This window comes from Sparus aurata, chromosome 6 (genome assembly GCF_900880675.1).
Source record: "Sparus aurata chromosome 6, fSpaAur1.1, whole genome shotgun sequence".
NCBI lineage: Eukaryota > Metazoa > Chordata > Actinopteri > Spariformes > Sparidae > Sparus > Sparus aurata.
Genome location: NC_044192.1, coordinates 31,382,443 through 31,670,800, shown reverse-complemented (window position 1 = coordinate 31,670,800; position 288,358 = coordinate 31,382,443). Strand labels below are relative to the sequence as shown.

Genomic DNA, 288,358 nt, shown 5'->3' with positions numbered 1-288,358 from the left:
GCATATGTCTCTAGGGATAGAGCGGGTGGCGCTAACATCATGGGGGGGGGCAAGGGGTGAATGGATCTAGAAAGTGGCTAGCTGTAGCAGAGGGTGCTGCGATGGACCGTTGGCGGCAGCGGCAGCAGCAGGGTTCATGGACTCTAATGCACGTCCCCTGTTGAAATGCCATCTGGAAGAAGCAGGGTGCCTATGGATTAATCGCCTGAAGGTTCATCCCCCATTCCCGATTATACACCCCGTGCTCACGTCCTCGGCGGTCCTTCGGCTGATGGGGCCCCGAACCACACGCCTGTGTTTTTGAGAGCTCGATGGCGACTTGCCCGAGAGATTCTGCCAGCATGGGTTTTTTTTTTTTTTTCATTAAATGGGGGAGACAGAAACTGGGAAGGTTAATGGATGACCCAAGGGTGCACACGGATAGATTAATGGGAGGGCAGGAGGCAGCACCAAGGAGGATGCCACTCTCTAGGGGTGTTGTCTTGTGAAGCAGCCGGAAGGGGTTGAGATTCATGATGTCTTGTTAGAAACGTGCGGATGAGTGATTGTTGCCCCGCGTGTGGGGGACGCACTTGTTGGGCTGGCTCAAACTCCGAAGTGAGAGCTACAAACAGACTGGTTCTCTCCCCTCACTCGGAGATTCGTTTCCTCCCCCGTGCCGCCGTGTTTTCCTCCTCCTCGGGCAGACACAGGTGGTCTGTTGTTTGAGATGGGAATAGGAGAGAGCTGTGTTTGTTTGAAGTCGTTTTTCATCAAAGTATCCCTCTTAACATATTCTCCACCCTCAGTTTGATGTGCCAAGTTTCAAGTAGTCTGCTGGATCTTGTAAGGATTACCAGTCGCTATGCCGCATAGAAAGTAGGGAAAAAATAGCAATTAGCATGTTTTTTGGAGGAGCGGCCGTAGTTAGAGGGTGGTTTCCAAATCAATAACCTTGTTAAGCGAGCAGCAGCAGCGGCGTACTGTTGCACCTCGCTGGGCTCGGAATTAGCTACCGGTGGCATGTGTACAATCACGCCGGAGAAAATAGAATAGAAAAAAAAAAATCTATTTGTGCCGTGACACAGATTAACAGTGTCGTGTGGTGGATGAAAGTGAGGTGGACACGTGGGGCAAATGTAAATGAGCAGGCTTCACCGGGAAACAGGACGGATCGAGAAATGTCTTTAAAACATCTGAGGCAGGGTTTGTTGTTGCAGACCTTTAAAATTCCCTGCCTGTGGATAATAACATTAACACGAGTTAAAATGTCACACAAAGGGGGAGTTCTGAGGGCCCAGTGGTCTCAGGCACGAACCCTTGACAGCCATGAAACTGCAAAATCCCGGGCATGGATCCAGCCAGGGACCTTTATCGCAGGTCATTTCAGTCTCTCTTTCCTCATATCGCCTGTCGAGCTCATCTGATAATCATCTCTTGCAAGCAAAAACACAATGAAATGCTTTGTAATATAAGACTTTTTTCTGTGCATTGGGTAAGGATTAACAAAATTAAGCTCTCAAATTGTCTACATAGACGGGAATCGCGGTTTCACACAACCTTGGTCAATGTTTCGTTAATTGTGCTCATCATTCTGTCATTGAATTCACCAAGTTCATTGACGAGATACAGCCCAGTAATGATGTCCATATATTGTGCACCTTGTGATTTACGTCCGACGCTAACACGCCGTGCCAGTCAGTGAATAAATAGTGGAAGGAGCTTCCGGGTCTGGAGAGTGAAGCCAATGCAGATGCTGAATTCCTTCTAATAGCCAGAAGGGGGCGACTCCACTGGTTGCAAAAAGAAGTCCAATTGTGTGTAAGCTTATGAGAAAGAGAACCTTCTTCTTGCTTGATTTATAACCTCAGTAAACAGTTTCCCAACAAGTTTATGGTCTCAATCTCTAGGTTCATGTCTTCTTTAATGTGGCATGATGTTCATTTTGTAAATCATGATATTATTTAAAGTAAAATAGACAATAAAGCAGGCTTAAAGCAGGATATGTTTTAGGCCATGGCTAGCTGATTGAAAAGATCTACTACTACAGCATGTCAGCAGGTTCTTAAGTCAGATCCAGTCAGGATAGAGGCAAAAGCAAAGAGCATCCTCCAAAATGTTAACCAACTACTTCTAGCTCCAAAAAAACCAAGATGGAGATGGCCACATGGCCAAATTTGAGGCTTGAAAAAAGGAAACATCAAACTAATTGGTGATGTCATGGTGAGTTCACACCTGGTGCCGATGCAGGAAGTAGTTTGCCCTAATGTGTAAGGAGACAGGTTTGGGTCCTGCCATAAATTAGCAGTAAACATTCACCTTTTTATGAACCATAACCAGCACAGTCTTTCCCTCATCACATACCCTGACCTTAACAACGTATTACTTTAATTACCAGAGTTAATTTGGTACAACCACAATCATTCCCTAAACCTAACCATAGTCGGCTGTATTACACTACTATGTTCAGATGCTGTACATAGAGACAACTGGAAAAAAAAACTGACATCAAATGCAATAAACATTGACATTAATGTGGAGTTTCATAGAATTATCCAATACTGACATTCTTCTCTGGTGATCGTGTTGTGAAAAGTGGTGGCATCAGACATGGGTCAGCCCAGCCCTGTTTGAGGACCCGCAATTGACCCGGATCTTGACATATCAGAAAGAGGGGAAGAAGATGGACTCTGAACTTTTCAAAGTGCTTTTGTTGACAAGAGAACAGACCTAATTTAGCAGACGTAAGAGTCGTTAACCTCCATAGCCCCGGTAAACATCAGCGCACGGTCGGCTAATGGGAGGCATGTCGGACTGCTCTCCATGCAGTGGGTGAGCGAGGCAGTGCTAAACGAGGCTAACGTTAGGCAAGCTTTCAGGGTGCATTCAATTTCTGTTTCGCCCTCAAAACAAAATGGTTATTATCTGGCTCGATCGTTGGCCTGCTTAAAACTTGTATCCACTTGTTTGGCGAGTACATCTTTGCAGAACCAGTATTATGGCTAAACAATTTAAGAATAAAATCAACCATCAATATGTGAACGAAGTCCGTCCCTTAGTGAAATTGCCCTACAGACAATTTGAATCTGCCGATAGAAAAGAGGAGATGAAAACAGACAGCCAGACAGCCGCAGACGGTGCTGCAGAGAGCCTTGAAAGGCGGGCTGGTGTAACAAACATGAGGTAAAGACGAAGCGGAAAAAATCCTGACAAGATAAGTATAAGGCTGAGAGCTTTCTCCGGCTGTCAGCAGCAGCTTCAGATACAATGTACTCTATTAGCCGAGCAGCTTGCAATCAAGGAGGAGTGTGTGATCGTGAATAAAAATCTGAGAATGGAAAGTAGATCAAATCAGGCAAGAGGAGATGGAGAGCTGCGGCAGGATGAGCTGTTAACACAAATGACGTCTCAATCACTGTCTGTTTCCGCCTTCTTGATCCGCTGTTCCATACGATCCTCTGTGGAAGCTGTATCTAGTCTAAGTCCACTAATTAAACTATGATTAGGTTCCACTAATCAAACTCCTTCGGATTCCTAGATGTTCAGCAAAGTCAATTACATCATATCTGTGAATTTGACTTTCTCATTACATTTTTTTTTTCCCCTCGCAGTTTTTAAATTAAAGCGAGAGCCGAGTGCACTGAGTCGGGCTTAATCAAGTGGGAACTACCAAAGCCCCGTGACTCTGCAGTAGGCAATCGCCCTGAGCCTCTCAGCCTATTGCTATGAGCCAAGGCTTCATCAGGCTTATGAGCGCTGTGTCATATCTGCATCACAGCTGATGGAAGCGGCAGCACCGCTCTGAAAATACCCCCTCCGTCTGACTAATGAACTAGGTATGGTCCAATCCACAATCTCCGCTCCTGCTACGAAAAAACGAGCGGAAAACACATCTCAGTGCTTCCCGCAAGCAGCGGAAAGCTATATGAATGATTTAAACTAGCATCTGTAGAGGCGCATCAGCTGTCAGCTGTCAGGAGATGAAAGCCTGGATTGGCTCGCAGGACTTGATGAGAGAGCATAGAAGCTGGGTGTTCTGGGACGGAGAATGGAGGCATGCATGGAGACCAGCTGTCGCACTAACTGCTGGCACCACAGTGCATGGCGATAGGAGGCCCGGGGCGCAGAAGGATGCTGTGACAAGAGTAGGAAGGCATCCAGTGCCTGAGCCAATGTGCTCAGCATTCCCCGTGTCGTCTGTGCTCAGGATATTTTATATCCACTTTCCAATAACCCAGAGATCGATAAGGTTTCAATCTCGCTTTATCAGAGCCTGCCTGGGAGGGCTTTTTTCCTTTATCGCAACTTGGACACTTCAAAAGATAGGGGAGGAGCTCTCGCCTCACATTTTTCTCAATAACTGTGCCAAAGCACGGCCGGTTTGATGTGCACTAACTCAGCTTGTCAGAGGGTTATGACCTGCATGGCCTACATTTCTGAGCCTGGGCTTCATCAGGCAAAAAGGCGAGGGGTGGTTATATTCTGTTACTGAAATGTGCGCACCCTACACAACACCTTTACATAGTGGCATGTCGATAATGACAGCGATATGTGCCCTCAATTTAGATTTGTCTCTCACAGATGACACTGATCTAAAGATTTCTAGTAGGTGTGAACACAGTCGACCTGCCCTGGGGTTGCATCATATTGAAGGCTTTTGGTCTGTGCCAGTCTTCACAGAATTTTTTTTTGCAATTTTTAAAAAGGTGCATATTGATTTCAACCACATCCAAACCATTTTGTGTTTCGTGCTGCAAGAAGACACACTCCACTGCAAACAGGATTAATTCTCAACAACCACGGCTCAGAAAATCTCCCGATATTAACTGAATGGAAAAATAGGGAGAAACTGCAAAGGCTGTGCAAACACTCCAAATGGTTTTCAAAATATTCGATTCCCACCAAGGGTTTTTGTATTATTGATTTCATTAAGTCAGATTTTCACACAGTTCGTTCAGAAAATCTAAATAAATTGCCAATAAATACCCTGATTTATTTATGAGGCTGAATGAATGCTGAAAGTTATTAGCAGTTCGGATCTGCTTGATATTTGGTTAAAAAGTCAGCGTCTTCGGCAGGCAGCTTGCGTGTAGCTCATGTTTGAGCTCTGAAATCAGAATCTAATGGGTGATAACAGGTAAACTGTACTTTAGTCATCTAAGGAAGTTCATACACTGGTGCAGCACAGTCAAACACCTGCCTTGACTAGAATCTGGGGGCGACGTCTGTCTCAATTTAGCCAAAGAAAGTAAATGTGCTCCAACAGGCAGTAAAAGTATAAGTACAAATACATGTATATATGACATCTCATGTAAGTCCTCTCCTCCACATTGCTGTCAGTTCGCATCCTAGAATAAACTGGAACGGTGATCCAAGAACATCAGATATATAACTGAGCGTGAAGGTCTGCGTTGTGAATGTAGCCAAACACACCCACTCAGCCACATACAAATTCACCATTTTACTGAGCCATCCTGCAGACGGCCCCCAACACCGCCACTGGTTTAAAAGAAGCGAGATGGATAACGTGGCAGATGCATGGCACAACCCAGGAGAGGCTCGGCTGGAAAGCAAGATCTGAGATAAAAACGTGTTTTTAAAAAAAAAGCTCCGCCATATCCTGTGTGTGTGTGTGCCTGCTTGTGTGTGTGATATCAAAGGGCATTGGTAAACCAGTATCGTCTGGCCTCACCAACAGGGGTCCTATGTGGTCAAGGTATCATCAGTGTCTATCAAGTCAGTATGCCTTATGCATGGCAGCAGAGATGCTCGTTATACAATTGATTAGCACAACTCTGTTTGTTTCCTCCTTTTTCATCCGTTTCAAAACCACATTCCCGAGGGGGTGTTGAGGATAAAGCATGGCACTTCAAAGATGGAAACTAGCGAGGGGAAGAGGCGCAATATGTACTGCAGGTCTCTCACTGCCGGTGTAAACCCATTTATGGACTCAGCACACAAGCTAATGTTTTGATGAATATAACTGAGGATAAAAGTTTGAAGCCTTATTGGGGATTTTGTCTTTTGAGTGGAAAACATACACCATCTGTAGGCTTGAAAGATTTGTGATTGTAGAGAGTTAGCATTTACATGTAGCAGCCTCTTCATGGAGTGCAGCTGTACTTAGCTTGACAAGCGCTAACTGTCTGTATTTGACCACTCGCCTCCGTAACTCAAGCATTTCTTTCATCTGTCTTTCTGCGGTTTTCCTGGGGTTTATTTTCAATATCGGAAGAGAAATCCACATCCCCTAGCACTTGTTATCAGAAGTTGAATCCTTTGTGATTTGAATCCAAGTTCAACAGTAGTTTTTTAGTATACAAAATACAGCTCTCACAAAGTTTTACCAGTGTGGGTATATACCTCTGTCAACTTGATTTTGTCGGTATTTGTGATAGATACACGTATGGGATGCATCTCTGCCGCTGCCATCTTTGCCCTCGGTTTATGACATGTTTGAATCTTTAAAAATGCTAGACACCGTGCTATGAAGGAAATGCTTAAACTGAGCAACAGGAAATAACATTTCACAGATGAGAAATTGCTTTCCCTTATTCTAGTCAAGATTGGTTTTTATTCTGACACAGTCATACTAAGTACAATATTGTAAAATGTGTATGGTTAGTGAATTTGACACTGACAGGAGAATTAACCTACGATAACACGTTTTTGATGGCAGAGATAACCCAGGCAAACAAGGGTAGAATAAATCCCACACGGAGACGTCCTGCCCCAGTCCCTTATTAACTGTCAGTATTTATATTTTAAGTAAATATAAAGGGAGTGAAAGTTAAAAAGTTAGCAGTTGGTAACAATGTTTCATTGTCAATCTACCTCTTGCCTCAACAGACTACAATGCAATGGAGGCAAGGCTTCCCTGGACCAATATGGCAGCAGCGTTGACCAATTTTAGGAAAGTATTACAATGTCTACAGAAACTTCTCACAAACCTACTACAGCATAGCAGTTGGGACACTGAGTAAAACGTAAATAAAAACAGAATGCATTGATTTGAAAAACCAACTGTGATCACTAACAGCAACCTAATGAATGTCCCAAGCCAAATTTTTGTCCTTTATACAGTCATGTGTTTCACAAAGTGGTGGCCCTCGCCCTATCCTTGCCTATGAACAAATGAGCCATACCAATCGTGATACTATCACCTGGTACCAATGAACCTGTTCACCTGTGGAATTTTCCAAACTGTTTTTTGGAGCATTCAAAAACTTTCCCAGTCTTTTGTCGCCCCTGTCCCAATTTGTGTGCATCAAATTCAGAACAAGCATATATTTACAACAGTCAATGATGTTGTTGAGGGAAAACATGAACTATGTAGTCTCTGTAATGCTTTCAACTGATGTTGAAAAAGGATTAGCAATTGATCTCATTCTGTTTTATCCACGTTTTACGGAGCGTTCGTTGGAGTTGTGCATGTGAGTTTTAACAGTTGCTGCTCAGTCATTTTGTCGCCAAACACGCTGCTTCCAACTGAGCCACGGAGCTTTAAGGAGAGCAGCCAAACAATGACTTTTGGAAATGTGTCAGTTACAATGTGAGAACAAGTTTTCACAGCAGACATGACAGTCGGTCCTCAAAAAACTTTCCAAACTTCTGCTGCAACACAATTCATTTATGTTTTCCTCTTGATGCTCAGTATGTTTCAGTTGGCATTGCTATGCTTAAAATATGGCTACACTCACTGTAGGGGTACAGAGTTTTGAGAAGGGATGACTCAGCAAAATTTGGTTTGTGAAATTCATATTATTTCTGCCCATCCTCTTTATAAAACGACCATAGAGGTTGACAGTCAAAGCAGCTTGTTAGAGCCATATTTGCGTTTCTTGTTTGGCAGCGACCTCTAGTGGCCAAAATAGTTATTACAGCAGCAAAGAAGGAAGTCATCAGCATTTTGTCAGCAATCAACAGTCTTGGTAGATTCCAGTTTGTTAAAAAATGGCTGAGTTGTAAAGTATGTGCTCGGCATACTGTACTACCCTAAGGTTCACTCGCTAGCATTAGCAACATTAACATTAGAGTTGTTAAGGTTGGCTAGTGTTAGCAGTTTTAACGTTTGCTAGCTAGCGTTAGCAGCGTTAGCAGGTGCAACAAACTGGCAGCAGCCTGAGGGGGCAGATGATTCTAACAACAGCGGTATTGTGACGTGAAGTCAGGTAACATAGGTAGCGTTCCTATTTTAACCCAAAGTTCCTAAACCTAACGTTGTTGCTTAAACCTACCTTCAACTATAAAACAAAAGTTTTGGTACACCTGTAGCTGGAATGCTGCAGCAGTCATGTTGTTATGGGAGTCACTGGAAAATCAGCCTATTCAGTCATTCAGGTACAAGGATGTGTTGTATATTTTCCTTGTGAAAACATTTTGGCAATTAAATCCATTGCAACTCACGGAATGCTATCCGACTTAAATCTCTGCTGCTTGACAGCAAGAACTTTCTTCACAACCACCTTCAAAGTCAGGTCAGTGTTTGAAAGACAGAGTTGTGGGAGGAGAGCACTTTAAATTTACACGGGGTCCGAGACACAAATTCGTATCTCTGACAGAATTATTATCCTCCACATGACACATCTGTCCCCAGTGCTTAAATTTAATTTCAGTTTCCAAATTAAAACATTACCACTTAAACTGTTCAGGCTGCAGGTGCTGTATTCAGATTGTTACCTTTCAGCAGCACATCAAATCACAGGAAATAGCTGCTTTAGAGAATATGTAGAAGTTACAGCCCAGGTTAAAGCTTGAGTCATTTCAGTGTGATTTAAAGTTAATCCACTTTTATTTTGTCCACCTTATTGCGTAAAAAATATGCAACCTGCACGTTTTTGCCTGAATGCAAAGATGTTTCTTTGCAGTAAAAGATGTTTTATGACACTGCGCTTTACTAAAATATATTTGATTTACTGCAATATATGCAAAACAGCCTTTTACAGTCCTCTTCCCTGGAGAAGTAAACACCTCTTTGCACATATTGGAATAATCTGTCTTGTTTTTCTCCCTAAGTAGGCATGGATTTCAGACCGTCTTAGCCATAAAACATGTTCGTTGTAAACCGAAAAGCGGAGGCTCCCCCAATAACTTTGGAGATTGGTAATGTGAAAGGCACAAATCCAGGGCTGGTTGAACATTTTTGCAAGTAGCTGAAAATGAGCTTTGTGTTCTTATCTGAGGGGATCAGCCGCTCAGATGCCGGATCTTTCTTCAGCAAATTGGCCCTCAGATATCCTCCTGGCACCGCTGTCAATCCGCCGTTGTTGATCTCGCCATGTTCCCTCTGTGGTACACACAGCGCTGCACAATGATTCCTCTCTGCGTTAGGCACGAACAACACCACCACCATTAGCTCATGTGTGAGTTTCTAAATCGGTCTTTGATTAGAGTTGGCTCCTTTAAAAAGTAGGATCTTATTAATATGAAAAGTAATAATCCTCTGAATTGCGGCGTGTTTGTCATTTCCCTCCACTTCAAGGGCATCAGGGTGTTATAAAGAGCCACATTAGAAAACTTTGACTTGATTACTCTGGAGCCAAACTTGCTATGATGAGCAGAAAGCATTACTGCGTGTGCCTTATGTAACCAGATTGAGAGACATAATAATTTCCAGACTTGCTAGATGGGTCCACGTCTTAATAGGTCACCGCTTGGACAGGGTGATCTGGGATGATCTGCACGGCTGTAGTGAACGAACCAAGGGCATGAGAGTTTTTATCACCAAATCAATCAATGCAAACACTGTTTCAGGGTGGGAATATATACAAGGTTAGCCAAGGCTGGAGGAGAACAATGGTGCTACCTGTCAACTTTTTGATGCAGTCCCACAGGGGCGGCCCTCACTGATGTAATGTGAATAAACAGGTGAATGACAGCAGGAAAAAAGAGGGAAAAAAAAAAAACGGTGTCAACTTGATCAGCTGTCCGCCGCTGTCAGAGCGAGATTTTCGTGAAAGTTGAGGTCGTTCCCCACATGACCTTTTGCGAGTGTTGGCGCGCGAGCCGAGCCGCTGAGCAGCGCGCTGCGATTTGCACTAAAAAGACACTCTTTCCTTTTGAAGCACCAAACATGAGAGCAGGCTTAAGCTTTAACTGTAGGTTAAGGTTTCCAACATGAATCCAGTTTACCCAGCAGCCCACGGTGCTCATGCCGCAGCGCACCCTGACTCTAAATGCAATCTCACCTCACCGGCCTTGAATTTTTAATACAATGGGCCTACCTTTGTCCTCTCGGGAAGCCGAGTAGTCAACTGTGTGAAATGTGATCCGGCACTCAGCACTCTTTCTATCTTTTTTTTCCCCCCTCGATTTCAAAAGATTCTCTTTTTCAGTCCTCAAATTGAGAGCTTCATTTCAAAATGTGCCGCTATTGTAAATGGTCATTTGGCACACTTTGTGATATTTCTCCATTATAAGACAGATAATTCCCCGCGCGGCGTGCCGCAGCCTGCTGGTGGGCTTTTACATCTTCTAATAGAATTACTGCTGTTACCAAAAACTGTTTTGTGCGCCTGCCAATCACCGGGAAGTCTGGACGGGCAATAAAAAGGCCCAATGAAAGCTATACTCAACAGAGCAGTTGCATTGTATACTGCCCGCCTTTTTAACTTCCACATCTCCATTATGTTGTTATTACTACGGCGGGATTATTTCCTTACATCCCTCGTCTCAGTTCATTTACATAAGAACCAGTCCCTGGAGGAACGGCAGCAACAAGCTGTTATTATTGTGCAGGCGCGGTTGGTAACGTTACCTCTCTGCTCAGGAGCTCGGCGGCACCGAAACCCTTTTGTTTTGCTCATCATGCGCCGTATGAGCCTCCACAGTACCTGCTGTATCAAAGCACAGCAAACAACAAAAGCTCTGAGCCAATTTCATATGTGTCCATCACAGTTTGAATATTTCCACCAGCAGCTCTGCAGTCTCCCAAATTTGCACGGCAGCGGGTCACAGCAAAGCGGAGGGGAAGGAGAGCCCAAGGAGAGACACAAGGTGGGGGGGGGGGAGCTCCATGTTTGCGTTTCTCCGCCAATGATGCATGACCTCTCTTTCACACCCTGCTGATTGTTTACTGGGCTTACATGCACATACTTGAACAGAGATGATCCCGCCCTGCCACACGGAGTACTTTCACTGCCCTCCAGTGGCTCTCTAATAATAGTACGACTCAGCGTCACACTGACACACACACACACACACACACACATCACATTGCCACCCTTACCAATTCCATCAGCGCTCGCTTGCACAAATGTTCCCGGAGCTGAAATGTCAGGATCCACAGAGAAGATCCAATAAATGTTTACTTGTTCCACTGCTATCATCATTTCACTTTATGTCATTTGGCGTCCCCGAGGCACTACATAAATTACTTTCAGTGCAATTATGGAAGTAACCAATTACAACCCTTGTAATTTCATCATACAGTGTACAAATAAGCAGCACAACCCTCCATTTATTACTTTGAAACCGTATTTTTAAGACTCAATTGAATGTGGGGAGAGATCTCAGCAAAACAAAACCAGATGTGGGTTCTCTCCGAGCCAAACCGTGAGGAATGCACCGTTCTGTTTTTGTGTGTGTGTGTGTTGTGTTTTTTTGCGAGAGTCTGTGTGGTGAGGAGAGGGGTCGAGGGGTCGAGGAGTTCATTATTGTGATGGGTCTACGCGAAGAGTGGCTGAGTCGTGAGGTCACACACACCACGCCAGGCGGAGGCTCTCTCCATACAGTCAGGCTCGGGGGCTGGGGTGGTGGTGGTGCGTGTGATGTGAGTGTGTGCTCGTCTGTGTGTGTCTGGGGGGGGGCGTGGGGGTGAGATCGGTCAGTCAGCAGGGGGCGTTATTGTGTTGCCAGACTCGCAGTTAGAACACAGAAGTCCTCTATCATCCTCTGGCCCCTAGTCCCCCCCCCCCCTCCCCCGCCCGCCACCGCCTGCATCACAGCCCGTCAGATTGGGACGGGCCTGGAAATAACACTACACACTGGCTGAGACGACCGGCTCTCTGTGCTTTGAAGCCTGTTTGTTCTAATTTGGCATCCAAATTACACTTTTTAATTCGCCTACAAAGGAATTAAACCAAATTTGTCGTCTCTGGACACAGAACAGACACTCCTCGGGGGGGAAAAGCTCTTTCGGGTCGACCTAACCATATCCTCCACACATCTATTAATAGAGAAATCATCTGAAACATGGACTGCATATGCTATTTCGTTTAATGACTGTGGTTGTACACATGCATGCGCGCGCAAGCAGCCGAAAGCCAACCTATAAATGCAGCTGAGGCAGAACATTTTACCGCCTTTGCCAAAACAAGATTATCTGGTTAGGGGTTCAAATCAGCAACCCAGTGATTAAAAGATCTATTCAAAATTTCCAACAGAGCCTGTCGCTGCCGCGGATGAAAACAGGCAATTTGATTTCACAGCTCTTCCTTCAGTACTTGACGGATTATTACGTGCCTTTTTTTCAATTTCAAATCGCAAAGGTTTCACATGCTCTGTTTGTGTGCCGTCTTTGTTCCAGCCTGCCCCTGTTTGAAATTTAGCTGACCTTCTTATTATCGGCATGTTGTATGGCACTTTCTGGAAAATGTCAAGGCCCTCCCCTTCACTGATGTAAGGATTACCAGGTGTTGACCCAGAATCCATTATCTCCTATTAGAGCTTGTCTTACTTTCCCTTTGGAGTGTGTGTGTGTGTGTGTGTGTGTGTGTGTGCACTTCAGCTGATGGTTTTTGTCAGTTAATTACTGAAAATCCTCCTAATGGCAGCAAATAAAAAGTAAAGGCAAAAGGACTCTGAATGTTGATGCAGCTATGAAGCATATTCAATTTTTTCGGTGAAAGAATATGTTTTGGTTGATATTTCCATGGCAACGATTGACTGACACCGGAGAGACACCGTTGTTAGAAAACACACTGTCAACTTCTGTGGTGCATCACTGGCCGGAGCATGTATTACTCATACCGACGTTAATGAGCGTTCTTGGTTCTTTTCAACAAGCCCACAAAGTATTGGCTAACAAAAGTTAATGATTTAAAACCAGGGTTGGGAAAGTACTGGGCTAAAACTAGTATTCAGTGGAGATGGTGTACTTTTTAGTGTCATTTTAGTAAAGAATGTCAGTATCTGTGCCTGTGATGAAGGAAAATCCAAGTTAGCGTTGATCTGAAGCTTAATTCTTAGGCTGTTCTATAAAAAAAAATTCTAATAATGAATAAATATAGCAAGTCATATCCATTTTAGGTGTGAATTACACTTACGTAGAGCTATGATTTGAATAGAATTATGATTTGGAAAATGCTGCCTATTCAGTCAAGTTGGAAAAGTTTCCTCCAGGTTTACTTCATGGTTATCTGGCCCAGTGAGTATATGCAGTAGTGTTTCTCCCCTCGTACGTGAGATTTTACATTGTCATGACATCATAAATCTTTTCTCGGCTCGAAGAAAACCCCCAAAGATCCCAAATTAATTACACAAAGAGTCATAACCGACCTCGTTTTGCACTTTAAGGTCCTCTGTCAACCGTTTTATAGATTCCTTTATAATTGGTCAGTACTGCGAGTGGCTGCTGGGTGAAATTGTAAGCGAAGGCTGCGCAGCGCCCTGGTATCCAGGTCTACAATATATTCATTGCAAATGATCAAACCCGCTTCCGTTTTAAGCCCCGCCCATTGCGGGTGTGGATACAAATGCACATAATTTAGTAGCACGAGCAGATAGCGATAAAGGTAGTGGTGTACTCAGTCATCCAAATTTTAGTCAACTGTCACTTTACAACATTCAACCAAGTGTCGCTATAAAGTTTGTACCCACTTGTGTGATGGTGGACGCTAGCAAGTTGGCCGGGCTAGCTTCCACTTCTGTCAGTTTGTTGGCCTAGCTTGCTAACGTTACTACTTGCTCCCATTCGGCTCACTCCCATTCATGTTATTTCTAAACCTGCTGAGTCACTGGGAGCTTCTACGCCCTCAGCGTTGTTGTTGGAGGAGGGCATTTAGCGAACGTTAGCTGTCTCTCGTCTGCGTTGCTAACAGAAACATCGACCTTGGAGTCAAAGGGAAATGTAGGGAGCAACAGCTAACGTTAGCCACCAAGCTGGTTATCTGCCTGAATGGCTGTTGGATAACAGGCTATGGAATTGATTATCGTCTTTTGCCTCCACTCAAACAAATATTATGCCAAAGTACCCACATTTTGCATTGAATAGTGCATCGATCAAACCCAGGTTTCTTCGGTCGCTTGTTATGCTGTATCAACCGATCATAAAACTAATCTGTGTTATTTTCTGCCTTGTTATTTGATTTGAATGCCTTTCTCCAAATGTCTGATAAGATGCGATGCTGTCTTTAATTTGAAACCCATCTTGGAGCCCCCACCCTCAAAAGAATTTTTCTTTCTGCACCTGGTGTCTGTCAAGCGGAGCCAACACAAAAGGCCAGTTGAGGCGTATCCTTTAAGAGGGTCATGTGTTCAGATTTCCTTTCACTTTTTCTCCCCTTGAACTTCTGAAGGATGTGCATGAGCTTAAATGCCTCAACCCGAGAGAGGGTCAAAGCATAAAAAGCAGCCTCAGTGTCCTCCTGTTCCAGCGATTCGACGGCGCGCTCAGGAAAGACTCTGTCATCTCACCAGCCGGGGGGGGCGGGGGGAAGAGAGAGACGACGCGGAATGGAAAAGTTTTTTTTTTAAAGGAGTCGTGTTGATTAAAAGCAGCAGCATGAGGACCACCGAGAGGCAAACTGTTCGCTAATCACACATTTTAAATTAACTTGTGAAAGCCAGCTCTTTGTTTTGGCACAATGGCTGACTTCTGCTCGAAAAAATTCAGCCAAGGTGCTTCTGCGGGCACCGAATACCAGGCGACTCTAATAAAGTCAAACTAATGAGCAGACTTCCTTTATTGTTCTATCACACAGTTTTTGAGCGAGCGGCGTCTGCGTCTGTCTCTTCGCGTACTCCGTTCGTTCTGCATTCATGAGCTTTCTGAATAATTGCCCCGACACAAGTGAGCATAACCTAAATATTCCCTAATGAGATGTTAATGAGATGAGGTCATACGAGAACACTGTTCCCTGTCTCTGTCTTTCCCCTTTCAGCTAATTGTCGCCATCATCATTATCAACCCCATCATGCCAATCAGCACTTATAATCGCCACCGCTGCCGATCGTCGACCACCTCTGCCACAGGTCTCGTTATCATCACAACTGCGATCGTCATCACTCCATCGGCGTCCGCCCGGAGAAAGTTTTCAGTCAAATTTCCAAATCAACCGCTGACTTTGCTGTAAATCTTGTTTGGAGGCTTCGTCTCGCACGGACGGTCATGGGGGCCACTCTCGCAATTAGCGTTCAAAGTTGCGAAAGTAAGTAGAAGATAATGTTCTGTCATTATCGTGGCTGATTGGGAAGGTTTCCCTGTTGTTTAACTGTGCAGAACTGATTTTAATTTGAAGAAACAGCAAATAGCTGGCTCCGTGCCAGCGAGGCTTTTATTTTACGAGCATCCTCATCGTCTGAGAGGTTGCTTGTCAAGTAAAGCTGGCCCAGATAAGATTGAGGGCGCGTTTCTTGACTCCAATTTGACTTGCGAAGCGGATGTTCCCTTTTAAAAAACATTATCTTCTCGCTTGACATTTCTCCATTGTGTTCGGCAGTATCACTTATATCGTTTTTATAGGCAGGCCTGCAGCGAGAGGGAGTTCTGCCGCGACTCTGTCTCTGTAGGTCCGCTTAGGATTCCTCCGACTGCTGTTCAGACATGTTGCTATTTTCTGCCTCCGACGTGGATGTGTGCATTAAGAGATTCCTGCATTCCTCGCAATCCTCCCATCTTCCCTCCTCCACTTTTATGGATTCCGCCTTCCTGTTCTTGGTGTTTTTCAGCCCAGACTCAGGTCAGGGAGATGGATGTTGTGTAATGAGTGTAATTGCGCTAATCCTTCCGTTTTCACAGCACTTTAATTCGTTCATGCTGTTACCTAATCTTTATTGGGCCATAATTTGTATTCTGTATATGATTACATTTCCTCTTCCAGTGTTTTGGCAATTATGGGGCTTGCACTCTCACGCTGGCTTGCGCAATACTTGCTGTTGCTGCTTTGGCACCGACTTGTAAATAACAACAGGACGGCAAGACCTGTGCGGCAAATCCGCGTTAACAAGAGGAAGCGGTTCGTCCAGATGTTCTTTTCTTTTCTTTTTACGTTTCGGAGTTTGCAGACCTACTCTGACATGCCCTCGACGTTTAATTGCGTCGTGACGTTCAATTATTTGGTGCCTGCTTGTCTAAGACTCTCAACGTCGCGCTGATTCTTTTTTTCTCTTACAACACATGCGCGTTCAACGGTCCAACAGAGGGAATATTAGGTATGTAATTTAGTGGTTTGTGGACTCCTGCTTGGTCGTGCCATGTGATGCCTGACATGGCAGGGAGAAATGCGTTTAGGTCAGAAGCTGTTTATTTTGAGAGCCTTCCAGGAGGGGGAGAGGGCGAGCTCTGTCACAATCGCAGCACACGCTGCTGATAAACTCCACTTTACATTGTGTCTTCTCTCCTTCCACCCTCCTCCATCTGATAGGATGTGTAAACAACGCCTGCTCAGTGTCAGTCGCACGCTGTTTCAGTCCGGCTGAAGCACAAAGATGCCTTTGAGCTTGAGACAACGTGACTCCTGTAGGATATAGTTTTGGTCACTGCCCGCCGTGGTCAATACCTTTGCTGCAACATCATGAGGAAGCGGAGCGGCGGTCAGGGTGTAGTGGATGCCCTGTTAGACTCATTATCATCAGAGGCACATATTTCCCCAGCCGCACTGGCTTCTGGACCGCTAATCTACTCCATCTGATTCTCTGACTCCTCATTTCCCTGCTGATTCTGAGAGGAAAGTCCCTCCACCGCTATCTGCAGGGTCTAATTTAGCTGTCTTTGCTCTGTCCAATCTCCGCTCACATGCAGGCTGCTCAGGGGAGTCGGCCCGGAGCTTGACGCAGGAGCCGACTTGACCTGGATGTTTCGAGCCTCGGTGAAGTAACAGCAGCAAATCTTCTTTGATTAAGCCTCTCTTGGTTTAAAAGCCCTACAAAGGGTTCTCTGGTGAGCGCGCCCGTTCAGCTCGTGAAGAATGTCGCTTGTTTTTCAACTCCGATTTGCATGCATACATGAAATGCAGGGTCGTCAAGGCCGGCCTCTTAATGCAGCTTTTCGTATTTCAAAACAGTGTACGCACTAAGCGAAAGCAGCCTCCGTTGTGCGTCCAAGCGGCAGTTTGAGGCGGAGGTCAGAGAAGCCGGAGAGGACGCGAGCCAGGTGGCGTCTGAGAAAGAACAGCGGCGTGGCCGTCCTTTGGAGATTTGCGTCATGAGAGGAGCTAGCATGACAGACTGAATCAACACTGACACAGAGTCCCCGCAGTCAAGGACGGACGAATTTTAGAAACCCTTCTCTCGGGCTCTTTTTCTGCTCCTGCTGCCTCCGACTCATCAGCACTGTGACCCGCAGTGAAACGTGTCAGGTCAGACTAACCCAAAGAGACGTTTTTGGGCCACAATCTGTACCTCTCCGCCGTATCTCAGGTCAGCTCAGTTGCTGTTATACTCCCAGTGGGTAACTGACCTGCAGAGCAACGCTTTACGAGACGATGATATTGCTGCACACAACCGCAACACAGCAGAATAGCAGTTTGCATCAGGGTTTCGCCAGGTTGATGGCTGACAGGACTTTGAACGGCGGGGAAGATAGCATGATAGTCTTATAACAAGGCACGAGTACAGCGTGTAAGGCAGTGTGGAACAGAGAAAGCCTGCATTCAATACTGAAAGAAAGCTATCTGACACATTACAGGTCCAATTTGCAAGATGTGAGGTGATTGTTGAGTGCGTGTCAAAGCATCAGTATTTGACAAGTTCTATTAAATTAGACTTTTGCCTCCTCTTTCGATTTGATTGGAACTTGATATTGACGGAGGGTTGAGATGAAGGAGGATGAAGGCGGAGGAGGATCCGGAGGTCTTGAGGTGGCCAACAGCCCTGATATGGCTGATGGAAGTCTGCAAGTGTTGACGCTAAACAGGAGCAGATGCTCCGAGGAGCTGACACAGGAAGCAGACCCACGCTGGTGATAAGCCCAAGGGGATCACATCACCTTGCACAAGTAAAATTGCCTGGGCACCGTCAAAACCCTCAGCGTTTGGCCTCTGATGTTTCATGTTCAATATGAACATTGGTAGGTTTTTTTTTTTTTAACAGTATCCAACTCAGTGCGGATCAAAGGAACTCCTTAAGGACATGGAGAAGGGTTTTCATTCACAATCAGCAACATGCTGGTTCACCTGACGTCTGAAGTCCGACCCTAGTATTTTCTGCAACAGCCTTCTCTGTGAATTGTGTGGAGCTTTAAAAAAAAAACTAAATACACAGAAGCGACTGTTTGGGCTACTGGGGAGGTTAGTTAGCGTAGCTCCTTTTCATTGGAGAACATGTTTTTGCTCTTCTCATGCTATATGACAAAAATAATTGTCCGATTGTTGATTTGACTGGCCTTTTCCAAACATTTTGATCCCGATCTGATCCGCTGGGTCCCAGGCAATCTTTACAGGAGGGTGAGCGCAAGAAGAAAGAACTCAAAGGAGCGCGATCTCACACACGCTTCACATAAATCAATATTTGAAGATGATTTGCGTTGCGACACAGATGATTCCTCTCGCTGCGCCTCCCTGGCCCCGAGCCCTCAATTTTTTGCACGAAGATGGAATTTAATGTGGAGAGAGATGACTTCACTCCTCAGAATGAAGTGAAGAATTGATGCCTGATCAAAGGGAAGCACTTCTAAAAACATTTCTCACAGAGACATGACAACTCCAAGTCCACCCCGCTGCACTGGCAGCAATGGATGTTCTATTTTAGATCTGTCAAAGCACCAAATGAAACACTTTTGGACAAGGCATTAGGGAACATCTGCTAAAGATTACTCCTTCGGGGTGTCGTTCACGGTGGCATTCTTCAAATCAAGGCAACGATCAAAAGCAATCGCGATAGCTTTTTGTCTATGTTTAACTTAAGACGGTCCACTGTGGATGTTGTTGGTAGTTTGATGCCCAAATATGAAATATTTACACTGCTGGACTAGACCACCAGAGCAAGCATATTTCTTAGATCTGGATTTTTTTTTGATTGTGCTCAAGTCCCAAGGAGATTATAATGTGATGGCATCTACAGTACGCTGCAAGGGTAAATGCTTTACCGGCGTGCACATGTGACATACAGCACACAGCAACAGACCAGTACATTTGCCTCCCAAACTCTCGTTGAAGGGCGACAGGAGAACGCATTCTGACGGTGGAAGCTGTCAGATTGTCTTACTTTCCCTCTTATTACCACTATAAATACAAGTCAGTACAGTGCTGCCGTTAACCGCCGCATCAACAACTCCACTCTCTCCCTCTCGCTCGCAGGCTACATCTGTTTCTCATCTGCGTCGCTTCCTCTCCTCTGACACAGGAGATTGCTGGCGTTTTTAATGTAAGCTACATACTGTGTGTGTTATAGACCTGGGAGGGTACGTGGTGGGGAAGGCCTGAAATAGAAAAATTGGAATTTTTAAAATAATTGATCGTCAGAGAAGCCTTCAATTGATTTTGAGTCCAACATTTTGGCCCAAACTGAAATAACTTTTTTTGTATTTCCTTTACATTTCACGCAGACATTCATGCTCCCCAGAGGATGACGCCAACTGAGTTCGGTTGATCCCTGACCTTCATCTAGCGTTATCATTAGATCAGCATTTTAATTAATCCAATACTATATAACCTATACAACCTTTATAATAATAATGTACTTCATGTTTTGTACCGATTAAAACAAATCAGATCGAAATCATTTTATTTATAAAGGCGGAGGAGACGAAGTAGACGAAGGAAACCTTCAGATCCGTCTCCCAGGACGGACAGAACAGAACAAAATCATCATTTTCGGTCTCGGCAGAGTCGACCAGTCCACGCTGATTATGCTTTACCGTTAGCCGGTTTCCACCCCAGTTGGGCCAAGATGGACCTTCATCAGGAGCGGAGCATCTTGAAACCACGACCAACCCATGACTACCCCCCCCCTTCTCCCCTTAAACAAGCGTGTGTTGTGATAAAACACTTCATTTCTGCTCAGGAGACCATGAGAGAGGATTTATTAAGCTAACAGAAAATTAATATAAAGTATTTTCCTGTTTCAATGTGTCCTCTTACAGCTGTGATAAGTTACTGCCGGTGAAAACCCAACACTTCCAGAATAAGAGCTTTTGAATCACTAAGAGGAATTACCTGTAGACTTTAGAGGATGAGACGCGCATCTCCCAAAATCTCCGCTATTCTCCGATAGAACTGCAGCGGAGGAAGAGTATTTAAAGCCACTCCTTTAACCACCGCGCTAGACAGGTGTGGCTTCTGTGGTAATGGAAATGCTAACTGTCGGAGCTGAATCGAGCCCCCGCCGACACGTGATCGAAAAAAAAAAAGCCCCATTAGTTTAGTTCCTTTGACAAGCGCATTTATTGTGTAGTTCACGATCGTGCCAGCAGATTATCCTTGTTGGTATTCAACAACAAATTGTCTATTAAAGCCACAATCATTTGTCTTAGCGACTAATGGGAAATGTTGCCCCCCCCGGTGTTTATGAATGATATAGAAGACTAAATGCATTAGTTAAAACTGAGTGTATTTTGTCCTCTGTGCGTGACAAAAAAAAAAAAAAAAAAGGATCTGAAGTGGGTGGAGGAATAATATAAAACCTTTTCTGACTTTCATGAACACTAACCAAGCTTTGATTCATCCTAACTGAGCATCAGTTTCCGTATATCTTTGCATTAGAAACAAAACAAATCCGACATAGAGCGCGTGTGTGCTGTATGTATGCGACCACTGTAGTCTATCTTTAGAACAAAACAAGATGGTTTTGATGACAGTCGACGCCTGATGAAGGGGCGTTTGTGTGGAGAGAGTGGTAATAGCCGCTGTCATTTCGCAAGGAAGCAAACACATCCTGCTCCACGACTGTTATCTCTGCAAAAAAAAAAAAAAAAAACAAAGTACAGCTGAAGGTTTGAAGTCAAAATTCAAACAAACTCTCTGTCAGTCTCCCGGTTCTCTTTGTGAGTGGAGCGGCTCCAGGTTTTGTCTCACAGATAACAACCTTGGTTTTCCAATTTTGAAGAGAGTTGCTCAGGTTTATTTTTGAATATTTTTTTTACGGAAAATAATGAACAATCAGGAGGCGCTGGAAAAAAAAACAAGCGTGAGTGGATTTTCTTTTTTTTTTTTTGCTCCGCGCACAATATGTGACACAGAACAAATGTCAGGATTATGCATGCAAATGTTAAACTGCTGTTACATTACAGACGACGGTAATCAGCGGGGAAACACATTTCAGCGGTGATTCCAAACTACAGCTTCATCATCCGCGCCCATGGTGTTCAAAAGGCAGCGTGTGCTGTACACAGGAGCGAAGTCGACAGTGAAGCCCTTCCATTGTAAATCGGAATCTCCTCCCGCACGCATTTTTACATTTTCTGACAAGGCCAACCAAATAGGGCGCTGACACTGCACATTATTCATCATTCATATCAGTGACACTCCTCTGGAGCAGAAATGTCTCATTAGACAGGTCAGGACCTGACTGATGGCTTCTCGTTTCCCAGATCTCTCTTACCTGACAAGGAGCTATCAGGCTGCAGGAGCAGACGTGCCTCAATTGTCCCGCATGCATCCCTGCATCTGAGCGTGTGTGTGTGCGCGCGTGTGTGTGTGTGTGTGTGCGTACAGTCAGCACAGAGATAAGCCATTTCATTTTCTGGCCTTGGAACAAGCGAGTGTTGATGTTTCTCAAAAACCCTGCTGTGATAAGGACATGCGATAATGAGAAGCAGCCACATAAAAAAAAAAAAAAAAAAAACCTGCGATAGATTCCTCTCCAGCGCGCCGTTTTTTCCCATGCTTGATGTTTAATATGTCATCCTGAGGGTTGGATTTTACATAACCCTCTGAACTGATTTGGATCTGGAGGGGAAATTAGCTTTTGACATGAAAGCTCGTCTCGCGGGGATGTAAATAGCACCCCGAGCTTAAGGATATAAGTATGTGTCGCTTTCCATTCAGGTGCTTAAGTGAGGCTGCTCGGCTTACAAAGGAAGCCACAATTTTCGAAATTGGAAAAAAAAGTTATCATTATCAGGGGTGTTTAGGAAGATTTTACGGAATACGCTTTCTCTGAAAACCTGAGTTTGAAAATGAATTGACTGATGGGTTGACAACGCGTCGTCTCTGTGAGGTAGTGATTTGCGCTGAGTACAAATATTAGTTATTATGCCGACAATGGCGATGCAAAAGTGCCCGATGTTCAGCGGGTTTAATGCCTACCACGCTGAAGCTTCAAGTTTCAAGGGTTGCATAACGAGTCTGCAACTCCTTCCCGCTACGCAAACAAAGAACAGATGCAGTTATTTAGGCTAAAAAACCCAAACACGTATCCGCCCGCAATATCATTTTGTTGTGCTTTTTTTTTTTTTTTTAAATGTGTCTGGGTGAAATTGCTTCAAATTAAAGGTTAGACATCTGGTAAAGACACTGTCCTTCAGCTCTGACCGCTGCCTGAGCACCGAGAATCAATGACATAAAACACAAGGTCCACCCCTCCTTGTCCCGCTGGAGTCCTACGCTCTGTCAGATCAGAGAACAGTCCGCCCGTCGAGCGCAACAAGTCGATGTGGGATAACGCGGTGGAGACAGATCTCTGTACAGATGTGGGCGCAGCAGTCTGAGGCCTGAGTCTTACTTTGTCCGTCTTAGTTCCCTGTGACCGGACACTTTGCCTGGAGCAGCCTCTTATGGCGTGGTTTAATTTCTCTTCCTCTCCTCCCTGGTGCAGTCGGGCTGGTCAGGTCAGTTGGTAGAAGGATGCAGTGGGCAGTCATCGTCTGAAAGTCTGCAGATCTTAATCCCAAACCCGAGCTTCCTTTTTTCCAAAGCTGATGAGTGTACGTACAAAGGTCAAGTGTCCGCAGTGTTGAGTGTCAGCTAGCACCGGGAAACGAAACAGCGCCCTCTTTTAAGGTCTTAAAGATGTTCACTATACCGGTCAAAAAATTCTCGTTCTGTAGGTTTCACTGGATGCGTGGCACTAGATGAAGAGTCAGGGGTTCATCATTTCAACCTCTGGAAAAAACCACGGTTGTCTGCACCAAATTTCTTGGCAGCACATCGCAAAGCTGGTCAGATATTTTCAATCTGTACCAAAGCGTTGGACGGACCGACATTGCCAGTCCCTTGAGCCACGTTGCTATCTTGGCAAAAAATCACTCCAGACACGAGTGTGGAACAGAATGCAGGGTGCGCACATCCACAAAACATCTATAGATGCTGGATCAGAATCTAACTGCACGCAAAGGACAAAGATGCTCACATCTCGCTGATAGCTCCCGGCAAATTGAATAAAATCGGAGCAGCGTTTTGATCCAGCGGAGACTGTAAAATAAGCAGACATTAGTCTGACTTTCAAATATCAAACCTTGGCTTAAGGATGTCCGTACAAAGATAGGATGTTGGCTTTTTGAGACTGCTTCACGCACGTTTTGGATGCACTTTCGATTGTTTAGTCTGGACACGCATTTAAGTGCATTTTTTTCTTTGTACCTCGTCTAACTTCCCCTCACATTTCCTGAAGCGACTAACACCTGTACATTTGACTGGCTTCCTTTACACGCTCTTACATTATCTTTTCATGCTTCAGACATTCACTTTGAAGCTGCACGGCTATTTTATAGTACCACAATGACGTTTTTTAATCAGCCCCCCTTCCTCAGTACGTTCCCATCCATCATCTCCAACTTGGCAACGGGGCTCGAGCGTCTCTCCACTTCCAGTATTTGACTTAAGTCCCGCGGCACTTACCCTCGGCGTGGCTCGGCGGGGGAAGGCTTTGAAATGGCTTCGAAAAGAGGAATGCCCCGTTTCGAGCATCACTTGTACATCATCTACAAACTCAGCGGCGCGCGAGGCGATAGGTCAGAACGTCGGGGGACGAAAACATGGACGGGAGGCCTCAGATGTGACTTTCATACACTGTAAGAGCGCAGCACGAGCAGAAGAATGCTCTCCCCCGAGCGCAGATCCCATTTCCACATAATCTGGGCCTGTTGGCGGGGGTCCTGCAGCTCTTGACCAGACTTCCTCAGGACAACAGAGAGCTTTACTGACCCATCCGTCAGCACTGTTTACATTCCGTCGCGTAAACTCTCGGCTAACCTCCGTCTCAAGCTGCCCCGCTCGCCTTTGAATTCCTCGCGATGATGGCACCCGACCCCCAACCCCCCCCCCCCCACCCCGGCTCTTTGTTTATGTATTCCATAGTTGTTCCAGATGTTGGAAATGATTGAGAGTCAGTGTTCTGAGAAATCGCTTGCAGCTCAGTTATGTGGGGAGCTTTCATCAATGACACAGATCATTACAGTTTCAGTTTGCTACTGTGTCTGAGGCAGGAGTGGACGCCGTCGACTGAAGAGGCAGAGAGAAATAAATACGGAAAACGGTAAACTAGATAATGATGATGGATGGGGATACATCACGCTGATTCCTCCCTGCTGTCAAAAAATGTCAGACCCCTAATGGTGTTCATCGCGGTGAGAAGTCGAATGTGACTTCTTCGAGGGAGTTACAGCTCATTTTGACCACATCAGAGCAGCCTAAGGATGATCTAAAGGATACGCCGGGTGCCTTTGGTCTTGTGTCCTTAACGCAGATAATTAAGACCAAAGGGACGGCCATGTTGCTCAAAGGCGCAGACAGCCTCGATCTGTTCTCCTGTTACCTTTGGGGGGCCAAAAAGAAACTCGACATAGTTCAACTCGAGTGTGACACGGGGTGGAAATTTAAGAAAGAATGGAAAAATAAGTGGCAAGGCCGTTCAAACAGCAGCACGGCTTTACTTTACCAACTCAATTTATGGGTTTTCACGGTGTTGAAAAAAGAAAAAGAAAAAAAGAGAGAGAAAGAGACGGGCTTACGGCTCGTCAGGGACGCAAGTTAACGATTCAACGCTCCAATCAAGCACACGACGGTAGAGTTTTTCAACTTGTTTTAGTTGCAGTCCAAGCAGCCACAGTGGCGCTGAGGCCCCTCTGATATACACGATACCTTTGCTGAGACGCCGGTCCTGTGCTCACAGAAATCGATACTTTTAAAAAAAAAAAAAGGAGCCTCGGCTAAGTGGCCGCCGAAACAACATCAAAAACCTAATGCCCAATTCATCACTCACACTGCAGCTATTTTCTAGCTAACGGTACCTGTGTTAGTTAAACAGCGCCGCGTTGCTGGAGCTTTACTCGATTTCTCTTAATGTGACCCAAAGTCACATTAGCTGTCATCAATCAGACACACACACACACACACACACACACACAAAAGAAAGAAGAAACAAACCCCACAGCGTCTAAGCGACCTTACCTGTGAGTTAGGGAGGTATTGCTAATGGACCACAGCCATTTAAAGATAGTCTCGCTTCGTACCTCCATTTCTCAGCTGCACTGCACGCTCGGGTTAACAGATAGGGACGCTGAGGAGAAAGCTTCTTTCTAACAGTTGCCAGTAATAAAATAGAAGTTTACTTTTCTATCCTCTCTGGGTATAACAGAATACACGTGTTGTTGTTAGCGTTATCTCTTTCTGCAGGGACGTGATGTGATTGTGTATCAGGAAACAGGCTCGGAACTGATTATTCAGAGTGTAGCACTGATGTTAGCAGAGTAGAGCATGGCTAACAGGCTAATGTTAGCGCCTGGCTCCCATTATGCAGATATTTCTGGAAATCCCTCCAACTTTTTTTTACACTTTGAGCACCGCAAACTTCTCAAACTCGCACACCAAATGCACTTGCATCCGTATGAGGAGCTAGGGGCTGTGAGAGTGGGAATTAATCAGCATTCATTTGTTGCTCAAAAATAGCAGTATGTGAATGCACAACGCAGTAAGGACGCTGACAACCAACCATGTTAAAATAATCATCAATAATCATTTTAACATTGGCATTACTGTTAAGACTGGATCACATATTGTCTGTTTTTTTATTACGGTTTTTCTCTTGGACCAAAAGCTATATTCAGCTAATAAATAAGTTTTAAATAAATTAGCGTTTTGGAGCGTAATGAGCATTAATTGTTTCATAGCTTTTATCGTTTCGCCCCCGAGAGTTAAAAGACGGATTTTCTTTAAACTGTCAGCTTACCAAACAGATTGAAAGAAAACAATACGGCCTTTCGCATGGTGTGTGGCATCTGCGTGGCATTTAATAGACACCAGACGTATGTCTGCTTAAGACTCAGATAATGGCGATCGGACCACCGCGGCCGTGACGCACTCTGAGTGCTGATATGGTCGATGTCAGTCAGTCAGGACCTGCCGCTGCCTTACGTCGCGCTGCCATTGTTAAATCAGACCCTCACAGGCGGATTGATGTTTTGTGACCTTATATCGAGAATGTAAATTAGGGTGCAATTCTCATTAGCTTGAAGATGAATTGGCCTTGACTACGTTATAAGATAAACAGGGATTTTTTCAAATTGAATATTTCGGGGAGTTATTTTCAGCGGCCCATTTCTGAGCACTATAAGCCTGCTATTTCACTCCAGAGAACTTATCACATTTATTATGACTTTGCCTCTAATTAATCCTGCAGCCACCGAGTGTGGCAGTGTTAGTGGTTGAAATATGACCTATTTTCTGCCTCCCAGTCCGGCCTCTAACTAAGACATTCTTTAGATAAATAGCTTTTCAAAGAAAGCTCCCCCCCTTTTTTTTTTTTTTTTTTTCCCCTGCGGTACATGTAGCAGCTCCTTTTTTTTTTCTCCCCTCCTCTCTGTGACAACTTTGATGGTCAATTATATTTAATAAACAGTTAGGGCGCAGAAATAAATCAATTTCAGGAGGGCCTAATCCTCCTTCTCAAGCAGACTGTGAAGCCACAAGTCCTGCAGAAATGTTTGAAAATGAACAGTAATGGAAGACATATGTCATGCAGCAGAGGTCCCTGGGAGCCGAGGATCCCACACCGCTCGCCGCCTGCTCCTTCGGCGAGGAGCGAAGGCGAGTGACACGCGAAGCAAAAAAATGCTGTTCCTCAACCGTTCTGTGTATTTTTCTAGCGGATTTGTGGACGGCATTTCGAACCGATGTCATGTGTTCATCAGGGCCCTTTTAATTATGCCATCACCCCGGGGCTTAGCACATGGCAAGGTTTACATTTCAGCAGCAGATGCCCAGCTCCACACGTGTGGTTGCGATAGTTTACAAACTCTCGGGTCCGGAGGTTTGGTGCTTTCACCAGTCTGGTTAACCCTGGGTACATCTGAGAGACACTCCACACACTGCTGGTGAAGCTACACACACACACACACACACACAAACACAAACAAGTCATTTCTGAAAAATACGGCGTTTACAAATCACTCTCTCTGGAAGGCCGTAATAGCCCCTTATCTTATGCATTGTGAGCACGTACACTGCAGCACTCCATCATCAGCGGCTCCAAAATGGTTACAAATGTTTGCCCTTTTCAACCCGTGCACTCAGTGTTACACTTTTATTTATCCATTTGCTCTTTAACCAGCCCATTCGAAAAACCGAAGCGTCTCGGGGAAAGGCAGAGCCGGCCCGTCTCGGCGAGGGAACCGACTCGTATTGATTTGCGCGTCTGTTTTGTGTAGTTGATTGTCCATCGCTAAGCAACAGCGGACAGTTGAGGCGGCGTTCAGTTGTTGCTGGTGCCGTTCCAGAAGGTTAATGATGAGGCTCCGACCGCGGGGACTCCACATCTTTCCTGCACGTCCTCTGTGGTTTGAAGCTTAAGTGGTTCGAGCGCGCACGAGCAGATTAAAGAACAGCTCGCTCTACAGGAATCCCTCTTTTGCTCGTGTCTTTACTGCTCGCTTCGAGAGTTGATGCATGACTGGAGAGCTGTGCAGGGCAGTCAAATGTCTGAATTCGCGGTGATATTTAAAATGATTGGGATCGCAGGCGCCAATTTTTTTTGTTTTGTTGTTCGTGGATGCTGGAGATGTGAATCTTTACTGGCCTCGAGATTCGCTCGTGCTTCGCCTGTCAGCGATGTTTCGCATCCTCCATTTTCTGCAGTGCTGCACACGGCTGCTTTTTCATCAAAAATACAAGCAGTCAGATGAATCTGAACCAAAGTATCTTTTTATTTCTAACGTTTATTCCTTCATTATCCGTAACCGCTTATCCCTTACAGCCGATCCTAGCTGACATTGGACAAATAGCGGGGTACACCCTGGACACGTTGCCAGTTTATCAAAGGGGGTGAAACATAGAGACAAACAACCAGTCACATTCCCTTTTAGAATGATCGACCACTCTCTCAGCTTTGGACTGTGGGAGGGAGCCGGAGTACCTGGAGAAAACCTGCAAACTCCACAGGACAATGGGGCCCAGCAGGGCATTGAGCTCTGCCCCAGTCAGGTCTCAAACCCAGAACCTTTTTGCTGTAAGACAACTGCGCTAACCACCGAGCCACCATACTGCCTATGCACGTTTCAGAAGTGATTAGCTGGGCTCGCTGTATTCTTTATGTTTGTGGCCGTTGGCTCGGAGTGAAAACAGCTAACGTGGTGTGTAGTATTTGCTGTGGTGCAGGTTTTACACATGACGTGTGTCTCGGACAGTTCTTTCTTACCAGTCAATTCATAAAATCTGAAATGTAGTGTCTGCTTTTAAAATACTGGCTGTCTGAATGTCATTCTGTCATTCACGTCCTCTTTTGAACCAGCTAAAATTATAGCATCAAGGTGTGTAGCAAAGACAACTTTGTGTGATCATTTTAATGTTCATATGATTTTTAAGTTGAAACGAGATGCTGTTCATTAGTGTTTCTCCAAAGGTTTGATTTCCAATCCCACATTGAGATTTGAATTTACTGTAACCTTTCATTTTTCCTTTCTTTTCTTTCACACTTGACAGCCTTCATTACAACTCTGGGTGAAATATTGTTTAAATAGTCGGTGAAATATGTTTTGCCTTTGAACCAGTTTTGAGCGTATTTTCAGCCGTCATCAGAGACATATTTAAACGTCTGCTCAACAGTATAATCCTCACTGGGTTCCGTCACTGCATCGATATAGAATCTTCGGCGCCTGCACAGCAGTGCATCTTACAGCCCAATTCCACCAGATCCAGGGCTTCTATTTCTGCCTGAGCACGGCACAGTAACTCAGCCGAGTTCAGCACAGAAGCAGACAGGAAGTCTGACAACAACACATCAGCCGTATAATTTTCAAAATAAAACGCTCACAGCACAAAAACCTCAGAAAAGAGAAAAATATAAGCTCTTCTTCTAATACTTCAGTTGGGAGCACTTTGTGTTGCTGTGTTTATAACACATAATTATAACTGCGGTTGCACGTGATTATTGCCGAAACGCCTCGACATGGCAACTCCTGCTGTCCAGCAGTGCTGACGACAAACATCGGAGCGAAACCGCGCCGGAGCTGTTACGCAATGAACCATGTCCAGTGGAATCGTAGAGTTAGAATTCCACAACTCGCCCAAATTAGGTGAATGCTATTGTCGTCTGTTGGACAGAGACACAAACTGCTGTGTTACAGATTGTAACTGGCGACACCTTATCAACACACAGTCTCAGTAGCGATAACTGATCTCAGTACTCACACAAACCAATAGCACAACATGGTATTCATCACGCAGTATTTACATACACATTGGTCACGTTCGCAGCAAGTGAATACCGAACCTTGGTATTATTCACCACGGTGTAGTTTTAGCTATCTATTTGTTTATTCATATTTATTTGTTTTTGATTGGCCTCCCCCGTGGGCGCTCAACTTTTTCAGTGGGTGCTCGAGTGCTGTAGCAAAGAAATTAATTTATAAGAGAAACAACCAGTTTCCCCACAATAAGCTGTGATATGGTCGAATAACATGTGACCTTTTTTTTTTGTTTTTTGCTAATTTGCATATGTTTTCTCCAGGCATGTTCAACATGGACTAATTTACTATTAATAAAACCTCTTGTGTCCCTGGATGTGTGCAAATATTCTTAATGACCTAATTAGGATTCCACAAAGTGAAGCCTCTCCTTTGTGAGAAAACACTGATTTGCATCCGGCAGGTATGCTAGGCGTGCAGCGTATCCTTCAGGGAGAATAATGTGTTTAAGTCGGGCTTACATGAACTAATATCATATAATGAGAGCCTTTAATAGTGTTTGGGAAGGCTACCTTCATGTAAGCGTACAGAGCCCAGCTGAGCTCTGCCTGCAGTGACTCAATGGAAGCCACAAGTCTGAAATGACTGGAAAAAAGATCATCCCTTGGCTCTGGCATCCCATAACTCAAACATCATACGATATCTAACGTTGTTTGCTTACAAAATGGGACTCTATCATGTACAGATGTGTCTTCTCTGTACTTTTGGTCAGCTCATCTACTTTTATTGACACAAGCAAGGAAAATGGTGTACTTCAGCTAGTCGACGATGATTTCTTTTGGTAGAAAAACAGGCAAAGATGTTTACTAGAATATCATCTACATTGGAGAAATTGTGGTGGAATAATCATACCAGTGGTATATGATGGGCAATGTTAGATTTGCTTCAGAGGGTCTGCCGTTTTGTGAGCGTGTCCTTGATTCAGTCGGATCAACGTGTTTGTAACGGGAAGTTTTTGACTTTTTGACCTCACTGCACATCAACATGTAATACTAATATAAAAGCTTATTTTACAACAAATTGAAGTGTGTATTTTATTTGTGTGAGTTCTTATTTATTCATTGGGCATTTTCACTTGAGTTTGAATTCTCCTGACATGGTTGTGTTTTGACCTCAGCCCATGCACATGTGTTGTCTGGTTCGACCTCTGAACTGTATGTCTTGTTTTTCATGTCTGTGTTTGTTGTATTTGTGTTTGTGGCTTCCTGCTCCGGTCTGTGCAGCACTTTGCTCAATGTGAGTTGTTTTCGAATTTGCTTATATAAATACATTTGACTGGTGTGGCACCCAATGACACAGGCGTTGTATCAAACTGTTGTGGTGCAGAGAGAGCTGGGCCGGAAGGCAAAGCCTTCGATTTACCAATCAACTTAGGTTCCCGCTGTTACCCATGGGCACAAGCTTTGGGTAGAGACTGAAAGAATGAGATTGCAAATACAAACCGCCAAAATTAGGCTACACCTTAGGGTGGCTGGGCTTACCCACCGAGGTAGGGGTGAGGAGCTCAGACATCCGGAGGGCGCTTGGATTAAGGCCACTGCTTTTTTGGGTCAAAAGGCATCAGGCATTTGATCAGGATGGCTCCTGGGCACCTCCCTTTGGACGATTGTGGGGCACGTCAAACAGGTAGGAGACCTGGAGGTAGACCCAGAGCGCACTGCAGGGATTGAATACCTTATCTGGTCTAGGAACACCTCAGGATCCCCAGGGTGACCTGAAAAAAACGTTGCTGGAAAGATGGACGTCTGGACTACCTGTGCTTTGAATCGACTGACCTGTTTCTGGTGTGACTGCTATCAGCAACAATGTGCTTCGAGGGGTATTCCAGCAAATTAATATTGCACTTCCATAAAGTTGGAGGACTTATAAGAGATATGAGAGTTTTAACAAGGCCCTGCTTTTGAGTCTGTAATGTGTGAGCAGCCCCTAAGAGTCAGCATGCTAACGTACTTGGAAGGACTACCCTGATGTTTAGCAGGTATCATCTTTATTGTGTCCACTATTTCATTTCAGTTTGTAAGTATGCTAACGATTGCTACAAGCACTGCTGAGGCTGATGGGAAAGTTGTTTCTGTTGTAAGTATTGACACATATTATGCTCATTTTCAAGTTCGTACATTTATTTTGGGTTACTGCTAGAATGTGTAAATGCTGTAGTGCTCAAAACATACCCAGGGTGCTCTGATTGGTCGGCTCACACACGCCTGAGCCAGCACCACTCACTCCAGTCGGCTCCGTTGTGTTTTAAGCTTCCAGCTAGCCTCACTTTCAAGATCTTTTACTTACATGCACAATAACGAGAACTGCCAGAACTACATGGACATCTACAGGTGCACATATGGTTGATACTCAGTCCCTAATATACGTAGGTCAAACTCCAGAACGCTAGATCCAACATTTCCCATAATGTAACTAAATAGCATCTTCTGTTTTCTACATGGCCATGTCTTCAGAAGTATACATTCCCATTTTGTAACAAGATGATCCTGATAACATAACATCGTCAGAGGCTTTTTTTTCTTTAATTTAATATATTTTCAGACACAGTCCTCCAGAGCAGCATTAAACAACTGTTTTTCAAAAGGGTGAGCCGTAGCACAGTGTTACTCCATAATACATGTGTAGTCAAAACATATATCCATCAGCTATCACATTTCTCAATCATGATGATTTAATCGTGGGAATTTGCTCCATATTATAGAGACCACAAACGTACAACTCAGTACAGATGTTTTAATCTTGGAGCTCAGCGAGTGGTTCTCTGCTACTTTATTCCAAGAACACACTCAATGAATTGAAGCAGATTTGTAAGTAGGAATGGGAGGCAGTCCTACTTTGTAAAAACTTGTCTTATGTCAAAGTCAAAGCTTTCTTGTGGTTGCACTGTGTTCTCATGAGCGGAGTTATCGACAGAGCTCTTTATAACAAAAAGCACTTTTTCTGGCCGCAACACTGAGAAGCATGACATCATGAGCTAACTCAAAGCCATGCTGGAGAGCGTCCAGATAAAAGTGGCAGGATATGCAAGCCATTTAAGCCCCATCTGGTGTGAGGACTGTGTGTGCAGCCTCAGAGCTTTATTATATGTGGCACGAAAGGATTACAGCACAACGGTTTATTTAGTCTTCCTTGAAGATCACTGATTTGGACCTGCTGCAGAGTCAACATTTGACCTGGAGGGCACCGGGGCGGCCAGATGGACAGCTCACACAGACCAGTGCAGACTTGACGGCCTTGCATGAAACAGCAGATTCTGAGCAATCAGCATCTCTGAGATAAAGAGCATCAAAGCATTTCATCTTATATAATAGATAATAACACTTAGTAGTATAAACTAACACCAGGAGATCATGAATATGAATGGGTAGATAACACACTTCAATCAAAGCAAAAAAGAAGTCAGTTGGAACTTTAATTTCAAGCGCAGGAAATGCAAAAAGAAGTACCAAGACTCTTTAAGAGGAGATTGTTTCCTGAATGATCATTATCAAGCTCATTACATGCTCATAATTTTCATTTGGAAAACAAAACCACTGAAGTGTGTCCACAAGGTGTCATATATATGAAAGTGTGATGAATAGTGTGTTATTGATTCAGTGCTGCACACATCATTTAAAAAATGTCTGGTTTTAATAAGCATCACAGTACTCAAGCTGCCGTTCCCAAAGTTACTAATGATGTCCCAATGGACCGAGCTCTGTTAGTTCTGCCTGAGCTGAGCTCGGCATTCAGCCCGCCTCATCGGATGATTCTGATAGATCCAGAGGACCCCACTTGACTTATTCTTACCTGTCAAACTCATACCTTTATCAACAGTAAGGCCGTTTATTTTTTGGTTTTTTGACAACATATCATTTCCAACCCAGAATAAATGTTCAGTGTTTCTGCAAACGATGAACATGTTTCAACTTTACAGTTCTTTCTTTTTCAACTGTACGCCTAATTTTCAATTTTATGTGCTTATGGTCTGCTTAGGTTTAGGCACAATGGCCACTTGGTTAGAGTTAGGAAAAGATGTTTGCCTGGTTCTGTCTCCACCATCAAGGCTGAAAAAGTGTCCCAAGGTCTTGTTAAAAATATTCAGTTGTTTGACGTTTATAAATGTTGAAGCGCTGTCTCTCTCCTGGCAGCCACATCACCTAGTGGTCATGTTACTTATGGAGTACTTATCTTAACCTAACCCATGATGCAATTCAATACATAACATTCTAGTGATTTCTATTTATTTTCAAACAGGTTTAGCTCAAACTGCTCGGTTGCGTTTAGGCACAAAAACTACTTGGTTAGGTTTAGGTTAAAATAACTATGTTGCTTTTGTGACTTCAGTGACAAACGTACCTATGTTCCATATGTGACTGCAGTTACGTTATGTCCGTGACATCACCTGACAATGTAGGCTATTTCAATTAACTGACCGATTACTTCTGGTTTCACACAGGACACAAACAGCGGTCTCCAAAAGTCCTGTGCTCGTTTGACACCCTCCCTATGTCAATGGATGTTTAAAGCAGTAAGGGAAAAAATATTCAATATACAACATTTTTTAACACACGGTTGCATGGTTTGCAAAGGTATATGTGATTCGTAGTATAAGCCAAACATGAAAAAAAAAGCAGGTATTGTCTTCTAAACTTCAATTCTCCTTGACAAACTTGTTTCTGATCGATTTGCAGACTGTACTTACCACAACTTAACTTTGGCTCACAGAGCTCTCGGCTTCATCTCAAACTGGAGGGGACTGTGACTTTGTCTTTTAATCATAATGTTCAGGGGTCTAGCTGGCAAAAAGGGGTCATAATTTTAATGAGCAATAGCCATGCTTTCTTTTTACTGTGTTGTTTGTTTGACCCGTTTTCGCTTCCTTTTCTTACATTTTATACGCCCTAGTTTATTGTTCCCCAACTCTGCTCTCCAAATCATGTGTTTAACTTATTTTCTCTCTAGCTTTTATTTGTCGTGTTGCTGTTGACAAAGCACTTGCTTATCAGCGTTTACTCCACTCCACACATTTACTCTACATTATGTCATAACGGCAGCCAAGTGTGTTCAGAGACACAAACCGGGACCGCCTCAGGGTTAATATTTTCATATCCTTCTACAAAATACAGACGTTATTCAAGCTGCACTCATTTGTGTGTAACAAGTAGGTCAGAAACTGGAATGCTAAATAGGAAACTCGTGTTTTGTACAAAGAATTAACATATTTTTGCTCTAAATATTTTTAAACCAACGCTACGGCGTGTTATTTTGAGCCCAGCCCACACACTGTTCCCTTTGTGAGATTTATCTCGCACCGCTATCCACAGCAGAACAACCAGCATCTAAAATAGCCAAATAAAAGAGAGTGGGCTTTCTTTCTTTTTCTTTTTCTTTTTTGGACGGTGTTTACAGGAGGGTTGTCTTTAGCTGTGGAGTGGAGGTGTGTTTGTTTTCACAACGCTCAAAAGAATATAAGCAGAGACGCTATCTCCATTCCCATCTGATCAGGCCAGGTAGAGCAGCAGCAGCGTTGGCAGGCAAAGACTCCTTTGGACCAAATGGAGTCGTGGTATTTGCCTCACAGGCATCTGAAGTAGGACGGTGAGAGGTGTATAATCAGCCCTGCAATCATCTGAGTCTGATGAAGTCTGTTCTTTGCAACAGCTTGATCATCGGGAAAAAATAATTGAAGGTAATAATTCAAAATAATTTACATATAATTATTATATTCATGTATGCTTTTCTATAAGCTCCAGCTGTCTGGTATGTCATACAGACATATCCTCTTTTGTGTAGGTTGATATGTTTATGTTTTTGTTTATGACATCAGCTACAGAGCTTTATTCCTCAGAAACAAAACAAAGAATGCCCGTTTACATCAGCGGTGAAAGCCAGCTTAACTTAATAGACTATAACAAAACATATAACTTGTTTTTCTAATTTTAGGGAAAATATTCATGACTAAATAAGCAACGATAAATGTTCAATTTAAAAAAAAAAAAAAAACAACAACAAAATAAAACATCCCCAATTGAGACAGACACTCCCAAAAACTCACTGTATCTGCTTTCTCAGGACTGTGTGGGTGTGCTTTGGTCAGCACATACTTATACCTAAATGACTTGCTAGGTCAATTGCCAGTGACCCCAGAAACAACATATCACTGTTCCCACAATACCATGGCAAGCACACCAGATGATTGTCCAGTTGGAGTTCGGTTAGGTTTGGGAAAAAAAATACGTGTTCGGCAAAACATTGTGGCTTAGGTAAAAAATAACTACATTACGTATGTAACTCCAATTACAGGATGTATGTGACGAAACCTAACTAAGTTAAAATAACTCTGCGTTGCTGTTTTTCTCACAGACCTTACCTCTTCCAGACAATGTAACCTGACTACCTCCTTTGCTGCTGTAATAGTAACTACACACTACAGCCAATAGTGGTCGTCGCCTAACATAACATGGAAATACAGGTCGTGATAAGCTGCTTTCGCAGTCGGCCGATCTATGTGGTAGTTTTTCTGAGGAGGACAGCCTGGGTTTTGTCAGATTTATATATCTACTTATAGCCTAATTAATTAAATGTGTTGACGAGAAATTAGGCCAAAAATTTTGGAGAGATTCTGACTTTTTACAGTGTAAGTCTGTATTTCTCACGGTGATTGAGAACATGTGTTATTGGCGCCTTTAAACAGTTCAATCAACAGAAAATCAGAATTTCTGGAACTAATTAATTGCCTGACAAGTGATTTCTCTAATCACACAACGGGCTGAGTCAGAGAAGAGAAACACTAGATAGAAATACAACAAATTACATGAATTATTGTTTTTTTTAATCCGTTGGCCTGTTTACTCACATGACAACAAACAACTTCAGAGAAAATCACAGCAATCAGTTGATTTTGTGGCCGTCTGATCAGACGGAGGCTGCGTGTGAAGCTCCGACGTCTAGAAATACTTCATTTCTGCATCCGTTCGCTTTGAGTCAAACCCAGAGCCGTGTTCCCCAGAAGGGAAAGCAATAACTATGACCTCAGTCTGTTATTTTGGTAATGGCTAATTAGAAGGGGCTTGTTTCCGATTAGCTCCTAATGTTACTTACACAGACCATTGCCTTGTTTCCGTGTATATTGAGTTATCCCTCAGTGAACCCCTCTCACCGTGTTGTGCTGCCGGAATAACTGGTTTGACTGCTCCAATCAGGCTGTTTGTTTTTGTCCTTGATCACATACACAATAATGACGCTCGCCATTATTCTTGCCGTTTAATCCCCAGTATTTGTCACCTCATGTATGTTTCGGATTGAACTAATCACCCTCTCTGAGAAAAAGGTCCTGAGAAACTCCCAGAAGAAAGCTGATATTTGGACGAATGGTTTTAATTATTGTGTGAAGAAGTGGCTGGGGTGGTGCTTGCCGGGCCTCACTTATGGATGGACAATGTAATCCCTCCGCTTTCCTCTCAATGCTTTGTTTCATTCATTTGGATTAAAGTATAGAATCCAAATATAGGACTGAGATTGTATTAATTAATTAGAACAATTAAGTTCTTGTGCATACAAAAATGTGTCATCCGTCATTGTCTTCCTAAATGACCTCTACAAGCATTGTCTCATCTGCTGCCATATTGGTATTTTGTCAGTGCAAAACTGATGCAAATGACCATTGCAAAATATGTAAATAAGAACATTTAAAGGTCTTTCTGATCTCTTAACTCTTAAGTTTTGGTTTAGCTGAGGCAAATAAACCTTCTCTAATTCTCAAGGTTCAGCTATCCCAACCTCCTCCTTTATGTGCGTACTAACAATTTTAACTCTGCATTATTTGTAGAAATGCACTTGCTAGCCAAGCTCACTGATCTCAGGGCTCCTGGAGCCTCATATTCTGTGCGCCAAAAAGTTGCACAAACAGGGATGAAATGTGCATACACATTTCCATATTAAATGTCAAGACGTATTAGAAACATTCTTTGCAGAAAAAAAAAAATGTGTAGCGCTCACGGGAATCGGTGATGCCCGATGGTGAGATCACAAAATAAGGCTCAGTCCTTGGATGGAAGAGGAAATATAAAACACACGCATCACTGCATAGCAATACATACCTTAAGTCTTTGGCTTGAGATGATTAAATACTGTGTGGATTTGCCTATAACGTAGATTGTTCAGCTTTGGTTTCGGCCTCAGTGGTTTCTGTAGCATCGGTAGTAACATCTGTGTCCCTCTCTGCCTCCGGCACATTTTTTAGACAAACGCTTTGATGACTGACCTTTTATTTAACTTCAGCAACAGCTCACAGTGTGGAGCCAACACCGTGCACTGCTTTCGTCCCTTTTCTACTCGAGTTATTTCAGTTCTTAGATGCTTCGACTGAGCCCTCGCACAGTACACCTTAACCTCCGTGATCGGCACCTTGAACTCGCGCTCCACAAATGTTGCCTTTCTTCATGCAGTCAGCGTCATGAGCTATTTAGTACTGACCATCCATGAGTGATTGTGGGATGACGAGGCGAAGCACTTGACAATGAGAATAAAGTCACATGCTTTGGAGAATCAAAATCCGACCTGAGTCCTTCACAAAGAAATCAGCATAAAGCAACTTGTGGTCAGCAGGCTTGTAAAGGCGACCATGACAGATGGGAACGGTGAGGAGTACACGCACAATTCAACACAATTAGGTATTCATGAGGTACGCATTTAGCTGCATACGCCGTTCAATTTTATAGATCTGAATGTATACCTGCATAAGTAGATTCGGGGGTTCGTGACTCTGCCATGTTTGAGGATGGAATCAAGGCTGAGTGTTATAAATGAGGCCCCAAATCTGTGTTTTTTTTTTCTAGCTTGTCTCTTTGTCCCTTTGTCTCTGTACATGTGGAGTCATAAAGTCTTCGGGATGAAGGGCCAGTCACACAAGATTGGCGAGATCGACACGACGTAACAACGGAATCGCCACTACCAGTGGATTCACTCACAGGAGTGAAGTAAATCTGCGCCACATCTTTGCGTCCATTCAACCTGTGGTGAACTTTGACACCCAAATGTGTGCTGTCCCTGAAGGCAAACCGATTAGCTATGCTAAACTTTAAAGGAGTCGTGAGAGTCCAAAGCAGTTAGCATATTACCCATCAGGACAAACCCACCACTTGTTTTCCAGGCCGTTACGGGACAAATGTGTGTCAGATAAACCGTGCGCTAACTTCCGTCCGCTGTGTCTTACACTAGCTCGACAACACGGTAAGCAAATTAGCCGTGGTGCGCACAGTCTCCGCCCGAACCGCGACGTAAATGATTCATTTAACACGCCGTGTAGCTCTTGTGCAAAAAATGCTTTCGTGTCCTCATGAGATTCATGCAACATAAGACACCAGCAGGCTGAATGTACTTTATATACCAGGTTTTCCTCTTTAGCTCTGTGAAACCACTCCACACACTAGATTTATGAGTATCCAAAAATTAATCTAGCTGACCTATTTGGAACAATACTGGATTGTACACCTGGGAGATAGGATGAATGTGAAGTGAACCGGTGCCAACACAGCCCCTTTTAATGTAACTCGGGAATAAATGTGAGTTTTGTGGCTGAGAGTGATTTAGTATTTAGGATATAACAACAGAAACTTGCAGTCAGTGTTTATATTCAGCATTCTTATTACATTCGTACGTATTACAATTACCATATTCAAATATAAGTAATCTAATGAGCTGCTTGCAGACTCGTAGAATTAAAGCAGAGGGATGTTGACAGTGCTTAGTAACTATATTCAGAATTGTCTATGTTTGCCGTGGATGCATTAAAATTGCATGCCAGAGCTAAAATAGAAAAGCATCTGCATGCGCCCCAACCCCTCCGACTGCTATACAGAAGGGATATGCTGTCACGTTCATTGGCAGTTGCCCACACATGATGTGACACAAATGGAGGCAGAGTGGCCACCGAGCAGCTAGCCTAGAGACTTTGTGGTGAGCAAGAGGCACAGAAATGTGACTTCCCCCTCGCACCGCCTGATCCTCTGCTGAGGTCGAGTTAAAATCTGGCTTCACTTTCTGCAGGAACTCATGTAACCCCTCGCTGAATCATCTGAAGTTGCTGATAAGGATTTTAACCCTGTAGTCTGCTCTCAAGACGAGGAAAAAGATCCTTTTCTGTTATTTTTCCTGAGTGTTCTGAGACCATCGTTAATTTACAACATTTTGATCTAAACTGTTTCGATCCACAGTTTAACCGCCAGAATTTGAATGTTCGCTGTTTAAAGTATAAAAAGATCCAACGGCGGTTCAGCTGTGTGTTCTTAGATCACACTCGCGCTCGTCAACCATGCATGAGCGGTTAGAAGCCGTGCGCAAGTGTGAACTATGCCAGTTGGGTGACCTGTCAACACTACGGTCACAGCTTTCTGGTTCATGGTCGCTGTTCATTATCAACAAGCTTTCAGCATAGCAGCTTTTATCTGCACCTCCAGTCCTGCTGTCACCCTGCTCCAGGTGTTCGACGAGAGCTGGGAACAGCTTCTCCAACACGGGAGATTGTTTGCAGAGGAGACATGTTCCGTTGAATAAAACAGTGGGTACAATATCGCATCCGACGGTACATGCAGGTAATCATTTATTTAAACGCGCCACCTGTGGGCAGTGGAAAACACTGACATATCATCCCTTTTTTAAGGATGATATGGTGAACCGTTTCAAGGTACCCTGTGCAGTTTCCTTGTAAATAAACAACATTTTGCAAGTATTTCAAATGCAGCATTTAGTTCATCTATGTTTACAAGCTTGCAGCTCGTCTTCTTATTTCCTGCCTTTGCCTGCACATTTCCCCATGCAATGGCACAATTCCATCACCTGTGTGTCAGTGGAATAGTTAGGAAAAATAGATGGGCTCCTTGGCGCTGTCAGAGGTCTCCACAGCGAACCTTTAACAATCGTTTATTTACATATCCAAGCATACCAAACTGACATTCAAGAACTGGCGGCGACCGAGGCAGACTGTTGTGTCGCCTCGTGTCGCCTGTGTGTCAGCCAAAGAATACGCTTGAGACTTACCGCAAAGACTACAGCCTACAGCCAACAAACTTGCCTGCCTAGTTGAGTGGAAATAAGTCTCCATACCACAAGGTAGCAGTAAGCTGTATCTGTCACTCAAAAAGGGAAACAGGGAGACTTGGGACTGCGAAAATGAAGGTAAAGGTGCATTTAATTGTCATTTCACAACACCAGAGTTGTTAAACCAACACATAATGTGTTAATCAAGAGCAGATTGATACGTTTTCCAATTAGCTTAATGTGTGAGATTGTACCGAATGCTAAGATGAAGTCAGCAAGCAGCGTTGTGATGTATTCCTGTTCTCAAGGTGTGGGAAGACCGAGCGGAAGGCAGTGGGATACGGCATCCAGTGTGGATATACAAACCGTTTTTTATGCTTAAACGGCATTTTCTTTTACAGCCCTCTCCCTAATATAGCCACTTCTAATCAAGAATATGTCTGATGAAAAGTTTTAAATGACACTGAAGAGGTGGAGGTGAAAAATAAGGAGAAACTGCACTAAATGGGTTAAACGTGGATACTGCAGCGACAGGCTCAAAGGGCTTCCTCTACCGTTTCTCTTGTTGTGCACTGATTCACTGAACAGTGTTTTCTCTCAAGGCTCGGCCACAAATCCAACATGCTCGATTGGCCGACTGCCAATGGTTGGCCCGATGTGTCAGGCCCCTAAGTGAAAAATGTTTTGGCTCATGATGGCACTAAAGTAAAGATCTCAAAAAGTAGAGTTTATCCTCACGGGACCATGAAAATAAACAGTTAAGCCAGGCATTGCTTTTTGAAATGGTGTGGTAGAATGTCGACCGGGTGTTGGCACTAAAGATAGAATCAGGAACATTATGTCCTTGTGGAATCATAAAAATGCAACGACGTCATAGTTTAAATTAAAAAATGACAGTGAGAAATCTTTAAGTGGTGAGATGTATTGAACAATAACATGTATGATATTGATGTGTAATGTTAACCTTTAAACTCTACATGCCTTATCTTTAAACTTTAATAAGGCGAGATAAGATGTGCCCTGTATACTTTGAATGTTATTTATGGATCCAGTGGGAACAGAGCTTCCAGAAAATCAGCAGTACTTCACTGGCTTCAGAAAGGAACCTTTTTCTTTTTCCTTTTTTTTTTTTTTTTTTTTTCAAGTGCCTTCCTCCCCCCTACTGAGGGACTCATCTGTTCCTAATATTACACACTTGTGCATTGGAAACCTCTGTAACGAATGCATTATGCTAGTCCATCTGAAGAAATGCTGAAGGCTTTATGCAAGATCTGTGGCAGAACACACTTCAGGTAGATATTTACCCAGAAAACACACGATTGCACGTTATCATCACTTGAGAATACAAAGCGTGACGCAGTCTATCAGGGTTAGCGGTTGGGTTTAACAGGTTTTTTTTTTCTTTTCAGCATCGATCATTAGCAGGCAGACATTTTACGAGCAAGGCAGAAATGAACTTGTAGGTGTATGTTTATTTCTTTTAATTCTCATAAAAAATCAAAACAAGTTATAAAACTTGTTTCGGGAATTGGTATATCCGAGGGAAGACGTCATTTTTCACAGATAGTAATGTGTTACAGCAGCTTATATGTCAATACTTACGATTGATTCATACCGTGTACAGAAATGTATGTTCAAAGACTGAAGTTGCAACTGTGACCCACTTAATTTATGGTTGGATTAAAAGAATGTCAACACACAAATCCCGTTCCAATCGGCTTGACCCATGAAATCAGAGGTCTGCATGAGTTTTGAGAGCTGGCTGTTTTGATGAAATAAAGATTTATTTACTTGTGTTACTCATCTAGTGGGTTTAATTGGACTTCGTTTCAGCACCAAAAAAGCCCGATGCAGAACAAAACACATTAGCCTCGCTGTGCGCGCCATTCTTCACATGGGGGCAGTGTGATGTTGCAGGATCATATTTGTTTGGGATTTGCATAACTCTTGTATATAGATTGTTATCTCCGGTAGATTTATGAAGATCGTGTGAAATATTGAAAACCAAATTTCAAATATCCCACTGTTTGTTTTCTGCAGCTGTATGTCGGTGTATATATTATATTCATCCCTCCATACACATGCATACTTGGTAAGTCTGCGCACATACTCTTAGTTTGTATTATCACCACAGTAGTATCGCCTTGTCCATTAACATTGCTATCGATAAACCGCCTAATTTGCAGAAAAATCTTATAATGTAGCCCATATGTGAATGCTTATTTAGGCTTCATATACAGCTTTAAGAAGAGATGCGGGGACAGCCATACGTACAGAGATCAAATGAATAAACGCTGGTATTAAGAGAAGTCTGGATATTTCAGCCGCAGTGACTCACCTGCTGTTTTGTAAAAGGAGCTTTTCTTTAACACCTCTTACTTTCTTCACCTGCGTCTGTTAATGCAGTTTCATTTATGGAGCTACATTAGGTAGCAGTCAACAATTTGCTTTTTGTGTTACGCAACTATGAGCAGCAACTTAACTAACGCTAATGCGGGGAGACAGATTTTACACAATGGGCTTCAGTCCAACTGGCAATAGACAGCTTACCATTCTGGAGTAAATAGAGAAATGACACCATCTGCCTATAGGCTGGTTCCCTATAAACTTTACAAAGAAAGTGGATCTGCCATTGCGCAACTGAAATGGGAAGCTGCAAATTTTCCCTGGTCACTTTTCCCGGGTTACGGTTGAGCAACTGGAATAACTGTGGGGAACTGCAAAAAGAAAAAGAACCAAGAAGAGGTGATGGTGATAGAAACCGAGGTAAAACAAGAGTGAACGGTCGGGCATTCACTCAATGGAGAGCGCCGGTGTTGTGTCAAAGTCTGTTCCCTTGCTGATATGTGTTTGCTCTTACCACCGGGACTTGAGACGGTTCAAAACTTCTTTTTAGTTGATCAGTAAGTAACAAAACCAGCCTTGTTAGTAATACAATTAGGGGTTTTCTGGGTCAAATTGGAATGCTTATGGTTGTTTTTTGCTTTGAACAGTATTCAGGACATTAGCGGTAGCCATGCCACTAATGCTGTCTTTGTGACAGCGGTGCCAACAGCAGTGAAACGCTAGGAGGGGGAATTTGAAAAGAGGTCCGTTTACGCTTTAAATATAATTTACGCAAATCAATTATACACATTACAAAAACAATAATAATGCCAATGAATTTTGCACATATGATGTCACTGTTGCCCCTGCTCCCGGGGACCTACTGCTTTGACTCTCTCTTTTCACGTTGTTTTTCTCCTGGGAAAAAAGCCTCTCGGAAGGCAGTTACATCAGTTTGCTAATAAGTGCTGATTCGTCACAGTCTCAGGCAAACATGCAAACCAACCACAACAAGCCACAACCGCCGACTAAATAGAAACCTGGGTAATGATAAAGCTTTAGCATGTCCATTCATGCACAGAACAAGAGAGGAAGGTGAGGAGGGCAAGCCGACACACAATAATTATCATAATAATAGCAGCAGGAGAAACAGTACTGGCAACACCAATAAAACTTGTAATAACAATAATTATTATTTTGCTTTGGTCCAAAGGGGCAGTTCAGCCAAAGAGGGCAAATGCAGAGTCTCTGCCATGAACATTTAATTAGCTACCGTATGTGAGTGCAGATTTAGGTCAGATTCTGCTCTGAGACTTTGACTTAGTTCGTATCAAATGAGGATTTTCTCTCCTGGTGCACTTTCGCTTTTGGGTAAATCTGGGTTCCACTGACCCGCATCCTGTTCCTAACCTCCCTGGGAAAACTCCGAACAGCCTGCTCTGCGAAGAGAAGGAAAATATTTATTGGATTTTTCTTCACATACACATAGCAGTCTGTGATAAGGATCGTTATAGCAACAGCAAATATTTTGCGCATCACTATCTCTGCTGCGGATCTGTTTGTTTTTCCGCACTCAATCATCGGCTGTGTTTAGTGAGTCTGACACAACATGTTAAAAATCAATTGGGAGTGTCAGAGCTATAGTATTAGGAGAGCATTTCGACAGCGCCGCTGCTGACACCTGTGTTGTGCAATCATTACCGATCGCACATCCACATGTTTATGCCTGTGAGGATGTTGTGACGGTTGAGCTGCTGTTCTCTGTCATAACAGACCGACAGGGCCAGAGCGGTTATTTGGTTCGTGCCATCTGTCTGTAGCGTGCTAGCAAAGGCCAGGACAGCCTCGCTGGTTCCCAGACACAAGCCCAACCTGACCATAAGGTCGCCCCCAGACCATTCCAGGCAGCCTTTAAAGTTACTCATTCACTCAAGGCGCTGGAGCCACAAAACTCCAATTCCCCTTGTGAAAGGCACAATAAGTCACTGATGTTTGTAAGAAAAACAAACCATAGTATTGGTGTATAAATCATTTGGGGGGGTAGACACAGTTTTGACAATATTACCGACTCCCACGGGACTTTGAGGCACATGGGAAACCACAGCGAGACGGATAGTGTATTCCTTTTGTAAGTACATCATGTTTCAGCGCAACATGAAAAGACATCCCGAGGAGCAATAACTCATCTTTGCAGTTTCCCACATGGCCCTCATGTCTTTGACATATCTAAAGAAGAGTGGTGATGATTACTAAATGGCCCAACTCCAGAGCCAGGCACAGAACACCCTCATCAGACACGCTGAAACCCAGATCTCCGTGTTGCCGTACAACAAAGGCTTCGAGCAAGTGGGTTCAACAATGAAACCCGGGAACACTCTGTTCATGTCACTCAAAGCGTGCATCACTTTGAACACCTCTCCGCTCAGAATATTTGACACATATCTGGTTTACAAAAACAACAGCGTCAGCAGGCTTTTACTGACTTTCTCTTAAAGATAATGTGTAAACTTCCTGCATTAAAATGTCTAAAAAACAACTAGACATTCGTTTTATATGTTGACTTGCGTTCTTACATTTTGTTCAAGGTAACAGTGCCTTTCCTTTGGTTATTATAACTTCCATGAGAGACAGGCAGGAAGTTGGCGACGCGACTAAATGTACCGTCTGTCGACATCGCTTTGATAGATTGTCATTAGCGATGATGGCTGATTAGCAATAAAGACAACAACTCCCATGATCCCACGCTACTCACATGTTTTGTTTTGTTTTGACTGAGCATCCTGTCATGGCAGAAATGACATACTACATCGATTTAAAAAGCAGTAGCTCTCTTTATCCACTCTCATGTTTTTACCGTAAATACAAAATCATGGCCAACAGGCTATTAGCTTAGCAGAAAGTCTTAAAACAGGGGAAAACAGTTAGCCTGGCTCTGTCCAGAGGTAACAGAAGCTCCCTCATTAATAACTTACATTTAATCACTACAAAACAAACAATAAGAAGTCACTGCGTCAGGCCAAGAAATAGTCTAGCCAACAAAAACCTGCGTGAAAACAAAACACCTCGCTTCTACACTTGGGATTAAACAGAGACAAAGCATGTGGATTTGTGAGGTGCTAGTGGGCAGATTGTGCTCCCTTGAGATTTGGAATTGCTGTTTTACCCCTGCTCTCAGTCTTTATGCTAAGTTAAGCTAATAGATTGTAGCTTCATATCAGCACATGCAAACATGCTATCAATCTTCTTATCTAACTACCGGCAAAAAAGTGAATGAGCACATTATTCTGAACTGGTCTTTAAATCTAAATCAGCTGGTGCCTAACAGACAAAACAACTGAAGCTTGGATTGCTGCATAGAAATTATCTTCAAATGCTATTTTGACCCGCAGGCCTGGTGGGACCATTTAAGTCCAGTCTGTCCTGATCCTTCACTCACAGTTTAGGTTGGAGGACTGGGATTAACTCTTATCTCCACTGGGACGTCGTCTGTCTTTTGGGCTGGACCCAACATGGACTCGTCTGAGCCCCCTCTGTTGCCACTTCACCCGGCAACATGGAACACATTCCTAAACAGACCAGTATGGCAGATACAGCATACCAGTTCCTTTAGCATAACGTACCATTAACAATCCAGAAACTCTCTTTTTTAGCTTCACGCTCGCTCCGACTTTGACGGAGTCTATAAAAACAACTGCTTATTTATTCTCACTCCATTTCGAGAGCGAACATTTCTCCGACTGAGGCGGAACAAACAACTGACTCTTGCAGTAAACAGCCATACGCAGACAGGCAGGTTGTTTGTTCCCCGGTTGAAATGATAAATCACAGGCGGCCGGCCCGGCCCTGAGGTCGAGAGGCTGGTTGTAGCTGCCAGGTTGTTGGTTTGATTCTGCGGAGCTGAACACAATATTCCAGCGCCCATGATCGAAAGTGTGAGATTTGATAGCGACCTCAAGCTCTGAGCTGTGAAATTATATATGGCCATGTAGAGCTGATGTGCATCGGCATGAGGAGAAATTCCAATTACTTTGTGAAAACTGACCGAAGAAACAGGTGTTAACATCTGTTTAAACATTTCTTATCTCTCTTTTTTTTTTTTTTTTTTTTAACTTAAACCAAGTCATGACCTAAAGAGTTCCCGCTAAGAAATATGTAATCACACAGTGAGTATGAAACAAGGCTGTATATACACAGAACAAAGACCTTTGACGTGACTGCACAGGGAGTTTTTCTTCCACCCCATCTAAGACAACCCATAACATCAGTGTAGGATTACCCGTGAGCTCAGGCTCTCTCTGTCACACTTTGTCCATTAAGTCTTTGATAAGCCCTTGTTTTTAGTTCTGGATAATGCACATATGGAAAGGTTTTATTGAGCATGGCATTGCATAAAACTGGATTTCCGAAAAGAGGAGACAACCGGTAGGAATGGGTATCTAATCAAGCCAGGGTCAGAACCAACGGAGGCTGTGTGTTGCCTGCCTGAGCAGCAGAAGCTATTCTTTTTCCCATCGCAGAACACATCCACTATGCCCGCTGGAGTTTCATTTACAATTCAAATACATTCGGAACTATAGGACCCCTCGCTGGGACTGAAAATGCACTCGAATCGAAGTGTCAAAGCAGTAAAACAGTGTAAAACCACGCTCTCTTTAAAGGGAGCCCGTCGAGAGGTGTGTTCAAACACGAATCCCGCGGTGGTGCCTCGGATATTCATTCTCATTCCGCACATTGTGATTTCCCCCCAACTTTTACCTGATCTCCTCCGCACTCAAAGTGTGTTCTGACTTGAAAGTCTCGCTTGTGGTTGCACCGGTGGGGTCCTCTCGACGTTGCCTGTTTTCACAAGTGTTGTGCATGCCTGAACGCTCACCCACAGCGCTGTAAATATCTAACTGTCATGTCACCTTGTCGAACAAATATGGAGTGGAATTTGGCAGCTCATCAATTCAGTAAGTATATTCAGGTGGGGAACAACTAGAGGCCTCCATGACAGACTTGATCTGCATTGTCAAACCCCTACACTGCAAAATGTACACACGGCAACAAGGTAAACTTTACAGGCAGATGTCTCACATGAGTCGAAAAAAAATAAATCTGCTCCTATTGTGCATCAATATAAGAAGTTACACGGATGAGGTTAGCTGCCTCTAGTGTGTATGAAACGTGTTATATTGTGCCAGCAGAAAAGTTTTTTTTTTATGCCTAAATCGCTCTTTCATGTGCGCAGCTAATGCGGTTGTTACGGTAGAGAAATCCTCCTTCTATTCCGTCCTTTGAAATGCTGCGTTCAGGACTATCAGAATTGTTGCACTCACGCGTTTTCGTAACGCGAACAGCGTGTGCGAGAGTTTACATAAGATGTTTTTAATTCAAAAAAGACCATGAAGGTCCATGTAGTGTTTGAGAGTGGTATCAGTCGGATAAATTACTTTTTCGGTCATTTTGCAGAATAGACCGCTACTTCAGCTTCAGCTTCTAATTTCTTAAGGTCTGACTTTACACTTTTTTACAGCCAACTTCATCTACATTTTGTTTGCTTCATTTCGCAGCTCCATCACAAAGTTGTTTCTACTTTGAAACTTAACTTTAGTGGTGTTTGTTTTGCCTCGACAAACTTTTTCCCAACTTTTTAAAAGTAAACGCTACGAGCCGCACGTCAACGCACCAAAAGTCTCGGTCAATTAGTAGAGTTTAGACAGTGAGGAGAGCTCGTAGTCGGTCTGTGAGCGCTCCACCAATGACCAGCTAAAAACGCCCCACTGCTCCGACTCAGATCTGCGGGGGTGGGGAGCCAGCAAGTTTGGATTTGGACTTTTTTTTTTTGAAAACCATGGGATTCGAGCTGGACCGCTTCAAGGGGACCGTGGACCCGGATTTCAAATGCAACTTGTGCAATAAAGTCCTGGAGGACCCGCTCACTACGCCGTGCGGTCACGTCTTCTGCTCCGGCTGCGTGCTGCCCTGGGTCGTCCAGCAGAGCAGCTGCCCCGTCAAATGTCAGCGGGTCTCCGCCAAAGAGCTCAACCACGTCCTGCCGCTGAAAAACCTCATCCTGAAGCTGGAGATCAAATGTGACAACCACGCGAGGGGCTGCGATGCCGTGGTGAAGCTGCAGCATCTGGCCGAGCACGCCGAGATGTGCGAGTACTCCCCGGCGAAGTGCCGGAATAAAGGATGCAGCGAGGTGCTCAACCTGAGGGACATGGATGCTCACATGCGGGAGACGTGCGACTACAGACCGGTGGGGTTGTGCGAGAGCGGCTGCGGGCTGATGCTCACCCACAAAGAGCAGAGATTAAACGTCCACTGCTGCCTGAGAGCCCTGAAGGCGCACAACAGCGCGCTGCACTGCAAAATCATCAGCCTGGACCGAGAGTTCAAGAAGCAGACTATTAAAGCCAACAAGAGGGAGAAGTCACTCCTGGCGCAGCTCTCCGCCGTGCACAGCGAGCTGCAGATGACAGCTCTGAAGTACCAGAAGAAATTCACCGAGTACAGCGAGAGGATCGACTCCCTCACCAAGACCGTGGCTTTCTCCTGCAAGGTGAGCGACCCGGTTCGTACTTTCAGGGCGCGCAGGCAACTTTGTCCAATTTTATCCACAGGGGTTGTTTTTTTTTTTTTTTGTAACCCTGCTATTGAGGCGAAAAACCTGTGTTCTGTTGGTGTAAAATACATGGAAGTAAAAAAGAAAACCTAAAAAAATCTCGAGTAAAAATGTTTGGGACTGATTCCCAAAAAGTTCATTCTGATAGTTTCTTTCCTAAATGTGTTTTACAGCATTTTCCCCCTAAACGTGTCTCTAGGCCACTAGCCTAGAGACACGTTTAGGGGGAAAATGCTGTAAAACACATTTCCCGACATGTTTGCCTGCATTCATCGACTTGCTATCCCAGTTTAAAGGACCTCCATGTTGTTTAGACACATTTTTTTTTTTTAATGTTGTATAACAACATCCCAGCTGAACATGCAAGTCAAACTCTTCCTCGAGGATTTTTTGCTCTGAGGATTTTTTTTTCTTTTCCTACCCCTGAGCCAACTTTTCAGGAGTCTTCTGTCGCCCGGATCTTTGTTTCCTCGCTGTCTGCCTTGAGACATGGATGTCAGCTGTGTCTGTGGCCAGCTGGCAGTCAGTGGGGGGGAGGGCCAAATATTTACTGCACTTCTGTACACAACAAGAGCCAGGTTCCAGTTATATTGCCTCCTCGCAGCGTGCTTGTTTGGGGCTCTCTGTCATCGGATCCTCGCCCTTTGCCTGAGACGATCATAACAAATTAGAATCATGGATGTAGCGGGGCTCGCCGGCATCGAAGTTGGGTAGTGTTGTGTGATGTCAGTAGGAGGCATCAGAGGGGCTGGAAGGCCTTTAAAAAAAAAAAAAAAATAAAAAATAATTCCCATTGTTTTGTGGACACTATGATAATGAGACTTTAATTCTCTTCCACCTACAGTGATGTGTGTGTGTGTGTGTGTGTGTGTGTGTGTGTGTGTGTGTGTGTGCGCGCGCGCTGGTCAACGGTTAATAATGTTTTCTCTGTTAAATCTGTGAGAGAACGCCGGCTCCCGTTGAGAGAGAGAGAGAGGGAGAAAAGACCACAGAGCCCCTGGTGTAACAATGTTTTATGGCTCAGATTTAAAAACCCAATGCCTCCTGTAATGACCAATTATCAACATCATAAAGGATGCAGGAGTTCATAAGTCAGTTAATGAATCGAATTAGTGCACGGTGGCTGCGCCGCCGCTGTGATCAGCGGAGGGGAGTGGTTAGCGTAATCAGGCTTAGTTATAAGATTTGTCCAGGAACAGGAGGCGGAGATTGTAATTTGAACAGATTGGGAACAAACTGCTGACGGTGTTGCATAAAACGATGATGAATGGGAACTCTATTGGATTTCCCTCATTTCATTTTACATCTCTCAACTCCCTCATTTTGCATTCGAAGGTTCCTATACGAGAATCTCTAATAGCAATATTGCATCAACCGAGACCCTTTTGTTGTTTAACACGGAGCAAGACTGCGGCGGCGTAATGTCTCCTCGGTGTTTGATTTTGAATAGCGCGCCACCGTTCAGCAAGCGGAAGAGGCATGATGTGTTACACATCAGCGCCTGCGGCTAATGTAGCGTTTTGTGGACACCTCTGCAAACAATAGCATAGCGTGGCAAGGACAATCATTTACCATCTGTGATAGGGCAGTCGATCTCAAACCTTCCGCTGGGAGGTCAAGTGAGCTCCCGAACCTTGTTGTATCCCAGAGTGCAACAGCGGTGATGCATTTTTCTTTGGCTAACCCGGAAGTTAACATCACTATGGTTCCCCTCGACAAAAAGCCTGTTGGGATTGTTCCATTTGCAAACACAGGTTTACTTAACACGCTTAAACATGTTGTTCAGCAAGGTAATCTACACAGATGAACACCACTTTTACACATTTTTGAAGCATAAGCACCATTGCTAGAAGAGCTAACGTTAGGCTAACGAACCACATTGTGGTCGCGCGAATTCAACGTCACCACGGCTATGCTTCTAACTACACTACACACACACTTTGCTATAATTTGATATAGCTACAAGTTGTAGAGTTAGCATGGTTTGCGTGTAAACTATGGGTTGTTCGCCTGTAAAGACGAACTAGTGAGTAGATGAGTCTCTGTGTACGGCGTTATGACATTTGATGTCCCCGACAACTTCTGTTGTCTCATTTAGCCACTTGTCTGTTTTGTATTTACTGACGTGTTTTATGTCACAGAATAATAGGTAAAAATAGCTTAAGCTTGTGTTTACCCAAGACCCTATTTCAGACATTCGACTCAAAAACCCCCCATTGATTTCGAGCGCTGTATTTGCAGACATTTACAGTCGCTGTTCTGCTTTGAGTTTGGCTGCTAAGGCTAGCTGCTTTTGAAATCCCTTGGTTGTGTGACTACCCCTGCAGGGCCAGAACAATAATGATCCCCTCATTTCGTCTTTCGTACCCTTGCCTGCTTACCTTTTGATACGCCACCGCGCGACGGAACAGCGGCACCACATTCCCGCCTCGAACGGCCCGTGTGATGGGGCTTCAGTTGCTCACACGACTGCGCAGCTTCTTTAACTTGACATCTTTCAGAGACTTCACTCGTCCCTCTCGTTCTTTTGCTCGTCTTCTCTCGGCGGTTTTCATTTGTTCGCCGTGGGCTCAGTTCCCAGCAAAATATGTTCCGGTAGACTGGTGAATTACGCATCCAAACCACCGATGCGGGGAAATGGTGAAATCGCTCATGCTGGTATACAGAAGCTTCCTGGGACTGTAGCACAGCTGGTTATCATAGTTCATTTCACAGTTGCATTTCAGCCCTACCGCTGAGATACAGTTTACGTTCAGTGTTTTATTCTCGGCATAACTAATGGGAACAGGAGGAAGGGCGTCCTTTGATCTGAAACACCTTGAATGTACATAAAAGAAACCGGAATTGTTGCAGTAATCGTCTACGTAGGAGAAAAAGCAAGGTCGGGGAGGAGAGGAAACACCATTTTCTGGATAACGTGGTTAGCCGGAAAGCTGTTTTTCCATAAAGGCTCTTTCATCGGGTCCAGTCAAGCAGTGAATAGGATTGTTTGGTGGGAGAACCTCAATATGCACATGCCGTTATGAAACAGAGCATCACAAGTGGGATTAGCTATGAAACTCTCAGAGCTTTGCTTCCCTTTTTTTCGTGATGTCAGTGATGCATTGTCGTCAGGTTTGATTAAATTTATTGCCTATTAAAGCGTTCTCACGGGGGGGGGATATTTTAGAACGGCCCAGGTAATGACATTTATGATGGCTCTGCTGCTTTGAAGCCGTGCAAGGGAGCCGGCATTCTCGATGTCACGGGCCTGGAACAACTAAACGGAGTGCATCTGTCACTAGCCATGTCTCACAATGTGAGAGGGATCAAATTCAGATTCGTTCCTAGGATCACAGTCAAAGAGGGACGACGGGGGTTCATCCCGACGAGTAACCCACTTCACTTTGTTTTTTGAGGCTCTGTCGCTCCTAAGCTGAGGCTTCCTGAGCCAGATGGAGGATTTTAATGTCTCCTTTTAATATCCAGGCAGCGACTGTGAGGGAGATCAGGGTGACCTGGCTTTATGGAATAAGTGACTGGAGCTTCCAATAATAGTCCCAACACTATTTAAACTTCTTCAGTGAGCCAGCGAGAGCTATAAAACAAAGCAAAAACAAGAAGCTCAGATCTCGCTCTGGTTCACTTCAGCGCTGCTAGGATTGCTGTCACACTTTCCGTTCAGCCTCAGATCTCCGCTTTGAACCGAGCTCCTCGTCGGCTGCTCTGGGTGACAGTGTTAGTGCTACTTGATGTGATAAAGAGAGCCTATGAAAATCACGAGATGCGAAACCGATCGAGCCCTCCTTTGAATTTGATCTTTGTAATCACGGGCTTAATCTGATAAGGCTAATAAGTGGTCTAATTTTAAAAGCGTGAATCCGTGAGACAATTTAGCAGAATAATGTGGCCCATTAGTTATCTCGCGCTCGTGGGTGCGAGTGGAATATGACAGAGATCACATTAGCGAAAGCCCCGCAGAATCACTGAAAATGTATTTTCCAAAGGAAGAGATCGATCGTCTGCTGCTTCCTATTCAAACATACTTTAGCTTCACTGAGTAACTAATCTATCGTGCAGCATCTACCACGCTAGACTAGATCACCGAGTTTCTTCCTCTTGATCACACGACCTTATATTGTCAATCTGTATTTCCCTTTCGTTCTGCATTGCAACACCAACAGTATAATTAGATGCACTATGAGAGGCAGTCAGAGGGGAAGCATTTTGATTGAGGACAGACTCGGAAAGTGTGACTGGTGCTGAGGTGAAGGCTGACTGTGAGTGTGCCAAGTCACCAGTGAGCAGCAGACTAAAGTTTCACCGTCAGTTTACTTTCTGTCCTCAGCTGGCCGGCTGTTCTTCTTTTTCCATTAAACTCGACGTTAAGCGTTTGTTTACTTCACATAGCTTCCATGTGTTTCACCCCCCCCCCCCCCTCCCCCCTCCCCCGAATGATGTCAGCGCGATCACGTTTTTGCATTGTTAGTGGGAAGTCGTGTGTTTCTTTTTATAATCCCTGCATAGGTAATGTTTAAGTGAGTACACAACCTCCTGAGGAGATTCACTCCATTTCTTGGGGATTAGAGCATCGCTAGAGTGTTCGCAGATGTGGAAAAAACGCGCGTTAATTACTGCGCGTTCACTTTAATGGCTCTTGCAGACAAAAAAAGAAAAAAACGTAAAAACACCTTTTAAAATGCATCCAATTTGTTTTGAGGCTTGTGGTGGATTCAGTTTAACTTAAGTGGCTCAAATGGCTTGTTGCTCTTTTGCTTTTTTCCCCAACATCTCGGTCGACTTTGACTCAGTTTGCAGTTAATGGCCAACTGTCTCCTTGTTGACAGCGACGGCTGTAGTGACTATAATTCGGAAGCATGTGTCGCTAATGCTGCCGTGACATGTTGCAGGAGCACACATTCCCGAACGGCCTGACATGCACACGATGGTCTTTTTAGCCTATATGGCAGTCAGGTCACTGTACATGCCGATAATATCTGCTTTATATTTAGTCTCTCTATGTCACAGCATGCTGGAGTGGCAGCTGAAATTATGTTACCTCATAACTCCGCTCTTAAGTCCCGCTTAAAAAAAACAGATTGAGAGCTGACTCTGCGAGTTTCCCAGAGGTTTTCATGTCATGTTGCCACTGAGTAAGAGGTCCTGCGGTGTATTCACTTACATAGGACAACAGTTTGCACTGGCCGGGCCTTGGGGAATGGTCAAGGTTAAGGCTGAACGGTTAAAAATATATATATATATATGTATGTGTGTGTGTATATATATATATATATATATATTTGGTTGCTTTTCTTTCTTGATATAAATTGCAGTCTAGTTGTAAACATGATGACTTGTACCAAGCATAACCACAAACTCATCTTGTTTCTACATTAATTAAATAATTACATTTCTTCATGTTGAGGTAAGTTTCTTCAAGCCAGTCAACTGGAGCAAAGTCTAGTTTTAAGTAGTTTGAACAGAATAACTGGACAATCTGGCTCATATTCCTGAAGCTACTGGTACTGGCTACTTGGTATACAAGATACAGTCTAATTATGAGCGTAAGCAGTGTGTTGAGTGTATTAATTACACAACTACTGTGGTCATAATGATCAACTCATGGTAAGTCGAGCTCGACTATGTTTTGATTTCCCACTAACGACCCCTAATGATACCGTTGACAGTTCAGCACTGTAGCTGCCTAAGCTAACATTAGCTTTGCAGGCTAACAGAACAGGCTGCTTCACAGCCATGAGGAGCTTTTTGTATGATGCGATATAATATGACGTACTTGGAAGTTTAATGACAGCATTTTGAACAAATCCGTCTACCAGGTTTCTGTCTTTACACTCCAGAACTGCCAAGCTAACGTTGTCTGTTAGCTACCTGTCTGTCTGAGTAAGGCGATAACCTCGAATGTTTATGTAGAGAGTGATGAGGCGGCGAGCGATGTAGTCTTTCGACGAAACTAGTTTTTGCTAAACGTTAGAAACAGGCAGATAGAGGGCTTGTTGATTAGAGAACTAACAAGTAAAGCTCTTCTTCTGTTTGGCTAGCTCACAGGATTGGCGCGGGTTAGCTTACATTGCGGCTGAGTTGAGCATGCCAGCAAAAGTGGTCGGTATGTTCGGTGAAATCAACAGCTGGGTGTTAAAACTTCTACTTTCCCCACACCTTGTAAAGACACTGTTAGTTTTAATTTAGCTTCTGCGGTTTGACATTTGCAATGTTTCAAACTGCGACTAGAAGTCAATTAGATGTTCTTTATCCCTCAGGGGATATAAACTCAGAGGTGCCGTTAAGCCAGACCGTTCAGTCCTTAACGTGTAGCGTTCTCTTAGCGCTACACCTTGCTCTATTTTTACCTTAATAGCTTGAGCCCCCTCTGTTATCTGCTAATAAGCCAGATAATCTTTCGGTGTTTGTTTCTTCCCCCCCCCCCCCCCACCTTTACGCACCCAGTTGAATCATTCTGTCGCTCACCTGGAGTCAGTAATGGATCATTTTTAATAACCTCCTGCCATCTCTGTGTTTCACCTCTCTCTCCTGTCTGTCCTGTCTGTAGGAAGGCGAGACTAAAAGCATGACGGTTGTCCTTCTACGTGAGGGCGGATCTCTGGGTTTTAACATCATAGGAGGAAGGCCATGCGCGGTAGGTTGAAAGCCGAGCGTCTCGGGAGGCTTCATCTCCCCCGGTGATCAGCCAAGTGTCAAATGGCAACCCAGGAATGAATAGCACATACTTGAAGCACCACAAGCTTTCTCTGTACTGACTGACACAGCTTAGACAGTCATGCATGTGTTCTCTAGTCTGCGGATAGATGGACCGCATCTATCAAGTTTTATTGTGTTTATATATTGGTCTGGTTTAGCGGATTTGGCATTACAGATTAAAAAAACTATAATTACTTTTATGGGAGTTAAATCTGGGATTATGGCTTTGACCGCAGTTGTTTTGTCTCTAATTGAGGGGATTTTGGTGGTGAGGTAAACACAGAGGGGAGGAAAGGGTCTTTTATCCCAGCCCGAAACCTTTCACAGCCACTTTTCTGCCTGGAGGCTCCGACATGAAAGTCATTAATGATGCCACACGCTATGCCGAGCGAAAAAAAGGGTCGAAAATATCTCGGCACCGGGTACAACTCCATCTTCCGTACGCGGGGGCTATTGAAATGGTGCTCCCCGTATCTGTTTCATCGGGACTGTGCTCGACTGCTGCCATGCTGTTTTTTTTTTCCACAGCCACAGTGACGCACTATTTTCTGGAGCGACGTTCACTATCACAGTAAAACTTTTTTCTTTTTTTTTTTTTCCTTTTTTACGGCGGGAAACTATAAAAAGATCCGCACATAAAAAGCTCCGTTCTCCATCCGAGCCCACGGTCTCGTAGATTTGCAACCTTTCTCGCTCCTGTGACAGAACCATGTATCAAACTCGACCGTGAGAGAGAGAGCACAGATAATACTTGGCTTTTTGCTCGCCCCGCTAGCCCTCAAATCAGCAGTCTATATAAGAAGCTATTCATTAAAATGGAAATAGCTAATATCCCCGTAGCCTTTGACACGCGTGTTTCATGTGGCTGTCATCCTGGCACGGCTTGGTAAGAGCAATCAGCTGCCAGGTTTTGTGGTCTCCAGAAGCGCTAGTTTGTCTACAGCTCTCGAGACAGGGGCAGTTGTAAAGCAGGGCGGCTGTGAAGCAATGCAGTAAGCCCGCCGGAAAAAGAAAATGTGTAGCAACGTGTAGTTTCAACACCGTACGTGACGGCAGACCAGAAATTATTAATTAGGCCGACTTCCGAGGTTTCTTTAAGGATCCCATTAAATTGCACGCTCGCTGCAGAGCTCGGCAGGCTTGTTGAACAGGCTTCTTGTGGTTTTAAAGAGAGCATTAAGGGAGATGTAAACAGCAGGGTTTTTTTTTTTTCTTGAGCCGTGACTCTGGGGTCACGGCCACGGTGTTGGTTGCAGGCAACCTCATGTCCGTCCAACATGTCAACATGTAGGCCCTTTTGCAGGCCGGGGTCGCCCCTCCAGGCCAGGGAAGCGTATGAAGCTACAGCTAACCCTTAAGTCCACACTCGAGGGCGGGGTTAAAGGGTCAGTTTGCCAAGATTACGAACAGACATATTTTTTCCATTTACCTCCATGAGTATCGAGCCTCCCAGGTATTTTGTGGTGGAATGTGCCCAGATTTTGAGATGTCCACCTCTGACGTTGCTGCCTCATCTGAGTAACTGATTTTCTGGAAAATTTACTTCTGGAAAGACGTGCTGCTTTTTAATGCCATATTTTTTTTTTAGTTTTTTTTTTTTTAGTTTTGATTTGAGCAGCCCAAAGTAAATTCAATCCACCTCCATTTTATTAGGGTGGCAGCAGAACTTTCAGAGGCGGATAACTCAAAACCACAGCAGGAAACTTTCTGTCTGGCCTTTTGCCACGTGGGGAGAAGGGTGGAATAAAGTATCTGCACAGCAAAACACTAACATCATATGATATGTTACTGATAAACCGGTGCCTAATATCAATAATTTAATTTAGAAGTGAGACATAGCTGTATATTTCTTTAAACACATTAACTCCAGATCTGTTTGGCTCACTGGAAGTTTGGCCTTTTGCCAGTTCATGGTTTTTGACAATTTTACTTTGGAATGATGTAAACATGTACAAGCCACATTGTGTTTGCCGTGCAGTGATGTGCCCCCTCGTGGCCCAATTGTTGAAAAACGTGCGCTAAAGTGCCCTCCTGAGAGCCAAAACGCGCGCTAAAGTGCCCTCCTGAGAGCCAAAATGCACGCTAAAGTGCCCTCCTGAGAGCCAAAAAAGCGTGCCAAAGTACCCTCTTGGTTGGCAAAACACACTAAACTGCCCCCTTGGCTGGTTAGAACATGATAAACTGCCCTCTTGGGACCCAAAACACGTGCTAAAGTGCCCTCTTGGGAGCCAAAACGCGCGCTAAAGTGCCCTTCTTTTCGCCCCTGCCCTTCAAAAAGTCTGTGCACGCCACTGTTGCCGTGTGTATGCATTAAGCCAAGACTTCGGGAACTTTTTTTGTACATATCTTCATCTTAGTTGTACAATTCTGGAAAACTGAAACCACAATGCAGTGAAAAAATACTCAAAAAAAGCTCCCGTCTCTTTAAGGTCCCCCCTCCCGAATGCCCAGTCAGCTTTGATTGGTCAGCTCGCACACGCCTGACCGCAGCATTTAGCAGCTGTGGTAGATCAATTCTTTCGTGCCAAACTAGCCACTAGGCATGATTTTTTACAAACAAGTGACGTAGTGATGTGATGTTATAAAGTCACGGAACTCAACATGGGAGTAATGACGAGATGTTTCAGGACTTTTCCAGGACAGACTTTTTACACTTTCAAGATCTTTTATATGCACAAGAACCTATTTAAGAAAATGAAGGAAAGGAATGAAATGAAAAAAAAAGCACAATAGATGTACTTTAAGTGTATACATTTCTGCGCTGTGTTTCCAGGGGTTTATATAGTTTTAATGAGAGCTTTATGAAAGAGCTCCTCACACGTCTCGTTTTAGATGTCGGCACAAAATTTAATAAGGCTTCCAAAGATTTGTGTGGGCAACATGTACACCACTATTCTCCTGAACAATCTGAAAACTGTGTTGTTGTTTTTTTTTTTACGATTCTCCAGACAATAACTGCACTTTATCCCACAGGACGACAGCGACAGCGCTTCGAACGAGGGGATCTTTGTGTCCAAGATCGTGGAGAACGGTCCGGCGGACAAGGAAGAAGGCCTTCAAATCCACGACAGAATAATAGAGGTGTGTGTCGCCTTATATAGTTTTTCATACGGAGGAGGGGGAAATAAAAAAAACAGAAGTCGATGTACTGTAGATGGTGAGGTGGGATTACGTGGTAGCTGCTGTCTGCCCCGTAAAGATGACGACAGCGCTTGAGCATAAAAAAAAAGGCTCGATGTTTACGTTCCGGCGACATCTGAAAATTAAGCTCTGGCTGAAAGCGGCAAATGTGACACGTCGAATGAGCGTCTATATTTTGGGGCTTTTATTCCGGCCCGAGGAAGTAAATCCTGCAGACGGCTAAGGTTTCAACATACACTTCTCCCAATCACCGCTCGGGCGAAGGCTTTTGTTAAGTGGGGCACCGCTGCAGATAGGCCGAGATAAACCTGAGGCGAGGCTGTCTGTCTCTGGCTGCGCTGAGTGAGAAAAGGAGCCCCGTGTTCGCTTCCTGGCTGACAAATCCCTCGTGACAGAGCTGCCGTGTAGCATCCTCCTCTCGCCTTTGAACAGAATCTCGAGTGGAAAGGCCATCCCACCCCGAGGTCAACCAGAGGGATGCGTTGAAAAAAAAACTCTACATCACAAGAGGTTGCTTTTATAGAACAGTTGTCGAGCAGAATCTCGCACAATGGCCGCATTGAAACGGAGTGGGTTTTGTGCGGATTACGAGTGTGTATTGCTGCGCGCCGCAGGATGACAAATATGGTTGTGTCGCAGGCTTTATTGTCAAACCTCAGCGAAATTGCCCCGGAGCATTCTGACCGGCGCGTTGCACACAGGGATGTTTGTGGAAAGTGTTTACAAGAAAAGAAGACTCCCACATCTGGACCGTGTTGATCACTCTATCCCGACGCTCGGTGCAGTCAGGACAACAAAAGGCCACAAGTCCTCCGGCACAAGCCTCTTTGTGCGGTTCAAAATATTGTGGTTGTCAAGTATGGAAACTCCGTCACTAAAATGTGACATGTTTGTCCTCGGCTATAATCTCTTCAGCAACACAGTCGAGTGTCGGAATGCTCGCCACAACTCGAGATTTCGTCCAAACAAAGGGCAGGTTTTTTTGAAACCAGCGATCTCCCCCCTCGGATGATGAGCGAAGGGGGATTAGCTCACATGTCGCCTGAACGTGCACACAGTGTGTGTCTTTGCGTGCATCTGCAGTGTCTGTTTTTACAAGCTTTTGCGCATGTGTTTGCCTGGGCGTGCGTGAAGGCTGGGGAATCGTGTTAATGGGCCAGATGTTGCTGGATTTGGTTACTTGAGAAGAAGATATCTTGTGTAGGACGTGGTGTTGAGATTCATTCACCCCTTTTCGGAGAGAGGAAGAGAGCACAGGTTTAGCTTTAGGATAATCCTGCGCTTGTGTCATGTTTATGAGCCATTGTGGGCGAAGTCACGAAAATCTCCCCAGTGAGGAGAACACACGAGGAAGGGAGGACGCGAAGAGCCTAAGGAGGGAGCGAGGCAGCCTATTAAGTGACCTTTTTCTTTTCAAGAGGTGAGGGATTACTAGACAAAAAGCAACAACATGAATCATTCGACCATTGAGAAAAGAAATGTATAGACAGTTCAGAGTTGCTGCTCCACATTGGAGCTTTTCATCCGACGGGAAACCCGACCGCGGCGGTGGTTCATGTTTCCAAGTCCTTCTTTTGTTTCGCTGGTTAAAGCGAAAAAGTCCCATGTCATGATTTCTCGGGCCACAATAAGAAACGCGACGTCACGGTGGCATGTTTGTAATTGTGTGGGTTGCATCTTTGACCCGGGGTGATCGGTTCTATGAACTCTGCGGTTTACAGTGGCGAATCAAAGGAATTCAATCTCGAGCGCCTAAAGGCAGTTTCTTGTTTGCATTTTTTTGAACTCGTGGGTTGGAAAACAAACGGCTCGTAACTCCGTCCTGACTAACATCCTGTGTGGGATGCAGTGCGTTGGAAAAGGAAGAAGAAGCCTTCAAATCTTTTTTTTTTGTTGTTTTTTTGTTTTTTTCATGCAAATGTGGTATGACATCAGTGGCTTCCCCTATTAAATAGTTTTAGTCCATGACTGATGATCTCTGCCAGGGAGATGTTTTGAGAGCTAGCACTGAAAGAAACCACCCGTGCTTTTTATTCTAATGTGAGGCTTTTCTGCCGCGATGAGCACGGCAGCAGACAATCACTTTCATCGTCAAGTCAATCTGTTGATTATTTCTCTGAATCATCTTTTAATCTCACAAGTCTGCCCAAAGTCATCAAATTGCTGTCGAAAGACATGTTTTGTTAATTTATTTGTCGAATTGTCAGACGAGCAGCCCAAATATGTTCCATTTTTATTGTGTGAAAAAAAAGGAAGAAAGCAGTAAATCCTGAGGGGCCGGGGACGGCATAAATTTGGGATTTCTTTCTTGGTGACTGACTTAAGTGATAAATTGACTGCCAAAACTGTTGTGAATTTTGTCGAAACTTGAAAAACCAACTGAGAAATGAATCAAATAATGTTTTCAGCACTAGTTGGGATGCTAAAGATCAGAGAGATGGATTCTTATGATGGGATCGACACCAAAATGCTATTTCTGCAGAGTGGCTTTTTTTCTTCCGCCTGTGACAGCCGTCGATTGATCCTCTGCACTCTGCCATATAAAAAAAAAAAAAAAACCTGTTTACTTTATGACTAATCCAACCAGATGAGTTTGAATGTGACCTGATGACTTTAATGCCAATGCAGATATAGCCCATATTCTCACTGTTGTTCTCATTTGTAGGTCATTTAGGAGCATCAGTATTATATTATATTTTTACTGGTTATGAAACCGAATTAAACGGTTTCATAACCAGTAAAAACAAAGGTCCTTCTGTCAGCCGTTCTTACATATTTCATCATTTTTAAGTGGGATTGGTTTATTTATTTTTTTTTTTAGGATGATTCAGGGCGTTGGAACAAACTGAAAAAGGAAAAAAAACTGACATTATCATGTTATAAAGTTCGAATTATGACTGTTTCGGCACGCAGTCGCATGTTTACACATTCGGCAGACATGACACCATTCCTTTGCCTTCATGTCCACATGTTGATTTTAAAGCTGCGGTAAGCATCGTCGTCTTTTTAGCCAAATACCTGTCCTGTTTTACAGTCAGCAGTGACCTCCCTCCTCTCCACGTCACCGCACGAACACGAAGCGTTTATCGCCATACATGGCAGCGGACGGGAGGATCCTGCTCTCTCGTTGCTCCGGAGTAGATAGGACCGCCTCCTTTTTGAAGGTCTCTGTCCTGATTGGATAAAGTGGGGCAGGGATACCAGATCATTTATTTTCCATTTTACTGTGTGAGCGGGGGGAGGAGAGACATGGGTTACTGACCAAACGCTCAATAACGGCGTTTGCTGTTTGAATACAGAGCTATTCAACACTTATTTTGATAAAAATATATCACTTATAGCAGCTTTAAGTCTATTTTTTCGCTCTCCTTTTGCAGCCTAGCCTGCTGAATATACCACTGTTTTCACTACTTTTTAATTTCATCTGCTGGTTCATCACAATCAAAAACAATGAGCTGAAAAAGGCCAAAATGCTCCACGGAGCTGAAGACTTGGGACGTAGATCGACGTCTCTGTTTAAGGACAATCGCATGAGGTCGAGCAGCGCAAGCGGCACGGTCACCTGAGGAGGCAGACAGCCACAGCCACAGCCGAGCTGTATTCTCCTCCAGTAGTAGAGGTGTTAGTTCCAGTAAGTCTATATGGATGTAACATGTACATGATGATCCACGGCTCGTCCTTCTATAACAGGCTCTTAGCGGGGGAGTGTGATAGCAGATGGCTGTCCTCTAACTGAGCTACAGGCTGGTATGAATCAGCACATGAATGCCTCCTTGTTCAGCCAGACATTTTTTCTCATAAAAACCTCGAGCTGTGTTTGCTTTTCGCTAGCCCCTCCGCAAGCAAAAAAATCTGCGCACTCTGGTCAGGATCTGCCCGTGTTTGCGGATGGATTTGATGAATAAGTTCAGATTGAGTTACAGTGGCGCCGGTCTGATACGAAGGGCTCCGCAGCCCCGGCTTACTCTCCACTCTGCAATGTTTCCAGACAGCTGATTGACTGTGTGCTTACAAGTTACTCAGTAAAAGTTTACATGTTTACCGTGCGAATGAAATCCCGGCGTTTCTCCCCTCGGCGCCACTTCTCGTTTTTTTCTAATTTGCTCACAAAAGTGACCTTCCACTTCCTCCAAGCCTCTTTGCTTGCGCAACCCGACTAAGCCAATGTCACAACCCCGGAATGGCCGTGCCTGAGCTCCCCAGAGTGAAGGGGATGTTTTCTGTGTGGGCTCGAGCGAGTGTGAAAATAGGAAGAGAATGGAGACGCCCGGGCTGCAGTTGTAAATGTCGCCTTGTAAATCCTCGGCAAACATTCTTAGGTCGCCGAGGGTGAACGGCAACAACTACTTTAAAATAAACTGACATCGGGAGAAGCCAGTTCTAATGCGGAGGACGGGGCTGTGTGCGTTTTTTTTTTTTTTTGGGACGGCGGGGGGTGGAAGGGGAAGGAATGTGTGCCAGCTCAGGAAGTGTTTTATAGAAATCTATGTAATGTTAAAAAAAAAAAGCTGAAATTCAACATCCGTTCCGTCACTCGATACAGCAAGGCGTCGTAACACGTGGAGCAAGGAACGGCAGGCATGTGCGTCGCCCGGCACAGTTTTGTAACAGATGATGAAAGTCGGATTAGCTGGCAGTTACCTCCGCTCGTTTAACCTGTTTTGAGATGCACGGTGTATTTTTGCGCGAAAAAGAGCTCGAGGAAGACGAGCGGGAACGCGGTGGGTGAAAAAATGCCAGGGGTCACAATCTAACGTGTCTGAAATGCAAAGCAGGGCTGCTGTTAAACTCTGCCACGTTATTTGTGGTGAATATAAAACGAACCCCCCCCCCCCGTCCTGGGCTTTGCAACACACTACACCCAGATCAGCCTTATTGTGTTTGACACAACCTGTTCCCATGACCATATTGCGGCAGCTTACACTAATTAACAAAGAATTGACGGGCTTTTGGCCCCGCGCTGAAGTTAACTCCACTTCAGATGTTGAAAACTCGAGCAAAAAGTTATTTTATCTCATTAGCGCTGCAAAAAAGCAAAAAAAAAAAAAAAAGAAGCATTTTATCCGAAACAGCCGAGAGCAGTTTGGTGTCCACATGTGAAATGTGGACGTGCGACGCTCCTAAACGCAGCACATCTGCAGCGTCTTTCTCGTCGCCGGCTGCACGAGTTGCGAGGTTACCCACAGTGAGGCCGCCAAACGCCTCAAACCTCCCTGCAGTTACTTAAGTATCAAGTCACGAGGCCAGAGACGGCTTTAAAAAACCCCAGCCAGATAGCACTTAGCAGTGACTGACAGAAATGCGGAGTGAGCTATGTCGGAGGCGGGTCCGAGGCGCGCACGTCAATGAGCCTTTATTCCCTCTCGGTGTCCGGGCCGGCTTCCAAGGCAGAGAAAGGAGTGAGACATTTAAACAATTTTTGGGAGAAATTGGAGGCAAAACGCTGCCTTTTTGCTGCGAATTAGCTGCGTCACTTTTTCCTGTGAGACATTCCAGATATTATTCGGATCCCTGGAAGACTGGGGACAAAAAGCTTAGTCCCATTAAAGTTGATTCAGTTAAGCGTTCAGTAATGTTCTTTAGGTGTTTTCATGGCACGGCACTGGTCTTTGGAGTATATTTACTCCAACACTTCAAGTGTGTGTGTGTGTGTGTGTGTGTGTGTGTGTGGATGAAATTGAATACTTGATGGCTCCACTGATGGTTTTTTTTTTTTGTTTTTTTTTTTGTCATCAAATCTGACAGCAGTTTCTGTGTCTTAGGGTGTATTTAGCATGTCATCGGTCCTCCTCGAGAATAAATGTCAGATTACAGCTGAATGATTGGTCAGACCCGACTGTCGCTAATAAATTGCCGCAGCACATGGCATCCTCGGCCGGACATGTGCCAAAAGTTCCTCAGGCGTTATTTCTGACCCGGAGGGCTACGAGGAACAGACATGGAAGCTATTCCCCTAAGGGGGATCACATGTTGTTTGGCATTCTGAGGCAAGAAGCAGGCCTTTGTCAGGCTCTTTATTGGATTTCGGCCTCTGTGCAGGCAGTGTGTTTATTCCCCAGATGGGCAAAGCTGAATGTGGCCCCGCTCTGTTTCTCCTGTCTGGCCCTAGACGGGATGAATCCACCCCAGGCTAAGCGGGCCAATCCTAGCTGCGAGCCACATTCCTGTGCCCCGTGGTCCAGCTGAGGCGGGAGCAGGACATTAAATCAAATCTAACTTTAAAAGAGTCCATAATCAGCTTCTGGTGGTAGCCGCTGCCCTATGCAGAGCTGGTTTTAAGAAGTGAGGACAAGCACACCTTTGTTTTCCGCTGCCGAGAAGAGAAAAAAAAAAAAAAAAAAAAAAGGATCTTTAAGATGTGGAGTCGTCTCAGTCCAGAGATGGTGTGAGGTGAGCTCGCGCCTCGCTCCAGCCAGAAGGCCGCTTTTGTCTCCGTCCCTCACCACACGCAGAATATTGTATTTTCCGCTCGGCTCGAACAGCTCGCGTCCTCAAAGGCGGGGCCGACGCTTGATGATTTTTTTTTTTTTTTTTTGCGGAGACGTGCAGTCTGGACCTTACTGTAAATGTGTTTGCGCTGCTCCGACACAGTCTGGCCCCCGGCTCCCTGCTCGTTGGACCCGGCGGGCTTAAGTTATGGCTCCTGAAAGGTTTTAAGGGGGGGGGGGGGGCAGAAATAGACAGGTGTAATTAAGGCTAATTTTCCTGCCAATCAATCACGGAGCTTGTGTAAATGAATCGGTAACAATCGGCTCAAGTTGCTCTGCCAGCTGCTTCTCATGTCGGCCCCTGACCCCCAAGCAGGGACTGCCCACCGACTCCTAATTAACTCCCCTCAATTAAACCCTAACAGGCTGATTAACAGACCCTTAGTTGTGCTGTAATGGCCCGTCGTTTCCTCCCAGTGCCCCTCTGAAATGCATCCCGACTGCAGCATGTTAATCACCGCCCACTCTCTCTGAGCCTCTCTCTATCTCTGATCCTACTCTCTCTGTCTCTCTCTCTCTCTCTCTCTCTCCCTGTCTGTCCCTCTCTCTCTCTCTCTCTCTGTAATTATGTCTCTCTAGCAGCACACTTGACACAAGTGTGTTTCCATCTGGTTGAATTTCCCTGAAACTAAAAAGTTTGCAGCCGTTTTCCGAGAGATTGATAGACGGATAATGGCGGGGGAAAAAAAAAAAAAAGGATGCAATTAACTAACTCGCACGCATTTCTGAAAAAGAGCGCGCGGCAGCTCATCGTTTCCATCTTATATGATCATAATTTACATAACATATGTTTTGAAGCGCCATGGAATTTGACAAAACGAGGAAGCGAGTGAAACTGCCTTTAAGTCTGAGTCGGGGCCACAATAACTACACCGCGGAAACATGCCCAAACATTCAGAGTAAATCAGTAAAGCCACGGGTCGTGTTCCTTTTCTGGCGCGTGTCCAAGTTCCCATGATCCTGTAGCAATCGAGTGTTGAGCTTAAAGGGTTCATTCTTGACCTTGGAAAACGGCGTTGGACAAAAGTGCCTCGAGGTCCATTCATAAATTTAATGAGAACTCTGGGTTAACCGGATTAGATGAGTTGGCCTCCTTTTGTTTTATTCTGGTGTGTCACGTTCAAAGTCCCAAACCTGCCAGAGAACAGGAGACGGTCGACATCAGCGTGGATGCCAGTGACAATGTTGCAGCGGTTGCTTTTTAAAAGAATGTATTTTCTGCGAGTCTGTCATTCAGACGGCTTGATCAGAGACAGACGGAGTGTGTTACGTGTAAGGGGTGTGAGCAGCTTCGGAGCTTTCGATTACATTACATGATCCTCATCGGCTGTTTCAATTTGTGAAATTGTCATCGTCGATAAAGGATTTTTTAAAACTCCAGAAGAACTAAACGGACTTTTGGGCTCAGATTGTTTTACCAGTCATACCCCTTTCACACTAGACCATAAAAAAAAACAACCCACGAACACTTCTTAACATCTGGCTTTTGTCTTTTAATGTGAACGTGTGCAGTCAGGATTCACTCCTGAGTTAACTGACTCTGCCGTAGTCGGAGGCGTTTATCGTCTTCACCTCCGATCGGCTGCGATGAAAACACGACACCTGGGTGAACTTGCTAATTTTCGCGCCTTCTCCGGCTCAATGCTGCGACACGCGTCGAAGAGACGTCTCCAGCCGCCTCTGATCACGCGGCGCTCGAACGTCATTCAGTTTGCCGCCGGGTTTGAAGGAGTGACTGAAGGAAAAAAAACTAATTCTAACGGTAATCGCCGTCACTGAGCCGCCCGGTCGGTACTGCGTAATTCAAACTCTCAGCAGAGATGAGAAAGCGGTGCCTCACTCCTCAGCTGCTCCCATCATCAGCCACGGACAGACGGTGTGTCTACTTCAGAATGTTAATGATCACAACTTTGTTAAAAGAAGTTTTAAAATCCTCTGGATGTAGTCTGATGACATGGATGACCTGCTGTTTCCTGCTCATCCGCCGTGAGAAATTAAACGGAGAGGCAGACGTGCCCTCTGGCAACGGGAAAAGGACCCACATAGACACGCTTGCAGTTTTGCTGTAAATGTGGTAATAGAGTTATCAGGTTCTTCTGTGAATCTGAGCGTGGAGTAGTTGAGTATTCAGTTTCCTATTCTAGATAAGACCAATATCTTTCTGCCCAAGTGACAACAATCTGTCCACGCGCCAAGAAAACCCTATGCGAGGCTCCGAAACTCCAACACAGCTTCATTTGTGCGTCGGCGCTGCAGTCGAGTCCCCTCCACCGGCCGCGTGTTCAGCTGCACCTTAAGTAGCCCGGCGCGTCGGGGAAACTTTCTCAATCTTTGCGTTGATTGCAGAAGCACTCTCACAAGGGAGCAAAACAGAAATTGGGGAACAGTGGCACCGTCCTAAAAGCATCATCCTTAATGAACGCGTTGACAGTTTTCACTAAAATGTGTGATCCATTGTGTAGACCACAGTTTTCGACTCTTGTGTTGCTACACTTAACAAGCTGTAAATCTTTCTGCCGCGGAGGAGCCAGAAAATCGTTTCTTACTCGTCTCCGTCTGAGCTTCAGGGACAGTCAGCAGAAACGAGTCGAGGCAGTAAAACGCTTCGCCGCGGTAGTTTTGTCAAATAAACCAAGAGTGCCGTATATATAGGGGCGGTTTTATTCCACTTAGAGCTGATAAATAAAGGCATTATGGCAACAAAAAAAAAAAAAACTAAATGGGGACTGGTGATTGAGGGAACGCTCCATGCGGGGAAATCAATTAAGTGGAGAAACAGCCTGCCAAGCCTCGGCTGCAGACTTCCACATAAATCACGAGTCGTCGACATGAATGCAGCTTTGTTTGTCAAATTGTCATTGTTACGTTTTTATAGGAAATTGTCGAACAGCACCACAGTTGTATCTCTCCTGACAAAACTGCCCCCCCCACCCCACCGCGAGCCTGTTTTATGACCTGCTCTAACCCTCGCGATGTTCCGAGGAGGGACTTTCCTGTTTTTATTACACGGATTCCATCTCTTGACTCATTGGCGGCGGACACCGTGACACGTGTCTTTGTTTCTACGGAGAGGCCTATAGGCTGACAGTGATTTAAACATGGTTTGTGTGGCATTGTGTGATCCGGCGTCGGTCCCTCGGCAGATTATAGGCTATAGATTTCCCTCATCAATCAACATGCCAGAGCGCGCTTGTCTTCATCTCATATGGAACCATTACGGTTGTTGCTCCAGCGCGATGATGAAGTGGACTTCGTTTCTTTTCCCACAGCTCTGCATGACTTTAATCTCCACTCGCTGTTAATCATGTAGAGGAGGTTCGATTCTTTTTTTCCTTTTTTTTTTTTTTGCAGCCTGACATCACCAGCGCGGCAGAAGAGCTCCCTAAACCTGACTTTTTCAGCCTTGACTTATGCTTTCTCCGGCTCTATCTGCCCTCAAGGTGTCAATATATTCTATTCTGAAGCACTTTGTCTGATCTGAACTTCTAGAAAATCATGAAACTTAATGCTTCCTCAGAGCTTAAAAAGGTACAAGACTGACTATCAATAAGGGCAGGGGGGAGAAGTAAAATGCAGTGCAGGGTCAGATCTAATGATTTCACCATTAATCCAGTGGCTGCTTCCTGGCATTCTAGCAGTCTACATTCTCAGCGAGGTGAGGGGACGCGCCTCGGGTTGCCGCCTCCACTGTAGCGCAAGCGATGACGGCCACAGGGCGCGTGATGAATGTGCCGTGGCGAGCTATGCGGTCCATTCAGCAGCCCAGCACACTCATGCTCAACTTAATGCAAATGAATCCGAGCAGCTCAGCGGGGTTTGGGTCACAAAACTCGGATCGAATTGCGACGTCTATTTCTCACCGCAGCCGTTTTCAGGGGAATATTAGAATGGACCGCGCGTAGGCTGTGATGTTTTTACCAGAGAGCTTATAAGAGAGGAGACAAACTGGTCGAAGCATGTTGAATAGAAAAGCGTGCGACGTCGGTTGTTTGACACATCTCCCGCCCCTTCCCCCAAGTAGCCAATCATCTGCTTTATAACAGCTGGATTGGGGAGGACGTATCAAACCAACGTGAGGGTGCAGTTGTTGCTTCTATGCGATTTGGCGCAGCGGCAGACGGGCTTTGAATAAGCGTGGAAGAACAGGATTAATGTGCAGGATACCAGGGAAGGTGAAGTCAATCAGTTCTAGACATTAAACTCTGGCATTTGTTCAAGTGCTCTGGTTCGGTGAGCTGACGGCGTCATGGCGCGGCGCTCTGGGTCGGACCGTAAGAGAAATCGATGTCATTAAGAAGTATGACCTGTGGGGGAAAGGTGTTAAAAGCCTTATAAAGTCCCTCAACTTTTTAGAAGTTTTTTTTTTTTTTTTAATCAGGTTTGAGTGTTGATTCGGCACATGCAGTTTTTCTTGTCCTGGTTACCTCTTCCAGGCCTTGTTAGCCCAAAATAACCGCCTGGGGGCGTCACCGAGATGGCTGCTGAGTGGCGAGACGTGCCTGAAAGGACTTTTTCTTCACTCTAAGAATCACCGAATTTGCAGTTTGAAAAGGCCTGTGCAGTCCCCTATTGACAGCATGTTACATATTCTCTTATACTGTATTCCATTTATTTAGTAGACGGGTAGAATACCTCTCCGGTCTACAGCAAATTCTCATTTGTCATTAAAAAAAAGTGCAATCCATCAAACCGATCCTGGTAAATCTTTCGGAAAACATCAGATGGACTTAATTTGATCATAGGACGCTTTGTGTGACGTATCGCTGCGCTGTGAGAGAAGCCCAAGTGACTTTTCTGGAGTGCCAGTCTGACCTTCAGAACAAGTCTGGAGCTGTTCTGTAGGGAGCCTAATTAGGCTTTACTGTATACACTGCAGCGCTGCAGCTATGGCCGATCCCGCTGCCAACAGATGTTAGTTTTCATTTTGTTAGGCTCCATTAGGACTCGACAGATGCAACACACACAGGGTTGACATCACCGTTCATAATTGTCCCTCCTGGACATGACAGATGTTCAGTAATATCTAAACTAATTGGAATACATCAACACATATTTTCTTAAAAGATCTATTGCGCATATGCCTCAACGTGACATATTATTTACGGGAGTCCTGTAGTGAAAAGTTGATGTGCACGCCTGCTGTTTTACAACTTTTTTGGGAATCTACTGTGTTGGTTGCGAGCGGTGTTCACCAGGGCTTTGGTCTCGTACCGCAGGCCACGGTTCAAGTATGGAGTGCAAGCCAGGCGTCCCTTATTAAAAAAACATTTTCCCTCACTCGACAGACTAATCCTGATGAAGCATCCCGCTTCAGAGACGCACCACTTCCCCGCCCCTCTTGAGGAGGTTTAGAGCTCCCCTCCATTCGCCAGCCAACTGGTGGAACTGGCGGCCCGCTGCGCCGCCTTTTCTTATGCAAATGTGTGCAAATAGAAAACATTGTTCATCAGCGTGGCTCTCCGTCTCTGTTACGCCGCTTTGCTCTGGCCTTTCTCTTGTTCCCCTGAGAGAGATGTTCCCTTTCAAGTGTTACCTCTCTGTCTCATTCAAGACTTCCTCTTTCCCTTTTGACAAACAGCCTGGAGGAATGGCCAGAGCCGGCTCATTGAGCAAGCTTTTCAGCTATCAGGCATGGGGAGGAAGAGAGAGAGAGAGAGAGAGAGATGTTCTGCAGGCGCCTTCCACAGACATCCTCGCTTATGTCTTATTTTTTTTCTTTCCTCCCCTCAGAGGATGAGTTATTCTATGGTGGGAAGTAAAGTGTGCTTTCTCCCAGCACTCCCCCTTTCTTTGACGTTATACAGGTGCTCCACGCAAGTGCACACTTCTCTGTCTTCCAATTCCACCTGCACATACTCAGTGATGTATGTTCCTTATCAGCGCGGTATCCGACGGAAAATCCCATCGCTGAATATTTTTAGACGCGGTTTTTCTTTTATTTTGCATCAAACTATTCAAAGCCCGTCAACCCTTAAGGATCTTCTGTATTCCATCACGAGCTTTCAGGTCCGCTGACAGTTTTATCCGAAGCACGTGTTTAATAACTTGCGTCTCCCATTCGCGCTGATCCACCGCGCATTTGGTCCTCTCCCTGTTTTTTAAAATGGTACACCTTGTACCTGGGGTTGAATAGGTTGTGTCCACAAATTCCTGCAGATCATGACATACGATAGCGCCTCGGAAGAGAAAAACACTGGCAGGCTCAGGAGAAGCCCGGGGACCACCGGCTGAGAGCGCAGAGCCCGGTGCCAAGGTCAACGCCAAGGTGTCAATAAAGATACCTTTACTCTGCGCTAACAGAGGGCTGCTTTGATTAGAACCTCAGCGAGAACATGTTGCATTTAATCAGAGGGGGGGGGGGAGGCACAGTGGCGGCCATTTTGTCTGCACCTTGGAGCGAGATCCGAGGAGATTTCCCCCTTTCTTCCCTCTGTATTCCAGCCGAGTGCTTGGCGTGATTGATATGTGCAGGTGGTAAAGGATATCCCCCTGAGTAAGAGTTCCCAGCTAACTTGAAAGAGAATATTTTCCCTCCTTGCCATCTTATGAAAACAGTAGTCTCAAAAGCAGGGAGTCGGAGCAGGCCAGGAAAAGAAAAAAAAGAAGTGTAATTTAATGTCTAATGTCTCTAACGTCATGCCTATCCTGGCCGGACAATAGGTCTTTGTGAGTCCTTTTGTAGGCCCGTTTTTAACGCTCATAACACCATAAGCCCAGTTGCCTTGGGCTTACTTTTAAATACAAGGAAATTAAGCCTTTTGTCACTGCAGTTTCCACACTCCCTTCTTCTGTGACAATTTACCCTGAATATAAATGGAAGCAGGCTGCGAGTGCCAAGAGGGAAGATGGAAAATTATTGCAGGGTAAGGGAAGGAGCCTTTTTCTCCTGCAGAGTGCTGAGGTGCTCTGGTTTATTTGTGCATCTGTGAACGTTGGAAGAGAGTTCACACGGGCTAAAAACCAATTTAGTCAGATTCATTGGAAACATAGAACCGGGATGCAATCATTTATGCGGCAAAAGGATGTTTTTAAGGGGGAGGTTATGCTCCAGAAAGAGGATGAATGTGGCTGTCTCCATTTGATGTAATTTATTCAGTGGTGGAAAGTAAATAAATACATTTGCTAAAGTACTGTACTGTACGCTTTTGTGCTTTTTCAAAAGTATGTTACTAAAACTTACTTTTCCTTTGGGTGCAACTGTCGCAAAACAGTGTTACAACATGGCTACCGCCAGCAGCCTGGCTACAGTCCAAAACAGCAAATAACTGGCAGAGCCTACAACATCTGGTTGTATCAATAAGTAGGCGGGTTTTGTGACTCACTGATCGAGTAGAAAGAACGCCGGTTTTGAACAGTCTCAAGTCCCAGTGGTAAAGGGAAACATATCAGTGGGGGAACCAGCTTTGGCACAACACTGGAGCACTCTACATCGAGTCAATACCCGTCCGTTCACTCTCAACTTAGGTTTCCATCACTCTCCCTCTTCAGCTTCCTTGCCTCCTCCAGCAGCTGGGTCCCTTTCTTTTGCAGTGAAGTGTTTCCACAGGTATTCCAGTTGTTCTACAGTTACCTGGGGGATAGCAACCGGGTGAAACGATTTGGTTGTGCAACGGCAGACGCACTTCTTTGCGCCTTAGTGCGATTTTTGTTTTTTCTGGGAAAGGTCGAGCTCGGTGTCGGAACGAAATGGCATGGTGAAAGAGAGTCTTACAGGGAATCTACACACGGACGGTGTCATTTTTTTCTACAGCTATGACACAGTGCAGTCAGTATTTACTGTAATAGTAATCAGGTTAAACTGAAAGACTTGTCTCTTTCAAGGTTAAGTATATCTTTCAGTGCAGGGCTAAGTCGTAAAAGTAATTTTATGGTGTGATATTGCAACTTTTACTGTGGCCTTTTCTCTTTGAATGTCCAAAGCTTAGTGTCAGGGTCAGGGTGGGGGTTGGCATTTAACTCGCTAACCCTCTTTGAATACTTAACTTCTGCCCTGTCTGGCTTTGCTGAGCGCAAGGTCGCCACCATCTCGAAAAATTTCGACCTAGATATACACCAGATATCTATTTCTCTTTTGTTTTCATATCGGATGGCATCATCGAGCCTTATTCTGCCAGGACACGCACTCTTGGCGATAAGAGAAGAAAAACACAACATGGGGAGAAATATGCGAGCTGAGGAATCCAGCCACCTGAAGCAGGACTGATGTAGATAAAGCAGAACTGGGCCACGCCGAGTAGAAAACGGCATGTTTGGCTTGGAAATCCCCTTTACTTCATTCTTTAATGGGTATCCCAGAATTTTCTCTCTCACTTTTGCATCAGTAGTGAGAGTAAGGATATGAATGTTCATATTTTTTCCTCAGCCATCCACAAAGAAGACTACCTGTAGTGTTTCTTAGAGAGAGAGAGACAGCCTGAGCAGGAACAAGGCTGGGTTTAACACTGTGGCCTCGCCGCTCTCTAGCCATGCTATATCAGGCCAACAGCTGCTGTCTCTCAGCAAAGGCATGCCGACTGCCGGGGCTTGGCTTCAACGCACACCGGATCGTACACAAGGCCCTTTATTTTTGGGGCTTATGACTCCCTCCCCTCAGCTCTATCTCGGATTTTTATTAGTCGAAGAAATAAAAACATTTCTTCACGTCTGACCCGAAACCTTGGGAGTCGGGATAAGCTATAGTGTTTGCTGCGCTGCACAGATGCTGTCTTACACTGGAGTCGGAGATTTAAACAAGGTATCTCAGGTAGAGGGTGTGCGGTGCGCTCCTCGACTCAAATTCCTTGAATGGGAGCCAAAGAAATGTAAGCCCTCTCCTAGCTGTCCCACGGTACATCAAGACAGGGCGGTTATCTGATTGTTGGGAGGGTTGGAGTCGGTGCTGCTGCAGCTCGGTCTGTTCACCGCCACAAAGGACCAACTCCCCCGCATTTGTTGGACCAGATCTATGACCAGAAACGATATTGATATTGATTTGTTTTTGCGTGCCTTCACTTTTTAAATCTACAAGATTTGATGGCCGCAATAATATTTGCGAACATTACCGCCGCGTGCTAAACTCGCCGTGAATATAAGAACCACATGTCTGTCAGCTCTCCGTACGTAAAGGTAGGGAAAATGAAAGCTTCTCTGTCTTCATCTGGACCTCCTCCCAGTCCCTTGCCTCCAAGTAGCCGACTCGCTCCTGCAGGCAAACCACAACCGCAGAGCATAATACTGACATGCTCTCCGGCCCTCGAGAAAAGCATTTCGCCTCCTGCGAGAAACATTTCCACTTCCAGGACTCACATAATTCAAACAATGATTAGGAAATGTCCATGGCACCGACTAGCCCCCTTAAGTTCACGTTTCAGGTAGGGGTTAGAAGGAGAAGTGGTTCCAGACTGTTAATGTCTGTCACAGCGGAGTCAGAGCCCTGTGATTATTTTGGTGCAAAGGTCCAAATAAACCCTGTGTGGGTCATGACCTTACTGATCTGAACCAAATGTGCTGCGCTGTGCGACCTTTGTTGAAAGACTTACGGTGCAGAGCGGCTAAATGCGAGTGACTATGGATGTGTTTTTTTCCACCCTTGGCGGTCTTCTCGACAGAACTCCCCAGCGTGGCTCCTCACAGGCCCGGCTTTATCTGCACATAAGTCAGTTTACACAACGTCATTCGTCAGGGAGTCATCAGGCAGGTTTTTAGACAAATATACAAATCCTCGCCCGAGCCAACCTTTTTCGAAGGCTCCTTTTTAAAATGCGTCTAGACAAATGCCCGTCCAATCGATCACCATCCATTCGTAAGTGTTAAATAAGTGGACTTGGTTTTCATCTTGCCCGCAGCTATGTTAAAACTGTCGACATCAGCTTGTATGTTACACATCCATTCAAGTGGGCAAACACAGTTCATTGTCACGGGATTTCTTTGAAGGGTGAGTGATTCATCAAGTGGCAAAAGTCAACACTTTCAAACACGTTCAAAGCCCGGAGGACTCAGTCGAGCGCGCCCCAGCTATCTCCCTGCTCCTCTAACGCCGAACAATTTACATGGCCCTCGAAATCCAGTCAATATTTATGTAAGCATATACATTAGGGGCAGGCCGATGGAGCTCTGATCAAACGTCTCTTTCATCTATGACCTTCCTCTGACTCGACTCACAGAAGCCTCTAACCAGGCTGGGGGTAATCAGATGTCAGGCTGGGTGTTCGCCAGGGAATTGAGCACACAGCCTCATACACGGGGGGCCAAGGTTTTTTCACATATCCCCCCCCCCCCCCCCCTCCCGAGGCCTACAGAGCCGACTGCCCTCAACTTCTCACTTCACTCTGACACATTGCAGTGACAGAAGTTAAATTCCTTTCAGTGCCCAGCACCTAACAAGGAATGAAGGGTAGGACAGGAGTCGGAGGATGGGCGCAGGACTGAGGTGTTCAAATCCATTGAGAACACAAAGCTCTACCTAGATTCTTTGCATTTCAGTGTGGCCACGAAATGCCTCTGAATCAATTTTTCACCTAAATCGTATGCTGCCCTGTATGTCTTGGCAGTTGAAGCTGACTTTCTTTTTCTGTACTTCCACTGTAACAATCCATTTATGTAACCGTCACGTATCTAAGAATAGCTAAGCTCTGCAGGATTGGGGGGAAAAAAGAAGAATCTTCACCTTTTTGTGCTGAAAAGAGCATGGCAACACTATGAGCTCAAGGGTTATAAGGGCCCTGACACACCAAGTCGACTTTTGACCAATGTCAGGCTGTCGGTGAGCTTCTGTGGCCCTTAATGACTTTAGACTTGACCTGACAAAATCAACAGAGACTTGCAACTTAACTTGGACTTAAGCAACAACAGCAACGACTCTTGACATCATTTAGGCCGTGACACACCAGGCAGATCGTCGGCTGCCGACCAGTGTCGGGGCCATCTGTGAGCGTCTGTGGACCTAGTCGTTGTGGTGAGTCCCACACTGTTGGCACTAGTATGCCCCCGTCTTTGGCCTTTTGGCCGACTGAGCATGTTGAATTGGCAGCAATAATCACTCCAATCGGCAGTTTAGCTAAGTGGATCGTTGGCTGAGAAGAGTCTGTCATAACAAATGTTAATCAAAAGTCCTGGGCCTTTTTTTGAGCGATGAACACAGAGTATTGTCACCTGGTGGTATGAAGAGTTATATCCTCTCACACAGGCTCAGAACGTACAGGCTAGTTGGCCGTTGGCTGTAGTTTTTGCGGTGTGTTCAAGTGCAGCTTTATGGCCGAGACACGGGCAACGCGAGCCAGTACCGTCACCCTTCATCGCCGCTCGCTCTTTGATGTCGGTTTTGGGCCCTTAAATGATCACCACTGGTGCCACTGTGGCAGGAGCTAAGTATAAGATCTCACTGACAGCTCATATCAAAGCACTCCATGTTTACAGACTGGGAGCTCAAGATTAACTTTGCTATTAGAATCCCCAGAAATGTTTTCTCAGATGTTTTTGAGCTCTTTTGTCTGGCCGAAAAAAAAAAACAAAAAAACAAAAAACACGAAATCAGCGTCATTCACAAATGGCTGCTGCGGTTATGTGTCCTCGTCCTGTTTGAGCCTCGCTCGGCTGTGTTTTGCGGCCCATGAATAAAATTACATGATGCAGAAACTCTGGGGGGGCAGACTGGAGACTCCACTCACTCAGCGGTGAGGCGCGGTGAAATAACTCTCCTGGTTTGCCTTTTCCAAGAAGACTCTGTGCCATCGCGCTGAAATGACTAGTAGCTGCTCCTGACTTTAAAACGCGCCGCACTCAATCCGTCTCCCAGCCTTCAGTGTCTCTTTCACTGTTTTCTCAGATGGTTCTCTCCTCATCTTGAGCGCACATTTGTTCTCTCTTCCCCCAACCTCTGATTAATCAAGTATGACTCTAAAAGGAAAAAATGCAACTCGGTGGTTTTGATGCTTCGTTTCTTGTCGGTGTGTCCAAATGTGGAATGTTTGGAGCTAAATATTAAGTCTGGACTTTTTTTGTGGGGGGGGGAAAGTGAATGTCATCCTGCTTTAGTGTTCATAATGAATAGTGTCACTGTGATCTTGCATTCAAGGTTTTGCTTACGAATTACACGGTAAAACCAAACCAGTTACAACTTGACAGACACATGACATGCGAGTTAAAGAGTACACCTTGGTAATGGAGTGCAGCGTACTGTGATTTTCCCAGCATGTGTCTGTGGCCAGGCACCTCAGGACTCCTCCTTAAAGCTCACTGTTTCACATACTGTGGGAAAGTCAAGTCAACTCGCATGAGGGAGGTTCAAGTACCAAAGAGAAGGTTCATTTGGGGAGAAATGCTGCTTAGCTGCATATCATTTACATCACTTAAACGGGGATTACGGTAATCTTCAACCTGCACCACCTGGTTGTAGTGTCACCTTGCCTCCCTTGTTGTCGTGTCTCCTGAGGAAACCGTTACATGGGCTTTCACAGCTGACTGAGCTGTTTGTCCAGCTCTCACACACGGAGTAAAAGTCAACCGGGAGAGTAAAACTGCAACCCCCTCACTCATCACAAGAACAAGACTCATCCAACTGGAACCAGAGGAGGAACGCTCGCCCGCAAACACATGATTCATTTTAGTCAATTAGCCTGTTCCCTCAACAAAGCTTTTTATACCTCCTCAGAAATACCCTGCCTTTGTGCTGTTCATTCCACAGCCTAATCTGTAAATCGTAAACAAGCACGTCCTCAGAGGACGAGCCCAGGGCTCAAACCATGAGACAGTGGACATGTCAGGAGAAAGTGATCAAGAGGAGCCAAAGTGGAAGAGGACCAAATTCCGAGCAGCACCTGAGATGAATTATAAATTATTCAGAGTCAAATGAATAATTAGAACACAAAGCTTTCTCTTTTCTCCGCCACCATTTAGCCATAAACCATGACCTGTTTATGAAAAAAAATCAAGTCTTTGCTTTGGTGCCAAGTCTTGCTGCCAAAAACCCAGCATGTCAAGATTTATTACTCATTTCTCCACATCTTAACCCCAAGGAAGTGCAGTATGGAAATAATGTGGCAGGACATGCTCGAGGAATCCATAACTTAGTAATATTTGCTTTTATGAAACCATAAAGGAGCCTGTGTGTGGCTCAGGATTGCAGGAGTTGTTGGTTTAGAGCGAGCACAACATGCTGGGTATGGAAGATTGGACCAGAGAGTTAGACTAAAGAAGTTTAATCCACAACTCATTTGATGATTGTTTTACCATTTCGGCAATGTTCCTGCAAAAATCTAGAACGTACGCTGGTTCCAGCTTTTTAAATGTGAGCTTTTTGTTGTCATTTATGACATCAGACGAAGGGTCTTCGGGTGTTTGACTGTTGGTTGGACAAAAAAGGGGAATGCCGCTTCGGCCTCTGAACAAATGATCAAGAGATAATTCATGAAAATAACTGTTACATTTGTTGATAATGAACATAACCATTAGTTGCAGCCCTATTTGACACAGTGAGATATGAGCCTTGTTCAGAATTGTACTTCTTTACTTCTTTGGAGTTTCTTTGGAGCAAATGTGACAAAGTTCACAATATCGACACTTTTGGCCAATATTTGTAAATTGGAAGGGGTGCTTTTTGCAGATCTCGGAGCGGCAACTTGTTAACGTGCCGTTCTTCGCTAACATGTTTCGGAAAAAGGAAACGCGGGAATAAAAGTGACACCTCACATGGGTTGCAGTGCTGGCTCAAAATGTTGGCTGTTCATCTGGAGGAACAGGAACAAGCTATTTTCGAGGTGCAACGTCGCTGCTGTGAAGGGGTTGTGCTAAATGGGCGAGTTGCACGCTGATTAGCAAGTGTGACATCACCAGCTTGTCAAGTCTGTACAAAGATTGTGCTGAGGTATTGAAAGGAGCTTTGTGTACTGTAAAACGAGGAGAGACAAAGGTGGGGATGGTCTCTGTTGAGAAGGCTTGAGAAAACATCCCAGTACAGTTTCCCATCTGGAGTGTAGATGGGGGAAAAAAAAAAAGGCAGCCAGAACCATATTGGCAAACGAAAATATGAAGGAGACAAAGAGAGGAGTGGAATTTAAACAGGATCTCACTATTCCTGCTGGTTAATTCAAAAGCTGCGGTGCCTAGAGGCTGCCTGCAGGATCCCAGTCTGCTGTATTGCTCTAAGGGGCAGATCCCTCCAGTTCTGCTTATCTAAGCACATCCAGTCTGGTCCAGTTTTTTGACCCACTGCTCACTTTCAGCCCCTGTTTTCTCTTTTGAGCTGGATGTGTGGTCCATTGTGAATGTGGTAAAGGGGCTGGCAGCACAGGGACCACCAAAGTAAAGGGAATGCCAGAGGGCCTCTATCAGCGGCAGATTTCCATTAGTAACAGGTATGTCCTGAATATTTAAAGGTACCTGTCCAGTTTTCTTCTGTCAGTCAAAGCACATTTACACCAGTCACACTTGGAGGCTTCGTCTGTCTCGGGCAGACGAGGTGAAACAGTATCATTGGAGACGAATCATTGCTCAACCATCTCCCATGGTCCTCCCCTGATTTGCATTTAGACCAGAAAAACCAAGTTGGATGCAGTTAAGTTGGTGACCTTGCTAGCGGAAATGTACATATTTATGTTGAAGTAATGTGATAGATTATACATAGATTTGATCCAGAGATGAGACATTTCAAATGACAAGTGTAAATAGCGCCATGGTTGAGGCCAAAGGAACATGTTAAATGCATTTCCTTCATGTCACGCAGTCCCCCTTTTCGGGTTGATAGACATGGCCAATCTGTAAGGTAAATGCTTTTTCATTTCCCATTACATGGGTGATTTGACGTGCCTGGCTAGAAGGTAATGAGATGTTTGCATTTTGAGGTTATGCTTGGATCAGACTACATAATATGTTGTGTCGACATCGTCACTGGGTCAGATTGGGTGATCGTGCAGTCATTCATTCTTGTTGCGCCTTCACCAGAGTAAATGTTGGATCCAACTCCTCATACCTTGCCTTCTGTTCTAACTTTCATGACATGGATAAGTGATAGGTTAGGAGGTGCAAGGGACTTAAGTGTTCCACTGCAACACCATTGGTAGGGATGTATGATTCACATTGGACCAATAAATTACCATTGTACCATTATATTTCTGGCTATTTAACGGTATCTGTGAAGTTCTAGTCGATAGTTGGAGCTGATAATATGAAGCTGTCATTGATTTAGTTGATTTGAGAGCCACCAGTAAACGCAGAGAAGAAGAAGAAGAAGCGCAGCACGCTGTTGTCACTGTCAAAAAACCAAAAAAACCTGACCAGCTAATTGTTATGTCAAGACGTTCTGAGACGTCCAGGTTGTTGCATCGGTTGTCTTCCATTATGACTCACTCACACTGTTAAAACAGCCCAATCTCGTTGTCCAGTCGGACCATTATCGGATGATGATATTTAATTTAATTCTCGCGTGAAATATCCTGTAAACATTAGCTAAATTAAGGTACGCGTGCACTATGCAAGGATTTGTATCTTGCACCTGAATGCTTATTTGCGTTTATGGTAGTTCTCAGGGTCCGTGCTAGTTGAGCATCACATAACTGTGACTCGCTCTACAGTACATTCTAATATTGCGCCCCTGGTGGTCATATCTCCTGTAGAGGTTCTTTTAAGCTTCTCTACAAAAAAGTACTTCAAATAAACCCATCTTACCATCCTATATCAAACTTGGTTCTGGTGGACAAAAAAGTTTCCCTGCAAATGGGAACACGCATAAGTCATGACACGTCATGCGTTCCTGAGCCTGAAGCCTTCCATCCTTGATTTCTATGATAATATCCATGCTTGTACATTTTGACGATTATAGGATCGTAACATGACAGCAGTGAACTTGGCAAGGTTACTCTCATGATCTATGTCAGATCTGCAGCCATATTCGTTTTCTTCCAGCTCACATGCTGACTCACGCAGCCCCCACAGCTCTGGATGGGAGCAGCTGGGAGGCTCACATGTCGCAAACACATTATTAATGTGTGTGCGCGGAGCAAGACTAACACTGCCAATAGAGATCTCAGTTACCACTGTGTCCATATCCTTGATGTGTCAGATGGATCTCTTTATAGTTTTGAGTAATGAGCCCGAGACTAATGGATGTTGTGGGGGAAAAGTCGTGTTCTGTTGCCTATCCAAACATCAGTTTTCAAACTAGATAAGCTGCGAGTCTTCATATTTCATCCATCAGTGTTATTAAGTTCATGTGATATCAGAATCTGGAATTTCAGTTTTTTGGCAAAGGGACCCCTTGGCTTTAAGTAAAAGGAAATTAATTTTTTACAAGATTCTTTAAAGAGATCTGCTTTCAGAACTGCGTCCCAATTTTCACTCCAATTTTATTTACTGGTTTGTGCATTTTAGCACCATAACAACTGCTTTGGCTGCATAAACAGCTGCACACAAGGCGCAGTTTTGGAGCTATTTCAGTTTTGGATTGATGGTTTGCCAGTGTAGCAAAGTCAAATTTAGTCTGATCCCCCCCCTCATTTTTTTTTCAAATTGTTCACATAATAAAAGGGGAATAATCAAAGAAAATTGGGGTTGTTACTGGCTGCTGACCCCGTCTGTCACCCTCCATGCTCTCCCAAATCAAGTCATCATCAGTCCCCGGCTCATACGGACTGCAGTGATGACACGGCTCCGTATGACATTATACCGGCCTCTGATATGCTTCTTGTCCGCGGAACAAGAGAATGTTATTCCACACATTCCTGAGCGGAGCCTCTGTTCTCTCAGGATGACCTTCAACTTATCTCTCCATCAGAGCACGTCTGGGAGGGAGAGGAACGGTGGGACAAGAGAGGGGGGGTAGGGGCGAGGGGCACATTCTCTCACACACACACACACACACACACACACACACACACACACACACACTCTAACAGAACTGGTCTAGCTTGTTGGCAAGTGAAGCAACCCCACAGGACTGCCTCTGTATTGTGCTGCTAGACTGTTTTTGTGTTCGAGTTTGTAACTGTTAGGAATAAAATCGTCTTAGTGTGTGGTTTATGTCCCTGTGTTCTTGTTTTGTTTTTTTTTTTGTTTTTTTTTGTGAGAGCCAGTTTGAGCTTTAGACCTTTGGAGTCAGGAAGTTTTGCGGAGTGAAGTCATTTTGGATCGTTCCCACTTATGCGATGGATCTATTTCTGGACTAAGTCTTTTGGGTTTCAGGCTTGATTTACATTTAGTTTCTCCATAGAATAGGCAATGAATTGAATGTTGTTGCAGCAAACGTTTGCAAGTGTTAAGCTAACTTCGACCCAGAAAAGCAAGCGCTCGCGTCATAATATAATATTTAGGTTTATCTCATGTATCTGTGGACGACTGTCTTAGCTTTCTTTCTTGACTCTGGTTGCTTCAGGCTTCCCCCCAAAGGAAGCCGACTTGAGAACTTGGTAGTCGTTGCCAAACTTATCTCCACAGTAATATGACCACTCAGTCCCCCTACGGTAGAAGAGGGTCCTGACAGTTACCGCGTGTACTACTGTAGATCAGGTTTAGGTGGTTTCAGTGGCTCTGTGCACTCACGCACACGTCCGGCTGGATAGGAAACAGTCCTGGCATCCCCTCTCCAACCTCTCAACTTCAGGCTTCCACTTTCGTGCTCAAGACGTCAGCTTCACTTTATTAAGTCATTTCAGCCCCATACAGTCCAAGAACAAGCACTAAATCTGTCACTTGTTCGCTACGCAGGCCAAGAGACCATTGAGCTCTGTTGCTTGAATATTGCCTCTTGTCACGGTAATGGAGTCATTTTAAGGGAGTGAATCAAGGTGGGGAGACTGCTGCTGGCCTCGGATTTGTAGGGTTTGACCTGCCAATCTGATCTGGTGTCTGTTTTTCTCTTAGCAATTATCTGCCATCAAATATGCACTGCTTCACAAAGTGCTTGACCAGATATCAAACAATTTCCCAAGGATTTACTGCTGCTCGATTATGTCTGACCTGCCACAGGGGTAAAAACATTTTTTGATTGACTCGCGTCAGAAAAACATTCTTACAACACAGCAGTGGTGTGGATATAGGAATGACAATAATAGCGTGTCAGCTGGTGGCCAATCAGTCCATTATTGCGTGGATTGCCATGAAGTTTCGAACATACATTCCCATGGCCTACAGAGGATGCCCATCGTGACTTTGTTGACCCTGGGGCTTGTCATGAACCACCATCAGATCATAATTATTACTTAAGTAGTGAAACGTCAGAACATCTACAAAATGGGTTGGCACCAAGCTGTGCATTGTCATTCATGGTTCCCAGATGATGTGTTTCTCTGCATTTGGTGATCCCCTGACCTTTCCTCTAGCACTGCCATGAGCTAACCATTTGTGGTTTTCACTGAAATGTCTTGATAGCTATTGGATGTTTTGGTGTGAAATGTTTTACAGACATTTATGTTCCCCAGAGGATGACTCATAGTGACTTTGTTGACCCTGTAGCTTTTCATTCAGCACCAGCAGGTCATGATTGTCACGGAAGCAGTACAATATCACAACTCCTACAAAATGGACAGCATTTTGTTGGCAAATTCATGGTTCCCAGATCATAGATGTCACTTAACTAGTGGGATATCACATCTACAAAATGGACTGACACAAGGATTAGCCTTCATCGTTCCCAGATGATGTATCCTACTGTCTTTGTTGATTCCCCAAATTTTTCCCCTAGCACAACCATAATGATGCTAAAATGTGTGGTTTTGACTGAAATGTCTTGACAGCTATTGGATGGATTTCCATGACATTTTGTACAGACGTTCATGTCCTCCTCAGGATTTAATGTAATTACTTTTGTGATCTATTAGCTTTGTATCTAGCACCAACATCAGGTCAAACTCAGAATGTCCAGTACTTTGTTTATGTAGAAGTATGTCATTCAGCCCCAGCTGTATATTGTGTTTAGTGCTAATTCAAATGCTAGCATGTTAACACGCTGCACTTGAAAAACATAATACCCTTCTTAACATCAGCATGTTGACATAATCATTATGAGCATAGAAGCTTTGTTCAGACCTTTTAGTTTTTTTTTACTTAGGACAGGAAACATTGTTTTTCAAAAGCCTTATGTAAACAGAATCGATTTCTCCAGGTAACAATTTGTTCGTTTTGTTTGACTAACCTGGAAAACCTGAGAAAATATTCAATTTTCTATTAAACAAAACAGAAAGCAGCAAATCCCCACAGCTGGGAAGGTGGAACCGCAAGGTTTGGCATTCATGCCTGACCGATTAATCGATTGTCAGAATAGGTGATTTGCTTTGTCTTGTGTTCTTGTTGTTTCACACCACTCCTCCAGCAGACAGCTTGAATTACTCCACACTCCCAGCAACAGTATGCCTGCAAAAACAAAGTTACCTAAGAACAATTTTGCTGTTATGAGTTCATATCCAGTTTATGCTGGGGATAACGGCAGTTCAGTTGGGAGTTGCGAAACTGAAAAAAAAGCACATTATGCTGTACACGCCGTTAACTGTGTGGATGAATGTGCAGCTATCTGTGAAGTTGCTGCTCGGATGCACGCTCCATTAATGTAAATAACTGAATATAGAGACAGTATCTTTGCTTCCAAGCATGACTTTTGTGTGTGCATCCCCGTCTACTTAACGTGTGTGTGTGTGTGTGTGTGTGTGTGTGTGCTGCTGTGTGTGAGGCTTCAACTAAAGCCCTGTAGACTTTTCACATAACTCCCTCTTACGGCCCCGTAAAGCCTGATAGCCAAACGCCACGGGGCTAATTGGAGAATGTGTGTCTATGTGCTTGGCTACAGCCGAGGTCGCAGGGTGTCATAACCCAGCTAATCAACATCAACTGCTTGCAAATTACCAACACATGCTGCCTAGTTAGCGGAGGGTGTGGGCCTGAGAGGTTGGGAGTGGCTGATGGGAACTCTTCGCAGTGAGCGGGAGTGTTGGCCGAGATGCGAATCGATATCCCTTTTATTTTTGATTGTTGGCACTCATGCCTTTATGATTTCAGACACTCCAGTTTTGTAAGTGTAATTGATCGACCGATTTGCTCCCTCGCACAATCAGTGGATTTTAGGGCTTTGTTTTGCCGCAGTGCAGATACAAAGTTTACTCCCCCTCTCAGTAGAATAGCAGAGCTAAGAAGAGGCCCATAGCCATTTAACATTATGCAGCGATGAGTCCCAGAGCACATTACACATTTGTCAAAACCATGAACAGCTAGTGGCTCTGAGCTCTCTGGGTAGTGCTCTGCCTACTGAAAGCTGCCCAGATGGCTACTTCACCACCACCAGAAAATCTGATTTGGAGGTGACTCAGCACTCAGGTTCCAAACTAAACTCAGCGTGGATTTCAGCACGCTTTACACTGCTGCTAGCTACCATGTTAGGTGGAGAGAGGCTTTTTTTTTTTTTATGTGTAGCACAGTCCTCGGCGCTGGTGGACTTAACTGAAAACCACACAGTCCCCAGACTGCTGCTCAACTCCTCCAGTAATTAGCTCCTCGTAGTTTCAGCCATGATTTAGGTCTGGCCCAAAAATCCCCCCTGTTCCCCCACCGGAGAGCATAAATCTGCCTAAAGCCGGCCAGTCAGAGCTCGGGCAGCTCGCCGAGGTCCGTGTACCGTCGAGGTGTTCATGTCCACACAGATGAGCCATTCTAATTTCATTAGCAGAGTATGTGTACAGCCTCCGTTCCCCTCCTCCGCCGGTCTGGCTCGAAACAACACGCAAATGAAATACTGCGTCTCCTCAGGAGTGCTGCTGATTTAAAGCGGCTCTGATTTAGGTTTCGTAGCAGCGGCCATGTTAAACTTGGCAGCGCAGGTCTGTGCTGAGCTGAGCCGGGCCGGGGGAGTGGCTGACTGAGTTAAAGCTTGCCTCAGCATCCAGCTGGAGCTGAGCTCATCTCCCTGGTCTGACTCAGGCCTGAGCGAAGAAGCAGATGATGTGTTATAGTGTGCGTGTGTGTGTGTGTCTGTGTGTCTGTGTGTGTGTGGGATTGGCCTAGGGAGAGGTGTATTTACAGACATCATTAATATCTCCCTGCCCTGTGTGGTCACATTGTTGGCGTGAGACATCATCAGCGAGATCAAGGCGAGCGGTGTTTAGTGGCTCCAGTAATGACCTAAATCTCTGTAAGTGTTTTTAAAACTGTCCATTCAAATCACGATCATAACTACAAACGAAACGTTAGCACACTGTTGCAGCTCGGTCAAACCCCGGCTCTTTTCATCTCCTACTTTAAATGAGGACTTTTAAAGGACCTGGAGGCCTATATTCTTAACAAGCATCTGAGTTTAAGTGATCAGCTCTGACATTAAAACACATTTTCTTCCAGGGTTGAAGCAGCGCTGGTCACTTCACATTAGCGGGGCCTGAATATTAGATTTATGTCAGTGCTTTTCTCACTGGTGGGTGGGCCGCCTGGCAACAGCATAAGAATCAGTATTTGGTGAGACATGATGGGAAGTTTGCTCGCGTCGCCTGTTGTGTTGTCAGACGTTATGAAATATCGATACGTATCGGTTCTGAATACATGAGGTTTCAATTGTAATTTTCTCAGGGTGTGGATAAACCAGTACCAGCTGCATTTGTTTCTACTCTCCTCTCTGAATATATTGATATTTTCTGGTATTGTATTGAAGATGGTTGCATCAGTCTAATACCAGAACAAGTGGAGAACAGTCAATTAGATAAAATGAAAATCACAAAGAAATATGGCCACATTTTATAATAACAATCATTAATAAAGGGTTAAAAAGTTATAGTTACTTAAACTTGAATTAATAGTTAGTTCACTAAAACTACAAAATGCTTTGTAATCGATTAATTAAGACATTTTAAAGGGTATAAATAGCAGCTGCAAATCTAAAATAATTATTTGCTTTAGAAATTGTTTATTTTTTTATTGTTAGTTAACAGTGAAATAACTATTAACCAAAGTTTAAAGGTGCACTGTGTGAGAATTGGCCACCTGTTGAACTCATACCCCAAATAGATAGGGGCAGCATGTCAACAGAGTAGCTAAGTGCTGCTAACTGTTTTCTGTTTATGACTGTAGCTACTGTTAGCTTGTTAGCTCAGTTAGCTATGTTGGTGAGAGTTGGTGTTTACATCGCTAGCGCAGGACCTTTGGGGGAACTGGGAGAAAAAGGATTTCAGGCCTGGGGCTAGCTGGTTAGCATGCTAATTCCAAATTGATATCTCTACGACACAATCCAGAACGTCAGCACTGTTATTTCTTCACACTCTGTTGATCATTTTTGGATGCTTTGAACTAATTCCTACATATTGCATGTTCTAATAACTGTATATTTTGCATTCATTAATGATGGTTATTACAACATTAGTGTTACCGGAAATATCTACCCAAAGTTTGCTAACACAAGCTAACATTAGCCAGCGCCAGTTACTTGTCATAGCAGACCAAGCAGCAGCAAAACTGTGCTAGAGTTTGTTTTATTGGTTATAAATTACATTTTTTATCTTGTAATTCAGAGAATTTTGGAAGTTACCACAGTTCTTTTAAAAGTTACATAAAGAAGCCTCGCTTTAAAACCCAACAGCAACATGACATCGATGGTATCCCATTGGCGTGATATCTGGGTGCTGTTCTGTTTTTTGGGTCCAGGCCCTGGCGGGACAACTCGAATCCACCGTCACGATCCGCCTTGCATGTCACGGCAGAGCACTCGGATCAGTCCTCTGGTGTGTTTTTTGTCATTTTTCAGACGTCAGTTATCCGTCTTGGATCCTGAAATGGCAAGTCTGATTCGCACGCTCTCAGGCTGGCATTGATACCTCACCTTGAAAGCGGAGCAGTATATCAGCCTTCTAATTTGGCACGAGCGAAACCGATCTGTTTTATCGCCACGCTTGGACGGCACGAAGTGTCAAAGCAATCAGCGTTGGTGGAAACTAATAGCGTTGATGAGCACATAGCCGTGTAACTTCATCTCCAGCCTGCACATGCCTTCATGTGGATTTACGCTGATAACCACCCGCATAAACTAGTGCTGAGTGCATAAAAAAAACACACATATATATCTGAGAGGCAGTGCGACGGCTCATAAACAGACTTTATTAATAGCTGGCACTTTCAGATGTCGGTATTCCGTTTGCACGGAAAGCAGCCAGGAGGTATTCTGGGTAGTTTGCCTGCTAAAACACTGGCGTGCTGTTCACTCCATAGCGCAGACACATAAACCTCCTCCTCTACCGCCCAGCTATATGTTTATCCTGGATTAGGTCATTTGTATCCTTACACCTTGGAGGCCTGCTTTTAGCAGCGAGGCTGAAAGTGAGAGAGGGCTCTGTCTGAGCGTCCGGATTGTTGAAGACACGGTCTCTCTACCTGTGTTATTTGTTTATGCGATAGTCGTGTGAGTGGCGTGACCCAAAGATCCCGCGCGTGACACAGAGTTTCAATTATGAAAAGTCATCGCTGCCTTTTTTTTTTTTTTTGTGTGTGCACACTCTTATCCAACTGTGCCTCCCTGCCCGCCTTCATGCCTTCTTGTGCGTATCCAAGTGCGCATGTATGTATGTGTGTGTATCTGCGTGTGTGTCTTACTCTTAAAGGTCCACATTCATCCAGTGAGGCCCAGTGGTGGCCAGCCGCTCGCCAAGTGTACAACAGAGCGCCTGTTGTGTGATTGGTCTGAAGCTGCGTCAGCTCCTCTGGGAGAGACGTTAAAAAATGCCTCGGTCAAGAAGAATCCAATTTCTCCGTGCAACATTAAGTCCTCCTTAAGCTCCTGCTCTGATGCTACTGAGTCAATCACGGGCAGTTTGAATGATGTTTGCAGAGGCTGGGCCAAAAGCACTGAACAAAATAGCGGCCGCTTGTTTTGCGAATGACTTTTTTTTTTTTTTTTTTTCCTGCCTCATTGTTTTAAAAAAACCGATCTCGCCGCTCATCCGCCACTAAGCCTCAGGAGCGGGACAGCGATACGGCGTGTTATCTGATTAAATGTGCACTCCGACTACGCTATCGTTTCCATGATTGATTCGATTAAGCCGACATCTTGTTCAAAAAGTGGCTACAAAATCCTGTTCATATTTTAAAAAGCCTTTCCCTAAAAAATTCAATCTCTCCTTTTCATTTACTGTAACAAAAAAAAAAGCTCGTTCTATTATCCCAGAAGAGATGTCGGTTGTCACAGTTTGCCAAGCTGTCAAAAAAAAAAAAAAAAAAAAAACCCTGAATGTAATCTGAATAAATCTAATTATTTACACGCCCAAGGAAAATTGAGGATGCAGCGGAAAAGCGAGGTGTTTAATCAGGTTGTGTTTACACTCATAATGACCTTACTTAGATTAAAGCACCGACATGACAATCACTGTAATTGCCTCGAAGATGCAGTACATAATTACTCTAATTCTTGAGAAACTGGGACACCGAGAAGCTCACGCTGTGCAAAGCAACCTTCGTAAAACGCACGCGCCACGCGAAGGTGAGAGAGAGTCGACGGAGTCATCCATCGAGCCTGATTCGATTTGCGAAACGGGAGATAAAATAAGTTCTGGCGGTCGGACGTAAAGTAACGCTAGATGTTATTTTATTTATTTTCCCGTTTTTAGTTTCGGGGCCCCCAGGAAACTTCCCATAACCTAATGTAAAACGTCTGGCCACATGCTGCTGTGTCAGCCCGCTGCAGCTTTATCTTAATTCGGTCAGATTGTTCGTAAAATGGCTGAGGTCCGAGGCAGACGGGGGAGAGACTGATGGACAAAGGCAGGAGGAAAAAAAAAAATAAACAAAGGAGGGAAAAGTGAGCGAGGCTGTGCTACTTTCCATTTTTAAGACCGGGGGAAGATGTGAGCACACTGCGAGAGAGGGGGAAAAAAAAAAACCTTACACCATTTCAGCTCGGATTGAGTTGTAAAATCCTTTCTGGTTTTTTTTCCTTCAACTGAAGAAATCTGCCTGTAGACTTTGCATATTTGAAGAATCCTCCCGATGCGGACTTATTTTAGGAATCTTCCTCTTTGAGTCGGTGACATTTTTCTTGATACTAGCTGAGTCATCTGACTTCGTCTGCTCGGGCAGAAGGGAATTATCCGTCCCTTTCTCACAGAATTTGCCTTTTAAAGATACCGAAATATGAATAACTCGACTCTGCGAGACAATGTTGCATATTTTTCCGCAAATGTATGCATTATTCAGAAAAACGCCGCTTCTATCTTTCATCACATTAAGATCAGATGATTCTGATGCACGCAGACCCAGTGACGGATACGCGCCGGCTCTTGAGTTTGCGGCTCCCCTTGTTATCCCGTCGCCGTTGCTGTTTTCACAAGAGCGGTTTTTCCCATTCTTCTTCTTCCCCCTCCCCCAGGACCCTCTAAGGTTTGATTCGTACTATATCTCCCAAATCCGCAGCTCACTACGATGGCATAACTCTTCATGATGGCTGGATTTGGGCTAAAGCTGCTGTCAGAACAGGATATCTTGCTAATGTGTTGAGCAGGCCCCTGTCCCAGCACAGGAGAGGAAGCGAGAGAGAGAGAGAGAGAGAGAGAGGTACTGTAGGTGAAACGGAGAAGGGGGAGAAGAAGGAAGAGCCTGATAGAAAATGAGGATTTAGAAACGGCGACAAAGTCTTTATCGGGTTTGAAGAGGCAGTCGCGGGAGATGATGAATGTGTCGGAGACGTCGACGCTTTGATCTAAGCAGATTATTTTAGGACAGTACGGCTGTTTCCTCTTCCTCCCCGTCTCTCTTTTTTTTTCTTTTCTCTCTCTCCGAGCGAGCGGGCGAACTGGCCCGACCACCGACGCGCAGCTGCACCCACAGCTGTGCGACGGTCCACAGCAGACCCTGCTCTTTATCAGCTTGATTGGTCACATCTGGCATCATTACTTCCACCTTGGGGTTGTCCAGCCTGGAGAAGGGGAATGGGGTTGGGGGGGGGTGAGGTGAGGGACGATGTTTTGGTGGACGGGGCTGGGTCAGGGTTGGAGTGGGCTTCTGGGGGCCTGATGCTGGATGCGAGGCTTTAGCTTGAAGCAGCACGGCTCTGTTTGTGTTCGCAGGCCGCACCCCCCCCCCCCCCCCTCCCCGCTGAGTGTTTTTTGCCCTCTGTGCCCTCAAGGTCCTCCAAGCACACCGGGCTCGAAAGAAATTGTTCAGTGCAACGCCATTTCTTCTCTCAGAGGTTTATTCTGTTGGGGTGAGATACACTGAGCGATGGGGGGGAATTGCCAGTCGCTCAACTTGTTAAGTATGATTATCTTGCCTTAACTATCCAGGGCTCCAGGGTGCGACTCCTTTGGTCACAAATGCACCGAAAAGACAGTCAAAAGCAATTAAACATTTTTCAGTGGTTGTACTAAGCGCCTAAAGCTTTTGCAGTTTTATTTTTTTTAACAGCTGAGATGATCACAATTTCTTGTTGTTTACTTGTCGTGTGTGATTTAAATGAAGAAAAGCTTTTTTTTAAAAAAAAAAAAAGCAACTCTATGACTGCGTGCACCAAATTGAACGTTAAATAATGGTGCACCACTGCAGCCAGTGTGAAAATTGTGTCAGGAGCCCTGCTAGCTTTACTTTACCTAATACATTTTCCATTAGCACCAAACATCAAAAACCGCCTGTAGCCAAAGAGTCTTTACTCGGTATTCTTTCACTACAGATTTTTGATTGTTTTTTCACATTTTGGACCAATTAAAATGACTCAAATCCAAACAAAACAAAATGGTAAATTTGTTATTGAAATAAGAGTTGTGTTGAACAGGTGTGTGTGTGTGTGTGTGTGTGTGCGTGTTCTGGTTCAGTGTCTGCACCAGTATTAAAACAATTCTAATGATCCTGAGCCTCAGTTAAGGGAACAACAAATCTTCGAATTGTCTTCTTCTTTGGTGGAGAGTCGTCTCCATTCAACCCAACACGTGTCGAGCTCAGTGATTTCTCTTTGAAGTGAGAAAAATGAGAATTTGTAGCAACCGTATGCACCTCCTAAACCCTACTGTACTGAATCCACACTCTGTTCTCTTTAGGCAGCGTTTTTGTGTAGATACTGACAGAATACTTTTTTTTTTTAATAAACGAAACATGATTATATCGCTCAGAGTGTTTAAAAAGTGTCATTGTATAATCAAAGCTTTGGCCTCAGATCTTGTCAACCAGTACGCGACTCAATCCGAAAGAGTAGAGCGTGGAAGCTGAGATGTGGACAGCTGGCTCCACTGATCCAGACAGACACTTGTTGAGTTGAGCGATTTATCCAAAAAAGTGAGAAGAATGTAAATGTGTAGCATCTCTAGATACGGCAAATGATGTCCTATCAAAGGCTTGCATCAACCGTCTGACTTGTTTGCTTAGACTCTGATTAGATGGTATCTGATTTACATCTTAATTCTGAAGGTTGTAGACTGCATTGTGATCAGTAGAGTTGTTTCACGGCTGCGTTTCTTCGAATGTTGGATGCCTAGACATGCGTTTGGGAGGTTTGGCTTTTTTTTAGCGAAATGAGACAAAGGAAAAGTTTGAGTTAAGCAATCAGAACATCAACGCTAAAGAATTCTATGGCTTCAGTGTTCCACGGCGAGTGATTTATTTTTAGGAATGAGAATATGTAGCATATTAGCGTAGAGTGTGGACGTCAAATTCCGAGTTTTGTTCGCTGTAAATGCGTCATATAGACATTTTTGAGACATCCATGTTGATTTATTCGTCGAGCTGTTTTTTTCTTCACAGAAAAAGGCTGTTGAAAAGTTGATATGCTGGAATTTCTTACATTTTGATTTGTGTAGTGTTATCATATCTATTCAATTAATTTCATCTTTTATTGTTTTAACCATACCCAGTCCTAATTCAAACTTTTTGTTCCTGTGTTTTTTGTAATTTGTCTTCAAAGTGGGAGAAATTAGAACTTGTAGCAGCTGCGTGAGAGAGACGCTAGTAAAATAAAGATGAAATACGGCGCAAGAAATAACAAAAGGAGGAGACTACTTGCTTTGTTTATGTGGGAAATAACTTTCCTTTGACATCAGCCTCTGACAAAGTCTTCTCTCATCCGCCCTCGCACAAGAGATGCTTCACTTCTGGAGCAGCCACACCTGACACCCTTTAAGACACGGATTCTTTATTTTCCACCATCTGCATTTCCTTTCTTCCCTCTTGTACCACTTGCAGTTGAACTCGGCCCCCGCGGTGAAGTGCCAGCAGCTCGCTGCTACCACAGAGCGCGCTGGAAGTCGCTGTCACCGCGTAGCTGCCTAGAAGCAGTGAAAACGCAGCCAGTGACAAATAAGATCAAGACGGTTGTACACACGCGGAGTAGCGTGTTACATGGAGGATAAGTAACAAAGGGTTCCCTAAGCCTCCGAACGCTTCGTAGCCAGCGCTAATTCTCTGCACATGTTCGGAGTAGTATCCCTCCGGCTCCGCAGCAGCCGAGTTGCGATCCAGATGCAGATACAAGACTGAACTGGGCTGACCTCTGAGTGGCACACGGATCTGCATCGGGGACTCGTGCCCAATCGTGATCACTGTGAAAGTGTTGCTGGCAGGAGCGGCGCCGGCGACGCGGAACTTCGGGTTCATATACGGCACCCACACAGACGGTGACTGTACACCAGCCATCGTAGCTGGTTGGGCGGTGAGTGAAGAGAGGACGATTGTTCTGTCTCTGAATCTCTTCCTCTTTTTCTCTGGGAGGACATGAAGTGTAGGCCCCCCCGCCATCCCTCCAACCCTCCAACCTCCCCCCCCAGAGGAACCAGTTTCCTGCCATGCCTCCATGCTGAAATCAGATCCCAGCGTCGCTCAGACCTTGTTTTTCTTGGCAAGGGCTGCGCACAGACACTCACACAGAACCGAGGCTCCCAACCATTTCCACCCACCATCACTACCTCTCTCTTTCCCCCCCTCGCTCCGTCTCTCCACCTCCTGCTCTCGTCTTCATACATTTACAAGGAAACGAGGCCCTTATCTGCTTCTCCCCCCCCCCCCCCGAACCAGTTTTCACACTACTGGAGCGTAAATGAATTGACAGATAAATCTGTGTGTGACGGCTGACAAGTTGTGATGAGGAGAGATGCGAGACTCGCATGTTTCTCCAGCCATTTTGGGGCTGTAATTTGAGCCCGGCCCGTTCAGCCAGCACATATTTTAATGACATTTAAACATCTCCAGATGTAATTTGAAAAAAAAAGGCCCAAACAAATGCCTCATGAGGCTTTTAAGATGATATTTTTTTTCTCTCTGCGTCATATTTTAGAGATAGCCTTCACAGTGAAGTTGCTCTCTTTTCCTGACACTGACAAAAAAAAAGCTCCTCGAAAAGCTCGTCTTTGTTGAGCAGGGCGGCATTCCACCGAGTTCACGCAGAGGATTTTTTTTTTGATTTTTATTTTTTTTTACTTCCTCCAGTCTGGAGCGTTACCATCCCTTCAGCCTGACAGAATGTGAGTGATGCAAAGTAAGCGCATTGTTTTCCAGCGCGGCTCTGCGGCTTGTGGGAACGGGGTTGTAAAGAGGCTTTGAATGACAGAAGCGTGCACTCTGGTCAGTCTGCTCATTGTCGTCTGCTGTTTACATGCCTTTGGCCCTCACACCACTGCCATGGCCCGGGGCAGTTTAACTGCAAGAGCCCCTGAGTTAGTGCTGTCTGTTGAAAAGGTGCTCTGTTTTCAGGGCCCAGCGGTGTGCTGGAGTGCAGAGTATGTGTGCTTTTCATGGATGGGTACACAAGGCTCACATCCCCCCCCACTCCCCACGCCTGTCTGCTTGTGTTTGTGTGGTTATGTGTGTGTGTACGCACATATGTGCAGAAGGGAGGAGGTGGTGGTGGTGGTGGTGCTACAACAACAAACTGGGCTCATCAGTGACATTAAACAGTCCCATATTTCAGGAAGAAAGCAAACAGAGCTGGCTGTCGCTCCGCGTCTGCACTTCTTACAAGTGCATGCGAGTCGGGACGAGCCCCCTTCCCCACAAGGACATTGAATCCAGAATCGAAAAAGCCATTGATGGGAGTTTAGTTATCTCAGGCTATTAACTCTCCACCGCCATGTGTCCTTTCTCCCTTCATACCTACAGCGGAGCACAAATGAAACCCACGTGGCGGTCGCGCAGGCATTGTGAGTTACTGAATCGAAAAATGACCCTACGCGTTGGATTTCCATCCACTCCTCATGCGACGTTTTCCACCGAGGAGCTATAGTGCGGGGGGGGGGGGGGCACCTCCTCTTCCTCCACGTCACCTCCTCCTCCTCCACATCACCATTCCTCCCACCGACCCACCCACCCACGCGATGGAGTTATCACACAATTACAGCTGTTTAAATACATCGACATGCCTCGTAATGTAGCCGACGTACGCTGACCACACAGGCCCCTCGCTCCCCTCCTCACCCCTGGGCCGCCTCGCTGGAGCCATCACGTGTCCGTCCCTCTGCTCATTACGCAAGGATACAGCTGAGCCTCCTTTTTTTTTTTTTCCCTTTTTTTTTTTTTTTTCTTTTCTTTTCTTTTTTCTCTCCCCCTCTCTGCATTTTTTTCGTCTGTGCTCCCTAATTTGATTTCAGGCTCAGCGGATGTTACAGCTTGATCTTAGCACGTCACATTGTCTTGTTGTTGTTGCGCGTTGTAAAAAGTTGTTGTTTTCCCAGCTTTCCCATGGCTAGTAATTAGAGGCGTGTGATGTGTGTGTGTGTGTGTGTGTGTGGGGAGGGGAGATGAGGTGAGTGTAGATGAGGCCGGGGCTGTCTCCCCCTCAACCCCCCCCCCCCCCCCCCCTCGACCCAAATCTAATACCCCACCCCTACCCCTACCCCACCCGCCCCTGGTGTGCGTCTCTCCAGCCAAGGCCAAATTAAAAGCCTTTGCAACTTGCATTCACATTCAATTAAAAGCTCCCCTCTGCGGCCGCTGAGAAACAGCTGCAGAGACTCCGCGCTGTCTGTTCTCCTCAGTTGTTGTCGAGAAGGTCGCGGCTCGTCTCCCGCCGGAGCTTTACACCCCCGTCCCCCCCCCATCCCCCCATCCCACCCCACCCTACCCTACCCTGCCCTGCCCGACACACACAGACAGACATTTAGACAGCGAGAGGGAGCGGCGAGCCAAAAAATCGCATCCGAGCGTTTACACGAGAGGCGGTGTCCCTGTTTCATCGTTCCCTTATCACCGCGGCATAATAAGGCGCAATTACAGAAAAAGATTGCACAACGAGGACAACAAGCCAGCGAGAAAGGGAAGTGAGTAATAGCTTGTAAACAGATACTCTGCGGCCCGCGTTCTTTGATGGAAAAAGATGTGTACCTCAAAGACCTGAATGGGCCCGTCCGCAATTATGCCTTATTTGCTGATTTGAATGCCGGTCAGGCTTTCCACATCAGAGGCTCTGATAAGACATCTCGGTATTATCGTTGCCTCTGCCTGAACTGCTGTTTGCACACAGCAGAATCAGATGCAGGGTTGCTCATTGTAGTCTGCCAGGGTTTTTTTTTTTTTTTTCCCCCTCCCCAATTTTTCTGTGTTGTCAGAGTGCACAAAAAGAAAAAAATCGGGACCGAAAAACACACTCTGTCTGCTTGTGTATACAGTGGGAATTTAGCTGGTGGTCTAGAACTTAAGAGAGCAGTGTATACAGTTTGATTTGTAGGTGGGAAGCATGCTCGCGATTTCAAACCGCAATCACTCAAAATGAGACGTGAGAATCAAACACCACAAAGGGTTCCGAAAAACACATATTCGCCAGTCGACTTTCGCCAGGGGTCCGATCGCCGCGCGCGTTATGAAAAGGATCCTTGCATGCATCAAGTCGAGTGCATAGCTGGGTGGCCTCCCTCCCCCCCCCCCCCGAGAGGTGAGGAGAAATGATAATGCGGTCAGCGATTGGCTTCCGCGAGCTGCTCGCCGGCTGGCTGCGAGGGCGAGGGCCGAGGCGTCGTGTCTGATCCAGCCTAAATTTAAACCTGTGGACAGACAAGTCTAGCCAGCGGCCAGCCTCATTCCAGCCGCTGATCATCCACGGCTTGGAGAGAGAGAGAGAGAGAGAAGGAGTCAGCCTCGGGCCTTTTAAGTCTGTCCTAGTCCTCTCACTCCCTCCCCTGCTCTCCTTCGCTTCCCTCGTCTGTTTTCTCCCTCGCTTCTTCTTTAAACTCCCGCTTTGAAATTATGCTGTATAACTTGGGCTGTGTTCTTCAGCCTCCAGACTCTCCAGAAGTGGGCGAAAAACAATCGTATATATTAGAGTTCTTAGAGCGTTGTTGAGGTGAAATATAACGCGCCAGTTGGATTCACTTACCATTCAGTTCTTACCGGACTGTCTTTTGGCTTCTAAAGGTTGTCATTTTTGACCAATTATCCGCAACATTTTCCAACAAATACATGGGGCTCCTTCGAGCTGCCGATGGATCTAACACAACAGTGAGTCAATTTGCACAAAAAGCAGTTTTCATTTGCTTTTATGAACACCTGGGAGGACGTTTCCCCCCTCCCCCCCCCCCCGAAAAAACAAAACTCCTCGGGCACAGTGGAAGAGATGCGTTTTACAGTTTCAATTGGTTTGTTTGGACTATGAGTAAATAAAATATGAAACGGCAGTGATTATCGCCGCGCCTGGAGGAAGGAAAACGGCCGGTACCAAGAGAGAATCCAAGGAACAGACATGAAAAGATGTATTCCTGGCGCAAGCAAATTATCGCAGCTCGTTTCCGCATTTTGTTTTTTTTATGAGCGAATCGATAGTCATCTGACCCACGTAGACACAGGCGACGCCGTACTGGACATTCTCGTTCGGGGGTTATGATGATAGAAGTCTGTTGTTCTGGAAAATGTTGGCTCGCTCGCCCTGATGTACTTAGACAGCCTTTCCTTATCTCTGCTCTGAATGCTTTGGCTGGGAGAGTTTGGACAGTCTCAACGGAGGATTGGAAAAAGTTCAAAAAGCATGCGCAGATGTTCACAGAACAGTGCTGTCATTATGTTACATTTGTCCGCTTGGCTTTATTGCCGCGCCGAGAGTTTATATTACAATGGAAAAAAGAGCTTTGAGTGTATGCGCTCGCGTGCGCCTCCTTCTCTGGGATGCAGCAGATTCAAGCCCCAAGCCAGCGAAGAGGCATCAGCTGGACCTCACACGCCAGACGGCTCACAGACAGACAAGATATGTTCCGATTCTGGCCCCGTCCAACATCCTTCCCTCCTTTTTTTTATTTTTTTTATTTTGTCCTTCCTTCCTTTCATCCCTCTGTCTTTCCGCCCCGTCCTCTCTCTCCCTCTCCCGCTTCATTCTTCTCCTCCCTGTAATCAGGGCCCTTTGAAGTGGGCCGAGGAGACGGATTAGAGTGGGACCTGCAGGGTCTTTGACCTGGGGTGAGCCGGGGACGAGTAATTAGACAGGGAATTAAGAGGAAGCCCAGCCCCTCTCTGTGCTACTCTCCTTCCACCAAATTAGCTGTAGTTCTTGAACCATTTCCACTCAAGATTCTTGGAACTAGTATCCAGCAAAACATCCTGCGTGTCCACCAGTTTTGAGAGGAGCCATTGTTTTCGAGGTTGCAACATCAGCAGAGGGCGCTACACAATGCACTGTGGAAGTAAACAGTAGTAATAGATGGCAGATGGGATTGATTTCCTGCGAGCTTTCGTCCTGTTATTGCAGATATTTGTCTAAAGGAAAATTTTAGTAATTAAAAAAAACAACTATTGATGCAAAAAAAAAAAAAAAAAAAGGTTGAAGGACTCTTGCATGCAAGGCAAGTCTTCTTTTCAGACGGCTCACAACTTGATAAGACAGAGGGATGTTGTGTGGACACATCAATGGGAGCAACTGTCCCAGAATGCTCCTGCTCTAGTCTTCAACAAGGAGCAGTTGATGAGCAACTTTCAGATCTCTCAGGAGTGTTTCTGATAAATCATTGTCTAGGCCCTATGGAGACTGACCACCAACAGCCAATACCGGAGCTTGAGTCCCGCGATCGTATCGCGATTGTTGCAGTCATGTGCATGGCCTGTGCAATGCTTTTATGTTATAAAAGTGCTGCTTCCTGAACTCAACACCCCTGATGCTAGGAATCTGGATTAGATGGAGAACACCTCCAATGTCTTGGAGCAATAGATGGCACTGCAAGCACATTCTCATAAAAGCACCAGAAGTGTACCCGGGTGACTATCATAACGGAGAAGAATAGCATGCCATCATACCACAGATCATGGTTGGGTTTCTTAGCCAACACACTCTCAGTATCTGTGGTTATGATGTAGGACACTGAATTGGAGACGCCGTCCATCCGTTGCAAACAAACCCGCTGCAAAGACGACCTTTGGGATGGTAGACCGAGGTGTCTCCTAAAACAAATGGCTGCCAATTAGACTCTACAAAGAAAACATTTCTTGCCAGTTGTGTGTGGTCCAATGTTAGTGAAGAGCACGGGGATCAGTACTTGAAAGACGTTTCGATTGATGCCTGTGAACACGGAGCCTCCTGTTTGTGCGTTACAAGGACATCAACAGCAGGAAGGAGCTGTTGCGGGAGATGCATTCGTCGGGCATTTCACCTCTGACTGATGGAAGCAGAATTGTACTGTACATACTGCACTTTTGAATAAGTTTACTTATCTTTTTCTTTTTTCTTTTTTTTTTTTTTTTGTACTGCATATCCATCCACTGTGCTATGTGTTGTGGTGAAGTTACTAATCGATCACAGTTTTTTTTTTTTTTCATGTAGCAGAGGTGGGAGAGCAGTGGCCTTTGTGGCATTACACTGTACACGATGTTGGCACAGAGTTCTCTATTGGAAGACAGTAGAAGTTTGTGCAATGCCTTTTTAAACAATATTTTATTATAGTATAATAATATCTGACATTCACTCCTGGTCTCATCTTTCATTCTGTTCCTGCTGTTTTTTTTTTCATATAAAAATGTGTGTGTATATATGTTGGAGCACAGCATGTGAAGTTGTGAGATCATGTGCATGCATGTGATCCTAAGGACACACCGTGTGTTAAATAGTAACACGTGCATCAAAATAGGTTAACGCCGTAACCCCGCTCCTCCCTCCCGTCACTGTTTGACTCGCTTGTGTAATAGCCATGTCCTACCGGTGTCAGAATGTCTTTCAGTCGTGGAAAATCTATAATGAAGTCCTAACGAGGTGTGAAGAAACCTTGAAATTATTGATGTTGCTTTATAGTTGAGACAGACTTTAAGAATAGAGGAAAAAATGCTTCTTTCCATTCAGTCCCCTCTGAGTGCAGTAACTCATTGTAACATAAAAAAATAAAAAAAAGTATTACTGGTTATACTTGGAGCACTAAGAGCAAGATAAAGTCATTTTATTGCTAATAGCAGCATTAGTGTTAGGTGTAGTGTGTTAACAATTAACCAAATGATTAATAATTGTGATAGCAGTAGTACTAGCAAAGAGCACGACTGGTGACAGTGGCAGCAGTATCTGCAGCAGCATCAGTAATGTTTGCCATCGGCTTTACTCGTGTGAATCCCCTCCTCTGGCCTGTGGTGTCTGTGTGCAGGGGCCTGTTAGAGAGAGAGAGAGGGGGGAGGAATTATGCCCATCAGCCCGACCAGCTGAGACCAGGCACTGTGTTATTAAACAGAGCCCATGTATCGGAGCACCCACATGGCCTAATATGGACATCCAGCCCAGTCTCTCCGAGGGAGACGAGAATGAACCCAAACCAACTGGCCCGACAAGTGACACGAACCCTCTGCTGAAGAAACACACTTAACATTCTCCATCTCTGTCTCCTCTCTCTTTTGTTTTTTTTCTCTGCAGGTAAGAAAGACTTCCTGTGCTAAAAAAGCTTTTGTGGCCTGCCATGTAAGTAAAATGTCTCAGTTTTAGGCTCTCTATCCCCTTCCTCGTCCTTCCTCCTTCCTGACATCCCTTCACTGTGTGTATGTCAGTGTGTGTGTGAGCGTGTGTGTGTGTGTGATATCCCCAGGGTACCTGGTTGTTGTGACAGGCTCTTGACTTGAACGGCGTTAAAAGATAACATGTAAATTGTAATCTGGGAGCTCCCACTCCTTAGCCTGTGTCATGCTAATAATGCGGCGCGTCAGTCAAACCTGGCCGCTGATTGCAGGCACAAGCCGATGCTATCTCCCCTCCTCTCTCTATTGTGCGTGCGCCACAAAAGGAGCCATTTACGGGGGGAAATTTAGTGCCAGGAGGAGAGTATTGGCTGTGCGATAATAGAGACTTAACCTGTATTGACTTACTCCTTTGCATAATCCTTAAGCTAGTGCAAAAGAGTAACTTCCAGTGGGGAGTGTGTGATTATTACGAGTTAATAGCGCAGAGGTAAACAGACGAGCGACACTGGCAGTAATCCACGCTCAGGGGCCGCGAGCTGAGGCCGACAGATGGAAAGCAAGGTTAAGAGAATAGCAGGAGAACTCCTGATATTTCATATTGTTCATCAAAAATATGAGTGCATGTGGATGCACGGTCGTTTTATGTTGCATCTTTTTGTTTTCTACAACTGTTGAACCCAAAGTTTATTAAAAAAAAGGCACGCGGTCTCTATCTGTCCAGACAGGACCGGAAGCTCTGGAGGATTAAAGAGTTGTGGGTGTGTTTTGTAAGTGTGTGTGTGTGGGGGGGGGTTGGGGTTTGTAGTACTACAAAGACCACTAAGAATCTCAGACTGAAACTCGCCTCCATCAGCACGCAAGTTCACACACTTCCCCGTAAAAAAACCCATAACTCTTGCTTACATAACCCACCTGCCTTTCTCCCCCCCTCCGACCTCAGCCACATCCTGGGAGCAGCAGGGAGCGGAGGAGGGGTGGAAGACAAGGGGTTGTTAAAGATAAGCATGTTTACACTATAACATTGCGGGGAAGTTGTAGACACCCTTATCACCAACAACGAACAAAGTCAACAAAAGAATGAGGTAAATTTTTTATTTTTTTTTTGGTCTCATGATAAGGGTTTCAAGAATCTGACAACAAGGGAAACAAAGGAAGAATCAAGGAAAGTTTTAGTTGAAGAGGTAAAATTCGAAGGCACATTATGGAATTGTAATTTCTGCCACATAAATGAAAAAAAACAAAAAGTGTACGCACCATTGCCAATGAAAATCAATCTACCTGATTCAGGCAGAAATGTTCACAGATGCGGTAATGTTTTAAAGTTTCACATTTGGTAGCGCTCGCCTTCAACGCACAGTCTGATAACAACGTGTCGGTGAACATGGAATATCATCATTTATATTGTTTCAGGAGCATCATTGTAACTGGCCGAGTATGTTTTTGTAATGTCATGGCTTAGTGGCTATTGTGGGAGGAAAAGAAAAATACACACATGGGGAAAAGTTGTTTTAATGCTGTGGTAGGGTCTATTTTAACCCAAAGCATCTTTTTCTAAACCTAACCCGATATTTTCTTTGCCTAAACCTAACCGAGAATTTTCTTCACTTCAACCTAACCCAACTGCAACATAAACAGATTAAAAGGTAACAAAACATGAAGTGGGTTAAAATATAATAAGTAAACTGTAACAATATGTCCCAAACATGACACAAACCCCAGCCACCTGGGTGACGGTCCTGCACTGAATCCATTCAACCAAAACAAGCTGTTCAATATGTAAACTTTGATGAAGTTTTCTTAAGTTTCTCTGATTATCCTGAAAAAACTAAGGTCCAGAACAAACTGAAAACAGGGAAAACACTATAACAACATGATCGGTCAGTTACCTAAAAAAAAACACCTAAATTCCGTTGTTCTAGAAACGGCACCATCATGGAGATATCAAATAAACCACAGGTCAAAAGTCTAGACGTTTTTAAAAATTTCAATGCGGAAATATCACATATTATATATTGAAAGAGGTTCATCTACGGTATACATTTTTCCCTTTATTGCAGTATGTTATCACCACAGGACAGAAGTCAAGCTGAAGCCTTTCCAAAAGTCTTTGCACAGCACAGAAGCATTGGGCTGGATGACGAAGTGGTGTATTACAGTCTGAATGGTAAATCCCGATGGTGCTGTCTTTGCACAACCTCAAGAGCAGAAGCGGAAATTGCTACTTCACCATAACATGTTTTTCCATTCATACGAAGGTGCCAAGTGCAGGAGTCGTGCTGCAAGTCTTTTTTTTTTCTTTTTTTTTTTTCGTAATATTCTACATTTTGACCCCTGATCTCACCACATTCAGAACCCAAACATTCCATCATGACCAAATGCTATCATTGTATCGCCTGTGATGGCTGACATCATCCCAGTTTCGCCCATTAGGTTTGCCTCTCCTGAGAAGAAACAGCTGCGTCACCCAGAGACCATGTTGAGGGTGTATTTCGGTTCCTCGGTTAAATAGAACATTTGAACTCGGTTCTCGAGAGGGCGAGCCAACCCGACCGTTGGGACTGAGGAACAGAGCATGTTGTGCAGTCTCACATTCAACCTCATTTCCCTTCCAAACCTTCATCCACTTTGGCCAGACCACACATCCCTAAACGTTGATAGTTCTGCTGGCTTGCTCATATTCCCCTTTACACACAACCGCGCAGTCACGACCTCAGATAGGGATCACATTCAGCCTCGCTTGGCTGCTAACTACCCTCAATTGCATTAAGGGCTAACAACCGAGCAGAGCTTGAGGTACCCCTCAGTATTGATAAACAGTTATGATCGCATTTGTTCAATGAAATGATCTGAAATTAGTATTTTTTCACGAAGGTCAACAGAACCGTGGCTGTCAAGGAAGCCGAATTTGCACTGCATATTCTAAACTCGTGCTGTTTATGTGGTTTGGTGTTGGCTGGGCTGCCAGTAAAAAATGCTCAGAGGATGGGTTGAGCAGGAGGTTACAAAGGGCTGCTGCAGCCGTGATAAAACATCATGTGGGCAGCTGGTAAAGTGCACAGCCCGGCCCTTCCAGGACTGATAAATCCAGGCTTGTTTGTGTGCTTAGTGCTTTCAATGGATGGGCCAAGAAGGTCACGGTGGAATCGGAGATCCTGGCATGCAAGTTTTGGACTTTAAAATGAAATTGTAACTTGTGATGACGCACGTGGTGCAAACTTCCTAACCCTCTGTATTCAGAAAGGTACAACGAATTCTCAAGGTGTCAAATTAGAGTTTCCTATCGGACTCTCCTTGTTGCATTTGTCGAAATACAAATCCGCAGAAGTATCGGTGGCAGGTCGAGGCTCTGAGCTGCTCACCTTGGATGCCGAGAGGCGATGCTGAGAGCAATGCACCGTCTTGCGATGAGAAGCTAGATGTATGGGTGATAATGGCGAGGGGAGCTGATGTGCCATGTGATGCAGAGAGAGGTGATAATGAGCCTTGTCTTCGCACTCCACACCCTCCTCACCCCACCCAAACACTTTCACGCTATCTGTGCCATCTGCCACCCTAATTGTGCTCCATCTACAGTACCGGTGAATATCTGGCTGGCAGCCCTTCGTCTCTCCTCAGGGTTGTCTCTTTGAATAAGCATGTGTTCTTCATCAACCTCCCTCTCTCTACCCATTGTATACTTTATCAGTTTTCCTTCCTTCATTCTCTCTCTTCCCAAATCCCCTCAATCAGCCCGGAGTCAAGCGATGATGCCGAGGGGGGGCATTGGCTGATCAGCTGATGACTTTCACAAAGGGTCGGAGGAACAGGGATTACAGCTCTGGCTCATGATGAGCTACCGGCTCCAGCTCATCAGGGTGAATGATGGCAGCGCCTTAGCATCTGTAGATCTGGCGGGGGGGGGGGGGGGGGGTGCCAATGTGAAATGACAGCAAGTCGTAACTGGCTGGCAGCGTACTGACAGATCTGGCTCAAATGCCACTTTAGCCAAATCCAGCTTCAGGAGTCAGTGAAGCGTCTCTAGTTAAAGCCTTTTGGAAATGATTGTGGGGTCACTGACATTTATCTGTGAGAAGATCATTTGGAAATGTGCCAGCCTGTTGTAACGAAGAGATCCCGTGTTTAACAAGAGTGCCAACACAGCGAGCTGTGTAGCTTGCCTTTAATTTAACCCCGATGGACTGCAGCACAGCTGGAGGGAGCCCTGTTTGATGGGTACAAATCCTCTGTTAGTACACTGTGTAAACCCCTCCAGAGGGTGCATTCTTCTCACCCAGGGCAGGGATTGGTCGGAGAATCCTTCAACCCATGGGAAAACCTTCACGTAGCAACTGCGGCAAGCTTCAGATGAGATGGGAGTTGCAATTATGTGTGTGTGAATGTTGTTGTCTGTCTTTATGACGACCACAGATGAACAAATCTGACCAGACTTGAGGCCAGGTTAGGTGTTGTGTTTACCATGTTAAGAGTTGGGATTCAAGAGACATATATATGAGATATATAAGATGGTCAAATTTATTGAAGCAAAGGCTAAGATTTCCTGATGTTCAGTCGCAATGAGTTGTTTCAAAAACCCTGGATCCTAACAATGCAACCAGATAGCATTTTTCCTGAGATCCTTCCTGTCTGGTAAACTCCCACATCTTTCAAGCCTTCACATACTCCGTTTGAAACTTAGGCTTTCTGTTAAAGAATGTCTGGCCTCTGAGTCCAAACCAAGACAACCCACATCAGCGGTTCTCAAAGTGGGGAGCGTGGACCCTGAGGTATCCTGGGCTGGGTTCCAGGTGGTCCACAGCAAAAAGGGGAATCATTTATTTACCCTAGACGGCATTCAATAAGTAACACAATGACAGAATGGAGGAATTCAGTCATGGTTGATGTGGTGCCACTTACGACCAGGCTGCAACAATTGCAAAACAAACCAAACAATTAATATTATTGATTAATTTGCCAGTCATGTTTGTAAATCTGTCCAGCTAACGCGACTCAAATCATCAATAGTTGGCTACTAATTTTCTGTCAGTCATCCAATTGATGAATCGACCAGTTGTCGCAGCTCTACTCTGACAGTGACAAAGGACATTTTTTGTCTACATACACACACGTCTGTCTTTCAAAAATGCAGGTCTTCAATGGAATAAATAATGACATGGATACTACGTAAAAGTCAAGGGTTACAAATGTAAACATAAAATAGGTGGGCGAAGGGTTTGGAGAGGATTGTTGTCAGTGCAGGGTTCTCACAAGAGCGGACCTGAAAGGATGTGTCTGTGTGCCGTATGTTTTCACATGCGTGTAGGATTCAGTGTGTGTGTGTGTTTGCTGCAGAATCCACAGGCTGCTTGTTAGTACAATGTCAGACATGTCCATCAGTAACATCCCTCGCTGCTCTGTAGGTGAGCCCCAAGCTGCAGCTGTGACGCATATTTCACCTCTGCCTCTGTTTACCTCCTCGCCCCCCGTTTCTCCAGCTCTGTGCTCTGGGCTTCCTCTTTTCAATTAGGCTTTCCCGTCTTCCGATGTTCCCCCTCCTGCCCCGCGTCCTTTGCCTTAACAGCGAGTTTGACTTGATTATAAAGAATCCCTGGGTTTCGCAGTCATACCGCTGTTTTTCTTTTTCGTTCGGAAAACACGTTTAATGTGTATGAGCATGCAAGTGGGTGATTTCTTTCCTGACCTTCTCTTCCTGCTGGCTTTGCTCTGCATTGATGGAAAAAAAAATAAAAAATAAAAAAATAAATTCAGATCAACTATAAATTTGTATCACATTCGTTCGCACATCCGAGCGCTTCCGTTTTTTCATCTGCACCGCCGAACCTCAGCAGTCGTGACTGACCTTCTCTAACTGGCAAACTCAATCCAGAGCGAGAAAAGAACAAGACTTCCCTCGTCACCTTTGGCTGTAGACAAGCCTTCGCTCCAATATGAGAAATCTAATTCAATTAGTTGGTGCGAGGGCAAAAAGACTGTACAGGGCTGAGTGACACAAGGGAAAGTGAGAGGCAGAGAGAACTCAAGGCTGGAGGGTCTAATCCCGATCCTCCTTATCAGTGCCGACCTCTGAGAGGCTGTGTGCGGATCTTGACCCTCTGGGGGCTCCTTTTTTTTTGGGGGGGGGGGGTGCCTTTTATTCCCCTGTCTGATCGGACTTCAAAGGCGACAAGTGGGAGTGGCGGTCATCCTTTCTTTCATTACCAGGAGCTTTGCACTAATCTGCGAGAGCACACCTGAAGCCCCTCCCCTCTCCGAATCCCACAAACGCACACACTCCCCCACCTTCCCTTTCAGCCAGGGGGGCTAAATGCTGTGTAATCTGGGTATAAAAGAGCCTTAATCCTCAGCAGTCGGGTCATGTACTCCTGCGCCGCTACCTGAAGCCTGGATGAATTCCCGAGCCCGTTCATTTGTTAATCAGAGCTGGGTTAGAGGAAAAGGCCTCGCAGGGGTCAGACGATGAGTCAGAGTGGTTGTTAGTTGGAAAAAGAGATAAGCCTCTGAGCTATGCATGGGGGTATGTATGACACACAGAGGCACATTTAGTCATAGATTAATGAAACGGAAAGACACATGGTAAAATGCTTTGTAACAAGATCAGTTGAGGTTGCATCATGCCGTGCTCTGGAAAATAATGATGAGCGATTACCTAACGGTTTTAAACACTAAACAATTTGCTCCAATTCCAATATACCTATTGCCCCTACCACTTAGTCCTACCCCTCCATTTTGTTCATTCACGCCTAGAATGGTGTCCTGACTCTTGTTGGGCTAGAGGTTTACGGTGAAGTGTTGGGGTAACATGGCCCTCTAGGTACTCGGTGCCCAATCTCAAGCCAGTTCTTCGCATTTCAATGGCCAAAAAACTAGCTCTCAGAAAAACTGGCTCCAGAGCAGCACAAACACTTTTCTGGTCTAGAACAAAGATCACAGATCACAAGCCCAAAACCAGCACTAAAATGTAATATGGTGCTTTTCTTCATAACAAGCATCATCTACCACTTTAAATTTGCTGATGTCTTGGCAACTAACTTTCTTAGGAGCACTGGTTGCTAATGTTAGCCTTTAAAGTATCCCTAGTGGTAAGGTAATGAAGCAATGCTCTTTTTTTTATGTAATGACTTGTTGATAGCAGGAAGAGGCAGGAGCCGCAGCTGAAATGTCGCAGTTGCCTCAGTTTACACGAGTCCATGACAACTAAAGACGTATAAGGGTCTTGAAGGGCTGTCCCACTTCATAGTGGGGGGATTTCAACCCCCACCTCCTGTAACTTTCCTCTGAGGGGGGCAAGGAGGCACTCCAAAACGAGGGTAGGGGCAAATAAAAATTGTAATGGGATTGAGCCTCGATCTTTCAGGAAAGGAATCCGCAGCCTCGATATGAAAACAGCAACTTCTGGCCCACAGTGGACAGTCTTTTACAACACTCGGGGTTTCCGAGAAATGTTTGACAAAAGGGTTACTTTATCATTCACACAGAAGTTGTAACTTGTTAGTCGAAGTTAAAGAGTAACCCGCCAACAATGGCTGTGGGATCTCCTTCGAAGAATAATGCCCCCCTGAGTGGTTTCCACTTGTTTTTCACTTCAGATCAGGGTTTGCATGCTGCAGAAAACGCAGGCGCTAATTGGCGAGCATTGTGGGGTTTGCGAGGGGGGGCTTTGTTATGTGAGCAGAAAAACATCGGCAGCAACAACGCAAGTGCAAAAGTCGGCGCGCCTTTTTTAAGTCGAGCTGACAATACACAGCGCTCCGTTTTCCGTCGAGGGGTGTTTTCTTTTCCTGGATTTAGCTCGGGGAAGACTTGAGGGTGTATCCGCTATAAGCCCACATGAATCCTCTCTTTAAGGCACATCAGGTCACAGGCATGTAACAAGACACAACTTGGACACGATTCTCCTCCATTTATTTTTATTTTTGTAATGCAAGTCCATTGTAACAGGAAAATGAATCTCTGCTACCTTCATTTTCAGCGCTCTCAGAAGTATTACAGTTGATTTGCCAAGGGCCTCTGGAACGGAGAGTGTGTTTGGCTTCCGAGTGCAGAGCTGGTGTGAACTGCACTCCCTGCCCCGGGCCTGTTCTCCGCATAATTCTTTCCCTGGGAATCTGTGATAGATAACGATCGATGTGAGGTTTGGAACTGTGCCCCCCGCCCCAACCCCTTGCTCCAGCGCTCATGCCCCTGTTTTGCCTCCTCCTCCTCCTCCTCCTCCTTCTCATCCACTTCTTCTCCTCCCTTTCTCTTAAATCTCTATTCATCTTCTCATGACGAGCAGTAATTACAGCAGCTCCTCGGCCTCACCGCCAGAATGAGCTGTTTACATTGGGCCACTTGCCTCTGGCTGCTGTGGCCAGCCTCTCATCCCCCATTGAGCTCAGCAGGAGCAGCCGCACAGTCACCGAAACACAACCCAGCGCGACCCGGAGCCCGCCAGGCCCGGCTTTACCGACGCATCCCACCCAGCCACCCGTGCTCCTCCCAAAACCCCACGGAGCTCCATCAGTCATGTTCCCCGTACAACCCTCTCCTCTTTCTAGTGGCGGCTCGCGACAGTTTGGATTTCCAGCCCGGCTGAGGGAAAACCCATTTAATTCATCGAAAGGCTTCAGTGTAAAGAGGCAGGTCTCAGAGCCAACAGTTCCACCACATGCTGCTTTCCTCGCTGTTTTCCTTCGCCTGAGGGTTTGAGGCATAATGAAAGAACGCAGTCCCCTGTGCCGCCACTGCGTTCAGGAGAGGCATGTTTGTTTACACACAGGCAGCCAGGGAGTGCTGTTCAGAGCCCCGGAGCCTGCACAGGATCCTTCTAGCCAAGCTGATGATGTGTTGCGCTGGGTGGGGCCGTGAGGGGGGGGGGGGGGCACTCGCCATTCTCCGGCCCTCGGACCCAGGTGCTTCCTGTCTGCCTGCTGGAAAAGTACGAATGCGCCCGTGATGGGCCAAATCAACCGTGAGCCCTGTGCCGCTGCCGCTCCTGCAATGCCCTGTGGGACCAGCAAAAGGGCTTTAAACATCCAACTGTTATTCTCCCTCGCTCTATTTTTCTACTTTTTCCGCCTCCCACGCTCTCTGCCGTTCTCCTGGACTCTCGTAATAAAGCAGATAAATTTGTCACCGACATCTGCGGAGAGAGTTTAAATGTTAAACAGGGAGCTTTGCGTTTCCCATCTCGTTCTGCGCGTTTCCCCCCTCCTCTCAGGTGTGGCCTGTTCCGCTGGCACGGCGAGCAGATTCCAAACTTAAATCCTAATTTAGGCCGACAGTGTTTTGTTCTCCGTCCGCTTTGTTTCTGGGATTGTTCTCCAAAAGGAGCCCTGGAGTTGCGCTCCGGTATTAATCCCGAGACAAAAGAATATTCTGACAGATGTTTTCACAAATGAGAGGGGATTTACAAGTTTGAGTGCCAGCTGTGGCAGATCTATAAAGTATTTATATGTTCCCTAAAATATGCATTTTATATGTAACTGGAGCTGTTGTCTGTTAAAAGAGCGCAGTTCGACCTGCTCCTTTGCAAGCCTGGTTTTTCTATCTGGACAGAGGCTCAGTTCTGTGAAGATCATTCTTGACTCCTGTCCAGCTGGCTTTGCCCTAATCTGTAAGAGCACAGCACCAGAGGGATGGAGCGACCCCTGGTGGCGGCACTGCGCGCTTACAACCCCAGAGCCGTCTCCCCTCGTTCAGATCGGCGTGTCAAAAATGATGAGTCCGAGTGAAGGGGAGCGTGTCACCCGCGGTCGCTGTGAATCTTCGGCGTGATGGCTCCCCGCCATACCTGCATTCATTCCCCTTCGTTTTACTAGCTGACTCACTCTTCCCCCCACCTGTCACGCTTCTGTTTTATGTCTGACACAAAAGCATTTAACCAAGAGCTTCTGATTTATGACTCGTCTGAAAGGTGTAATTTGAGGTTTTCAGGTGGAAGCCCCGAAAAAAAAAAACTGGGTGTCTCTCGGCTGTCAAACCGGGCGGGGGGGGGACCAGCCAGCTGTGATCATTTGCATCCTCTCCCGCTCTGACACCCAAAGGTTTCGGGCTTTTCAACCTGCGGTGAAGGGAAGAGGTGACAGAATACATTAACGGCACCTCTTATTCTTCTCCTCCTCCTCCTCGTCCTCTTGCTCCGTAGCATGAGTCATCAGATGAGTCTGTGTGAGAGGACTGAAGTGAGCGGCAGTATTAACGGACAGCCCCGACAGAGACGTGGGAGTACATTAGTCGCTCGTAAAAAGAGCTGATGGCACTCGCTGGCAGGCTGTTCCCCCATTGTCAGGTGTTTCATTGGCCTCCCCCCCTCCCCCCCCGAGGGTATCTCCATGGAGATGGGTGCAGTTAAGGTGGTGTTTATTTTCAGGTACCTCTGTCTGCCCCGTCCGACGCCAGGAGTCTGCTGATAAGGCCGACACTGGCTGGGAGGAGACAGGGACTCAAGGTTAAAAGCCGCAGTCTGGAAGACGTCTGCTTTAGGGGGGGGAATTTAATTTTGTCTGATTTGAACAGCAAAGTAAATTACTTTATGTCCCTATAGCCTTGTAAATAAGTTATAAAAGCCAATCTCTGGAAAATCTGGTAAACGAAATAAAACAAATGTCAGGTTTATATTTTGATGTCCTTTTCTGTGCCGTCTAAACGCGGCACACAAGGCGATGGTGCTTTGAGGCCACGAGGGTCACACCCGGCCTGACCCTGAGAGTCATCTCTCGCCTCGGTGTGAGCAGTGACCCGAGCGGCGACTGGCCAAAGTCAGTCACAGTTCACGCCCGTCCCCGTCCTCCTTCGCCGCCACACGTCCCACGCCACTGTGCGCGGGACTTCGACCTCTGCCGCTACGCCGAGGTTCAGCCGGTTCAGCTCCGACGGGGTCTTTCTGTGTTAGAGGGCTTGTGAATAATTACGGTCCCGCTGGGGCATGCAACTCTGACCCACTTTCAAGTTGGCTCGCGTACCGTAACTTTTATAGACGTATATGTGACGCACTGCAGAAAACATTGACATTTAAGACTTTAATTTTCCACCTGAATGAGTTAAGGGATTTGTATTTGGTTCTGTGCCGGGTCTAGATGTGCAGATAGGCGGGGAGAGACGGTCCCGGAGCCAGCTGTGGAAACAGAAGATAGTGAGCGAGCCATAGGAGGAAGTGAAAGGGATTTGGTGTGCGGCTCTGCAGAGATGGAAGTTTTCATTTCCTCAGGATAGCGCTGGCTGTTTGAACAGGTGGGCCATCCCCCCCCCGGGGCTGTAAACGCTCCGGCCCCTCTCATGTCGTCCAGTCTGTGCTCTCTCCTGGGCGTCGCATTCTTCAGTCAGGGCAGCAGCGCGAGCACAGATCTTTCTTCCCTTGCTCTCTTTTGCAGGGAAAGCCCAAACAGACTCTGCACCCATGCTTCTCTCAGTCGCCCTCCTGTCATTGCTGTTATTTCAGCCCTGAGCAGCTGGCCTAAGAGGCATGGCAATGCTTGTTAAAGGGGGGAAAGTGAGCATCTGAACTGGCTGATTACAGAGGGCTGAGCGCAGTGTGTTTTGGTACATGCTTTGTGTGTTTTCCCCAGGGGCATAGATGCACCCAGACTGAGTCATGCCAGACTGGAGCCACGGCTCCAGCTCCCTCAGTTCCTTTCCCTCTTTTTCCTCCTACCTCTCCTCCCACTGCCGACATAACCAGCTGGGCTCCTGGAACATCCAAACGCACGCGCGCGCACACGCACGCACGCACACACACAGGTTGGAGAGGTGCTTGATGGGAGGACGGCAATAGGGACGTAGGAGTGATGAAATGCCAGGAGGAGTAGGGGCGGGCAGTGCGAGGCCCACATTGAGATTGATGGTCGTCTGTAGAATCTAGCAGGTAAACTCCAGAGCGGCCCCTCCTCCCCCGCGCCGCAGCTCTCTGGGATTAGGCCACTCCGCTGGAGCCGTCTCCACACATTCTCAGTTTGCCGAAAGCCACACACTCTCTCTCCCTCCTCACTTCGTGCCCGTCCTCTTGTTTATGTTTCTCTCTCTCCTCTCCCTACCCTCTCCTTACTTCATTTGTCTTTTCCTGAGCGAACATCTGCGGAAGCCATTACACTCGTCTTTGTTCAACATGAAAGCAAAATCAAGAGCTTTGAATGCTGCGAGGCTCCTTCTGCTGCTCGGCGTCGACGTGCTCTCTCTCTCCCCCCCCCCCCCAGACTTTGTCCACATCACCAGTAGGTGGCGATGTGACTCTTCAGAAGCTCACCCCGAGCTCTCCCTCGCAGATAATCCCCCCCCTTCCTTGCCCTTATTTGATCCCACATCCCTTCGTCAAAACAATGTCTCGTTACCGCTTTGTGAGACTCTTTAAAGAGAAAAACCTTGGTGCCTCAGACGTTTTCTGGACTGCTTGATCTTTCCTGTCTGAATCTCGGGGCTGCACGTCTGCTTGTAATGAGGTGGATGAATATGTATTTGAAGGTGGAGCGCACACGCTATCCCCACAGCTTTAGGAGACGTTGGTAGTATGCGACGAGAATATATGGTTTGCCGCTCAGCGGAGAGCCGCAGAGGAGGAGGCCAGCTGTGCTTGTGAACAAATTACCTGTTGGATCTTTAACACTGAATAATTCACAGCGAAGTCTCAGACAGAAAAGTACATTTCTTTCACACCACATCTAGTGAGACTGCTATGGATTTTCTTTTGCTCCAGCAGTTGCAGTGCAATATACTCCCCACATCTTCTGCAGTGTGAGGATTAAAGAAGTCTTCGGGGCAGCTGTATTGACACATTTCCCTCCGAAAGAAGCTCTTTGCCTCCTCGGAGAATCCGGGTGATTAGCTGTATGGCATGTTATAACCTGATACGAAACCTTTCGAGATGCATTTCCGAAGATATTGAAGTATGAAGTATCAGTGATGAAAATGTGGAGAAGCGGTAAAGGGAGACGGTGTTACGAAGGTTAGGAGTTTCTGAGTGCGGCGCCACTTTTTTGATCTCATTTCTTTCTCGCTGCCTGTGAATGGTTTTCGACCTTGTTGACGTAACCCCCCAGAGGTGGACGGGTCCTTCTCGTCCTTCTTGAATTACACGACCCCTCTGTAGAGCGAGAGCAGATAAAGTGCTCACGGCTCTCCGGGTGTTGTTTAGTCTGCAGCGCAGGGCGGCAGATGAACTCCCCGTGGCCTCGCCTCTCCCTCCTCGAGAGGTTTCACTTCTTACGTACGTTTGGCAGGGGCCCGAGCTGTTTGTTGTTTCCCCGCTGGTGGTGGAATGCGAGCGAATGCGCCTGCCAGAGAGCGTGTGTGTGTGTGTGTTCGTGAGCGTATGTCATGAGGGTCGGGCTCCACAATCCAAATCTCGGTGCTGCATGTATTGGCAGAGGACGGCGGCCCCGGGGCAGATTTGTGATGTAATCGGGAGTTAATCTCCGCCCCTGTCGCATGCTGATCAGACCCTTCAGGGCGGTCAACCCAGGCATGCATGTAAACCTCAACACCCCCCACCCCACACACACACACACACACACACACACCAAACACACACACACACGCTTCATATGTCTGCAGCTCTGCCATCCTTCAGCCCCCTACAACTCCCATCTGAACCAATAATCTCATTACCAAAGCGAGCGCACGGAGAGAGAACAAAAGCTGCAGTTCACCTGAACCCTCGCACTCGCTGCACATCAAGAGCGGCATTACAGCCCGCTGGACGCCGAAAATCACATTCTCGGCCCGGCTCAGGTTGCATAACATGACTATGTGCGTAGCTGAGCTGGTTGAACAGCCACCCGAGCCGGAGCTTAAGGCCAAGGCCGATGATGCGGACGGGGTCGGACCGACTGGCCAATGAGCATCAGTTTTTCATTCTCGGGACATGAAAAAACATCTGAATTAACATTTCTCGGCGCATTTATTGATATTTCAGCATGAATTCTTTCCTCGCTAATAGAAGGGGATTATCCGAGATTATTAAACAGTTGAAAGGATGGTGTGACCTCAGAGGGTGAGCCGAGTTTGCGCAATCCTTAATCGAGGATCATTTTAATAATTAATCTTCTCGCCGTATAACAGCTTGTTATTTGTGTCGTAACGTGCACCGTTACCTACTGATGAAGACGGAGAAATCTTTAACAACGGGACAGCGCCCCTTGAAGAGAGCCCTTGACACTTTTGGGATGCCGGTTGCCATGGCGACAGTCAGAAACAGGTCGTGTTTCCTTGGCGACTGGGGTCCTGCCTGGCTTCATTGTAGCCGTCCTCTCAGACTCCGCCTGCCTGATGGTCTCTTCATCCCATCCACACACACACACAAACACACACACACACACACACACACACACACAAACGTGTTCTTCGGAGAACTTTCGCCTAGGTCATTACGACTGCCTTTACTGAAAATGTGTCGCCCATTTCCAGCTCGTATCAGCCTTGTTCTTTCCTGTTGTACTCTGTTCAATTATCAGTTTCAAAACTATGTTTCTGTTTTTTTTGAGTCACTGTCTGTTTGAGGTTTTTCCTCGGTCACCTGCTCCTCCCATTAGGAGCGTCCGTGCAGTGAGGCAGAGGGGAAACAGCAGCATTAAAGCACGGGGGGTTAGAGATACATCATGTTGACCTGTGGCTCTCAATTAGGAGCAGGGGGAGATATTACCCCGAGGTGGCTAATGACAGCCCACTGGGACCTGCGAGGGGGAGGGAGGAGGGGACCCGAGGGGAGCTTGGTTCATAAATCCATTCGTTTTTGTCTTTGTCTCTGGCTTGCTTGACTTGGGCTTTGTTTTTTTGGAGCATATATACTTGTTTGTCACACTGTCTGGAAAATCTGTGGAACTTTCGCGTATTCATTTCCAGTTTTGATCCAAGTTTCTTTGTTTTCTTCATTTAAAGTCGGTTACGTGTCAAGAGTTTCCTCTGCCGCCGAGCAAATCGGCGCTCTTTGTCTTCAAGAGCTTCTTTCGCTTGAAGAATTACGGTTTGTTTCAGTACAAAGCTTTCACGGTCTTCAAAGCTGCGTCAGAGGATTGTTCGGCCTCACTATAATGCAGAACACGGATGCACCAGTCCAACTTTTTCACTCCTCCCCTCAGCACTGCATTTACCTCAATGGAACGAGATTTATTTAAGCCACTGTTGGCGTTAACAAAGGAACTGTATTAAATATGGACCGGTGATCATGATATCTAATCCTGCCTAATCAGGTCATTATTGGTGCCAATGTCGATTATGAAACACTGAAAGTCTTTCTCAAGCGAAATTTGCCATTTGAAGACGGAGACCTTTGCGCAGAATCAATTTCATCCAATCTACGGGATGTATAACAGCATTGAGGACTAAATATTCAAAGATGAATATAGAAGGTCTGGTTTACTCCAGGTCCTGGATAAATCAGCCACAATCCAAACTTTTATCAGGAAATGCACTTTATGACACATTCTGGTTCTTTCAGAGGTTTCCGTTGACATTCTGACTGTCTTGTATGTACATTGTGTACATTAACAGACCGGTGTGTTCACAGTTGTCACGCCTTTGCTCAGCATCTGAATAATCACAGCCTTGTCATCTCCAACAGCAAATAAACAGCCAGTTTCCTGTCTACAGTTTTCTGCTTCTGTATGCAGCTTTGACGCTCAGGTTTGTTACCGTTGTTCAGCGACCTCAGTCGGTGTGATGTGCTGTCCGCAGCCATTCACTCCAGCGGGCAGCACAGCCGGCCGTGACTGGCACATAATGCCGCCTTACCTCGGCGACTCAACTGCAAAAATCAATCTTTTTTTCCTTGGCCGGGGAACGTCCACTGGCTCGGAAGCGGCCTGAATGATGGTGTGTTAGCTGAGAGCGGTAGATAAGGAAGAAGTCAGTGGTGGACTGAGGAAGGAGTACTTTGTAGTGAGGAGCTTTGACAGAGATAGATGGGGCTGAAAGACCTTGGAGTGGGAGCCTCAGAGGAAAGGAAATCCGAGTTTCTTCTGGCGGAGAGTGTTGCATTTGGATACTGTAAATAGAGATGCTGTTGGCAACAGCAAACTATTAATTAGCCTGTTCTTTGTTGAAGAGTTCTTTGTTTGCCATTTTTATTTGGACCGGGCTGTGCTGTTATTACCACTGAAGTTTGCAGACATTTAAAAATTGCATCCATATACTGTACGATTGTTGGAACGTCTCATTTCAAAACCGGGGGCATTAATATGGAGTTGGCGCTCGCTTTGCTGCTGCAGCAGCCTCCACTCCTCTGTGGCAGTCCGCAAAATATTGGAACCAAGCTGAAGCCTCAAGAGACATTAATGAAGCTGGGTTGTGACAAGGCCAGACTTGCAACTGATGTTCCAATTCATCCAAATGGTGCCAGATGGGGTCGAGGTTGGGGCTCCATGCAGGTACATCAAGTTCGGCTACACCAAACTCCAAAAATGAATTTCTTCATGGGCCTTTTTCTCTTCGTTTGCAGGGGCTTAGTCATTTAGAAAAATCTAAACTCCATCTCCAAACTGTTGTCATCCTGGGTTTAGCGCCATCCAAGGAAGATTGTGATTGGTTAAAAGTAATTCAAACAAGCCAGAGCTGGAGTTGGGGTTTTTTTTTTGCCTCTGTATCAGACCTTTCTCAAGCACTGTGTTAGCACTGTGGAGGTCTGCCTTTTGTGAGACTACCGCAGGGCTGATTACACTCCCATCAGCCGCAGATGTGCTTTGTGTTTATTGCTAGTAAATGTTAAAATGCTAATGTGTTAAACTGAAATGTTGACTGTACAGTTAACATATTTAGCAGCGAATGAGCAGAATGTAGCAGCCTTACACAGCCGTATTAGTGCGATCTCGTCAAAATGCAATTATCATTATTGGACTTCAAAACACCTCAGTTTGTCTCGGCTTTCTTACCAGGATTTTTGCAGGTATCCACAATTAACAAGTAATTTAAATCAGCCGATTAAGGCTCGAGAAGTGTGGTGCCAAATTCTCACAGCACCTTGGAAATTCCTATGAACAAAAAAACAACATAATTTTTTTTCTGAGCGTGCTTTGTTAGTTCCTAGTCTGTCTTCAAGTCTGGCTGCTGAAACCAGTGTCGCTCTTGCAGCATCACTGAGCGTCTCCAAGGATCCGTAGGTCTGTCCATCCATTACATCTGCATACGCTCGACTTGCAGTAGCCAGCTGCTGCGTTCCTCTTTGTTATGTGAAGTTTTTGAAGGGCCGAGAGCGGGAGTCACCTGCTGGCGGGGGACTGCCCCGCGAATCGAGGACCTCTCACCTCGCTCGCCTCTCAAAGTGTCCCCCATGTCCCCCAGCAGGTTGTTCGTGTCACAGTTTGACTGACAGGTACAAAGTAACCGCTGTGTGCTCTGAGGTCCCCTGTCACTCAGCTGTCCCGGGACAATGCCCGACTGTCCCACCCGCTTGACCTGCCTCTTTGTGTCCTTATTGAATTACGGCACAAGTTGGGCCCTGTGCACTCACAGAGTAATTGAAAACATGTGATTAAAAAAAGGCAGGGATGTGCACCAGTGAACGTGACTCCATCCGACGGGAGCACCCGTAAAATGGAGCCTGTGAAAGATGATATCGGCATGTGGCATCCTCATTATGAAGACTTAAATGTCCCCTTTTATAGGTGTTAAGACCCGAGCCAGGATTTTTGAAGCGATTGAAGTGATTGTGCCGACCTCAAAATGAAGTCATGTTCCGCCAGTCTGCAGCAGACAGAGCGTAGCCTTTTAAGGTGCCTCCTCACTCTTGGCCTTGTCAGGGTGTCTGCTGGGACACAGAAAGGTCGTTGTGCCTCTTCTTCATGCTACTGTACTGAGTGGAAGGATTTCAAAAGGGGCTCCAAAGTCCAGCTGCTCTCTCTTTGTAATGTTGGTTATGTTGGATTATTTGAGATACTTCATTTCTTTGTACTATTTCCTTACTTGTAAAACCCCCAATCAGAAACTTCACCAAACTGAAGACACGGGTCCAAGCAAATGTTTGTGTCACTGGGTCGATTTTTTTCCTGAGCAAAAAAGGTCAGTTACTGTCGAACATGCTTTGCTTCACACTTTGTTGTCTGCTTTTACGTTATTTTCCACCATGAGTTTGGTTGAAGAGGGTTAAGAGAGAAAAATTTTAACCGTCTTCAACCAAACTCATGGTGTACATTAACGTAAATGTCCAAGCAGTATATTGTTAGTCCCAGTCGCGTAAAGACAACTGGATCCCTTTCCGTTTTCCTGAGAGTAAAACTGCCAACAACAAAGGACAAAACATGAGTTTATTCACTTACCATCTTCAATGGAGATGTGAGAGCAGATAAAAATGGAGGCAGGTGCCAGATTCCCAATCAGAATTCATTTTCCCAAGACATTATGTTCAAGACAGAGTTGTCTATTGTCTTGTGATTTGTCCATGCCAGTTGTCTAAAAGGTAGACATGAGACATGAGAGAAAAAAACATGGGGAATGGATTTTAACATCAGTCTCCAGCCTTTGGAGATATCAAAAAGATTATATATATATATATATATATATATATATATATATATATATATATATATATGCAAACAGAGAATGCCGAAACATCATGGCTTATTGAATTACACATATGATCAATTTGTTATCAAAACTGTTAACCCTAACGGCCTGTTGAGCTGCAATTAATGATTTTTCGTTTCAGCACGACATCATAGCTTCACCCCACGCAAACAGGTCATTCTTGTTTCTTGAATATCCACTTTCCGTTAATCCATACCTGTCAAATCCTGTTGGACTGAAGTGTCCCCTGTACCAGCTAAAAGACACGTATCCTCGTAAAGTGGGACAAAGGCTAGGTATTCCATTAATTGGGGGATGGGGTTATCCTTGGGCAGTATTTCACACATCTATATCTGTCTGCAGTGGCCCCCTTCTGTCACGAAGTAAACCACCACCACAGGCAAAGATGATGTCTAGGTACAGACACTCGGGAGAAGGAGGTGGGGGGCTCGGTACATAATTGTTGCTTTCAGAGGGTGTCCTGGCTCATGAATGTGTGCTCTGTTCTCATTACTACCCTTGATTACCTTAATCCGCTGTCTGAACTCAGGCCTGTCACACGCACCGAGGGATCTGAGAGGTCAAAGATCAAACCACCACCCCCCGCTCGCTCCTAAAAATCACTGTCTCCTCATTAAACCACAGCCTTCTTTCTATCATTACCTTTTCTCCCTCCTTTCTCCGGTCCCTGCTCCCTCCGTCCACCATTCCCCTCTGTCTGCTGTTGGTTAGTATCTCTTTCCCCTTGCTCCTGTGCTGCTCTTGAGACAGACAAGATGGTTCTTTCCTCTGCATCTCTTAATGGACTGGGTCCTCTTAGCATCACCAGAGCATTGTGCGCAGTAAAGGCAGCATTTGCGGGGGTACTTCAGCGCAAATGAAGTTGGTATGAGATGGAAATTACAGGCTTGGGTTCCTTAAAAGCATGCCTCCGTTTTTCTCCTGTTCCATTTGGAATTGAATGGGAGGCTGAATTCTCAGTTCTTGTTATTTTCAATCAAACACACTCCTTCCGATGATGCGTTCGTGGAAATGGTGCTCAAGAAATTATATTCGGGTTAATGATGCTCCGAGCATCAAAGGAGAAACCTGCACTATGGGGCCACTTTCTAGTTCCCAGCTCGATGTGAAGTGCACCGAGCCCAGCGGCTGGATGGGGAATGAAATGATTTCAACCAGCGGCTCATATTGACATTAGTATTCTGTTGTTGTGATGGCAGACATGTGACAACATAATTGCAGCCTATAATGTCTTTCATTTGGAAAGATGCACATGCTAGAAATGTCTATATTATGATCCACTGAGAAGTCTGATAATGGCTATGATACCACCGACTACCTGGAAAATTAACAGGAAACCAACAGCATGAACAACCGAGATTTATACCACTGATTTACTCCACAGCTGTTGTCATGCTTTGAGTAGCATTACGACACTTGCTAAATAACACATTAGCACACTAAATGCTTCTATTTGCACTCTAACAACCACTTTGCACAGGTTCTGTACAGATATTGACATATGTCACAAATTAATTTTCCATTCTGGCTAATGGCATTAGCATTTCCTCTGTTAAAAGCCTCACTGTTCTGGGTCGTCATTGGATCAGTGGTGAAGAATGGGGCCATTGCACACACTTGAATTTCCTGGGAGTTGATAATTGAATTTAGTTTGGACAAACCTAGTTTGTATTGTCATGAGCAGATGTGTCAGGGGAAGCATCCGAGTCGAAATTAATGGTGGAATCCAATTCATTACAGACTACTCATGACTGTTTGCATAATGCAACAATCAAACTACTACTTGATTCAAATATACACACTTACTGGGTGCAAATTTGTAGTAAAAATAGTGATTTGACAATGATGTTCTGCATCCAGCAGTAGTTCTGAAATGTCATACACTGCACTGAAAATGTGTCCATCCTTTAATGTAGTTTAGGAAATATGGCAGACCCTTTCATTCTTAAACCAGTTAGAGCTTTTTTTTCAATCAGAACAATGCCAACTTGCAATACATAATCTTTAAAAGCCCCAACCCCCAAGGCTGTACGGATCGGATAAAGGATAGAGAGCAAGGACAGATAAGATGAATTCACCATATCTGTGCTCAGTGTGCTGCTCAAAGACATTTTAACTTTCAAAGTGCCAGGGACAGAGAAAATGAATTTTGCAGTTTGTGTAATCCAAAAGGTCAGCCTTCATCATCAAACAAGATTGTCTCAGGTACCCTGTGGGATTCCTCAGTTAATGATAATATCCAGTGTACAGCTTGTCATTTCACACCTCTTAAAAATCCTGGAGTAGTGAAAGAGACAGTGCTCGTCTGACGCATAATGTCACCAGCTATTATATTAAAGTTGGAGGCTTCCAATATCTGGATTTACCTTTGTCATTGATTGGGAAATATAATCTAAATAATATAATATTAAAAAGGTCCAGAAATAAAATGGCCAGAACCATTTTTCCCTGCCAAGGGAACATGAAGAATTGTAAGATGGCTCAAAGCTCCTACATCTGGTCGATTACCTCCATCTCCGAAGTGGAAACTATCAGTCAAAGTGATGTTGAGAATAAGTGTCATCTGGCAGCCACTGGAGCCTGACCCATTTGACGAGGAGTGGACATCTGCCTTTGAAAGCACTGGCTGGCTCAGCAGAAACAACAGGGAGACTGTGAATTGGTCCTTACTGCCCATAATGCCTCTTAGGTCACTGCGTCAGCGTGATTAAAGAGCCAGAGTCATGTAGCAAAGAGATTTACCGACTGGTCAAGACATCCAGTTATCATTGGTTGCAATTTCATAAAATTTTCTTGGAGTGCTAAAAATGTGAATGTGTGTAAAATATAAAAAAAAAAAAATTACATTTCCACCTCCAGGCTGGTGGGCTCATATATCCCAGACGACTTTGTGCAGTTAAACCTGTTTATCCATCTGGGACATTTGAGCGATGTCAACCTGTCAACATGTCAGTCACTTACCTTTCAATGACCTCAGCTCTCAGTCAGAGCGTTTCATTTGGAAAAGCGCTGTAATGTAATGAGACTGAGTGCTGAACATGGACCTTTGGCTATAACTCAGTCTTCAGGACCTTTCACTCAACCAGGTTGACATATTCCGTCTTTTCAAGAAACCAATTCTACCGAAACGTGTGGACATTTTCAACAGGTCTACTATTATTTCCATTTCCAGTTATTTTCTGACTTCAAAATGTAGGAACCCTAAATGTCAGCCCTGCTTGGGAGTTGATAACAAGTCCCAGGTTCCTTCTGAAGTGCAAGCAGTGCTGTCAATGGCCTTCAATTAGGCAAAGGTGTTGCATGGGGAGAAGATGTAATTCAGGGGGAAGTGGAAGCAGCTAGAAGAACTAAATGTGCACTGTACGAGCGGCTTTTTTCAGAAAGTAGAAGAATTGGTAGATGCAACATGATTAAGTTGTCCATGTACAGTATAAGATTTAGTACATGTAAAAAGATCCTAGCTAGGGTTGAGTTGATTTTTAAATACCAAATTTTAATAACGAGATGTTGCACCAGAGCCCAGTCACTCCTTGAGGAACATACTTAGAGCCCATGAATGAGAGTGTAGCAGCACTACAGTCCATCAGGGCAACTGCAACCCTTCATGATTTCATTTCCCACAACTACAGTTCAACTCAACTTGTCTTCCTCTAATGTTAAACATTTAAATATTAAATAAGATAAGACCACAGCTGAGTCAAACTGTTTCGGTTTCTGTCCACTGAAGCGCTAGAGTGCTTTTAATTTGAAACGGAGACCGGAAGTGTTGGTTTGAATTGACAACATAACGCGGGAAAACAGGAGCGGTGGATCAAAACGAGGCTGCAAACTGCTACAAAAATGGCGTACCACTGATCAGAGTTCTCTCTTGTCGACTGCAGTCTAAGAAGTATACTGGCACTGGGTGTACAACTCTCAAGTTTTGGGCTTTCGTAACGAGACATAAGCGCCGCACCACCTGTGGAGCTGAGCTAATTGGCTATCCCCAGGCTCCTGCTAACTAGCCACATGACACTAGTTCTCACTCCGCCTGACATTACAAATGCCGGTTCAGTCGTTTGGCACGAAATCAAACTGGTTAAGGCTTGTACACCGGAACCCTAATCATGGCAGAGCAAACACCTACACAGTGATTTGTCTAAATTCCAAAGTGTCCTGGTTTGTAAAATATTAAAAAAATATATCAAAGGGTGATCCTGGTTATGGAAACACTGAGGTGAAACATCAGGGGCTCAGTATGCTTCAAACAAAGTGCTGGTTTGATTGTCGAACACCAGTCTGAAACCTCTGCCCACTGTTCCTGCAGTGTGTCCACTCACGCTTCCTCACTCTCCTAGCTGGAGGCCTTCGTCGGTGACTTTGGCTGCCAACACACTGGAGCAGCCAGGAGTGATGAAGGCTCTGGGAATTAGCCGGTGACAGGAGCTCTGTGTGGACTCCAGAGTTGGCAGCACCCTACGGAGAGCCTCAGAGGGGGAGTCACATCATCGAGGCCTGCTCTCAGTGCGGGAGATGGGGGGGGGGGGATGAAATATGAACTCCTTTTAATATCCCGCCTAATAACCGTGTTGACAAGCGCCATGAGTTACCTTCTGCTGGAATGTCGTGGCATTTGGATAATTAGCTGTAAATAGTATTTCATCATACCTCGCCATCACACGGTAGTGGAGTCGCTTTTATAGTAGCAAAGGTTAGGCTAGCTTTATAATGGAGCTAAGTACAGGTCTCTCATGGGTGGTGGCGGGTTGTAGCACAGTTAGCCGAAGACCAGGCCAAGAGAATCGCTCCAAGCGCGTTTCTCTCTCCACCAACACCAATTAATTTACGCTAAAGCTCATCCTGCCCGTGCCTGCACCCACTTGGAACCATTACTGGCTCTTTTTAAAAGCCAGAAAGCTGATTACTTAGTCCTTTGTGGGTGATGATTGTGTTCATTTGAAGAACCTGGCAGATTTTTTCTTTTTCTTTTCGAGAAGTGGGAGATATTCCCAAAAAGTTGGCGCAGGGAAGAGAGGTTCCGCTCCGATGAACACACACAAAAAAAACTGATAATTGCTTTTGTGCCGTGACGTTTGTGTACAACACCTCGGTGACCGCACCACAACAAACGCCCGGAGCTGTTCTTTCCGAGCTCCAAAAAAATGCAGATGATTTCATTCAGCCCAGGGCAAAATTATGTGCATTTTACTGTCAGGTTGATGATAATAGGAAAACAGCCTCGAGGAGCTTGGAAAGAGGAAACCAGATTGCAGATTTACATGTTCTGTTCGCACAAAAAAAAAGCCAAAAAATCTAAATCGCAAAAAAAGCCCGGTGTCGTGCGTCAAGGATTTGAGCATGAAAAGGGTATTACCAGAGCATTTTTGCTTACCAGTCTTGTTAACATCCCTTCATACTTAAGTAATTACACTGAAGTGATAGTAATGGCATTATTAGTTGTTTGAGTCTCCAATTAAACTGTTTCGGTGGCTGTCATTCCTGCTGGCCGGGCTCCCTGTTGGCACAGGATCTGGCTCGCAGAGTAAATAGGAGTACAAAGCTGACAGCTGTCTGATAAATTATGCACAGCCCAGTGTTTCAGAGGTGGATACACACACGCGCGCACACACGCATACACACACACACGCTTGCTCGCATCCACATACACTCGTGCGCCACAGGCCCCAGCGGTACAGTTGAGAGGAACTGGAGACTCATTAAACTCCTCCACACGTTTAGTTTCTGTTTCTCCCCCCTTTTCCCTCCTCTGTGGGTTCTGTGTGTGAGTCTCCGTCTCCTGTGTTTGTGTGTGTGTGTGTGTGTGTGTGTGTGTGTGTGTGTGTGTGTGTGTTTGTGTGTGTGTGTGTCGTCTTCACACCTTCTTTTAACATCCCCTGTGTTAGCTCTCACTCCCTCACGCCGCTCCTGTTGGCTCATCTGGTATCTCCATTAGCACGGCATTGTAGCCCTCCTTTCATATCCTCTGCAGATCGGAGGGGCTGATATCAGTGCTCAGAGGAGACTGAGCTGTGTCCAAAGTCAACTTCTGATCTCCTTGTATTGTGGACTGAACCTGTTGACTGTCGCCCGAGAAAACTTGTGTTTTAGAAAGAACTTTGCCAATTACAGCTTTCTAATAATTCTTAAATGATTACGTTAATATGTTTGGTTTGACTGGTTTTTTTTCCTGCTCCGCCACGACACTCGCTTTGGCTTTTTCCTAATTTTTGCTTGCTCCTCAATGATAGGAGTCTCCTAGGGATTTCACACTTGCACAAAGTGTGAAAACTAAAAACTGGCCGATCAAAATCGAAGCAGAAGAGGTCAACATTTTTTGACTTGTGATCTCAAGTGTGGGTCAAGCTCCAAGAATATGCTGGATCCTTAATTTCCCATCATACAACTAATCTTCATGAGTAAAATCAGTGGATTTAATTAGGGCCCCCAGATTTAATTTGATTTTTTTTCCACCTAAGATAAAGTTATGCTTGACACGTCTACAGTGGTCCAAGTGATGTAAGTTTTATCTGCCTTGGCTTTGTAAGCCAAATGTATGGCCGTCCAGGCTAAATATACTGACAGTCACCAGATACAGCGTGGAAAAAAAACCAAAAAAACTTCTGAACCTCTGAACACTTCAATACCGAGGGTTTCTCGATATGGATGTTGAAAATATCAAATCAGGTCGACTTTAAAGGTGCCACCCACTGTGCTGGACTGTGTTCACGCTGCTCTTGTTTGGTCAATGAAAGCGATTTGAATTTGTAACATTGGCTACATCTGTTGGCTGCCATTTCCTTATTGTCCGGGAGCCAATTATATAAATAACCCATTTTCAGGCCGATAAATGTATTCAACAAGTGCAGGGAATTCAACAAGGGAAGACGACTTTTCGCAAGTAAACAATGGAACGACGGTGAACAAAAGGAGTTGCGCAGTTCCGTTTCATAAGGAAGAAAAATGTATTTAACGCACCTCGGATGTTCAACGCACACATTTGTTAGTCCTCAGTGATGGACGTAAACAAAAACTGTGTTTACGAGAACACTCCACAGGGCTGCTTCAGCATTGAGAATTACATGACTCATAAACCGCCGCTGCTGGCTTATTTTGCGAGTGTGAAACCCGTGGTTCTTATTTCCTTGCTTCTGTTTATGCTGCAGACCCTATTAAAAAGTGGAAGGAAAAAAAACATTAGTTCCATCAGTCGCAACTTATAAACCCTTTCATAGAAAGCTCTGCACTTCGTCTGAGCAGCGTTCCACTTCAGACCGTCCATTCAGTCACGTCGGGCAAAAAGGGAAATTTCAGCATCCTCCTGTTTATGTTATTCAGCATTTGTGGTTTCACCCAACAAAAGTGAGAGCGGTTGAGGACAGTGGAAAGTCCTCATTTTTTCACCCGACCTCAAGTAAGTTGACAGAAAGTGACGTTAATTCGGCCGCTGCTGATGCAGAACAATGACACTTTATACAAGAAACAAGCCACACCACGACGTTCTCCTCATGGATTTTCAATATGTAGCCAATTTACTTTTCCCCGTCACTCTATCGTTCCACATCTTCCACCCCTCCTCCATCCTTCCTCCCCTCATCCTGCCGTCTGGACAGTGCATTAGAGCCGTGCGAGAGGACGCGGACATCATACTTTTTCCTCCCGTTATCACCATCAGCCATCGGTGTCCTGTTTCTTCACATGTTGCCACGTTGTCACCCCTCTGCAGACGTTGCCTCCGCACCCTCGCTAAGGTCGCCTTTTTTTAAAATCCCCTCCCCGGCGCTCTGATCACTGAGATCTGGCTTCCCACGATGGAGAGATAAATGGCTTGGCGTTTTGCCACGCAGCAGGCTGAAATGTGGAGGTCAGGTTACCTTAATATCAGCGGCTCTGCAGCGAGGCCATCGTGTAGACTAAAGGCAGTGAGTCAAAAATCAGACTCGGTTTTGTTGTCATATGTATGGTCAGGACGTGTAGTATATAGGATTGAAATTATGTTTCTCTGGTTGGGCATGTACAAGTATTAAACCAAACACTTTGGGGCTGGCAGCTGGGGTCAGACACCAACCGAAAGCATCGGTATTTGACGACCTGGGAGTGCGTTTTCAACAATCCACTATCTCTCTCCAAGAAGTTACATTTTGTTGCATTAAATATTTACAAGTTAAGCTGGGGTTTGGGAGAGACCAAGAACAAAGACTGTAATGATTGTATAAAGGCTTTTCACTCTGCACGCTCTCAGCCCTGGGACAAGAGTTGACCCTGGAATACCTTAGCACCTTTTTTTTTTTTTTTACACAGATATTGTTAACCCAGGGTTGACCTCAGGAGTCACACTGCACTGTTACTAGCCCTGGGTTAAATGTACATTGGAACACACAGACTTATGTTCGCATCCTTGTATGATGCGTGACAACTCTGTTTAGTGTAGCTCTGTAGCAGACCTCCATCGTACAGTCGGGTTCAGTTTAGGAAACATTGGGGTTTGAGTAAAAAAATGTACAACTTTTGTTACGAACATACCTACGTAACTTCCCTTATGTGATGTACGTGACATAACTGAACTACATTAGTAAGTTAGAATATGATGATTGATACATGATGACTAGTGATCGTAAGGGATGCTGGTGTGTGGATATCGGTTTCTCCTTGTTTTATGCTAAGCTATGCTAACTGCTAACTCGTGCTTCGTATTCAAAACGATCCTTTTTGTCATTTAAGCCATTTATCAATTATTGATGCACAACAGTTGCCGGTTGCAACTTCCGATGGTACAGTGCAATAGGGTGGATGGTGTCTCTTGGTCAACCACTCCGCCCCCCCCATCACTTGTTTCTCCCCTGTGAAACTTCAGTGAGATGGTAGGATCACAGAGCAACACGTTCACAGCACATAACATTGTTGTTACCTAATGAGTTGTGTTTGTAGTCAGCACCTACATTACATTTGACCTGGGGTTTGTATTTACGACAGTGGTGTTGCACTTAGAAACTGTAGGGGGCGCCAATTGACCCAAAAAAAAAAATCTAATTTCTACATAATGTTGCTTTAAATGTGACGATATGCATTGTTCTGTATTTGATGCCATTGTGTATTTGATATATTTGGAATGTTAGTTGGGAAAAGCAAGCAATTCGAAGTACTTACAAATAATATAAATTAAGCTATTAATTGCAGCTTGTACACTCATGTTCTTTAGGCGAAATTGTCTGGGTTTTTTTTAAGCTATGTGAGGAGCGTCAAAAGCTCAGAGGTGGGGGGGGGGACGTGTTGGAGAGTTATAAACCGAACAGGGATGGAGATGGCTGCGCCTGATCCCCAATGTGACTCTAGTTAAAACCATGACTCTTAAACTGGGCCCAGTGGGACGCAGAAACAACACCAGGCAGCCTCTATGAATATGAATGATCCATCCAAGCATGGATCAAATGCACAGGACCCGAGCAGCACATTGCTAATTGGAGGGAGATGTGGTAACCTCTAGCCTCTCCTCTACAAGAAACGATGCCAAATGTTGATGTTTGTTATAGCAAACCGCATGACGTTATTATCGTTTGGTCTCGCTCCCGCCGAGATGGGAACCTCTGACACTGCGTCGTCGTCGAGACCAGTAATGAATAAAAGCTGAAGTGTGTGAGAGCCCGCGGATCAAACCACACCGCAGGGACGGAGGAGACAGGTTTTGTCACCGGCGAGGGCAAGAAATTTAATCAGCACCGGCAAAATTAAATCTCTGAACACATTGACGGACAGTGTGCAGACTGCTCGTGGTTGAACAGGTCCTCAGTTGACTTCCCCGCTCCACGTTTCACTGCCGCCGTTTATGAATTAATACGCATATTTTGGCCGCAACAGCTGCCATAACCTTTAGTGCGGCTGTTCATATCGGAGCTCTGTCTGCGTTTTGACTTTGTGAATGGGATAATCTCAGTGTGAAAGAAAGATTAGGCGAGCAAGAGCGCCGGCTCAAACTCTCCACTGATCCCAGCCCCAGGCACAATGGCACAGCTAATGTGAGCGTAGAATTAGTTTTCATGCTACACTGGATGAAAGTTTGAGCCCAGCACCCAGACAAGCAAAGCCCGCAGTAATTATGAATGATTGCTAGGTTCACATAGATATCTGAAAAGTTTGCCCGAGGCAACTTTTTGTCGCCAGCACTTCTTCCGCCTCAAGGATTTTGTTTTAGGGTTTTCTTTTTTTTCTTTTTTTTCTTTTAAGATTGTCCAGTATTGTGTGTGGTTCAGTTTATGGGAAAAAAAAAACAAAACATGTGAATTTATTCGAGGACAGCCTTCGGTTAATAGCTCTTGGACAGAATTCAAACACGGAGATTAAATGGAAAAAGTGAAATCTCATTAGCCGCATTCCCATCCAAATATTTTTATGTAAATTAGAAATTAGGGAAGCTGAATAGAAATGGAAAATTCTGATACAATTCTTTGAAAAAAAAAAAAAAAAAAAAGAAAGAACTTTGCTCGAGGCAGAGGTGTTTTTGCCAATACATAAATTACGTGTGGCAGTTCATATACCAAAATGATGTTGAAGGCAAAAAATTGTGAATTATGAGTCTGCCGCAAGTGCTGCTCACACTGTGGAGTATAGTAGAGCCCAAGCGATGCATCGCTCTGCCGGTATGCCAAATGACTGAAAAAGGTTGATTATTATGATTATTCTGCAAAAAATGATAATTAATAGTTATTAAAATTCCCAGTGTTTTAATGCAAAAAAGTTTGCCTCATAGATATCTTTGTCACAAGTGTTTGATAACCACATTTTGGGGTTTTTTTGCCAAAAATGTGTGCATGTGGGCTGAAATATTGTTTTTTGGAATTGCTTGCACTTTGATATCAGCACCGGCCCCAAATATCAACTACTGGGCGGGCTCTAGAATATCGGACCATCAACTTCTCTGAAACATGACCAACATTATTTGACATCATGGGGCATTTTTCATTTTGCTCGGCTTTGAGTTTAATTCCACCTTCGGGCTTCACATTTTGTTTTTTCGGTGGCATTTAAAAGAAATTTACATAGAATTTGCTTGACATTTGACTGCAAACCTCCGAGCCCTCACTAATAATGCGGCTGTCTCGGGAAAAGCGCCGGAGCCGTGGAAGTGCTGATAGATAGGGATCAGTGGACGCATCTGGCAGTAGGAAATACCACTATCACCAGCAGTCAGGGCTTCTCCCACAGGACCATCCCCCCCTCCTGCCGTGAAATCTAGCCAGGTATGTGGCTTAGCACCGTGGACTTAATTGAAGCAATCCCTTCGTATTTCACAGCGAGATCGAACCATGGGGGGAAGCAAACAAACGCATCGTAGGGGCAAAATCTGCAACCTGCGTCGCATCTCGTTTCTGTCTGTAGAACTGTGAAGTGTTTTCCAGTATCAAAACCAGTTGATAATTTCAGTCACTTTTCATTCAAGAATCTCAAACATTTCTTGGTTCCAGCTCTCTTAATGTGAGGATTTGCTGCTTTTCGTTGTCATTTATGAGAGTTCATGAAGCGTCTTTGGGTTTTGGACCGTTGTTTGGACAAAAAGAAGCGATTTCAAGATGTCACTTTGGACTATTGGACTTCGCTATGTGTGTTTTTCATGCTCATTTTGATGAACATAATTGTCAGTTGCACCCCTACAAACCAACGGATCTTGAGTAGCGACAGCATTTGTTTGCCCTCCTTGTCCCTAACGGACATTTTATCTTTGGTGGCACAAGCACAGCGGGACAGATGCCAGGTCTGGCTTATGCGGTTACGTACCCGTTTTGTCCGACAGCGCGAAGGACCTCGAGATCTGCACTGTACATTGCGCATTAGATGCTCCGCCGGGTAAAGTTTGTCTAGCTGCACTGGAGAGAAGGCCAGCATAAACATTTATCCGGTTTTGTTTGTTTTCCCTGCCTCTGCGCTTGTGTGTTTGGAGGGAAACAAACGAGGAAAGAATGCTCAGTGTCTCTTTCTGCTGGATTAGTGTAGCCGAGGTCACCGAGTGCTAATTTAACTGGGACGCGGAAAAGGGTACGCCGTAACAGAGCCGCGTCGCACGGCTTTGGAATGCGCGAGTCACAAATATGGAAGGCTTTAATCCGTTGTCACAGATGAGCGTCTCCTTGTCACTCTTTGGACTTGAAATTAAAAGTCTGGAACTGTTAACAAACAGGCTTGTGGGACCCCTCGAGAGGAACATATTAGTCCCGTCATGAAATGAAAAGCCTTTCCTGTCGCTCGGCTTGTTGCTGCACAATGGGTCCAATGACGCTTATTAATTAAGAGGACTTCATCTCGCACGGCGTCAGCCGCTTTTTTGGTAAACCACCGAAGAGAAACCCCCCCCCCCTACTCGTGAATAATCAATGAGCGCCTGCTTAATAAACATGAGGGGGTGTATATAGCCGGGCTCTGGCACCCAGCCCTCCGTGAGCTCAGCAGCGGGCTGAGAGAGAGAGAGAGAGCGCCGGAGAAGGGGAGGGAGCATGTGAGGCGTGGAGGAGGGAGAGGGGGGAGTGTGCGAGGGAGAGACGAGGCTGAGCGCAGAGAGATACAGCCACAAGCTGGGGGGAAGTCAATCCTGTCAGCCCAAAGTCGGGGGGCGGAAAAAAGAAAAAAAAAAAGACACAGAGCGGAGAGAGGGAGTCAGTTCAGAGAGAAGAAGATATCTGCTGCTTCTTCTCCTCCTGCCTGGGTGGCTGGAGGGGAGAGCCTGGATGGTGTGATCTCCTCCACCATGGGATGCAGCCTCTGTACCCTGCAGAAGCCTGAGGAGCAGTATAAACTACTCTACGAAGTCCGCCAGGTACTGTGACCGAGCCTCCGGAGGAGTTCCCCCGAGACTCTGTTTGAGTTGTTTTCTTGTACTTTTTTAGCTGTTTTGGCAACACAGTCGGGGCTTTCATTGAGTGTTTTCTGACCTGTCTCTGGGGTCAGCGGCTGAGTGGGAGCAGTTTGGTGTGAGGCGGAGTGGAGTGGAGTGGAGTGGAGTTGTTGCCGGCCATCGCAGCTGAGCAGGCTGAACTCTGGCGGCCGGGGTCAGCGAGAGGTGGCGCGCAGTGCTTTAAAGGAGGGGGTGATGAAGAGGCGACAGCTCTCTCAATGCGTCTGCTAGTGTGTGCGCCGATCGCTGCCCACCTCCTCATTGTCAACCGAATGCTGAGTCGGAGCTTTTCCGGCTTCAACCCCCGTTTGACTTTCGCTAAAGTTTATATTTAACACCCGGGTGCTTGTTTTGCACATTTTTCTTCTTTTTTTTTTTTTTCTTTTTTCTTTTCCACCAAAGAAAGTAGAGCAGGAGCATTGTAGATGCTCCATTAACACAGATGGGGAATGTTTGCACAGGAACAATAACACAACAGGTTTTGTCATTCTTTCCTTTAAGTGTCTCTTTGGCGAGTCCTGCTGACCGGCGCTGAAGCAATTCATCGATTAGGTTCACTGAACATTCTCAGGTTTGAGCCTCTGAAAGAATAACTACTTTTCTTCGTTTGACATCATCGGTAATTGAGTATATTTTGATTTTGGACTAACTGAATAAACCCAGTAAAAGACTTTAATTGGCATTTTCGCTATTTCATAATTAGGAGAAAAAAAAGTACAGATACATGGAAAAATGATCATTGGTTCCCCTCTGCACTTGAATTAAATTTTCTGTTCAGGATATGTGACTTTGCGTGTTGCATTTATCCCGCAAAAAGACGAGTAAACCCCGACTGATTGAGAGTTTGACAGTGATCAAATGCAACTTTAACTTCAGCCAGTTTTCCCCAGAAATCAGGTCAAAATTTCCGAACACCTTTCCACCTCTCTGCCTGAACCTTCTCTGCCCCCAGATGAACTCGTAGTGAACCCACCTACTCCAGCTCTGTTCCCAGAACCATTCGATTGTACACGTTTCGCGCTGAAGTCGGAATGAAACTCGTACATTTATTCCCTCTAATGTGCTCTGTGACTGGCATGTGGTTCCCCAGAAGAGAACCTGCGGTTGCCATCCTCTGTTCTTTCCAGCCCTTTGCTTGCGGTGTCAACTTTAATTGAGACAACACACTCAGAGAGGGCTGGTTTATTCATGTGAGAGTGTTTGCATTCAAGTGCCGGGCCGGCCCTAATGGGTGAAAACACTGACAGCAGACAGTGTGCGACGTCTTTGAGGCTGTGGTTTCTTTACCACACTCAAATCTGCTTCTTTTTTTTTTTTTCCCTCTCCCCCTTTTCATCCATAATGGACCTCAGCCAAGTGTTACCCTCCTATCACGCCAAATTACATCTCCATTTACTGCGCAGGGTGCCGAGTGGCTTGTGGCTGGTTTAAATGAACGTAATGATCGAGCTCTCTGTGGATCTCGCTCATTATTCTCTCCTAAAAAACAGCTCCCTCCCGTCAGGCGGAGATAGACATTGTGCCTGCAAATAGTTCCGCTTTGATCAGGTCTGTTTGTGGAATAATAAAAAAAAAAAAAAGAAAAAGACTAAAAGGTTTTTCGCCTCCGTCAAAGGATGGGTGTTATGCAGTGGCATAATAAATGGATTACGGGTGCTGATATTGGGGTCAGAAAGCCCTCCGCTCCTCTACCCCCAACCGGCCGCTAATAACAGCAAAAACACGGTGTGTGGAAGAGAGCTGTCATTTCTTTTGTTCCGTTGTCTCGTCGGTCACCGTGTCATCTCGCCTGTCACTTACCCCGGATTGGCAGGTCGCTCAACTACTTCTGTTCGTCTCGCAGCAGTCTTTACTGTCGTCAGTCAGTCCGTCTGCGGCTGAGGCCGCGCGGACTACATCAGCGCGTCGGGTTGAACATGACAAGTCATTTGTCATTTCGCTTCCCTCAGACAAGCCAATCGGCTGCCCCGCATGACAGCGGAGATAACACAGATGGTTTGTGGAGCACTGTCAGTCTATATGCTGTTGTAAAGCTTGATAATGGTGATGAGAGGAATCCGGCTGGGGCACTTTTTCTTTTCAAATTTGCCAGGTTTAAACTTTGTAAAACCTTTTCTGCAACGGTTTTTATCATCGATTCATCAGCTGACTGTTCTGCCCCTTAATTGATTGATCGTTTTGTGTATGAAATGTCAGAGCCAATTGAAATATGTCCATTACAGTTTTTCAGAGCCCAAGTTGATTTCCTCAAATGTCTCGCCCTGTCCAACAGTCTGAAACCGAAATCTACCAAGATTAAATTGGCATGAAACTGAGACGGGATTGCTGGAGCATATAATGTAGACAATTTTAAAAAGTCTGAAAACAAGAGCTTTCTCATATAGGTTGCTGTGTGGTCTACCTAAATTATCCCAAATGCTTCAAAGAACCCAGTGAAATGTGTACTGTTATTCACCTCAGAAACGTTGTTCTTGTTACCATCGAAGACAACAACTCCCATGATCCCACGCTGCTTCTCATCATCAGACCACTTCTTTTGTTTTCATTGTTTAGATTGAGAGACGCTTCTGTCTTTCTATCGGTCGATACATTGACAGATCACTGTAGCTGCGCTTTCCTGTCTTTCTATCTTATAGAAAAGTTATATGAGGGTTTTCCTCTTGTCAGTCACGTAGAGAAAGGCGCGGCTCTAATTTGTATATCTTTTATTTCTGGCACTCATCATCAGGCGGAGCTGCAGACTGTTGACTTGGAGTTGAGTCAGACTGGAGTTGCCAAAACGAAGACTTGCAAGACTTCAAAGCAGAATCCTGATCAGTTTTAAACTTGATAAACGTCCAAGGCCACACCTTGTAATTATTTCTCTTTAACTCAAAGAGTGACTAATTGCAGCAATAATAATAACCGGGGGGCTTAACAGTGTGTCTGTTCACCCAGATTGAGAAATGTGAAGTTTTCATGGCCTTTGGCCAACTATACCACAATGATCAACGCTTTGTTTGTGTAATCATTACATACGTCCACCTAGAAAGTGCAGTCATAACCTACAACTACTATCAATTGTTAATGAAGGCAGGGTTCAGGCTCATTTTGCCCGCATTAACCTTGGGTATTTGAGTTTTACGGTTGGTTGTGAAACTGTAGCACATTTGTATTTTCTGTAAGTTTTACAAATGGCATTAAAGTGATGTGTGTGCAAAATACCTGATAAAACGACAATGAAAAGACAATGTTTGAAGTCAGAAGTCAACTAAACGCAGTGCTGCCTTTTTGTAACAATGGGCATAGTCAGTTACGGTTAAGGGCTTGTTTGAGTTGTGTAGGCTCAACAGTTTCCCAATACCAGTACACCCCTTGCCCCTACCAGTTAGTCCTACCCCTAAGATTTAAGAGTTTACACCTAGGACTAGGGTGTCCTAACTAATTCTTGTTAGGATGTTGGGATAGAGTGGTAGGTCGGGGCTTGGACCCATCCCCATGTACTTGAAACTAGCCTTGAATCTTGCTGTGACAGAAACGGCTCATAATGTAAACATAAGCGCTGGTTCTCGATGAGGGCATCGTACCACAGGACTCGCACATACTGCAAACCTTTTCCCTGCATCAACGGTAGGAGTTTTCGTGGTGCTCTGCCTTTCCCTGGCACAGTCGATGGTGGTAAATGAAGTCTGTGTGGGCACGTCTCGAGCTTGTACCTCTGGGGGGATTCTGGGAGGTCTTTTCTTCTCCTTGCTGATAATGCAGGCAGATCCTCTTGATCAGCGAGCCTGGCACAGCGCCCACTGTGTTCTCCCCGTCATCTCTCCGAGGACTTCATAATCCATGAACACTTGAAATCTTTCCAGTTCATTAAACACCTTAGTTCCAACTCCCATGATGAAAGCATGAAAAATACGGTTTTTACACTGTTTTATAAGAGTCAACAGACTGCGTGTCGTTTTTTGTACCTGAAGGCGCTCTATCAGTCCTGGCGGGAGCAGAAACGCTCGCTAACGTTAGCAGTCTGTTTGGATAGGATTAATGAAGAGCGTCGGTATCGGCACACGCCATTTCCTCAAAGGAATTGCACTTAGGCAAATGTTTGTTTACGCCGCCGATTGTCGATCGAGATGCCCTGCGAGTCAAACATGGTTACGGTCTGTTAGACGCTGCCGACATGGTCGTTTTAGATAAGCGTTTTCCCTTTTTTTTCGTTTGGATCATTAAAAGGCCTGAGCTGCGGCGGGCTCGGTGCTCCCTTTTAAACTTGACCCTCCTGACATCGGCGAAGCCCCTCGCTCCTTTCTTCAAAGCGAAAGGTAAGCACCATGTGGAGAAGTAAGCTCAGCTGCTTTTGTCAGGGACTTCAAGGTAGAGGCCTTGGAAACTCTGTTTGACAGTCCTCGGGCTCTAAATCTCTCCAGAAGCACCCTGTAATGGCTGTGGCGCCGTGCTGCGGCTCTTACAAGACCCAGAGCTTAATTAGAGCTTTAGCACAAGCTGGCTATTGAGGCTCTGATCCGCGCTGAACTGATCTGGACTATTGTTTGTCTGCTTAGTCCCTCGCTTTCTTATGTCTCTCTGTATCCGTCTCTCCCTCTGTCGTTTTTTTTTTTTCCCTCTCTCTGTTCCCCGCAGAGGAACGGCATCTAAAACCCAAAAAAAAAACAAAAAACGATTGATCTGCTGAAAAATGGAAGTTTACAAATGAGCCCGCTGGAAGAATTCCTGTCCGACACTTTCCATGTGCCGCTGCCTAATTAGCCAGTTTTTTTTCTGATTGAAGGCAGCAAAGATGTCACGCTCAGCTCAAAAAGCCAAGTTGTCGTAGCGCCAGATGGTCTCAGTGTGACACCCTCTGGACCAGGCAGAGAGAAAAATGAGATGGAAATATTTGAACAAGACGACCCCTTCATCCCCTCAATCCTTCTGCCCCCGCTGTCAAAAGACCCCCGTCATCAAAGCAGTCAACAGAGAGGGAGAACCGGCAAAGATGGCTCGCTCGGCCCCACGTCTCTGTCCCTGTAATGAGGCCTGACACAGACGGCACACAGAGACAAAGCAGGGATCACCAGCCAGCGAGCGCGGCCGCCGGAGCCTGACACCGCGTGTTTTTAATAACGGCCGAGATCAGCCCCGGTGCGCCGTCACATCTGTTAAACACTGGAGCAGGTGGCGGGGCTGCCACAGGGGAGCACTCACAGGAGCCCGTGTACTCACCGTCAGTCCAAGGCGAGTGACAAAGAGGGATCACTGCCACAACAGAGATGTAACTACATGCTGACAGAAGTGAGAAAGCCGGCAGCGATCGTGCAAGCCAAGGGTGGGAGGGGTGCACAGAGGATATGATGGCGGTTGATGTGAGCGTCTCACAGCTTTCGCAAAAATATGCAGAACCCAACTAATCTGTGCCGTCGTTCCCACTTTCTTGTCGCCATTTTTGATAGATGGAGTTAGGTGGCACGTTATACTGTATTTAACACTGTAAGGTGGCATCTCCATTCATAATACTTCTCTTCATGCTCAGCCAGTCTCCACTAGTGGACAAAGGTCTGACTGCAACTATTATTATTCTGGTTTTGGAAAAACAACAGCCTTTGATATTGGACATTCACATCCTTTGTTGCCAAAAATTCTACATCACACTGTATCAATCCATGATCCAGGACGGTTTACCAATAACATGTATAGATAGCGATCAATATATATATATATATATATATATATATATATAAAGTGTCAAGGATGACAAACAGCTTACTCAGGGTTGTCATTCATAATGATCAACTCCCATGAGTCTTATTTTTCCAACCTTAGCTGTGACATAAGTGACAGCGATTAGTCGCTTCTCGCTTTAGTAAATGGTGAATTCATTAAAATAGAAATCCAGCCGCGACTCTAGATCCATATGGGAGTCGCAGATGTTAGTTTGCGGTGTGCAGACGAGTCGGTGCGCTCCTTTTGCAGCGAGGGCAGGGACGGGATCGTTTAAACTCCCTCTTTCTCCGGAAAAGGGGCTGTTTCCTGTAAAGCGCCGCTCTCAATTTGCATCAATTAGCGATGGTTTTACAAGAGCAGCAGTGCGTGAAGCTGATTACCACGCTAGGTGCATGATTAAGAGTTTGCTGATTGTAAAATTAGTGTACATGCACCTTGTAAGTGCTTTATTTGTACACCCGGTAATGAATAAAACATGTGCGGCCTGCGAGCGGGCTGCTCAGTAGTTCCATCTCGTCCGGCGCATTTGGAGGGTGGAGGATTATTTCTCATCATTAGGCTGCAAAAAAGGAGCCGCCGTGGTCCGTCTGTGGACATCCAGGAGGCTTATTGTGGCTCTATCGTATTTTAGTGGGGGGTTTTTTGTTTTGTTTTTTTGAGAGACTGAGAGAGAGAGGCTTCCCCTTCCTCCAGTGGAGTACGGCTCTGTTTGATCGCTGTTGGAGCAAACTTGACTTGCTGACTTGAATAAACACACTAGGCCCCGGCATGGAGCTCCAATGCGCTGTCAGCCCTCGGAGGGAAAAGGTGTGTTTATTGTGCGGGTTGCTGCGTGTGTGTGGAGCTGCAGAGGCTTGGAAGGAGACGCAACACCGGGTTTCAGTATGTTTGCCGATATTACCCTCGACTGTTCCACCTTTAATTTAACTTTATAGCTCTGGTCTTATACCATATCTGTGCTGAGGGGCAGACAGATGTACTCCGATCAGACCATCTTCTCCAGCCTCATTCGAGTAGCCTAAAGGTTTTTCATTCAAGATATCTTTGCTTTTTTTTTTTTTTTTTTTCTAAAAAAAACCTTTTGAGCATTGTCGGTTTTCATTTCAAGGTTATCGCAGATTAGCTTTAAGTCCAAGTCTCTGTGAATTGTGTGAATGATCGCGGGTTAATGCTGGCAGGCTGTGGAGTTTCGGTAATAAATCCCTGGGAGAGAAAATCATTCCTCATATTTAAGATTCAACGTTCGGTTTCAGAGCTCCTGCGGAAACGCAGTGGATGAAACAGGCGATCGTTAAAGTCGAGGAAAAAGTTCTCACCTTCAGTTGTTTTTTTTAGACCGGAGAGAGGAAGCGGAAAGCCTCCTGGATGTGATTTGGGTTTTTTTATTTTTTTTTTAATTGATCCACTGTGGATAATACAACGTCCCATGCTTGAATGAGATTAGGTGAAAGTACACAGTGGTTGTCTCTTTCAGTCAGCATTACGTCTTTTAGCTGTTTATTCTGTAATCCTCGGTAAGCTCGCGCACTGTGGTAAATAAAGAGCGCTATGTTTTCATGGGGACTTTTCTGTTCTGTCCGGTCAGTTAAAAGAACAACATGTTCAGGTTTCAGGACACATCCACACACACACACACACACATTGAGAAATTATTGGCTGGTCCTTGAATTTTTTTTTTTTTGTTCTTTCTTATGAAAACGGTTAAAAGTGAAATAAAAGAGGGATTAACTGTGTTTTTCAAGTAGAATGACCCACATTCAGACAGCCACTCATACGTTATATAGGCCCCCCCCCCTGGAAGTTAAGCCTTCAAGTCTTCATGCTCTCCATCACGTCAGCGCTCCCTCTCTGTTCCGAAATACAGACTTTGAAGAATTCGTCTAACAAGTGTATCCGACCAGAAAGAGGAGGCGAGCGGCCCTGGCTCTCAAGGCTCTTTAAAATGCTCATCTATAGAGTGAAGTTCCCAGGGTTTTTCCTCCGCCCGGCCCTGAAAGGCACCGTCTGCCTGGCAGAGTTTCCACTCTGTTCACCTCACTGCGTTTCCCCGAGGAGCAGAGACACTGGCTCTTTAATGATGTTCTTCTCCTCTTTATTAAAGGATTACGTGGTGATTGAATGGTCGTATCGAAGACTAATGTTACACAACACACTCAGTGAATTAACTTAATATCCTGCAACGGCTTCTCTGTATGATAATGACTAGAGGAGGGGGGCTGTGCTGCCGCCGAGGCTTTTCTGATTAGCGCTCTGTTACTGTCGCTGACTGCTTCTTTAGCAGACTGTCAGGTTTTTGCGTTCATGCATTTAAATGTGTTTCATGTGTATTATAATTGATTATACGTACCTGTTTGTTCACCAGCCAATATCCAATCTTGGTTTAGCAACTGTGACTAGAAACATCAGGCCCGCCAAATAACAACAACAACAAAACATCATTTGCAGCCTAAAAGCATTTTCCTCAAAGAATACTATAAGAAGAGAGATCTCTGTCAAACTTCAGATACTAAAACCACAGTAAAAGTCTGAGGAATGAATTAAACAGTGTGTTCCTTTAATGTAAGCTGCAGTTGTAAGCATAATTAGCTAACTAGCTTACTACTTAGAGTTGTATCTTAGCATTCTCTCCAAGGCAAGGGAGAATACATCATACTGTTCATTTGTGTAGTTATAGATAACAATTTTTTTTAAACACCCTGTTCACAACAGCACATCTATAGTGTAGTATTTCCCCAGTGTGTGGAAACTGATAAATGAGAGCGTACGCTAACATTAACGTTTCTCTCAGTTCACGCAGCCGTCGAATTTAACACAGTAGTTCCCATCCAAAAAGCTTTTTTCCTCTGTAATGTTCAATTTGAAACACGCTGTTTGAAATAACAACCAATAGAAGTGTAAATCTAACTTCTGTAGGCTGTTGCTCATCTAAATATGTAGGCTAAGTAGCCAAACGGGGCTGTGTTGGACTGAAATGATAGTCGAATGTTTTCATTTTTACTTATTATACTTGACAAGAACAACTGTGTTTATGTAGTGCCATCGCCATGTAGCTAGCAAGTGCATATTTTAAATATTTGACAGTTTTTGATAAAAGTCAGCTGGAAATGTTAAAAGTCACGTGTAGACACCCTCCCCCAGAGCAAGCGTTACCTCAGTTAGCTAACTAGCTGCTGCTATCAATATTCATGGCATGATTTAGCTGATAATACCGGCAGTCGTTGGCTACCAAGCTGTTTTTGTCTTCCTCTGTCTGAAATCAAGGACAGTCGTTTATAAGGAATGTACTAGAAATTTCAGTGGTAGGCTGAATTTGCCAACGTTGCCAATAGCCGTGTTTCCATCAGTCTTCTGAAGTATTGCATTTGGTAGGTGGCAAACAGTTGGTTTTGTTTCCGACTTCTGCCTTTTCTTCTGTGTTTATCACAGCCACGAATGCTTTGTGTAGTCCATACAGTTCGAATCTTTTTATTTCGCTTCTTTTGCAACATTTGAATAATTCAGTTTGCTTTTGATATTGGATGGATACACAACACTAATATTTAGGTATAAATAAAGGTCGATTGAGTGATTGAACTGCATATGTGAAATGTAAGGATAGAAACAGTGAGGGTGGGCCTTGGCTTGGCAAACGGTCAATTCAGTGTCATAATGATATAAAATTACGACTGTAGTTGTTATTATTTCGTGACCGGGGCTCTCATGAATAAGAAAGCTCCATTTCAGTGAGACTCACAGATTGAATAAGGAATGAATGAGAACCTGGGGGCAGCCTCACCCCATCTAACATTATACGGAGATGATAATGCAAGAGATTGAGCTCGCCGCCTGCTAGATAACCAGCTTTGGCAGCAGGTTAGCAATCACTGAATAGGCGCACACAAACACACACACACACACACACACACACAGATTCCCACATCAGCAGGGCTCACCCTCGCTGCCCCTAATTATTACCCAGCGGGCTGAGGGCTGATGTAGCCGTCACATGAGGCGAAGAGGAGAAACTGAAATCCAGAACCAGTGCAGGGATACTGTTGCTTTAGAGGTCCGATGTGATATTTTAATTGAAGAAAATGAGAAACAAAGCCACGGCCGTGTGAATTCCTCACCCGGCCGGTGTCTCCAACACAACAGACTTGCAGTTAGACCTAATTAGTATTCCTTTAAGTAGGGCCTTCCTGCCCTCCTGTCATTAAAATGGGTTTAATTGAAACCCCCCTCTCAAAGGATGCACCAGACGCTGACAGAGCCGTTTCTGCGTGTCAAGTCATCCTTGCGTTGTGTGGACATTATTGTCGGCAAATCAAGCCACGGATTACAGTTAAACAGGTATTCGGGGTGCCAGAAGTGTTCAGCTGAACCGCGGCCGTGTCAAAGCGCAGGGTTAACGCGGCGCGGCCGGAGGGCCCAGCGGTGGCGGAGCATTGTGTATTGTGTCCGGGGAGTGTTGTGTGTTTTTTCCCAGTGTGCTGCAAAGGGCCGCTCCGTGTCAGAGGTGAGCGCGGTGAATGGAGGTCGTGGGACCCCCTCCACAGCTGGGAGGAGGCTCCCCCCATTGAGAGCACTGAGGCAGAATGCTCCGGGGCTCGACAAGACGGGGGGCTAAAGGCTTTGTCTCTGGTTCACTGCCTCCGAGTAGCCCCGGGATTCCTGGCAACCAGGTCTGACTGCTCGGAGCCTGCGCGCAGAGAGAAAGAAAGCACAAAGGCGCTTGTATTCCTCAGCTGATGTACAACATCGTGGCTCGCGGGGGGGAAACAAAGATGGCTGTCGGACGCGAGGTCCCGTGCGATTTCGGGAAGGCTTACTGTTGGCACCAGGAGTTCGGATGTTCTCTCCTGCGATGCGGTTCACTTTGTTTTGGATCTTTGCACGAGAGGACGGCGGTCTTAAATCTCAACTTCTTGCAGCAGGATTTCTCGCATCAGTATTCCGTGATGCGATAACTCCCGCGTGTCCGTGTAGAATTATGCAGAGCAGAACTGCAAATTGATGAGCTATTAATTTTTAATGTCGAAGAAGTAGAAGTTTAAGTCCACTGAGATGATCCAATTTATCCTGCAGGACTAGGATTAGCATTAATCTGCTCTGGTTATTAGTGGGCCTCGTCAAACTTCTGCATTAACTTCTCTCCGTTCCTGCACACGCATACAAGCCCCAGTGCCTCCTGATATCTATACGTACTCCTTTTATAGAACTATGCACTCGTCTTCTACATTGTCTGAGTCGGAGTCCGTTTTTTGTACGTACGCGGCGATCACTCCCCGGAGGCGGTTTAATATCACCGCTTCTCCCGATGTTGCAAGCGCCACAGTTCAGTCCGCAAACTATGCCATGAATTCGGATGAGGCGGCCTCGGCCGGAGGCGGGCGCGCCAACCAGCCACGTGTTTATCAGAAAATGAATCTTGAGACACGAACCTGCATGCATGTTGCATGTCAGGAGGAGCGGGAAAGGGGACGCTCAAGATTTATGACACGCCTAATGACCTGCAACACTACCGGCTCCTGCTAGAGAGTGGATTCACTCTTAAGCTTTGTGTGTGTGTGTGTGTGTGTGTGTGTGTGTGTGTGTGTGTCAGGCGGGTGGGAGCGTTGAGTGTGTGAAATGAGGAGAGCCCCGGGCTGAGATCCTATCAAAGCTTTCAACACATCCAGGAATCACAAACCAACAAATTCCGTGTGATGTGGAGATTGAGAGCGGAACAGCAGCTCTGTGTAAAGCCTGATAAAGCAGAGGGGGCCAGTGTGGTGCTGCTGCTGACCCAGAATGCAGTTTTCGCGCAGGCGGCTGCAGGGGGACTTCACCTTATGAAGTTCACCAGGCTGCTGCCCGTTTTGCTTTTTTGGATTTGCTTTTATAATAGCTTTATTTTGATAGTACAGCTGAAGACAGACAGGAAACAGGATGGGGGGGGGGGGGGTATTACATGCAGCAAAGGACAACAGGTCAGATCCTGTATGTTTTTTTTTTATGTTTTGTACTGTGTGCTATATATTTAAGACTAATTAAGCCGGCAGCAGACAGCTTTTTCTTTCTGAGGTCAGGCCGGCAGTCTGGCACCATTTCTCTCTTCTTTCATGTCTCCATTTTAGACTAAATGAATACCCTCACCTTGTCCTATGGTGTTGTTAATTGCTACTCAGAGGGGGGTGAACATTGTCTGTTTTTCCCCGTTAAACGTCTGTTAACTTTAGCACCCTTGTATTTATCCTCCTAATTAGTAGTGCGGGGTTATATTGGGCTGATGGTGGGCTGATTTGCGCCATAAAATTCTCCCTCTTCTCTCACAGCCTGATAACACAGCTGTGTGCGCTGGACAGTGACATGATGGCATTTGGGCCAAAGCTGAAAAAACCTCAAAGTTAATCCACTTGCTCCGCCTGACATTTTGGACAGCGTGGATCTGTGCGCAGACTTAAATCTCCTTTTATTTAATTTCAAGTCTGATTAGATCCGGTGACACAGGCTGTTGAGAGCGGGGCTCGCGCTCATCGTTCATCAGCGCACAGAGGCTTTAAGTGGCTCAACCAAACTTAATTAGCCTCTTCTCTGCGACAGGCTCTGGCCTTTTTGCTCAAATTAATCTTCTCAGGTTGGAGCGCGGCAACCCACTCCACTGTCTCTGACAGCAGGTCAAATTTATCCTCTGCTGAGAAATTACTTAGCTAAATGAGGGCTCCTCCATGCAGCCCCGGCTAATGACCTTGATTAATTAAAGGGGGACTCGTCCTAATTAAGGTCTTATTCTGCTTGGTCCGACTGTGACCCTGTAAAACAAGCTGAGGCAGTAATGAGTCATTTCTCGAACAGATATCACTGCTGAGATTGTGTGGGCACAGAGCTCCGTGTGAGGCCTTAATCATCAGAGATAATGATCACATCCGTTTGGAATAATGAGCAGCCTCTTCAGTCTTAACAGATCACAACACCAAGTGGGGGGGAAAAAAAACCCTTCCTCTCTCTTCTCCATCTCCAAACAGACTTCTCAACCACAGCCGCTGATTGGTTCCTCTCTTCTTCTTCTTCTTCTTTATCCAGGTCAATGGCAAAGACCTCTCCAAGGCCACCCACGACCAGGCGGTGGAGGCCTTCCGCACCGCCAAGGAGCCCATCATGGTCCAGGTCCTGCGCCGACCCCCGCATGCCAAACCGGTCGGCCCGGCCGCTGACTCCCAGGTCTCAGACAGCAGCACCCAGACCGACATCACCCTCCAGCACATCATGGCCCTCACAAAGCTGCCTCCGTCTTCGCCCCCCATGACGGAGCTGGAGGAGTATCTGCTTCCAGAGGAGTAAGTCAACAGAGAACTTTATTTTGGGCCCTCTCCATTTTCTACTCCTGTATCTGCAGCTGTGTCCTACATCTGTCTGTAGCTCCTAACACGTGTTGGCTACATGCAAATCACCGCTGATTAAAAAACAACCTTAGAGATGATAAAGAACACAGAATTTGTCTCTTCAATCACCGTAGTAATGATGTATTTGTTAGCATTGGCCTACATCTGGCACACCTGGGTCGCTGTGCGCGAACAAACAACAGCAAAGGCAGCGAAAAAAGCTCCCTCATCGATTTTAAGTCGACCGCGAGCAGGTGTTGACACAGAGGGCCTCCGGCAACAAAGTTTTGCTTGGCTCAACTTCTGCCACAGCGCAGCGTCTAAAAAGCCTGTCTGGGTGTATTATAATCCCCCACGTAGGCAGTGTTTTGGTGTCTCAAATGCCTTCAAACTGCTGGATTTATAACTCAAACCAGAACTTCTGGATTGTGTTAAATCGACTTTTTGGTACCTGAAGCAATACATCACGACCAATTTCGACCAATTGCATTTCTCTCAGTCTGAATGCCCATTTTGTGATACGTACACCCAGAAAGTCCTCCATTGCACAAAACCCTATTTTGGGCCCGATCAGCCCAATCTACATCCACAAAATCTGCTGCAATCTGGTTTATATTTCGTCCTCTTGTACCAGGGTATGGTTGAACATCATGACAGAACATTATTTATTTGTTTCTGATTTTGGGCCCAGATCAGGCCTGTCAGCAGCCACAAAACCTCATGTGGGCCGTATTCGGTCCGTCTAAGCCAGGACACAGCCGGACGAGCTGACACTCTGCAGAAACTTATTTTTATTCCAAAGTTTTAAACACCACCCAGGTAAGAGACGTCAAGCAGAGACTGATTGGCCTGAAACCGACTTTAAAAACCTCTTGACAGGTTTTATTATCGCCGCGGTGACAAAAGGGATCATTAAGCGCGTTTCAAAGAAGCACGTTTTTTAATGGGAAGATACGGGAATGTCAGAAGTTAGCGCCGCTGAAAAGGTCACTTCACTTTTCAGACACAATCGGACCTCTCACCTTCGTTAAGAGAGCAGCACCCTTATCTCCTCCTGCAGACCCACCCTGCTGTGATCGCCCACAATGCCTCTGAAGTATGAGGAGGAAATGTCCCTCCTGTCACTTGCTGGAGATGGCTGCTCCTCCCGGGGCACACAGACGCATTAAAGTGATGGTTCGCTTCCTTCGGATTTACATATTCCCAAATTGCATCGATTGTTTCTGTGTGTGTGTGTGTGTGTGTGTGTTGGGCCCTGGAGCGCACAAAGTCTGGCTACGTCTTACACTCGGTGTCAGCAGCAGTTGCCCTTCGATGAATAATTGTGATTTCTTTAATTGATTCCCGAGTCAAATTAATAACAGGGCATGTTAATTTGTGATTAGCCTCTGGGTGTAGCTTCATATATATCTGATTCAAGAGTGAATTCTACATTGACTCATTGCTTCCTCCCTACTTCTCATTTAATTTGCAAACTCTGGAAGCAAATTAAATCCAAGATTGATTAATGTGTTAGTAAATGATTTTTTTTTTTTTTTCCTTTCTATATGTGCCCGTCGAATTTGCATTCCGCTCCCGTCCACTTTTTATCTGACACTCTCCGTCTCCTCTCAGGCATCCTCCGGGACATGCGTACTTCGACCCCAATGACTTCCTGGAGGGCATACAGCAGGACATAGAGCGCGAGGAGCTGGAATACGAGGTAAAATATGAGGCTCCCTCCCTCCATCTCCACTCTCCTCCTTTCAATGAAGATCTACATTCAGACAGAGATGCGTTATTGGTACATAAGCGGACCCAAGGTCGCCTGTGTGTCTCCAGTCCGATGGCCGCGCTAGCGACCGCAAAATCGCGATATATCACAGTTATTGATGGGCCGCTCTGCCGGCGTACAGACACTGAGATGTAGGCCAGACAGGAATCGAGTTGCCGGTTTGTTCCAGCAGATGCACAACGGTGACATCATTACTTATTAGTGACAAGGACCTAATAAGTCTTCCTCGGCTCCTACGCAGTAGAGATGGGGCCCGGCGGATAATTAGATGGCGCAGATAATAGGTCTGCAGTGATGAATCTGATGATGCGCGCTAACAATGCCTGGGTGAGGCCATGATGAGGCCATGATCCAGCCTTTGTTGTGCTCCTTCAGTGACCTCCGCCCAAACCCCCCCCCCCCCCCCCCCCCCCCCCGACCACCACCATTAAAGCTCAGCCACCTACTGTTTGATATTAATGATATCCGTGAGGCTGAGGCCAGAGAGGTAAAGTTCAGGGCGGCTAATGGCAGATGCACAGAAGGCAAACACTGACTAACCCCAGTGTCCTTGTGGAGAGACTATCCGTCTTAGAAGAGAGTGACTGACTAACAAATCCGGCGACGCTCAGTTTGTGTCTCTGTTTCGCCCTGCCTTCATGCTCTGTCACGTAGCTTACATTAATAATTACAATTCATCCAAAAATCTATGGGAAATAATGCAGTGTATGTCCTCTTAGCTTTTGTGCTGAGCTTTGTAATATATTTAGGTTTTCCGGAGGGGGAAAAACTTTTTTTATTTTTCGACTTGTTGGGAATTCTCGTTCATTTGTCTTCACTGGCATTTGCACCGACTGTTCCGAAGCCCAAACATAGTTAAGTCCTAATGAAAGTGTTTACAAGTGCTGATTCTTTCAACTCTAAATGAAAATAGGTTGCACCAAACACACATCTTGCTTCTTAGATAGCGATGAGTCGTTACTATATTGTTTACACCCAGTATGTGCAGGCCAGCTGCTGTGTAGCTAACTGGGCTAACGGACAAAGCTAACGATAGCGCGCTAATATATTACCGATTTAGTTTGAAGAACAGATGAGTGAGGCTAATGTCGGCATATTTGACTGAGCGCTATATCAAATTACTGTTAAATAATGATGTAAGCTGGGAGGTTTGTTCACTAAATGGTACGAAATGCGTCAAATTACAAAATAATAATGAAAAATAACCAAAAAAATGTATGTCTGGAGCTTGTTTGCATAGTTGGATACTTCCGGAACATTGTGTATAAAGACACTGGGGCACATCTTTCTCCATGCATGCAGATGTGGATAAAAATAAAACAAAGTAAAACCCACATTTACAAGTTGAGCGTCAGTGTATCGTACGTATGCCCCTCTAAAACATGTGTTGTGAATGGAAAGCTGCTCAGAAAGTCGCCAAATTGCATCGCAGTGACATTTATTTGCACAGCCATGACATCATAATGTTACTATTTATAAATATACGTGAGAATTTAGCGACTTCAAAGTTATTCAAGCTAGTGAGAAAGTCTCTAAGTCGGCTTGAAACTCTCGTTTTTGGAAGTTTTGTCACAGCTCGTGATGCTACACAAACGCTACAGATGTTTCCCGGCGAGCGATTAACACGCTGCTCGAGTCTCTAAAGGCTAAAACACTCCTTGAATTAAAGTGGTGCAAACTTATAAAATATCTCTCTAATTAGGAATAAGTAAGCAGTTAGAAAAGGAGGTTAGAAATGGTAAGCAATACTGCAATTTCTGACTTTGATAAATATCAATCTTTGACACCATGTTCGATACCACAGGCAAACATTGACACAATAATGAGGGCACTAAATTTAAGAGTTGTATTAAAAGATAAATAAAACGAGGCTTCTGCACGGTGTGTTAAGAACAACAGCATGTAGGGAAATGTACTTGTGACCACAGTGGGAGGAGGCAGGCCTGTGCAGACACTGCAGCGGTGTGTGTGTGCGTTTGCTGTTGCTGTTGGAAAGAGAGCAGAGCAAGAAGACACAGCTTGTTAATACTCATTTCACTGTGCAAAATGAGTGTTGAAACAGTTTCAAATATTTAGTATTAATAATTCAGTATTTTTGACAACGGCGTTTCACACACACACACGCTTAGCAACAGTTTTACAAATAGCTGGGGCAATCAAAATCCGCAGCTGGCCAAGAAACAGTCTGGCACATACCCCCAACTCTCTGCTAGAGAAGGAGTTAATGGAATAGAAAAACTTCAGTGTTCAGCCGAGGCTCTGTTTTTGGGGGGGTTTAACCCTCACAGAGCTCCGTCCTCTGCCCCGCTCGTATCTTCATCTGTATCTGTGAGATTACAGGTGTTGCCATGTGAAAAAACGGGACTCTGCCTGTCCGCAGTCCGCCGCATCATCTCTCATTCTGTCAGCGGGTCTCTAGGAAAGCCAGTGGCCTCCCTGCGTCCGGCTGAAAGATTCATTACAGTGATTGATGGATCGTTGTTGCTCCGCTATCCCATTTGGTAGTCGATATATTCAGTCCGTCTGGAAAAACATCAGCAAATACATTAACATTTTCCACTCAGTCTTGGAAAATATCTTAAACATACTCCATATGTGTGGGATATTAATTTGTGAGCGTGTCTCACCAGGAAGTGGATCTGTACCGAGCCAACATCCACGACAAGCTGGGCCTGACGATCTGTTACAGGACCGATGATGAGGACGAGGCTGGGATCTACATCAGCGAGGTATGTGGTCTCAGACATGCTTCCGCAATAAGTAAACAGCATCTGCTCGGGCTCTCAGCAGTGATTATGTTTGCTCGAAAATGTGAAGGTAAACACAGTAAGGGTGATCTCAAAGCGGCAACCCCGATCTCTGATTCTCTCGCTCTCTTTTCTCTTTAGATTGATCCGAACAGCATTGCGGCAAAGGATGGCAGAATCAGAGAAGGAGACAAAATCATTCAGGTAAGTTGACGGCAGTCTTGGGAGTTTCGTAATCGTAATAATTTCGCGTTAAAAATGTTAAAAAAATATTTCCTCCCGTCCCTCAAGATCAACGGTGTCGAGATCCAGAATCGAGAGGAAGCTGTGGCGCTGCTGACCAGTGAGGGGAACCAGAACGTCTCTCTGCTGGTGGCCAGACCAGAGATCCAGGTAATTAGGAAAGTCATTAAGGGTGTGTTCTCTGTAAAGGTTAACGATTTCATGTTAAAAACCTGATATGATCACTTCTGGAACCAGATCCGGTGTGTTCTTCAAAGCGAGTTCGGTTTTCGTGCCAACAAACAAACACCGTCGATTGGTCGGTGTTGCATTTTTGAGTCAAACTTTTGCGGCTGAATATTTGCTAATGAGGCGTCTCTTCCTCCCCGCTGCGTCTCAGCTGGACGAGGGCTGGATGGATGATGACAGGAACGACTTCCTGGATGACCTCCACATGGACATGCTGGAGCAGCAGCACCATCAGGCCATGCAGTTCACTGCCAGCATGCTACAGCAGGTAGCCACTCACACACACACACACACACACACACACTTGCACGGCGGGAACTGGCAAAGTAGCGCAATCAATCTGCGCTAACACATATGTTCGTCTATAGATTGTTTCGGGGCCGAGCCAATTCTGCTGAGGACAACAGCTGTCTGATTGATTTTAGCGAGGTTTTTTATTCCCTTTGTAGAAAACAGAGACTGTCATATGAAAAAGCACAAACTCACTGACAAAACCAAACAGACAACGAAGTCTTTGTTGTAAGTTTACTTCAAATTAAAAGGTTTAATGAATAGTTTTAAATTAAGTAGCATTTTTAGCAGTAAATGTTAAACTAGATAAATTATATTGAGCCAGAACATTGGCTTCTTAAAGACATGATATGTAACATTCCTGAGTGAAATGTTCTAAAAACAACCAGGCCTGTGTTATTATGTGTATTTTTAGGTTTTGTATTTACATTAAAGGTGCAATGGGTGAAAATTGACCAACTATCGATTTCAAGCTCGGAACAAATGGAAAACAGAGTAACCGCTAACTGCTTACAACATTAGCTGCAGTTAGCTAGTTAGCTTATTTAGCCGTACAGCTACAGTAGCAGGGAGAAAGGGAGTTACAAAGCACTGAGGAAGTGTTGGTGTTTAAACCACTAGCATAGGAGCTTTGGATTGGGGCAGGGTTAGCAGGTTAGCATGCTAAACATGCTTTGCAATACAAATAGACTCAGTTGATAATTTTAGTGAAGTTTTGAATGTTTTCAGCCAAAATACTTACATATAACACCTTCAAACCTAGATGATGCCGACAGTGTGCAAACCAGAGAAATGTTTTACGCAAAGTAATGTTGCATTTCATTTGGTCACCAGTCATTTTAACTTCCAGGAGGGAGTCAGAGAGCAAGGGAGGAAGTCCGCAAACATGAATAAACATAACATGAATTCCTTGGCCATGAATATTTCTGCTTCATGTCAGATTTTCATATGGAATGGTGGTTAGTTAGCAAGACAACTACCACGATCCCACGCGAATGACATGCTGTGCGTTTCCTTACATTCTCTTCCAATGCAGCACTGTTTCTGAGCCATGTCTCACCTGTTTTTTTACAGAAGAAGCACGAGGAGGATGGAGGCACCACGGACACGGCCACGCTCCTGTCCAACCACCACGAGAAGGACAGCGGCGTCGGTCGCACGGACGAGAGCACGAGGAACGACGAGAGCTCGGAGCAGGAGAACCTCGGCGACGACCAGACCACGGCCTCCAACACGCTGGGCAGCTGCAGGAAGCTGACCTACAGCCAGGACACCCTCGGCAGCATCGACCTGCCCTTCAGCGGCGAGTCGTTCATCTCCGCCGACTACGCCGACACCGACTTCCTGGGCATCACGGCCGATGAGTGCGAGCGCTTCCGGGAGCTCCTGGAGCTGAAGTGCCAGATGAGGAACAGCGGAGCCCAGGGTCTGTACTGCCAGGGTGGCGGGGCGGGAGGTCAGGACCAAGACGGCGTGGACAAGGAGCTGGAGCTGCTCAACGAGGAGCTGCGCACCATCGAGCTGGAGTGCCTGAACATCGTCCGTGCTCACAAGATGCAGCTGCTGAGGGAGCAGTGCCGCGAGTCCTGGATGCTCCACAACAGCGGCTTCCGCAACTACAACACCAGCATCGACGCGCGCCGCCACGAGCTGTCAGACATCACAGAGCTGCCGGAGAAATCTGACAAGGACAGCTCCAGCGCCTACAACACCGGCGAGAGCTGCCGGAGCACCCCGCTCACGCTGGAGCTGTCTCCGGACAACTCGCTCCGCCGAGGTGCAGAGAATGAGGCCGGGGCGTCCTGCTCCGCCAGCTCCAACGGCAGGATGCTCAAACCTCTGCTCTCCCCGGTCCAAGAAGCCTGCGGGCCCAGCCGGAGCAGAGGCTCCTCCAAGGATCCAGACGGAGCCCTGCAGGCAGAGAGCAAGGAGAGGAGAGAGTCCAGTAAGTCCGGACGGAACTTATCCCAGCAACATTCACCTTACAAGCATGCCCACATCCCCGCCCACGCCCAGCACTACCAGAGCTACATGCAGCTGATCCAGCAGAAGTCAGCCGTGGAGTACGCCCAGAGCCAGATGAGCCTGGTCAGCATGTGCCGGGACCCCCTCAGCCCCAGCGACCTGGAGCCCAAGATGGAGTGGAAGGTGAAGATCCGCAGCGACGGCACGCGCTACATCACCAAGCGGCCCATCCGGGACAAGCTGCTGAGGGAGCGCGCCCTCCGCATCCACGAGGAGCGCAGCGGCATGACCACAGACGACGACGCCATCAGCGAGCTGAAGATGGGCCGCTACTGGAGCAAGGAGGAGAGGAAGCAGCACGCGGTCCGCGCCAAAGAGCAGAGGCAGCGCCGCGAGTTCATGAAGCAGAGCCGAGCCGACTGCCTGAAGGAGCAGACCGGCCCTGAGGACAAAAAGGAGCCCAACATTATCGAACTCAGCCACAAAAAGATGATGAAAAAGAGGAATAAGAAAATATTTGACAACTGGATGACCATCCAGGAACTGCTGACCCACGGTACCAAGTCACCTGACGGCACGAGGGTTTACAACTCGCTGCTGTCTGTGACCACAGTCTAGGTGCTGCTCGGAGTTCCGGCGGCAGAGGAGGACAGACTGGAGCGCGATGGACTGTACATAGGACACTACCAGTCGGAGTAGAGATTCCTGCCTCGTTCAATGTGGCAACGTTTTGTACATAGGAAATAAGGACAGCCTTTTCTGGACAAACATGTTCCACCTGCGGGGTGAAGAGATGGTCCTTTTTAGACGATGGGTGGACTGGACGTGAATGGGACATGGCAATGAGGATGATTTTGGAAAACTCTTTTCAAATTCCTTCAAGTACCTTTTCTACCGTTTGTGCTTGCTCTTTTGAATAATTTTGGGTAACAGAAACACGATATTTGACTTTTTTTGGAAGGTTTTGGAAAGTGTGTAAAGACCGCGTGCCATACATAAACAGCCAGCATTTACACTATTTTACATTATTTTGTTCGTACTATATATCTCTTATCAGTATTTTACTGTTATGCATACTTAATGCTTTTATGGAAACAATGCTATTTTTTTTCCTGCAAGGTAGAACACGTAACCCCTTTTCAAAAGGACTTTTGTAAATTAAAAAAATAAAATTTTTGTAACAAATCCACTTTTTTTTAGTTTGAATTTCTCTCCAATGGTGCTGATCTCCCAAAGTTAACGCCGCCACCAAGCGATGTACCGTCTGTCCCGCAACGTAGAGAACGTCATAACATGATATCATTGTGTACGTGCGTATCTTTAGAGCAGGATGTTTCTCGCGTTGAGATTCAAATGTCTGTGTTTGTTCAAGCACGCCTTGTTAGTCGATTTTGCTTTCATAGGGTCTCATGTATTGAACAGAGTAACAGCTTTACAAATCCATAGTTAGCCACACAATTTGATGTCTTGTAAAATGAGAGAAATAATAAATTATTGTTTTATATATGATGAGCTTTCAAATGTTGTTGGGCTTTGTCATTTGTGGGAGTTGTTGGATCAGCGCACAAAAGGAAGGAAGAAGCCAGAGGGAGAAAAAAAAATCCAGCACGCAGAAGTGTGTTTTTCACAGAGACGGGTTCAGCGGGCTCTGTTGTGCTGAGCTTTGTAGCGTGGGAATCTGAAAAATGCTTTTGTCCAAGAGAAACACTGTTTGCAGCCTTGAACTTCCTCTGAAAGGGGAAACATACTGTTTGGGGTGCAGAAATCCAGCTCCTTTTACTCTCATCCTTGTTCTGTCTCAGTTAAAGGAACCCAAAAAATTGAAAAGTCGGTCGTTATCCATTCTGGATATACTGAAGTTACAGCTCGCAAAACGTCTCTGGACCTTCACAGCAAGCACGTCTATGCAACTGAAGTAGACGGGGACTTCGAAAAGTCGAAAAAAGCAACAGACAAAAACGGCGCGCCTCGCCAAGTTTGCGGAAGCCCAGAGATCCCAAATTGATTTGAAAAGACGTCGGATAAACCTCAACATCTGCTCGAGCCTGTGCATCGACTTCAGACGGTGTGAAGCTTTTAGCTCAGCAGCTACAGTGAATATCTTGGCTGAAAAGGGTGTAAATAGCATATTTTCAAATCAGTTTGGGGTCTTGGGGCTTCCGGAGCCTTTAGGTTTTATTTAGGTTGTTTCATTAATGATTTTCAAAATAAAACATTCGGCTGTTCAGGAGAATGCTGCAGCACTGTTTGGAAGTGAGGCTGCTTTGTGGCCATTTTTGTGGATAATGACTCAACCTTAATTTTCAGGTGAACTGCACCTTTTGATACTTGTTACTTAAACGTTAAAGTTTGCTGTGCATTCATTAAAAACCTGTCCATTTAGTGCAACACAGACCCCCAAAAGCAACAATGATGTCAGAAGAAAACATAAAGATAAGTGATGAATGCACGGACGCACATCGTGGTGACGCCGCTCTCGGCGCGAGGAAAGTTTCAAAGTATGTAACCTCCACGGATCAAAAGTCAGGATAGAAAGAGTCGTAATCCACCTAGTTCGCACTTCAAGGTGTCCTGTCGACAGTTATCCCAGACGCCTCTTTTATAAATGTTGTCTTAAAGGAAACACCTGCTTTGAAACAAAAAAGGTGAAACAAAACTAACAGGGCCTTTTCGTGCCATTCGCCTTTTGACTTGTCAAAGCAGCGAAAGCACAGGTGTGACCATCGATGATGGCAGCGAGCGAGCGGCAGAGCTCCGGAACCAGCTCGCCTGGATAAAATGAGGCCATGGTTTATGTTATACGTTCCACCTGCACTTCTCCTGCTCTGACGGGTCAAAAGGTCCGCTGTGAAAAGTCTTTACGGGAGAATCAATCAGGCACAGTGTCTCCACGGCCACACACACAAACACACACACCACAAGAAGTCTTATCAGGCGAAAGAAGGACAAACACCTGTGTGGGAGAGCCATGACATCCACCTCTCACTATTTATTTTATCTGAGAATTTGTCCTTAAAAAATCTCCCTCTGATCTATAAACTGTACCCTCCAAATGTGTTGTATTCAAGCCACAACATGTATGAATGGACGCAAACAGTGAGATGGTTCACAGTGAAGTTTCAGTCACAGCTTCTACAGACGGTGCTGATGGTGGAGAGAGCGCTGATCCATCAGACGGTGCTCTTTCATCCAGTATCCACGGTGATATCTCGGACCCACTTCTGATCCTGATTTCCTTTTGGTGCCGATTCAACGTCCCTATTGTACAGTTTAACAGTGGGTAATAAAAAGCCTGCCTTGATCTCTCGTTGAATACATTTTTAAATATACTACATGTATTCTTAATCTCGAGTCTCGCACTCAGACTCTCTGTTTCGTGTGAATTTGCCAAATTGTGGTAACGATATCAGTAGTCCTGAGGCCAGTGATGTGCACAAGGGGGGGGCAGGGGGAGCAGTTGCCCCCCCTCGTGAAAAATGCGCGCTAAAGTGCCCTCCCGGGAGCCAAAACATACCCTAAAGTGCCTTCTTGGGAGCCAAAACACATGCTAAAATGCCCTCCTGGGAGCCAAAACATACGCTAAAGTGCCTTCTTGGGAGCCAAAACACGTGCTAAAGTGCCCTCTTAGGAGCCAAAACACGCACTAAAGTGCCCTCTTGGGAGCAAAAACTTGTGCTAAAGTGCCCTCTTGGGAGCCAAAACGCGCGCTAATGTGCCCTCTTAGGAGCCAAAACACGCGCTAAAGTGCCCTTCTTTTCGCCCCTGCCCTTCAAAAAGTCTGTGCACGCCGCTGCCTGAGGCAGAAAGAGAAGTCTGCTGGCTGTGTCTGTGTTTCACGTCAGAGTCCAAGTGGGGCAGGGCATTAAAACAGAGAACGGTCCAATCAGCAGAGTTCCCCGCTGTCCAAATCTGACGGCTGAAGGCTGGGACATGTGTGATTTTCATTTCCCTCTCATCGTCGACACAAACGTTCCCCCTCGCGTGGATTTCTCATCGGTGGCTGCCCTCCATCATCTCTCGCCGCTCTTCCTCAGCCAAACAAAGTGGCCCGTCGCTTCCTAACTAATGTCTGACGGAGCTCGCTGCGCTCTTTTATGTTGTCACCGAGCTGTCTTTGGCGTGAGGCGCCCTTCACATGGCCATATCTCCTTGCTGGGCGCGTGGTTTATTTACCCGACTCAGGACTCCCACCATCTGTTAGAGGGACCTCGTCCCCTCGCTCCCATGTGATCCTTCCATTAGCAGCTCAGTGTCTCATAACTGAGGACAAAAGCAGCCCGGGCATCTCTGCTGATGCACCACTTTTGTCATCTCGCCTCCATCAAACGCTTCTTTTGTTTCTTAATGAGGCAACAACAATCAGGGCCACGCTGATATGCAGTGTGCTAATCTGACTGGAGTGCACTTACCCGGGAGTCTGATCTGTATCTTTTTGATTCAGTGTTTCAATTAAGGGATGGTCGAGGTTAACGCTGCACTAATCACTGTTTTGATATCAGCGTTGGGTCAGCTGCGTGTGTGCAACGTTGGAAATGTCCGTCATCGTGACGAACACACATCAAGCTAAAAGCTGACACAGGTCTTCGTGCTCTGCAGAGAATTTCGGCGCCTTCCAGCACATTTTTTTAGTTTCACAGCACGCAACCAACTGTTCTTTTTCTCAAGGTTGTCACCAACCTCGCTCTCAAGAGCATACAGACGGCTGTTTTCATGGGGCAAAAGCTCTTATTCAAACTAAGTACTGCGCCTAAGTTTTATTTTAATTGAGAATTAATCTGCCCGTTATTTTCTCAATTAATCAGTTAGTAGTTTGGTCTATGAATTGTCAGAAAACTGTGAAAAGTGTGAATCAGCGATTCTCAAAATGTCCAGAGATATTCAGTTCACTGTCATAGAGGACTAGAGAACCCAGTAAATATTCACACATTAAAGCGGCGTAATTCAGAGAATCTTTCCTCTTGAATCCAATCAATCAATCATCAACTAACTGACTACTGATTGCAGCTCTGGTTTAAAGCTTGTTCTTACCAAAAATCTCAATCAGCGCTGCTTTAAATTGTTTGAACACACTGGTATTGTGATTCTGAGCGTATCATTAAAAGAGGAACTTCGTCAATTAAGTATTTTTCCTTCATCAAAAATCAACGTCAAAAGTCAAAGCTGAAACAGCAGAGGTTTGAGATGCTGTAAATCCCACACTTCCCATGACGGCGTCTTTGATTAAACCCTCGCTGTGTGGCTGAACACACGGCGGTTGAACCGATCGGTGTCCTCTGAGGATCTACAGGCAGCAGCGGGCGTGTTTAAGTGTGACGACCCGCAAGTTTGTTTCCCTGAAATAAGAGTGAAGCACGTCGCTGAAGGCTCGTCTCGATGGAGAAGATGTTCTCACTCTTCTCTCCGCTGACTTTGGCAGAAGTGCGATCCACCACCTGGCTCTGCTGGTGGCAGCGCTCTCCTGCTGTTGATCTGAGCTCGTTGGAGCGAGCCTGCGACAGACAGATGGTTTGTCCGGTCACCTGCCAATTATATTTTGAAAGTGCTCGCTCTTCGTCAAAAAAACCCACTTTCTTGTGGTTCGTCTCCAGATGGTCCCGTGTAACAAACCTGGTGCGTCGCAGCTCCAAACTTGCGTTGGTTCTGAAGACTCGGAGGGCGTCACGTGACTCATTTTCACTGCTTCTCCTTGAACCACATGACGCAAGTGTTTTCACGGCCCTGTAGTAGAATAACTTGAGACTAGTGACACGTGGAATCAGTGAAAAGACATCCACTGGGATTTATTGTTATCAATGCAACTCCGACACGTGCTACAACACGCCCGACTTTATGCTTAAAGTCTTCAGTCTTCAGTTACCGTCCTCAGTTTGCGGTATCCGTCGGACCTGGTGCATCACGCATTCACCCCCCCGTCTTTTCAGCTCTGCGTCTGCTAACAGGGACGATTATGATAATGAGAGCAGCGGCCCCGGGGTGCGGGCTCAGCCTCTTCCTTTATGTCCGCCGAGGTGTAATTGATTACCCCTCCCTCAGCCCTGACCGAACCCCAAGCCACGTGATTTATGTCTGGCTGCGAGTCTCTGTGCACACTCTTTTAATGGGAGATAACAACGCGGCATGCAAGGCAAACAAAAAGCTCCGGCAATCAATTCTGGGACGCCCCGCCACCCCATCCCGCCGCAGCCGCCGCAGAATGCTGGGAGATTAGTCGATGGCATACTTGGCTTCACTGCCCCCGTGTGTTTTGATTATCTTTGGGAGGAAAGCGGTCGTCTCCCCAACCCGTTTGACGGTCCCCGCGTTTGGGCCGGAGAGCGGGACTCATCAGTTTAAATGTCTGCGCGGGGGGGGGAACGGGCCGACATTCCGGTGTACTCGTCCATTAACTGATAAGGAGGCGGCTCCTCCGCTGCCTGTGAGCGCAGAGGCTTCTGATTGCTTCAAGTGCTGAGGGGCTCGTACCTGCTATCCCTCACACTGCCGCAGCTACAGGCTCACCGTCACAAATACTCAGACGGTGGAACTCGATTAAAGGAACACTTTGTGGCTGTTTTTTTTTTTTGAACAACCTAAATTAAGATAACCACATTTTTTGTTCTACTTCCACATCGGTGCGATAAAAACCCTCCGAGGCTCCACATCACTCCAGCGAGTTCAGCAGGTGCTGAGACGGTGCGAACACACGTCACGCGTTGGATTAAAAGAGAACAAGCTGCTGGGTAAACGGAAAGAAGCGCTGAACCGTACGCCCGCACCCTCCGTCGTGTCTGCACATCAGTCAGGGGAAAGGGCTGCGCTCAGGTGCGGAGCCGTGTCCTCAGAGCGCTTTTTTGAATCTCTGACCTCTGAATATTTGAACAGTTCTCGTTCCCCCCCAAAAAAACCGCGAGCTTCACAATAAAACTTGTTTGAAAAGCTGCAACCCGAACAAAATACTGCTGATGTAAAAAAAAAACTGGAGCACCGCAGAGAAAAGTGGAATCATCGCAAAATATCCCTTTTTTGACTGGAGGCAGTAAATCTCCAGCTCTCATCGCTAATTGGAATCACATCTTCAGAAGCGATCTGTGTATTATTTCCACATTTTAATTAGCGGGCAGAGCAATCACTCTGACCTTGACTTGCATGACTGATCAGTAGTTTCGGCGGTCCGTGGTATTAAGATTACTGCGATAACCTCTCCAGATATTAATGGATTCATGCTTTTATAGGTGTTTCTTTCTCCTTGAAGTGAAGAAAGTCGACAGTTTGACTGAATAAGACGTACAATTAGAGCATTTTGATGTACTGTGGAATAGAACATCACTCCAAAATCGGGGTCTTCAATGAGGTCTCGAAAGACTCACTTATAAATAAAATTTATTGAAATAAAACGTGACGTTTCCCGAGTGAGCTTCTGCATGGAGCGGGAGGGAACAAACCACACCGCTCTGTGAAGAGCTGTAAATGACTCTTATCTGTCTCCTGACCGACTTCATCTTTCATGCTTCCTGATAATGTCAAGAGGCGCAACGGTGAAATACAAGCGGCAGATTGTTTTCGAGAAGTGACAGCTTGATTGTATTTTACAGCGTTTTATCACTCTTATTTCGAATCCCGGGCGACGCGCACGCCGCAGAATCACGCGTGACAGGCGGGATAGATGAGCAAGCCTCCAAAGATAACCAGATATATCATGCACGTAAAATGAATAATAAAAAAAAAAAAAAAAAAAAAAACGCCGGCTGTTCTGATTTATCACGAGAACGAGATGGAACGACACGGAAGCATTACGGTGATTGATGGCGGGGAGAGAACATGGGAACATGTTGTTTACCCGCAGGAGACATGAGCCCGGACAACATGTAAGAGTCTGATTTATAAGTTGGAGTGCTGGATGTGATCGGAAGTAAAATACTGATCATGTGGACATTTTGATATGGGCGTTCTGTCGGGCCCACGCGCCATATTTTTACCTGTCAGAAATCCCCTCTAGCCTCAGAGACGGGCTCCGGTAAAGCAAGCCCTCCACTGCATCTGTACATGTACTCACCCGAGGTGCAATAATCCCATTCTGCTGACTATCATGAGCAGACGGGGGCTTCTGTACATGCGCACAGAAAAAAATCGACAGGATAAAAGGTCTTCACATATGCATCTCTTGTCTACGCAAGTCAAACCTAAAACACGACCAAGGACCGATGGCTTGGGTCGGATCACAGCGTTACGTACATGTTGACTTCAAGATACAAGTTTACAAGACACAATATAATTTAAAATGTAATGAGGTAGTTTGTAGTCAGCGCCTACATTATTTTCTACATAATGTTGCTTTAAGATTAAAATTGTAAACTAAGAAAGAAGGAATATACATTCAGGGATGAGTGAATGTTCACCATGCCATCTGGGTGTGTAAATAGGCAGTAGGGCTGCACCTTTCATTGACAATGGATGAGTCAATTGTTCTCTCAGTTCATCGATTAGTTGTTTGGAGTATGAAATGTCCAAAAACGCTGAAAAAATGTCATCATTCTCAAAACTCCCCCAAACTTATTGTTCTGTCCACAGTCCAGATATTCTCACTTAACTGGCATAGAGAATAAAACAAAATCGAATATATTCGCTTGAAGAGGCATGAATCACAGGATTTGTCCTTGAAACCAATTAATCAATTATCAACTAACTGATTGCTGATTACAGCTCTGGTTTAAAGCTTGTATTGATTTGTCAGTCCAGTGTGTCCTCTTCCTGTTATCTTAAGGTTTATGCCAGACATTCGTCTTTTGTTAGCTGTACGTCTTTGTTCGTGTGATGTTTTGCCTTTGGATTCTAAGAAAGTGTCTCGGGGAAGAGTGGCGGAGGGGGGGCGGGGAACAGTGAGTGTCCTGTTTGCACTGATGAGGGAGAAACTTGAAAAAAGAAAGTGCGTGATCACTCAATTATATTTTGATGATGTCTGCAAAGATGACATATTCTCAGCGGTTAACACCATCTGGAGTTTGTCCTGAAAGAAGAATCTACACTGTAGGTGGGTGGATTAAAGAAAGGAGAGCCTCTCACTGATACGACTTACCGAAACAAAAACAGAGGCACGCAGATGTTCTTTAGTTCATGCCTCATTTTAACGGAAATTCATTAATGGGACTGCTTTCGTTGCGCGCCGCTCTGTGAGGCTGCACTTATGCAAATATTGACCACGCTTTTCGTCTTAATTTGGCATGCACGTTAAACAAGTCGCAGCCACAGAGAACACCTGAGGCTGAGAGGAATTTCATTAGTTTTGTCAGGTATTTGGTCACAGACTGAAGCACCGGAGGAAATCGAGCAAAACAGCGACGGGAGGAACCTCACTGAGAACGAGAGAGAGGAGGAAAAAAAAAAGCAGCCCGATGTAAAAGTCAAAGAAGAGAGCCTCCCCCATTAGCTCAGAGCGACCTTCACAGTGGTCTGGAACAAGTGCATGGTGGCACCCTGATTATCTGTAGTCGGCCTGCTAATGCCTCTGTCTTTGAGTCGTTTCTTTGCTCTCTGACTAAAAAGGTCAGGACAGGCAATAAGTCAGTCAAGCCAGAGGAGCGGGTGTGCTGCGGAACCTTTCTCCTCAACCAGACGGAGGCCCCGGGGGGGGAACAGGGAGGGCTTTCAGAAATGACAAGTAACATCGGAGGTAACAAAAGGAATGCAAAAACATCATTTTCCTCACTCGACGAAAACTTTTGTATGAAACAGTTTTCCTCTGAGTGTTTTTCGTCCAAATTTCCTTCTTCGTTCAAAAAAAAAACAAAAACACGTTTCCCGTCGGACGAATGCAAAAATGCGAGCCAAGTCATTGAATGCCAAAGACACATAAATGTCTCTAACTACGTATTTGACCCTTCCGTGGTCTTGTTAGCTTCAAAGGGCCCCTTTTCCTTGTGTTTTGTTTATGGCCCGGTGGAGCCATAACTCACGGCGCTCCGTCCTCCCACGTCTCGTCCCTCTGTGCTCCCCTATTCTCACAGCGCAGTTTCCTGGGTCAGATCGCAGGAACCTCTATGGCTCCCCTTCCCCGCAGATTTATTGGCCAACAGCTAATTTATCCATTATACACATTCCAAATTATAGGCCTCAGTCAGCGGGATGGCGGCAACAGATTCGGGGAAGGAGAGAGGGAGTGAAATAGAAAAAGCAAAGACACGCTGTCAGTCTTCTGTGCCGCCGCATCTCCCCCTGGATCCAAAGGATTCACCTCCCTGCACAGTGCATCAGGGCTCGTGTTCCGAGGCTCCTCAGGGCGCGGCGCTTGGTAACACCGACATCATTACGGGTTAAATGGGGCTCTGTCACAACCGGCTGACTGCATGAATGTCGAGAAAACTGCTGCCACCAAGAGATGAGCAGATTGGAGTTTTGGTTAGAGTTATTGGACACAGACAACGTGCAGCACTCAAAACTTCGGAGGCTCTGCCAACATTGTTCAGTGTAACTTTTGGATCGTTTCTTGGTGAATTATAAAAACATACCCTTGTCCAAATAATACAAACCTTTATTTTTTTTTGGCTTTCCACTGTTTGAAAAAGCACTGTTGCGAGAATTAAAACCCAACTTGTAAAGAAACACAGACACCACTAGGCACCAGCCCTGCCATCTGTTTGTCTCACTGGAAACGTCAGTGGAACCACTTTTTTCCCCTGAAACCATGTGAGACGATGTACCATAAAAAGGGCACCAGTTGTATGCGGTGGGCACAAAGTGTGCAGATTAGATGGCACTCCATCACGTTTTGTCTATTGGAAGGGCATGGAAGGGATCATCAGACTGAAATATTTAGTATGTAGCAGGATAGTTGGATAACTAACTGACCAGATTCCTATGAAGCGTGGCATGAGGATTCTTCCTGAACCTTTAAAATGGGCACTTGAAGTTCCTGGTAGTGCACCTTTAGTGGTGACGTGCACCGTGCTGAATGAGATTGTGTAACTATAAAGCCCGGTCATATCAAAGAAAAAGGTCATATTAAAATGTGTAAGGTAATGAATTTTAAAAAACATGCTCCCCAGATTCTTAAACTTCTCGTTCTTGAATGTCCCATTAGCATTACTTTGGTGCTTGAGGCAAAACGTTTGCACACACTGGCATTGTTTTCCAACTGCAAATCTGTCTTCTCTGAGTTTGTTCAGTGCGTTTATACTTCCAGGGCATGTGCATATTGTTCGACATTTTTGGAAGTACGCCTGTTCAGTTTGTTGCCGAGAGTTGGATGAGATTGAAACCACTCAAGGCTATTAAACTGGAGTCAGGAGGTGATTAGCAGATTAGCGATGACTGCCTAGAAATTACCATGTAACTCGATGTAGAACCCACAACTTATTTTTACTGAGTTTATTTATGTAGGGGCTTCATGAAAGAAGACAAAAAATGTTAATGAGTAAGCTTTGGAGGTGTTGGTAGCCGTATTTTTCCATTTTGGACTAGCCAAGCTAGCTGATGTCTAAGCTAGGCTAACCGCCAGTTGCGTACTTAGCGCCAAGACGTGGAACACTGACTGTATACAAAACAGATAGAGCTTCTTGGGGTAAAAAATAAAGCCAACATGGAAGCGCTTCAAACCTGCATTCCTTTGTCCACTGGTTTAAAAAAAAAAGTCCAATTGTATGTAAGCTTATGAGAAAATGACTCTACTTCTCACTGAATTCATGACCTCGGTAAACAGTTTCTAAATGAGTTTATGATCTCAATCGCTATTTTTGAGTCTTCTTTAATACGTGATGATGTCCGTTTTGTAAAATGACGGTCCCAGTGGGGTATGCCTAAGGGTGTGGCTACCTTGTGATTGATAAGTTGCTACCACGGTGTGTTTTCAGTCAGAGCCAATCAGAAACCAATCCCCAACTTCACCATCTGGTGAATTTTGGTTTCAAAAAAACAAGATGGCGCCAGACATCATGTCAAACTCAAGGCTTTGTATTCCACAAACCAATGGATGACATCATGACTGGTTTACACTTGGAGTGGTATTGATCTTATCTGGCAAAAAAGCGAATAAGTGCATTTCCTTAAATATCAAATAAATAATTTAATGATCCCTTGGCCTGTCCCTCAGGACAAACTTTATAGTACCAATTGTCTGTATGGTGTTGGCTCACTCTCAGAGTTTGACATTGTCGTAACAGTGGACAACTGTTAGCAAGCCTTGTCACATGAAATAAAATACCCAATTTAATCAGCCTAATTCACTAAGTGGGGTTGCAAAATAGTCCATCCCTTATCACTCAGCTGCAGTAACTTGGACTTGGCCAAAAACAAACTTTGCGGTTGGATATTTTCACCTCATGGCCCAAGGTTAGGTTTATAAAGACGTACAGCTGTAAGCCTTCCAGAGCCCTCGATGATTCATCTGACCATGTCAAACTTTTGGGGCTAATCTGAGGATTATATTGGCATTTGACTTTCAGTCTGCACATCTGAGAGTGCGAGTTAACGATGTGATGTGCTAAATGAAATGATGGTAAAATTAAACTGTTCCTCATTTTCAAAGGATTCCCCCCCGAAGGGCTCCACTTAGAGAACCGCTGGAGTGAGGAATTAGAATCTCAGCGTGATACGAGCCGTAATTGAAAGACTTAGTAGCTGGAAGAAAGACGTGCTCACACTGTGGTTATGGAGAAACATCGGTGATTTTGGTAAAATGAGAATTATCCTCCGACATTTATACAGAAACGCAGGACAAGAAATGTGTTCGTGTTCTGCGTGTGTGTGTGTGTGCCAGAAAGGCTTTGCAGTGACAATAAGTGTGTGTGCACTTGGTCGCATGTGTACGTGTGCAGTCTGGTGGAGCTTTTATTGACCATTAGCATTTATTAATACCCCTGGAGAGCATGAGGTAAGGCTGGAGTTCACATATTTAGGAGCACTTGGTTCTTAGATGTCGACCTTTTAATACTTACCATCTCCACCTTCCCTGTTCATTTATAATGCATGTGCCATGACGTATCACTAGTCATTCCCATAAAATGCTGGTCTCTCGGTGAGTGACTCTTATTTCCTGCCTATCGATTTGGAGTGAAATGAGCAACCTTAAATGTGACAAAGGCTGCACTGTGGTGGTGGAGGGACCGCGCTCGTGACACACGATTTTTCCGGCCTCCCGCGGCAGTGGTTTCTCAACCCAACCATGGCATGTTCTCACAGGCTATATTTCAACTTTACGTCCCAGCCGCTGAAAGTAAATCAATACGACTTAAGTGTTCGTCTCAAAAGAGTCTATTTCATTAGGTTGGTTTTCGAGGGGGCTTAAATGAAATAAGCGCTGATTGTATTTAGTGTAAAGAGTTCAAGTCACCGGCCCGGTCAGTCTCTTATTTATTTATGTCTCTGCTGTCAGACGCGCTCGGACCGCGGAACCCGAAGAATCACCATAACGTCAGTGTTCCCTCGGACAGGTAGCAGCAGCAGCTCACGCACAAACTCTCCAGTGCGGCCTAACAATCCATTATCATCATCATAAAGCACCCGAGCAGCCCTCCTCCTCCTCCTCCTCAGCCGCAGGATGCATGTGTACAATCACACTCAACGGGGGGATCAACACACGCACGCACACACACACACACACACACACAAACACGCACACAATTGCTATAATTGCACCTTTATTAGTCTCCCATTCACACTTTTTTACAACCTGGCGCAAAGAGCAGGTCGCGTCTCTGGAAATGGCCTCTAAAAGCATGAGGCTGCTGCAAACAGACCCTTCAGTGCCATTAGACGGAGTGGCTGAGAGGGGGGCGGGGGGGGCGGGTGGAGGCAGACGGGCCCTGTGCTGCATGGTACATGGTGAGTGAAGTCAATTAGTGTACTTCATTAGAGTGTAGTAAAGTTGCAGGAAGGCCGTGACCTGGTGATTACTGCTAATGTTTCCTATTCTTAGATGGATGTTTTAGTGAGGAGGTACAATTTTATTTCGTCGCTGCTTTTGCATCGGAAATAGAAACATTTTGAGAAACGTAGCATTTTCTGACACTGTATGACCCGTGACACCTACAGTATTTATGCTTATAATGGGCTGGGGGTGGGTCGGTTGAGATGAGGCAAAACACTGTCACAGAAAAGGGGAAACCCTACCAAAACAACTTGAAAGTCACACAATTTCCTGCAACTTGACAACAACAAAACAGAAATTCTTGTTATTGCTGCTGAGCTCCTGTGACCAGAAATACGCTCCCATTTAGCCCGTAGAGCACCGCACACGCAACCACCGCTGCCTCTGACCTTATTTACCCGAGCGATGTCATCGTTATGACATCGGCCTTTATCATTTAACAAGACTGGAGTCTACAGCCGTGCTTGCTCCTCCCTCTGACCTAATGATGGTGCTACAGGAAACTTGCAGGGGAATTCTGATGTCTCTTTGTTTACATATTGTGGTGTGTAGATGACTCATACGTACAAGAAGTTGCAACGCGGGCTGCACAGGCTGCAGTGTAATCAAAGTCAAACACTTTAACTCGCTTGTTTTTGCCACAGACAGGCTCAGATTATCATTGTGCGTCTGTCAATATTCCACAAAGGGATCCAGACAGAGAATGACTTTTTTTTGTTTAAGAGAACAATTCTTATGTTTAACCAGTAACAGCTGGCTGGGGCGATCCGCTGTGAGTCATTTACTCACCAATATATCGGGCAGCGAGGCAGATGAAGGAAGAAGGATGGAGCGGTGAGGTCTGCAAGCTCACCTGAGCTCAGATGTTTTCCCTTATTGCACCCCTTTTCCATTTCCCCTGGAACTACTTTTCAACCAGATCTCTGCATTTGTTTCCACCTAGTTCCAGATTTCATAACAATATTTACGTCTTTCATATAAAGCCCCTACATGACCTGACTCCACAGCTACTCTCTGACCTGCACATCAAATATGACACACCTCCGGCCGTCAGTAACGGGCCCCGTAGGTTCACTCAAAATGTTGCTGGATTATCTTACTGGCTTGTCTGAAATATGTTTCCTTTGCCTGCTCCCTATTTGCTGTGTAGTATTTGTATGCGTCTGTGAGGCTGATGCCCGTCTCGGAAACATAAGGCGAAGCACTTGTGTAGGAGTCACACTCGCGCTCGCTCCTCTGTGTGCACAACTTTTTCAACACTGACCTGATTTCCCCTGGCCAGGCTCCCAGCCAGCAGCCGGCCATAAATGCCACCACTTTACGTATAACGCGCGATGTCTCAGAATCTCCCGACTTGGCACTTTTTGACGGGCCGATCACAAAGCAGGGGCGCAGATGGAGCGGCTGAACCAAAGCACCCTCACCCACTTACTGTCTCTGCTTCTGTGCGACGATGCCACTCTGACAGAGAAGCTGGAATCCAGACGGCAGCCAGCTGAGGGTCGATCCGCTCCTCGGACCTGCCGGAGCCCGGACATCAGGATAATTGGATCTCAACATTTTCTTCTTTTTTTTTCTTCCTGCTGACCACATCCAAACATGAGACAGTATTTCTCACGGTGCCCACTCTGCTAAGCAGTGCTTGTGAAGTCTGTCTGGAGGCCTCCTGTGGCGGAGCCTCCCCGCTGACTTCACTTTTAGGTGCGCCTCTTGAAGTGAGGGGGGGGATAAACATCGGAGTCTGCCAACGGGGTTGAACAGCAGCCCACCCACTGTTGGTGTTTGCCATTTTTGTCAGAGCAGTTCAGAATGTTTGACCCCGCTGCGCGCCAAATAACGTAGCCTGACACCGACATTGACACCGACCGCCGCCCGGTCCTTGGCGTGCCCGTGCCTCCGAGAGAGACAACAAACATGCGAGGCGGCGCAGACAAAACCGGTGTCACACCTTTATTTTCCCCCCAACAAAAAAAAGTCTTGGATCTTGGATTCACCACATAATGAGACGCTTGCAATTAGAAAGCAGCGCATCCTAGATCATTCTGATAAAAGCCTGTTTTTTTTTTTTTCTCCCGCGAGAAACGAGACACGTGGGAGTGGATCTGACGTCTGCGGGCTTTTTGAAGAGGCGTGATAAAAATGTGTCTCAGGTTGAGCCAGGAACCGACGCTCTCCCCTGGCGTCTGGACAAGAGAGAGAGAGAGAGAGAGAGAGAAGAAAAAAAAAGATGGTTAAGCCACCTCATATTCATTCACGGGCGGGCGTGCTCTCCCGGAGAAAACTAAATTGGGGCAGGCGAGAGTTCACCGTGCGGACAGCGCTGGAGAGGAGTGGAAGGGAGGTCACGATGTCTTCGTGGTGCTTTTTCAGGCGATTCAAAAGCGGTGAGGAGGCATACTGAATGTGTCACAGCCTGCATTCACCAGCAGCAGCAGGGGGAGGAGGAGGAGGGGGAGGAGGAGGAGGACTGGGTCTGCATTCTGATTTCAGGGGCAGGCTGAGGAAACTAAACATCACCCTCTATTGGATTACACGGAGATTGCGTGCTGTGAACTCTGAGTCCTGTTGAACCACTTAATATGCTCCAATCTCACAAGTGATGCGCTTGAACCGAAAGAGCGACTCCCGTGTTGTAATGACTTTTCCTAAGAAGACTCGATGTCATTTCTCCTTCTAATCCCGTCAGCGTCGGCGAGTGTGTCCGACGCCGAAAAGTGCTTCTCCCCCCTCGACGTGACAATTAGCTTGATTTGGCGCGCGCCGCCGCTGACCACGGTTCCATTAAAAAAAGTTCTCCTCTCGAGGCGAGCAGCGAAGCATGAAACTGTAATTTAAACGTGAACAGAAGCCCGGTGGGTTTTAAGAGCAGTCCAGGGGGGCCCCCCAGGGGTCCGTGAGGGGGCCTCGAGGAGGGTCAGAAGTGAAATGAGGAAGAGTTTAATTTCATAGTTATTTTACAGACTTGTTTGATCAGAGGCTTGACCTCAGCTGTCACCTTTCGTAATTACAGCCAGTTTATTGGAGTTTGGACTGTTGGGGGTTTAAAGAGAAATGTGAGCAAAGAAAAAAAAAACAGCTTCCAAATGATTCTGAAGAACTGGAATGCATCAGGAGGAGATGCAGCTGCACTTCTCAGACACAGCCCCGCAGTGTGTTTTCTTTCATTTGTTACTTTAATTTGATTTTTTTTCTTCCTTTTTTTTTTTTTTTTTTTGCTTCTCGGGTAACCCAGAGGCGGTTTTCCTCATCACAGGCTTTTGTATTTACCTTTCTGAATTTTTTTTTTTTTCTCCCCTGCTTAATGGAGCCCTGCTCCCCACGCCTGCAGATACAGGAGAAAGCAAAAAAGATACCGGTTGGGAGCCCGAAGCCAAATCTGACACACACATGAACCGAGGAGGAGCCGAGATTCAGTTAACAAGAGGCGACCGGCCGTTTTTCGCAGACCGCTGACTAAAAAGACCTAAGTCCGTGAAACCTCCTCTGTCCACATATATCTGCCGTCCAGGAAGCTACCGAGGGGTCAGATTAAATATCGTTCGGTGTCAAACTGCTTTTAATATCCCTCCTGAGCTGGCATTTGTTTCCCTGGAGACCAGCCTTTGAGGAGCCGCCGCCGTTTAAACAGCGCCGCGTGGATGAATGCAGCTTTATTTCCTCGGGGAGCCCGGGCACATTTCAGCAGTGAAAAGACGGCAGTGACGGACCACATTGTGGACCGACCCCACAGGAACACATCTCAGAGCTTTTGCTGAACAAATTGACATGAAAGGCCGTCTTTATTTAACAGGCAAAAGGTTTCGCTCCCCTAGCATGTTTTGATGATGATCGGAGGCCCACAACAGACGGCGAGATTCTACAGAAGAAGTTTGTGTTGCCTCACTACCTCCCTGATAACCTAATGGGTCGAACAGGCTGGCGTCGTCGTTTTTCAAATCAGGCTTCATTTGACCCCCCGATATGTGACACGGAGGACAGCTAGCGGTGATAATGGGATCTAGGTTTGGTCAGAGACACTCCTAAAAGAAAATCCTGCCCGCACATGATGTTTTTCTTTTTAAATATACATAATAAATGCCTCTGTTACGTAACAGTTCACTGCACGTGACCTTTTGTCGTGGCCGCCTTCCTACCAGAGGGAAACGCTGTGCTCACCCACACCAGAACTAATAGAAACACTTCCACAACTGACAGAGTGCACCAGGATTAATATGGCGAAATAACGCGTCAGACGCAGGTGTAAACATTCATGTTGACTGCATTTCATTATTTGGTTACTGTCACCTTTGCTGCTCCAGCTATGACGTGCCAACATGTGTTGAAAATGTTTCTGCTGCTCAGGACCCCAGACACCGTAGAGCCGGCTCATCAGAGACCAGCATACACTCAGGCTGCTCTTAACATGTACACAGTATTTTGGCGGTGTCAGTCCCAGTGCCACATTAACAAGCTGACAGCCTGAGGAAGCTCCTGGAAAACACAAAGTAGGTGTTGCATTTTTCTAAAAACACTTTGCTTTGCTTTTTCTTATGAGATTTGTTAATTGGCAGCAGTGATCTGAAAGCTGCAGTCTGTTGAAACACTTAGTGCGTTTCATGTGAATGCAGTAAGTACGCTGGTGCAGTACTATAAGCAATTAATATGCAGAGCAGAACTGGTGCACAGCAGAGCTTTGTGTTATGGTTGAAAGGCTGGGGTCAAAAGAAAAAGGCAGTTCTTAAATGTCTTTTTCGTGGCAGACATTTTTTTGAGTTATCATAGCAGGAAAAAGTGCAGGCGTGACTAACAATGTTAAAGTACAGTTCCAAATGTTACAGAACATTTATCCTGTTAACTGTATTGAATACAGTATTGACACAATATCTTAGCTCTGAAATATGCCAAGAGTTTGTCTGCTGATTCTGACTACTCTCAACCATATAGTCTGTTGGTATGATAACACAGATGCCTGCACTCTTGAATATAGTATCAACTTCAGTCTATATGCAACATTCTTTATTCACCATCAGAATTCTTTAAAAACTTCCTAAATGATGACCTTTCTTTTGAAATGAAATTAAAAGTGTAATAAATGAGTCATTCTGAAACATCTTTCTCTGAAACCTGTCTGCATATTGTTCTCGTTCACACACAAAGAAGACATTACCAGATCTATTGTGTTAATATCCCGGTTTCAAGGCAGCATAAGCTGTAATAGGGCCGTCAATCGCGAGATGGAATAAAGCCATAATTACAAGTTATTAATTACAGCTGTGTTTCCCTGCCTGCTCTACCAAGAAACAAGTGAACGGAATGAGGTGTGAAAGTAGTCAAGACCGCCACACATAAAAATGTTAACATTTATTGCTGTTTCTGAATACCGCCCTGAAAGCAAATGCATTCAGAGTATACACAGAAATTATACAATAATATATGGTTTCACAAAGGCAGTGAACACATACTGTATTACAATCTACAAAAATCTACTTTACAGAAATTTAAAATTCTAAATATCAAAAAGTACAGCTGCAGAAACAGGTGTAGAACTGGAACCAGAAACTGCTCTGGATATCGGTCGGTGAGACAACATGGTGACATCACGATACAAAGAAAGCGGAAGTCATCTTTGTACTTACAGCTGGTTTTGGAAACTACAACTGGCAGACGAAACAAAAACATACTCCAAAATAACTCATTGAATTGAAATGATCATATAAATTATGGTGGTTTTTTTTATGCATCCAAAATATATCATTTTACAGAAGACTCCTCTACAAGGTAGCACGTCATAGTATTGTTCAGTGGGATTGGTAGTGTATCATTGCAAAAAATATGGTTAAAATAATGTAAGGACACAATGGAAAGAAAATAGCCTCCCGTGTCAAGAAGACAGAGAAATTAATTTTAAAATGACGCATGTTCTCAACAGCCAGGTAGAGCTTGGTGGAGTAACAACATGGTGGTGGTGGTGGTGGGGTCTTACGTCTGATCGCTGGACTAAAGGACATTTTTACATGAGCTTCAGTCAGGTGCAGAGATGGTGGTGGCAGCTGATATCATTTCATAAATAATGAGGGGCTGGTATGGCTCTGTTCTGACCCTGGTAGTGTGGTACACTGGGCTTAAAGGGTACAAAACGTAGACTACCAATCTTGTCACAACATCCAATGGTTGGAGTGAGTGGCATTAGAAAAGACCCAGACCACCCCAGCATCCGAACAACCCCATTGCCTACAAAAAAAAAAAAAAAGAAGAAATCCAGCCTGGAATCTCAAGGCAGCTGAAACCAACCCCTTTGAAGGGAAACTTAAAAACAAAAAAAGGATAACAAGAGCAATAAAATATTCCAGTTAAAAAGAAAAAAAAAAAATTCAAATGAAAATTTATTTGTATGCCCACATCAATGCCAGGTAGCCATTTTGGAGGAGTGTCCAAAAGCGGGACGAGGCGTTTGTCTTGTGTACGAGGTGCAGTTATCCTCATTCCCAGTGACAGTCAAGCTGGATTCAAGGACAAGCTGGTTTATGGTCACACATGGCTGCAAGGGGGCCTTCAGTCTAGTCCTGCTCCATGGGCTCCTCAGTGGTCCCAGTGTTCAAGGTGGCACTATCCATGGCGCCCTCTGTAGGAGCTTCAGTCGTACTGCTGGAGGGAGTGAGAGCTATGTCTTCTCTGGCTGCTTCTGCACTCTCCTCTATGCTACAGCTGCTACCACTGCTGCTACTGCTGCTGCTGACTGGGTCACTGTTGCTCTCCTCACTGTCCCTGCTGGTCTCGGGGCTCTCCAGGACGCCTGCGGGTGCCTGCTGCTCTGTCTGATCCATGTCGCTGCCCTCCTCCTGGGAGCCACATGGCACCTCCCTCTCGTCCTGCTCGACCTCCTGACCTGAGCCTGCACACGCCTCGGCCTGGGTGCTGCTCGTTGGTTCTGTGGTGAACAAGTAGAAACAGGTTTTAATACACACAGCAGAGTACGTGTAACGCTGTGTCGGAACCCTCTTCAGACTGCAAGATGACCCAAATCTTTCACTTTCAGAAGGATAAATGATTGGTTTGCTCGCCTTCTCACACACACGCGCACATACACAAACACACAACTTGATTTGTCATTCAACAGAACTTGTCACATCCGCTCACATAGGTTTACAAAATGGATTCAATGTTTCCTGTCAGTATTGAAGAGAGCCTAGATTAAATTTACATCACAGTGCAGTATTTTAAATCGAGAATATCACCAATGAGTAATATGCCTGATGGTTATCTCATCTGGCTGGCTGACCTTAATTTTTACACAACCTGATTCACACCTGCAACTGATCGAGCGTATCAGTGTGAATGCAAATAACGTGCTTGCCATCAACCATCCATATGTCCATCTGACACAGATGCCATGAGTAATACTTATAGGCCTGATGAAGTGGTTTTTATTCTGAACATTTTCTCACAATAGGAGAGAAAACCACAGTCACAGCTGAGCTTGTGCTCGTTTTGACAGAGAGACAATTCTCTGTGAACATAAGCGTACATATGTATGTTAAACACTGAAAACCGGTTGGAATGAGTCTGTCCTAAACTGCAGCAGAGTGCGTCACACTGTTAGGAGACAGCCAAATCTTAGCTAAGAATTTTGTCCATGTGGAACATTGCAATAACAATCTGACAAAGTCACAGCTTGTCAACTGATCTAATTCTGTGAGAATTACCCAGCTTTCTGACTAACTGTTCAGACCGATATACTTATCCAAGGGTAGTAAAGACATTAATGATCATTTCAATACAATAAGCAATGTTTTAGCCCAACTGGTAATGAGCTGTAACACACTGTCAGATGATAGAGCTACAGTGCAACACATTTTCCTAGAAAACAAGCTGAAGTCATGCTGCTGAAGCTCCAGTCCCTTTAGTGCTGCTCCTTGTTTTGATGCATGTTTACAAACTTGGAAAATAATTAGAGAGCTTCTGAGCCACTGATGAATCTTATTATGCAGATCTGATTTTCTGATGAAAAGTTGTACATCACTGACATGCAAGCTCCAAATTTTCACCACGAGTTTGTTCTTAGGTAGAAAAATCTAAAAGGAATGCAGTCGAACATAACAGGCCTGCATGAATCTTGACTTCATGAAGGTAATACCAATCATTTGTGTTGGAACTGTTTTAAAGGTGTAGTGATTCAACTTTATGGTCATTTAGGAGGCTGCAGTTGGTTCTGCTGTTGAACTGTATTATGTTACAGCCAGGTGTCTGTTATTTAGCCTGTAACACAAACACGGTGGGCAAAATAATAGAAATCCTGTGAAGCAATACAATTAAACAGCAACACAAATTGAAACCTCCAAATTGACCACAGAGTTGAATGGAAAACTACAGCAGGGAATTTATATATGGCTCATTAGTTTTAGCTCGGTGCGCCTAATAAACAGGTGACCGAGTTCAGCATGCGAACATTAAAGCCTGTTTATCGTATCTTTCCCTGCTAACTCTTTTCGATGTGTAGCCTGAACAGCCCATAATACATTCCCACTAATATAATCTACCTTGGTCTTCAGTGGCAGCAGCACTGCTGGAGGCTTCATTCTCCTTGCTGTACTCGACCTTCTCCTCCTCCTCCTCCTGGACCATGGCTTCTGCCTCTTTTGAGAGGCAAGTGGCGTGTGAAGGCCTCAGTGTGTCCACCTCCTGCTCTTCCTCTTCATCCTCCTCATCTTCGTCCTCCTCCTCGTCCTTGCTGAACTTAAGTCTCTTCACCTCCTGCTGCTCGGCTTCCATGTCCTCTTCTGCGTCTGGGTGTTTGTTCTTCAGCGAGCTTCCCAGGGAACCTCCCGACGCTGAAACCTCACTGACAGACAAAGAAGAAACGGGGGATAAAGATGAAACTTTTCCAGTGAGTTCATATTCAACATGGAGAACAAAGTTTCTGGTGCGTTATAGCTTCTGACGTACCTTGAGTCCTTGTCGTCTTCTTGCTCTGTGTTGAGGTCTTTGTTGTCTGTGCTGTCGGGCAGGCCATTAGCTGCTAGTGAGTTGGCAAGAGACACCTTCGGTCGGTTCAGTGGCCGAGGAGTTCCAGGGCCGTTCACTTTCCTGATAAAAAGGAAACGAACGGACAAAAGAATATATTATAACAATGAAAATGATTAGCCGGTTTAATATAATGTGTGTGAATTCAGGATCGAGGACTTCATCTGTCCACAACTCAACCTTTCTGTAAAAGCAGATGTGTTCCCAGGAAGCATCACTCCATTCATTCTGTTCAGAGCGCTGCATCCATTTTTCCTGCACATGCAAGTTCAGAAAAACAATACCATTAATACAGTCAACTTCATATTAAGTTAACATTGTAACTTATTCTAAAAAAATATTAATGAAAATGACACTTACTCTGAGGTTGGGTGGACACAGCTGACCACCATTACATTCTAGAAGGAAACAAAAATACCCAAATGAGTAAAAGCGGGTGTCAGCAGATTAACAATGTATGGACAACAGCCACACTGCTGAGGACTCACCTTCTCCACCCCCCGGAGAAACTTATCTGTTCCCGTGTAGTTCCTCTTAGGTTCTGTGAGCAGCTCACACAAGCGCTGGATCGTAAATGGAATTCTAAAATTGAGAAAAGACAAACAAAAAAAATATTCGATATCCACCAAATGTCATTTGGGTGATTTTTAATTAAGAAAATGTATCTTAACATTTTGTTTCATCCTTTTATTTGGTGAATTTGGGAAGTACTCGGGGACAGTGCATGGAGGAGTAATTGCAGCAAAGTTGTGCATCAACATCACTGGAATGGGAAAATATTTTTAATATAAACGTATATTATTATATCATGGTGATGTTAATAATTGTGTTTGAGGTATTTTTACACATTTAATATATTACTCAAACTCCAAGAGCTCAAAACAGCATCTTCATGTGCCTTGTTTTGTCCAACCGATACTGCAAAACAGATATACAGTGTACTACCAGATTAAATAAAGAGAAGCGGCATTCCTCGCTTTGGGCAAGCTCTTTATTGCTCATAACTACTGACACGCCTGCTGCTGCTGTTAGTGTTCTCTTTCCATTCTGCTCTATTTGAATTGCCCACATTTTTTTGTCACCTTCATTTCAAACCGTGTCCGACTGTTGCCAGGTCCTTTTTGGATGGGGTATCTTTATTTTACATTCAATTAATGCACATCATATCCAAGCTCCACAATCTTTTCTGATGAAGCCCAACATTAGGGACGCATCAACACCTCTATTATTGAGTGTCCTAAAATTCCAATCCTACTGGCTATTAAACAGACACTCAGCACAACAGTTTACAGTGATCTTAAGTAATTGAGATTTGTGACACTGACATGTGACACATTGCCTTAATGGATTGGTACTGGTTCCATTGTGGATATTTTGAGGGCATAAATTAAACACCATGAATTCTGACACTCAGAGAAAATGGGGTTAATATAGTGCACTAAAGTAAAAAGGATCATTTTGGATACATTCCTGCTCTTGCTGCCACATGCACAAAAAAACGTACATTACTCCACCGACATCAAATATACAGATTTGGAAAAAAGTATTCAATAGAATGACACTGCCACACAATTTGGGACACGATGAATAAAGACGTGGTACTACTGTGTAAAATGATCAAAACAGCATCACTACAGCATGTCACAGTTGTAACACGTGATAAGGAACTTTTTTTTTAATTACATAGACTATGAACATCTGTGTAGCAGAGGCAGCTAGACATCACCTATTAATGGTGCGTGCTGATCGTGGGGAATATGACTTGCTCAATCTGCCTCCTCATTCCATCTACTCAGCCTGGCACTATCAATGTCATATCACTTTCATGCTGGCCAAAAAAAAAACACTTATACTCGCCAACATCTGGATTTGTATGCAATGTGAATGTGTACAATCGGGATTTACTCCCTGGTCAGTTGACCCTACAATAGTTATGGGTACTTTTCACGTCTAGCTCAGCTTGGCTGTGATGTGAATGAAACACCTGGGTGAACATGCCTATTCTCCTTCTCAAGCACGATTCAAAGTGAAAGTGTGTTAAAGTTCAGGCTGCTGGCTTGTTAATATCTTCCAACTGTCTCTTGAACATTGTTTAGTTGGCATTGGATTTAAAAGACAGACTGAAGTTAAGATACTTTTAAAAAGTAACTATTGTTTTTTGGCCTCATGATCTCCAATGAGAGTTGCACATAGGCACTACTGCCCATGTGCAACTCGCATCAGAGTTCAGCAAGAAGCTAGCGGTCTCACTCTTAAGCAACTTTCGTTATCAGTTCTGGTGTCTAATCAGAATATTATAAAGACATTTTAAAACCAGCTCAATGTCTTCTAGATGTTCCCTGATAAGGTTTATGATCTGCTGCTTTACACTGTTCCCTGTTTTTACAGCGCGTCAGTGATGACGAATCAAAGGGGAAAAAAACAGAAAGGCACTCGTCCACTGGCAATGTGAAAGGAGTTCATTGTAGATTATTAGCAGGTTTATACGTGATTTAAAAGGTGCATATACATGCAAGTGTTTCGTTGTAAAAGTGGTATCACAGAAATGCACTATATTAGCACATGTTTTGTCGCCTTTATTTCAGACCGTGTCTGACTGTTGTCAGGTCCTTTTTGGACACGATATATTTATTCTCGATTCAATCTATGCGTATCATATCCAAGTTCCACAATCTATTTTGATAAAGCCCCAAATTTGGGATGCATGAAAACCCGCTATCATTAAGTGTCCTAAAATTCCAGTCGTACTACCTATTTAATAGACAATCAGCACAATAGCATACAGTGAGCTTAAGTAATTGAGATTGGTGACACCAACATGTGAGGCATTGCATTAATGGACTGTTAGTGGTTCCATTGAGGGAATTCTGAGGGCACCATGTAGGGCATAAATTAAACATCATGAATTCTGACACTCCGAGAAAATGGGGCAAATATAGTGCACTACATAGTGAAGAGGATAATTGCCGATTATGAGCAGGTTTACCCGTTATTAAACAAAACCTGCATATATCTGGCCACTTTGGGTGTAAAAGTGGTATCACAGAAAAATGTACTATATTAGCACCTACCCATTATACCCCTTCACAATCTTCAGAATTCTCTCCTTCATATCTTCAAATGGAATTGACTCCACGTTGGGATTTGCAGGACCTCTCTGTTCAGGTGCCGAGGCTCTGAAGTCATCCATCACCTTCTCCAATTTAAACAGGAAGTAGTTCTTAAATTGAGACCATTGAACCCTAAAGGAGAAAGACACATTAAAATACAGGAAAAGCTGGCTAGATTAGTCGAACATACGAAGAGTGATGTTGCGCATGCTATGGTGTCAGAGGAAAGTACAGTCACACTTGCATGACAATCGCCCAACAAGCCCAGAAAGAAATACTCTTAAGTCTGTATAGAATTAATCCATCACTGCACATTTACAAAAGGTTTGGATACAATTATAGTCTGTTTAGAAACATCATTACAGACACAACAAAGTGTGTCTTTGTATGTGCTGGAACTAGTAATGAAAGGGCAATTTATCAGGCCTGCAATGTTCACTTACATGGTCTCTCCAGTCTTGGCAATATGACATAGAAACTGTTCCAGCAGAGGACATGGCTCCTGTTTTGCTTTCTTGTCGAAATCTGTGGAGACAAAATAAACCACGGGTTGAACAGACATACAGTGACAGAACGTTATGTACTAGGCTGTTCGTATGAACAGGCTTTGATTGAACCCAACTTAACGTACAGTTTTGATAGGCTAACTGTACCAGAGCAGGTGTGATTTAGCTGCCCGCAGTAATAACCTACTTTAGCCAACTAAACGAAGCTTGTTAGCGGGTCTCTGACGACACTTTTGTCTAATTCACGTTAGCTATTTACATAACGTAGCGTTAGCGGGCTAGCGGATGCTATATGTCTAGCTAGGTCCTTTGCTAGGTATAACTAGCTAAAGTTTAGCGCACTGGTTAGCATGTTAAGTTAGCCGCACAGCGTAGCCGGCACACAGTCGTCTACCAGTAGCCGGTGACACTGGCCAGTTACTTCATCTCAGTCAAAAATATCTGTCAGCAAGTTGACAAATACTGAGGTACAATAGATGTAAGCTCGAATATGCGTACAAAAAGAGCACCGTGCTTTAGTTAGCTTTTTTGCCCGGCTAATGAATCGGACAGACAGCTAACCATTTCCGTGAAAACGCTGGTAATGTTAGCGCTAGCTAGTTCGGTGTAGCCGCTAGCTAGCTAGCGACGTTAGCGTGTGAGCTGCAATCCGTTTATTTTTTATAACACAACGATTGCGGAAGCGCACGAATAGCACGTGGTCTTAATTAACACATAAACTATCGAAACAAACTGAAGTGACCTCTGAGCGCCTCTTGCAGCGAGTCAATTTCCATCACGTCGTTGCCCTCTGTCAGCCTTGTGGATGTAAAAAAGCAGACTGGCGGCTAGCTGCTGCTGCTAAGCTACGATCTCACAGGCAAAGAGGAGGGAGCATTTTAATATGGCGCCGTGAGGTCACTGCCTGCTCAGCAACAGACAGGGCGCTGCGCCGGGAACAGCAACAGTGCCGTGCGGAGAGAGAAGTAGTGGTAATCGATACAAATCATCAATAGCACAATGCATGAATTAAACGGTGGTATGACGTATTGATAAATATATACAGAGAAATGCGAAAACTATATAGTTCTTTTATGCATCACAATGTGAGGATATGATCTAGAGATATATCTATATGCATCTTTCTGTACGCTGCTGTGTGCACCCTTCTCCATCCGCCCGCTCACCCCAGGGACCAGAGCGGTTGGAAAGTCATCAATCATGTGTTATGTTGTTGTGTAGTCGATTAATCCGTCTGGTATTTTCTCAGTTAATCAATTGAAGTGATCAGGGCCGCCAGCTCAGTTGTCCAGGGCCCTGGGTCATGAGAGGGCCCCAAAAAAGACCCCCTTTGACCCTTCAAATAACATGCCGGGAGACCGTCTCGCGTTGGACATGAGCAAAACTGTCGGCAGTCCTGACGGTGTGACGAACCCAAGGATCATCACTTTGTTGTCGTAGAGGAAACTGTAGAGGAACCGTTAAAATATTCGCAGGTAAGAAGCTGGAATCAGAGAATTTGTGCCAGTCAGGGGCGGTTCTAGGGGGGGGGCCAACAGGGGCCAGTGCCCCCGTAACTCTGAGTCCGGACCCCCCTGTGGCCCCCTGACAGGGAGTCTGCATTAATAACACAATGACAGATTTCTTGCAATGATTTTGTTCTGATGGGAAAGGCAGAAATAAAGTGTCTCAGCAGTTTACTGCCCAATCAAATTGCTGAAATTGTAAACACTGCTTTGTCTGAATGAGGGATTTGTCCTTTTTTTCCGGGTTGTATGTGCCCCCTTACAAAAAAGCCGGCCCCAACCTGGCCCCCCTATTAAAACTGGTCTAGAACCACCACTGGTGCCAGTGCTATACAAACGTGTACTTATTGGACAAACATGAACAAGTAATAACAAGGTGGAAATGTACAACAGAGCAAACGTTTGTCCTTCCAGAGAAGCAAACAGCAGCTGATAACGGTGTGACGATGTTCCCCTGTGCTCTCACTTATTTGGGGCCCTATTTTGTTGTTTTTTTTTGCTAATCTGCCGTTCCCCAGGCCCCTGACACAGAATCAAGAACTGAAACTGGGTTTAAAGGGACTAAATTAGTTTGAAACCCTCATGGAACAGATCCGGGGCTCTCCCGGGCAGTTGGCTTTCCCCCCCCCTTCAAACATTCCCACTTTCTTAAAACAACAAAGCCATCGGCAAAACACATAAAGTCCAGTTTCAAATGAACCAGCAAATTAGTGAGTTGTCAAAGTAACTCTTCAGTGCGACACAGTAAACGAGACTCGGTTGATTGCATTGATTTATTTAGAAACACGTGTCGACTGTACAGCCACTTTCAGTTTCCAGTCGGAATGGTATATATTTAGATCATTACACCACATCGAAAGTTCTGCTGCTCAAACATGTGACTCATGTGTCCGCAGCAGGACCTCACATCACATTACAGACTAGGATACCGCCTCACACACACGCGCACGCACGCACACACACGCACGCAAACACATCTAGATCGCTCACTTTCTTGTAACAGTAAACATGGCAGGCATGAATATTCATATGGCACACGATCATCGGCTGTGGCGCGACGCCATCTTCTAAACGCTAGCACTTTTGGTTTTGATCGACTCGGTCAGCGCAGCATCTACGGACAGCCATCCAGCCCTAATATCATTCTGAAAGTGCATTTTTTTTTTACATTCGGCATGTGACATCGTTTCCTCTTTTTTGTGCCGTGTCTAATACTGTCAGTGGCGTTTGGCAGCTGCAGACGGACCGAGAACAAGGCGATCCCTCCCCGCTCACGCAGGCTCACTTCTCAACTCATCTGCTGGTGAAACATTCGATGTGGTGTCAGAGAAGAAAATAAAGGAGGATTTGCGAGACGCCTTCAGTTTTTTCCGATTTCAGCCTATGCTTGAGATGAAGAGCCGATACTTTCACAGCTCTTGATTAAAAAAAAAAAAAATAATGATGATAATAATAATAATTCATTCAGTCTTTTCTTTTGCACTGCAGCTTTCCAACGTTTCATCGCCGTACAATACTGGGATGCGAAAGGTTTAAGATGGCAGTAAGGCAAACCTATTCTACGGCATCACTGACCAGCACTGTATGCTCCTCTGTACACATAGGCCTATTACCCACCCCATCAACAGAGGATCGTTTAATAGTCTTATTAAAGGAAGTGTTTTGTGCTACGAGCGCAGAGCCGACAGTTCAGTCTAGGTGAGGCTGGTGCGACACACTATCCCCAGCGAGATGGTCCTCCGCGTTGTCGTATCTCCCATCGGTTATTTGTGCTTTTTGACGTGTCGGACCACTTTGTCCTCAAACACCTTCCTCATGGTCTTTTCTATCTGCTTGAGGAAGACTTGAGGGATCCGCCCACACAGCGTGTTGACCGTGTCCAGGAACTTGGTCTGGATGGGGTAGAACAGCGACTGGAACATGTTGTCCTCGAAGGGATACTGCAGAAACAGAGACATCGTCCTGTGTCACTTGTGATCCCACAGCTGTTTCAGCTCAATCGTTTTTTTTTTTTTTAATGGAACACATCACACAGGCTAAATGGTATTTACAAATTGTGTCGGGGGGGTGAGGTGCTGGAGCGCTGTATTAATCATAAATTACGACCCGGCTCGTCTTTAAGAGGCTTATCTCAGCGGAGCAGGGGATGACTGACTCTGCTGCCGGAGAAAACAAACTCTAAATTTAAAAATTGACCCAGATTGTTTAATACAAGCGACCGCGAATCTGCTTCACATGGAGAAATACACAAAGCTGCTCTTTTACAGAGCCAAAGTCATTAAAGGGTAAGTACACACATTTTACACATTAAAGCCCGTTTACAGATCTTGGGGATTACTAATGCATATGTGAAAAAAGCAGTATAAAGCCTTTTGTGGCTCCAGGGGAATGTGCATGTAATCTGATAAATTGCCTCCAGTGATGTCACTTAGGGGATAAATTGCATTTTGGGTTACGTACTCGACAGGTTTTGAAAAGGAAGAAGAATGTGTGGAATTCTCTCCGGTTCTGGAAGTGCCATGCTGGACAAGTGGACTGCTTATCGAAACCTGGTGCCTACATCACCCACAATGCAACTAAGTGACTCAGTGACATCACTGGATGCAGTTCATCAGATTACATGCAGCTTCCTCCTGGCTTTATAATACTTTTTTCACATTACCCTTTGAAATGTGTTAAAAGTTGTGGCGTTACCCTTTAAAGGAGCGGTCCAACATTTTGCAAATAGGCGTCTTAGCATTACCCAGAGTCAGATGAAAGGATTGATATCAGCAGACTCTTCCCTCGCTTCAAGTCGTTGTGCTAAGCTAGGCTAAATGTTTCAGCGCAGACAGCAATTCAGATTTGTATACAGACTCTGGTTAAATACTAAACAAGCGGATTTACCGAAGTGTGAGTGTGTTTGCTCCACTGTAATTCATGTATGTTCACGCTGCCCATATATAGATGGTGTGAATGAGTTTGAACATTATTAATGTGCATAATTTGGCCTTCAGAGCCATATTTACTGGGCTTATTACTCCAATAATTATGTGTGATATATATATATATATGTATCATAATATTATTCACTGTGTTACTTTTCCAACACACTGAACAGCCTCTGTAGACCTCATTAGACAGCATTTTGTTCTGCCATAGCAGGAAAAAGCACAGGCGTTGCTAATACCATTAACGACGGATAAAAGCAGCAGATCTGGAACCCGACACGCCTAAATGGAACGTAGTCATCGTTAATGCGATTAGGTACACCTGTTTTCCTCCGCTACAACGGGTCAAAATGCCGGCTGTGAAATGATCTGTTCACACCTAATCTAAATCTTTTATCTCACATCTGACTGATGCGTTTGTTTATGTTCCCGTCATCATTTTCGATCGATAAAAAACAAAAAATTGTGTCGTAAATACACGCGAACGAGAACATTTCTGCTGGTTCCTGTCTAAGATAATCAGGTATTGTTAAAAGTGCAATGCCATTTTGTGTCAGTAAAACCTGAACGTTTGATGGGGATACCTACATCACGGACTGCATCGTAAACTACTTTGAACGCCGGCTGCTTGTCGTCATGATACACGCCGCGGTTGCCGTGGAGGATGGACACGCCCTCCTCCTCGGCCCCTTTACAGTTACTGCCGTACATGCAGTGATCTGGCCGGTAGTTCCACTGGCAGGGAAAGATGAAGAGACACTCTGGAAAGAAAAAACACAACACACGTCATTGCTATACAATACGTTAGACCAAACATGGTATCTCATGGAATTACAATGCTAAGACACAGTAAATATGAAAGTTTAAAAGGGAACTTTGTGAATGGTAGGTTGCAAGTTTGATTGCCAAGGACGCCAAGATTAAAGAAAGCGCTAAAGAACATGAGCAGATGAATATAACAACAATATAATAACACATCGACACTGACACTTGAACCTGGTGTAAAAATCAAATAACAAATTCAAAGTGCCTCTGCTGTCTAAAGATCCAAGGGGAGGGTGTTCTGCAATTAAGGGCCACAAAAACAGAAAGCAGCCTCACCAGATCTCTTGTTGGACACTTTAGGAACTAGAAGAAAGGCGACAACCTGACGAGACATAAAATGCGACCACCATCTCCGCTGAACCACAGCCGGTTGTTTGTATGCCTGGAGGAACTTGTTTTTGAAGCGCAAACTGAATTTGCATCATGAAACTGTGGAAAGTGTAGACATGAAACAACCAGCAGTAGCAGGATATGTTGTCCCACAGTGGATAGATGCAAACGAATACAGTGTTCCAGGATAGAGAGCCATTCGATCTCATGAAAACAGTTTTTCAGTTCTGTTGGTCCAAAGGTTCACGTGTTGTAGTCTTACTTACACAGTATAATGCACCTTATGGTTCAAAATGTGATAAAGCAAAAGTCGTTTTCTTTCTTTCTTTCCTTTTTTTCATGGCTGCAGACCAGAGGTGCGCAACATATTTCCGGCTGTGGCGACGGGGGCATTTTTTTGGCCACACAGCCCAGTTCTGTTCCAGATGGCTCGTGTCCCACACACAGAAACCTCACAAACAATACGAAGAAAAAAAAAAAGAGGAAAAGGATGAAAGACGGGCCGGTTGGCATCAGAGTGAGGAAAAAGTCATCATCCTCTTCTTTACAGTCTGCCAGTTTTGACCGGTTCTCTCTGCACATGTATCTGTTTATTTGCACCTAAAGGACGGCGAAGACGTCTGAGAACGCACTAAGTTGTTGACACTGCGATGTTTTTGTTCACTTGAACCTGTTATATACAGTTGTATACCTAATAAGTTCTGGTCCTTGTACAGTATATGATCAGGCTTAAAAACGGTGAAAAATAATATAAATGTACAACTTTCATCAAAATGTTATCTCAATCATCACAAGACCAAGTGCAATGTTAAAATGGCAGAAGCTGTAATTTGTGGATAACTGTGTGAAAAACAGCATTATAATGAAGAAATGTGTCGTTGCACCGACGCTCTGGTCTTCAGCTCGTCTAGTCCAGGTGTAAGAAAACGTGTTTGCTCTGTACAACTCCCCAGTGACGGTCACATCATTATGATTTGAATATTTTTTTTCAGCAAAAGTGAAAATGAGGATGCCAAAGTGGTCGTTCCCACTGATCGGGACTCACATTGCAATTATAACACGCGGGCCCCGGGGCTAAATGATCAGAGACGGCAGTGATGATAAGCTCCAACGTTTTTGGAGAAATTGAGCCACTCATCTGTGACGCATTTTCCCTCTTATTATTATCATCAATCCAGAACAGAATATTTGTGGAGGGAACAGAAAAATCTCTCTCTCCTCGGATATTTATTTTCTCAATCTCAATAACACATAATGCAAACTATGCAGTGCAAATGAAAAAATTAATAAATTCTGTTTTTAATCTGTTTTTTTTTTCTTCTCTCTTTAAAAATAACAAGACAACTAGTAAGAGTAGCAGTACAGTTTTAATCTTTATGATATTCATCTTTAGATGTGATTTTCTTTTTCGGCCATATCCTGCAGTCCTAAAACATACCGACGTCTTTCCATTTCAAAACTCCATCGTGTCCGGATCCAAACAGAGAGCACCCCCATCATCTTTTATTCGCATTTCCCTGATTTCAGGACAGGCAAAAAAGAGGTCAGAACGATGCTTATGGACCAACCGGAGCATTTCTCTGGAGATGGCTGAGCCCTCAGAGCTGCACCGTGCAGAGCAAACAATTGATTGGTTGTGTTTTCCGCAAGCAAACATTTGCGATGCCAACTCCACCGCTGGCTCCGAGCGCTTAATGCCCACATCTGGCTGCTGCAGCTGGAAGTCAGTCTGCTGCTGAAGCCTGCTGTTGCCTACAGCCACAGCCTCGTGTGTTTACCGATCCAGAATCATAATGCGGACTGGTTTATTGTCGGTGCAATAAGACGCAATTTATGTGGACATGTTGATAGTGGGAAACCGCTGTGTTTAAAGTGTCTAGAGTTATAATTCAAAATGGATTTATATAAACAGTTTGACACTCTGGCTATGCCTTCGATAGCAGCTTCATACTGTTTCAGTGTGATAACAATGTGTGTTACGATCATTAAAGATGACATGTTGAACAGGCAGCACGGACTGTACCTGGGTTGTAGTGGAAGATAATGTTGAGGAGGTCCTGGTCCCCCCAGGTGATGTGGTTCTTGTACTTCTGATAAAGTGGATGTAGAAGATCCTCCCACGACAGGCCGCTGGGGATCATACTGTTCTGAAATACCAACAACCATATTTCACTCACAAACAGCTCAAGAGCAGCGTTTTTATTTTTTTTTCTTCCAAAAAAACACATCATCAAAGGAGGAGCGCATTTACATTCCCCTCTTCCAATTGCAATCTGCTGGCAGTATTGAGAGCTGGGGAGCTGCTAAATTGAGTTCTGCGGGCAGAAGTGTGTGATGCGACCGTGGTAATCAGAAAGCTTCAATCACGGCCCACTCAGAGCACTCAGCCTGTGACTTCAGCTCATCGAAAAAAGCACCCTTCAGAATGCAAAGAGGGAATCGCAGCTCACTTTAGCCTTCTGCTGGTCAGAGTGTGAGCAAACAGCCACTCTGTTTTGACCTTACTTTAAACATGGTGCTGCGGATCCTCGTGAGATTCATCAGCATGACACCCGAGTTGACCCCCGTGACTCCGTAGAAAGGGTGGCGTGCGAAGCGGCTGTACCAGCCGATCTTTGGGACCTCGTGCTCTGGGGCCATCGCTGCCAACTGGGTGCTGTTGAAGGACTTTAGGAGACTCCAGATGTCGTCCATGGGCCGCAGGAAGAGCACATCGGTGTCTACGTAGAGCAACGAGTCCACGTCTTTCAGGATGACCTGGGAGGACACAGGTACAGGCATCAGTAGAGCGTTTATGACCACAATGTTAGTCATTACCATGTTAGCTTCATACACCTCATGACAGTGTTAAGCTTGGAGTCGTAAAAACAAGAAACATCATTGGCGGGAACATCATTGGTTTTAAGTTGGCACGCGATATGTAATGGAGGAGAGTCATCTGGGATTAGAAACTGTATTTATCGTCACTCCTGTTTATCAGCCTGACTGCAGCAGCAATACACTGTCAGGTGTTCATGCACTGTAATGTTGGCTGGTGACTGGAGCCGGAGGGGAGATGTTCTTTCCTTCACAAACAGCATTACAAAGAGGAGAGGGGGGGAAAAAAGAAGAGCGAGAACTGGAGACTCTGGTGAGTGATCAGTAAGAGTTGACTTGAATTCAAACACGCTAGCGTTCACCACACTGATCATAATTCATTCTGAGTGGGAAATAAATGTCTGCACAAAATATAATGGCAATCCGTTAAATGGCTAACAAGACATTTCGCTTAAAACCACAAATGTCATGATGGGAAGTCACCACGGTCAGAGGAATATAATGTCTGTGCAGAGGCAATCCATCCTGTGTGTCTTTTTAGAGATTTCTCTTCAGACCAGTGTGGTAAACATTCAGCTAAAATAGAAAAAACCTGACAATGTAAATCTGCTGTTGCATTTATATGTATATACATATATATATTTCTATAAAGACACATTCTAACTGTGTCATAATACACCTCCCAGCTTGCTTTCAGAGACTTTGATGCACTCACGCATTGATAAAGGACGCAAAATCTATCGGTGGCTGACAAGGACAGAAAAATGAAATTACTGTTATTGTTCCAATTATGGATTTTCAGCCAACAGTTGCATCTGATAATGTGGATCCTTGGCTGTGGAGGCTTGGCTGCGGACTAGGGATGCCACTCAAAATTGGCTTTCTGGTTGGACACACACACACGCGCGCACACAAACACACATATACACACACGGTGGAGATCAGAGGAGAGAATGACTCATGCCTGATAGCTGTTTGCCAGCTGTTACTGCAAAAGTCATGCAGCCTTCCAAGGGCGTAGCCATTAATTAGTGCAAGTAGAGTACGTTATTCTAATAGTTTTAGTAACCAACACATGCTTGTCCACTGTCACTGGTCTACAAATAGTACAGTGATCTAAAAAAAATTAAGACTATTACAAACAGGTTGGTTGTATTTGTTGTAGTAGGCATGGTGAAGCTCTATATTAGTGTTGTGTTAGAAAAATACACTTGTTTTCCTCTTCATATTTTTACCTTAGTACTATCAATATGACCTGTCAGTGTATTGGTATTTGCAACCAGAAACATGGAAATCATTGTGATAGAACTCCATATCAATGCATCTAATAAAATAAAACTATAAACCATGCAAACAGCATCATCAGTATCAATCCGGATCCCATAAAGTGAATATGTGGGATTTTAGGGACTTTGTTAAACAATCACATTTGGTTTTATGAAGATCAACAGATCATTAGTTTTGAACCCTGACAACTGTCATTTACCTTCTTCTTTTAAAAGACAGGTGTATTTTACAGCGGCAACTTCTCGCTATCCTGGTGTTTTTCTCGCAGGTTAGGCAAGTTCAAATAATATTCACCAAAAACAAAGATTAAAAAAAAAAAAAAAAAAAAAAAACATTCTTTGAGGATTCAACACAAAGCAATAAAAAATAGAAATTCAGTTTGCTACAAAGCTCTGTTTCTCAAATCTGGCCCCATTAAACCCTCCTCCCAAACAAATCAATAAAGAACCTCTGAAGAACTTCCGGCAGCAGCAGTCGGTGGAAGTGTCTAAAAGCACAGCTGGAGGCTACTCGGTAAGCTAGCTGAGTCAACTTTGAAGAGTTTGTCTTCAGATGGGAGCAGGTAGGCGAGGGTGGAGAGAAAAAAAGTACTGGGAGACTCGCTGATCCTGCTGTTAATCTTGGTGATCGAAATTCAAAACTCATTTCGATCAGTTCTTGACTTAGAATTGAAATCATGGCACCCCCAGTTGTAAAACTTTCCTTCCAGGGGTTTCCATAAGACTGAGGTGAAGCTGTCCTAACCACGATGGAGTCTTCATGAATGTTCATGACTGTTAACCACCATTAAAAATCAAATCACTGACTAAAAGACACTTCACAACAGTCATTAACATTCGTTAAGACTCCTTAATGTGCAGTACAGGCGTCAAATTATGGTCATGTCTTATGTAAACTGGTACCAAAAATGCTGACTTCTACTGTCCGTCCAGAACAATGATTTGAGTCGAAGATTAGATAATTACTTCCTGTATTCACTGATGAATTGTGCTGTCGGTGAATGGTAGAAAAAAAAACGACTGTGTGAGTTTGGCTGAGGCGAGATTTGGTTTTGACTCTTCACTAACAGCCAAACTTCAGAAGTGAGAAACTTTGCGAGTTTGAATGAGATTGCTGACAGCCTGCAGTGACTCCCCAGTTTACACTGAGTACATTATGCATGGCTTCACTGCTAAGCCCGCGCTGTCACACAGTGCACCTGTACCAGTCCCAAATGCCATTAAAAAATGTGTAACATGGACAGACTGAGGGTCAGACTGCCTCTCTGGCAGACTTAGAACGCTGCTAACTGGGATGATAAAGTCTGAGGCGTGGGGTCATTAAAGACAGACCCACTTAAAGCCAATGGGGGGAGTTGAGTGGTAGTAAGAAGCCACGCTGCACTGTGTCTGACAGTGAACTGTGCCTGCTCTTTGTTGGATTGTGTTGCTGACAGCAGCGGGGAGGAGTGGTGTGACAGAGCAGCGATCAATACCAACAAGCACTGAACAGAGCAGTAACCCACTGTTTCAACAACATAATTTCATGTGTGCGTACACACAGCTATGCAGTAATGGGCACTGTGGACTAGAATCCCCGAGTGGGAGAACACACATTTCTCCTACGAATACTGCTCTGCAGATGGTGCGGTTACGCTCTTCAAAACACAGTCCGTCCACATTATTTGCATCAAAGTTTTCTCTTAGAGCTTGTATCCATGGTGATACGTGTTCGGTGCCACTGAAGTTCTGGTCACGAGTAACCAAAAGGGCGACACAGCGTTGGAAAACAGGTCAACTGTTGACGAAGGTTCTCAGTCATCCAGGTCATGGTCACTCCAGGTGCTGTATCGTAGGCAACTGGACGCATTTTTAGTTTCTTGAAGACAGTTCGCCTCTCATCCAAGAGGCTTCTTCAGTTCTAACTAACTGGAGGGGAGCTGCAGGCTTTTAAACTCAGTGTGGGAGTGGTCAACTGTTTTCATTTTTCTGCTCAGTTTGGGTTGGCGAGTACAGCCGTGGGGCAAAAAAAAAACATCGGATTAATGGATTAATTTAATACGGGAAACGTTCACATGTAATGTCTTTTTAATATCAGTATGATTCAATAATGAAAGGGCCCCCGCCCGTCCCACAGCAGGAGGTGGATGGATAGTGAACGAGGCCAGCGCCAGGCTGCCACCTCCCCCACCCCCTCCGCCCCTGCACTGCCCCACTACTTAGTGGAAATAGCAGCTCATTTCTGCACATGTAACGCGATTCTAACGACACCACCACAATCTGAATGTTATGAAATAAGGCTGTCACTTTAAATTCCATTTTCGACTTTCAATTTAAACATGAACAAAAAAAAAGTATTGAACTGTAATTTGCACTTGCAGTCCAGCAGAGGGTGATCTCATAACTCACCATCAACTTAACCTATTGCACGCCCTATTAAGCAATCGGTAAACTCACTGAATACAAAAAATGGTGGGCACCATTCATTTTCTCCAAATTTATAGACAAGACCGAGCAAAGCTGTGCTGATTAAGTAATCCCGACACGAAAGCACCGGAGCGGTGTGTGGAATTATCTGAGGTTCTACACTGTAGGAGGCAAAATGACCAACAGAGATGAGTCTGTTTGCAGACTTTGTAAAAAGCAGCTACCGTATGGCTTTAGCACACTGCACGACCCTTAAACTTGTCAGATCACTGTCCTGTCAACGCTACACAACGTTCTGCCCCGTCATCGGCAGTCTTACAGTCATTGTGGTTTTCACACACCGTGACTGATCAGTGTGAGGGATCACACAGGCGAGACAAGACACGGGCATGATGTGTGTCATTTGCAGCGTATCACAAACCGAGCGACGAAACGGAAAACGAGCAGAGCATCGTCGATCGCCCGACCTCGTCTGACTGCCTCCTTTTCCCACACTTACCCTCAGAACCCATTACAGAGGCTCGTAAAATGATCAACATTAAGATAGCACGATTTAAATGCAACGATATTCAGTGTTCTTCCCGGTTAAACACATAGTTCTCATGTTTCCTGTGGTGTGAATGGGCTCCCCGGCATGCACCCTGAGAAGTGCTGAAATGTAGTTCCAGGAAGCGTCTCCTCGCCAGAGCTGGGAGAAGAGCTGACCCAAATGCGGAGCCCATGACAATGGACACGACACCTTAAGTTTCGGGTTGTTAAGTTAAGCCTACAGCAGATGTCAGACAATTTTTTCACTGTGGATCACAAAGTGTGTGCAGGTCCACCTCCGAGCCAGAATCAGAATCAGTAATCCTTTCATTTCCCACATTCAGCCAGGCTGAGTGTGTGGCGTGAAAGGAGTGCAACAGACATCATCGTGATATTTCTGAGTCAGTAGGGAACGACACAGTCCCTTACATAAATCAGACTACTATAGAGGAAGAAAGACTCCTATGAGGTTCTCAAAAGGTATTCCTCATAGTCAGTATTGACTGTTCTCTGTTGCCTTGCAGCGAGACAAACACCTATGGATCTATCTGATCTGCAATATGTTCATTACATGGTGAGTGAGCTGGCTGTTTTTCAATGAACGCAAGCAGAAAAAGAAAAATCAATAGCCAAGCACGGCCTTGACGAGATGAAATTACTGGATTCGGTCTCGGGAGGCTGCTTATTAGTTTAGCAAATGCTGCAGAAAAGGTGTGAAATCATCAATAATCAGACGAGTAATTAATTAGAACTGTGCGCTGGGATGAAATGGAGGCTAGGAAAACGCTGTTCGAGTAGAAATGAAAAAATGTATTAACGCCAAGTTTTGTCTTCGCACTGGTTAACGACATTATGCATGGTGAGGATGTGAGAGCAGATAAGTGCAGCAGCCTTACGGGGAGGAAGAGCCTCTGAGCAGCACAGGGCTTGAAGAGCTTCTTCCACTCGTCGGCGTTCCCCACGGAGAAGGTGATGGGGTAGATAGTGTAGTGGAACTTGGCTGAGACGGCGCGAGGCCACTGGTTCAGCTGGAAGTAAAGAAACACAACACATGTAACACACGCAGAGGAAGTGTCGAATGGGTCTCTCAAAAGGTTCGGTGAGGGAAAGTTTGTAAGAAATTATAAACAACCATTATTCTGAAAGCGCATCCGTCTCTTTTTTCAGACGCAGCGATATGAAATGGCTCGTAAAGGCGGCCATTTAAAACAATGAAGTCATGTCTCGCGGTGCCGCAGCGGTTCTGTGCGGAACACATGCCGCCTCCAGCTGTTGTTTTGTCTTAAAGCCACAGTCGAAACAAGTCCAGAGTGTATTGCTAAAGCCTGCGTTATCTGACCAATTAAACGCTGAGCCCCTCTGTAATCATCAGTTTAACACTTTGGCCCTGGATGGGGTGAGAGCGCTGCGAGCAGTTGGCGTGGTTTGTGCTGACGAGGACAAGAAATCCGAAAGAGAGACAACATTTCTAACTCCTTCGACACACATACTCCAAGACTCAATCCCATTTCCAATATTTACCCCTACCACTGGTTTTCAAGTGCCCCTAAGAAGAGAGTTACAACAGGTAGCGGTTGAAATCTCCACATGTTAGATGGGACAACCCTTCAAGATCCTCATTTGTCATCAGTTGTCATCAATGGCTTTTTATATAAGCAGACGTGACCGGACGTTTCCAATATGCTGTCTTCATCTGTGGTGATTCTTCATGCGTCATTGTGGCAACCCTGGTATTATCACGCTGCCATTTGCCATTTATATGATTGATGACAGGAAGGCATGGAGCCCCTCAACTCCACACCATCCATCAAGTCATCAAATAAAAAAGAATGCTGCCTCATTACCTGGCCACTAGCTGTGCCACTCTGCACTGAAATTAGAGCAGCAGTGCCAAGTGCAGCAACTTTGCTTCGACTGAATTTTGGGCGTCATATGTGATCAAATTTGTCAAAAAGCATGGCAGTAAAGCACAAATCAGCGAAAACTATGAAACGTTGACAAGCTAGTTAGCTACCAAAACATCAACCAGCTAGTAGAGATTGCAATAAACTTGTTATAATGAAAAAGACTTCAAAATATTGTTTTGAAGTGCAGCCCAACTGATGCGCAACTGTTGGGGCTGATAATGTTGTTAGGGAGTCAAAAATTCCGACAATATCCTTCAAATGTTGTTATCAAACACTAGTGTGACAAAGACATTAATGGAGGAAGGATATTTTACAGTTCATCAATCGACTTTTATTATTCAATAACAGGAGTGCACTGAAACAGTAGCCATTTTTATACTGTGCAGCAAGCCGCCAATTTGGCCTTCTTTTTTGCGGCTAGGTCCGCAGATTTTTACAGAGGGCGGTAAATTGGGGGTCTGTTTTGGTCTGCCAATTTGCCGCCTCAGAGGGTAAACTTATTTCCGCCTCGACTGCTATCTAAATCCGAGATGTCAATGTGCCGGCAATTGCTTGAGATGGGCAGAGGTGACGATGACGTGCACTGTTGTGCGACCCAAAGCCTGGGAGTTTTAAAACCAGGAAACAGCTGATCACAGCAGTCAGTCTATCACTTCATCCGCGGACGTCAAGATGAGCAACTGAGAGCCACTGAGATCCGGGAGATGCTAGCGTCTCCTCTGTCTCTGCAGCTGTTTGGCTGTGTCGGCTTGTTGTTGTAGCGGCAAGCTACGAACGGTCGCTACTTTCAAATTAAAAGCCCCCCGCTAAGAACCCAGTTCTAAACTCGAATGGGGTGCAATGTAAAGCTCTTATTTTGAAGACAAATTCGTTGTCACTGTTCACTGCCCAACTTCGTGCTTCACATCACGTTACATGTTTGCGCCTACCCCGGTAGCGGCTTTTGGAAAAGGAGGAATATGACACCTCCCTTTTAGAAAGACAAGGCCGCACATTGCCGCCCTTACCTTGGAGCAAATGTGCCGCCTTTTAGATCTCAAAAGGGCTAGTAACTTCACTGGAAATGTTACTTACTTATCAATCACCTTAAGTATCTTTTTCTGCATTGTGTTCAGCCGATCCCGACTACATATACCCCAATACCAATACATTTATGACCTATACATTGGGCTCTAGTATGAGGAAAGCCTCTCAGAATACTTTGTTTGAAGGGTGGTGTTTCCCACACATAGACTTTACTTGGGTATATCAACGGTCGCCCACGATATCCATCTGAGAGAGAATGACGCCATCAGCGATCAGTTAACCAGTGGACAATCTGCACTCGCTCTACACCTCCCATTTACTGACATTTGCAAATGCTTTGAGGGCAAACACAGAGAGAGAGAGAGGGAGAAGCTCTCTGGTATTACATCCCTTCTGTAGACACACTGCGACCTCTCGTATTTAATGAAGGCCTGCTTACTGGGTTGTTTAGTACAAGCTTGTAAGTGCACCTGGTTGTTAGGATGTCGTTTGGTACCATGTTGGTTTCGATAGTTTCGACGGGCTAAATAATTGAGGGAAATTTTCCTCCATACTCAGCTCACTTGCTTAAGTCTCAGCCCCCCCTAAACCCTCCTGCTACAGGTACATGGCCATTTGGTGGGAAACACCTACAACCCCTACAGGCATGAACGCCAGAAACAGAGGGGAAGGGCTCAGTGCTAGGGGCAAAGAGAGCATGTGGATTGGGCCTGTGTCTCTTAACACTGTGGCCTGACTTCAGCTCCCTGTAAGTTTGTAGGGCTTTACTTACCACAACTCCCTGTCTTACAGAAGGGGATTTTGTTTCAACATGTGGCAATGACTCACCACACACATAAAGTCAAGCTGGCATGTTCAGGGTTTGGATTTAAAGCTTCTTAAGGCACTTTAGGTGCTTAGCTGAAGAGATGTTAATAGACTGTTAGTTACAATATCAGTGGAAGTAATCAAAACCACGCCAGGCACCTCTGTAAAGGTGACTTTGAAGTGATACACAGCAGGGGAGGAAAAGCAGGGTGTCTTGATGATATATTACACACCAGCCTTGAGATAAAAGGGTTGTGTGTCTGTAGCAGAGTGAGTCAGAGAGGCAGAGTTAAGAAGCGCTCTGATCTTGATATCATCTATCACAAAGAGAGAGGGAATGTTTAACACGCGCTGGATTAAATCACAAGTCAGAGGACTCACTGAAGAAGTATACATGGAAACTAAAGAGTGATGCTTGTCACCAAGGTCTTTGTGAAAACACATTTGATCTTGCACCTTTGCACTGTGAACATAAGGACAACAGGCCAGTGCAGGATACATACCCTTTCTTTAAACTGTGGAGCCAAAGGGTCCTCAGCAAAAATGTGAAACGTGATCTTCTTGAGGCTGAACAGGAGGGCCGATTTGACCATGGTGAGGGTCTCATCCAGGCGATTCCCACAGGCCACCACAGCCAGATGCATGACCTCCTCCACCCGGGTGTGTCTTGCCACAGGTCTGGCGACGTGACTCCGCTGTATGCTAGGGCAGACACACAAAAGACAGGGATGAGCAGTGTGCTAAACAGAAGAAGAGAAAACATAAATTGTGCGGTACGTGATTCAAGCTGAACACAGGAACAATGGTCCAGTATCTTTTCAATACATCGACCGAACAAACGAAGTGCACAATGAGCAGTTTTTCTTCACCCAACAATGTCTGCAGATCTAAATCGGTCAAGGCCAAGAGTGGAGAGAACAGAGGGGGGTTCGGATCTGCTGACAATCAGTGATTTCGCGAACCTTGTTTCCCTCTCTCATCGCCTGTAAATTGGCCTGTTCGCTGCAGAGCTGCCGAAGAACAGTTTGTACTCCACAACAGATGTACTCGACTGTGCTTGAGTCAAAACGAACATACTAAAGAAAAGTACCGAAGGAGAAACTTGCGCTTGAGTGGTTCCACATTAGGTTTGACCAAAGCAGGATTTTGAAGGTTGATGCCCATATTTCTTATTTATCAAGGCCACAAATTGCTGGCGGTTTGTGGTAATATTCAATAGCTGCACAAACATGCCCATGAATATTTCTATACAAAAATCCCTCAAATTATATAGAAATTCAGCACTTCCCCCCCAATAAAAAGCCTCCATTTGGGTGGCATTAACCTCTTGCTCCATCAAATTCCCTTTAGCTTCAAAATGTTAAACAAAGACTTCTTTTCATTTCAACATTTATCGACTTTATTGCAGTGATATTGTGCTTGAACTAAAGATAACATGGAAATCAATTGCACCATTTTTTTTTCTTGTTGCATGATTCCATCAAATTGAAAATAATGTGTTAAGCATAAATACATGTCTCTCTTTAGTTCAGCACGGCATGTTGCAATGACAATGTGACGACTGACAATTTGAGTTTTACAGAACAAAGCTCGGCTGTTGAAAATGCACTTGTTATAATAGACGCAGCAGTTTAACTAAAGGGGTAAAAGTAGGGCAGAACTAGAGCAAGCTTGTGAATTATGATCCTTACACATCAATATTGTGATTGGAATTTGAAAAACGAACCAATATTAAACCAGGTCTGGTATGGTGGTCTACATAATATAAGCAAATTGTCAGAAATGTGTGTCGTTCTTCCATGCAGTATATTCCATTCCTAATTAAACTTTACTAGTTCTTTACAGAAAGCTTACATTGCAATTAGGTATTCCATTAGAAGTACACTTAACAATACTCAAAGACTGTATATCATATGGGGGTTGAAGGTTTAAATAAATGACATTATTTTCTTCAAAGTTTAACTGGAGGATACCAACTACTGTTAACTATCCACCAGCTGTTGGTCAATAACACTCAACAACTACAGAATGCTGAAGAATGCCAACACATTGTAACAGTAGCTGAAGTAGAAGACGAGACATTTTCAGGACACAGGCTGGATAAATGTTGGTTAACGTCAGTCACCACGAGCTACGAGCCATGAAGTCTCTGTAAAGACAAGAAAAAGGCTGCAGCAGCACAACCTCGGAGAGTATTTAGATGAGCCTGGGTGTGTTTTGTTGCTTACCAATACAACATTTCATTTGTACGAGGACAAATGTTTGTATCTCATTTCAGAAGTCACTTTGCAGCCGCACATAATGTAGCATATGAATTAATTCAGGTTAAAAAACTTTATAGTAACACCCTCTGGAATGCTGATGCATTGTACAATAAAAATGTCATACACCGAAAATGTATGTATGTCCAACTGGGTAATGTCCTGCATGTGTATCGGGCAAATGTATCCGTTCAAGCACTTCCACCTGCGACCAAGTGCGTCCAATCTCAGAGCACAGCAGCACATACTGTACGCTCCCCACACCTGTCAACATGTCACCGTTGAAGAGTGACGGCGTGTCACTCCATCAACACGTCAGGAGAAGTGAAAATCGTTTTGGACATAATGAGAGTCAAGACAGAGGAAACGAGTGAAGCACTTGAGAAAACGGCAGATCGCTAGATCCATCCTCCATCCGCGAGGTGTGCAACTGGGATTTTCCTCAGAATCGAGACATATGTGTCTTCATATTGTTAAACGCTGCCTCCAACACACATAACCACACTGTTACTGCTGTAGCCCCGTTCCCACTTTGTTCTCCCATGCTCAAAGGCATGGAGGTCCTTTATCTGATGCAAAAATGTGCTCTCTCTGCGGAGCTCGCGCTGCTGTAGAGCTAAAACACACTCAGCAGGGCAGAGCATCTCCCACTACGATAAGGAAACATTTGTACAATGGGGGAGCCTGGAGCTAGGCCGACATCATCTAGCTGTCCTCCACGTACACACTGCACGGGGCCCGCTTGTAATAACAACATGTTCGACATAATGTTATGTTGTCATAGCCGTAGGGAAAGAGAAAACTGGCGCGCAAACAAAGAACCTTTTCTTCGGCGCGGAGCGTTATTCGGGGAGAACAGTGGAAGTCAAACGGTTTTAAGGCGAAGGAATGCAAATACCGAGCGGCAAGGATTTCCTCCGAGTCTGGAGGAGGCTCAGAGTCTGCCGTAAAAAAGGGACGGGAAGAGAGAAGAGTGAAATTTGACAGGTGGGTTGCGGGGCAGTCTCCAAGCGTGACACTTCGTTTTCTGCATGGCTGGGGGACAATGATGGAGCGCAGATTAGGATGAATGAGAAGGTGCTGAGAAATCTGTCTGCCACGCTTCAAAGGCCGATGCTCTGTCAAGGTTGTTGAACACACATTCCCATTTTCCCGCAGAAAATACGACCCATATCTCCGACATGACCGTAATTAGGCTGCAATTTAGTCATGCAAAACAAATGTCCTTGAAACGTTTTTTTTTTCTTGCGCGGAATTACACGACAAATAACGAGAAGGGATCTCTTTGGTGCGTAAAAAGCGCAGGCTGCACACATGATATTTTGTGTCATGGCACTGTTCCTCACATCTGGGAGCAGTCAAAAAAAAGCACAGAAGAGGTACAAAGGGATTGAATTCATTACTGGCTGCAGAGCGAGCATAAGAGGAGCCCTCTGCCTACAAAGCGCCACAACCCGCCCTTTTAAATCATGTACAGGGAAGAGAAAAAGGCAGCACCTTCAAAAGATAATGTCAAAGAAAAATGTGCATGCACAGAACGAAGGGCCGGAGAACAAACTACACCAAAGAACACCTTGAAGGCATTTAATTAATCTGCACACAACTGGGTCACTTGCTGGACTCGTACCTAACGCGTTCACTTTGGGTTGAACCAGCGGGTATCCAAGGCATGAGCTTGTTCCCATCATGCCCTTCGTCTGCAGGGGGTAGAACAGAATCCAGCTCTTTGAATCGGGCGCAAAAATGTCACGTTTCATGACAACAAAGTCGACAGACGCCGCTTCAGATTGACGGACTGGATTCGGCTGCGCTGCCACGACGTGGCAAAGCAAAGAGAATTCAGAAACTTCAGCGTTGACTGTTGTAAATAGCTGATGCAACCACAGCCGGGTGATTCACGATTTTATGAGAACCAGATCGTCTGTTTTCTTTTCCCTCGCCCTGTGAGATGATTCACAATGTCTAACAGAGCGGCCCTAACCAAATATTCTTCAACGCGCATCAGTCACGTTCTATATTCACCCAAGATGTGCTCAGCACGCCTGGTTTTTTCATAGGCACGTCGTAAAAGATGGTTATTATCATAGTGAGTACTGAATACTAGTGGAGATACACATACATGCTCATCCCAAAGCACCTTGTAACGAATGATTGATTTGGTGCTCAGTAGGGCTGAAACTAACAATTAAACTATTGAATAATCTGTTAATCATTTGCTCAAAAAAACTGATAAATCCTTGAGTTTGTAAAATGTTGAACGAACTGTTGAGCACTTTTTCCCAAAGCCTGAGGCGATGTCCGCAAATGTCTTATTTTGTCCGCAACCCAAAGATATCCTGATTACTGTCATGGAGGAGTAAAGAAACCAGAAAATATTCACATTTTTCAGGAGCTGAAATCAGAAACTGGAATTTTTTTTCTGTGAGTCATTATCAATATTATCATCTTAGTACAAGCTGAACATTTTGTTCTAAAGTGTGAGTTCCACTTGGAAAGCTTGAGCGGTAGGACAGATGGGATGTTAACAACCGACATATAACTCGTAAGGCAAGCGTCTTTGGCACGGCAAACACAACTGGGAAAATGGAGGCGGTCATTTTATTGAGCCTGCCTCACTGTCGAGAATTTGCCGTTGACACGTTCCGTTTCCCTGCGCAGGGCAGATTCTAAACATGATTGCGTTCACTTCCCTGATTTGGCGAACTTATCTCGGTGGCTACAGGCGTCAACTGACGTGCGGCAAATGATGCATCATTACAGAGCATTTTCTTTCTTGGCGAGTCACACTGACAGCTGAACGAAGACTATGTCACTTCAAACCAAAGTATGTACCTGTTCCTCGGGAAATCAGAAACAGGCTCGACCATTGGCAACAGCATCACCTGAATGCATCTAACCCTAGGCTTGAGCTCCACCATAACACTCCTTCGCATTTCAGTCAGTCCGTTGCGCCAGCCCTGATTAACCAATCATAAGATGTCTTATGATTTATCAGACTAACATTAACTTTGTGAACTGCTCCACCCCCACTGAACGCTATTTTGCTGACTACATTTCAGTTATTGAAACATCACCGGCACCAAGAGATTTGTGGTCCAGAATCCAAAACAGGCCCGGATTTCAAACACAAATTATTTTCCTGAATAATTCATCAGTCAACTGATTCAAATGATTGTTCAATCTATAAATGAAACAATGCAAATTCCAATTTCTCTGAGCCCAAGTGCACAAGGACGACAGTCTTCAAATCACTTGTTTTACTTGGTTAACAGTCCAAAACCAAATGATATCCCAGTAACAAAGAAAACCAAATACAAAGTTAAATGTTCGCCACTTTCGCTGCAGTTAATCAGGTTTCTCTGTTGATCAGCTCATCGATGAATCGGCTGACTGTTTCAGCATTTGCTGGATCGGTAACAGTCAACAAAGGGTCATCCTTGAACTTCCGCCAAAACTTCTTAAGAAATACTGGATTTTTACCCAATGCAAGTCTTCCCTTTTTTCATACTTTCTCCTTCCACACCCTCTATGAGTCATTCGCTCGTAATCCACGAGTGAGTTAGCCAGTGTAACAGACAGATTTGACTGCCCCGATGAGGCTCACACAGGCGCCCTCTCCAACCACGTCAGGCTTCACAGGCAAGGAAGGCGCTTTGGAAACAGCGGAGAGAGTGCTCAGTCATGCAAGGTGACATTTTTATGGCTATGCATAATGCCACTCTGAGAGAGTGACTTCTTTACTGCGGGGAACACTGCTTAACTACATTTGAAGTGACAGGGCAAGGGATTTGTTTCAACACAGAATATTGACACGCTAATCCTGTAGATGCAGGCATTAATACAATGTAACTAAGCTGATAGAGGGGTTACGTCTGTGTTATTCCGTATCTGAGACATACTGAAGGTTATAAAGAGATCAGAGCGGAGGAATGTGGGATTCAGAGCTAAAGGCTCTGTTGTGAGGAGTCACAGGTTTGGAGGTTGAACTGCAACCAATGATTATTACCTCCACCGAGGAGGAGGCGCGTCCATTGGCATCAGTTGGTTGGTTGGTTGGTTGGTTGGTTGGTTTGTTTGATCCGTTCTCCAACAGCTGAAGTAGATGGGGACCTGTTTTGGTTAGTTAGCTTGTTGGTTTGTCAGCAGGATTACAAAAAAACTACTGAATGGATTTCCACAAAACGTGTATGGAGGATGCATCTCGGTCCAGAATAGACCCCAATTATTTTTAGTGCGGACTTAGAAAAAGAGATGAATCCAGGAATCTTTCGTCACTTCTTAACAATACCTTTCAGAATTTCCTTGGGCCTGAGATGACATCTTCAAAACTAGCCCCGCGTTAAGGTACAGTAGCTGTTTGACCCGGGCTGTGGTTTCTGTTAGGCCCAGGTTAAGACAGCATTTACACTGGCACAATCTTGGCACATTCCAAAGTAGTAGTAACCCTGGCTTTAGCCTTGGGATTGCTGGCCCTGGTCTGGAGCAGGTTTAGCCCCAAGTTTGTGGGGTTATCTCCTGAAAATCATCTAAAAATGGGTATAAAGGTGCCAGTGTGAAGGGTTAGGGTTAATAAGGCTAAGTAAGTAAACAGAGTAGTAACATAACATTCTACAATGTTACCATTAGCTGTGCGCTCAGACAGACAGACAGACAGACAGCTGTGTGCGGTGTGAATTGCATAGCCCCGAGGCTTAGGTTAACCCTGATTTAACAATCTGTGTGTCAACAGAGGCTAAGTTAACTCTTAGCCTCGGGCTAAGGACAGCCTTAAGGATAGCTAAGAATATGTAAGCATTGCTGTAAGAATGTGCTGCTTTTCTTTGGGTTTTGAACTGTTCTGTTTAGAGAAAAAAAAAAGACCCAGTTTGCATGAAGTGAGTTAGTCTTTGCCATTTATAATATGCACTACAATGCAGGCTGCTAGGCTAAAAACAAGGCTCACCTAGTCAGTTGCCGGCTACATTTTGGACATTGTGGAGGCTCTACAAACTTTACATCCATCCAAAGAAAGGTAGTGGTCTCACGTCCAAGTTGAGAGTCTGAAGAAAAACTCAATGGTGGTCTACGTGACCTTAAAAATTAAACATTACGGAGAGTAAATCAATCGCTGAAACAGGAAAATAATCAGCATATTAATCAATGCTGAAAGTGTGTTATTTTGTCTGACCAGCAGTCCAAATATACCCCAGTGGTATTCAACTTCAAACAGGGAAAAACTGCAAAATGTCACATTTAAGAATGTAGATTTTGCAAATGTTTTACTCAAAGTTGTTCTAGATCCTTTGTTCTGTCATTTCGCTAATTGACTCATCATCTGGAGATGTCTGTCTCGAGTTGGCGTCTGCAGTTTGTGTGTGATGTCTGGGGGGGCGGCAGCTGGAGCTCTTCTCTCTATTTTTGGCTTCAGGAAGTAGTGTGATGTGTCAAGAGGAAATGATATGATTGGGAATAACAGGGATGTTTGTCTATTAGGCACGCCGCACAGGAAATCTGTCCGCGGCTCAGATTTACAGATGAAGAGTGTCGGGGCAGCAGATATTAAAAAACAGACCTGGACAGGCGGCGTGTGTGTGTGTGTGTGTGTGTGTGTGCACCTTTTTAATGAATTGTCTGTCTGAGGAGGCAACAATGAACGACCCTGGCTTGCATCCTATAAGGGTTTCCTTCCCTTGAATCAATTATTTCGCCCTCTGTGTGCACGTACAGCCCTGATATCCCCACGAGCCACGCCGACAGCCAAGGCTTGTACGTGTGTTAGCTGAAAACTACACCCTATTGCTCGAAATCCTCTGGCTTTTATCTTCTAAACCAAACATCCACCCGATTAGCTCATGCAATTAAACAGAAGAAAAGTTTTCGGAAAAAAAAAAGGCTTCGGCCAGATGCTCGGCGCGCTTCCTTCCTAATCGCAGCAGTCAGTCTTGAGCCTTTTTCCAAACCTGTTAGTGTTTCTCTTTTTTCTTTTTTTTTTTTTTCACGGCTACCGGTGACCCCTTCCACCCCATCTCCCTTATCAGCGCCGAGCACACGTGGAGGAGTGTGGTTTCTGGGAGGACGCAAAGGTCCTTTTCTCAGTGTAACGCCTTGATGCCTTTTATCTGGCGAACAGCGTCCCAAAAGCTCCAGTCGGGCTTTGGAGTAGAATTCATATTATTGCCTGCCGGGCAGAGCGGGTATCTCCACAACCACATCCCGGCTATTATGGCATCGCCCGGCCACTCAGTCCAGGGAGGAAATTTCGAGGGGATGTGCGCGAGGCTTGAATTAGAAAGCTGGAAGACATAATAAAAAAGAAAAAGAAAAAAAAGAAACAATGCTGCCGTTCTCGGACAGAAATAGCAGCTGACAAACTCTCCCTTTTGTCTGAATCTGACAGGGCTGGTGGCTTGATCACAACATGTGCCTGGGTGCCGCTTCCTCCTCAAGAGGAGAATCGCACCTGACAAGCTCTTCACTCCAGCCCGGATCGCTTTTTGACGACACTTTGACGAGAGAGAGCCGAGAGCAGGACGGGCTTCAGCTCTCTGTCATCCCCAGTCATATCTCGCCACTGTTGCATCATTCTCTGCTCATTTGCATTCCCTGTTAATGGCAATTAATGTCTCTCAAGGTGACCTTTGAGGACTTTAGGGTCTTCATTCAAGGCCCGAGCGCCTCAAGGGGTCAAACGATGGCGATTCTAGAGGTCAGGTCGATGGTTTATCACTCTGCTGCTGCTCGCCAGCCAAACATTTCAACATGATCACATTGGTCATGCTCCCTCTTCTCACATTCCAGCCAGGGATCAGAGCTGCTCCTGACTGAAGCAGCGTGACTCACAACAAAGATCACAACAAACGAGAAATAAAATAACGGATGTGGGGGGGAAAAAAAAATATAATAACAAACATGCAGAGAAGCTCGTGCCAACGAGCATGTTGAACGTGTCCCCTGACAGATGAGCCCATTGTGGAGGCAGCGTCCTTGAGCACAATGTGGGCTGTTCTGATGGAGGGAGCACGTCTGCTTTCAAAAGAGAGAGGGAGGAAAAAAAAAACAAGGCAGGATTAAACGCTGACACGTTCAGCCTGCAACTTCCTGGCAGGAAAGATGAGATTCAAGAAACACCAAGTTGTGCGTGATGCTTCTGCGTGCGCACACGGGAACAGTCGTGGAGGAAAAAAACAAACAAAAAAAGGCTCCAACTGATCGACTGAGGGGAACAAACAAACTCACCTCTTCGCGTTCACGCCGGCCCCTCTGTTCACCGCTCGCCCCTCTTTCCGTCTCCCGAGGAGCTCCTCCGCACGCGCGCCGACTCCCGCCGACGGCTGTTTCTTCCTCGCAAACTTCGCCGCGACATCGCGCCCGAGCTCCGACGGCGACTGGGAAGAGTTGCCGTCCTCCTCCTCCTCCTCCTCGACAACTTCTCTCAGCAGCGGGTCGTCCGCGGCGTTGCCCCCAAAAAAGTACAAAAGTAGGAAAACTCCCAGGCACACGGCGATCACAACTACTTTGCCGTGGAAGCGCATGGCGAGAGCGACTTGTTGCAGCTGTAGGAGGCAGACGGGGCTCCGCTCATGTCTGCGGCTGAGGGAGAGCGGCCCGAGTTGACATTTTGTTACCGCTCCCCGCTCGCATTTTTCTGCAGATGATGATGGAGAGCGGAGAGGGGCTCCTCATCGTCCATGGAGGATTACACGGCGGAGGCGTGGCTTCTCGCGCATTACCGTAATGATGACAGTATTAACGCGCCATTACATTGTAATAACCCTGTAAGGGTGGCCGTGGTAACGGTGGTATAAATGTGCACTATGAATTATTTATTTATGCTTTAATGGAACACTTTTAGGAGTGTTGTTAAAAGTACCCGTAAGACATACTAGCACAAGTAAAAGTGAGGAAACTGTGCTAAAATAATATTTTGATAAAAGTGAGTCATTATGAAGGGAGTCTGTGTACAAAAGTACAAAAGATGAAGTATTTTGAAGTTAATTGAATCACCCATGTGAGTAGCTACTTGAATAAAAGTCTTAAAGTATCTAGAAGTAAATTTTTAAGTATAAAGAGTTATTATAATTATTTTTTTAATGGATTTACATATACAAGTATACTTACATTTACCGTTGGCATATACTGAGGGTTGACCAATAACAGGCCCTGCCGATAATCAGATATTCAGCATTAATCATCACATTGAAAGTAATTTACCTAAAGAATAAATTGATTTATTCAAACGTGTGCTTTTTTGGCTTTGATGCAGCATGTAATCTGCAAAGTAACGCGTAACTAAAATGATCAAATGAATGTAGTAGATAAAAAAATACGATATTTGCCTCCAAAATGTAGTGGAAGTATAAAGAAGCAAAAAAACGCAAAATTGTACTTAAGTACTCACTGGACTGGAAAATCAGTTTTCATTCATAAAGAAATCATTATAATCTTATTAATCTTTGTAACTGACTGTAATCTAACAGTTGTTCATCCTAATTCTCACCGCACAATATGGATTCACACATCATATAATGTCTGCAGAAGAAGATGTCTTTATAGACTAACTTAGGTATGCCATAAACTGACACTCTTGCCTCTTGGATAAATCCATTGCATAATCAGTAGTGAAAGAATATTCAAATCTTTTACTTGAAGAAGGAGTAGCAATAAAACAGTGTGTGGACGGATTATGATCTGGGCTGGAAATGATGGCCCCCTGGTCATATACGCCTTAATGACCCTTCCCATCATCTGTGCAGTATAGTTTTTGTATGCGCCTACATTAAACTTGAGGTGATAAAAGCTTGCCTGAAAGTTTTGTTCTTGTTTTACCAATTAGGAATCCTAACAATAACTTCACATGGATGCTTTGATTTAGGGACTTCTGAGGAATGAGAGGCCTGTTCCATGTATATAAGGCAGTAAAATTCAGGGTCCTGCATTCAAACTCTTACTAATTAAATTAAAGTAGCCCGCTTATCATGTGGCAGAGTGGACTATGGCGGTATTATCAGAAATATTACAGTGGTGTTACTGGTTAAGCAACATTTCAAAAGCTTGAGGTTAATTTTAAGTACTTGTAAGCATATTGTTAGGTTGTTTAAGCTACAATATTGCTTCATATTTTAAAAACTCATATTAGGTTTTGTTTGTAAATGATTAATCAATCGATCAAATTTTAGTGACCCACAACTACAACTTTCAGCAGAGTGAAACTACAATGCTGTTTGTCTGTTATGTGTGCTGTAATTGAATAAATATGCAGTGACATTCCAACCACAGCTGGTATGGCTCTCCTTAATTGTCATTGTTTTATTTTTCAGTCATTTAAACCGTTTATCAATGCATTAACTCCTTTAACTTAACTGAAGAGGCTTGTCCACCTGACAGCTCCTCGAGAACCTCACTTTGGAAACAAATGCGTGCCACTTCAGCTCTGCCAAACTACACAAAAACATATATATATATATATATATATAGTCAATGCACATACATCAAGATTTGTCAATAAAGCAATACGATTATATATATATATATATATATATATATATATATATATATATATATATAATCGTATTGCTTTATTGACAAATCTTGATGTATGTGCATTGACTGTAAAACATTTTCTTTTATAATGTCCACAAAGTCATCTTTCTTGTGAGAAATAAAGTGTGAACTTTCAAAGAACATTTGTACTGCGTGTTTACATCTGGTATTACGGTAAAACATGGACGCTACATCCAGGAGCTGCCAGTGAAGCTTGTTGGGATAACTCCTTGCTCCTCTGGTGAGTGTGTGTGCTCTAACTGTTTGTTGAATGAGCTGTGTTTTAGCGACTGTCACTGAAGTAACTGAAACGGTCCATTTCCACGGGTATAAAAGTACTGTTAAGTACCGGTAGCGTTATCTGTCTGCTAGCAGTGCTGTGCTATTAGCCGAAACACGAGGAGACCAATCATGTGTTAGCTTAGTTTACAAGCTAGTAGCGAGCTAACCATGAGACGAAACTCCCTATGAAAACCTGTCAAATCAGTGTGACATACAGCTCACCGACAATTACAGACTCCTCATACATCACAACTTCATTTATTTTGGTGTTTAGAGTCTCTGGTGGAATTCGGAATACATGTAGGTTAATGAAAAACTGAAATTTAAACTGAATCACACCTGCAACATCTGAATGTGTGTTAACTCCCCAACTTGCTTGGCTCATACAGACGGTTATTATTACAAGTGAACGTTACCAAATAACTTTAAAAAAAGATTTTTGGCAGACGAGGGTTATGCCGAACATAATTGGACACTTGTTTAACGGGTGCGAAATGTCTCAGAACATACGCACGTCAGTCAAAAAGCAAGACCTTCTTAAATATCCAGATTTTCAGATGCCGATTGGTTTGAAGATCGTTAGAAACAAGCGAGAACAGAGGGAACGGGTTACAAGCTAATATTCAGTCAAATTGAATACACAATTGGTAATTTGCCTCAGTAGGAAACAAGCCGCTGTGTTGTTCACAGCCTTGTTGACAGTTCTCACCAGCAGTGAGAAACACGTGGGCTGCTGCTCGTGGTGATGTGAGCCACTAACAACATTTAATTGAGTCAACCACAAGGTGGCATGCTGTAGTCAGCAGGGCCGTCATTCATTCCTCCAGCCTGGCAGACTGCTGTGAAGTGCAGTCCTATACATTGTAACGGGAGCTAGAGATCCTTCCTGTCACTGATGCTACAGGTCTGTGTTACAACAGTATTCACGATGATCACTCCTGCGTTTGACCTGAGCCAAGATCCTGAGTACCTGATCCTCAACATCCGCGTGCCCTACACCAGGACATCGGAGTTTGACCTTTACATTGATGGCACAGATTTCAAGTTCTACGCCAAGCCCTATTTTCTCAGGTGAGTTGACCAACACGCACAAACTGATGCGACCTCTGAGGTAGCTCGGATGCAAGAGGGGGCGAAGAAAGCAGTTAATTTATGGGTTTATCAACTGGGTTGGGAGGGCATACTTTAATAATAGTTACCAATTACCTGTCCAGTCAGTAACCTAATCTGAGTATAACATTATGAAAGTGTAATGTAATTGATTACTTTCCCTTGTTTTTGGATGACTTCACCTAAATATACCAAATATTCAAATAAAGACAAGAGGATATACATTATTTGCACTGTATTGTGATGTTTTTTGCTTTAAAGACAAAGTAGAGCCAAAATTCAGATGTGATAGCGTTGTGGTGCAGAGGAGTGGGAGAGAAGCTGCTGCCACAGCAGCTGCTCACTCTCGACTATCTGTGCATTGTCTGCATCATGTTTTTGTGCTGTTATCGGTTATAAAATGAACCTGTGGCATGGGATTGAGGGATTAAGTCCCCATGGTCAACGCGTAAGAGTTGGCGGCCTTGTTGAAAATTGGAATCCTGTAATAATCCCCATTTTTACGAAATGTATTGGTAATCTGATTATACGTTTTTTTTTTTTTTTCTGTAACTGTAACAGATTACAGTTACGTAAATACGCAACACCAACCCATGTAATCCATAACTCCCAAAGCCTGCTTTTCAAGTGGCACCATCTGTTTTAGGCTTGAATTTTTGACAGTTTATTTTATCATGGCATATGTCTCTGATATCAATAGAAAAGCTGTGGTGTTTGTGTCTGCTTTTAGTCACTGTAACCATCTTGATTTCAGATTGTCTCTTCCTGGAAGAATAGTGGAGGATGGGAGAGAAAAGGCCAAATTTGACATTGATAAAGGTAGGTCATATCACAGTGTTTATGACTAAATACTGCATCATCAATATAAATACTCATCTGTATTGTCAATATGATCTCTAAGTGGGTAAAGGTAAGTAGTAGAAGAAAAATTACATCATTTCACTGTAACGCATCCTTTAAAATTAGGGAGGAGCAACAGTTATGCCATATCAGGACATAAAGATATTCAAGATCTAAAACAAAGTACAGTATGGTCTCATGTCATGATAACTATGATATGGATATATTACCCAGCTCCCTGTCAGTTGTGTGATGACAATAAAAGTTCAGACAGCTGTTGCATTAAACTGAGGCCAGTTTATGTAGCATTGAGGTTTATAGGTAGCAATATAAATCATGGCATCCACACCGACTGGAGGGGCAAGCAGCTCTCCATACACCTTTTCTAAACTCAGCCTATTTTTATTAATGTGAAAAAACGACACAGTTAAGTTCTCGGGTCAATATAAAGTTTCTGCTGTTGTCCAAAACTATGTTCTGACTGGATCTCTGTCACCCTCTGCGATATAAAATATCACTGAGAGGCAAGAGGAAAAAACAACTAGTGGTTCCTTTAGGGGATCAGAAGTCTCCCATTAGTTTGATTTCTGTTGTGTTTTTGTTGACACCATGACTTGAAAACAAGTGGAAGCGTTTTTCTCCACAATCTGTTTTTAACTTCTTACAACTGTTGTTTTTGCAGCGGTGTTTTTTCAGAATGTGCTGACCTTTCTTTCAGCAGGGGAAAAGCTGTTTTCCAGCATCCTGCTGTAGTCGTGCAAAATCTATCTCAACCTATTGAGCTATATTTCTTTCACACAAACACTCAACCATGGACTCACACCAGACCTCCCAGTCATCTGTATGCTGAACCAGGGCTGTAAAAAGCAGTGTAACTTTATTGGCATTTTTACAGTGATGATAAAGACAGGAAGTAAAAGGAGAGAAAGAGAAGCGTATGACACAACAGTCCTTGGCTGAAATTGAACTGGGGACGTCATATGGCATATTTCTAATCTACTAAACAGTCGGCGGCGATAAAGCGATAACCCGTTTTGAATGTGATCCTTATTAAAAAAAACTTGCACGATCTTGCACTGCATGATATTGGTGAGCAGTCTCGCTCTTACAAGGCACTGAGTGACATGGCTCTAGCTGCAGTCAGTGATTGATCCCCAGGGCGTCTTTAATTTGTTCTTCAGTCAATCAGCCAAGGTAAACGATCCTCCTGATTTCATCCCATTTAAAGGGCCACTGGAACCATCTGTAATGTCATAATGATTACAGCCTGCAGGCTGCCTGTGATATCTCTTCCACAGTGACAGTGACAGTGACAGGGAGGAGCTCGTATAAGATGTTCTTTAAATATAACAAGCAGATGAAACATTTAATGACTATGTTGGTGCCGTCGACTCGTGTCTATACACTACTCCGTGTCGATGTGATCTGTCTTTGACTTTCTGTTGCACATAATCAGTTTTAATGAAGTTGTCTTTATGGAGGCGTCTGCCTTATGGACTCTGACACCTCGTTGCCCGTCTGTCAGCGTGGCACCAGTTAACACGCTGTGTCCAAATAAGCCTGAAACATCTGCTAATAAAGCTCCACTAATGAGTGTCCTTGTTTAGACTTATAATGAGCAATCATTAAGATCCCTCTTCCAGGCTCTCCATTCCGCAGCTCGAGCAATTAGTCAGCTTCCCTCGTAAAGCACATCTAAGCTCGAACACTTGGGTCCATTGAAATTTTATGAGGTCTTTGGGCAGCCATTAGATTATGTCTGTTGTGTGGCCAAATCAGGCTCATTCATCAGTTATGTATTGCCTGTTGACTTTTTATAGCATATGCAAAAAAAGTACATGTTCTAAAGAGATTTTCCTTTCACATTAAAGCCTAGATAAAAAAGCAATCAATCGAAACTTTTATTTATTTCTTTAGCAGTCTATGATTAGTTGCTGACTTCAGTAAAATATCACATGCCAGTTTCTAAGCATCTATTCAGTCTCTCTTTGATTGAAAAAACTCTTCCCTCATGTACCAGCTTACATATGATTCAATTTCCTCTTTTCATGATGTCATTTCAAAGTGTATCATTTATAACGCGTGTTCGATGGACTCATATGTCATTAAAACTTTAGTGTTGGGTTGGAGACATAATTTACCTGAAATGACATCTTGAGTTTGTCAAAAACCAGCCGTTACTCAGAGCGTTGTAATGATATTAAAGATGCTAACAAAGCAGCACAGCACATGAAATAACCACAGCAGAAACGTCAGACAGGTGGGACCACCGTGTGTGAAGATCGATCTTTTAACATCACAGGTATGGCTGAAAATGCGGAAAGAATAAACAGTTTTGCCAGATTCGCATATCTCCACATGTAAGTTAATTGCCAGTTGTCTGCCTAGAATTTAATGAATAGCCTTGTATAAGATCTCAAAACTAACTTAATTCCTCCCTTCAAGTGTTTCCCTGTGGTACTAGTGATGGCGCCGCCATCGCAAAGACACCGTTAGCATAGTGGCTACTGTCCAAAGCAAAACCAAACCTTGGAAACCCTGATATCAGTGTGATGAAAAGACAGAGTAAAACACTTAGATGTATAGAAAAGAAAGCAGGTTTTGCTTCTCACTGATCTAGTGGAAAGGTTTTGAACAGTCTCAAGTCTCAGTGGTAAGAAGAAACATATCAGCTAGGGAACAGACTTTTACACAACACCAGAGTGCTCTCCATCGGGGGAATGCCTCTCCGTTCACTCTTGTTTTACCTCATTATCACTTTTCCTCTTCACCTTCTGTGCTTCCTCAGTCAACAGGGTACTGTCTTTTGCTGTTATTCCAGTTGTTTCATCATTACCCGGGGACTGGAACCGAGGAGAGCAATGCCTCATCCTGCTTTTGTTGAGCAATGTCAGGCGCGCTTCCTTATTGGCGTAATTCGTCTTTTTTCCTTTTTCTTTTTTCGGGAACAGTCAAGCCCGGTGGCGGACGGATTAGCATAATGAAAAGGAGGTTTAAAGAGAACTTATGTGGGTGGTGCCTTTCTTTTTCAGCCATTAGTAACAAGTTGTCCATTGGCAGTTTAAATTAATAAAACTTAAAGTGAAAAAAAAATCCTCTCATGAGAGTCCCTGGAATCACCAAATCATTTGTGCTGTAACATGACAGTTGATGAATGAAGCATTCGTCTGTCATTAACATTAATGTGGTCGCGTTTGTGTCGCTCACTCAAGTAGATAATTGTTTCATGCAGTAGAAACACACAGCGTATTAGGTAACTGATGACATAATAACATCCCTTCCTTCGTGTCCTGTCTTGCTGTAGGTCTCTTCACTATCCGGGTCCCTAAGGAAACAACCGGAGAGCACTTTGAGGGACTTCAGATGCTGACAAGTCTCCTCGCCCCAAAAGGCTCCCGCTCAGCAAAACCACTGGTAGAGGACCTGAGCACAGGTAAGTCAAATATATACAGCAGCTGAACTTGTTCTTCTACTGAAAATCAGTCATTTAGAGTATGCAGATGGGGAAAATATGACAAAGTGGTGCAGTGTTAATGCAGCTAACCATAACTTGTTAATGTTTCAACAGGATGCAGTGAAAGCATGGGAGATGATGAAGAGGAGGACGAGGAGGAATTTGACTGGCAGGTTGAGCAGGAGGTGTACAAGGAGTGCTCCGAGGAGGAACTGAGAGCGCTGCAGACGTACGGCTTCGGCAATCAGAGGTCTGGAGTGTTTGCAAGATTACAGGTGAGATTACAGATACTGATTACTTCCTCATCTGTGAAAGCCTCTCATCTTTTATTAATGGAATCAGATAGAGTTGCTGAGTGGAACTTTTTGAATGAAACAAGTAAAGTTAAGATGACAGGGAGAGATCTGATATGTTGGGACTGCACTGACAGGAGGAACTGAGCGATGTGACTGATGTCAAGAACCCAGAGGGAACGACGGCAGCAGAGAGGAGGAAGGCACGGCTGGACGCAGAGGCGTCTGCTTTTTCTCCTGACCATTACCTGTGAGTTTATCAAAGTTGAAACCCTCAGACTCCCACAAATGTTTCTTTGCCGTCTGCTTTCTGCTAACATTAATATGTCTCTGCAGGGCAGATTTCTTCGAGGACGATGAGATAATGGGGCTGCTGAAGTTTAAGCCATGGTGGTCGAAGCTGAGTCCTTCTACAGAGCAAGAGGGAGAGGCTGGTGAGTTCAAGTCATTCTGCCATGAAGTTAAACTGAGTTTTGTTGCTGGGATCCATCTATTATTTAGCTGCCTTTTTTAAAAACAGTTACATGAATTTACACTTGTTCTTTTCTTATCTAACTCTCCAGCGAACAGATAAATTATTTACAAAAACATCAAAAACAAAAGTCAAGTCAATTATTGAATAAGTGTGATTTGCAATTTGAATAGCCCAAAATTGCAAACCACGCATTGCCTCAGAGGGCTTTATAATCTGTACAGTGTACGATGCCCTTTGTCATTACACCCTCGATTTGATTGAGGGAAAACCAAAAAACCCTTTTACCCTTTTGCTCATCCCCTAAATGTCTTACAATGTCTTGAATTACATTTTACAAATATCATGCTTTAAAAGTGATTGAATAGTCTTGAATTTGTGAGCTCTTAATTGCCCAAAACTTTTTTTATTTCTTTCTATCTAAATGAGTCAGACTCTTCTGCAGTAAAGTCCACATTCATGATGTTCCAAGACTGTGAGCCAATATTCTCTTTTTCCTTTTTACGTGCACTTACCTGTCGGCGAAATGTAGATGAACTCACTCTAATAACCATATTCCCACATAAAACCTACATCTGCATTATACTTACCCGCAGTGCTTGAATGAGAATGAGATTTGTCCGAATAATCCGCCAAGTTTGGTTAAGAAAAGGTTTTAAAAAGCATTAAATTAAAGTGTCTGATACCTGTAGACACCCTGCTCTGTTATGCTTATCATTAACAAAGACAGCCATTTTAATAAAAAGTTTTCCCCCTTGTAGTTGGATATATATATTACATTTCTCACGTTTAGAAATGGGAATTATTTAAATTGTTCAAGCAATTAATTAACCATCAAAGTAGTGACTGAAGGCTACCAGAAGGTGGCATGAAGTTGCAAAAGTTGAGAGGCCGATCATGCATTGTTAGTTAATATTATTCGCCCAAAGTAAATACTCTTGTTGACCTTTTCTACTGGCCACACTAGTGCTATTCCAAAACTTGCTCTAATAGTAATGGGACTTTAAACATAGTTTCAGATTGGACTCTGTTGGCCGGGACTTGTGCCTGCAAGGCGCTGACATTGTTCTCCGACAACAATATATTAATCCCCTGAGGACACACGAGTCTTTTCACTGCCCCCTTCTAGTGAAAGGTCAGCCAGAGAGCTACAGAGCTGCACTCCCTGCCAGACAGCCTCGGGGCTCTTCAACAGGAAAGACACTTGCCATTATGGGAGATTGAACTTGGACCTTCCCTAATCACTACATCTCTGTGCTGCCTGTTGACCAGTTTAAACAAGAACATCTGCAAAGTTTGTGTGACAGCTCAAAGCTCAGAATATATACCTTCTTGTTTTTTCCAATATCTTTTTTTTTTTTTTTTTTTTTTTTTAAATTCGGGTTTTCTTTTTGCAATCAGTTCGCATCTATTTCAAATCAATGGCTCATTTACTCAGATTGAGACGTGCTGCTCGCTGGCTGGAGCCTCCCAGCTTCATTTCTCCGCTCAGGCTCAGTGATAGCTTGTGAAGCCTCGGCTCTGCGAGAGACTATTTAATTGTGCCATCCGGCTCCTCTAACAGCCTGCTAATTCCAGCACTTCCACTGTTTAAGCAGGCGCGTGGCTCACAGCCACAGCTTACGTGTAGTGTATGGGTGTTGTACTCTTGAGAGAGGATTTAGATTAAACTGATAGCATTATCACAGGAGGGGAGCGCTGCCGGTCGCGTCTCCGCCAGCGCGAGGGCCGGATCGCTGACGAGCAGCCATCAGTCAACATTGCAGAAGGCCATTAGTCTAGCCTCTGAAGAACATTACGGTCCCGTGTAGCCCCGCGGGCTCTCTCGCCTCATTCTGCATGCTAAGGCAGAGTGCCTCAGTCGGGAGCCCAGGCGTGGATAAATGGGCCAAATTAAACTTAATGGCTTGATTGACAGGTCGAATAGCATTAGCCTCAGCTGAGTGTGAAGAATGGCGGTCGGTCTGGAGATTTAAGCAGCTTGCCGTCAAATCTTGAAAGCATGCTCGTGATTTTAACTGTTTCTCGTATATTTAAAATGGCGACTACAACTCCTCCATGTGGCTTTCTTGGACTTCTTCCCCCCTGTACTGCTGCTAAGTCTGATATATATGTCACCTGACAGATGGATGTGGACACAAGTGCTAATGAAGTAGAAACTGGACCCTCTGTGTTCTCCGGTGTCAGGGCCAGCCCTCTGACAGGCCACAGCTGTCCGCTGGATGCCTGCATTCACACACTGGTCCAGCTAAGTGTTGCTGACAGCTCAGCCTCTGTCTACCTGCTGCACTTTGTTATGGCTGGGTTTTGAAATCTGACCTTTGACCACGTTAGATAGCACCACTACTCTACCCACGTTTGCAGTATCTGTGTCTTTCAGTGTCCCCTTTTGATTTTCCCTTGACACGATCACAGTGTTTGTGTGCACAACATTAACCGTATCTGCCATCCAAGGTCGCACGTCCACGTCTTACATTTGTGCAAGCGTTTTCCAAGCCTCAGCAGTATTTCAACAAAAGCATATTTACTCCATGCCATCAGGCCATCTGGACCTGTAGAGAGCAGTGGAGAGCCAGGCTGCCGTTCCAACTGGAGGAATTAGGTCAGAAATTAATTTGCAATCAGCAGAAGCCCTCACGCACTGTGTCCTAATGCCCATTAGAAGTGATTGGCTCCGTAGCAGAGATGAATGAATGTGGTTGTTGGGGAAAATCAATCAGGTCTGCTCACCTCGCCCCACCGCTTTTGGCTGCAGCGCTAATAGAAAATATATCAGCATCGAGAGTTCAACTTGCGAGAGAGTCGGTGCACTGTTAGATTTAGATTGAGCATTTAGTTGTTGTGAATGTCAGGTTTTAATTGCAGAACCTGAGCGTGTTCAGCAACAGATGGTGTTTGTATCCTCGTGTGAATGATGATTTACAAGAGTTCTGTCAACATTTGTGCACTAAATATATTTTTGCTCGTGTATTTTTATTCCCCATGTGCTCACGCGTCCTGGCATTTGTCTGATGTGTGCGTGCATGTGTGTTTAAAAGACACTTGTATATCTGTTGCTGCAAGTCAGGCTTTTAAATCTGTGTGTTTTTTTGTTGAATATTTTCATCGCCTTCTGTCGATGTGTGTGTCCTTCTTTGAAGAAGAGTGTGTGCAGATGTGGGTGCGCATGCACATCGGCCTTTGTGTCCGTCTGTGTGTGTTCTGCTCGGCTGTGCTCCGCAGCTGCACTGACGTGGGACTCAGGTAGCCTCTGCAGGGAGCAGAAGGCTGACGTAATGCAGCAGGAATCTCCTTCCCAGCAGAGCCAAGTTCCCACTGCAGCCAGAGAGATTATTTTAAAGCGCTGCATGTGTGTGCGCGTGTGTATGCGTGTGTGTATGCATGTATATCGAGTGAGTGTGAGCGCAAATGTGTGCGTGCCTTTTGTGTACATGCTCCAGCCAATACACACCGAGTGCTTCTTCCACATCGGGGGCTCGGTGCAGGGACTCTCCCCTTCTCATGCAGAGAGAGGAATTGCTTTCAGCTGTTTCATAAGCTGCTGGGAGAAAGGAAAAACTGTTGAGTTACAGCGTGTTCCTGCAGAAATTCAGCGTGGCTTTCAATACTGAACGATGCAGATAGCTTAAATGGGATTGAAGTCTGTTTGTGCCGCCCCATTAGGCCTGCCACAGATCCCCATTAAGCAGATGCCTCTTTCAAAAGGCAACAGTTAGTGAATTTGCAGAGAGCAGGGACGAAGCGGTTTTGTTATATTTTCATATGATGGAGCTTTATGATATGTTAATGGGGAACTGTTCAGCTGTCAGACACATCTAAATTGGATTGGCTTTACTAATTTACTAATTGAATGTAGGTCTATTTAGATTATTTGCCCAATTTGTTCACACTTATTCTAGACTTCTAAACCACACACTGGGACTCGTACTGCGATTTTGGTAGGGTTGTTCCAGTACCGATAACGTTATCAGATATGCCTCTGATACAGCCTGAAATGCTGGATCGGGTCTATGCACCAATTAGGCATTTGACATTATGAAAATTTCCTGTCGCAATTATCCTCACCAGAATAATTGCGATTCAAGATATTATCATGATAATGACTGAAACATGCCTGAAACTCTGTAAGTGTAAGTGTTTGCGTGCATGGGAGTGCAAATTGGTGACAGGCTTAGGATTTTGGAATGATTTTAAACATGCCCCCCCCCCCCATGTGGCAATTCATAATAAATCAGGAAATTAAAGGACTAGATCATTTTTTCAGTCACATGTGAGGATATTCATGATCATCCCGATAATGGAAATATACCATGACAAACAAAGCCTGAGTCTTTTTTCTCCTGATCTTTTCTCCCCATTTCTTGCATCTATGCCGTAACATGTAATTCATGGTCCTCCAAACAGAATCCTGCTACTTCTCAGTAGTGACTGAATGCAACAAAAAGAGTTTTTTGTATGAAACTGAAGACATTTTTATTTTCGGGGGGCGCATCGGATCAGAACTTGGTATTGGCCGATACTCAGTTTCAGGCATCTGTATCAGGAAAGAAAAATTCTATTGGAACGTTTTTCATTTCATGGAATGAAAACAGCTTGACAGTTAATCCAGTTAAACAACAGTAATAATGGCATTTCAACATCTGACTATGACACTTGCACTGTTCCGTCTGCTTTATGGTAGGGCTCGCAACACTTTTTAAGTGCGTCTTTACAGAAATTGCATAATCTCACCAGAAAAATCCATCCGTTAGTTTGAGATTTCTGTCATGAGCACTGTCGTATTTTGTCACTTATGTGATCGGGTAACAAACAAGCAGTCGGAAAGATAAATATACACCGATTGGGATGTTATAATGGAGCCAAACGATCCGGCTGGAGCATAAATCAATAACTTTGTGCAGCACTTTAATTTCTGTCATAATATACTCATCATAGTGTCTCGTTTTCTACCATAAATCAGACTTCAGCATACATTAGATTTGAGGAAGGCTTCTGGTTTTTTTCGTATGGTTTAATCTTCAGTTTGTGAACACACAGGCACCGCCAGACAGACAGGATCACATGTGCTAAATGCAGATTTTTAGTGAGAATTCATAGGGAGTACCATAATCTCAGTCTAGAGCATTCTGTCCTCCACCAAACACCGTTGTTTTTCAAAGACTATGTTTGAGGTGGGTGTTTTCAGTTTGATCCCGTCTCAAGACTTTTTTTACCTTTATGTTTTGGGTGTGAAATCTGCCTGGTATGAACAGAAGGCCGAAGCTGAAAGAAAAATGATGGATTTTCAGATTTAGTAGGCTTAGTGTACACTAAGCCTACTTTATACACCCCCTCCCTCTTTACATTAAAAGCTTATATGTGCAATCTGAAATGTATGTATGCCTCTCCTCTTCCACCCAACCACCACAGGTTCTCATAACCTGACTGGATACTGTGTAGGGCACAGGGCAGCTCAATGTCCTACTCCAATATAAATATTGAATATATACCAAAGACTTGTGGTAACACTTCTTATCCATGTTCTTGTGCAGCTGTGGCCTTTACTGACGTGGAGAAGGAGCAGCTGAGGAAATTCACCAACCGCTCCTACCTGCTTGACAAGACGTCTCGTCACCAAGCGTGGCTCAGCCTCGCGGACATCCTGCTGGCTTATTCCTATGAAGTGCGCTCCACGGAGGGAGAGCACAATGTGAGTGAGTGTGTATGTGTGAAGAGGCAACTCCTCTGAGCAGCACTTAGCCTTGGATGACAAAGCCCTCTATCCTCAAATCCTTTAGACCCCCTTCCATTTCATTCAGAGCCTTAAGAGATTACCAGCAGATCCAGGAGCTCAGGCCAGGCCTCTTTGTGTCACTCCTGTAAGGTAGCTGCAGAGAGGCAAGGTGAGCGCGACTGATTTCATTGTTAAAGACACTTCGCAGAACGTGTGAATGAAACACCGCAGACATTTGATCCAGGGGAATGTTGAATTAACGCCCAGCTATGAAAACAAAGTCTATCATTTGTGAGTATTTCCATTTCCATACGGGATATTATAATACGCAGCGAGACTAGAACAAGTCCCCCCTAGAGAATCTCACTTTGTTTGAAGCCTGCTCTTTACTGTGAGCAGAAATCTAAGCAGCCGAGCTACGTTTGTCTAAGCAGAATAAATTGCTCTGTACTGTATGTTCTTGTACTTCCCTGCAGCTTATTGTTGTGGTGATAAGTGGTCCCCTTCTACCCTGCAGGTAGAGTCATCGTGGACAATCAGAAAACTCAGCGGGACTCTCTGCTGGCTGGAGGTGAGTCATTTCTTACATAAGAAAACAAGATGAACCGCAGTTAATTATTTACTCCCACATGCTTATTTGTTTATTGAAAAGGAAAGAATTCACGTAATCATACATTACTGTGAAAGTGCTCGTCAAAGACTAGTCAGTCTGCAGTCCCTGCTCAGATGTCCACTGATAGGAACACGTTTTAAATCAAAGTATGTTTAAAGGTCTTTCATCAAAATGTCCTCAAACACTGAGGTCACTTGAGTCAACATCAGTTGGGGCTGAAGTCTACAAGTCTGAGAGTGAAATAGATCTGTTGGTGTGGAGGAAGAAAGAACTGAGCTTAATACGGATCCCATTACTGTTCTTGGTAACACCTGCCTGTGATTGGCGGCTTTCCTTGATCAGGTTGGTTGGGTTTTAGCATGCAAAGTGAAATTAGTTTGGGTGGGGGGTAAGATTATCATTGTAAGCCAATCAGAGACAGAGTGGAATGGTTCTTGGAAAAGAAAAGCAGTGGGATCCACAATGCCGCAAGCTTACCAGACCTCAGTAGCCTGTTCCTTATCTCTGCTGCAGGCCAGCAGCTATAGGCTTCATTAGCTACCAGTAGCATAACATTCACAAATCTTCAACTGAGATGTTGGTGGGAGAGTTACATTGTTTGTAATGCAGGTGGCAGCTTCTGACAAGGAAGAAGAACATGTAGAATTTTAAAAGGAAGTATATGTATGCGATTTTGCTCCAAGCCCCCAGGAAGAACAGAAGCCTACATTGTGAATGAATCATCTGTAAAACGGTGGATACATTTTTTTTTTTTAGCGCTACAACCCCCGCAAAATTACTCTCTCTGTTACACTGTCATGTTTTGATCCATTTGGCCAGATAAAATTTGGAAAGTCTAGAATAGCCAGGAGATGAAATCATTTTATCCCTATTCTAGTTAGTCGGGCGCAAAACCAGAATTTAGCCCGGCTCGGTCGGCGGAAGTCTCTAGTGCACATGCTCTGTGGGCCGCGCAACACGGAAGATATGGGTATTTTTGCACATCAAGCTTTTTTGGCTTCAAGCGCCGCTGAGCAGCTTTCACAGGGATGAACGGGCTCCGCCTCCAGCACTACATCCAGGTCCCATCAAACATGCATGGTTCTGCTGCATTGATTTTTAGATGCTTTCTCAAAAATTGGCCATCAAGTGTCTGAAAATGGTTTTGGAGTGTAGAGCTGAATCAGTTTTCTTTTCAATCCATCTGCACTGTGTGGGTCTGCTTCTCTCTCCCCTGCTCATGTCTTTCCTTTGACTCTCTTTGTATTTTTGCTGCCTCTGAATATTTCTCCCTCACATGTGCTTTTGAAATTGTCTGTGGGAAACTTCGGGTCGACCCATTAGCAGATGGAGCTGGTTTCTATCAGGTTACAGATGTGTATTCAGAATACATGTTGGAAGGTCTCGTTGCCAGCCTGCTGTTAAGAGATCTGGCACGCTGCTGCTCCTCACTACGTTACTGTGTCTGGAGTGTGTCAGCCATTCTAGATATTTGTGATGCCTTGCTGATTGTGTCCCTCTCTTGCCAATACATTTTCTGCAGGGTGTGATATCAGTACAGCAGAGCTTGATCTCTGCCCAAGTGTTGCTGACATTTGATTAGCGGCTGTTTTCATTTATCAGTTACTGAAATGAAAAAAGGAGAGCATACAGTTCTTTTTTGCTTCCATCCTTAAATTCAGCTAGCCAGCAAAAAAGACAAATGCTTCTTCGTCAAGATAGGGGCAAATTAATTAAGTAGGGCAAGATTTTACATTGACGTCAGCATCAGACATGATTTTTTTTTTTTTTTTTCAATTAGTAAGTAAGTTCTCAGTTCAGAGGTTTGCTTTTTCTTAATGATGGCAGTCTTGGCGATGCATTTCTTCTATTCTTCATGTTAGATGTGTTGGTTGGGTTGCTATTGGAAAAAACAAAAGACATTATGCTATTTGTCAGGATCATTATTTTGTGAAACTAATAAAACAGGATTACATGCTTTAATGTTGAAAACAGTGTCAGTTTTCAGTGCAGCAGCACCATTTCTTCTGGAACGCTCTGTTCTAACTCCTGCCTCTTTAAGGCCCCCGCCCAAATACTGCTGAATCAACTCTCGGTTAGCTTCACTTCTACCTTCTTAATATAGGCATAAATTATACAAATCTGTGACATGGTTACGTAGTGATGTCAAGAAGTGGTGGGATTAAAGGCCAGGCTTCTGACAAGGTGTTTCAGGCACTTTAAGGGGACAGAGGAGCTGCTGTCGACGCAAACTTTGGGGTTTTTTAACTTTCAAGACCATAATAATGTGTCCTGTGTCCTTAAAGTTGAGGCGTCTACCTTTTTTTGTCATAATCCTTAGTCTTGCAGTTGCCTCTGATCTTGGCTCAGCACCAGTTGAACAGACTTGTTTTGACTGGCGGGTGGGTTAAATGCATCGAAGAGGTGAATATCAGTGTGAATGTGTCTGCGTGACTTTCACACATACACACATGGTTTGACTCTGTACGAATATGTTGACAGTTGCACGAGCGTTTGAAGATGCGTCAGAGACTCGGGCTGGTATTCGAGACAACATCAGTAGTATTTACTCTGAAACGAACAGTGGGGTCCAGACTCTCTCACATTACAAACAAAAGCCTTCAGTGTGAACTACAGGGAGCTGTTAATTGTTGGACTTGGCACATTATCTGAGTGGTGTACAAAAGCAGTAACAGGTGTTGTCAATTCAAAGAGCAAATAATGTGTGTGTGTGTGTGTGTGTGTCTGTGTGTGCACGCTCACAACCTGCCATCAGACAAGCACTCAAGATTTATGTGTGTGTGACCGGCATAAGAAACTGGAGTTTCCTGATGTTGTCTATCATTTTAGCTCGTGTCCAAAATGGGAGGACACATTGGTGTCTGTCTTTTTGTGTCAAACTGCGTTCCAGTCACTCTGGTGTTTTCAGATCATTACGTTTGCTTTCCACATTGATGCGCGCAAACAGCAGGAAAATGGCTAAACCTCTCCCTCCTCCTGAGGCCGGTGATGGCTGCATCCAATACAAGTGGTTGAAAGGATACATATCACAGACATATCACAGTTTGGTTCAGGCTCATTACCCCTTTATTCTGTTGTTCTATTGCTCTCCATCATCACTTATTTTAATAGTCCCATGTAGTCAAACACACATTTCAGGTGTTCTCATGTTTACAGTTTTCTTTTTACTTTACCTTGGATGACTGCACCTGTATAGAACAATGATTTAATCTGTGAAGATAAAATCATAGGTTTATTCTTCAGTGTAAACATACATTCAGTACAGTTTTGACTGTTTGGGTCTGTCCTAAGAAGCAGGTTCACTGAGTAATGTGACTTTGCTGAGTAAAACCTGACCTGGAATAGGTCTTTTTTACATCAGAACTTAATCCAGATTTGAGGAGGATTCCACATTTGACTCAGCAAATTATGCAGCTTACTCTATAAAAATGCTTCTTGGAACAGGGCCCTGTACCGTGAGACCAGTATATTGACACGCACAATGATTGATCAAAGAATAGTCGACATAAACTGCTGAAATTTACAGTATCTTTGCAGGTGTAGTTTAATAATGTGGTGTTTCTGTCTAGAGCTGCACAGGTATTCGCAATATGACTAAGTGCAATAGCCAAAACCACAAGAACTGCAATTACCTTAATGTAAGGTAAAGTAAAATATGTCATAACACAGTTTTTTAGTGAAATTTTGTAGTGCTGAAAAGATGCTCTGGTGTTCAAATCTTCTGTAATAAAACAAGTTTGTTTGGCACAGACCAGGAGAAATGCCACATCATCATGATTTTACAAGTCTTTCAATGACGATCAAAATTGTGATGTCAAATTTAATGACCCATTATAATCACAAATTATATCGCAATCACAATGTCTGTCAAAATAATCACAATATCACTTTTTGACCATATCGTGCAGCACTGCTTCTGTTCTTTCTGCATCGCTGGTGTTTTGTTTCAGATTTCTCCTCTCAAGAAGCCTTGTGGAAGTGTGGAGCTTAAATTGTAAAGGAGACCATTTCACTCATGTGGAAATTGCCTGATACCTTGGCAACACCACATGACTTTCAGAGTCGTCAGATCTCTTTGCTGTTCACACTAAGTGACTTTCAGTCTTGTAGTTATTGTGCTTCGCACGCTACATGACTGATCAGCAACAGGCAGTCAGTCATGTATTATACATTCTTTGATTATTTCAATGTCGTTTCTCAGGAATCATGTTTTGTTATTTTGCCATGGTGGGCAGATCTAAATATTACAATATGTAGAGACTCGACCAGCTTTGCAACTGAAAAAGAGGCTTTCTTTGGGTCTTAAAATTCGAAGGACAAACCTGTGAACATTTCTCTCAAATCAATTTACTTTACATTTTGGGGTCCATTGTGGGAGTTTTCACCTGTAACAACGAAAGTTTCTGAATTCACAAACGATTTGATCCGAGCCTTTGTTTGGATTTTTTCACAAGGTTGTTAAGCTTTGTTAATAACGGTTCAACCAGGAGAGTTTCCTGCAATCAAAGCCATAGAAGTGCTCCAACTGTGAGTCGCGTTACTTTGTCAATGAGGAATTAAATAGGACCTTTTATTTCTGGTACCAGGGGCATGCAAAATATCTCTCCACTCCACAACTCTATCTTTGCAGCCAAGGTAGCCCGAAGTGTAGTCGTGCTTTTGAGTAGGTGCTTGTCAGATCCACTGTAAACCCTCTATGAACAACCATAAATCATGCTTAAACACCAACTGACAGACCAGGCGGACCTCTTTATTCTCTTGTTGTTGTTGCTCAAGAGGGTTAGTGTTGCTAGTTGTGTCACGCTTTCAATGACAGCAGTTGTGCATGAGCACATACATCTGCCTAGGCAGACGACGCTGCTGAATAGACGATCCTTCATTAATGTCAGGGACTCGTTTTAGTTCACACTCCACTACAGAGGTGGCAAGTGTGTCCCACAGCACTTACAAATATAAGCGATGGGATCCCAGAGCGTCCTCATTAGGTGTTGGCCACGGATACACGGTCGCCACTTGTGATCGAATCACCCGAGGCGCGCTTTGTTGCTAATTATAAACGAGCCAACGAGGCTGCTCGGAGAAGTTTGGTTGCCGAGTCTGTGACCACAGTTTGAGAGTCGTTTCCTGTTGTGGTGGCAGTGGAGTAAAGAACAGTCTTCACCTGCCTGGCAGCCCTTTACTGCTCGTCAGTCAGCCAGCAGAACTGCCAGCTCCTTTTGACAGGCCACCTCGCTCAATCCCCCCCCCCCCCCCCCCCCCCCTCCTTGTCTCGCTCCCCGTCCTCCCCCCTCTCCCCTTCACCTTGCACTCTACAATAGATTCCCCTCTGTCTTTGACTGCCTGTCTGTCTGTGTGTCACGGCTGAAATCAGCACTGCTTCCTGACTCCATTCTCTCCCTGTGCTATCTCTTCTTTATGCTCCTGCTGTCTATCTCTGTCACCTCGCTTATGCCTAACATTCTCCGTCTCCCTGCCACCTTATCCCAGCGCCATCCCCTCTCCCCCTCGTCCCTCCCATCTGCTGCATGTTTACTTGTCCTCAGTCGACTGCGCTGGTGTGACTGCGAGTCTCCCCCCCCCCCCCCCTTCTCCCTTGCAGCAGCAGACCTTATTTACACTCCTGCTAAACAAGCCCGAGGGAGAGCATGATCCCCGATGACACGCACTCGCAAGCTCGCAACACATCCCTAACAAGCCACGGAGAATAGAAGAGAAAGACACGCGGGATAAAAATCACTGTTTTTGTCTCCAGGCTGTTTGTCCATTAGTGCAGAGAAAATCTGAGAGTGAAGGCAGTGATTAAAGAGAAGCAGCAATTAACAGGCCAGGGCTGCAGAGGTGTTTAAGAGTTGCGAGCCCCTGTTTTGCCAGCTCTATAAATGAGGAGTTGTTAAGAGTAATTAGCGCACCAGCGACTGCAATGCACAACCAACAGTAGCCAGTCTTTCACCTAAAAAGAAAAAAAAAAAAGGGAAAGATTCCTAGGTAGAAAACATGTGGCTCAGTCAAACCTTTAATGGCAGTTGCTTATCTGTGTCTACCTTCTCTTGAATAAAAGATGTCAGCTGAGTTCCATGTACTCTCTCTTCCAGACGTTCAGCTCCCTGCAGGACGTCCTGGTGTCATTTGGACGAAGGGTTTTGTGCTACCCACTCTACAGACACTTTGCCATGGTCTCTGCAGCAGTACGTGACACAACTAAGATTTTGCAGTCAGGTGAGTCCCTTTAGAAGTATCAACCCACCGAAGCCCACACATATGCACAATCTGATCTCTGTGTGTCGGTAATGTTCCTGAAAGAGTCATCATTATTATTGCTCAAGAGTCAATGGGCTCTATCTTAATGCTCTGAAACGCAAGTATCAAACGCAAAACGCAAGTAGCTTTGTGGGCGGATCTCAGGCGCTGTTGCTGTTATTCCGGCGGGATAAATGTCTCTTGCGCCCGACGCAAATCTAAAATGGGTTGGTCTGAAGTAGCTACATTAGTCATAGGTGTGGTTTGGGCGTAACGTGCAGTAAACCAATCAGAGCGTCATCTCACATTCCCTTTAAAAGCAGGCGCGCTTGTTCCATGGCGGATTGCTATTATAATGGCGAATTTGCCAGGCGCACGCCAGGAGCGGTTCACAGCCGAGGAGACCGACGTTCTCGTCAGGGCTGTAAAAGACCGAGAAGTGGCCTTGTATGGGGATGGGAGAAACCCATCCAAATTAGCTTTGGTTAAACGAGCGTGGGAGGAAATTGCCACAATTGTTCGAAGGCTGGCACCCCAATGACATCGCACCAGGCCTCGGGAGCAGTGCGCACGGGCCGAGCAGTGTGCAACGGCCAGCTGATGAGGGAGCAGCGCAAACACCAAGGTGCAGAGGATCCAGACCCACTACACGCCGTGGCAGCAATGTCAGACCGGACCGCACTGTCCGGGATGCGGCAAGGTATTAATGCCCGTCTTGACCGGGTGGCGATGTTGCTGCTGCCTCTCAGGCGCATCGCCTCAAGTCTCCAAACGCACCACCTGCTCCTGTTGTGCTCCTTCCTCCTCCTCCTCCTCCAACTCCATTTCCCTCCACCCGCTCCACTAGGAGCACATTGCGCATTGCCACTCCCGGAGGGAAAAAGAATTAGTTCTTCTGTTTAAATCTTTTCAACTTTTTTTGTATGGTTTGCAAAAACGTGAACTGCTTCCTTGTAGATGAGAGAAGCAAAGTGTATGCACGTTGAGCACACGCTACATTATGGCCAAGCATGCCCCCTTAAAATAGCATCTGAATAAGCGCCACTGACTTTAGACTAGGTTTTTCCTGGTCCGTTGCGGAAGTGTTTTCTGAAACGGCAAAATAGCACCAGTGAACGTTCGCGCCAGAACACGCCTCCTCTTTTCGCTGAACTGCCCCCGGGAGCGCAAATTCATTCCCTAATTTAAGGACATGCGCCTGCGGAGGGAAAATTCCAATGTGCGCCGAATGCAAAATAGGAATTACACAAGCGCCAGTGTTCAAAGTCAATTGCGCTTATTGCAAGATAGAGCCCATAATAGCAAATGGCCAATGACGTTATGATTTTGCATGGTGCCTTCCAGTTGCATGTCCGTCTGAAAGTACGTCCACCCGTGATTGATTCGATTTTTGTGGCCAAAAGTCAAGGTCATTGTGACCTCATGGCGCCCCATTCTCGTAAACGCAATATCTCAGAAAAGCTTCGAGGGAATGTCTTCAAATGTAGTACAAATGTCCACTATCGCTCGAGGATGAACTGATTACAATTTGGTGTCAAAATCTCAAGGTCACTGTGACCTTGTGAAACACATTTTTGGCCGTAATTAATATGATAATTATGACTTGAGTGGTGTGCGGAGGCATACAACTGTGACATTGTAATTTTAGTATGTACTGTCATAGCTAATGTGATTGGTCAGCTGAAATGAAGGTCCCGGAACACCAATTATAATCTGTGAACAACACCAACACAGAGATAAAAGATAAACCTTCACACACATCGTGAGACTAAGCTGCTAAAAAGACTGTCGGCGTGCTTGTGTGGTGCTTGCTCTGACAGAAGCAGCCTGCAGGACGGACACAGAAAGTGTTGTGAAAGAGGAAGTGGGTCTTGAGCATACTGCAGCGTGCGTTTGAAAGTAATATTCCTCCAGCTAAGCGAGAGAGTGGCCCGACTCCCACCTCCTTGGGGAGTGAAAATGTGGATTAGTGGAGAACGGACTGTTGACTTTAATATCTCAAAGCCCAGAGTAATCTTTAAATCAAAATCCCCCGCGGACAGATGAAACTGTGCAGTGTAAACACACTTAGGGTGTGTGAGGGCTAAGATTATCCAGCTTGTGATGATTTTAACGCTGGTAAATGACAGCAAATTAAGGCCTTTTAAGCTCCAGATTAGCATTTCTGCGCCTCATTAAGTAGGAAGTTGAGTTGATCAGGAGAGCCCAGGAAACAGCAGTCGGAGTCACCACCTCCTTTCCCTTAGTGCGGAAACACTTTTTCTGCTATAATGAGATTTCTCATGTTCAACCTGAGCCTGGAAATAGTTACAGTGCTTATTGACAGCTCATTCAGCATCATACTGTGGCTCTGCTTTGTCTAAAACAGCCAACTGATAAGAAGCCCTGTTTATTTGTTCCATTGTATTACAGGGAAAAAAGCTAATTATTTCCTTATTATTTCTCATGATGTTCACTCACGACTCATAACCTTCATTATTTGCAAGCATTAGTGAAGTATGAGTAATCAGGCTTTTCCTTAATGAACTGTAACACTACAGTAATTTGGCCTGGCGTGTGTCTGAGGGTGTGTTTCCTCCCAGCATTACTTTACACACTAATTAATTTGTCAGGATAAAGCAAATGGAAGCGCACGCTCCATGTTTGAGGCACTTGATTTAAGTGGCTGCGAAAGCAAACATTCACAGGTATTAGCAAAACAAACCCATTAATGGCAGCGCGCAGGTTAAGGCCTCTGAGGAAATGTTATCCGGGGGTAAATATTTGAACAGCCCTCTGGCAGTGTGGCGCGTATTCTCAAGGAGCTCCTTCACCTGCTTCCTAAGTGGCTGTAACTAAAGAGCTACCGGGCAGGTACAAGCAGGGGGAGGAGGGAGAGCAGGCTGGAGTCAGGAAGCGTGGCGGAGGACCTCTGGGTCATGCCACCGTCACGATCGGACTGCCTGGACAAGACAAGACAAGAAATGTGGGATGTGTTCCCCTGTTACATATCCATCCAGCAAGCATGTCTGCTGTCATTCATTCAGGCAGATTTATCTCTCTGGTCATGGTCATTTCTGACAGAGACGGTAGGGAAAGTTTGGGAATTTGATCTGTGGAAGTCAAATTTTAGGTTATAAAAGCACTTTGAACTAGTTACGGAAAATTAAGGAAAAGTAATAACATTTTACCAGCAGGCCAGGGTGTGAGCACTTTAGGTTCAGGGTTCTGATGGTCTTTTATGGGATGAGATGCATGGATTGTGTGTGTGCATGTGTGACGGAAGGTTACAATATGTGCATGAATTTGAACTAGATGTGCTGAAAGAGTCATTTGAACTGTATTAATTGTGCTGTCGGTGGGCAGTGCTGTCGAGGCTGAATTGCCCTGGCATGTTGACTTGACATCGGGTGAAGATGCCTTTCAGAAACTGTAAATTGAGAAGGCAGAATATGACACAAAAAAAATCTCAGGGCAGGTCTAGACTGTACTCTTTATAATGCTGCTGGGCAATATGGCCTTAATATTTAAGCTATATCATGTTACATGATGTACAGCATTTCACAATATTTGGAAATCTCCTCAAAAGCACACAACCAAAATCAGATACTACAATATTTTTGACCAAATACCTTAATAACGATATTGCAACAATATTGTAGAGATGACTATGGGTGCTTTAAGAAAATGCTAACACTATGAGATTTTTGGTAAATGATCATCAGTGATATAACTATAATGAGTATAAGTGGGGAGACAGGTTTTAGAACGGACTGATAAGTTCAGAAAATGAAGTCACTTTACTGTTAAGCAGCCTTCAAACCAGAAAAGACAACAGTTACGTCATATCACAGCATTTTTTAAATAATTTCATTTTGTTGGGCCTTTTCTATTTTAACCGGCTAGCTTTTCTCACCTTCACTGCACTAGTGGTCCAGACATTCACAGACCAATTGCAAGAGTTGTTAATCACTCACATGACACTACTCAGCCGATCTTTATAGTCTTAAGCATTGTGATTCGAGTCAGACGTAAAAATACACAGATGAGATGAGATACAACAGTTAGAGACAATGAAAACAGAGCGGTTAATCAAGAATGGACTCGTACATGTTCATTCTCCCCACGGGCAGGTCGAAATCAGTGTGACTCATATCTCAGACTGTGGCGATGATTAAAAGCAGCAGTGTGATGTGCCACTACTAGAAAGCACAGAGCAAGTTTTGAGCAGTTCATCTGAGCTGAGGGCACAGGAAAACAGATATTTTATATGGCTCGTACCGAAACTGAATTATTATGCATTTTAGAAACGATGACTGGGCCTCTTGCTTGAGTACATTTGCTCTTATTGGACCGCTTTGCGTTTTATCTCTGAATCACTTTCGTCTGGGTATAATTATATTTCTGTGATATCAATGTATTACTCAGCCTTGCTTTATATTATTAATGGCCAACCAACTGATTTCCTCCCTTCCTCCTACATTACAAGTCTCACATCGAGCTTTGAAATAATGGTAAAGATGGTGATAATTATATTGATAAGACAGTAAGAATAGTGATAGCGACGATAAGTCTAAAAAACCTTTAGCTCGCACATTTCTGGAAAGTATGATGTCTAATTGGGGAGATCCCCTACCCTGTATATCCCCTTCATTTCATCAGTAGCCCTGGCAGTGAGGCAGTTCTCAGTCATTAAACTAATGAGATCATATTCTACTCATCATTGCATTTCTCTTTTCGCAGATGATGCACTTTTATTTTTCTGTGAGATCCAGTAGTCCTTCCCTAGTAGAGATCTTCAAAATGTAAGAAAGTAAGAGATAGATTTGGTAGAGACCAAAGAAAACCACAAGATCCCAATAGTTTCTCTTTTTAAATGCATAGGAAAATGCATAAATCCCTTTTTAGAAAACACCAGGCGAAAGAACTCTATCCTCAAATAATGAACACTGTTCAAAGAAATTCAGATATGGAATTGGGTAGTCTGCACAATCTATCAGCAAGGATTAAAAATGAATGTTCTACCTAGGATAGATTCTTACAGTCCATGATGTCATTGTCCCTTCCACCCACGTACGCAGAACATTTACATAAAATAATCTCTCAGCTCATATGGAAATGGGCACATCCCAAAATGAAAAAATGAACGGCATCGGAAAGGCTGTGGAAATTTCAGGGTTCCTGATATGAAATTATATGCTACACTTTACCTGTACGTTCCACTTTAAACTGGTGCGGCGATAGACGCATAAATCTATTCCATGGCTTGCAGTGGAAAGGAAAATTGTTATAGGAACCCTCCACAGATATCATTCTCAGATTTTTCTATTAGATGGTATAAACTTAAGACACCGAGTAGATATTCGATGTAAGCATGCAAACTACATTTACATAATAAGATACAGATTCTAAGGTGGCTGAACTTTAACGTTGCTGCAATCTTCTCATTTGTTATGTATTGATCTTTGTATATCAGTATTATTCTTGATTATACTTTGAATTTATAAACCACAAAGACGATATGTCTATATGAATGTGTTGGAAGTAGAGCACGGAATAGGGAAGTTTGTCACTTCACTTTGCTGCCTCTGCTGTTTTAGAAAAACTCTCACAGAGGACACAGCAGCCTTTGTTTCTGGTCCACTTCACACCCACCACTACATCTATGCAAGTCTGCTCACTCTGCAGCCATGAGAGAATTACTGTTGTTAATTTAGACTGCACTCTCTGCCCCACTCATTGGATAACCTGCTCTTGCTTAATTAACACACCTTGCTTACAGGCATCTCACCGAGAATATCAATGTTGAACTGTTGCAGAGCACAACCTTTCCCCCGATTTTCTACAAACAACCCTGTTAAAAAGAAGTCAAGTCTTGGAAACGAGCATGTTTTTGCCGTACGCGATCCAAGTCCTGAATTTGAGGGCAGAGTTCCCTTCATACGATCCCATGCTTAAATGAGAACCAAATGTTTGTTTAAGGTTTTCCTCACTGCGAGTGCGCTGTTTGTTTTGATTGGGCTGGAATGTCACTGGACAATACCAACCAGCTTTGCGGAGATGGAGAGGAGCCTTTTCTCTTGCCCTCAGTGGATTGTTGGCCACATCATAAGGCTATTTATATGCCTGATTGGAAGGAGAAGTGCTGTGGCAGTTTGGCTTTTTGTATACTTCAGGGAGAAGTAATTTGCCAGAACAGCAAATAGAGATTCTGTGCGATGCATTTGTGGTATTCAAAGCTGCATCGTGCTGGCCAAAATAACCCCTATATATATGTATATATTTACAAAGTGCAGGTGTAAGCCATAAACCATTTAATATATATTGTAACTGAAAGCTCACACTGTGATTGGTAGTTAACATTATTTTGCTGGTAATCTTCTGTAATTAATGGCAAAGATACAACAAGGATATGAACTACAGAAGCAAACAAGATCATCAGTGACTATTTGTATGTAGTTATTCTTAATGGATTTCGAAAATGAAAACAATTTCTTATGTTGGAGGATGCTGAGCTGAGGATGTGTTGAGGAGTCTGCCCGAGGAGATAAACTGCTCTGTGGTCTGGTGGTACGGCGGCAAACACTTCTGGGTTGCAGGGTTAGAAGTAACTAATTACAACTAATCAAATTACTGAGGTGTTGTGTTTTTTCAAGTCTGTAATTTAACTTGTACTCAAGTATGCCTTATAGCTTATAATCTATTTAGTTTATTTTAACATCATAATAGAGTACTCTTAATGTCTAAACCTTTCCCTGCATCATTAGGCTATCTGGTCACAAACAGGCCAATGAAAACCGAACAGAAATCACAAAACTCTGCAGCAGAAGAAGGTTTGGAGAGGTGACGTGACCACTGAGCAGAACAGAGCAGGGGTTAGGCGTAATTCAGACAGAAGATTTGGAGAAACATAAACCCCTTTGATTGAATACCTGCTCTTAATAATGCATTAAACATCAACGGTTAAAAACTACTAATATTTTATAATGTAACTGTACTTGTAACATTTTATGTTGGCTTTGCTACCAAGCTTAATCTTGCATTACATGACTAGGGAGTTAATTGAGCAATAGAGCTGCCGCGGCGCCAGATTACAATTTTTTTTTTAAGTGATAATGCAACCAGTGTTTGCCTGAACACAGATCTGTTAGTTGTAGAAATACATGTAACCCATGTGTTTGAACAGCAAAGTTACTAATAGAATTGTTTGCTTTGTTCCCTCATTGTCATATGAGTCCTAGTCCTGCAGACAGCTGTTAAAAAAACAGTATTTAGTGTCGTAATATTGAAATAATGTTGCCTCTGTCTTTACTAGTTTCCAAACCAAATGCACGTGCTTGCCAGATCAACATCTTTATCGCTGAATGCGATTGTGTTCATACTGCTTTTGTCTACAGGAGACACCAGAATCAACATAAACTTCCTTATAGTTAGGTTAAGTATGTGTATATGTACACACAATGTAGTGTTGTGTATCCTTGATGAGTGTAAACAGAACTGTAAGCTGCATTGTTTTTTAAGTTGTCAGGGCATTAATTCACCCAAGTCTCCAAAGAGCACATTGAGAGTTATGGTTTAAAGTGCCAAGGTTCTGAGATATTCATCTTGATTCTGCTTCCTCCGCCCGAATTTCATGGAGGTGAATTGAATTTGGTTTCCTACCAAAGAAGAGTACCAAAGAATGGAGTTTCATAAAGCACACAAACACATCCTTCATTGGCAGGAGACATTTGCATACAGACAGAGAATGCGGGGGAACAAAATTATCTCTCAAACTTTTTTGTTTTTTCAAGATTTGTATTATTGCCGTTAGAGAACTACAAGTCATGAGTGCAAGCCAAAATCAAGCATAAGCCCAGTAGTGTCGGTATTTTGCTGGGGCATTTCTAAGCTTTAATAATGGCTGATTCAAACAGCAGGCTTCAACACAGTAGCTGTGTCCATATTTCATATTCTAAGCAGGTTTTGAGTCACTATAGGAAATGGAAAAAAAAAAATACATACTCATAATTCAAAGGATTATGCTGGAAATCAGATTGGCTGGCAGACCCATACAGTCGTCTTAAGGTTGCAACGGTGTTATGCACAAAAAAGAGACTTTTGCGACTGGAAAGCTTTGACAGCTTGATACTCTCCATTTACGTACAGACAGGTTTTATAGAGAGTGATTTTGTTGTGCACTAGACTTAAAAAAAGAGGCATTTTTAAGCTTCAAGCTGTGTAGCTAAGTGACCTGTATTGGACTTGGTGCAACGCACAGTTGGGAAAACAGTCCAGTTTATTACCTTGCCGGATTGAATCATTGATGTCGTTAAATCAGGCCTTCAGTTTTGTTTTGTTTTTTTTCAGATTTCAAGCAAAATGGATTCACATATAACTATAATGATGCTGCACAATAGCTGAATGGGCAGACTCGAATGGCTGTCAAGTGTAAAATCATCTGAAACATTTAGCTCTATTTTTGACAGATCAAGGCAAACGCATTTCTGACAGAAATCCTGAGCAGAGCCACCATTAAATTGACAGGATGAATGCCTAAAATAGAGTTGTCTTCTTTTGCTCTTTTGTCTCAGATGAAGCACTTCGTAACCAGGAAACTCTTCTTAAACCGTATGGATCAAATTACTGTGCAGCTCTCTGGGATTTTCCTCTGATCCTGTACCTTGGCTTTTATGTATGGAACAATGACTGCAAGCCTTTAGATTCACGCTGCGTCTGCCAGCAGCTGGAGCGCATTGTCATCCTTAATACTGAGCGCGAGTAACACTGTTTTTCCATTTTCCTGTGTGTGTTGCCGTGCACAGGGAAAGCCTGCGTCCTCAAATGCCTGCTGGATATTCACAAAGTCTTCCGAGAGAACGACCCGGCCTACATACTGAACGATCTGTACATCACAGACTACTGCATCTGGATCCAGAGGGTCAAGTAAGTCCACCAACACACACTCCACAAACCCCGTACGCGAACACATCAGAGGCCTCATCTTCTGAGAATTACCACGAGAGCCAAGGGAAGTGCCACTCAGCCCCTCTGATGCGGCAGGGCTTTACAGGAGAGGATTGGACACGTCATTTGTCACAGCAGGGCCAATTGAAAGACCAAGCCAGTGAGAGATGCAGTCTCCCCTTCTCTCCATTATCATGTGTCAAAAGAGCCAGCTGCACTCAGCGGCCTCGCTCCGTATGAAACTTTTGAGAGCGCACATGTGCGTGCTGAGGCTCCTTATATCTTCCATGGGTGTAACCTTGCACCAGCATTGGAAGCCAAACATGCAAAATGTGCACTTTTTCTCCAAGTGATATAGATTTGATGACTCTCTCCTCCTCCTCGTGCATATTTTACAATTACTTACACATTTCAAATGTGAGCCTGCGAGCACATTACTCAGTAATGAGCTCTGTTTTACTCTTGGCTAGAGTTCAGCCAAGTGGTGTGCTCGTCTGGAAAAAGCCCAGTTGAAAAATGTGCGCCTGATGTTGTAGGCTCAGCGCCCAGATGCAGACACGATAAAAGGTCTGCGGGGATTTAGTGCCCCCCCACACCCCCCCCCCCCCACACCCCCCCACACCCCCCCACTCCACCCCACACCCTCTCCACAAATTCTCATTTCAACATTTTTCCAGCACAAGTCTAGAATTCTGCTCTTATAAACGGTACAGATGCTGGGATCTTAATGGGTGGGAAAAATCAATATCTCGGTTTAAGGTCGGTGCGATCTTCTCTCTGAGATCAGACACACACTTGTGCTTTTAAAGGCTCTCCATCTCACGGTGTAAGCGCATGGAGCTTCCGAAGCTCTGTCAACTCGCCGAAAATCTTTATCAGACTCTCCTCAGCTGAGGGGCACCGGAGCACTGCCTCCCCTCCCCACTCCTCCTCTTCCTCTCTTTACCCCCACTGTACATCGGAGCTAAATGTCAGCTTGACTGAACATGCTGACTCCTAATACGGCCCGCATCGATCATTAAATGGATTAACCCATGCTGTCGTAGCACTGACCTGAGACGGAATTGGTACATTTCCCTCTTCTGTTTTTTTTTTCCTGTCAAGTTTTTTAGCCTCTCATATAAACTGTTGTGAAAAAGACGTTTGGATTGGTAAAACCACTTCTGTCACCTCCAACTACTTGAAAGAGCAACCAAGCATGATGCTCTTTGTTTATCCACTGTGGGTCCTTTTGGCCCTCACTCAACAGAAATTCCATTCACTTGTGGTTTCTGAAACTATGTTCTCTTGTTTGGAATATAAAATAAGTCTGAAAACAAAGCAGCACAGGAGATTCAAGTCCTATTCTTTGAGGTTTGGAACGATCGCGGTTTCCACAGACCAGCCTCGGATATCAAACATGCAGTTTGTTGTGGCAGCCTTTTGTGGCGTCTGACAAGTTTGATGACAGATCGTGTAGGCATTGTTTTCTTCAGTGCAAGATATTCCCCCTGCGCTGGATTTGTCATCCTCCGCTAAGTGAGTCGTCTGTGTGAGCGGTGCGGTAAGATGAGATGTAATCTATACCCCTGGCGCAATCCCTGTATCTTGTCACTCCTCGCAGCCGAGGAAGCAGACGCCATCAGCTGCGCATGATGGACATGGCGATTAATGGATGTTTGCTGGCTGGGGGGTTGATTTATTTAATCTTCTCGCTGTCCCACGTGCATTTCCACTCCTAAAGTTCCTCCGACTGCCCGAGACATCGGTCTCAAATTTACAACCTCGTAAAGACTTCACCGTGATTTAAGCCACAGGGCAGGCACTCCCCTTTGCTCTCGCACACAGAGTCTCAGCAGAAACCTGCGCAATGAAATCAAGAGTGCAACCTCAAAGCAAATTGCTCCTCACAGTGTCTCAGTGATCTTCTTTTTTTTTTTTTTTTTTTTTCGCCACAGTGGTCACTGTTCCAAATTTTTACACACGCTTCCTTTGTGGAAAGTGTTTAAACTTCACCCTCGCACACCCATCCAATCCTAATTATCTCCGAATTGTTAGCAGAGAGTATAATTCCAAATGGAGCAGTGGGCTCTCCAGTCCATTAGTCCCAGGGTATGCTTTTGAAGGTCCTCGGGATGCCAAAGCTCCTGCAGCGCTGCTGGACTGCAAAGAAAAAAACGAGTCGCTTCACTTTCTCTCTTTGTCGTCTTTTCCTTTATCAAAAAGCTTGGAGGGAGGCCAACGTAGATTCACAGCAGCCAGCACAGACAAAGCCTTTAAGCCTGCTGTTGTGTTGCATTACCTCAGTTAAATCAGAAGGGCTACAACTTCCTTTTTCAGCGCTGGTTCACGTGCAACCACCCACCCACCCTTAATAATTGGGTCAATTAGATTCTGGCAGACAAAAAACATGGCAGCCTTCAGATGATGTGTTCCAGGGTTTGTCTGAGAGGAGGTAAGTGAGACGATATTCTTGTATCCGTATGAAGTCATTAGTGGAAAAACGTGGTCCAGTGTGGGTTTTTTTTCTTTTGTGGAGAGAATTTGTGAGTTCTCTATAAGACGTGTGAGCTGGAAATTCACACATTGATCCAGACAATGGAAAATTGACAAGAGATGGCTTAGGGATAAACCGAGCCTCACACTGTAACAGCTGAATGGACGGACTCGGATAATTGTGAATGAGAGGTGTGAAGTGAACAGGCCCCAAAAAACATGGGTGTTGTTTTCACTGAAGAAAGGGAGTGCAAAATAAATAAAGTGAAGATAAAATGTGTTAAATGAAGGGCTGCACTATGACAGTTACAAAGGAAATTGACAAAAGTTTGCCCGAGGCTAGTTAAATGTCACATCTGGGTAGTAAATCTACACAAAACATTGTGTTGTCCGGAGCTGATGATGGAAGTAGCAAAGAGGGGAGCCAGTTCGCTCCCTTCCCACCTCTAGTAAGTAGGGGTGGGTAAAAAAAATCTACATATACCTAGATTCTTATCTTCTACGATTCATAATTGATTCACCGTCGTAAAAAAAATCAATTTTCTGAATGCTAATCAAAAACATGATATTGAGGGATCAGATAAGGCAGTGCAGCAGAACAGCTACAGCACGCACAGGCTAGAGTTTTCCTGTGGTGCAGATTTGAAAAAGGCAGTGGTTTTTCAGTATTCTTTTTATTGTAATCACTAAAACATTATCTTTGCGTGCCTTTTATTGTCAATCATTTCTAAGGTGTAACAGACTAACATTAACGGAGCCGAGCAGCGATCGGCAGTACAGAGAGAGACCAGCTGAGCAACACACACCACAGCTTTTAACAACTTAAACAGACTCTGTGGTGAAGGAAGTAACTATGCCTGATAACTACGTCTGTTTTACCTCAAATACCCTGCGCCTGTTTTGCGTCTTGTACAGCAGTGGCCCTCCCTCAATCCAGCGGTGCAGCAGAGAGGCTGCTCTCCACTGCCGGACTGTAGATGTTATAACACGCACAGCACGCCCCCTACTTTTGTTACTCACATATAGGTAGCACCATAAGATACTTTCATGTTAATTAATTCATTAATGCCATTAACATTTTTAAAATGAAAAGGCTCATTTATTTTAATCTTAACCACTTAATGGTATGGCTCTTTGAGATTGAAAACTGTAATTCATTCGAGATCGATCTGAATCGAGAATCAATACAGAGTCGAGCGGACACCGAAAAATCAGATGGATGGAATTCCAGTTGTGAGATTGCTAAAGATTGGCACCTCGACTATTGAGAGTTGTCCATGCGCAGTACCGACCGGGCACGAAAACAGCTGCGGGCGAAGACATTAAAGGTTTGAAGAGCATGCAAACATTTCAGTTATCTAGAAAACAGGAGTTGGCATGTTTGATATGCAAGAAAGTTTGTTGCTTTGCATGTATGCAAAACACATCATAAACTTAAGACTCTTTTAAATGATAAATTAAAACAATTTGTTCTGGGCAAGTAGTTGACTTTTGCTACTAGATCTCGGACCAACCCCGCAAGTGAAAAAATACTCTCATGTTGAGCCCGGCGTTGTGTATTTTCTTTTTCCTGAGGCCATCCTTATTTTTGGATAACGAGACAGCCCTCAGAAATTGCACATACTCTCTTTCTCCCTCGTCTCATTTGGCATTGTGTGTATGACAATGGCTGCTGGAGAGAGTCGGCAGCTCTGACAGCCGCTCCCCCACAGGGACAAGCATCTGTGGCTCCAACAACTGGGAAAGTCTCAGGGCGACGAGGTCAAGCATGGGGTCAACCGTGTCAGCCAAGACCTGCGGTGAAATGCCTTGAAAATGCACTTGTGCGCGGCGGCATGGTGTTAACACCCATCCCCCCCCCTGCCGAGCTCAACTGAGCAGTTCACCTCAGTGCACCTCTCTGTGCAATTGTAAAGCACAAGGCCCTTTATGCCCAGCTTTTCCTACCAGCTACTTAGCAAGATTTGTGTTTTCATTTTATTTGTTCTCAGGGGCTTTTCCTGAAGAATTTCAATGAGGTGTTGCGGGCTGTTGTTGTCTGATGCTCCCTGCGTGGAAGAAAATGGCAATGTCCTGTAGCCGAGCCTGGCAGCTCCTTGTTGCTCCCTTCCCCCCCTAACCGTACAGCTGATGTGACAACCAGATGAGTGCTGGGAAGGACTTCTCTGGAGCAACCAGGCAGCGTCACACAACTGTCAAACGCCCGTCCTGAAGGCTTTGAAATAGATAATGGAGCTGCTCTATCTGATGTTAGCCTCAGCACTGGAGGAGATCGTAGAGGCCCCGCTGGGGAGAACAAAGACACAAATGTCTTGCAGCTAACAGGGATAAGTAGTACAGATTTCCTCCCAGCATGAGGCCACTCCACTTTTTTGTCTTGTGTACACAGGCTCATCTTAAACACAGACTTTGCATAATTTCTTATTTGCATGTTTGGAGTGGCCACTCTAGTTATTACAATTGATTATAGTGAAGCGTCTTTTTTCTGTATTTGCAGCCTCAGAGCCTTGTGCATCTAATAAGATAGCAGTTGCATTGTAATTTTTTGTCACTTTTGAAGAAATCGACAAGAGATGTTAACAGTTGAAAATTAACACAGACAGACTGAATAACTATAATAATATAATTCCAGGGCTAAATATCTGAGGGATTGCATAAACCAAAAGGTGAGAGAGCAGACATTGAAATCAGATTGTGAGGAGCAGAACAGACTTCGTTGCAAAGATACCACTTTCCCTACAGCAGAGTATGAGTCAAACCTGAAAATTTTCGCTTTTCGAGCTGCAGTACAAGCTGAAACAACTTTCAGTTTCGAGCCTGAGGGCTTTGACTTCTTGAGCACAGACCAAACCAAAGCCTGCCATGTTGAAGATACTGTATGTTGATAAAAATTTCAGCTCAACTTTTAAACTGAAATGATGACGTGGGAAATACACCGCTTTGTCGGTTGAGACATTCTAAGAATTGTCTCACATTCCCTCTTATGCTTCACCAAACCCACAAAAGCCACACACACCACTTATTCAAATATCGTTCTGGACCAGGTACACCACTTCATGACAACAGGATTTCCCAACGGCACTGGCCCCCCCCAGCAGGACAATGAACAGCTAAAGGAACATGACGGAGCTTAAGGTGTTGACCTGGCATCCAAATTCCCCAGATCCCAATCTGATCGAGCATCTTTGGGGCGTGCTGGATCAAGTCAGATCCATGGAGGCCCCACCCCCAGACACACAGGACCCAAATAATTCACTTCAAATGTGCTTGACTGAATTAAAGGAGACCGTTGGGCCTTGGCAGAGGTATACGCTCTACTGAGTGCCATCTATTGTTTAAGGTTGTTTAAACAAAATGTTGGCGCAAGTTAAAATGTCGATATGAGAGTTGTTTTCCATCCAATAGTTGTCAAGACATTTTAGTTTGGACCAAAGTCCAGATTGCCATTCAGAGAGCCATATCACTAGTCCAGCTGAATGAATGTTTCCAGTGTACACTTTGGCTAAAGATTTGTGTAGTTGTTTTCTGATGAAAATAAGCAGTGTAAAACTGTACAACCTATATGTTCTGTCCCCGACCTCAGCAATGAAGTTGCTGGACTAACAGTAACCCATGTTGTAATGAACAACATCTATCTACTGTCAACAGATCATATGGTAGATCATTGTTTGAACAGTACAGTAAGTCTTTCATAGGCAGCTATAGGCGGGAACATTGGCGTGTTGAGTAAATACGTTTGTGTTTCTCATTTCTGGAATCGAAGCTCGGACCGTTCCAGTATTCAGTCGCACTGACGGATCGCATCTCCCGGCGTCAGCTTTTATCCCCCTCAGCTCCTGAATGATGCATTTTGCGAGTTGCACTGAGGAAAATCTGGTGCTCATATTACACAGATTTATGCATCTGAAGACAAGCTTTATCTGAGATGTTTTGAAGAGCACGGGCATGCTGAATGACTTGCCCTTTCAATGAACACGGGTCTGATGAAAGAAATGTCAGATTGTAATTTAGCTGGGCTCTTTTCGCAGACCCAGACACTACACACACACACACACACACACCCACCCACACACACACAAAACGCTCTCTCTTCTCATTCTCATCGAAAAGACTCGGGCAGATGGAGGCGTCTTTGTCTCGCCAGAAGTTTTCCAACCTTGAAAAAGCCACCCCTCCTCAGTTTAATGAAGGCAAGCCACAACAGCGGCGTAGTAATGACTGGATTGTGTACAACATTATCCCTCCCCCTCCTGGACGGAGCCTTTGTATTCACCGCAGGCCGAGCTTCTCCCACCACAGAGCAAAGGAGGGGAGAGAAAACAAGCGCGCCTCCCCAATACTAACTCAATAATGACTTCCCACGGGGGGAAAGAGAATACGGGGCAGTCTTTGAAGTGGCTGTTCTACAGGAGGCTCTCTTATGCCCCAGCCTCACTACAGGAAGTTCTCACGTGGGTTTTATAGAGCCAGGGACTTAAACAGGCTCCATAAAGCCTACACACATCTCATCAGCATCCAGTGAGTTTATATTAATGTCTTGATATCCTGTAGTCTCTGTGAGAAAAAGCTATTTGTCATTGTTAAAAATAGTTGTGCAGGACTTGGGGATCTCAGCTCATGTTGTGCCTGTCTTAAGATTTTGCAAACACGGAGACCACGAAATTGCCGGACACAGTTATCCAAAGAATGCGGTGGTTTCTGCTCCTCACACATAAGTCGTCTCTTCAGACAGCTTACGTGTTTGCACGATCATCTATGGAGGTTAAGCATTGCTCGTGCTAGACGACGTGTCTGCAGTTACTGTTCTTTAGTTTGCAATGCGCAGATTGATTTGGCCAGCCTGGTATATTTATGGGCTACATTGGAAAATCAGCTAACCCCTATACAGACATTAAGTGAGCAGATTAAGCGATGGAAATGTCGGTTGGTCGGTTAACCGAGTTGGATTCAGATATTGATGGTGCTCAGTGAATGTGCACTCAGTGTGCACTCTCTGGCTGCATGTGCATTTTTCTTTTTGACCTGAAGACTACTCGGATAAATTGGATATCCACGCTTCCTTCAGAATACATTTTTTGAAAGTTTTTGCCGTCCCTTAGCTGTTCATCTGGCATCATCATCATCATGTCAATATTTCTAACTGTCAGATTCTTTGGTTTCAAACCAAATACCTGCTAAAGTAATGATGATCTCAAATATTGTAATACGTTAAACTAAAAACAAACTAGTGTTTAGCCCAAAGCACTGCTGTGTCTAAGTGTGCATGTAGAGTGAAATCAGCCCTGTATTAAAACAATGCGTTGGTTTGGGCGTGTTGCTTCACGTACCAGTGAGACGTGAAGCACAGTCCAACAAGTTCACCAACTTGAATGCTTCTCATGGACAGAAATTGTTTTTATTTTGTTGCAACACTTATGTGGTAAAATGTAGAAATACAGTGCTCATGTTGCAAAGTAATCCATTTGTGTGTACGGTTTATTGAGTGCAGCTTTTGCAGACCGAAGGCCGACAAATTCAGGAGAAAGACTCCTGCACACTATCAACTTCACTTGCAGTGAAGTTGACAACAGTGTTTCGGTACTTAGACCTTCATCAGGTTATCTTTGTAATAAACTTGATTGAAAGTGAAGTGGACAGTGTGCAGGAGTGCATTTCCTGATCATGTACTGTTTATTTACAGACCAAGACAGTAACTAGTTGGATGTTGTCGCGTTGCTTTGAAGCAAAAGTGCGCCAGACGACCCTGCATTGTTTGTCTGCAGCCTTCTGTGTTGGAACACCCTCTGCACCACCAGAGTTGTCCAATTAAAGGAAAGAGATGTGTTTTTCACGCAGGGTTCAATTCAGTGCTGGTGTGGCTGCAGAGTCTTTGTCTTCTCTAAGGATAAGTCTGTCATTATTCTTTATTTTTCTTGGTGTCGTTGTTTAAAGAACGATAAATAACGTCTGATAACAGCTGGCCACGTTTGACAGGATTCGCATATTCTGCAGCCTGAGAAAAGTGGTGCATTTCAGCCGCTCTGGCAGCTCCGTGACCGAGACCGCGGGGGAAAGTTTTTCGAAAAATCTTCTACATTCTGAGCTGGCAACCTGCCCAAGTGTCGAAGCAGGAAAATTGTCTTTGGCTTCTGTTTTCAAATTCTGCCACGTTGTGACAGAGAAAACTGGCAAAAACATTCTTGGATGAAAGGTGCATGTGGGAAAGGGCATTCTGTCTCTGCACACACACACACACACACACACACACACACTCTCACACCATGCTCATACCCAGTTTCTCTTTCAGTGTACAGAGGAGATTGCGCGTCCATATGATGCAGCACAACTATAAGATCTGTTTACACAGTCCCTCCTGAGGTCTTAAATGAATGCTCAGCCCCAAACACGGCGCTTCCATAAACACACTACTCTCTCCCGAATGGGGAGCTCATTAGGCCTGCACGGTAATGAGGAGCCATCCTGGTGCTCAGCGGTGGGTTAATTGGGCCAGAGAGGGCACCAGGAGCCGAGTGTGAAAGTGTGAATGGCAGCGGAAGAGTAGGCCATACACACACACACACACACGTTCTATCCCAACCTGAATGGACATAGTCTAAATCGCAGTGACCCGCAGAGGTCACCTTGTAATCACCATGGCAATGGGGGCGGCACACACGCCCTAACCGCTCCGGGGGACGAATAGCAACCACTTAAGGTTTTGGCAGCATGGCAGACATTCCCAGTGTGAATAATGTGCAGGCGGGGGCCTCCCAACAATCTGATGGCTTTACACAAACGGGGCCTTGTAGGAGGACAGCCACCAGCAATAAAACACCCTCTCTCTCCTCGAGGAGTCCGTTGTGTCTTCTGTGGTGACACAACTATAAAAGTGAAGCTTGCAGGACCGGAGCGTTGTTTAATGCACTGCTTTATGGGGACATTCTCTTAATCTCAATCTTTGGAGACGTTCAGCTGTGGGGCTGCAGCACGGAGCCGATCTCCGTCCAGGCTTTTATTGACTGTATTGCAGTCAGACTGTGTGCACAACTGCAGTCTGTTCGGGCCATTCAGGGTCACCCTGCTTCTATTCTGCAGGATTTATTCTCACACTGTGCTTAGGTTCATTCTGTTAATTCCCTCTGCAGCCTGATTGTTGGGTGAAATAAACAGTTTAAAATTCAAATCAGACTTTGTTTTCCCTCTGTTTGGCATGCATTGAATCAGATTCGCAAGGAAATGTTGGCAGCTCGTGAAATCATTAAAAAAAGAGAGAGAGAGAGAGAGAGAGAACGTGAATGTATTCTTTAGAATCTGAAAACCACATCTTGTGTGGCATGAAAGGTCCCTCTGCTTGCTCTCATCCTCTGCAAGCCACCTCTCCCCTTCCTCTGCTGGCGCAGCCGCTCAGAATGCGGACGTGAAGGCGTGCACGTGGTGCACGTGGTGGACGGGGCGGTGGAGGAGGGGTCCGCCTCGCTCGGTAATCCCTCTCAGTCTCTTATCGCCTCTCGCAGGGAGAGCAGCGGTGGGGGAGGAGAAGAGCCCGAGCCCCGCGTATCAGCGCCGCTCATCTCCCTACATTATTAAACATCCATATTTCCATATTTCATTGAGCCCCCCATGCCTCGGCAAATCGTGGTCTACTTAGCATTCAGATGAGAATGGGATATAGTTAATGGGTATTAGATTTGTAGATGGTTATCCTGTGGCTATGTCTTTAGTGCGCAGAGCCAGTCCATCAATCAGTCGTTGCGCCGCGCTCCCTCGGGTGCCACTGATGAAGTTGTTGCTGGATGTCTCTTTTTGTCTTCCTCTTTGTGTTGTCAGACACTACATTTATTGAGGAAACAACTTTTTTTTTTTTTGGCTTTTCCAACTTTGCAACTCTTTTTCTTCACAGGTCCAAGAAGATGACAGCCTTGGCCGTGACGTTACAAAACGCCTCCCTGCGGAAAAAAGACTTGAAGCTGGATCTCGAGGAGCTAGAGGAGGCAGCGGCGATGGTGGCGGAGGAAGAAGAAGAAGAGCAGGGAGCTTCCACGAGCACTCCGATATCCCGCGGTGACAGCAGCAGCACTTCTGGTGACAGCAGCAGCAGCAGCGACTCATCTGATGAGAGTGAGGAATCTGAAGAGGAAGGCTGCACCGACTCCAACCAGGGAGGTGGAGGAGGAGGAGGAGGAGGAGGAGGAGAGATGTCTAAGGACAACCCTCCACAGTCCCATTTCAGCTCCGCTGCCTCTCCCATCCCCCAGGAGCCCACAAGCTCACTCATCTCAGCAGAGAGGAGAGTGGACGCCCTCCCCTCAGCCTCAGTAGGCTCCAGGCAGCTCATCCAGGAGCTGGGGGAGCTGAAAATCTCTCATGACTCGAGCTACAAAGCAGAAAGGAGCTGCTCAGAGCCCAGCAGCGCCGCAGCAACAACTCAAGTAACATCTGGGATGAGCAGCAGTGGGACTCTGTTAGAGCCGAGTCCTCGCAGAAACCCTCTGCTCATCGTTCAAACCCAGGAGGATCTCGATGACAGTGACTTGGTCTGCTGACAGAAACTGGTGTGGAGCCTTAAAGACACTTTTTGAACTGTTGACTCCATGTAAGTGATGTCAGAAACATGTGTTTGGTTTTCAAACAGTTAATTTCTATTTTTAGAATCTTTTTTTTTTTTTATTGCTTCTTCTTGCCTTTTGTAAAACCGCGCTTTGATTTGCAGCGCTTTAACCCTGCTCTAGAGGACAATTTTATTTACATAAAGAATGATATTTTTGAATTCAAGAGCTTGCCAAGTCTCATTAAAATCCTTATTTTGTATGTTTCTTTAACAAGCGTTAGAGGATGGAATTAGAGGCAGCGTAGCGTCTCCTGTCTTGACTCGTTTGTTATCTGACTCTTGCTCCAGCAGCTCTATATCTAGCTGCCTTACATGTTATACAAATATATTTCTACTCTCTGAACGTACGGTGTTTGATCCTGAATGAATTATATATGCTCCTTTTTAATAATTGAAAAATATTCAACAGTGTTTGTGGTCTAAATGTAGTTCACTGACATCCAACAGTGTAGAACTTCTCTTCTACTACCCACATGAAAGAATTCAGTCTATATGACCATGTTGAACTCTAATGAACAAAACGGGAACATCATTCCAGGAGACATCAACAACATCTGTCAGTATTTGTTGCTGTACATCACTCAGCCAGCGTGCCTGCTAGAGCTTCTTTTAGGGAGCTATTCTTTCCCTAATAAATAGCAGGAAAAAGCACTAACCTCTTCCTAAAGCCTCAGCATTGATTGAAGTGGAAAAGACTCTGCCGGCGCTAAACAGGGCTGCGGAGCACGCAGGAGTGATTGATTCATCTGGCATGAATGGAGGAGCGCCGTCAACACAGCTCAATATCATCGGCCGCGTCTAGCAGGCGAGAGAAAACAAACAGGGAAGCACATGTCAGGCAGATAGATGAGGGCTGCGAGCGGGGCCGCGGCGCGGGAGCCGTTTGTTTGAGAGATAAGAGCACCCCTGGGCCCGAGGCAGCCGCGAGATAGAGGAGCATGCGGCCGACAGAGGCAAGCTGACACTGACCGGCTCAGGCGCAGAGATGTGCTCATACAGTGGCAGCAGCTATTTCCAACCACACTGTAATAAAATAATTTCACTCTGTGTCCCCAGAGTGGACTTGGTGTTGATTACTGTGATTGAAGGACAGGAATGAGATTCAGAAATGACCCAAATTAGCAGAATTTGTCAGGTTTTGTGATCCTGACGGATCATAACTGGCCGAAGGAGTGATTGATCGGGCACCGCCACGGCATCGCCTCAGGCATCTTCCAAGGAGAGCTTCATCCCGCATGAACGAAGGCAGCTCAGGAGCCACCGGTGATGATGGCTCCTTATGTAGGCGCTGTCTGTAGTATTGTGTTACGAAGACGGATGGTGTTGTTAAGCACCTCCCAAGAAGAGACGACCTCCTTGCAACACCTCCTTTGGGAGCGAGCGGCATCATCGCCGTGACTGAGATGAGTTACGCAGTGAGAGTCAGCCCATTTAAAACCCCCTTCCGTTCTAGGGGACATGAGTCCAGGGACTGCGCAGCCCCCGCAGGCGGTGGTTCCCTCTCCCCGCTGGGGTTTCACATTGATTAAGTGACACGGCGCTCTGTTGCCGTTTTTCATTTTAAAGTGGCCTCCATATTCCCCCATTAGCGCAGCCGTCTCGGAGCCTGACCGGGGGATCCGCGGCCAAGCTCTGCGATTCACTGGCTTCTTCTGCAATTAATGCTCCTCGCCGACGGACATTTTTCACGAGACTGGTTTAATGACGGGAGCTGATAAATTATACAAGGCCGTAATTAATGTGATGTCTATGCTCTATTTTGACTCAGATTTGATGAATCGGGCCCTTACTCGGGTAGTGAGTGCGCCCTTTGACCCTTGTGGTTCTCAGAAAGTGGAGTAATGTGTTCGGGACTCATGTGGGCCACCGTGGTAATTAGCCCATTAGCAACAGCACATGTCTAATAAGGAAGTCTACTCGGGCTCGTGATGGATTTGCTTTTAACCAACCCACATGATGGAGACGAACGATGCAGCGATGGTCCCATACTGACCTGCAGACTTGAGATGTTGAATTGATGTTCGCTTTGTATGCATTGTCATTTGATTGTATCTCTTAATGTGTGATATTTCTTTTTCAGATAATTCCTTTTTGTATTGTTTTTTTACGTGTTGTTATCAGAACATTGCAATGCTGTATTTGGTCTTCCTTGTTTAAATAAAGGTAATGATGTTGATGATAATGATGGTCTGGACCTGGAGAATGAACAAGTGTCATCATTAAGGGACAGCTCAGGGTCACCACCAAAAAGTATACCAAGCTCACAATTTAGTAGTTGCACAACGAGAGCGAAAGTAGCCACAGAGCTCATTCTCCAACTTGGAAACAGTAGTTTGAAAATAAAAGAAGCGGGAGTAAAGCATCTAAAGCAGACTCGAGGAAGTCACTGTACCCTGCCAAGAATTAGTCTGGCACTTAAACCTTTGTCAAAACACCTGGTCACCTCGGCATCTGATCACAAGATCACAATAGTAGTGGGCTCTAGTGGTGCTGGTAGATGGGCATCGGAGTGTTTTTCCCGTTGACTGGAGCTTCATTCAGGGCAGATACGAATGTGGTGCTAATCTTCCCATTAAACTCAACGCAAGACAGAAAGCAAATTTCAAGGTTTTGCCGTTGAGGTCCACGTTCTAGTAAGCAAGAGCTCACTCGCATCTTGTGGACATGCAAAGAAAATGTGGAGCTGGAGGAAATGAGTCATAAAACCCAAGAAACTTTCGGTTTAAGTTAAGATTAAGCACTTCCAGCTCCCTCGTCTCAAAGCCAATGGGTTCTCTGATTGGGTTTTCTGGTAAATGAAATGATACAATCTGTTGTAAATACAGGTCTAAGAGATTTTTGGCTTAAAATACATCAATACCCAGCGTTTGAATGGTCGCTTACAAGGTCAGTAAATGAGACTTCAGAGATCGTCCCGGGCTTAAAGCATCATCATCACGCCGAACACGGAGAATCATTTCCATCTTAAGAGGGGGACTTTATGAGCAAACTGCTCTGACTCTAACTTTCTAACTTGTAAATGAATCAATGTATAGTAGAATATGTACTGTACAGTGTGGTAGGAAGCTCAGAGACATTAAAGTCATTGGTCGTTGGTTAGCTTTTGATTCCCTGGCGAGTTCTGTTTGCCTGAGGTATATCCTGCAATAATCCAATTGAAAAATCCCGTAGGCTTCCTGTCGAGGAACCCACGGCGATTCCACACAAAACACGTCATCCCTGCAGCGTTCCTGTGCAAGGTGGAAGCCGCAATTTCCGAGGTTGGTAATCCTGTTTCCAAGTGTTTTCCTGAAAGCGTTGCAGTGCATTTGATTGGAAAAACATGGCCGCTCGCTGGAAAACAGGCGCTTGAATAGAAGCTCTGCCAACTTCACAAGCAACTACAGCAGCTGAATTAAAAAAGTAATCATTCAACAAGTGCGCTGCCATACTGCTGTGATGTCATCAGTGTATATAGATGTAGACTCTTGACCGTGTTCCTGACTTGGAACTCCGACTCGGATTGGCTGTTCAGTTGCACTTTTCCATGTCGGAGGTCGTCTTATCCAAGTTCCAAGTACAGTGGAATGCATTGATGTGGGTGGCCACTCTGCACCAGAATAGATAAAGGCAAGTAGTATTCAGTATGTGAGGCTTGAGATGTAAACTGCCATCTGCTGTGCGTGTAGAGAAGACTCTTACCCTATGAACCAGCACATGGACTCATTTGAAATCACTCCGCTTTTCTGTCTGTGAGGATTAAGTGAGGCCATTTCATATAAAGGAGCTCTGTAGCCGCAGTGCATTTGCGGTGACCTTGCCCGTACTCTTTTTAAAATGATCCTCACTAATGAGACAGCGTATTCCCGCCCTTGTTTTTGTTGGAAATGGTAAAAGTCGGCGGCAAGGACGGTGTCGTCACCGCCCTCTTGTCCCTGCGACGCGCCTCCTCCGGTTGATTGCGTTAGAAAAACTCAATCTCCTCTCCCGCTCCTGAGAGGCGAAGTGATTCTGGTGCTTGAAAAGATTAATAGCCCTCAAGAAGAAATGAATCAGGTGCTCTCCAGGGCCTGACCCCTCCAATGGGCGTGCAAATAGAAAACCTTTTGTGCGCCTCCTTTTTCTCCGGGCGGCCGTGTCGCCCGGCGCGTCTCGGCTCTCCCCTTTTTTTTTTTTTTTTGTGGCCTTCGCACTGTGTCATGTCGCTCCAGGCTTGGCCGGCGAAGAGACGAGGAGCGGCTCCGGCGCTCGCGAGTGAAAAAGAGAGAAGCAGGTGGCCGGTCGGCTCAGCTCATTCTTTCGGGGCTTTGTAGTCGGCCCCTCTTGAAATGACTGGCGTATGGTAATGAGGGAATGAGTGCATGGGATGTGTCAGTGTGTCTCTCTGGCTGACGCTGCTGACAGGGAGGGATTATCTAAATGGGCTATTTTTCATGCTCTTAATCACAAAAGAAACAGTGAAATACCCCCTTTTCCGCGGCGTGTGGGAGCCTGTGTGTGTGCGTGTGTGTGTTTGCGTGTGTGTGTGGCTGCGTGTTGACAGCGCCGGCATCCACTTGTCGTCTGTAGCGTTGCCTGGCTGATTCACTCTAATTGGTGTGAGCAATGTCCGTTAAATCACTCCCTAACTCTCGGTGGACATGTGCTATCAGGCGGCTTAATGCTGCAAATTGCCTCCGCCGCGCTACAGCTGTGCGTGCGCGCGCGCGTGTGTGTGTGTGAGCGAGAGAGCCTCTCATCGTTGCAGCACCTTGTTAAGTGCGTCAGGGTTGCGGGGACGCTGCTAAGTGTTGTGGTCGGAGGGAGTCACCTGGAAGAGCAGGCACGCACGAGGCTCGACTCCCTCACCCTCTGACCCGCCGGTATCTGAATCTTTCGGCTCCACACTCCTCCACTTAGCGCCTTACAGCGCTCCCCTCCCCTCCCCCCACCCCGAGGACGTGACAGCCGAGATGCAGCTACGGCTCGTCGGAAAATTTCACATTGGTAAACAACGGCAAATTTCTAATGTCTAACGAGGCCGCTTCCACATTGCACGCCGTCTCGAGCCCCCTCCCCGCTCCCTCTCTTTTGTCCACAACAGTTGTTCCTTATCGGAGCCAGCCCAATGCTCGGGCGTACGACTGTACGCTCTCCAAAAAAAAAAAAAAAACCTCCTGTCCTGTGTTTGTTTTCATAGCTAAAACAGCTGTCAAACACGATTAATATTTCAGTGAGAGACTGCGCTGGAGGGAACCTCTAAGTGCTAGGGGAGTTGGAAACAACAAACCAACGCTGTTGCTCTCTGGCGTTTCCCCCCTCCTCGGCTGCGTCTGCCGTACGTGTTCGCCTCCATCCTGCTCGGCTTTCATGGAGCCGAGCGGGCTCTTTTGTGACTCCTCAAACAAAAAAAGAAAGAGGCGCGGGATGGAAATCAGAATAAACTGTTGGTGTCAACAAGCTGTTGGTGCATCACTTCATTTCAAGCCGCGGTAGATGGAGCAGTCATCAGGCAGGCTCTTTGATAGCTCCCTTTTTCAGAGGCGAGCAGATCAGAGCGTGGTTGGCAGACTAACAGGGGGAAACCTCTGAGCCCCAACCTCCGAGGCGGCTCCTCTGTTTGCTCTGCCTCATGTCCGCGGGACGGTGCCCTTTAGCCTTTCGTGTGATTCCACGCTTTCTGACCCCCGCCGGCTCCGAGTACAGCAGGCTGAGCCTCAGACTAATGATGCCTCTCGGATGTTGGTATGTTGCAACCAGACAGCGAACAAAGGTTTCTCGTGCTCTCAACTCCCGGAGCGCTTTGCAGACGAGCTCCCCTGACATTACCGACACAGGATCCTGACACGGATAAGAGCTTTCGGCTTGTGCGTAAACACAGAAACACACTCCTCTCCTTCTCTGGATTTCGCTCGGCGGTGTCAGTTCTGGTGCTCCCGTTGACACGCGCTTAAGCAAACAAACAAACAAACACACACACACGCGCAGACTTTTCCACCCTCATCACAGCCGCTGGAGCAAAACACGACTTCATCCTGCCATGTTTCATCCGCGGCTCTGTTCCCAGACGGTCCGCCGCGCTCCCTTTAACCTGGCTCTTCCTATTTCATGCTCCGTCTCTCACACACCACCCTCACCCTCTCACTTGTGGCCTTCATTTCTTATCTCCGCCCGGCTCGAATTTACTCTCTTTCCAGATCTCTCCGACGTCGCGCAGCGTTTCCAGCAAACTCTCCATTTCGCCAGGGCTACGCACGTCGTAAGATTTTGGCCCCTGACCGTGTTGCTTCATCCCCCCCCCCCCCCCCCGGGGATTTGTCGCATGAAAGCAGATACCCGCACATGTGTCGCCGCGCCGATCCTGTCAGCATGTCACGGATCGGCTGCCTTGCCTCGCCGCGATTCAATCGCTGTTCTCTGGCACGGAGAGGTGTAGATTACATCTGCGTGGCGCAGCGCCGTGCCTCCCAGCTGACACACGGCATCAACGAAAGAGGGTTAAAAAAATGGGGGCTTAGGGGAAAACCACTGTCAGTGTAGCCTTTACGCCTTTACAGTGCACAAGTGGGCTGCCTGCACGTACCTCCTGCTCACACTTTCTTGTTTCTCGGCTCCTCAGCAAACAAGCGCACTTGCTATTGAAATCTTCCGGCGAGCGCGTTAGCGAGGGCTAAAGAGCAGAAAATGAATAAATTGTCACCAGGTTTACGGAACGCGAGGCCTCAGCTCCGCCATCCACATCTGCCGCAACATGACTGGCAGCTCGGCGGGTTTTCCTGACATCAGAGCAATGGAATGCGCATGTTGTATGTTAATGCTGTGTTAAGCTGTGGGAAGGGTGTCAGATCAGATAAGGGCTGATAATGGGGAATAAAAGTATCTGCAGGCTGGCTGTGAGCTGAGAGACTGCTCCTTACAAGAGAAAGGAAGCTATCAGATAACCGGCTTGCGCTTGAGTAACTGTTGATAAGGCCGGTGGATCCATTTACTTGTACACAAGGAGGCTGTTAACCTTTGAACCCTGGCAGATTGGCCGCTTTAACTGACCTTTAGCTCGTCCATATAGCTCGAGATGATTATAAAATACCTGTGTGTGCTGTGCTGAGCTGAGCGGGGACTTTGATCTCTCTTAGGGTGTGCTACAAGATTGAGTCTGATATCATTTACCAGGTTGTTTACAGAGGGTTTTTTTTTTTGAGTCTGAAAATAGGAAGGAATATATTTCCGTAACATGTATACATGTTGTGTTTACACACAAGGAGTGGGTGTTACACTCCGTGGCTTGCTTTATTTCAGTGTTAGGTTGAGGCACAAAAAACACTTGTTTAGGGTTAGGAAAAGATCACTTTTTGGCTTACCTGTCCAAAGTCGCAGCTTGAAAATGTCCTGACATCCTCTGAAAAACATCCAGTCGATTCACATTTATAAATGATGTGAAGTCACTATGAACAAAATTGTCTCATTAAAACTATCCAGTGATTTGACGCTTACAATTGTTGAAATGCCGTCTTGCACAGCACTCTACGCTAAAAAATATTGGAACCTCATTGCCAACAGGTGTCTCTGCGAAAAAAGATCCAGTGGTTTCATGCTTACAAATGTTTGACTATCATCTTAAACAGTGGTATCTTGTTAATCATATCCAGTGGTTTCAGGCTTACTAATGTTGGAACGTCACATCTAACAGTTGTCTCTTGTTAAAATATCCAGTGGTTTCATGCCTACAAATGTTTGACCATCATCTTAAACAGTGGTATCTTGTTAATAATATCCAGTGGTTTCAGGCTTACTAATGTTGGAACGTAACATCTAATAGCTGTCTCTTGTTAAAATATCCAGTGGTTTCATGCCTACAAATGTTGGAACGTAACATCTAATAGCTGTCTCTTGTTAAAATATCCAGTGGTTTCATGCCTACAAATGTTTGACCATCATCTTAAACAGTGGTATCTTGTTAATAATATCCAGTGGTTTCAGGCTTACTAATGTTGGAACGTCACCTCTAACAGTTGTCTCTTGTTAAAATATTCAGTGGTTTCATGCTCACTAATGTTGGAGCGGCATCAGGAACCGTGGTCGCTTGTTCAAAATATTCAGTGGTTTCATTCTTCAAATTAAAAGTCACCTCTAACAGTTGTCTCTTGTTAAAATATGTAGTGGTTTCATGCTTAGACATTTTTTTTACCATCATCTTAAACAGTGGTCTCTCATTAACAGGTGGTTTCATACTTACAAATGATGGAACGTCATCTCGGACAGCAGTCTCTTGCTTAAAATATATTCCCCGGTTTAACACATTTAAATGTTGAAACGCTGTCTTGAACAGTGGTCTCTGGCTTGGCAGCTGTCTCAGCAAGCCATCTCGCCGATGGTGCTGAGCTTGCAACACCACCATCCCCTCCTCCTTCTGACATCAAAGTCGTGGCATGTATGAAACTTTCAAACTGAACTCATCCGTGGTTGGCAACACAAATGTTTTAACGTTTTATTCTGGCGACGAGGTGCTGCTCCCAGCTCTTCTCCCCAAACTGACAATCTGACAAGCGTGCACATCTCACACAGTGATTGGCCAGGTGTGCAGAGATGATAAAGAAGCAGGCAGGTTTGAACCTCTTTCACAGGCAATCTATTTTTTTCATCCTCCAAAACACTTCCTCTGTCTCTTTTTCAAGCGTACAACCAAAGAGCAACACCTTTGAGGACAGGCTGTTTGGAAGCGTGTGAGATTTCTTACTCCCAGTTTTATAATTTTTGTGCACACGGCCCCTCTCTCTGATCCTTTGATTATGGAAAAGATGGGAATACTTTTCCCTTGATGCCGCTTTGTTTGAACTGGTTTGTTTGAAGTGCACCGAGCCCAGGCTCACGCCGCCTAACAGGTTAGTGTTGATTACATTGCCATCCATGTCTAACTTCAAATGCAGTGTCACAACTGTCTTTAAAATCAGGCTTTTCTTACTGTGCTTCCGCGTGTTTCCTAATAGTTTCATGTCAAACTCCATCCTATCCCATCTCTCTATATACTGTATATGAACAAACCAACGCTCGCGACTTATGTCGCGCAATGACATTGTAGCCCGCTCGGTCTGCTAAATGAAGACCATATGATGAAAGCTCCAAAGTGTAGATGGTGGACACTGGAGTGTTTTGTTACATGCGCCGTTCCCAAAGCTCAAGAAATGAACTTCCTCCGTCAAATACCTCTCTTGATTTGAAGCAGAAACATGTGCTATTGTTTCTCCCCAGATTATATCACTCCAATAATGTTAACATTCACTGGGATCAAAAGGCTGGAGATGCATATTTTGGTAATACATCTGTTTGCAGTCCGGTCCAGCCCGTCTTCTGGTGCCGATGAGCAGAGAGAGGTGGGGGGAGGGGGGAGGGGGTGAGACGAGAGCAGGATTTGCAGTCAGGCTGAAAGTGTATGTTCCTCTTTTAATATGTCCCGGCCCCGAGTGCGTAACCCTAATGTGCACTAATCTCTCCAACACAGAAATCAATGAGGCTCCCGCCCACCCACGTGGCATTCATCTCTGCGGTTGAGTCAGGAGACTCCAGCCTTCACACATCTGTGGGATGTTAATGTCACTGGAGGATTTACTGGTGTGTCGACAGACCGAGCGTTGCTTGCTCTCACACCTCCTCTCAGCCCCGGGGGTGACATCAGGACAGGCTGCACGTCCTGTGGTGAATCTTATCAGGGGACAACAGGACCATTTTCAAGTGTACACAAATATGAGATAATATGTCTTTTTTTTTTTTTTGCTTCAGGGGGTCAAGTGGAGCTCCCTGTGAATGAGTACTATTGAGGAAGAATTACTCCTCTCATGTGGTAATCCTTCCTCGTAGTGACAGTGTTGCCAGAGTGGGCAGCTTTCCACCCAGCTGGGAGCATGTGGGTTGCATTGTGTGGGGTAAAATGGCATTGGGGTGGGTGGACAAGATTTGAGCTCGTTAAATATTTGAAATGAGTCATACGAACGCATCCAGTCACTCAGCGCAACTCCGATATGACACAACTTCTATCCGCTCTGCTGAGAGGAGATATGAGTTACCATCACCACCACCCACCCGTGGTTAACCAGAGCTATAAACACACGGGAGCTGTGCTGTCTTTGCCAAATCTGTGTTTTCATTGCTAAAGAGACCTCGCAATGCTCGCAACATTACAACATGATTATTGTTTGGCTTTCGGTGTCGCCAGCCTCTCTCTCTCTTTCTCCTTATCACTCTCTCTCTCGCCCTCTCTCTGTTTAACTTGGCCGACAGTCAAGGCTTGTTGCAGTGTGCCGAGTTAGATTAAGATGTTTGAGCTGTCCCTTCATTTTTTTTTATTTGCAGAGGGCTGAAATGGAAAAATAGTTTTATAGTTGCATCGTACAATGCGGCCTCATGTCTGTGTTTCTAAAACACTTGTGAACACTTTAATTCTTTAAATTGTTTTTTTAAAGGTGCCATATGTAAAGATTTTAGTTTATTGCTTTAAAAAACCAACTAAAATGACCAACAGATTGTGAAGAAATAACATTTTTGAGATGAGTTGAGTTGCTGCTCCCTGCCAGTTTTCCCCCGCAGGATTACCTGGGGACTGAATGCCTCCTCCTGTCGGCGGTCCAAAGCTCCCGTGCTGGCGGTGTCAACAACACCAACACTCCACCACCGATCCATTTGGGATGTGGGCTTTTCATCACTTTATTTCAGGACACAGTGTTGGAGGCGGCGCCCCGTTCATTCCTTTGAAAGCTGCTTAATGTTGTTCGGAAGCCAAAAAAACTCGACTTCCTGGCTATGAAAATACCTATATTGCTGACCGAGCTGGCTAGCTTCTGGTTTAGCTCCTGGCTAACTTGAAGGGGGATCAATTAATTTATTGTAGACTTCTAGACTTTCCAATGTTATTGGACCAAATGGCTCAAATTATGATAGTGAAACGAGTCACTTCGCAGAAGTTGTGACACTTAACAGAATGGATCCACCGTTTTACAGATGCTTCTCTCACAGTGGGTCTCGTGTTGTTTTTCTCTTCTGTTGCAACTCTTTCGGGCACATTCGTGATGTGAAATCGTTTTTTTGGCAGGTTAACCTGCGTCGAAAAAACCTGCGCAGACCCTTGGGGCTCCTTACAGTCATCTTTATTCATCCATGCTCTGTAGATGCTACCAGTGATGTTCTGGGCGGTTTCACTCAGCCGCTGTAGAGCCTTCCTGTCCTGGGCCGTGCATGAACTACGCCAGTTGGAGATGTTCCCAGTCAGGATGCTTTCTAGAGCTCCTCAGTAAAAGTTGACCAGAATCTCCGGAATTTAGCCTTCCTACGGTTCCATTGTAAGTAGGAATTCCAAGGAATCTATAACTGTGACTTGCTCCACCCGTTGTAGACAGGGGTGTGTGTCTTTGCCTCCTTTTTGCTAAAATCTCCAGCAATCAATCATGTATTGTGTTTTTGTTGTTCTCTAAGCATCGCAAAGAACATTTTGTAAAAGATTGTTCCCTGGTTTAGTAGGTGTACGTGTAACACCACTCTAGTAGGTTCAAGCTAGACAAGTGTTCAGCATTCCCTCTAACAGAAACATTCCACGTCTCTCAGAGGGTCAGAAAAACAGCAGTGGATAAAAAAAAAAAAAAACTGGATGACTCTCAGTTCATCCTGTTCATCTGAGGGGGAAAGAGGGAGACGGAGAGCAACATAAAGTAGAGCGTCGAGTGCCAACAGCCCTCTTCCTTGGAAATGTACAGCTTGGCAGCCTCACAGCCATCCAGCCTGCTGGAGGATGCAAGAATGTGGCAGAAGGCATCATGACAGGCTCTAATCGAGAACAGACCTTGATTCTGGACACCAGTTACGAGAGAAAATGAGCATCTTGTCATTTTCCAAACTGTGAGATGATGTCTGTTTAGAACCTAATAAGGGAAGTATGCTGCGCTGCTGTCAACTTGTCAGCGACTGTTTCGTCTGTTTGGCATCGTACTCCACGTTTGTTCATATTTTGTGAAGTTAATGTTGAGTTTTTACTTTGAAAAATGTAATCATGGGAAAAATAACAGAGTGAAGAGACTACAGCTCGATCCTGCCCCCCCCCCCCCCGTATAACCAATTTTTTTCCTGTTGATTTTAATGTGAATGTGGGTGTTTCAATTGAAGTCAACTAAATGAATTGACTCAGACAACGTGATAACTGAGTCAGAATGAAACAGTGGGAGTCTGGTGACGTACTGTGACTAGGTACGCTACTCGGGTGGTTCTTACTAGGAATGTGGTAGGACATGACACATTTGGAAGCTGTCTGTGGACTTTAAGTGGATCACTCTCGAGTGATCTTATCAGTTTTGTGTGGTAGCCAACTGATCAGCTGCCTTTCGCCATCCTTTTGTCAGCATTCATAGTTCGTATTCACCAAGAAGTCTTTAGTGACACCTAGTATTGGATTAAAGGTTTCTAGATGCAGTTTATCGTGAGTATTTTAATCCACAGTTCTGTCATGTCTGCCGCCGCGGGTCAAAATACATAAGGTTCAATGCGGAAGAGAAATGTTCAGCAGCTGTGTGAGGCTACAGGTGCAGCTGCTCTAAGTTAATGGTTATGTCAGCACGCTCAGTTGCTCACAATGCCCATGTGAACAATGTGCAGAGGGTGTAATGTTGACCATGTTCACCATTGTAGTTTAGCTTGTTCTTAAGCTAACATTTGCCAATTAGCCTTAAAACGCAAAGTACAGCCGCGCTCAGGCTGATGGGGATGTTACTGTAGGGATTTGGTCATGAGCGAAAGTGTCGCAGAAGAAACACACTGACCTGATAAAAGTGAAGGGAACATCCGGTGAGTGAAATTGATCGTGATGTGTAAAATGAATGTCTGCTCGGTCGCATGGCAATCCCATCCAGTAGTTGCTGAGAAAAGGTCAGCGCATCAACTAAGTCTTAAGGATTCACCCTCTGGGGACCATGAATGTCCATTGTTGAGACATTTCAGCCCGAAATGTCTCAAAGTGGTGGACCGACCAACTGACCACTGTTACCATCCCTAAGGCTAAAAAAAAAAAAAAAAAATGCGATCACATGACATTGCTGCATGATCTCATACAACAATGTGGGCGTTGTATTGAGGGATATGAACAACTTCTTGTAACAGCGTAACAGAGCTGAAGCCAGAGGCAACACATCGTTCTGTTTACAAGACCATCCTTTCTCTAATGTGAATGCCAAGCCAGCATTTGTTTATAGTGGGTTTTTTTTTTTTTTTTTTCCCAGCCTCTGCGACACCCACAGACACAGAACACGATTCTAATCCTGATCAGATCATTCAGTTTCAGGGAAGGTGGATAAACAAGTCTCTTTTTCTGTTTATCGTGTGGATCCCTTCTCATGTGGTCGGCTAGACCGGATTACGTTTGCGGGACAGACATCCTGCCCTCCAGGAAACCTGAGTGGAAAGACCATAATCCTGACCCTAATGAACCCTAACCTGACCCGAACCACGACTCCTAGATACCCTAGGCCTAGTTGCTAGGAGATTTCAAAGACGAATCCCAACCCTGTATTTGTAAAACAGGGTTTTTTAAGTGCTCTCAGATGATCCCTCATATTTTCCTTGTGTTCTGACGTCTTCTAATTATGCACTCTTTCTCCTTTGTGACAGTGCTCTCTCTGTCATCTCCAGGAGTCGTATTTCATGCGCTCCACACAGGCCTGGCTGCAACGACACGCTGCACTGTTGCATCTGTCCTCGTTCCACTGCGTTACCGTGATTACATGTCAGCCACGCGGCAGCCTCCGCGTGTAACACGCTCGAGAAGTAGAGAAGTAGGAGCGCCGCAAAGTGTTTTATATGTTACATTTACATGGATGAGTGCAGCACACACAACCGGCCCTGGGCCTGCCTCCACTGCGCAAACACTCGCTTCAGTGGACAAGGACAAGCCGCAACCTTCTCCGACATGACAGAGCAGCCGGCTGTGTAAAAGTCTGATCTGACACAGCTGCTTGACTCTTAATGGTGTGTTTCTCCCCACATGACAGCCCTCCTCACAATGTTATGACCGCAAATTGTTCATGCTACGCGGGGGCATTGCGGGGATGCACGTATAGGATGGATCTGGAAGTGCCTGTTTGACCTCTCTGGTGATGAGAAGTGTGTGAACGCCTTATTGGTGTGTTTCCCCTGTATTTAATCAGTAGGAGCAGCCGCGGCAAGGTCCCGTTCCCCCCTATTAGTCTAGGCTCCATTGCTGGTCGGCGATGTAGGTTAATTGGCCTGTCAGTCATCTATCCGCATGGGTCCTGATGATCACACCGGAACAGCTTTCGGATGGGTTGCTATGATGTTTTGCACAGACATTCATGGTCCCCAGAGGAGGGAATCCGAACAACTTTTGAAAATCACGACTCCCCCCTTGGCGTCAGCGTGAAATACACACTTTTTGGTGTGTTTCAAAAATGTCTCGACAACTACGTGGTGGATCGCCATGAAAATTGGTTCAGATATTCGTATTGCTCAGAGGATGAGCCCGATGTGATCCAATGACCTTTCTCGTAGCGCTACCAGCGGGATCATCAACACATTTGGTAAAAAATCATTTATGTTGGAGGGTGATTTTATTTATCTCCTAGTGCCATGATCAGGTCAAGATTTTAATTTGCACAATACTTTGGTTTCGAACAACAACATGTTATTCAAATGATGTTCCTATCAGCCTCAGCTGCACCTTGTATTTGGTGCTAATTGGTAAATGTTACTCTGCCAAAGAAACTAAAATGGAAAACACGGGTAAATATTATGCCTTTAAATCCTCAGCAGTGCCACAGGGAAACACACTCTTTAGCTAATATCGTGTTAGCTCTGGTTAGTTGGGTTGGGGTTGGGGTGGGGTGAACAGAAGGTCAATAGTCATTTTCTGGTGACAATCTAGGGGATTCTATGGATCCTTTAGAGGATGGGCCCCAGCTATACTGAAATAGAACATGAATCCCTTGATCTTTTGGCTTAGAATAAGATTATGTTCCATGTAAACCTTATGAAATGAGATCACATTTCCTGAACTCCGAAGCACAGCGGCTGCCCGTCCCAAATTCTTCAATTCCTGCAGGACCGATAAGAGCACGCGGCCTCAGACAGGGATTACATGCCACAATCCACTGAACACTCCGAGTATCCCGTATTGATTTGTTTTGCCGCTCGGTTCGTTAATGATGCTGATTTTATTTACATGCTTGTTCAGCTCGAGTGTGAAGTGTTATCAGCGGCCTCTTAATTAAATCAAACGCGTGGCACCCACGCGGTGCACCCGCGCCTCCTGGAAGACAGCAAAGGGCAAGCTGTCACCCTGGGCAAGGAAATCAGGTGTATTAACAAGTCAATGAGAAATTCATGTGTGTATGTGTGTATGATTTCACAGTGAGCACATCTGACCTTTGTTAATGATGCCACTCAAACCTGCAGGTGGTGTTTCTCAAATGAACTCCCAGGGGAGCGGCGCGCTGCTGCTTTGCTAAAGCGGGCTCGTTCTTCCCGACTGGTGGAGGCGGAAGGGACGCGGCACACTCAATCAAAGGGGAGGAAAAAAAAGGGAAAGTAAAAGGAAACCGCTGTTCAAATACAAATTACATCAAAACTCGGCGGGCGCTCGCTTTTGTTTTCCTGTTGAATCACTTTTGTGTGTTGCGCCGTCAGAACGGACCTGATGTGCTGCGCCGAATTCCCGCCCGTGTGTCGCTGGTATGCAAACATGTTTTCATTTTCGAGCGCTCGTCTGTGCGTACGTTTTTTTTGTTTGTTTTTTTTTTTTTTCTCCCAGCCGCCAGCGGAGAGAGTTGAAGAGGAGGGGGAGGGGGAGCACTTACCCGCTCGTAGACTGGCTTTCTCCTCCAGCAGCCAGTGGAGAGGAGAGAGGCGGAGAGCGGCAGGCTCTTTTACATCCACAGATGCTGAAATTCACTCATGTGCTGCCGCCGCTGTGATGGATCACTCTCGAGATCTTCTTTTTTTTTCTTTTTTTTCCCTGTCTGTAAATGACCCCTCTTATTGCGGCTACTCTACCTGGAGGACTGTTGGTTTTTGAGGAGGAGCTCTGCTCCGGTGGGGGAGAGGAAAGTCCTTGAAAAGCAATCTATCCTCTTCCATCCACAGCCACCTTCTTCTAGCTGCTCGCTCTTCCACGTATCCTCCGCCCGTCTCCGCTTCTCATCTCCGGGAGCCCTCTTACTCCATCTTAATTTTCTGCTGTGCTTTCATCACCTGCTGACTCACCCCTCCACCCCCCCCCCCCATACCTCCCCCTATTACTCTCCCTTTTTTTCTGCGCTGCATCACACACTTATCACATCTAGCATCGCAAAGAATCAAATGTGAAGGCCGGCTGCGCACTCGCTGCTTAAATCCACCCATAATGGAGCCCAAGGGTATCTGAAATTGAGTGTGAAGACTGCATCAAGGTCATTTACTCCACCCCACAGGATAGTGATGGATGTCTTGTCTGATTGCTCGATTTGGCTGCCCTACTTGAAGAGGGGGAGCATATCCCATCGCTCTCCCTCGCGTTAGGGGAGAGTGTTGCTTTTGCGCGGACAGTCGGAGAGTGGGAGAGAAAAAGTGTAATAGGAGGGTGGAGATAACTTTTCGACAACCGCTGGAGCCTACGGAGCGAAGGCATCCTGAGTCCAGATTCTTGAGTAAACATTTGAGGGGATTGAAATAAAGCATATTGATTGCTGGTCGGATGGCGCACCATCTGTCAATACGCTAATTTGCCAAATTGACTGCGCCTCTCGGAGCACTGCGCGGCTCCAAACAGCTGGATTCAGTCATAGCAAAACCATAAACACCAGCCGCAGTCGACTGAAACCTTTCCCCGACGCTCGTGATTTATAATCCCCGGGATTGTGTGTGTGCGCACTTGTGGGAATTACTATAGACTGTGGTTAGACATGTTGGGCTCAGCCCATGCAATTGTGTTGCCGGGCTGAAAAGGCTCACGCAGTCAGAGAGGCATGATCGAAAAGCAGACCAGACTGCGTGTCTTAGCCATTTCTCGTGCTCCATCCGCTCTCTAGAGAGCGACGCAGCGCAGAGGAAATTGGCGACCCGTGACGACCCCTTTTATCCAATCTCATTTGTCACGTCTCTTTATGCACAACTACTATGAAGATTAGGTTCATTATCTCATTCGAGACACTGTAATGAAGTACAGCGTCATAGCGGGGATGTTTGTGTCTCCACTCTGAGCCTGGCGCGGGACGCCTCGGACACAGGACGGCGCTTCTTTTGCAGGCGCGTGAAAATGATCTCCTTTTAATAAGTTCATTATCCGGCGAGGAATCGTCAGAAGCCGAGCGCGCGAAATTTTATTCTGCGCTTTCAAACCGACACCGAGTCTTTTTTAACTGTTTCCCCACGGACCTATCATCCTACGAGCCACTGGACGCGAGCCAAGATTTCAACCGACCGACTGCTCGATGCTCATTCATCCACATATACCGCATGAAAACCTAATCATCTTCTCCGCCTAAACGCCCCACGGCGCACATGTTATGACAAGGCTGCTCCTGCATCGGGCGACGGCATGTACGAAAACCTGTAGTCTGAGGCGTCGGGCTGTCACATTCGTAATCAACAGGCAGGTAATTGACAAGTGAGGCGTGATTGTCTTAGTCTTTATTCAGTGTTATGCCGGAGAGTTAACAAAGCGTGAGATTGGGCCGTGCCTCTACGCTGCACATTCTCAGCTTGCAGGCCTTTTGTTCTGCAGCCTTTTGTGGAGCCTGCCCCGGATTCATTGAAACTCTCCGCTGCTGAGAGAGCTGAAGGAGCTGCTTTTTTTTTTTTTTTTGTCACACACACTCATTCTTTCCTTCAACGTATACACACACTTTCTCTCTCTCTCACACACACACACACAGGCATGCACAAAGGCTGAAGCTCTGCCAGCATTTCGTGGGATAATCTACCTTCCTGAAGGTTTGCTAAAGCACCCTTCCCTCGCTCCCTCCCTCCCTCCCTCCCACTCTCCCTCTCTCCCTCTCTCCCTTCCCACCAAAACCCCACTTCTCCACCTCCCTCGTCCTCCTCCTCCTCCTCCTCCTTATCGGCCCCAGTGTAAGCAGCATGTGGTTTCCTGCCAGCTTCTGGGAGCCGTGAGCTGCCTCTCCAAACAGGAACACGCATGAAGACATTCCACCGCTGAAGGAAACTGTGTCCTCAACCGCCCTCCCCCCCCCCCCTCTTTTTTTCCCAATCCCCCGCGGACGCTTCCACACATCCCACGCGGCCCCCGCTGGGGCCTCGACCGCTGGACGATCAGCACACACAAACACATGCAAACATGCGCAGACACATGAGAGCGTGCGCAGACTGCAGCCGCTCAGCACATCCATGGAGATGGAAATGAGGATAGCTGCGAGGCTGGGAGAGACAAACAGAATAGGGGATGAAAGAGTGTGTGAGGGGGAAGATGGAGAGTGTGTGTGTGTGTGTGTGTGCGCGCATGGTTATGTATGAGAGAGCATTCATTTTTCATAAAGAAATCTATCATCAGCGCATTCCACCTCATTTATCATCATGTGCCGTCACATTAAAACTTTGCTTTTTTTTTTTTTGCAGATGAAAAACTTCTCCTCGGCGCGCTTATTCACCGCACTCGTCCATAAGTTGTTGGAGAGGTCCTTCTCCTGTGCGCATTTTTTTTCTCTCTTCTTCTTTTTTTATTGGAAATCCATGAAAGCTTTTGTTGAAAACGCAAACATCACTGTGAAGAGTACTGAGAGAGCAGTTGGAGGGCCGTTATGCGCCTGTTAGGAGAGTAAATTTGTTTAACATTGCAGCAGGGCTCTTTGAATCCAGACGGCAGCTCCGGGAAAAGCAATAAATCTACAGGAAAAGAGAGCGGCAGAGCGGCTCTGTTAATTTTGATGGATGCGGCGCGACGAGAGAGAAACAGAGCGGTGGCAGGGGGCATCATCCGCAGGTGGAGGGTCAGGAGGGTGTAATCGCGGTGACGTAGTGCAACGGCGGTCTGGGTATCGTCGCGACGAGGCTGAGAGACGGCTCGTCCTCGTGACGACAACAAAATCAACTCTGCAATTAGAAGGCCTAGGGGGAAGAAACCAGAGGAGGCAACTTTTGGGGGGATTCAGACGGACAAAAGAAGGCTTTAAATCATTTCAAATCTTAGTCGTGAGCTCAGTGCTCAGCGCTCTCCTGGCATGCGAGGCGTATCGATCGGGGAAAATGTTATTGAGGGGGATTTGCTGCGAGGGATGATTAATCATAAGTCACTTTTCTCCTCCGTGCGTATGGATCAGTGCCAGATGGAGGGAGTGAGTGAGGGAGAGGAAGTGTCCTCAGCCTGCCATCCCGCTGCCTCTTTAGCAGCCAATTCTCCCACTCCTGCCCCGCTCTCTCTCCATCTTATCTCCTCTCCTCAGTTTCTGGAGGTTTTTTCTTTTTTTTTTTTTCGAGGAACAAGTGGCCCAACAAAAGAGATTGCGAGGAGCTGATTTCCTTGCCTCCTTTTCCTGGGTGGTTGTGCTCAACAGGCCCCGGCAGATACGTGGCACAGCATCTTTTTTTTTTGTGTGCCCACATAAATGATTCAGTGGCATATTGAAATTACAGAGTGGGCTCCTCTGGTGAAAATTGCAGAGGAGTTTTGAGATTCAGGTCAAATTTTTGGATGCTCGATACAAACTGAGGCACTTGAGGCGGGAGGACTCGTGTTTAAGATGTTGAGGAGATTTGTTCGCGGGCGTCAACTGCCGCGCGCTCGAGTTTCTCGCTGATTGCTGCTCAAAGCTTTGAGGAAAAAAAGGATCCTTTAGGGGGGAAAGTTCATGTGTTTTTGCCCCGCCAATGAAAGTTTGCAAGAGAGTCAACTTTGAGAATTTGATCCTGCCCGTGAAGAGCTTAATCCCTCAGTTTCAGCGGGCTACGATCACAGAGGAGAAGGTAGGATTAATAGGATTGAGTGAATTTGTCTCAGCTATTGTATGATGTTAAATTATGAGTTAAAAGACCGAGCGGCTTGGCTTTGATTTCTCTCCCTACAACTGTTACACCACCACAACATATTTACCCCGACCCCGTAGACATCCAATGCCAACGTTCTTCTGATTGTCCCCATCCATCATCAGGACCGATGAGTGCATCACCATGAATGACCTCGAGGAAAGATAGTCTAAAAAAGGTTGTGCTGGTTTTTTTGACCACTGAAAGGAAATATCCCTCCGTCTCTATAGGCCTTTTACAGAAGCGCTGCTACCCTGAAATTTCCCAGACATTACCTGGAGGAGCTGTATGCGTGTGTGAACGCGAATGTCCGAGTCGGTTGCCCTGGACATTAAACGGACTTTGCCCCTCCAGATCCCAGGTACAGAGTCTGTGTTACGCCAGATTGAGCCTATGTATGAATAGAGCGGGTTGTTGTCAGGAGGGTCTTTCCTGCTTGCCTGTATATTGCGATCTGCCCTTTCAGTGATGTTGTCGATGCGCCCAAATACATGTAATATTGATATCAATGCCAAAAAAACGCTCACCGTTACAGATGAGTCCTCTTTAGAGATGAGCGTATCCAGCAGGTGAGAGCGCATCTGGCCCAGTCAGCCTCCTGCTGTGTGCTACATGTGCGAGAGGGCAAACTCTGGCGAACATTTAAGTGACTCTCTGAACACTGTCTGAGGTTTATTTGCGAAAAAAAGGCTTGCGAGGGCCCAGCGGTTCACCTTGAGTTTGAGCGTGGCGGTTCTGAATGAATAAAAACACCTTTGACTCGCTCAGACGACGGGTTGCACAAACCAGTTCATTTTGAGCATGCTGAAACTTTCAGAGTGAAGGAAAAACTGTTATTAACATAATTGATTTTTGAGTCTCATTCTCAACTTATTAAACGCTTGGCCTTGTGGGTTGTAGGTCTCGCCGGCTGCAATCTGAAAGCGTCAGTGTTTGAAGAGTTCGGAGTGAGACGCCCAAAATCAACCATCTCACAGAACAGGAGCTTTCGTCGACGGTTGGACAGAGGCTGTCAGGAAACTTTGTTGACGTTCGGGACAGATTGTGGTTAAGGTTAATAAGAGGTGAATGGTAACTGCAGGTCTGTGAAACCTCTGGTCTTCTGCCTGAAAAGCCTGACATGCTGCTCACCCAATCACCATCCCGCCCTCCGCTCCCTTAAGCCGCCAGTATGGTCGAATGGCTTACGAATGGCTTCCCTTAAACCTCTCCACCTTCAGATTAGTCGGGGCAGTGTCCAGTCATGTCTCTCAAGCCGCCGTGATTGGTCAGGCACGCAAGGCGTGAGGAAGATGCGAGGGCAAACCTTTCTCTCAAGCTCTCGTTTGGTATCCTTTACACAGGCACCGCTGTCACTTTCCATGAGAGCAAACGCATGTCACCCGATGGACAATTTCCGGGGGCTGCGTGAAAACATTCGCCATTATTTCCATCTTAAAACCAACCTCACCTCTCTCACGGCAACAACGAGTGGAACAAATGACTTCTTTTTGAGCACAACCCAAACAATACACACCCTCTCTCCACATGACGGGGTAACTGGTTCCCTGCACATACGAGTGTACGTAACTCAGGAGGCGTGGCGTTGTACAACTCGGACGTACATTCTTGAAATTCTTGGAAACTGTTGTGCGTCTCTCTCCCGTCACACTTGCGATGATGATGTTTGATGGGCATATTGGCCGCTGCGGAGATTGCCGATTTCTCCGAACGCTCGAACATTACTCACTTGTTACACTTTCATGCCCGGGAGCAGAGCAACCTCAATCTTCCTCTGTCAGCCGGGAGCGGCCCTCTGGAGTTATTGGAATTCGAGGCTGCCGCGCGCTTCAAACAAAGTGCTGTTTGAGACTATGGATGCAGTCAGTCAGCCTGAGCACTTTTCTATTGTCGATAAAACCGACAGTCTGAGCGCGACGCTCGCTTTTTTGCGAGTCCGCTGAGATGGGAAGCTGCGGCGTTGCACGGACACGATCAGCGTGACTGCCATCCTCCTTCGCATCATAGGAAATGATTCAAAGTTCTTTAAGCGCATCTTATCCCCAGATTTGTTTCACCACTTCAGTGTCATGCTAATCAAACTCGGCTACTAACCCCCTCATAAATAATGAATGAGTGCTAACTGTTTGTCTTGTGAAATCATCTGCGGGTAATGTAAGCGCCTTGCTCAAGGGTGTAGTTTGATGAGGGGGGGGGAAGAGTCTGCGCCACGAGGGCACCGCTCCCACCTTTAGGCCAGCTGCTCTCAGTAGCCGTTTGTTCGTCCCTGTTTTATCAATGAATTACCCAGTCCGAGCAGATATTCTAGTATTTCTTAGGGAAAAAAAAAAAAATACATGTAGCTGCAAGGACTCAGCCTACCTATGAATACAAATGAGCTCCACTCGCTACACTCCACTCCAGCCCGTATGACTTGCAAGTTAAAACAAAAAAAAAAGCAAAAAAAAAAAAGCACAGTTTTCCCAGGAACTCATTACAGAAGCAGCGAGGCAGTGCTTAATGTTGTTTTGACTGAATTGTAGTTATCAGTAGGCCACCGTGATGAAGCTCAATTAGAGCAGCATGCTATGAGCTAAGCAGAGGTAATCACTGGGCGGAGGGCAGACTTATGTGGAGGCACGGATATTCACCACGAGCAGAGAAGGCGAGGGATTCACAATAGGACCTGGAGCCGTGGAGAGCAGCTAATGAGCCTACATGATTCACTCTTGGACTCCCCCACCGAGAGCCTTGTCCCGGGCAGAGTGGAGGAGGCGCGCGAGAGGTGAAGTGCTCTCGCTCCGACACATTCCATGACGCAGCCCGTCAGGGCCAGGAGGATAAAGGGGCGATTAAAAGTTTCTCTGGCAGATGCTGGAATGAATGAGGATGCTCTGTGTCTTATTAGGGTCTTGAATGTTTATTTTAGTAGACAGAGGATGAGATTGTGCCCAGTAAGACGCTCCCCCCCCCCCCATTCAACTGGAGGTTTAAGAAAACTCTTTGGAACAAATAAAACTTAAGGTAACTATTCACAGTAAATGAAAAGAGTGTGGTCTGGAACTGCTCCAGTTGGAAATGAGATAGCTTTTGTTGTGAATTGGCACTATACAAATAAAGATTGATTGATTGACACAATTAAAGACATTGCCTAATCCTCCGTGTAGATCACTTGTATGACAACTTTATAAAGGCTAATTCAACATGTTTGTTCACATTTGTGTGTGGAAAACCTTTCTTTCCTCTGAGTTAAATCTTTGAGAGGTATTGCCACGACCATCTGCAACATTGGTACTTCACAATAAAAGGAGTATGCGTGGAAATCACAGCCTTGGCGATCCGTGTTCTGAGGGTTTCCTTCAGGTACGCTGGCTTCCTTTCACAGTCCTGGAGAACCTGAAACTCTAAATTGCCCATATGTGTGAAATTGAGTGCAAATGTGTCCATCTGGCCATGTTTAAGATCTGAAATAGACTGGAGAACCGTCCAGAGATTTTCCTTTCCCCTTCATCCAATGCATGCTGGGAGAGGCTCATCGAGCAAGGTGGATCCTGTGATACCGCTGCGCAAATCAAATTCCTGGCTTTTGTAGTCAAGAGAAGTTGGTCCATCACTAAAACATCTGTAACACTACTATTACTGATTAACTGTAAATGAGCGTGAGTGCTGCCTGTTACCAGCAAACCCCCCTAATGGCTTTTGTAATCAGAACTCCACCTGTCTGAAGAGCTCGTGCTGGCTACACGTTTATAACGGGATTTTGATTTTTGTTTAATAACGTATCAGCACCTCTGAATAACATGTTATCTCTGTGATACCTTAATTGCTATTTAAGTCGTTTTCCACTGCTCCTTCTTTTTCTCTTCTTCTGGCTTTCAAATAACTTTGAATGTGTTTCGCAAAGTTTTGCATACATTTGTATAATTGCAGTCGTCGTGGACGATAACGATATTGCAACAGTGTGATCTCTGTGCATGTGCGTGGGCTGAGGTGAGCTCTGTCAAATATCTCTAGTAGTTATTAAAATAGCCCCGAAATATCCATCCAGACTTTTAAACCGACTCGCGCTCCGATTGGCTGGCCGCCGGTCACGTGAGCTAGTGCAGTCAGTCGCTGTGCCGTGCCTCGAGCCAGCGCTGAGCGGAGCCTGTCTGCCAACAGCTTCAGCAGCGGCTCTATCTGGACCCCACTACACTCACTGACAATTAAAGGAGGCCCCTTTTTCTTCTAATTTCCGAGGACTATTCTTCACCATGGGCGACAAAAAGAGCCCTACCAGGTAATGCGACCACCCGCTGTCGATTTCCGTGTGTTTCGTGCGTTTTGGGCTCGATATTTGGATGCGTCTTCCCCACACAGGGATCGTTTCTCCCTTTTTCAGTTGGTATGCCACAGCTAGCTAGAATAGTGCAGTCACTATGGCGGCTTCTCGCTCCCTATAACCCAGTCACTTAACAGACAAAGGGAAATTTTTCGGAGGATACGCCTGGCATTCCCCGAAACGCTCTTCCGTCTCGATGAAGCCTTTTGGAGAGTCAATGTCGAAATGGACATTGTTTGATATTGATTTTGTTAGCCGACATGCTAAGCTTCGATGCCGAAAATTTTAGCAGCGCTCGCCTGCCTGCTAGCCTAACGTTAGCTGGCGATACAATCGGACGGTGTGGAGCTTCGCCACTGTGGGGATTTATTAATCAAGGGGCTGTACTTGCCGGAACTCGAACCCAATATTAATGACAACCCCACCACGATTTAAGCCGAGCCGAGTAGCTTGCGCGTTGCACGGCGTGTTATGTTTGCCACAGTCTCCCTGCTTTTTAATTCATGAAATGTGTTTGGTGGCATTTCCCAAAACTAACTTGACCTCAACGTTTGACTGATTTTCTCAGGCCAAAAAGACAAGCCAAACAGACCGCTGATGACGGCTACTGGGACTGTAGCGTCTGCACCTTCAGGAACACCGCCGAGGCTTTCAAATGCAGCATCTGCGATGTGAGGAAGGGCACATCCACAAGGTAACGTAGCGCTGCCTCTCTCTGCCTCTCTCTCTCGTCTGAGCGTCTCGTTTTTCCCCTGCTCGGCTGGCTGCAGCAGCGTTGCATCGCAATTTATGGGAATGACAACTTTGATCGACAGCCTATTTGTCTGTGAGCTGAATGGGGACTTGTTGATGGACAATCTCGCAGGCATCTCCCGCCGTTGTCTGGATTATCCGTAGTTTCTCGTTTTATGCGTCCAACATTGGCATTGCTTTTTTTTTTTTTTTTTTTTTGCGTTCGTCTAGGTAGGCTGGCTGCTTCACTAGCCAGAGGGGGGGATGGGGTGGGGAAGAGAAGAGGGACCATACTTGACGATCGCTGTACAGCTACAGTGCATCATCAGAGCAACAGTGAAAGGGCTGGTTTTTTTCCCTCCTACCGAGAGAAACAAGTGTGTGCGCATTTCACCTACCTGTAGGATTGCAACGGTTCCGTTAATGGTCTGACAAGTCGGATTTCATTGTGCATGATGTGGCTGTACAGTAGGGAGACGGTCATATTTCTCAGGATAGGAAACGGGGTTGTAATCAGGTTTAGAGATTAACGGCACATGTGCATTCTTGATATTTCTTTGTCCATCAGACTTTCCCCCCCTTGTGCCGTTCCAGCCAATGTCATTTCATGCCCTGGTGTGACAGTGAGTGCTTAGATGAAGTTCACCGGTTTTGGGTTTTATTTATTTATTTTTTTTGTCCGCCCTCCAGCTTTCCAAAAATCAACTTTCTCAAATGTCAATCCACACATTTGTTTATGATCAATCATCCCCAATTTTCAATCCGCCACAAACTTGCTTTGTTCCCGTAGCTGTTTTCAAGTGAACTCTCTCATGTTTGCTCTCAGAACATTTCTCCAGATTAATCATCACAACATTTATAGTAAGAGGCATGTCCGTCCCAGACATTTCCCCTGAGGTTAACCCAGAATACATTTTGTGATGTCAGCAAAAGACGGTGTCTTATGGGAAACTGAAATGAAATCACCTTGTAACGCGAATATTGTGACGGGATTCCCTTTCGGTTTTGTGTGTAGTGACGCCTCTTCCTGCTGTTCTGGGGAATGTTTTTGATGAGAAGTTGCGTGTGCCACGGCGAGAGTTTGTTTACTCATGTCATCGCTTGTATGATGAGATGGAGAGATAGATGAGTCATTTGTGGGTTCGTGACAAGTCCCCTGCACTCTAACCTTTCCAGCTGTGGTTTTACAATGAGTGGCTCGACTGACACCTCCGGCGAACCACAAACGGGGAGATCACACTGGTTTACTGAGAATCCAAAAAGATTGAGCTCTGTCTTAATTGTCTGGCTCCCCCTCCCCCTGTGATCTTTTCCTAGCAGCATGTAGCTTAAGACCACAGCTGATGATGCAGGCTGAGCCTGCTGCATGAAAGCAGGAAGCAGAGACAAGCGCGTCGTAGCCATCCTGCCACTGTGCTTTGGCAACAGCCCAGTTGCCTCTATTTGGTAAATGGGAGCACATGACATCACAGGAGTGGTTGTCACACTTTCCTGTTTGATCTGAATAGTTAACCTTTGATTAATGCTGTTGTATAGTTGTGGGGCTGCCTCTTATTCTAATGAGAACTAATTAGCTGTCTTTTCTTCACCGTTTGATGTGTTCAAGCAAAGCATGGAACGCAGCAACATGCTCTTAGCTAAATGATTCACACTTAAGGCTATGTGTGGTTTGTGTCTTGCTGCTTTTATCTGAGACTCTGCTTTGAATGTGCTTTTATGCACGCGGACACTAATTGGAGTTCCTCACGGCTGGAAGGAGTCAAAACACTTCTTTTCTGCACACTGAAGTTTGATATGGGTCTGCAGTGTATGTTTACAACAAGATAAGTGAACTTAGCTGTTCATTTGTGCAGTCAGTGTGACATAATTACACTTTTTTTTTGTTTTTTGTTTGAAATGGCTTGTTTAGGCAGTGTGATTATCTGAAAGCTATGTCTTTCCACACAGTCCGCTAATATCGCTCTTTCCCTGTGTCCTGAAACAAAGGTCAGTCACCATGGTATTTGAGTGTGGTAAGAAGGTGGATGCAGCTGATGTATTGGGCTGCATCACAGCCGATCACAAACACCTCCATCAATTCATGAAGAGCTGCTCGTACAACAGGTAGCAGTCAGCTGACATTAGTGCAGTGATGTGGTTTGCTAGCTGCAGTTTGAGTCATACATGGTCTATCTACCTGTTCGCAGTGAAATTTAAGATCAAATGAATATTTCCATCCCTCACAGTCTGCGATGAGTCACTTGAGGCACCAGCTGTTTCTACAGGTGTTGTTGGAGAGTACACAATTAACACGATCTGATGATTGACAGATCGTGGTTTACACTTCTGTGAGGCTTGAATTGCACTTTGTCCCCTGCCAGCAGTAGGTATGCTAGGTAACTGTAGGCCATGCAGCTCTGATTTGTGCAGATGGTGGCAAGAATGTGTGTTAACAAGAGCAAAACTCTGGCTGTGGCATCTGCATGCAGGGGAGAGAGAGGCCCGTTCTCCCCATCCGAGCGCAGCCTAACGAACCTGTTGACCCAGTCCAGCTCCGTGATGTAACATGATACCCAAGTAGGCTAAATCTAGCCTCTGTCACTCTGACTCTTAAACAAGAAAGTACTCTGCTTTTTACACCTGACCTCGCCGCTAATCTACAAGTCAAAGTGGCCTAAGTGTTCAGCCTCTGCATTCAGAGGCTATTTCTTTGGTAATTGGAGAACGACCTGCATTAGCATCCAGTGTGAGGTGCATGCTATCATATTTAAATGTTTCTGGCATCTGAACCCGATTGCTGTGTGAACGTGATACCATGTTGCTGTACATCAGTTTGCTTTGTGGTGGTGTTTGGTATGCACCTCTGTCAGCTGCGGGGCCCAGGGAGAAACCATTAGGAGCCCTCTAAAGTTGATTGATGGTGGGGATCACAGGAAGTCTTGAGGTACCTCAGTCTTTGACTGCTGTACTGTTATCTGTGCGCTGTTGCTCTGTTGTCAACCATTTCATGTAGCTCCCATCTGTGCTTGATATAAAACAGAACAAATGGGTGTTGCTCACTTGTTAGCAAAACGCAGCGCTCTGACTAAATTAAATAAACTAACTTACATGGTCCCCCAATTTATCTGAAGCTGAGGCTGCTGAAAGCACACAGAATCTGAACCACTGCAGCTGTTTTACAAATGCCTATTTTACACAGCCTGTTCAATGCGGGAATGTTGTGCCGCAATACAGTCTTGCCGTTTTATGTAATTTTGACAATGTGTTGTGTGTGAGCCACAGCTGGGAGATTGAAATTTAAACGGCTAGCAGCTAACTGAAAAACTACCAACAGTGACCAAAAACATCTGCAAATTGAGGATACAACCAGGTGTGGGAGCTCTGCCCCCTCTGAACTAAGGCCATGTTACAGGGCAAGTTAATGGTTATTATTGTCATGTTATGCCTTTGTTATTGTTTACAAAGTGCTGCCTGACGCGTGTGTAAAACGCCACTCTGGATGTCAATGCAGCTGTGTTTCACAACACGCTACTTTTGCCATCCAACTCTGGCATGCTACCTAAAGTCATACACTGGGGCGGCATTATGCTGCTGTTGTTTTTTTAGTATAAAACAATAAAGCCAATGCAAAGTCTTTGTGTTTAGAGGGCTTGTGTGTGCAGCAGTGTGAGGTATAAATTGTCAGAGATGAGGTCAGGTCAGGCTAAGAATGGCCTTACTCATAAATGTTAAAACAAACATAATTCAAACAGAAATCCAAAACTACTCTATACTTGTACAATAATTTGTATTCTATTTGTGTGTATATTACCACGTTGTCTCTGTAATGTTACACAAGCCACCTTTTTAATGTACTCAGTTATCAGGTGAGGCCAAGCAGCAAGTGATAACAAGTGAGTTGTTTCATTAAACTGTAACTTATGGACTGAGTAATGTCCTATGCAAATATTTTCACAAGTATGAATGATTTTAAGGCAACGGTGAGATGTCCCAACTTACATGAGTCACCCAGAGGCAGTTACCGTAATTTGTCCATGACTAGATATTTATGGATGTTAATATCTTTGGCATTTAGTCTGTGGCTTTGTGTTAACAACCATAAATCCACAGATTATTAAAGTTAGAACCAGGACTGATAAGCATCATGAGAATCGATAAAATCTAAAGGATATCCAACCCTTGAGCCATGACTAAAAAGCGGGGCTAAAAGAGTAAAAGTGAATCTCTCTTTGTTTAAGTGTTGAGGCTGCACAATTATTGGAAAATGATTGCAGTGTGTGTGCGTGAGTGTTTTGGTGTGTGTGTGTGTGTGTTTTGGTGTGTGTGTGTGTGCGTGTGTGTGTTTTGGTGTGTGTGTGTGTGCGCGCGCCTCCCTTTTGTCTTTCACAGTGATGGAATAGAGTCATTATAATCTGTGGATTCTACCACTGTCACATTAAGGCAAATTGTCTGGGATAATGGAATTACATAAGAGGGACATGCTGGCGCTCAATTTATATCTGCACTCCCCCCCCCCCACCACAGCCCCCACTCAGAGGAAACTGCTTTTGCTTATCCAGCATTATCAGCATCTGCACTAAAACCCAGAGCACGAGCGGGTAGCCCTAATCTTTACATGTTAATTGCCGGATTTAAAAGTTCTTAATTACTTCATGGGATTTGGCAGAGTGTGAGTGATTAAATACAGTAGCCAATTTGGCAATCTGACAAAACAGAGAAATGTTGAGCGAGCTGTTGAATCTGGGCTCCTCCCACTCAGCAAAAAGATGAGGCAAGCAAATGAATTTGACAGTGAAAGGGAGCGAGGAGTCTCAGGGAAAACACAGAAAAAGGCATATGAGGACAAGGAGAGACAGAGCTAGTGCGGAGTCGCAGCCAGCCGAGGACTACGCTGGAGAAGAAGAAGAGGGCACAGGAGGACAAGGGGAGAAACAGAGCGGGAAAGGGACGGAGAGGAGTGGAGCGTCTGGATATTTATGTGTGTGTGTTGAAGGAAGGGGGGCATCGATGGCTGCAAGGGGGATGTGCTCACTCAACCAAGAGTCTCTGGGGGCTAAAACGGAGCGAAGCACATCACTACCCAGGGAGAGGGAGAGGGAGAGGGAGAGAGCCGCACTGGACAGGCACTTCTGTTTCTACCAGCACCACCATCCACGCATGGGGAGGGAGCAGGACCATTTGGCATGTCAGTTACAACAGATGAGATTGAGGGTGACAGTAAATACTATTGACCATTCAGTCTAGGTAAAGCAAATTCAAGTAACTTTTGGGACATGTAAATCGGGCTTTAGTAATGAGTAGAGGCTTCTTGTCTTCTTGACCTCTCGGTGTGAGGTTTCCTCACTTGATGTTGTTGTTCCCCTTGTGTGGAACGTGAGAGCATGCCGTGAAGGTACAGTGTCCCTTTTGGCAATGCTGCTTGATGATTTGTTGCGCAAATTCAAAGCAGGCTCTGTTTATATAAAAGCAATTGGGCAAGAGGATGGCGGGACAGCCGCAGGATGGGGTGACCGGGTTTACTTGACAGATCACTCATGCACAGCAGAGGCAAACAGCGGGAAAGAGGGTGAAGAGAGGTGAAGAAGACCTACTTAAAGCTGGTGGGAAATGAGGTGGGTGGTTGGAAGGGGGGGATGCACAGGGAGAAAGGAAAGAGAGTGCAGAGAATAAGACAAAGAGAGACTGACGGGCAGGCACCAGAGAGGAAGAAAAACAAATGAGTGATACTGAGCAATGTGACACAGTGCTACTGATGGAAGGAGCTCATACATGCTTAGTGCCTTTGCATGACTCGCTGTCAGTCTGCCTGATGCCAGGCTTTTTCGTAGCCTGAAAGGTCACTCATGGAAAGAAAATACTTGTCAGTGAGATGATGAAGACTCTTTTACACATGAGCAGACACAAACTTAGACATTTCCTCTATTAATTCCTCTGCCATAGACCTTCTTTTCTTCCTGCTTGTGTCTGTCTCACTCAGGCGCACAGAAACTCAGACTGTCTGGCTCCTCTAGCCTGTCAGGAGAAGCAGACACCCAGCAGCCAGTATGATGCAGAAGGTTTACAGTTATTGCAGATAAGGAGAGATATCTTTTAGAGATTTCCTCTGCTCTGTCCAGTATTGTCAGTGTGCTATACCGCGGGAACTAAATGTCATGCCTGCCCGTTAAGCTCTTTTGCTGTTTGAGGAAAATGTGGGGGGTGTAGAAGCTTTCTGGGAGCCTGCTGTGCATACAGAGCACCTGAAGAAATGTGTTGGAGATCCACAGGAACCCACACGGTGTGTAAGGTGGAGGGGGAGAAGTGACAGTAACATTAAGCCCTCAAAGTCCTGACTGGAAGGTACTCGTGGAAGGGATGAATGCTTAATGCCTCTGGTGGGCAGTGGGAATGAATTGAGAACTGCGATAGCCCCAGGCAGCTCTTCAGGTGCTATCCTCATTCAACCTCCACAACACACTCGCTCACACAGATTACTTTGCTCATGGATGGCTGGAGGTGACAACACTGCTCAAATCACTTCAGGTTCAGACCGGTCAAGAACATTCTCACAGGGAGCATAACTCCCACTGTGCAGTGGTATCTGTATTTGTCATTTTTCAATCAAAAATTGCTGGTTCTAATGCTTAAATGTGACGATATGCTGCTTTTCTTTGTCCTTTATGACTGTAAATGCAGTCTTTGGGTTTTTGACAGTTTTTGACAACGTCACTTTACGCTCCAGGAAATCAGTCTCTTGAGAACTCTTGAGAGTTTTTCATAATTCTTTGCCATTTTCTAGAATGATAGTTAATCCTGTAAATAATGAACAGATTAATCAATATATAAAATAATGCTTTGTTTGCTGCTCCACAGTTAATAAATGAATGGGTTTCTAAGTGCACAGATGCAGGTGCATTTATTAAGTATTCTGTTTAAGATTGACGTCTGAATCTTTGAGGTGTCGTATCAACATTTTGTGTCCAGGCATAATCCTGAAGAGCCCAAAAAACTCTGCCTGGATTGGAGGACCAACAAAAAGACATTTATCCAGACACAAATGTATTTGGTGGTTTCAGCCTCTGAAATTTGGAAGATTTGCTGCTTTTCTGTTTTGTATTAAAATGATAACTTATCGGGGGATTTTTGACTGTTGGTTGGAAAAAGGATATCACTTTGGAAATCATTTTATGGCATTGTTTTTTTGTCTCACGTCTAACCAATTAATAATAGACAGATTAATTGATAATGCCAAGCACACATTTTCAGAGTGAAGTTACTTTTGTTTGACCCACTTACCCCTTTAAAATGATTTTGATACACAACACCGACCCACCAGCAAACAATCACATTTGGGGAACTGGTTAGTATTCACACTTTTATTTAAACAATGACATAAATGGTTAACAAAACATTAGGGGTCAGGAATCAACAGAGTAACGAGCAGTACGATATGTTGGCCACGATATGGTCAACACTCAGTACCGATAATGTTGACCACTTTTTTGCACTGTTGCACTGAAACTTTTGCCATGACTTGGGTCAGGCAGGGGCCATACAGCGCTCACTGCGGACATACTTTGAGTCTTTCTGGAAAGACTGTGCCACAGCCAACAACAGAACAATAGAGCTCACAGATATGTATACCGGCTGACTGGTTAACAAATTTGAAGCAGCGCGGGCAGGCAGCTCTGGGCTCTGCTCCATCACCCTTTATACTGGCGGGGGGGATGGGAGTGCATCACGTGTTTCTACACAATAATCAAGGCGTACAGCGAGTGTTGACACAGACAAATGCATGTAGATCATTGATTACATGGTTGCCAGCACGTCACAGGGAGGTGCTGTGATCAAACTAAAGCCCTGTGGCATTCTCACATGCTGGATCTGAGCGATGTGCTCCAGGCGGAGGCTGTGATGGTCTCTCTGTCCTATGTGGGGGGAAACCAGGTCACTGCTGAATGCATCTGAATCGAGGATTCATGTTTTTGAAGTTTGTACGTCATTGAGGACAAGGAGCCCACGCACTTTCTGTGTAGATGTGGTTATTTAGAAAGTCTGAATGAGAGAGTGGGTGATGTTAAATAGTCTGAGCTCTTCAGTGGGCTATCCATGGTCGAAGAATACTGTTGTCTGTCTCATTCTCTCTCTCCTCTTCTCTCAGCTGTCTGCCACCGCATTCACTCAGCCTGGCAGGAAATAATTGCTTGTCCTCCACACAGCACTTCAAATAAAAGAGCTGTGTTAATGAGGGCTTTCCTGCGCCTCTCTCTCATTCTATCACACTCTCCATCGCTCGCTCACTCTCTTCATTACGCTGCCTCTACATGAAGTGCTTGGGCTCATTGTTTTTGCTTTCTCCAGAAAGAGTTCCCCTATGAAACAGCAGCTTAAGCTTTTGGTCCTGGCTCGCCGTGTTAGCTGCTCCTGGTCAGGGAGCGCACCAGCTGAGCAGAGGTGTGTCTGTCTCTGGGAAGGTTCAGGCCGAGTTGAGCGGTCTAACTATGGGTGTCAGTCTGACTGAATTAGGAGCTTTTAAGCATGATGATAGTTATTTCAGGGCACCCCGTGGAGGAAGTCTCCCCACTCCTCCCTCCCCCAGACGGTGGAATTTAGGGGCAAGCATAGGAGGAGCTGTCAATCACGGCCCATTGTTGTGCGAAGGGGAGGTAATAAGCTGTGAGCCCTCACAGTGGGAAATGATTCGACAGCAGGCTTTGCACACTTGACACTCTCACTCTCACACACACACACTGACTCCCTGGGAATATATTGGCAGCAGTGGGAGGTTGGAGCAATTTCTGCAATTGGACCCTGGGGTTCACTCCTGGTCCTGCTCCCAGGATCATTTCCAGTCTTGTGAAATAGAGATGTTTCTCATTTTGATTCGGATGTTTGCAAAATGATATGGTTCAGTTGTAGAGTCGTTTTCAGAAGTGTTGTAATTTAATTAGCACACTATTTGCTCAACAACACGGACAGATTATTTAAATATGAAATGTAATTCATATTAAATATGAAGTGTATATAGTTAAGCACAGGCAGCACTGATTTAAAAAATGCAAGCGACACGTGTCTAGAGTTATGCAAATCTCCAGCCATGTTAACGAGCCACAGAGCGCGGCTGTGCAAAGCCATGATGGGTGGTCAGTAAATAAATAATGTGGCAAAGAGAGCCGTGGCTCTATCAGGCCAACAGCAACTCATGGCTGACGTACAGCTGGCACTGAATCACTGCTTAACTACCAGAGTCGCTTCTGCTGCCACTGCTGCTGCTGCTGACACAAATCTCAGGCTCTGACCAGGGCTTCAACTCGGCAACAGGCAAAAGAGGCGTGGAGCTTATCACTCAATCAATCACTCATTCACCGCCTCCTTGGCTAACCGCTCTCACTGCCAAACGAAATGATTTCTGGTCCTGTTGGATGCTGTCTGTGTTCACAATCTGTTTACTCACGCCTGTGGGTTAGAGATTTATTTTTTCACAGGGGCTGTATGTGGGTAAGCACATGTCGTCATTGCTCACTGCCGTTTTCTCTTGTGTAGCTCAAGCTGCCTCCCCAAAACTGGAATTCTTTGCCACACATTCTCAGAGGCATGTTGACAATGTTGTTATCGGATCAGGAGTTCAGCGGTACTCAAAAGAGCCGCAAGATTCTCATGGTGTGATCTGTATTGTGTCACAGGACTAGAGAAACTGAGGCTCAGAAGTTTACACAAGTCTGATGGAAGTTACATAAATGACATTTCTTTGATATGTCACAGGCCATTCATTATGCATTCAGAGGTGTATTATTTTTTGTTCTACAAATGCATAAAATCAGTCTTCTACAGCTCATAGGCCTGCTTTGACAAATCAGTTTTGGGTCTGGTGAGGAGGTCCAATGCTGTAAACTCAACGTCATCACTTCCTAATTAATTACTTATTAACTTAACCACTTACGCACTTAAAAGCATTGCTGAGTGTAGTTATACTTACCCAATTACTATAAAAAGGAGCTCTAATGCTCAACATGGGAAGTAATTACTCTGGATTGAAATGGAATTGGTATCAATTAGATGGAACAGGACAGGCATGGCAATTATGGAGCTAGGACAGGGAGAAATTCTCACTCCCATATCACCCTTTAACTAACTTGAAGCACCCAGAGGGTGCCTTAGTCACACAAGGGCAGCAGGTAGAATGAGTCCCAGGCTCCAGAGGACCAAAGCAGCGAATGGATACTAGATCAACAGCCCGGGGCTCCTCTGCATTCGCCACAGCTGGTGTATTGATTGGAGCGTAGAGCGAGCATTACGACATGATGCTCTATTATGCCCCGATTGATTGCCTTCTGATCAGCTGTGCGCCCCCCACCCCGCCATCAAGGAGTCAGTCTCTAATGGCAGGAGGACACTAATTGAATTTGATGGAGCATCAGGGGAAAAAGTTGTGAAAGAAATTGACTTTTAAGAGTTTAAAAGTTCTTGGCTACTAAATGATAGAGAGACTACGGGAGTAGAGTGTCAGTTGTGAAAGACTTGCAAGGATGGAGGTGCAGAAATGAGAGTGACTGGACTGGCAGTATGATGCAGCCAAATTGAAACCCTGAGGCTAACCACTTAAGCAGCTGTCTCAAAACCACTCTCCACAGAAAGCCACTGAAATCAGCGTCTTCAGTCTGACACGCTATTGAGCTTCTTCTGTTTTTGCAACATGCGTTTGCTCTTACACCTGTTCCTCTAAAGCCCATTCCGATGGCAGAGTAAAGAACATTTGTCTTCCCTGTGTAATTTTCCCGCAGACTCACTTGTTTATGTGGCCTGATGCTTAGACTGACAGTGTTTGTATAACTTTCAGGACTGCCTACTTGACCACAGGTCTCCTAAAGCAGTCCTGAGAATCAGTAGACCTCCTCTCCACTTCTGGGACATCACAAAATCTCTCCCTGCCAAGACTAGAATTGGATTTGGAAGAGTTGTGTATGCACAGCTAGCTAGTATAACTTGTTGTGTTCCTGTTGAAAGGCCTCCTGAGCAGCCACCGAGCCGTGCCAGGCTGTTTGTTTGCACGCTCAGCTTTTCAAGCGCGTGTTTGTGTGTGTGAGTGTACTTGTGGTTTACTCCTAACCATGCTTGCCCAGTGCTGGCCTGTGATTATCCATGTTGCTGGCTGCAGTTTGGTCTCGGCGGAGTCGGACTCTCTGGAAGGCTGTAGTCATCCCTCCCTCTCCCCGAGGTCTTCTGCTTCCCCCAAGATGCTGCCAGCTGGTGTCCATTATGCTGCAGGTGTGTGTGTTGGCTCAGGCAGTCTGACTTGGTGGCTAGCATTTTGCCTTACAAGTTCAGGCCCTGTGCAGCTGATGGAGTAAGATGCTGCTCTTGCTGCGTGCGTGCTTGTAACAGCTGAGTGTTGATACGCCACAGTGGAAAATATGTTTTCAGGGAAGGATGGTTTTATGTGAACTGGCTCTTCAAGGAAATCAGTGGTATTCTTTCAGTGTTGCACCTGACATGTCACTTTATTGTTTTTGTTGAATGAGTATGATCAGACTCAAAGGGAAAGTTGTGGTTTGTGTTTATGTTTGTGTTTAGAAATGAGTCAAAAAGGGACAGAATAGCTCTTCGGTTGCTGGTGAGCTCAGTGAGCGGAGCAGCTACACCATGTCCAACTCAATCTCAGTCTGTGACAAATGGGGCCAACCCTTCAGTAATCAGATTAGAGGACCTAAGTGACGTGCTGCAAATGTCCCACCTTGTGATCCTGTGCATTCATTTTATTACAGCCGTGAGCTAATGAGATTAGCCCTCAAAACAGAGCTGCTCCACCAGGAAGCGGCTGTGTGAACCTACCTCTGCAGCGGCTGGGAGCATCAGCCTCCTTTCCCCCGCCAGCCTCTAGTTTCAGTCACCTTTCTGTCAGCTGTGGTGTGACTGTGTTGGTGCGTAGCCAGACTCGGCTCACAGCCCCACTATGAGGCTAATCCATGTTTGTGCCTTGGATCTCCTCCACAGGAAACCCAGGATCAACTCCCAGCTGGTTGCCCAGCAGGTGGCTCAGCAGTACCCGATGCCTCCCCCGCCCAAGAAGGAGCGGCGGGAGCGGAGCGAGCGCACAGACAAGGAACGCCCGGATGGCGAAGGAGAGCGTGCCAACGGTGAGGGGCGCCCAGAGGTAGAGCGTCCAGAGACGGTGAGGCCAGAGGGAGACACTCCTGAGAAGGAAAAGTGCGACAAGGAGCAGCCAATCAAAGACAAACCCGACACAGAGAAGGACATCATCCCAGCCGTCACGAAGAAGCCCAGCATCAAAAAGACCAGGTCAGTGTGCACGTCAAGGTTTAAATTATGTTGGGTGTTTTCAATGCTGGTATTCTCCTCACAGGCATGTATCTGTTTTCCTCCAGACCCAAATCAGACAACCATCAGAGCCCACCGAGTGACAAACACAGCATACAGTCTGGCAAATCGGCAACCAAGACCAACAAGAACTCTCACATCTCCAGGTGTGTAGCAGCCGCTCAGACTGTGTGTGTCTCTGACGGCACACATGGTTTCACATCTATGACTACACAGCACTTCCTCTTTTTTTTTTTTACAAAAAAAACAACACTCATGCAGCACAAGGCTAGTGGGAAACCTCAAATGATTCACAAATGATCTTTTACACTAAACACCCACTCTCACTTTATATACACTTGTTCTGACTGTTCATGTGTCACCCGATGAATTGAGCAATTTAGTGTAACCGCCCCCACAGTGCTGGCAGCCTCCACCTTGTTGTTGCAGAGACGCACATATTGTGGTTGCCATTTCTGGTTATTAACGTTTTTTTTTCTTTCTTTCTCTCTTCTATGCCCCTCAGGCCCAAACTGAAGAACATTGACCGGAGCACCGCCCAGCAGTTGGCTATCACCGTAGGGAACGTGACGGTGATCATAACAGACTTTAAGGAGAAGACCCGCTCCTCCTCCACGTCCTCGTCCACCATCACGTCCAGCGCAGGCTCCGAACAGCAGCACCAGAGCTCCGGCTCCGAGAGCATGGACAAGGGCTCGTCGCGCGCCTCCACACCTAAAGGGGATCTCTCTGTGGGGCACGACGAGTCGTTCTGAGGCCCCGACTCCTTTGCCCCCCCCCCCATCCTCACCCTGCTCCACTCCCCCTTTTCCCCACGTTTCTGGACACGATGGATCCCATAGGGGGAGAGATTTCACGTTTTCCCATTGTTGCCCTGCCTCCATTCCATGACCAACCCTGGATGTTGAGAGGAACAGTGCGGTGCGCCTGCTGGGGGAAAACTCCCCTCCTGGTTTCACACATGGCACAGGCGAGGAGAGCCGGGCTACAAGGAATAACGCCACCCATCCCCGACCTCCCCTGCGGTAGCATCCAGACACTTGTATGTATTGTTTTATATTCGTACGTGGATGTGAGGCCAAGTCGACATTTTTTTGTTTTTTTTTTGTTTTTGTAAAGAAGAATTCTCCGCTGGGCACAATAACCACCATCATTTCAATAACTTTAAACTATTATTACCCTTATTTATTACCTGTTGCACCTGTATACTTTGATGTTCTCCTTTTTATGTTGAAGCTTTGCTGTGTAGCTCTGCCGATCGATCATTCCTTCAGTGTTTTTATTACAGTTTGAAAATGATAGGACAAGACTCGAGTCACACGGACAGATAGACACACAGACACACAGACAGACACACACACACACACACACACACACACACACACACTGGTGCTAGATACACTGTGAAGCGGTTTTGCAGATCTGGGATTGCCCATTCACTCAATGTGACAAAGTGCTGATGAATCAAATTCTCATTCACTTTTCTCAACAACACTGTCTCACTCTGAACACTGTCGGGACCCTCGTCTGGTCCGTCTACTTGTTCTGTACAGGTCAATGTGCATCAGAAGAAGGTCGCCTGAGGTTCACACACCTGACTTTTTCAACTAGATTGTCTATGATTTAGTATGCTATAGCAAATCTCTTCTACAGTATCTTATGTCCTTAACTGTACAGTGTAGGCTGTTGTGTAAAACACTAAAAGCTGTTGATATTTTCTGCATTCCGTACTTCGATATTGAGTTTCCTGGCCGAAGGTAGAGCTGTCCGCCCAGCTCTGGAGCCAGAGTTTTTTTCTGTTGTGACTGAAGGATGGTTGCACACAGTTCACGTGGTAAAACCATATCGAGCTGTAAAATAGGCCTGTTGTGTCAAGCTGTTGTGAATCAATTTCGTTTTTTTTTTCTTTTGTTGTGGTCCTGAAGACAACTTTGAATCTTCATCCTCGCAACCTGAAAACAAGTGCAAAGACGTGAACAATTTGCAAAGATTGACAATTCAATTGACTTTATTTTATTTTTTTTATTATTAATTTAAGACTCCTGTCATTGAAGGCAAAAAATATTGCAGTAGTTAACGGAACATAATTGCTCTTTCAATTTTTAGAACAGCAAGGCTTATTTAAGGGTTTTAATTCACTTCCACCTTAGCTGACACTAGACCAACATAATTTCCTTTTAACTGTATGAAATTGTATAAAGAATAAATGTGTATATGATATCTTAGTTTTATTTATTGAAGGACCAAAGGAATTTCATAATGACATGATAAATAGACAGATAAATAACAATTTGAAAATGCAATTATCTAATGTGTGAGATGAATAACAGTTTAAATAAAGACTAATATAATCCATGTAAATGGTGTTCTTATTGTCCACTTGTCTCTGTGCACGGCTAAATTAGGGCAATACCGTGAGCCCAGTCGGAGAACACTAGCGACCTCACACCCGGTGGCGGATGTTGCCTCATTGTGCAGGCGATGAGAAGCAGAGTGGGTGTGGGTGGGTAGCTGAGAAGACCTCTGGGTCCTCTGGGCCGAGGCCTTTGGCTTTAGTAAGCCCCCTCTTTACTACCACAGTGCACGTAGCTCCCCTAACAGAGGCCCCCAGCTCACCAATTGAAAGCAGGTTCGGTGAGGTTAACAAGTCCCCAAAACTCTGGATCTGAGGGGCAGGTTTCGAACTGCGTCGACTAAAAGCTTTGCAGGTTCACACGTCCAGATGACGTGTGTGTCGTAAGCAATGTTTGAAGCCCAAGAGATGTGTTCATAAGTTTTTTTCTGCTCTTAAGCTATGGTTAATATGTAATTATGTACTTTATTGCATACAAATATGGAATCAGTGTTCAAAGTGAGGAAAAGCAATGTGGATAGAACTAAAAAAAGTGGGACTGTGGGGTCAGAAGAGAAAAATGCTTTGTCCAATTTTGACTGAGAATAAAAGCCTGCTTTGTAATGCAATCTGTTTTAGAAATGGGCCCAAAAAGCCATCTTTTCACCTGCCTTATCTGCAACCACGTTCACCTGACTGAGTACTCCAACAGAAAGGATTCATTGTTAAATTATTGACAAATGGCCATTTGCTGAGTATATGAATTATTGCTTGTAAATAGAATTTTAAAAAGGTGCAAAAGCAAACACTATGAATAATGGCATTGGAGCTGAAGTCTTTTGTTTCCTGTTTCCTTTCCGCGCAAGCAGTTCTGTTCTTGTGTGCGACCAGTAACCTTAATTTACTGTGTAAAGATGGTTACATTTTTTAGCTTTGTTTTGTCAGAGACCCAAATATAGAAGGCTTGTTTACTGACTGTATAACCTTAACCGTGAATTTCCAATTAAGTGTATTATACAAACTCATTTCTTCCTATAACAATGTCTTGTACAATGCTTTTAAAGTTATTGCTCGGTTTTAAAGAAAAAAATGACAAAAAAAAAAACTTTAGGGACAGTACAATAACCCATTCTTTGTTTAATCCAGTTTTGGTTTTCTTTTCTTTTTCTTTTCTTTTTTTTTTCTTTTCTTTTTTTACTTATAGCTGATGTGTCATTGTTTCCCCTTGTGAAATGGTCACATTATGTTCCTGGTGTGGAAATGTACGCAGCATTTTCAGCGGATCACGGCTCCTTGTCTAAGCTTATAATGTTAAAATAATACATGTTTCTGGCATGTGCACGACTTTGCGCTTATAGGCTAACCTGATCATTTTCCTCCGCTTCAAATAGAAATGTCTATTTATGAATTTTGCTTGTAGTTTTTCACAAATAAAATTGTTAAAGTTATCTATTCTCCTGGCTGCTTCGTGTCTTTCATCATCCGCATACACACATGGTACTCACGGACGCATGCGAGATCGGAGTTCGGTTGATCACACTATCGGATGACAGGAAGTGTGTTTGGATCCGAGACGGCAGACTATTGATTGAGATGTCCGGGGGAGTTGTGTGTTCATAGTACAGGGAGCCTCGGCAGTTCAGTGACACATGACATGAGGGAGCCCTCGTATTGACAACAGCTTTCAATCACGTCTCCCTCCAGAGGCCGGTTAGCAGCCCACTAATGCACCGTCTAAAAGCTCCAACCGAC

General features: G+C 45.1%; 5 protein-coding genes and 1 long non-coding RNA gene across 10 annotated transcripts; 4 read left to right on the top strand and 2 right to left on the bottom strand.

Moving 5' to 3' along the window:
- Positions 1-48,677: 48,677 nt before the first annotated feature.
- Positions 48,678-154,912, top strand: pdzrn3b (PDZ domain containing RING finger 3b). Of its 3 annotated transcripts, XM_030421390.1 has the most exons (10): positions 48,678-49,643; positions 56,254-56,340; positions 59,376-59,483; positions 145,845-146,098; positions 147,758-147,845; positions 150,548-150,646; positions 150,806-150,868; positions 150,956-151,057; positions 151,287-151,403; positions 152,501-154,912. In XM_030421390.1, exons 1-10 carry the CDS (start codon positions 48,930-48,932, stop codon positions 154,007-154,009), a joined length of 3,141 nt encoding a protein of 1,046 aa, XP_030277250.1. In that variant the 5' UTR covers positions 48,678-48,929; the 3' UTR covers positions 154,010-154,912. The 3 variants fall into 3 exon arrangements, with proteins under 3 accessions (XP_030277250.1, XP_030277251.1, XP_030277252.1); XM_030421391.1 differs by lacking the exon at positions 56,254-56,340; XM_030421392.1 differs by lacking the exons at positions 48,678-49,643; positions 56,254-56,340; positions 59,376-59,483 and adding an exon at positions 132,727-133,028.
- Positions 154,913-172,553: 17,641 nt separating this feature from the next.
- On the bottom strand, positions 172,554-180,696 carry ppp4r2b (protein phosphatase 4, regulatory subunit 2b). The gene is made up of 9 exons (XM_030420361.1): positions 180,587-180,696; positions 179,782-179,863; positions 179,300-179,470; positions 176,717-176,810; positions 176,589-176,626; positions 176,409-176,483; positions 176,151-176,291; positions 175,745-176,046; positions 172,554-174,135 (listed from the first exon to the last, which is right to left on the bottom strand). Exons 1-9 carry the CDS (start codon positions 180,618-180,620, stop codon positions 173,765-173,767), a joined length of 1,308 nt encoding a protein of 435 aa, XP_030276221.1. The 5' UTR covers positions 180,621-180,696; the 3' UTR covers positions 172,554-173,764.
- Positions 180,688-186,174, top strand: LOC115583478 (uncharacterized). The gene is made up of 2 exons (XR_003984370.1): positions 180,688-181,319; positions 185,784-186,174. It is a non-coding gene; the product is annotated as an uncharacterized LOC115583478 (long non-coding RNA).
- On the bottom strand, positions 182,109-206,160 carry gxylt2 (glucoside xylosyltransferase 2). Of its 2 annotated transcripts, XM_030420359.1 has the most exons (7): positions 205,688-206,158; positions 196,715-196,913; positions 193,368-193,499; positions 187,940-188,191; positions 187,458-187,581; positions 184,868-185,040; positions 182,109-183,289 (listed from the first exon to the last, which is right to left on the bottom strand). In XM_030420359.1, exons 1-7 carry the CDS (start codon positions 205,981-205,983, stop codon positions 183,113-183,115), a joined length of 1,353 nt encoding a protein of 450 aa, XP_030276219.1. In that variant the 5' UTR covers positions 205,984-206,158; the 3' UTR covers positions 182,109-183,112. The 2 variants fall into 2 exon arrangements, with proteins under 2 accessions (XP_030276219.1, XP_030276220.1); XM_030420360.1 differs by lacking the exon at positions 193,368-193,499 and having other exon boundaries at positions 205,688-206,160.
- A 2,000-nt stretch (positions 206,161-208,160) lies between these two features.
- Positions 208,161-249,186, top strand: shq1 (SHQ1, H/ACA ribonucleoprotein assembly factor). 2 transcript variants are annotated; one of them, XM_030421572.1, is made up of 12 exons: positions 208,161-208,232; positions 209,194-209,344; positions 210,138-210,202; positions 213,528-213,656; positions 213,792-213,952; positions 214,108-214,220; positions 214,307-214,404; positions 219,974-220,131; positions 220,673-220,726; positions 226,861-226,984; positions 235,789-235,909; positions 246,285-249,186. In XM_030421572.1, the coding sequence occupies exons 2-12, from the start codon at positions 209,202-209,204 to the stop codon at positions 246,925-246,927; spliced, it is 1,809 nt and encodes a 602-aa protein (XP_030277432.1). In that variant the 5' UTR covers positions 208,161-208,232; positions 209,194-209,201; the 3' UTR covers positions 246,928-249,186. The 2 variants fall into 2 exon arrangements, with proteins under 2 accessions (XP_030277432.1, XP_030277433.1); XM_030421573.1 differs by having other exon boundaries at positions 208,166-208,232; positions 209,178-209,344.
- Positions 249,187-271,034: 21,848 nt separating this feature from the next.
- rybpb (RING1 and YY1 binding protein b) lies at positions 271,035-288,054 on the top strand. Its single transcript, XM_030421059.1, has 5 exons — positions 271,035-271,206; positions 271,817-271,942; positions 283,930-284,235; positions 284,322-284,420; positions 284,780-288,054. The coding sequence occupies exons 1-5, from the start codon at positions 271,181-271,183 to the stop codon at positions 285,027-285,029; spliced, it is 807 nt and encodes a 268-aa protein (XP_030276919.1). The 5' UTR covers positions 271,035-271,180; the 3' UTR covers positions 285,030-288,054.
- Positions 288,055-288,358: the final 304 nt, after the last annotated feature.

Coding starts and splice junctions, on each gene's coding strand:
- rybpb (XM_030421059.1), top strand. CDS start 271,181: ATGGGCGACAAAAAGAGCCCTACCAG. Junction 284,236..284,321: donor CCCAGCATCAAAAAGACCAG/GTCAGTGTGCAC, acceptor GTTTTCCTCCAG/ACCCAAATCAGACAACCATC. Junction 284,421..284,779: donor AAGAACTCTCACATCTCCAG/GTGTGTAGCAGC, acceptor TATGCCCCTCAG/GCCCAAACTGAAGAACATTG.
- ppp4r2b (XM_030420361.1), bottom strand. CDS start 180,620: ATGGAAATTGACTCGCTGCAAGAGGCGCTCAGAG. Junction 176,627..176,716: donor TTCTCCGGGGGGTGGAGAAG/GTGAGTCCTCAG, acceptor GTTTCCTTCTAG/AATGTAATGGTGGTCAGCTG. Junction 176,047..176,150: donor GAAGACGACAAGGACTCAAG/GTACGTCAGAAG, acceptor TTTGTCTGTCAG/TGAGGTTTCAGCGTCGGGAG.
- pdzrn3b (XM_030421390.1), top strand. CDS start 48,930: ATGGGATTCGAGCTGGACCGCTTCAAGGGGACCGTGGACCCGGATTTC. Junction 146,099..147,757: donor GAGTATCTGCTTCCAGAGGA/GTAAGTCAACAG, acceptor GTCTCCTCTCAG/GCATCCTCCGGGACATGCGT. Junction 150,869..150,955: donor AAGGAGACAAAATCATTCAG/GTAAGTTGACGG, acceptor CCGTCCCTCAAG/ATCAACGGTGTCGAGATCCA.
- shq1 (XM_030421572.1), top strand. CDS start 209,202: ATGATCACTCCTGCGTTTGACCTGAGCCAAGATCCTGAGTACCTGATC. Junction 214,221..214,306: donor TTTTCTCCTGACCATTACCT/GTGAGTTTATCA, acceptor ATGTCTCTGCAG/GGCAGATTTCTTCGAGGACG. Junction 220,727..226,860: donor GGACTCTCTGCTGGCTGGAG/GTGAGTCATTTC, acceptor TCTCTCTTCCAG/ACGTTCAGCTCCCTGCAGGA.
- gxylt2 (XM_030420359.1), bottom strand. CDS start 205,983: ATGCGCTTCCACGGCAAAGTAGTTGTGATCGCCGTGTGCCTGGGAGTT. Junction 185,041..187,457: donor TATCTTCCACTACAACCCAG/GTACAGTCCGTG, acceptor TTTTCTTTCCAG/AGTGTCTCTTCATCTTTCCC. Junction 183,290..184,867: donor TTTACGATGCAGTCCGTGAT/GTAGGTATCCCC, acceptor CTGTTTCTGCAG/TATCCCTTCGAGGACAACAT.